Source organism: Colius striatus, chromosome 9 (assembly GCF_028858725.1).
Source record: "Colius striatus isolate bColStr4 chromosome 9, bColStr4.1.hap1, whole genome shotgun sequence".
Taxonomy (NCBI): domain Eukaryota; kingdom Metazoa; phylum Chordata; class Aves; order Coliiformes; family Coliidae; genus Colius; species Colius striatus.
Window position 1 is genome coordinate 34,620,949 of NC_084767.1, and position 288,358 is coordinate 34,909,306.

The 288,358-nt window shown below is 39.8% G+C and overlaps 4 protein-coding genes and 4 non-coding genes across 13 annotated transcripts; 7 read left to right on the forward strand and 1 right to left on the reverse strand.

The window, feature by feature from the left end:
* Positions 1-51,636: 51,636 nt before the first annotated feature.
* On the reverse strand, positions 51,637-63,290 carry SUMO1 (small ubiquitin like modifier 1). Of its 5 annotated transcripts, none has more exons than XM_062002841.1 (6): positions 63,046-63,271; positions 59,095-59,287; positions 58,017-58,091; positions 56,668-56,745; positions 55,079-55,150; positions 51,637-52,167 (listed from the first exon to the last, which is right to left on the reverse strand). In XM_062002841.1, exons 2-6 carry the CDS (start codon positions 59,110-59,112, stop codon positions 52,138-52,140), a joined length of 273 nt encoding a protein of 90 aa, XP_061858825.1. In that variant the 5' UTR covers positions 59,113-59,287; positions 63,046-63,271; the 3' UTR covers positions 51,637-52,137. The 5 variants fall into 5 exon arrangements, with proteins under 5 accessions (XP_061858825.1, XP_061858823.1, XP_061858824.1 ...); XM_062002839.1 differs by having other exon boundaries at positions 51,637-52,517; positions 63,046-63,267; XM_062002837.1 differs by lacking the exon at positions 51,637-52,167 and adding an exon at positions 52,527-54,159 and having other exon boundaries at positions 63,046-63,290.
* Positions 63,291-67,029: 3,739 nt separating this feature from the next.
* On the forward strand, positions 67,030-91,110 carry NOP58 (NOP58 ribonucleoprotein). Its single transcript, XM_062002274.1, has 15 exons — positions 67,030-67,473; positions 71,001-71,077; positions 72,792-72,844; positions 74,607-74,731; positions 75,755-75,891; positions 77,072-77,136; positions 78,384-78,518; positions 79,394-79,539; positions 80,459-80,585; positions 81,245-81,408; positions 82,152-82,286; positions 83,488-83,549; positions 86,067-86,200; positions 89,927-90,045; positions 90,770-91,110. The coding sequence occupies exons 1-15, from the start codon at positions 67,315-67,317 to the stop codon at positions 90,824-90,826; spliced, it is 1,695 nt and encodes a 564-aa protein (XP_061858258.1). The 5' UTR covers positions 67,030-67,314; the 3' UTR covers positions 90,827-91,110.
* LOC133626153 (small nucleolar RNA SNORD70) lies at positions 73,115-73,203 on the forward strand. The gene has a single exon (XR_009819327.1). It is a non-coding gene; the product is annotated as a small nucleolar RNA SNORD70 (small nucleolar RNA).
* LOC133626154 (small nucleolar RNA SNORD70) lies at positions 77,707-77,794 on the forward strand. Its single transcript, XR_009819328.1, has one exon. It is a non-coding gene; the product is annotated as a small nucleolar RNA SNORD70 (small nucleolar RNA).
* LOC133626151 (small nucleolar RNA SNORD11B) lies at positions 79,641-79,723 on the forward strand. Its single transcript, XR_009819325.1, has one exon. It is a non-coding gene; the product is annotated as a small nucleolar RNA SNORD11B (small nucleolar RNA).
* LOC133626155 (small nucleolar RNA SNORD11) lies at positions 80,758-80,843 on the forward strand. Its single transcript, XR_009819329.1, has one exon. It is a non-coding gene; the product is annotated as a small nucleolar RNA SNORD11 (small nucleolar RNA).
* Positions 91,111-117,922: 26,812 nt separating the features above from the next.
* On the forward strand, positions 117,923-233,615 carry BMPR2 (bone morphogenetic protein receptor type 2). 2 transcript variants are annotated; one of them, XM_062002152.1, is made up of 13 exons: positions 117,923-119,121; positions 175,147-175,320; positions 176,160-176,339; positions 204,913-205,023; positions 205,526-205,617; positions 208,563-208,793; positions 212,654-212,768; positions 214,463-214,623; positions 217,271-217,418; positions 218,354-218,490; positions 221,985-222,157; positions 223,247-224,526; positions 226,241-233,615. In XM_062002152.1, the coding sequence occupies exons 1-13, from the start codon at positions 119,049-119,051 to the stop codon at positions 226,489-226,491; spliced, it is 3,126 nt and encodes a 1,041-aa protein (XP_061858136.1). In that variant the 5' UTR covers positions 117,923-119,048; the 3' UTR covers positions 226,492-233,615. The 2 variants fall into 2 exon arrangements, with proteins under 2 accessions (XP_061858136.1, XP_061858137.1); XM_062002153.1 differs by lacking the exon at positions 204,913-205,023.
* An 8,460-nt stretch (positions 233,616-242,075) lies between these two features.
* FAM117B (family with sequence similarity 117 member B) lies at positions 242,076-271,318 on the forward strand. The gene is made up of 8 exons (XM_062002691.1): positions 242,076-242,843; positions 250,035-250,186; positions 255,894-255,986; positions 256,384-256,497; positions 262,923-263,066; positions 264,121-264,346; positions 265,167-265,287; positions 267,486-271,318. The coding sequence occupies exons 1-8, from the start codon at positions 242,258-242,260 to the stop codon at positions 267,802-267,804; spliced, it is 1,755 nt and encodes a 584-aa protein (XP_061858675.1). The 5' UTR covers positions 242,076-242,257; the 3' UTR covers positions 267,805-271,318.
* Positions 271,319-288,358: the final 17,040 nt, after the last annotated feature.

The following is a 288,358-nucleotide window of genomic DNA, read 5'->3' on the forward strand; positions in this document are numbered from 1 at the left end:
TTTTCAACCCATACACATTCATGTAATTTCAACTGCAATGACACAGCCCAGTATGAACAACTCTGCAACAGATATTCACATTTTTGCTGTTACTGGGAGTAGTTTAACAGTGTTTTGAATGAAAACTAATAAATTAAAGAAAAAGATATATTAAGCATTGTCAATTTTTCCAATAGTTTAGCAAAAATCTGGTTTTCACTCCAATTGGATTCTTTTGCTTTTTCTCTCTTCATATTTATAACATCAAAATAAAAAAAGCAGAAGTGGGAGGGATTATAGTTTATTCCTTTTCAATTTGTGAGGGACTGGAATGGATTGAACTCTTCAGTGTTCCATTAGTCCCCCAACAATCTGTAAACACACACATTTATTTATTTTTATATTAACAACTTGTTTCCTTTTTCATACTATCATTCCTCAATTACTGCCAACATGATTAATATTTTCTGGACTCATACTTTAAACCAGATATCTCTCTACTTGCAATCTATCCATTCCAGAGTGTAATGAGGAATCCACTACTACTACTACAAGAATATTCCAGAATTTATGGGAAGACAGTATAGGACTTGTCTGCTGTCTCTGAAAAATACCACTTTCTGCTTGTACCACCATCTTTCTGCAATGAACTAAGCCAACAAACCCATTTATGTATTCCTCAAAAATTTTTAAACAGAAATCGTAATCTAAGTCTATATAATCATGAAGAGCATGGAAAAAAGGAGTAGGCAGTTTATTTGCTGTTTCTCTAATGTTGGGGGACATTGTAAATTACCAGCAGGCAAATGGGAGAGGGGATTTTTTTCACACTGTGCAGGGTACCTGTGGAAGTCATTGCCACACCATATGGATCTTTGAAATGCACAATTGAAAAAAAAAAAAAAAGACAAATCTGTGGAAGAAAAAACCCAATTAATCAGTGACTATTAAACCTACAGACCTGCTCAGTTGCTCCTTGACAAAAACTGGGAGAATATAGTAGTAAGGTAGTTAATGTTTTTCTCCCATTCTCTTATTTCCTCCTAAGCATCCATTACTTACCACAGAGAAGCAAAATGTTGGGCTGAAAGGACCTCTGGCCTTCCCCAAGCAAGGCCATTCACGTATAAGCAGATGCCCCAATCCTAGCTGTGGCTAGGTTTAGTTTCTCTTTAATAGGGAAGCCAGCCACAGAAATAATACAAAATTACTGAAATTCAGAGACTGTGTTCCAAGCCAAAAATTTCTTATATGCTGCTGCTGAAGTAATGGAAAGGCCATATAAGCTAGAGAGTGCAAGGAATATTCCTAGTACAATGTGCCTCTCCCTACATCTGCCTCAGGCTTTTAAAACTCATTTCCATAGTAATTTCCTTTTCAACTTGACTTTACTTTGCTCCTAGTTCAATGAATACCTCCCCTGTTTGGTGAAATTCCTGCTAGGATACAGGATGTGAGTGCTTAGTACAGTTTGCATTCAAATTACTTTTCTATGCCTTCTTCAGGATACATGGTTTTAAATTCCAAAATACTGGTCAACACCTTAAAGAAAAACAAAATTGCTGAAGCAAAATGTCATTTCCCAGAATACAGCCTGAATTCTCAATTAGAGTACAACTTAACCTGCGCCTATACACATTAAGAAAGTAAGCAAGGATCCACAAGAGCCAAATTCCAATTGCTGTCCTTGAGCATAGACTGCCCAAGCTCAGCCATATCAACTTCATGAATTCATAAACCAGCATCATTCAGTTGTCACTGGATGCAGCAGGATGGATAAAGATTCTTGCAGCCAAGCCAAACCCACAGCATACTATCTTACAAGGCAGCACAGCTCTCAGTGTTGGACAGGGATGTAAACTCACATTTAAGCCTAAAAAAAATAAGCTTGATCTCCCATAGATGCTGCATTTCTACTTTGGACCTCATGAACTTTATTTTTTTTTATAGGACGGAGTTATTTGTTTCTCAAGGAGCCTGAGAACAGAGAAGAGCTTTCAGAAATCTATCAGAGACAAGAAACATGCGGCAGGAGGACAGCCCAAGTACCTGTTTGGGCATGAGCAGAAGAATGGAAACCAAGGACTGCAAAGGACATTATATGAAGGACCTACCTGAAGCAAAACTGCCTCCTGTTCAAGAGTCCCACAGCACAAACCAGTACAAACCAGTCACATTGCTCAGCATATACTAGAAGATGTTTGGAGACTAGAAATACACAAAATCTTAAAAGATAATAAAATGCTTGGAGCTATCTGACTGGTGGGAAGATGCAGTGAAGTTTATGATGCACTTAAATTGTGTTTCTCAAAACTGTAGGATCATTTTGCTAAGGAGTGTAGTGATTCTTGGACTTGAATAATACATCTACTTAGGAATAATACACTGAAAACACTTCTAGAGACTTCATAGAAGCAAAATATCTTGCATCATTGTACCCATTGAAGTGTCACCTTTTAGGAGATCTAAATCTCTTACACTGAAGTCAGTGAAAGTGCCGTTGAGCCCTTCTTCAGACCAAGCACAATTCCTTGACTAAATAGCATATAAAGTGTGAAGAAAAAGTAAAAAAAGTTATCTATATAAGTACTCTAACTGGAAACAAAGAACAGAAAAACTTAAAACGTATTCCCTCTCTTTCCTGCTCCAGTCATACAGTCTCACTCTCTTCATGTCTGCTGTGTTATTCATTCAGTTCCTGGAAGAGCTGATTCAGCTCACTAAACCAGTAAAAAAACATCCCAGCCTAGAAACAAACATGTGAACAGAACTTAGACTCAAAAGAAAAAGAAAAAAACAAACAAACAAAAACCTCAGACCTTCTAGAAAATATCATTTTGATTGGAAACTGGGTTTTAGACTAAGTACAACTTCTTGAGAGTGGCTGCTTTCTGCAGAATATTTCAGGTTTGTAAAAAATGAAGATTGTCTTCAAGTCGAACAAAAGAAATTCAAAGAAAATATGAAAATCAGGTCCAGAAAGAATGTAACAGCCTACTGTTTTGATCAGTGCTTCTGTGAAAGTTTTCCTTCTCTTGTCTCCTAGAGTATTCCTCTGAAACGTGTCTGGGTCATAAAGGCTGCTATGGCAGAGTTCTGGCACAGGAACGAGCAGAACTATATAAAAAAATCATATATATATATATATATATATATATATATATGAAACTCCAATCAAATCCACAGAGGGCTTTATTAGGAACATCACTATTAATCTCTCTCACCGTCTGAATGAGAAATCTCATTCTACTTCCTATGGAAGTTATTTCTCTGAAAGAAAGAAGCTCTGCAATGATAAGAAATGTGTATTAATCCATGCCACATAGCAGGCATATTTGTCCTGAACTTGATAGATTCCTCAAGAATGACAAGGCTTATAAACATGTAGCGTACAAGGAAGCATCGATTGGATAGCCACTGCTGTCATTGTTCACTGTAACTAAGGGGCACAGGGAGCCTCTGAAGTATACATGACCTAATGGTTATGGCTGTGTGTGGCAAAGCTCTGCAGAAAGGAAGCACTGTTGCAATGCAACACATTTTAAAGGGTTAGGAGGAAACATTCCTCCTCCACAGGGTCATCTGTGGAGGGAAGGAACAATCCCATGCACCAGTACAGGCTAGAGGTCGAACTGCTGAAGAGCAGCTCTGCAGAGAGAGACCTGGGAGTCCTGACTGATAATAAACTAAACGTGAGCCAGCAATGTGCCCTCATGGCCAAGAAGACCAATGGCATTCTGGGATGCATAAAGAAGAGTGTGGCCAGCAGGTCAAGGGAGGTTCTGCTCCCCCTGTCCTTTGCCCTGGGAGGCTTCATCTGGAGTCCTGTGTCAAGTTCTGGGCTCCTCAGTTCAAGAGGGACAGAGAACTTCTGGAGAGAGTCTAGCACAGGGCCACCAAGATGATCAGAGGACTGGAGCATCTTTCATATGAGGAAAGGCTGGGGGAACTGGGGCTGTTTAGTCTGGAGAAGAGGAGGTGGAAGAGAGATCTTATTAACATTTATAAATATCTAAAGGGTGGGTGTCAGGAGGTTGGGACATCCCTTTTTTTCTGTAGTAGCTATCAACAGGACAAAGGGTAATGGGATGAAGCTGGAACATAAAAAGTTCCACTTAAATATAAGAAAAAACTATTTTACAGTTCAGGTGATGGAGCAGTGGCACAGGCTGCCCAGAGGGGTTGTGGAGTCTCCTTCCTTGGAGGTCTTCAAGACCCGCTCAGACATGTTCTTATGCGACCTGATCTAGGTGAACCTGCTTCTGCAGGGGGGTTGGACTAGATGATCTCTAAAGGTCCCTTCCAACCCCTACCATTCTATGATTCCATGATCTGGAGTGTAGTGCTTTTTTTCCATAATAGATTCAGTGGCAGGTTAAGTCTCCCAGTTGGAGGCACTGATTGTTTTTATCTGCCATTCTTCTTTATGCCATCTCCAATTCTTTGATAGCAAAACAAGGATATGTGAAGAGTCAGGATTTTAAAGCAAAAGAACTTAATTAAACCAGCTTTTTTAACTTCCTATCCTGTTTGCCATATGCTCAAAACAAGATGCAGTAATGAAGGAACATAGAAAGATCAGGTTTGGGGATTTCATTTGTCCTTGAGGGGTTTTTTTCGTTTTTTCAATGCTTCAGTAATTGGAATAGTTTATAAAATGGTCTCAGGGGTCGTAACTTATGCATGACACAAAATATATGGAACTAACATGAACTGGTCATTCATGTGGCCCAGGATCCTGTCTCTTGACAGTGGATAGTATTGGATACTGCCTGTCCTTAAGGAAAAAGTCTTGAAACAGATTGGCATCTAAGATCTCAATGTCCCAGAATTAAAATATATAAAAATTAAGTATATGCACTATTTTTAAATAAAGTTTGTAACTCAGCAAGTACTTATAGTTTTGACAATAAGGAGAAACTTTAAAAAGTGCATACTACTACTCCTTTAGACCTGCAGACAGCAGAAAAATGCTGGAAGGGCCGTGTAGAGGTACTTTTAAGTTCATCCCTGTCACTGATCTAGGCACCTGGGATAATAACATTTGAAATGCAACAATAGTAAGTGGTGTGACTAGAAATACAGCAAGGAAAAGCACTTAAAGCCCCACCCAGTGCTAGGAAGACAAGCAGGGTTGTTACATGACATGGTTACAACTCTGTAACTGAGCTATATGTCTAAAGTTATATTCTTGTTAGAACATGATCAAGGTCCCAGCCATACTGCATATTTTAATCATGCTGTAATTTCACCAGGGGACAACAGTAGGATAACCAGGTCCTAAGATGCGGATATATTTGAGGCAGAGTCAGAGAGAGCAAGAAAATATCCAGGAGTAGAAATGCCAGCACAGCCAAAGTGCCTTAGGGAAAAAAACTCATGACTGCCAGAAAGTCAGTATGAGATGAGTCTTGGATAGAAATCCCATGATAGAATTGTCAGTGATAGGTTTACTTGCTGATATAAATTCACTAAAACTTGTTCTTGTTAAAAAAAAAAAATCAACCAAAGAATAACTTGCAATGGAAGCAAAAGAAGTATATGCCCTCTAATAAGAACAGAAGACTGATGAGATTTCTCAACGTCTGTATCAGAAACTTTTTGACTGACTTTACTACAGCATTCCTTTGGAGAAACTCTCATTTCAATAGGTAGCTATTCCCTTAAAAGCACTAGATCAACCTTTTTATCCTGCCTTTACCCAAGAGGCTGTTCCTAGTATACCATGGTGCCAATCCTCTCCATGAAGCTGTTTCTACAGAAAGCAGTGCTGCAAAAGAGAGTAAAATCAAATATCACAGTTGTGCTTAAAAAAGGGAAACAGGGGAAAAAAAAAAAAAGACTACAGAGATTCAAATTCATATTATGCAGGCTAACAAGGCACCCCTTTGGAATCGGTAGAAATTCTTCAGACGTTAGATCAGGCCAAATGTGCTCCCTTTTATGGTGCCGCGGGTTTGACAGGTATCTTTATTCACTGTCATCTCTGTTGACCAGGTACTTACTCATTAATCGCTCTATTTATATATTTATCCCCAGTCTAATAGCCAAAGGTTCCATTATTTATCAGATTGAGATAAAAGCCAAATCTCAGGGTTCAATGAGAATTATAAATAGGGCTAATACATGACCAATCTGCAGCCTTGAGAATTATCTCCAAGTTTCAAAATATAGAAAACATCAAGCAAGAAGGGATAACAGCATCTGATTTGCCATCATGCAGCTTTTAATGTAGTACTCATACTATACAGCTACGGCAAGAAACAAATCCAAGTAGTAATGCTATTTTTTAATGTCAAATATACAAAAGTGTACACATGGGATGCAGGGTGACAGAGAATACATTGTCAGGAAATGAAGTGTAACCATGATCTAGCAGCAACTGCTAACTTAGGAAGCCCAAGCTCCTAAGACAGGAGAGCACTCTAATGTGAAGCTCTTTCTCACATATAATGTCATTTCTTCCCTTTGCCTACAAGTCCATTATTGACCATAGACTTAGGTTGAATACTGGGCCAAATGGTCCTCTTGGGCAACCTGATACAGTCATTCTTGTGGTGGTAAATTATATTTATCAGAATTTTAAAAGAAAATGAAAAAGAGCTCTTTGCTCTACTGAACTTTCTTTGAACAAGACTACAAAGCAAGGAATAGAGCTGAGAGCTAATTCTGTCATAACTGACAACTTGGGTAGCTATTTTACAACAGATATCAGAATTCTCAGAAATGTAACAATCTCAGAAGAGTCATGCAGGGTTTACACACTCCCTAGGAAACATTTGAAATGAAGTTGAACCTCAAAGGAACCCCTGGTCATGCCTTCACTTATTCAGATGCAGAACCAGCTCAAGAACAGGACTCACATCTTGAACTGTATCCAAGCAGAGTCAGCTTTTGCACTCTTAATCTGAAAGCATTTAAGAGCAAGTGTCTGAAATTGTTTGTGTCCAAAGGTGTGTCAGAGCTCCTTCCTCTGCCATCCATGTCAAAGTAGGGTAAAGTCTCTCCCCATATTGGACAAACTTTAAAAAAATCATATCAGATAAACAACCACAGATTTCAGATTGCTTAGCAAAGCTTGTCTGAATGAGCTAGGTCTCTTTGGCAAGTAAAAACTGGGCTAGATGTCTTGCAACAACATCCTTTCTTGAAGCAAACAGACCCTTCCAAATCTTTTGCCCATTCCTGCATAGCATTTGAGGGCCGCCATCTTAGAGGAGGTAAAATTAACATTTGGGAGAACCCAGAAACCGTAAGTGGAGTTCTTCATAACCATGAGCTATCATGCTGTATACCAGATCCCATTGTAATAATGGATGGGAAATAAAAAGACAATTCCTTAAACTGAGAGGCAGATAAAAAGGAAAAAAAAACGCAGCCCGTGGCCAGAGCTGCACCTACTTTGCATTGGTTGCAGCAGTTTGCAGCCACCTTTTTCTTGAATGCCAAGGTGTGGCTCATGTAGCTAGCATGCCCTAACATGCAATGCACATCTATATTTGATCGTGTTCTTATCAGATAAAAATGGAGCACTGCTTGCTGGAACCTGTAGTCTGAGGGCCAAAAAAAGACAGAGGGCCACAGGGCACATCGCAGAATTCTGCAGATCGCATGTGGCCCTCCCACGCTTAGTTTGCAACATCACACACTGCCAGGAGAAAGATCAGATTTGGAATCTGGGCTACCAAGGAAATGAAGACTGAATACTTTATGAAGACAGATTTCTCAAGCTTAGGCAATGCAAAGAAAGAAAACACCTGAGATAAGCAGGTCCTCTAGCAGGTACACTTGTCTTTTTTTGCCCCCTACATACCAGCAAAGCAATAGCCATGTCCTTTCATTGCAATCAGCATCCACACAGTAACACACACCCCCCCAAAAAAAAAGGTGAGGAAATACCTTTGTTCCCTCAAAAACCAAACTGAGTTTAATATCAACAGTCCAGAACACTGGAGATCTGTGTTTGCCAGTCCTCTGGGTCATATTTGCATATCTATTTCTGCTTCTCCAAGGAAACAGGCCCAGCAATTCACCTCAACAACTGGCAGTATTTTTTTTGTTGGTTATTTGATTTTTGGTTTAGCTGTTTAGCTTTTTTTAAACAAACCTTTTAAGAGTTAAACTGCATTTTACATGATAGCATGACAGCTTTTGAGATACATTACTTGAGATGGCAATGCACATTTTACTTGTATTGTGAATAACAAATACCTAGGGAAAAGCTTGGTTTAAAACTGTTCCTCAGCAATCATTGTTTAATACTTGAATGCTTTTCCCCTTTAAATGCAAAATTTGGAAACTATTCCTCTTGTCACTTACTTGATAAGGCAATGACATTCCTCAGTATATTTGGCATTAATATGACTCTCAAACCACAGCCATTACACAAAAATACAAGAATCGTGATTTTTTTCAAACTGAAAACAGAGTAAGAGAGCTTTTTCAGTATATACTACAGTCTTACTTTTCCCTTTAGTTCATCTCCCGGCCCCCTGAGATTCCTCATCACTCCTGCCTGTGCTTTCACAGAATTTTAGAAGTAGGACTATAGAGCCAGTTGGTTTGCAGGCATTTGTAACCTAAACCACAGTATTTTATTCTTCACTTGTGCTTTTCCTTCTCTATACTGTGACTGACACTCTCATTTGCCTATCTATTGAGAGGAATAATTATTCCTAGGATGAACAATTTTCATTTGCTTAGTGACATCCACTCCCAGAAAAAGTGAACCTGATTATTAAAAAAACACCCCAAACATATTCACAACTGGTTTCTTAAATACTTTGACATACTAGAAGAAAAGTAAATTCCAGAAAACATGATAAAAATATTGTAATATAACATAGGTTGTCACAATCGTCAGCATAGTCAATGAATTTTAATGCTACTAAAGAATTCCAGCAGAAAACTTCATTGAATATATGTTTATAACCCCACAATATGTGCAACAGTTTCAGTTATTCATCTAGGAACCAAAAATTAGAGGTTCTAGCCTTATTATTTTAGGAATGGATTTCACATACATGGAATTCCTGATCAACTTTATAGGAGCTGCATATATTTATCAGGATGAAAGAAACTTCACTTCAATTAAAACACATCTCTGATTTGAGTAAAATATCTATTACTACTTAATAATAAAAGAAAAACTTGTGTGAAGTGCAGATGCAATCAAATAGGAATAGTAACATCTGTCACATATGCAACATGCGCAATTTTCCACTCAATTTCAAAGATTAAAAATGCTAAAACAAACACTCCAGCACAGTAGGCTATCCTAATCAGCAGCTTCCAGTTCAGCATTGACGAGGGTAAAGAATTAAGTTGTATTTGTGAAGTTCCTGATATCAACAAAAATATAAAGATGCCACTCAGAGCTATAGTGCATTCTGACTTTGCCAAGTCTAGTCTCCTCAAAAAAATACAAAAGAATAACAGGAACATAGCTATTCAGAAACTAATTTTTCCCAGAAACAAGTTAAGAGAATGAGTCACAAAAACACTACTATCTCCATTTCATTTACCTCACTTAATTCAAGGGCTCTTTGCTATACATCCAAGCCAGAGACCAGTGGCCATGACAACTCATTGCCTTTTTCCCTGGATGACCTCATTCCTGGGCCAGAAGGTACAGCTAAGCAGCACCAGATGGTGCACACATAGAGCATGGTAACTTCACCCAATTCTCAACAGGAAAGTAAGAGTTTGTTTTGGAGGAGGGGAAAGCTGAAGCAAGAAGGATGAACACTAGCAGGAAGGGCCACTATAAGAAAAGCCAGTCAGCCTATATCAAATAAGACTGCCTAATTTAATTTCTAACTTAATCTAATTTGTAAAACTAACAAGTACCTAACTACTCACCACTAGATCTCATCCCTCAGTATATCATCCCTCAGCAAAAGGCATCTGATTGCAAGCACATCAAATAGTAAAAAATAACTTCCAATTGAAATGTAACTGAATTGTGCTCTGCATCCACATTCACGTGACAACAAGGTTTGACTATACGAACACTTTGGAAGACCTAAGACACTATACATTTTTTTTTTTAAATAACATTTTATGTATCATAGAATCATAGAATGGTAGGGGTTGGCAGGAACCTTTAGAGATCATCTAGTCCAAATCCCCTGCAGAAGCAGGTTCACCTAGATCAGGCTGCAAAGGAACACATCCAGGTGGGTCTTAAAAACCTCGAGAGAAGGAGACTCCATACCCCCTCTGGGCAGCCTGTGCCAGGGCTCCCTCACCTGAACAGTCAAATAGTTTTTTCTCATGTTTAAATGGAACTTTTTGTGCTCCAGTTTCATCCCATTACACCTTGTCCTGTTGCTAGATACCATCAAAAAAAGAGATTTCCCAACCTCCTGACATTCACCATTTAGATATTTATAAATATTAATGAGATCCCTCCTCAGTCTCCTCTTCTCTAGACCAAACAGCTCCAGTTCCTGCAACCTTTCCTCATAAGGAACATGCTCGAGTCCCCTGATCATCTTGGTGGCCCTGCTCTAGACTCTCTTCAGCAGTTCTCTGTCCCTCTTGAGCTGAGGAGCCCAGAATTGGACACAGGACTCCAGATGAGGCCTCACCAGGGCAGAGTAGAGGGGGAGCAGAACCTCCCTGGACCTGCTGGCCAAACTCTTCTTGATGCATCCCAGGGTGCCATTGGCCTTCTTGGCCACAAGAGCACATTGCTGGTTCACTGTCAAGCAGAACTCCTAAGTCACTCCGCAGAGCTGCTCTCCAGCAGGTCAGTCCCCAGCTTGTATTGGTGCATGGGTTTGTTCCTTCCCAGACATATATGCGGTTGTTCGTTTCCAGATATATTTATATGGATATATATATATATATAATGCTCTCAAGTCTTTGCTAAACTGTGGCCATCCTTGATGAGATATAGATGACATTGCTGCACTGTACCAGAAACTTCAGGGGAAGGTTCAGTAGAGAGAATGTGCAAACAGACCAGGAATTCAGCCAGAAGTGCAAGCTCTCATTCCTAGGACTCCGTATACACCTTATTGATTGGCACAGCATCTCTCAGCATTAGTTACACACAGTTCAAAGCTTTTAGGAAAGATAAATTAGAAGCTAAACTATTTACAGCATTCAAGTTAATTCATTTAAAGGTATCTCAAGTGTCTGTGCTGCTAGGCTGCTAATTATGTGACTGAAATGCACACAAATTTTCTTAAAAAAGCTTCAAATTAATGGAAGAAGCCTATTAAGAATACTTCTTAATTAAAACTTTTTATGTCACAAATAAATTGTTTCTGGAAATAAAACCCTGATACAGAATATCCATATAAGAATAAAAAGTGTAGCTGCACACTTAATACTTTACAAATATTAAGGCTAGTAAGGCAAAAATTGTTTTTTATAAGCAATTAAGAGCAAAAGAAAAGCATGGTGTCTATTATCATTTCTCAAAAGGATACTATAAAAATGCCTTTCTATATGCCCCTATAAATGCAACAGCAGATCCATTATTTAATTTTGTAGCAAAATCCCATGTTCCATACTTCTGTTTAGCTACACTGATTGCATTTCCTTAAAGTTTCTAGAATTCCTCATCTTTTCCGATTGATAAGTGTAAAAAAAAAACCAAAAAACAAACCATAATTAGATGGCTATTGATAAAGATTACCAGTGGAAATCTCAAGTTACCTTACATATTTCTTAATTTCTAAATTCTTTCTTTGGATTATTGGGTTTTGGTTTTGCTGTTTAGAAACGTACTTATTTTATGCATCATTTTGTTATTTTCTGTGCCACGTCTTTTCTGCTGCAGAGGATGAGATATGTACTCAAAACAACACCCCAACATTAGGTCTCCTGATACCTCTATTTGTAAGGAAAGACTGGGCATGCTAGTGGAGTAGGATCAGTGCTGAAGCCCACAACAGCAGTGATGTCCTTCCAGACAGCACTTCCAAGGCTATCCCTGTAGGGAATGCACATGGGCGCCCTCCTGGAAGAGTGAAAAAGTCACCACTGTATGTTTGTTCTGTGAAAGAAAACTATAATTACTGCTTTTGTTTGAGCCATTGAATGTGTTATTTTTAGCAGGAATACTGCAAATTTTAGAAACTGTTTTTATTTAGCTTGTATGCAGAGAGGTGTGAGGATTCATTCCTGTAAGTTCACATGTACCAGAAATTATTGAAAAAGCAGGAAAATCAAGAGGATTTGAAGTGCTTTATATACCCTACACTTCTTCATGTATTCCAATATTCCATAAGCAGAGAAATAAAACTCCACCTGGAAAGCTGTGTATAGCTCTGGAGTCCTCAGCACAGGAAAGATACGGACTTATTGGAGCAGGTCCAGAGGAGGGCCACAGAAATGATCAGAGGGATGGGACACTTCTCCCATGAGGAAAGGCTGAGAGACTTGAGGTTGTTTAGATTGGAGAAGAGAAGGCTCCTGGTAGACCTTGTTGCTGCCTTTCAACAGTTAAAGGGGGCCTATAAGAAAGATGAAGGCAGACTTTTTAGCAGGGCCTGTTGTGATAGGAAAAGGGGTAATGGCTTTAAACTGAAAGAAGGTACATTCAGACTAGATATAAGGAAGACATTTTTTACAATGCGGGTAGTGAAACACTGGAACAGGTTGCCCAGAGAGGTTGTAGATGGCTTATCCCTGGAAACATTCCAGGTCAGGTTGGATGGACTCTGAGCAGCCTGCTCAAGTTGAAGATGTCCTTGCTCATTCATAGAATCATTATAGTTGGTGGTTGGACTAGACGAGCTTTAAAGGTCCCTTCTAATCCAAACCATTCTATGATTCTATGAAGTAGTAGCACAGTCCAGTCATGGGTTTGGTTTTTTCCCTCTTTTCAGTGCACAAGGCAATGGTATCTCAGCTCAGGTCTTGGCTCAGTGCTGGACCCCATTCCAGGCAGAACCTGAGTGTAACAGACCTGCCTGGACAACAGATCACACTTCATCTTGTTACACAGTCAGTCCACAAACGGGCCCATTGCTAGAGGCCATCACTTGCCAGGTAAAATACCTGGCAATTCTGCTGTGGAGGTAAGAGTATTACATGAGAAGCAGGAAGCCTGGAAGTCATCAGGGCTTTTAGCCACATAAAGGGTGAAAGCAGGGCTGATAAAAGCTGCTACATTCCCTGCAAACCATGTAAAACTCTGGCACAGGAGTTGATTGCACATATAATACTCCATGTGCAGAGCTTGGCAAATCTTAGCAAGAAAGTTAATAACTCACTGAGGAAAAAAAAACAAGAAAAAAAGCCACTACATTCAGTGCAGCAGGCAGGTGTTTTGTTACATGCCTGTAAAATACATGTTCATGTCATTTGGCAGCTTTGGATTCCAGGTCAGGCTCACCCCCAAAAGCAAAGATCAGTTAATATCCATTCCAGGTGCCACTCATATACCAGAAAGACAAGACAGTAAAGAAATATACCTCCAATCAGGAAGCTTAGAGAAGCAGCAGAAGGGCATGGAAAATTCAAATAAAAGATTCAGGTTTGTGGACCACTTTTCATTTACATATATATTCAGGAGTGGCACTGCTGTGCACCATGGATGACTATATCCTGTACATGAGGTTTTGATCTGACTACCCAAATTGTGATACATTTGGTAGTCTTTTCTAGAAAAAAAACAAAATTTAATGCTAAAGGGAAACAATCATTACATTTGGAAAGATCTAACTTTTGTTACTTTTGTACTACAGATAACCCTATCCCATTTTCAATCTCATAATTTTCTGAATTACTAAATAACAAAATAAACAATTATTTTAAGTGCCTCTAAGAATCATAGAATCATACAATGGTAGACGTTGGAAGGAATCTCTAAAGATCATCTAGTCCAAACACCCTGCAGAAGCAGGTTCACCTAGATCAGGTTGCACAGGAATATATCTTGATGACTTTTGAAAATCTCCAGAGGAGACTCTACACCCTCCCTGGGCAGCCTGTGCCAGGGCTCCCTCATCTGAACAATACAACAGTTTTTTCTCATGTTTAAATGGAACTTTCTGTGTTCCAGCTTCATCCCATTACCCCTTGTCCTGTTGCTAAATACAACAGAAAAAAGGGATGCCCCAACCTCCTGACACCCATCATTTAGATATTTGTAAATGTTAATGAGATCCCTGCTCAGTTTTCTCTAGACTAAACAGCCCCAGTTCCCGCACTCTTTCCTCCTAAGGAAGATGTTCCAGTCCCCTGATTATTTTGGTGTCATCAGCAAACTTGCTGAGGATACACTCTGTCTATCATGATAATCCTCTCTAACAAATGTTTCTATTTTGATGATAGAGATTGCTTACACTGCTCATTTTAATGTTTTTAAGAATATCATAACAGCACTTCACTAGGCAGCCTCACCACAGCTCTTGACAACGAATTAGTTTGTCCATCATTACAGGAGTCTGTCCATAATTCAGATAGTCTTGTTGTGTTCAGCTTCACAGAATCAGAATCACAGAATCTCAAGGGCTGGGAGGGACCTCAAAAGATCATCTAGTCCAACTCCCCTGCCAGAGCAGGACCACCTAGAGTAGGTCACACAGGAACTCATCCAGGTGGGTTTTGAGTGTCCCCTGAGAAGGAGACCCCACAACCCACCTGGGCAGCCTGTTCTAGTGCTCTGTCACCCTCACAGTGAATAAATTCTTCCTTGTATTTCTTTGGAACCTCTTATGTTCTAGTTTATACCTATTGCCCATTGTCCTATCATTGGACATCACTGAGAACAGTCTGGTTCCATCCTCCTGACAGCTGCCGTTTATGTATTGATAAACGTTATTGAGATCACCCCTCAGCCTCCTCTTCTCCAAGCTGAAGAGCCCCAGTTCCCTCAGCCTTTCATGATAAGGGAGATGCTCCACTCCCTTAACCATCTTTGTGGCCCTGCACTGAACTCTCTCCAGCAGCTCCCTGTCATTCTTGAACTGAGGGGCCCAAAACTGGACACAATATTCCAGATGCAGTCTCACAAGGGCAGAGGAGAAGGATTGTCTTCAATATCCAGATGATGGTAAACTCCAACAATTCAAAGATTTCTTATTACATAGGTACCTCTCAAATTTCAGACAGTCTTGAAATACTGAACAGAACCTAGTCAACATTTTTCTCACATAGACAGAATCCCTTCTACCCATTCAGACACTTCCACTAACATCTGGACAGCAAGCTCATGTGTCCTGAACAAGAGGAAAGATCACATCACAGCTATGGAACTGTTGGGGATATTGTATGCTAAGGAGTGTCAAAGCTGCCTTGGAACTTACCAGCTGTAAAACATGTGTTCCTTTCCTTTGCATATTCTCACAAAAGGAAGAGGCAGCTAGTTTGCAATCTGCTCAGGTATTTCTGTTACGTGCCTCAGCTAGCTGGTGCAAATAATTTTCTGATAGAAAAGTTACACAATCTCCAAAACACTAACTTGCAGGCTAGTTTATGGAAAAGAAGTAGGTTTTGTTTCTGGAAAGGGCCATCACATACACAAAACAACATCCAAGAGTGATAAACACAAGCAACAACAACAAATAATAGAACTTGTGTTTCTGAAAACTTTTTTACTCTTAGGAATAAGTGGAAGCATGCTAGGATTCAATGACACGCAGCACAGCTAGTGATTACTGGTGCAATAACACCAGTAACAAACGCGGTTGGTTTGGGGATTCTTTGAGAGGAAGATTACTGTAGAAGTGTGCAGTTGCATCATTTAGACATGTAGGCCAGACCACTTTTGGCTGTGACAGCCATGTAAACTGCTGCCCAGCCTGCACTGACCTGTGAGCATTCGGGACCCTCCCTAGGACACAGAGATGGCACAAGCCAGAAAATCCCCAGCCCTTTAATTCCTTCCCAGTATCTTAATGCCTTTTGCAAAAGCCAAGGCATGTTCAAACTGCTGCTGCACTACAGCCCTACCCTCAGAAGCTGCAGGAAAACAGGCAGAGGTGAGGTAGCCCTGACCTACAGGGTATCAATCAACTCCTAGTCATCTATAAAACAATAGGAAAAAAAGAAGTTAAACAATATTTTCCTCACTTCTTTCCCGATATTTTGCACATTCTTTGTACTGCTGCTTATTGGTAACAGAGCTTGCTCTGCATTTTAACTCTCCAAGCCAGGGCAGGTCATAGTAAAGCCAACTGCCAACAAACTATATGCATTCTCTAATGTGTATTTTTCAAACTTGGTATTGTACTTGATCTAGTATCTAAACATCAACTGTGATGTTTATTCTTCTTGTATCACTTGCAGTAGCAAAGGTCTCAAAGATTAAATAATGCCTCTACTTACAGACACACAGCTCCACAGAGTTCATATCCTGTTCCACCCCCCCTGCCCCCCCGCCAATAATACAGGGGAAAACTCAGTGGGAGTAGGGGAAATGGCATACTGTAACAAGCTGCTCCTTGTTGCTTTCTTGGGCAATGTGCAAAGCTGGCAGTTAGAAAGCCTGTTTTAACTAAGTTCTTTACAAGACCATTAACTGATTTTGCTATGACTCAAAATTCTACAGTCAGTGACAGTCAACATTTCTACAACCAGCACATGACTTTTCTACGTTCTTCTGTGTTCCATGGGTATAGATGTTGTGAAGGCTCAGTTTTGCTTAGCTTTTCTTACTCCATACAGAAGGGAAACAATTCTGCCCCTGCAACACCAAATTGTACTTTCTGCCTCTCTCAGTCTCACCCTAGAGGCCTAACTCCATGTACAGGGAAAAAGTTGAAGTGAATGAATATTGCCTTTCTTTGAGTCTGAAGACAACCTAACCTTCTTCAAACAAGGACATCATGACAAAGAATTACTGTTCTAGAGCCTCTTCCAGTGGGTTTTAGAAGCAAAGAGCAACTGTGTATCTCCAGTATTTGATATGAGGGCCTTTTATTAGCTAAAAAAACAGCTAAACCTACTGGCAACACTCTTCTTGATGCCTAAATTTTCTAGAAAGCAATTAATCACAGGGTGTATTTATGGATAAAATAAGGTGTCCTTTAAAGCCTTTAAATTCCTTTAAAGTAATTCAGAGTAAAATCAGAGATGTCCTTCTCATCCTAAACATGAGAAAGCACCTCAACTCATTTCTGTTGAATAAATGAAGTCAAGCACATGACTAGGAAACACAATGGTAGCCTTGCACAAACCTTTTAGCATGCAATCAGCCTTCCTCTCAGCTGCACGAGATGAAAACACACATTGTATTTTTATTTAGGGGAAAGAACTCTAGTTCAGATCAAAATACATTTTGTTGTGAAATGTTACGTTCCATGTTAAAATTATATTACAAAAAAGATCAAGTTTTTATTATATGGCAGCAGTATTTATTTACTAGAACACATCAGAAAAACATTTATTTTAGGAAAGGACTATGCAAGGTTTTTGACAATTCTTGTAAGAGAACAAGGAAAACAATTCTGGCATAGTGTTAAAGGTGTCTCTCTTGGTAAGAAATGTCACATGCATGACTTCAGACTGCAATAGCTAATTTAAAAAAAAAAAAAAAAGTTTCAGGAATAGTTATTTCATACAATCATAGGATGTTAGGGTTGGAAGGGACCTTTAGAGATCATCTAGTCCAAATCCCCTGCAGAAGCAGGTTCACCTAGATCAGGTTGCATAGGAACATGTCCAGGTGGGTCTTGAAGATCTCCAGAGAAGGAGACTCCACAATCCCCCTTGGGCAGCCTGTGCCAGGGCTCCCTCACCCTCACAGTACTATAGTTTTTTCTCATGTTTAAATGGAATCTTCTGTGTTCCAGCTTCATCCCGTTACCCCTTGTCCTGACCCTAGATACAACAGAAAAACGAGATGTCACAGCTACCTGATATCCACCATTTAGATATTTATAAATATTAATATGATCCACCCTCAGTCTCCTCTTTCTAGACTAAACAGCCCCAGTTCCCACAGCCTTTCCTCACAACAAAGATGCTGCAGTCCCCTGATCAGCTTGGTTGCCCTGCACTAGACTAGCCCAGAACTGGACACAGAACTCCAAATGAGGCCTCAACAGGGCAGAGTAAATGGGGAAGATAACTTCCCTTGACCTACTGGCAACACTCTTCTTGATGCCTAAATTTTCTAGAAAGCAGCCTTTGTTCTTTGTTCTCTGGAGAGAAATTTCAAGGTGACTAGAAAAGTCCCTTATATGGATAAAACTATGCTTATAATTAGAACAGACTTCTTATATGATCATTTTACATTTCTTATTGATGTTAGCAGATTGCAGGAAAAGGTATAGGCACTTGAAAAGATACAAAACTAAAACTGAGTTATTTTAATTCTGTATTATAAAAAAACACAACCTACATCATCCCGTTTAGAACAGAACTACAAAGCTATGTGGCTGCTTTCTTGAAAGTCTGAGCAGCTATGGCAAGCTATTCATTAGTAAATAAGTAAAAGGACACACAAAGTTCACAAATTATTCCTGAGTTTCACAGCAGCACTTGAAGATTATCACACAAGGTGCAGCAAATGAAGTCATGCAAGAATTTGAGAGGTGAGGAGGTCACAAATGGAAGAGGTAAAGGCAAGCGCTGGCCTGTGGACTGTTACATTAAAACTGGCCATCTAGAGTTTTAAATCACTTCTACAAGACTTTCTGACCGTGACCCTGCTCTTGGTACAGCCAGTATTTTAATTATGGAGTCTACCTAAGTACACTTAGGCAGCCATTAAAAGGAGTTAGCTGGAGACAACTGCTTTACCTCATTTGGTATCTCCCAGTTCAGCCTCCCCAAATAGAAACACAGAAGATCCACCCTACTATCTGCATTACCTGCACACACAGGGAAAAGGTATGCCAGAGAGCTCCAATATATGAGTTTTGTTTCACCAATGTGAAGTAGGCTGGAGCTTGGCCAGTCTCATCCTGGAGGCTGCCACCACACAACTGCCCTTGCCACTGCTTTCTGAAAGCAGTCCATGATCTAACTGCACTCTATCCTGTCTTTGTGTATTTTTTGCACATTAGAAGGCTTATATACTTGGTAACCAGCGTTGCTCATGCTGTCCCCTTTCTAGAAGAGAGAAAACAGATGAATTTTGGTTTCTGGGGCTGTCATTCTAGCTTAATTGCTTGTTCACTTTGTGGTTTCACATTGGGTTTTTTGTTGGGTTTTTCTTTTTGTTTGTTTGAAGCCAAAATGCTGTTAAAACTTACTCTGTAAGCAAAGACATAAGAAAAAACTATACAGACCCCAATCAAGATGCTCTCAATTTCATTGCAGGAGACTCTGAATTACCTTTTGAAGCTGGAGTCAGTCTTCACAGATATTCACAGACATAAGTAATAAGATACAAACCATCTCTTCTTATAAAATTCAGTATGGGAGAACATAAACATGTACTGTATTAAGAGGGTAAGTAGTTCGCAGACCTGGAGAAGTACTTTAAAAAGGCACAAAACCTTATTTATTCTCTTTCTTCCCAGTTATGTCAGTGAGTCTAATAAAAGAAATTGCTTCTCACTACAAATTTTCTCTTGCACAAAATTGAACCTATTGTTTTCTAAGAATGCTCTGGTCATTCCTCTTCAAGTGTATGTAAATATACTTCTTTGTGGTTTGTACAAATTCCAGATTAAGTTCTATTCTGTCACATTCAGAAGAAAATTAATTTTTCAATGAACCTACAACAACAGGTCATCCTAAAGACAGGGGATGCAAGGATCACTGAGTCCCATCAGAGGAAGGAAGTTTTGCTAACAAAATTTGTGGATCGGCATCTAGACAGATTAAACAGAGGGAGAAATGAAGGACAGCAGACGGGAAAAAAGAAGTTAAGGTAGTGTCTGAAACATGAATGCTTAGATTGGAAGGTGTGCATGATGTTACAAAAGGTTAGAAGATCGAAACTAGTCTAATTCACTGTGGGGGTCTCACTTGGTCTCTCGATTTACTAAATTAAAGGCTATTTAGTAATAGTGGAAAGATTATTCCTGTCAGTCACTCTTCAGTCTAGGTTCTCAATAACCTGAGAGCACAAACTGGGATATTGCGGTTCTGTTGTCTCAATGCATCTTGTATAAAGAGATGCAAACAAGAAAGCCTCATATCTGAGTTGCCAATAAATCAAACTTGGGAGCGATGCTTGAAAAATAATAATTAAAAAAGATAAGTATGTCATAAAAGTAGTAATTTCTCTCCCCACACACTTCCACCCACTTCAATCATTATTACTCTGAACTGTAGAACTTTCTAACAAAGCAAATCATTGAGTGATAGCAGAAGGGCATGACTTCTTTATTTATGCATTTATTTTTTATTACAGGAAGCTCCTGGAATGCAGACCAGACAGTCATTTCAATCTACCAAAAAAATGGTGAGCAAATAGCTACCTGAAGACTTTTCAGAATTTATGAAAGTAATTGTTCTCTAGAAGAGTTAGATTACAAGGAAAATGAGACCATCTCCAATGCAGCAGATGGAAAATGTGACTGGGGTCACTGTCACCCCAGCCTGATGTATAAATCTGTCACTTTATGATCAAAAATCAATGCCTGCAGTCATAACCACTGTCCTGGACCTGCACATTGCACAAAATTGTCCATGAAATTACTCATGTGCATAAGTAATCCCACATGGTTCAGTGGGTCTCATTATGTAAGTGTTAGCAGGGGTCTTAGGTCAGGATGCTGCATTCCTTAAACCAGACAGAGTCCCATTGAAGTGATTAGGAACACTCCATTTGCCAAATAGAAAGAATTCACGGGTATTTGTTTGAAGTGTGATACAAATTTATTTTGACCATATTTCCACCTTTCTTCAATGTTTGCAAGAAAAAGCTCAGTGCCTGAGCATTACTGAGCAAAGCAAATTTCAGACTATATTCGCAGGTATTTGCACCAGAAATTTCTGTACACAGCTGCTATCACATGCATTACTTATCCGACCAAATTATAATAAAAGAGCAACACAAATTTTTCTCTCTTTCACACACATTTACTGATTTCCAAGAGCATGTGAGATTTTTGATAATTTTTATACATATCAAGAAATTGTTGCCCTTTTGCAACTCAAAAGTTGGCTACATTCAGTACCAGGTGAATAATTTGGACTGAGTATTGAGCAAGAACTGCAACGGTGAAACAGTAAATTAAGCAGACATCTTACTAAATCAACAACATTGGATTGAACCTGTAGTGCTATTTGCTACAAATGGACCTATTGGATTATGGGTCATTAGTTCAAACACTTTTAACCAGTACAACCAAATAGGAATGTTATTAAACTTTTACCTTCAGGGGCAGATTTACTGGAGAAGATGAGATTGTAGAGACTCTTCTTTAGCTCTGCCTATTTCACCATGCATTCCTGTCATATGCACCTTTCCTTCAGAAAAATATTCCAGGAACCCAAAGCATATGTCTGCCTTTCTATGCTGGTGCCCACCCTGGCACCCTCCAGACGATGACTGGTTATTTCCAATACACATTATTTGATAACCTCTTGTTGCTTTCCTATCCCTTGCTGTCAAGATAAAAGGAGCAAGCTTTTTTGGAAGAAATACAACCCAAAAGCTGAATTTCCCAATATTCACTAAGGACACTGAGACACCAAGCTTGCTCCTAACAGTAGGCCACTCTGCATTTTTTGAAAATCAGAACAACAATTTAAAAATATAACTTCTCTTAAGGGTTTACTTAGCTCTACCCTGAGCCTCCACGTCTGATCCTTGCCTCCTTCCCATTGACCCTTTCACTAGTTAGAACAGGAAGGCAACATGGCAAAGTACAGAGCCTGTCAGAGGGCTCAGGGATGACTTAGAAAATAACTAGACAAAGAAATTCTCCTGGATCTTTTGCAGGTCTTAATGGCAGGTGTTAAACAGACACCCCCAGCCAATCTGTAACACAATGGCACCAACAAAATTGGCAGAAAAAGGTATCCCTTAACAAGAATGGTTTGTCAGAGCAAGGACAGAGAAGGAACATTAGAAGAGAAACAAGAACAATTTATCACAGGGGCTGTAGAGGGCAATGGACCTTACTAACCACAGCTGAAATCAGCACTGACTTACTAAGAAAGAGGGTAATTGGACACACAAAGGCAGTCTCCTTTTTCTCTAAGGTCAGTCTGGATTTTGTACCTTGGCCCATGTGCCATACAAAAGTAAGGAATTAAGCAGGAAGAGAGTGCAGTTTTCAGTATTCTGGTCTATATTTCAGACTCTGCAGTTGATAATATTTCTCACTGCTACAGTTTACGCTCCTCCATATTTGCAGTTTGCCCACAAGAAATCAAAACTATTTAAATTTTTCATTTACAGGTCAAATTCCAGAAGAAAATAATCACACAAGGTTTGGGTTGGGAGGCTTTTTCTTGCCGGTTCAAAGCAAGGAGGTTGCAGCCAAAGGCAGGGTGTAGTTAGCATATTCTAATAGTTTTCTCATTGTCTTGAAAGGAGATTTTATCCTCATTTTAAAAGTTATATTAGTCCTTCTAGGCTTGAAGCTATGAAAGAAGGAAGAAATTTTCTATAATATCTCAAATTCTTTGTGTTATTGATAGACAAGAACTCAAAAGGAATTAGGCCTCTTTTAGTTAAGGTTAAACCAAAAAAAAAAAATCTCATTCCACTATATCTTATACATTAATTACAACATCAGTAATTACTTTTGTTACAAAACAGTTGTGACAACCAGGTCAAACTAAGCACCCGTGACTATGCACCTAGTCTCTAGAGAGGCAAATCTGGTCCAAATTTTTTTTAAGACAGAAACAAGAACTTTAAGAAGCCTTGTCTTCCAAGAGTGAGTCTTAGGCCTTTCATATCCCTTTAAATGAGTCAAGACTCAAACAAACTAGATTGTTACTCCATTCCAAAAGTCTCAGAAGTTACTTTAAAATAGTTGCAGAAATACATAAACTACACTCTAGCCAGCTTTGTGATATGATAGCTAGCTGAGAAAGAGAACTAACCAAAGCAAAACTCGATGTCCCAGAATCAACTCTTGAAATTCCCAAAAAGGCAGAATATTTCAACGATTAAAAGTACATTTTTATAGAAGAGTGTTGGCTCTGTTATCAACTGCCATGCCCTTACTAGCTCTTAAAAGCAGAACAAATATTAGGAAGGGTTTTATGAGTGGATGGGGAAAAGCAGGAGATAGACTATTGAAAAAGGTATGGGAAGGAGTTAGCACAGAGCCAAAACTACCTTGCAGCTGCATTACATTATCCCAGTGGGAAGTTGCCACTGCTGGCAGGAAAGCTAAGCTCTCTCCTCATGAAAGTGATGCACCGATACCGCCAGCTACAACTCTTTGGAGGCAGCTGCCCAGAAGAAAGGAGAGCCTCAGAACTTTAGAAATACAAAGATGTTACATTTGCTTTTTGCCTGTACCATTTATGAGAGTGTGTTGTCTGGTATTTCTCATTTACCTTTATGACAAGCTTAACTCAAGAAAAGAGAAGCTTTCTGTTGTAAAATCCAAAACAGCAAAATGAACACATACACACATCACAGAGGACTGAGTTGTTTAGTAACTAGTGGGCTGGATAACACATTTCCAAACAGCAGGGCAACTAGCAGAAACAGCTCTTGTAACATGCGATAAGTAAGAAACTGGGCAAACTTTCTGTTCACTGCCCATGTCCTGACCAGACAGGAGTGTTTGCAGTCACGCAGAAATCAGTTTCTTCTCAGACAGCACTTCTTTAGCAGCTTTATCTGAATGCCCAGATAAATACATAGCATAATGACAATCAAGCAAATTGTAAGTGGTTATACTCTAGTACTTTATTTCCAAATTAATTTTTTGCTAGCTTGAGGCACATTATAAAGGCTAGATTACACTTTACCTTTTCTTTGTTTATTGTCAACAGTCTACCCTATGCTGAGAGAAAAATAACTAAAGACCTTATGCAAGGGATTTTATAGTCTAAGGACACAGCAAAACTTCCATAAACCAAAGTCTACTCTCATAGATCTTATTGCAGAAGCAGTGTCTGAAATGACAGTCAGAAATCTTAAAAGACATAGTTTGCTATAAATTTAGAGGAATGGGAAAGAAGACTAATTCATCTTCTTGCACCATGCATCCTTCCACAATCACATAACACTATCTTGCAGCTGCAAATTTGCATCTGCCACCAGAACAATACTAAGCATTTTGAGAATGCAAAGAGCAATACAAAACACAGTTTAGGTCATCTAAACACATGATTAATATTCCCATAGGGAAACCTTCTAAAATCTAAATAAATATATATTCTAAATTCATTGACTCACAGGCCCCAGTTGAGTGCTACTCTTGATATATTTGATCTCCGAACTGTCTAGTAAATAGGCTAGAGTTAACATGTCAGTGTTGGTGAGTTTATCAGTTTTTTTGTTATAGTTCCACAGTCTCCAAATTCAAGTAGGCATTGCATCACACTGGCTTACATTAAACGTTTTGGGGTTTTTTTTCACAATTATTTAAAGTATAAAACCAGGGCTTTGTTTTGATTAGATTACTCCAGACCAGAATTCCATGAGAATTGGATCAATTTTGTAAATATAGAAGACATGGAGTCCCATATACCTCGCTGTATTTTTTTATAATATGTTGAATTGACCACCTTTTAGAAGGCAAATGTAAATACATTTCTTTATTACTTACTATGATACTCTGGATTACACCTTCCTGACTTGATCAGTTATGGCTCCATCCTCTTTTATGGATTACACTAGAAAATACCCACAGAGATTCAGAATTACATAGGCAAATTATTTAAGAATGTTCTTAAGAACCACTAGGGAACATTTATTTGCTTACAAAGAAGGTTCACAGTTGTTTCACTTAAATCTTCATCAATCCTTGAACAACTTAAGCATTTGCAGTAGACACTAGTCTCTTTTCTTTTTCTAGTTTTCAGATAGATGCACAGATTCCTTCTCAAAAGTATCCAACCACAATGTAGTAGAGGTGGGGGAGATTTTTTTTAAAAAATGCCATCTGTATTTGCAGAGCTCTATAAATGAAGATATCACCAATGTGATACTGTAGGTCATCTTTCTTTCTTTAGTGTTCACTTTTCAGCAACTGGAATCACAAGGCATGAAGTCAATAGAAATTTAAGCTATTTAAATAGCACTGAGGATAAAGGTCATGCTTCTGATGTGATTTATCTTCACAGGAACCCATCCAAATCTTGGAAACCTCTGCCTTGGAGATAGGAGATTCTGGGGGTTGTATAGATAAGAGGGTGGGATATTCAAACTAGAGATAGCTTTTTCCAGAGTGTATTTAAATAGCTTAGAGCAAGGCCTTAGGTTTAACAAACAAACAAAAAAGCAAATTAAAAAAAACCCACCCAAACCACAGAAAAAGCCCCAAACAACCAAAAACTGTACCATCCAAAAAAAAAACCAACCAAAAAAACCCCACCAACCAAAAAAAAAACCACCGCCAACCAAAAAAAAAACCAAACCACCAACCACAAAAAAAAACCCAAAAGAAATAAACAAACAAAAAAAGGGAACTGGGATGATATACTCAGGAACGTGCCTATGAAGTTGTGGACAGTTGTTCCATCTTACATGGGCCAAGAGGCTGATTTTTTACCACAATACAGGAAACCAGCAGTCAAGTCTTCTAGGCAATACTGCCTCATGGCCCAGCACTGTTTTCAGTCATGCTCCTTGCTTTACTTCTAAGGTAAAAATAATCCATCTGTGCCCTAGTAGTTTATCTCTAACCTAAAAGGAAGTAAACAGTTTACCTCTTTGCAAACCTCAAGTACAGTTCAGCAAGCCAGGCCAAACAGCTAACCAACACATATCTTCACTAAACACTGCCATCTTTCCCCAGCCACATATTCCCATATCTCCCTTATGCCAGAAGTGGCATTTGCCCAACTTCATGAGTCCATCAGCTTGCTCATCTAGCTGCAAATTAGCCCAACAAAAAAACCCAACCAAACAAGCCACCACAATTAAAAAAAAAAAAATCTGACAAAGTAGCAAACTGGATCACTTAAAGGTCAGTTTAACATGAAAACTGACACCACTGAGAGAAGAAAGAAGGGAAGGCCTGTGGCTGCCCTGAATGCCTTAGGAGAACAGTTCCTAAAGAGGCAGCAGAAACTGGTGACTCCAGCATTACCACTGCACATCGGCCACATGCAAATATGTCAGTAAATAAATTGGTAAGTAATAAAGGAGTGACATCAGACAGAGGATAAGCAGTCTGATAAGCCTTCTGATTTTCTGTTCACATTACTGCACGTGTGAAAAACAGTTGTTCGCATGACTTCAAAAAACTTTTGACCAATCCTGTGAATTCTGCTGCAAAAAAGTCTCATTTTTGTCTCAGATTTACTGTATGAAACAGAACTCTAGCTTGTGTAACAGATGGCAATAGCACAATTAAAAAATTCCACCTGAGGCCAGCTCTGTTCAGAACAAGGAGAGGAAGAGAGCTAACTAAAACCAGACCACATACAATACAGTATCTGTCACAGCCGACTGACCTCAAAACAGAGGAAGGAGCTAGTGAGGCAAATGTAGCTACAACAAAACACAATCTGAAGGAAGAAGTGATTCAAGAGCTACTAAAATCACTGGTATTTTTGCTTGGGTGAAAAAAAACAGTAGATGTAGAGCTAAAGTAGATACTAAGGGCACATTCATGCAATCCTGGCACAGATAAAGCTGATGATATAACTGGGACTTTTGCCTGTTTTCTTTGAGATTAGTCTGTCAGGAATTTTTAAAGTTCTCTGAACCAGTCAGTCCAGATAGGAAGGATTTCAGATTAATCAACTACAGGCTTAAACCCGCATAGGGGCATTTTGCATCTCAGAGACCACCTCACACCTTGCAGGAGGGAGCTGGAAGTATCTTTTAAGAGAGAACATGGAGACCATTACTGTTCAATTCTGAAGTTTTCCCTGCATTGATCTCTGTAGACTCAAGTAACTATCACTTTTGCTTCTACAGCAGTCAGAAAGCTCTTGAATCATTAACATGGGAATATCAGCATTGCTATTACTCCCAGGCATTTCTTTCTTCACTTTCCTATGTTTTCCCTGTACCATGTCATTACCTTGTTTTCTCATTTTCCATTAAAGATTATTATTCAAGGGAGGAAATGTAGCACAGTCTGAGAATTCATTCAGCATGGAGACAGACATATGGTCTAGTGACTTAAGCAGAGGATCAGGATTCAGGTTGCTTGTAAGATCTAGCCTGACAGTCTCCGTTTTGGTCTTTGTGCAAGTCATTTAAGGTCAAACACTTTTCCCTTCCCACAGCCATTTCTGATCTCTGATTCTGATTCTCTTTTTTTTTTTTTTCTGATCTGCTCTAGCTACAAACTTGCATATTTGCAAATATCACACAAAACAGTCCCCAGCAATAACTAGTGCTGACTGGTTCAATAGTCACCCATGAAGACAATTCCCTGTAGTATCCAATCACCTTTCATCTCCTTTGGTCTCATGGCACTGGGATTAAGGAGGAATTCCCACAGAATGAGGCTCTGCAATGGAGAGTGTGTGGACTTTAGTTGCAGTCCCCCAGGAGCATCCCAGTCTTTCCATAAAGTTGCTAAATCTTCTCTGCACACACACATATGTCAGAGCAGCAATGCTTTCTTCAGTCTGCTTTCATTCTCCAACTGGACAGAAAAATTCTTGCAAGCTTGTATATTTTCAGAGAAAAACAGAGTGAAGGAATTTTCTTAGTAGGGTGAATAGACCAAGTATAGATTAAAGTGAATTAGCAGGATTTTTGTTCCCTGTTCCTTTTTGTCCGCCTAGACAGATATTGAGAGTCATTGCTGCACTTTTATCTCCAGGCTAAGAGAAAAAATAAACAGCAATCCATCTTTCAAACTGTTCCCAGCAGTCGGGGTTTTGTTCAAATTTTCATGACAAGAATTCTGAGCAAACTGATAGTTGTCCAGGCACCTTACACCTTCAGTTTCATAACATGGCAAACTTCACCACTGCCACAAAGAAAAAAAAGGGGGGAGAAAGAAAACTGCAGAGCAATACCTACATGCCCACCCTCCCTTATTCTTCCTACATGTTCTCACTCTGATGTTACATTGCCTTTTCCATATATGCCAGCAAAAACATTTTTATGAATGAATTTGAGCTTGAAACTAACCAAGTTTAAAAGGGAAATATTAGTAAACCTCAATATAATGCACTAAAAAGCCATCCAAACTCTTTGGCCAGGCTCAAGTACATAGTGTTTTAGTGCCAGCTGTAAAACAGTAATGAAATAACTCAAAGCAGAGTTGTACTGAAACTCCTTGATCTAAACCCCTTCATAACTGAAAGTCGCATTGAGAACTGAAATGCACAGACTTTTGAAAACACGCTATTTTCCTCTTTTCTTAAAATGTAAGCAAAATCATACTTATCTTCATGGAAAAGGCAGAATCCTACAAAACATCCCTCTTAGCACTAGCTGAGAGGAACAAGTCCAGGTACAAGTTTAGAGGCATTGTCTATTTAGCACTCACTAACCACACAAGCATTAGGAAGAATGTGATTTACTTCCAGAGCTGAATGAACTGCTACAGAGAAAGGCACCATTACTGTGTGCTAAAAATATCCAGACACAGGGGGAGCACAGAGGTGTTGGTGCATTGTAAATTCATATTCCAAGATACTGCACACTAACTTTCCTGTACAGACAAGCTCTTAGACTAATAGGCACCTGGGAGTCTTCAACTCTGAGTGCTCAATAAATAAAAAGGCTAATTTTTTTAATATATATATTTAGGTGCTCTGGAACCAAGCTCTGATGTCCCTCCTCAGACAATGCTTCCATTGATATTGATTCTTGGGTCTATTATTAAATGTCATTTCTTTTACAGCTGGCAAACTTTCCAGGTTAGAGGATAGGGATTTCAAATCAAGCCAAATCACTAATCTCAGACCAAAGGGGATTGTGTAGGCACTTATTTTAATTCTATATAGGTACCTAGATACTGCTTGATTCAGTACACTTTCACTGATGCCTAATGAAGTAACTCCTCTCATGTCTAACAATTCTCAATGCCGTTAAAAACAAATAATAATGAAAATTCAAATTTAATCTCATTTTAAAACCTGTTTCAGGTTCATATTTGTTTGAGACAAAGTTAAGCAATACTAAGTTTGAAAATCATGAAAACAGCTTTCAGTTCTAGTGTCTCAAATTTTACAAGCATAACGGACCCTCAGAGCAGAAAATGTGTATGTTTGAAGGCTATAATGCACTGGGCTCATATAGCTTTGATCCTCAAGTTATTTTGAGCTGCTCCCACCACAGCATTCTCCCATACCGGCAGATGAGATTTGAGTGGAATCCACTGAAGTCAGTGAAATACCAGTAGAGATGAAGCTAACTCACTATCATGAGTCCACATCTCACTTCCTCAATCACAGTGAACAGCCCTGTTTCAGGTAATTAAGCTGCTTATAGCCAGGCACTCCTAGGAATTAATTGCAATTCTGCAGAGCTGCAAGGAAGTGACTGAAAAGGTGAGCCCTAGCCTAACAAAGCACACCTGGCCAGCATTTGCTTGTTAGCTATCTGCAAGAAGTTGCTCAGATTCTGACACAAGAACCCATTTACCTCCTTGAGGTACTCAGCCTCCATATGAAAAAAACAATCACTTAAATTCATTCTATTTTAGTTTCCTTCCTGCTACACTTTCTGCCTTTTTAGAATGATGGGTCAATGACAAACATTTTCCCTTGAGGCACTTCACTCACTTATGGTGGTGTTCATGGGAAGTTTGACAGCTTTATCTTCTTTTTCAGCTACTTACAGCTGTGACTCCATTACTTTGAAGTCACCTTGGATTTGGTTAGAATGAAGTGCAGACATCAGTGATTGCAGCTTAGTGTGTCACCTGCATTTGTTATCTTGCAATAGACAATTTAATCAATTATACTTTTTTGTCTAGGCACAAGAACAAGACAAAAATGCTGATCAGCATTTCACAGGGTTGTTTCTTCACTGCTAGCAGGCCATTTAACATCTGATAGACCTATAAGGTCTTCCCAGAGGCTTAGAGTGTTTGGGTTGTTCTTTTTATAGTGCAGAAGTTCATTAATGAGCAAGTGAAAGCTGCATGGAAATAGCTAGACAAGTGTTGTTGAGTTAATAAGAAACTGTCATTCTGCTTCAGTACTTTCTCATTAAGACTAGCAATGTTCATGTCTAAGGAGACTAATGGTACAAATCTGTTTTAATGCTCAATTTAGATCCCCAACCCTCAAAACAGACCAAGTTTACAGCTCTGGGTTTTTTTTTTTTCCCCCATGTCTTTTTCAGTTGGGTACTTTGAGGAAAAACACTAGGGGTTTTGTTTGGGTTTTTTTTTAAAGATGCACATCAAAAGCTGATTTTTTTTTTTTAATAGTTGGATGCACCTTGCCTTTCCTCAACAGATCAGTCACCCCAGATTGGATTTTGTCCTCCTACTCTTATGAAAAAAGTCTAAAAAGCTAGTCACCATATTATTATACTCTGTGTTTTCTCCTGGACTACAGGTCCTAGAACAGCTTTGTTGCTGGGTTAGATATCACAGAAATTAATTCCCCATTGCTTAAATAGGAGCAAGGCACAGACAATACCTTTAATTGAGTTTTAAGAATAAAAAGTCTGTCGCAAAACTTTAAAGAATGCAGAAAGTCACTACTTGCTAAGAACTACATTACAAGGAAAGCTTTAACACTTTAGCTATGCTCCTACATCCCACTTAATTTTCATGCTTCTGACTAAAATTTTAACTAAGTTCTCTTAGTTCTTGCCAGCTATCCTTCTGCATAGGATGAGCTACTTGATTTTCAGAGCTGCTATTGCCAGATCCAAGTACCTTCTCTTAAGAAGGTGTTACTGCTGTGCTTACTGTTCCAAGCAACTGACTTAGTAGAATAGAATCATTATGGTTGGAAAAGACTTTTAATATCATCGAGTCCAACCAGTTACCTCACACTGCCAAGCCCATCACTAAACTAAAGCATATCCCTCAGCACCTCATCTATGCATCTTTTAAACTTCTCTGGGGATGGTGACTCCATCACCTCCCTGGGCAGCCTGTTCCAATACTTAACTATTGTTGGTAAAAAAGTTCTTCCTAATGTCCAATCTAAATCTCCCCTAGTGCAACTTGAACCCATTTCCTTGTGTCCTATCGTTCATTGCTGAAGAGAAGAGATCAATCCCCACCTCACTACAACTCTCCTTCAGGTAGGTAGTTGAAGAGAGTGATCACATCTCCTCTCACCCTCCTCCTCTCCAGGCTAAACATCCTCAGCTCCCTAAGCTGCTCCTCATAAGGCTTGTTCTCCAGACCCTTCACCACCTTTGTTGCACATTTCTAGACATGCTGTAGCTTCAAAAGGTCCTTCTCGTAATGAGGGGCCCAGAACTGGACACGGTATTCAAGGTGTGGCCTCATCAGCATCGAGTACAGGGGGACAATCACCTCCTTGGTCCTGCTGGTCACACTATTTTTGATACAAGCCAGGATGCCATTGGCCTTCTTGGCCACCTGGGCACACTGCTGGGTCACAGAATCTCAGCACCACATGGGTCATAAGGAAATGCAGCTCAGATGCTTAAACTTATGCAACCGTGACCTGCATGTCACACTGAGGTTTCCATCAGCCTTGTGGCACAAGCCATTTAATTGAAGATATGGAGTAAAACAACATCCTTGATGGCCAGTTGCTGAAGCTCAGTTGCTGCAGGGTCAGTCTCCCTGTGCCATCACCCCAGATTACACACAGAAAACCCCACTGGCACTGCTGCAGCATTTGGTAATTTAGGCATATGGAAGTCCAACAGAAGAAAGAAAGAACAGATTAGAGTGACGTTCAACAAAGGAAACTGATGGAAGAGAGCTACATGTTCCCTTTTGTACTTTATGTGTACAAAACCTTCATGAGTGAATCAGGCCAGAGCTGCTAACACTGAGCAATACCAGTTCTCTCCTGCTGTTTTTAACACTAAAGAAAACAGTGCAGTGTATTAGTGAGGGAGTTTCATGCTCTTATCTGTTATTCTCCAGCATTTGTTAGCTAAACCTCTTAATTCTCCCAGCTACCCATTGCTCACACCAGGGAAGTTCCTAAAGCACACCTTTTCACACAGCATGGGTTTCATCTCATAGTTGATTTCTTTTCTGAACTCCACACATATGGAATTTCTTGTTAGTAAGCCTGTAAGGACTGTACATCCCATCTCTGAAAACTCCCTCATTTTTATGTTAGTTTCTTTTCCTTTTGTAAAGAGAATAACAACCTTCCAAAAAGTCTCTAGATCTTTCAAGGCAAAGTACTACTTCCTGCAGCGCAGATACTGTGGTAAGGAGCTGAAGCTGCTGTTTGAAATCTCAAATCATTAGGGTCATACAAAGGTGAAAAGCATTTAAAAGACTGAAAAAGAGGTGAGAAAGATAAGATGCATCTCAATATACCAAAAAATTTGCAAGATCCCTGTAATGTAAATAAACAGTTTTCATTATAGGCTATACTGTTTTTGTGGGATGTTTTAGAAACCCACTGATCTGAGATAACTTGAGAGAAGTCTCCCAATTATTGTAATTCCATGAGTACTTCCCATTAACATTCACTGTTGCAGAAGCAGTGTAAGACAATTGCAGTATTTTTCACTCTCAACTATGCCTTTGCCAGGTGAGCACTGGTAGCTTTCTTAGTACTAGGACTCTTGACACTAATACAGCTGCCAAGGAGAAGAAAAGGGAAGACTTTCATTATATCTATAGTGTATACTCCCCATTACCTTAAAGAAAATTTAGGGCTGGTGTTGGACTCATACCCAGCATCACCACAATTTACTCTGCAACATGTGAAGACACAGTGGATGATAACGTGACATCACAGAAGCAGCAGCATTGGGCTAGTGTAACTGACAGTACAGACCACTGAGTGATTGCTTTATGGTTAAAAAAAAGAGACTTTTTAAAACTAGATTTTTCTTGTGAGAGAGAAGGAGACAGCAAGGCAGCAAACATAAGAAAGCAACTAAGACCAGTAAGAGCTAAACATCCAGAGTAGCAAGGATGCATGCTTTATTATTTCTAATTCTTTCCACAGCTCATCAGTTCTGTGACAAAGTCATTTACACATACTACAATAGGAAATAATAAGAAATAAGTCTGCAAAAATAGTGAGGATTCATGCAAGACTTAAGAGCTTCTGAATGATCAAATAGAAATGCAAAAAAAAAATCAGACTCAGGAAGTTTACTTTTTTGTGTTGTGGTTGTCATTGTTAAAAAAACAATTGTACTTAAAGATTTATTTTCAGTTTGATATTTTTATTACACAGCCTGCATGGTACAGGTTTGGCTTTTCTTAGCATATGCTGCTGATTCTTGATACCTGAAGTATCTCCTGGTATCTCCTATATAAAGAAGGAACTCCTTGCTCTTCAATCTGCACTTGAATTTTCAGTGAAAACTGCAAGATAGGTCAGCAAAACTATTTTTCATTTTGCCGTCACTGCTTACTTCTTGCAGTTTCATCGGGGCTGGCATTAGGTTGTACAGGGCTCTACATGCCACTATCACATAGGAGCTGTTATCTGACTCTTCCTCAATTATGATTAAGTCAATATAATCAACTAGCATGGGGTAACTATGCAGGCGTTGCCTCCTTTCTACAGACAGAAAGATACAGGAGTTTTTCTCCCTCAGGCAAGAAATGAGAAGGGCAAGATGTGATTTGTGATGAAATTTAGAATCACGCAAAACTTGTCTGGTTTCAGATTTCATTACCCCCACACTAGAAAGGTTTGGCAAGGTAAGAGATTCTCCGCCAATTAAGGGCATATAAGATCAGGAATTCTGGAAGTTTCCAGCACACAGCAAAGTGAGAAGTTGCAGCTTCAGCTCAGATTTGTTCAAGCTCTGAAGTCCTAGAGGGTTTTGCTCATGGACCAAGAAGCTGTAAAACAACTACACATGTCCCAACAGAAGTAAATAGGCCAATTTCAGCTTTGCATATGGTCATGTGTAACGGAACAGTTGGGAATGCTGTATTCCATCTTGGGCTTGCAATATAAGTCTTACAGTCAAAGTAAGACTGGTGCACACTCTTAGAATGAAGCTCAGAAGAGGATAACACTCCCACAGTATGGAGGCACCATTTTCAACAGTGCTCAATAGGAACTGGTGACTTCAGGAAGAATGGTTCATGCCTGTTACATTGAATTTGATCCCCACTATATTTGACACAGGTTCCAAGACTCATAACTACATATTTAATTGCAACTCACATATCCTTCAGTCCTTTCCTGACAAACAGCCCAGGGCACGTAATATAGTCTGCGCTCTATGAGCACCTTTGAAACAAGCTCTGTACATATCCTAGTTAAGTCATAACGGACTATACATTGCAAGAAGCATTAAAAAGCAGATTTAAGCCTTTAACTATGATCCTTGTGCATCTTTGTCCAGATATTTGGGCAGCAGGGGGCTTTAGGAAGAGAATTCTCTACAATATTTTTTTTTAACCTGCTTAAAAATGCATGTGAACTTTTACAGTGACACACTTGAGCATTGTGCCCTGGCAGTAAATTGTACCACCTATGTGGCTTTTCACACATCCTTGAAGCAACGGCTCTCTCTACCGGTGCCTGAACATCCTATCCATACATATCACAGGCCAACTCTGCAGAGAAAAGCACAGAATACCCGCAGCAAAATGGCTTACTTTTCATTTCCCCCCCAGGGAAAATCCTATTTTTTCCTCTTTGGGCGTCAAGTTCATTCTTTTAGTAAGTGTTTCCTAAGTACTGCTCTCAAGTGTACACTGGAAAGACAATCTTCTACTGTTAAAGAATTGCGAACTCATACAGTTTAATCTTTTCCATTTTCATCTGATGCTATTGTGAAAACTGTCTCCTGGGGCTTTGTAAAGAAGAGAGAAAGACCACTGTTTATAGATCTCTTAGCCTTTTTTTAACTTAACTTACCCAATAGTTGAGGTCTGATAACTGAGAACACCAGTGTTGACTCAGCAGCTTCAATCTGTCTCAAACCTGCAAACTTGTATTTTCATTCAAAACCAATCTCTTTACTACTGTTGCCTGATCCAAGGTTTCAGAATACCTTTTACCTATCTTATTTGAAGACTCAATACTGGTTCAAAGATTTAGAAGCATATCTGAACCTCAAGCCTTCTATTCTAAAATAAATTCTAAAAGCACCGAAAAAAGGAGGAAATCCAGCCCCTCAGCCCCGTTTTTGTCACTTTTCCCTCTAGAAAATCTTTAACCTTAAACCTAAGTTTGGAGAGTTCTTTCTTTTTTTTTTTTTTTTGCATTACCCCTAAATTTCCTACTAATTTGAGTATGTAAATACTAGTTCTTATTTAATTATTAAGAAATATGAAATAATACTTTTTACCATGCTATACATTGAGAAATAATACATTTCATAGGATTATAAGAAATCTGCAACTCAAGCCAGAGGAGAGTGCAACATCAAGTTCCAAATTTCTGTTGGGGTGAGAGAGTTAAACATAATCAAGATATTTTTTTTCCAATGTCAAATTTAGCACTAAAGCTATTCTCTCATTATAGGGTTTGGCTGCTTATTTACTGAGACAAATAGCATTGAACCACAGCTGCAGCACAGATGTTAAGCAAGCATTACTATATTGCACAAATCTGAGCCCAGCCTAACCTGGCCAAGAGTTGATCTCCACTTTTATAGATCCAGGCAAGAAAATGGATAGAAAACCTGAATGCAGTATTACACAAATGAAAACCTCCTTTGACCATATAACATACTCCACTAGAAAAATATACATTTACACAGAAAGAGTAGGTTTTTTAAATTTTAACTTTCATTTCAGCAAATAAGAGTCAGGATATATTTCTACTTCCTTTGTAACTATTTTAGTCAAGCATCTTAACTCCATTATTGTCTATCACTTGTCACATTCTCTAACACAGTGAAGCATCTTAGTGGAATTTCTCAGCAATTGTACCCCAATGTCTCTAAGGTCTATATTTCTAGTAAGAAAGGACAGTCACTGCCTCCCATTTATACGGAGACAGATTCCCCTGTCAGAGTCCCCCTGTCAGAGTCCTCCGATTATAATCGTTTGACTGCTACAGTATCTAAGCACTTATAAGGCACTATGATAAGCCTTCTTAAAACTAGGACAGAGGAAAAAGTAAAGGCTACATGAAGTTTACTGCTCAGGTGCAAATCAATTCATTCAAGTTAAACACATAACCATATACTCCAGTATAGAAAGAATCTAGAGAAAAACTAGTAAGTTATATAAAAAATGTATACCAGAAACAGAGTGCATGGTGACACTGCAGAAAACTTACTCAGACAGTTCAGTTCCCCAGGCTTTAGGCCACTTCAACCATACAAGACAACTATAGTCTGTTTTAAACAATCAGTTCTGCCTAATCTAGGGTGCATCTTTGTGATGCCAAGTAGCAGGGACTCCTGAAACACAGGGAGAAGACACGTCTTTTCTCTACAACTCTCTCTATAGGCCTGGAAAAGTCTCAGCATTTATTTATAGTAGGTGCCCAATGAGAAATTCAGTGAAATTCATACCAAATGACTCCAAGTAGTTTCAGTTTTTAAACCAAAATTACTGTGGCGATACACCATTCATACCAAAATGTCAAAAGAATAAGCAGAAACCTAGGTAGGATAAATGGGAAGTAGAGTCAAGAGACCATGATGAGCTGCCTGCATCTGCAAAACTGTGAAGAAATGACGGAAAGGGTAATTCTGGTAGGGTGAAATCACAACCACAGACACCACCAAAGACCCTCATAGAGCATTTATAGTACACATTTGGAACGACACAGTAATAATTGTATGCAAATTACTAACCAATCATTATAAATGGAAGTGTATAACCTTGTAACTTCTGTGTATAAAATACAGAATAGAAACACATGCTGAGGGTATTTGATTTGTGAAATTGTCGCCAAGCACCCGGAACTGCACAAACCTAAACTAAATAATCAATGTCTCTCCTGAGTTTGTGATTATTGGCGACTTGCACACTAGGTAATGAGTCTGCTTTTCAGACAACACTATGATAATGGTAACTCTTTTAAACAAAACTTTTACATTCAAGACACACCTCTCAATCTTTTGATCTGTTGTAAATTGATCTGTTCTAGATCAATTTGGCCTAAGACAAGAAGCAAAATAAAGCCTCTCATTTTTCTTTTAATTATGCTATTGAGTAATGAATGCACTTCTTAGAGCCATATTCAGGAAACACATTCTAAATAGGTCTTCACAGTACATTCATACCGAACTAATTAGAATGTTTCTATGAAAATGTGAAATGTCATGATTTGTATCTTGATCTTCAGAGAAACTGAGCAATGGCTGCTGCTAAAGTCACTGGGTGCTATAGATTAACATCACTTCTAAAATAAAAATTAGACTATGAGTTTCTAAAATATTTCAAGATCTTTGAAGGCTAAGTGTTACAGAAGCAAAAATGTAATTATTAAAATATGCACCATTATTATCTATGAAGCAATCTGCAAAACAGTCTTTATATCTTCATTGCAGCATATGAAAATGGCACTTGCTTTCCTCAGAAATGAGGAGACAAGTGATCTTCAAGGAGTGTAGCAGCTACTTACTAGGGCCCTTACAATTACATGAGTTGTACGTTATATAGTATTCACAAATTATTCTGCAGTTTCAGGGCTTATAGGTGTGCAAAACATGGTGAGAGAGATTAGGGCAGGAGTGAAACCAAACCTCAAGATTTTTGTACACCTTCCCAAGCATTTTTATATTTTTTAAAATTGGAATGAAACCTGAATTTTCATGATGAATTTTATTGTTGGTCTCTCCCATCTCCCAATTTTTTAAAGACAGGATATGGGTCATGAATCTGGATCAAGACTTTTGAGATCTTCCAGTCATCAAGAAGCGTGCAAGGAGACATCTGGAGTAAAACCAAGTAATTCTGAAAAGCAGTATACAAGAGAAGAGGAGACTTCACAACAAAGAGAAAGCAGGAGAAAAAGAAAAAACAACAACAAACAGTGGCTTTGATTTTCTACGTCCTACGGCAGCAAAACTTCCTGCCCCTTTTCCTGAAATGTCTTTGATTGTATATTTATGCTAGAGACCAGTTTCAGTCATGTTTCAGACACTGAATGCAGCACAGTAAGCGCTGTCTGGCTTGCAGTACATATTCCATCTGCTTCATACCACCAGGAAAAAGTTAAGGTGGCAAAACAATCACTAATTTTCAAATGAAATTGTATATATAGCCATGTACATATATGTACATGTAAGCAGACACTACTGATAAATAGTAGAACACCATTCTTCCTTATAACCCCTCCATAGGGCTAGCAGCACTGAAAAAATACAGCTGGAGTAGCAGAGGACAAGTTCTGGCTCAACGTATGTTCTAAGTTCCCATCTATTTTCCCCTATAGGGAAATACAATGGACAAAACTAGAGCCCAAGAACTCACATAAAGCAAACAGCAACTATTTACACATTTAATATACATTGATTTGGCTTTTAGCATGAATCCTAAACTGGAATTTATACAGAAAGAGCACCAGACAGTCAAAAAAGTTTGATCCAGCATCCAAAATACAGAAGGAAACACAGTAATAAAGACTCATAAACATCATGAGGCAGAAATTGTTACAGATAAGGTTAACGAGCAAAAAGCAGACCTCTTAGCATCTTGCTGAATGTTGTTATATGCACCTTTCTAGTCATTTCAGTGGGATACGGCATGGGTATTAGCATCTTATAATCATTTTTTTCAAAATAGAGTGAAAGAGCCCAGTCATTTTTATTCTTGTGCTTTTGTTTGGTAGCTGCTTGCAAGAACAAAGACCATGGAAAATTCTTGTATTTAGGGATTATTTTGTAGTATTTGTAAGTGATAACACTCAACTGTTATTAAAACTAAATTCATTCTTTTTAAGCCTCAAACAAGATATATATCAAGCATCACTGACAAATATTTTAACTCCACTCAGAGTAAATGCGGGTGTAAGGAGTTCTTTTTCCTTTATTTTACATCAAAAGTCAAGGATTAGAAATCATATTAATAAGCAGACATAGTAACTAGATTTTTACCTCTCTAGATCTAGCCTGTAACGCAGAAAATCCCCAAATATATGTACTAGAGCATGCACTTAAAATAAATAGAGTCTGGGGTTATTTAGGTGGGCCTGTTTGCATTTGAGTGGTACTTCGAAACAAAGTTGTATTTCATTGGGCCTTAGACTTCACGTAACAGACATTCAGAGACAGAGAAGACTTGCACAACGTTAATCAGCAAGCCAGAGGCAGTATGAAGCTCACAACTCACTTATCTCTTATTGCATCTTCCCACTGCTGGCTGCCTACCATTTGTCCACTAAAAAAACTAAGTTAAGCATTAAATCCAAGACAGATGAGAGTCTCAACCTTTAGGAGAGCAGTAGCACTATTGATTAGGACAAGATAATTTGTTATAGGTTAATAGTTGTCCTCAAAGTATTCACATTTTCACTTAATCTTTCTGTCTGAAGAGACAGGCTGGTGCATGCACAAGAAGCTGAGAGAGAGAATGACCAGGACAGCTTACCTGCACTAGTCAAAGGGCTATTCCATACTATAGGATGTCATGCAGAGTATCCAAACTGGGGGAGTTGGCTGGGAAGTGGCAGATCGATGCTTGGGCATTGGTCAGTGGGTGATGACCAAATGCACTGTATATCACTTGTCTTTTTCTTGGGTTTTGTTTCTCTTAATTACTTTTATTCTTCTTACCGTTATACATTTTATTTTAATTTAGTTATTATACTTATCTTAATCCACGAAGCTTTATTTTCTTTTCTGATTCCCCTCCTCATTCTATGGAAGGTGTGGGGAAAGAGTGAATGGTTGCCATGGGGGTTTATTGCTGGCTTGGCTTCAACCCCGACAATTCAAAATAAGATTCTTGGTGTATTTGATTAATTCAGGTGGAGCAGGAAACAGAATAGAGGCAGAAACACCAAGAATAAAAGTTTCCATTTTAAGACTCAGTAAGTTATATCACAGAGAAAATTCTCATACCTAAAATAAGATTTATACGAAAACACACCACTTTCATCGTATTTGTGATTTGTTCTAATACTTTCCCCTACCACAAAAACATTACATAAATCCAAAGGTAAAGATATTAACAGAAAGAACAGATTTACCTCCAGATTGAAATGTTTGTACTCCAAATGTGCAACCATCACAGTATCCACAGCATCCAAAAGCACATCACCCAGATCAACAACATATTATGACAGTGATGTGGCTATATTAGGTTTGACAAGCTTTCTGTTTTTCAAGAAAAACCAAGAGAGAAGAGAACCACAGGGAAGAAAAAGACTGCTGCAGAGAAGGCACAAGGCAGAGCAAGACAATCAGAGGCCAATAGGGACAGGGCAGCTGGCAAGGCAGGTGGCAATGGCTAGCCCATCTGCTTTCAGGAAGAATAAAGCCCTTCCTTACAACCAGACCCACAAAGGCACCTGTGGTCTTCCCCCTGGCTCAGACCACTTGCCTCCAACAGTCAACCCAGACAACAGCACTCACACAGTAGCAGGTGGGAGCAATGGGGCTGTAGATGTCAGATATGGTGCTTGTGCATGTGGGCAGGGACATGCACCAAAACAACTCCCATGCAATTGGGATACAAAGCCAAGCACAAAGGTTCACCTAGCATGTCCTTACCTGCTACTGCAAAGATCTGCTGCAAGCCTCCAACACCATAAGATGACTGTCTCCTCAGAGTACTGGTGCTCCAGCACAAAGGGAGAGGCAGGCACCCTCTCCTCAGAAGCCTTTTCCGAGCCCCACAACCCCCTCAGCATACTGTCACCACTCTGGCAAGAGGCTTACCTCAGAGGGTCAGAGCACAGGGAGGCTCCTATCCCAGGCTCTCACTCTACTCCTCCCTCAGCCTCACAAGGCAGCACCTCTCCACACAAGACCTGGCCCCTCAGGCTGCCCTGTGCCAGACAGAGCTCCCCAGCAGCCCTAGCTCATTTTTCACCTCAAGCACAGGCGCAGCCACATTCAGATCACCCATGCATATTTATCCTCATTAGCAACAGATTTGATTTTATTTGCCCGAGCATCCACACAGGCAGGTATGGGATGAAGCCATCACTTGGGGGTTTTCTAGCAGATTAACTTAACGAGAAAGGAAAGGAGTAACTCTTACCTGCCATGTCACAGCAGGCCACAGCAGCAAGTAACCCATGACAGTCTGAGGGTGACAGGAGTAGCAGGTGAGCCCATACCAGCTTTCACTCCAACACATGACCAGCCCATTACCCTGCATTATTCCCAAGGGTGGATAAGACATGCTGCTTCCTCACCTAACCCAGCAGATCTCCTCCTCTGTCCAGGCAGGCAGAAAGCTGTCCTTCCTACCATTAACTAGAGCTTACTCTCAGGAAGCCTTACCAGACATGGAGCCCCTTGCCCAGGCAAGCTCCTGTCTACACTTTCTCTAAATTGCCCTTTGTGGTCCGTCTCTAAGGAGGCCTTAGCTCACATAGCATATATCTGCAAGGTCCATCTGCCTCTGCACCCCTGCAACTAGAAGAGGCAGCAGCGGTCAGGAAATGAGGCACTGAAGGAAGGCAGCATGCACCGCCTCCCAGCTGCAGCAATGGAGAGGGCACAGCCCCAGCAAAAGCTGGGACCTTGGCTCTCTTAGGACCAATCTCGAATAAAATCTGGAGCACAGAAGTGCTACCTGATACCTTGTTTTAAAGGGATAGGACAAACCAAGGCTGGTTCAGAATGCTCCAGAGCTGCCATCTTAAATCACCACAGCTCTTGAGAAAGTTTTCCCAGTTATACTGAGAGACAAAGTTTGTCACCTTTGCATTTCACTATAGTGATAGTGATGCTCTAGCTGACTGATCAGCTACCAGGCTTTCAGGCTTTTTGAGACTTTATCTTTTTCCTCAAAGTGCCTTCTTTTCAGGGACTAGATGAAACCCCTACGCCTCATCCTTCATGTATTACAGCTTCAAAACATTTGGAAAAAAATACAAGGGAAAATACAAGGTTGGCATAGATGCAGAGAATATAGCTTAAGTATCAAAGTACTGGGACACTAAATACTAGGAAATTCACATAAGAATCATCAGATACCACAAAGGCAAGTACCTGCTGGAAGAAAAAAAGCAGTAAAGCATTTACCATATAGAGAAAACAGGCACTGTTGGCCACAGTGACAGGAAAACTGCCACTTAAGTAAAATCTACTTTAATAAGCACATAAAGAATATGTCTTTCAAGAATTTAAAAATCTCAACAGGTCGGTCATCATTTACAGAACATCAAATTTAAGTGCATTGTTACTTACATTCTCATTATTTCTCCTGGAAAATGGTAACAGAAATCTGCACTAGAAAAAGTGCAAAAAAAGCTGAAAGGTGATGGCTACAAGTGAAGGAGGAAGGAACAAGAACAAAAAAGAACAGCAGGAAGAAATGAAAAAGTGAAGTCAGTTCTGGAAAAAGGAACACCAGAGTATAGAGGAGATGCAGTTAGTGGGGTGCTGGGGCCTGGGCTATAATGAATGTTATGGAGTCAGTCAGAAATGGAGAAAGTCAGCAGTTTGTCTTTAAACTGCCTTCTACAGCAAAAAAGGACAGAAAGGAATGCCTATGTGGTAGGAAGCTTGAGCAAGGGGAAAACCAAAACTGCAGATTGCAACAGAAACAAGGTCAAAGCAAGAAGATAGGACAGGACATTAAACTAAGCACTGTTAGAAGACTGAATAGAGCATTCAATTTAGCATTGTATGATTGACTGTACTTGACTAATAAATTGTAACATATGTAACTAACAATAGTATAAAGTTAACTAAATGTAAGGTAAGCATAATCATAGCGTGAGAGAACTAACTGAAGGCCAAACAGATGGGGTGATATTTTAAGCACAATAAGGCTGATGTTTTAAGCACAATAAGGACGATGTTTTTACACAATGAGGTTGGTGTTTAAGTTGTTACAAAAATGAAACTTTGAGGCCTTATGCATAGCGCATAATGCTAAGTATTAACTTCTTGCCATGAATTGTAGCATGTACACAGCATTTGGAAAAGGTATATAAGTGATGATTGTGTGACAATAAATTGGAGCTGATGCACATCATATTGGTGTCTGGTCACTCCCATTTCAGGCAACAAAGAAGAAGAAGAACCCCTGCACAAAGAAAAAGGAACCCTGCATCGGGGATAATGTTGTCATTTGAGAAGGGAGCATTTTAATGGAATCATGACACAGAAGTACTGTAGTCTTTGCTTTTTGTCAGCCTGGCATATGCATCCAAGCCCATCAATGTTCCAGCATGAAGAAACATACAAAACAAAGCATTTTCGAATACAACAGAAAACTAATTTAACACTTAAAAGTGTGAAGAAGTCAGCAAACTAATCCAGTAACCCCAGGCAAATTCCAAACTAAAGGATAACATCACAGACCTTTTTATCTGAAACATGTGCATACATTTTAGCAGCATATTAGATTTTTCATAAATTTAGTATTCTGTATGTCTACTAATTTAACTTCATTTTTAAAATACTTTTGCCCATTTATCATTACTCTCAATTCAGTCTGTCCTAAAAATCCCTATTTTCCAAGTCATTAATGTAAAATCAGTATCAACAGTGAATTGAAATCATCAAACAATTACGTTTTTCAGCCAATTGTACCTAGCTTACAGTGAAGATAGGTTCCATACATCACTAAAAAACACTGACCAAATTTCTCTGCCAAAAACCTTAGCACAGCTAAAACTACATGGTTATAAATACATCTGATAGCAATGTAGGCTATTCTTAAATGAATCCCTCACAAAAAAAGAAAAGAAGAAAAGACAGTAAGAACATTTGCTCTTTACCTCTGCTGACATAGCTTGGGAGGGGGGGGAGAACCTTTCACCTTTTGAAATGTTCTGCCTAAACAAAACTCATTCTGACACCATCATTGCTTTGTTATACTTTTTCATCAAGAATAGTATTTGTATTTACTGAGGAAAATAGCGACCTCCTTGGGTGATAATGAAGAGCTGCAGCCTACTTCAAAATGTCCCCGAGTCACGGGAATCTGTTAAATCAAATGGTTGAAAAGAAAGGACAAATATGACTTATAAATTATTTTTTCGAGACTAGTGCCATGCGCTGCTTAACTTCAGGAAAAGCAAGTAGACATTCAAGTCAAACTCCTGGACTGAGAACCCCAAATTGGGAAATTATCTTAAACAGCACCCGGTCAAGCAGAAGACCTTTAGGTTGATTGTCTTCAGCTTCCTACTCTCAAATAAGAATATTCCTTTGCTCCAGTTTGCTTCATTTTCATTCATACCCTCAGTGTGAATCTTATTTTGAGCACCATTCTATTTACATGTAAATCTCAGACAACACTTTCCAATGTCTCTGTGCTTGTTGCATATCCCAGGTTTGTATTCTTGTTCCACAAAAATATATTCCATTTTTTTTTTCCAGCTCTTGTTCTCTGAACTTTCCTAACAATCCCTGTGCTCTCCTCCATTCCTTTCTATCTGCATCTTTGTTTCATCTACATCATGTACCTGTATCCCATAGTTCTCATATCCTTCACAAAAGCACACATGTAAAAACTATAATGCAGGTTTTTGCTCTTACAGACACCATGGAGACAAGTAAAACAGTTTGGGGTCTTTTTAATCACAGAATGTCAGGAGTTGGAAGGGACCTCTAAAAATCATCTAGCCCAACACCCCCTGCTACAGTAGGTTCACCTAGATCAGGTCACTCAATGTATCGAGCCAGGTTTTTAAAATCTCCAGATAAGGAGACTCCACAAACTTCCTGGGCAGCCTGTGCCAGGGCTTCCTCATCCTCACAGTAAAACATTTTTCCTTATGTTTTAGCAGAACCTTGTGTTCCAGCTTTTGTTCATTAACCCTTGTCCTATTACTAGACACTACAGAAAAAGCGTTGTCCCATCCTCTTGATATGCACCTTCCAAATACTTGTATTAATGAGGTCTCCTCTCAGTCTCCTCCAGGCTGAACAGCCCCAGATACCACAGCCTTTCCTCACAAGAAAAATGCTCCAGTCCCCCCATCATCTTGATGGCCTTGCTCTGGACTCTCCTTAGAAGTTCCCTGTCCGTCTTGAGCTGGGGAGCCCAGGACTGGACACAGGACTCCAGATGAGGCCTCACCAGGGCAGAGCAGAGGGGGAGCAGAACCTCTCTCAACCTGCTGGTCACACTCCTCTTGATGCATCCCAGGATGTCATTGGCCTTAGTGGCCATAAGGGCACGTTGCTGGCTCATGTTCAGTTTATTATCAACCAGGGCTCCCAGGTCTCTCTCTGCAGAGCTGCTCTCCAGCAGGTCAATCCCCAGCCTGTCGTGGTGCATGAGGTTGTTCCTTCTCAGATGCAGGACTCTGCACTTGTCCTTGTTGAACCTCGTGAGGTTCCTCTCTGCCTAAATCTCAAGTCGGTTGAGATTCCGCTGAATGGCAGCACAGCCTCTGGTTAATCAGCCAGTCCTCCCAGTATGGTGTCATCAGGGAACTTGCTGAGAGTATGCTCTGTTCTCTTATCCAGGTTGTTGATGAAGATATTGAATAAGATTGGCCCCAGAACCGATCCCTGTGGAACCCCACTGGCCACAGACCTCCAACTTGACTCGGCTCCATTGATCACCATCCTCTGGGCTCTGTCATTCAGCCAGTTCTCAATCCACCTCACCCTCTACTCATCCAAGCCACGCTGCCTCAGCTTTCTGATGAGATGTTACAGGAGACAGCATCACAAACCTTGCTGAAGTCAAGGTAGATGACATCTGCTGCTCTCCCCTCATCTAGCCAGCCGGTTATACTCTCATAGAAGGCTATCAGGTTGGTCAAACAGGATTTCCCCTTGGTGAATCCATGTTGACTTCTCCTGATAACCAGCTTTTTTTTCTTCTATTTGGAGATGACATCCAGGATGAGCTGTTCCATCATCTCTCCAGTGATGGAGGTGAGGCTGACTTGCCTAGAGTTCCCTGGGTCCACCTTTTTGCCCTTTTTGGAGACTGGAGTGACATTGGTCTTTCTACAGCCCTCAGGCACCTCATTTGTTCTCCACAGTCATTCAAAAACGATGGAGGGTGGCTTGGCAAGAACATCAGCCAGCTCCCTCAGCACTCCTGGGTGCACCCTATCACATCCCATAGATTTATGGGTGTCCAGCTTGCCCAACAGGTCTACCAAGGGAAAGTCTGCTGTTCACCAGACTATCCAGGGACTAGGCTTCCTGAGGACTGGCCCTGGTTGTAAAGACTGAGGAGAAGAGGCATTCACCTTCTCCACACCCTCTGTCACCAAGGCATCCTTCTTGTTCACCAGCAGGTTCACATTGTCCCTAATCATCCTTTCGCTGCTGACGTATTTGAAGAAGCCCTTCTTGTTTTCCATTACTTCCTTAGCCAAGTTTAGTTCCAAAAGGGCTTTGGCCTTCCTCATTTTGTCCCTAATTACCCTGGCAATGTTCCTATACTCTTCCCAAGCAACTAGGCCCTTTTTCCACCTTCCAGAGATGTCTTTCCTCTCCTTGAGTAGTTCCAGTAGTTGTTTTTTCATCCATTTAGGCCTCTTGCCTCTTTTTGCTGATTTTCTACTCATGAGGACACATTGATCTTGGGCTTGGATTCAGTGGTGTTTGAAGACTGACCAGCTTTCTTGGGCACCCCTACCATCTAAAATTCTATACAATGAGATTCTTCCAAGCAGGTCTTTGAAGAGGCCCAAGTTAGCTCATCTGAATTAATACTAATTTGCAGAACCAGCCAGACATATGCTATGTATCACTCATTCTTTCTTTTATTTCTCTCCACTTCACTTTGGCAATTTGCTTAGCTCTTCGGGCTAGAATCTGCTCTTCTGGCAAGAACATTCAGGAAACCTAAGGTTGCTATAGCAATTAATAATCATTTATGTTTTAGTTTATAAAAGGAGAAACTAGGAGAGTGAAGGTGTCAGGAGGAAGAAGCAGCAAAGAACTCAAAATTAGAGAAAGCAGCACAAGAATGTATTTGGTGGCAGCAGGAGGATTACTGCAGAAAGCTGCAGTTCCAGAAGTCAGCTAGAGGAACAAGAAAGAGCAGATTGTCTACAGAAAGGTTAATGCTTATTTACCTGAAGATAATTCATCTGAATGGATATTTCTGTAAAAACATAAGTTTAGCATGTCTGTGTCTGTGAATTCCTGTGACCCTAAGTCCCAAACTTGTGGTACCTCAGTTGCTCCTCCTCTACTAAACAGATACAGTAACAATAGTCCCTTATTCCATAGTCCCTGCAGCCTCACAAAGAGAAATTCCACAGCTGTGATGCAACTATGCAAGATGCTATCAGTCTTGAAGTTTTCATTATATCTTCTCTGAAAACCTGAGTCCCAGTAGCTACACAGTTGGAAAAAAGGACATTCAATTTCTAATAGTTGCAGAGGAAGGCTTGAATACCTAAATATCAAGCAGACTTTTTTTAAAAAATATCATTTAAGACAAATTCATGTGTTTGAAAATATTAAAATACTTAAAATAGCTCTAGAAGAAGTCAAAACACAAGTACAGTTTTTAATCAGGTATGTAGGTATTAATCAAAGAGGTGGTGTTTTTTCCTCAGTAATAATAATACATCCTTACACCTAGTGCCAGTCTACACAAAAAGACTTCTGTGGTCAGGAGTCCTATCAGTGTAGCTGACCATCAAAGCACAGCATTGGTATCTCAGGAGTTAGGCTCCCTTCAGTTCACACTCCAAGACACAATACAGCTCTTTTGCTATTTAACCAATTTTCCAATGTTTTCCCAAATTCCGTCAGTAATTCACATACATCTTATCTGTATTCATATAACTATTTTTGAGTTTGTAGCATACATTTACACTACAGAAAGAAGCCCAACTAGGTTTCTCTGTGTATCTGAAACTATGATTACCTTTACACAATCCATCAGAGGATACTCCATCATAGCATGTTTTCACAACTTGTTTGTGTGAGCACCTCAGAACACAGGGATTCTGCATACCACACACTAAGACACTGTATATAGCTTAACAGGCTTTCTTAAGGGGAAGCCTAGATCAATATGAGAGCCACAAAGTACTACCAGGGATAAGAGGATACACATAGTACTTAGCACTGCTCTGCTGTAGTTATCTCCTGCTTGCTTTACTTATACTGTTGTGACAGAACATGCTAGCCCACAAGACGGTATTAGCGTAAGAAAACATTTTCTTCCCCAGCTCATTCCAAACCTTGCTCAAACCCAACTCCTGGGGAAGTCCATTCTCCTATCCTGGCTCAGTGTCACTGAAAGTACTGTACAAACTGTAGCAAAGTCAAAGAAATTGCCAGCGAACCAGCAACCAGTTCAATAAGCTTGTAGGTTTCAAGTCAAAGCAGCTTTCTAACCCAAGGAGGCACTCTGTCCTGTGTCTGCAATCCACTTCATTAACACTGTTTGCAGGCAAATAGCAGATCTGGAACAACACCATAGCTACACTATAAAATGGTACAAGAGTAAATGAATGCTTGGTGCCAGGAATGGGTATTGCAGTGAGTTCTTTCAGTTGCAGTCTAGTTCAAGGTTCCAACCCAATTCAAAAGAGTAATAACATTCCTTCTCAGGATTGGTGCTACCCTCATTCACAAATGTATTTTTCCAGAGTGCAACAGTAGTCTGTATATATGTCCTATTGACAGAAAGTAAAAGCATTCATCTTTTGTCAGACAGTACAAAATAATTCATTAATTACTGAGGTGTGAGAATACAGATTATTTCATCCTTTTTGTGTTGAGAGAGAAAATAATGGAAATATCAGTTTACAAAAAATATGAAGACCTCAACTGACAAGTTTTTGAGAAACCCTCCAAACCAATAAATTGAAATAAACATGCTACTGTTTAAAAAAAGGCTAGATTTCAGATTCAGCAGTAAAACAACTGAGAAACTATAGAAAGGTGGGAACTTTTCTTCCTTGTAAATCAGGTTTACCTTATTTTCTGCTTTTCTAACATTATCTTAAATAAGAAAGAGTAACATTTGTACACTCAATTCATATTGCAGCTCCCACAGATAAGAATAATCCATTTTTGCAGTCCCAATGTGATGAAATTCAGCTTCAGTTTAAAGTATGCATTAAGTACTGGTTCTAAAAGCAAACCAAAACTAGTTCACACAATTTCTAACTTGCACAATTCTTACAGTTCTCTGTATGGTACCCCAGAAGTTGTTCTCTCATTTAAGGCCTGCTCAGCAAGAATTCAGAACTGCATACAGAAAACTGTACTCTTAAAATAATTTCAATTTAAAGTAGAAAAAACCAAAACAGTAACGCTTCTAAAACAATACATGGTTAGTTAAAATGTGTCAGATTCCAAGTTTTAGCATTATCTGACATCCTAACTGAAGCCAAAATCCTGCCAACATTTACATTTAACTTCTAAAAAACACATTTTACCACTGATGATCACACAGAGATGATCAAGAGAACACATAAATCCTTTAAATGTACCAGCTTTAAGAAAATCTGTTGAGACTAATAGTTTTGTAAAGCACTCATCAATACAGCTTTTATACTCCACCACATTAAACATATTAATTTCACAATTAGAAACAGAGCAAGTATTAGCAAGTATTAGCTTGCACCTTTTGCAGCATATCTGAATCAGTGAAGAGTTTTTTTCTCCCACCACCACTCTTTCTTTTTTAACCACTTTACAAATCTAGTCATCAACAGCTGCACTCAATTCTTCTAATACACAGATAAGTATGTAAACAAAGACAAAGAAAAAAATGCAGGACAAAAAGAAAAGATTATTTTCACTGTTTTTCTTCAACATATGGCCAACCTGACTTCCAGTCATGGACCTCAAAGCTACGTATGAGCAGTTCAGAAATTCCATTTCAGACCATCTTTTCAGAAATAAATTATTTGAAAAGTATTACTTGTTCCAGAGAAACTAAGAAGATTCAAGTCTGTCTACTCCTTGACTTCAAAGTTTAAGTTTTACTTCAAGTTACAGCTTCCAAGAATGAACTTCCTTAAAAGGGGTACTAGTGTATCTGCATAGCACACGTATCTCCATTTCACGTGAAGCTCTCTCATCTTTGAGGCTGAATACTGTTTTCCCGTTACTACTGTTCCATCAGTGCAGGCATTGCTTTAGACTAGTAGCTTTGAGGCTTCACGAGAAGTCTGAGCAAGAGGTCAAATCAGTTTGTTGCTGTATCCACTCTATAGAAATGTATATTAAGACAAGGTTACACAATAGAAAGCACTATTAGGCTTCAGCTTCATCCTACTGAAGCCACATTCTGCAGGAAACCCTCCTCCAGTGTCAAATAGTACTAACTGAAGTGCTTAAACTAGAAAGCTAATATAAATAAGTATATAAAAAACAGATTCAGAAGAGGAAATTGAACAGTAGGAAGCAAAGCAAGCTGGTGCAGCAACCAGAGTACTAGTATGAAACCCAAGGGTACCTGGATTCAGTTCTCAGCTCCCCTCCTTTCAGGTTCCAGAGTGACCAGAGCAAACTACTGTTCCCTGTGCCTCAGTTCCTAATTTGCAGACAAAAGATGATGGGAATTTGTCTACTAACAAGAGCATTGCACAAATGTAAGTTAGAAGACCTGATAATAATCACAGGGCTGTGTTATTTCTCGTATTCTGAAGCAGAAGTATTTAGTATTCTAAAATAGCAACTGGAGCAAAGAAGCTATGTTGTTCTACGTCACAGTAGCAGTCCCTCTCCCCCCTAAGAATTGAATTGCATAAAATACTTAAGGAAAATCTCATATTCTGACATCTTTGAACAAAAATTTTAATCTTTAAAAATTGCTTAGTGCAACTATGTGTACAAAAGCATCACTAAATCAGAAACAAGACACAAACCACAAAGCATGAAAGAAAATGCATTTTTACCTTTACAGCGAGTGCCATTAAAAAAAGTGATCATTCAAAAAATGCAATTTCTTCTACAACACTAAAACATATATTTCAATGAAGCTGGTATTCCTAGTGAACTTGATCCAAACCAAATCATAATCAAGTCCTAGGTACCTATAGAAAAGCTGAAGCAGGGACCACACAGAAAGCTTCTCTTCACACTGCTCTGCCCACAACTTCCCATCTCAGCTTTTATATCCAATAATGTGTACTCAAGCTGACCATTTAGAACCTACAACTATCTAGAACATGTACTGGACCCTCCTAATGAGACCTGATGAACTATGATGACACCTCCATGTCATCCATCATAGAGCAATTATTTACTGGTACCATGATCATATGAAATGTAGACATTAAAACTAATCTTATTTCCTTCCAAGTTGCATTTTTAGTTTAACTGTTGTGCATGAAGTAAAGATGTATCTAACTACGTGAATATTCTCTAACAAGAAAAGAAACTAGCTAGCAATCTTAAACAGTCACCCGCAAACCAAGCAGATCAAGTATTTCACTAGGGCAAGGAGAAGAATGCAAATTCTTTTTTTAAAAAAATGAGGTATATTTCCAGAGCACTTTTTTTTCTGGCTTCAACACATAGTTACTGGAAAAGTATGCCCTAATTATAAATTTTTACAGCTTTTGCCCATTTCCAAATATTTGAAAAGAAAATGCAAGTTGTTTATAAAATTGGTTTTCTTGTTTATTTTAAATGAAGCTGGTACAGACAATGTCCATTCAAAACCCACGTCCCAGGCCAAAAGGTACAAACAAGAGCGTCAAAGTAACACCAATTGTCTGCTGTGAACATTCTTGCATGAATACCTGCATGTACTAATTCCTATTTGAAGTTAAAATGCTTCTGGGCTCTTCTGGAAAGATTTAAGAATCATCAGGGTTTTCAATTTTATGTCTTCAGCAAAGCCATCTCTGGAGCATGGTACAGACGACAACAGTTCTAGCCTTTCCATTTCCAACTTGGTAATCTTCTTTGCTGGGCCATCAGCACAATTTAAGCAAAATTGCTCAGAGTTATGGATACACAATTTCTCCATAGTTTAGTTCTCTGAAAAACTTCATCTCGCACTGAAAGTTATAGTCCAGGAGTGAAACAGTCACACATCAAAACTTCAGGGCAGATATGGAAGTCATTAAGAACACTCCCCCACCTGGCAGATCTTACAGCCTTCGTGCCTGAAATGCACAAACCTAGTGAACATACAAATGCATGTGTGTACGTGTATATCTAAAGGGGAAGGCAGAAGGGAAGAGGGGAGCAGGGCTGTAGCAGCTGGATCACAAAAGTTCAGCACAATGAAAACAGAAACAATAGTGTATAATGAGCACGAGAATTCAAAATACCAGACGCTTGAAATTAAACTCCCAGAGATGGGGTGCCAGTTTCAATTCAGTGTTGAACACCACATTACAAAAGAACTATTATTTAAAAATAAAAAAGGATAAAGGGGGAAGAAAACAAACAGAAGGATCTAAACTGTTGAGTGACCCCCCGTCTGTTCCTGATAAACTTCAATCACATCTTCCTCCTCCATCCCCAGCTGTGAGAACAGAGAAAAATAGCATATAAAGGTTATAAATCGCATGTACTGAATTCAGAGCAGATCCTAGACAAGTTATACAGTGGTTTGTTCCTCTGCCACATCATAATTCATCAAAGGGGTGAAAAAAAAGTTTCAGTCACTAGCTCACTAACCAACATTCATAATTTTTAGTCCGTTTCCTTCAGTCTCCTATACCTCAACACATCCCAGCCAAAGAAAAGTCTTATAAGTCTCAATTTGCTTGAACCAGTACATGTCAGCCTGGAAGCTGCTAGCTTTATCTCTCTCTATGTACATTCCTGGGTAACAGATGAGCAGGATATAACCAACCACATAGTGAAATGAACCAGCTGTACAGCCACATGAATTACATATGGCACACTACTAGCTCACAATATAGCAGAGACTTACAGCTTGCAACTCAAAGCCTGTTTACAACTGTTCTCTTGAAGAGGACAGCTGGCTCAAATTCACAGTAGATAACTTTTTCTCACTTATCAGGTCTTTTAATAACAGCATTTCCCCCTGCTTAGATGTAACAATTTGAGGAAATCACTGGACAGCAGAAGTAACTTAAAATCACAGAAAGGTAGGAGTTGGAAGGGACCTTTAGAGATCATCTAGTCCAATCCCCCTGCTACAGTAGGTTCACCTAGATCAGGTCACACAGGAACACATCCAGAAGGCTCTTCAAAATCTCCAGAGAGAAACTCCACAAACTTCCTGGGCAGCCTGTGCCAGGGCTTCCTCATCCTCACAGTAAAACATTTTTCCTTATGTTTTAGCAGAACTTTGTTCCAGCTTTTATTTATTAAGCCTTGTCCTAACACTGGACACTACAGAAAAAGTGTTGCCCCATCCTCTTGACATTGCACCTTCCAAATACTTGTAAGTATTAATGAGGTCTCCTCTCAGTCTCCTCCAGGCTGAACAGCCCCAGATACCACAGCCTTTCCTCACAAGAAAAATGCTCCAGTCCCCCCACCACCTTGATGGCCTTGCTCTGGACTCTCCTTAGAAGTTCCCTGTCCGTCTTGAGCTGGGGAGCCCAGGACTGGACACAGGACTCCAGATGAGGCCTCACCAGGGCAGAGCAGAGGGGGAGCAGAACCTCTCTCGACCTGCTGGTCACACTCCTCTTGATGCATCCCAGGATGTCATTGGCCTTAGTGGCCATAAGGGCACATTGCTGGCTCAGGTCTCTCTCTGCAGAGCTGCTCTTCAGTAGATCAATCTCCAACCTGTCCTGGTGCATAGGGTTGTTCCTCCCCAGAGGCAGGACTCTGCACTTGTCCTTGTTGAACCTCATGAGGTTCCTCTCTGCCCAAATCTCAAGTCAGTTGAGATCCCGCTAAATGGCAGCACAGCCTTCTGGGGAATCAGCCAGTCCTCCCAGTTTGGTGCCATCAGGGAACTTGCTGAGGGTACACCCTGTACCTCCATCAAGGTCATTGATGAAGATGTTGAACAAGACTGGCCCCAGAACTGATCCCTGTGGAACCCCACTGGCCACAGGCATCCAACTCCATTCTGTGCCATTGATCACCATCCTCTGGGCTCTGTGAATCAGACAGTTCTTGATCCACCTCACTGTCCACTCATCCAAGCCACACTGTCTGAGCTTTCTGATAAGGATGTTCTAGAAGAGTGTCAAAAGTCTTAAAATCATACAATGGTAAGGGTTGGAAGGAACCTCTAAAGATCACCTAGTCCAACCCCCCTGCTCAAGCAAGTCTGTCTAGATCAGGTCACTCAGGAATATATCCAGGCAAGTTTCAAAACTTCCAGAGAAAACCTCTATACTTGCTAAAGTCAAAGTAGATGACATTCACTGCTCTCCCCTCATCTAGCCAGCCAGTTATACTCTCATACAGAAGGCTACCAGGTAGGTCAAGCAGGTTTCCCCTTAGTGAGTCCTTCAAATGACATTGGCCTTTCTCCAGTCCTCAGGCACCGCATCTGTGCTCCACAATTATTTAACAATGGCAAGTGGCTTAGCAATAATATCAGCCAGCTCCCTCAGCACTCGTGGGTACACCCCATCAGGACTCATGGATCTATAGGTGTCCAGCTTGCCTAACAGGTCTCTAACCCCACCCTCATCCATCAAAGGAAGGTCTTGTATTCTCCAGACTATCCCACTATGGTCCAGGTACTGGGCTTCCTGATGGCCAGCATTGGCTTGTGTTATGTTTATTTACACTTTCATCTAACAAATGTGAACTATAGACATATTTATTCCAAAGTTACACTGAAATTCTAGCTCATCAGCTGGAAAGCTGCCTCAGCTTTTTCGGCCCGGTAAGCGGTGACTACATCCTTCTGAGACAATATTACACATGAAGGGCCAATCAGTCTCTCTCTGAACTGCATATTGACCTTATTAAAGATTCTAGCTGGATAATTATAGTCAGATTCTTTGACTAAATATAGACAAGTTAGCTGCACTTCGAGAAACAATTTCAATCTGGTTAACAGTGGGGAAATAGAACAGAAATTAGGCAACTCAGTATTTAGTTTCTCCAGTGAACTACATAACTTTCTAGAAAGACACTTACCTCCTTGGGGGTATGATTATCAGTAATTCTCTGACCCTCGAAGAGGAACCTGAGTGAATTCATTGGAACACCCTAAAAAAAAGAACAACTTACTGAAGCTTGTACAGATTCACAACAAAAACATTTTTAATAAAAGCAATACCTGTGGAAAGTAAAAAAGAAAGTGTTAGTTCCTGTTACACAGGAGTGCAGCTATTCTCTTGCAACCATGTAGACTGCAAAGTGACTCACTGAGCATAACAGTGATGAAACATATGTTTATTCCAGTCTCACGGAAGCTCTAGCTCAAAAACTTGGAAGCTTCCTTAGCTTTCTTCCTCCTTGCCTTTTTTTACTTACAAATAAAATAGTAGTACTTACTACTGCTCTCCCTCCCAAGACAACATTACATATCAAGGTCCTATATTTTTATGACCTGTGTATCAGTCTTATTAAGAATCTAAAACAACAGGAGGAACATGATGTCTACTTTGTGAACTCCTACCCTTGCTTTCCCCATCTTGTATCAGCATAGGAAGGACATAACATTTACCATTACTGGTTCTGCAAAAGCTCTACACTAATGATGAGAAAGAGCTAAGGAACATCATTCAAACAAGGAGAAAGGAGTATCCCAATGGTAAATAAAGGAGCATCCCAGTGGCAAAAAAAGTAAATAAAGCATCCCAAGGGTAAACATCTCATCTTTTTCTTTCAAGTTACAAGCAAAACTCACACAAGTGAAATATAACCTGCTTTTTTTCTTTTTTTTTTAAGTTTCAAGTTTTTTCCAAATGAAACACAATTTAATTATTTGGATTTGTCTATAAACTTATCTGGTGTTTGACCTTTCCTGTCCTCCTACTCCAGAATGACAGGAAAAAAATCCACATTCTACAGCAGAACACTTGAATTGACAAGTTCAACTTGTCTCAAGGTATTCAGAAAAAAACTCGAAGTATTGTATCTTGTGTCTTCTGAAGTGAACTCCAAGAGTTACTCAGTAAAAAGCCCCACAAGGCATCTGTCTCCAAAGCTGAGCATAAACTAGACCAAGGCTTCTGGAAATAGTGGCAGCAAATCTACAGTATCTGCCAAAAAATTTCAAAGTGAAGATATATTTGTTGTTTTGTAGCAGTAGTTACTATCTACCTACATTCACAATTAACATTGCAGATTTCTTTAGCTTGGGGAATAGTAGCTAGTGTTAATCCATTACCATAATGATGGCTGTAACAATGCCTAAGGCTGCTTAAAACTGCAGTTTTAAAGGAATTTCACTTGGAAACTGAAGATTTTACAGGAACTATAAACACACATCTGGGCATTTTAAAATGTAACTTCTATGTCTTCTGAGAAGCCACTATATATTTTCAAACAGTATTTTTAGCTTACTACAAAATTCACAACTGTCTTAAATAGAAATACCTTTATTTGTCAAACAAAATGAGGAGATCCTTTATATTTGTACTGTCAGATACTCGTCTTGCTCATAACTAGACAGAAGCTTGACTGTTCCAAAACATTATTTGAAAGAACAGTGAGAAATGTAAAGCTAAAATACTTGGCTTTTTTTCTTTTTAAAGAGAGATTGATACTGTTACACAAACCTGTCTTTGACAGTATGATTCCTTGAGTTTCTTGAGGTGTGTTGTCATTTTCACCTTGAAGTGAATTTCACTGCTGTCCTAAGAACAGAGAAGAAAAAAGTTACTCTCTTTGTAGCAACTCCTTACTTTATCTATGCTTATTTTAAGACTCTCATTAAGAAAAAAGTTATGTAAAATTAACATGGAATGCAGTTTTACTATCACTGTGCATACCTTGATGCATTAAAACATAAACCTCCAGGATGATTTATCAGTCACTAAATTCATCATGCACTTCCAGTGGAAGCTCTATTTTAAAACAGATGGCATAGTATAGCATTCAGCTCACTATGGAAGTTTTGGACTTAAAAGTACTACAACCCATACATGGTTCAGTCTGTGATTCTGTCTTTACACCCAGATATACTTGTGAAATACAAACACACATATGCAGGGGACTTCTGCTCCAAGATTCCAAAAGTGGCAAGTTAAACCTTGTACTTCAAAATATATACGAAGTTCTATTCAGTTAGAATAATTAGAAGTTTGGATACAGACAGACTTGTCAACACAACACTAACCCAAGAAGACATCTTACATCTCATGAATCTATAGTCCTTCCTATGAGCCCTAAGTTACAAGTAACTACAACTCTCAAAATACCTACAGATAAAACAGACTGCAAGAGATCCCATGCAAAGAGCACACAGGTCACATTTAGCTTTTGAATGTGTTCCCATCATTGCCAATTAAACCAGCAAGAGGTGAGCTAGTTTGTGTTAGTCTGACTTTACGTTGTCGGTCTCCAGTCAACAGCACAGCTCCAACAAACAACAGCAAGTTAAATCATAGGAGCCTGGGGCTCTTGTACAGAAAGTCTTCTGTTCAAGAAGATCGCACATTCACATTCCAACACAACTTGAATTCAGAATTATAATCTGTCATTCACATCTACCAACATGCCAGCCAACAGAACCCTTTTCCTACCCCTGTCCAAGAAAGTAGACCTCATGTTTAGTGTACTACAGGAACTCTGAAGACCCAAGTTTATCAATTTTGTCACGTATTTCATTCATATCCTTGTATAAATTAATTCCTCAATGCATCAGGTCCCCTAGTGTTAAGATAGAGACCACACTATCTAAATCCTGAGTCATAAGAATAAATTAAACTTTTCAGAAAAACAAAACAAACCACATACAAACACACCAGAGTATACTGACACAAATTACTGGCAATTGGTAAGTGGTTTCTGGCAGGGGAGGATCCATACCGAAGAACTAAAGATATCAACTTTCAGTTGTTCATTTCTACAATACAGAAACTCACATCCTCACCAAATGTCAACAAGTAATTATGTAAAGACTCACCTGCCCAATGACTTTGAGTTTAATATATTCTCCTTCTTTCTTATCTCCCAAGTCCTCAGCTGAAGGTTTTGCTTCCTGTAAGAAAAAATGTTAGAACATGATCCGATCAGTTCAACATTACCTTATTTTCACTGGGCAGAATGACAACTGCTATCCTTAACACATGGAATCAGACTATGCAAACCACTTTATTTCTTCCTGTGTGTGAAAATAATTGAAATTCGTATCATGAAAGCCTGTCTATCTGTGAACAGTTAAAGAACCTAAGAGATCCCTAACTCCTAGTCACAAGGAGACTGCAAAAAAGAAATACAGGAACTGTACTAGGAGGTTCAGATATTTAACAGAAAAAAAGAACATTGTGAGGAGAGTAAACAGAAAGCATTTGTAACACCCTATTAGTGTAAAGAGTGAACCATTCCAGTATTTTTCAGTATATAAACAATAGTTGCTATTTTCAAAAGGATGATTAGTCACCTTCTTTTCTAGAACAACAAAACAACACCAAGTATCAGCTTCCTTCTAGCATGTTTAAGACTGCAATTCTTAGTAGCTGCAGTCCTAAGAACTAGTTTTTTGCTGTCTTTCCAGGATAAAAATTAATTTTAACAGTTAAGTTTAATTCAACAACTTGAGCACTAAAGCTCATGAAAAATGTTTAGGTCTACAAGACATGAATTAAGGACACCAAAGTTTCCATATTAGCTGCTGACAGATAAGACAAGTGACAGATCAAGTACTATTAACCCTTGCCTGTCACTTCATATTCTGGATCAGACCTTTAGTTACACTCTAGAGCAGCACAAAGGAATTTTAGATGGACACTGTCTCAGGTCCAGATGGTGCTTGATGAAGAAATTTCCCAAGTAGTCAGAAACAGGGATACCCTGCTACTCATGTTTCAAATCTTTTTACTTTTCATTGCTTAACACAGTAGTAAAATTAAACAAAACATATACAAGTGCCTACCACACACCTTTTCCCAGACCTTAATGGACATTTTTGCTGAGTATACACAAATACCCTTTGTATTTTTGGACTTAAATTTTAGGATCAAGCACTAAAACCACATACTAACCTTCCGCATTAAGTCCATCCAGATCAGTCTCTATCTCCAGATTAAAATGGTGGATAAGCCTTTTCAAGTTTTTTTGTTTTGGTTTGGTTTTTTTACTTAAAGAGGTTAAACATGTACAACTTCTTTGAATGTTAGCAGTTCAGGGAAGGGGGAAAAGTCTGCAAACACCTTCCCTATCTGTACCAGTGTCAGTCTAGAGGGAAAAAAAAAAAAAAGAGGAAGTGCTCTTTATATCAGTTTGACTCACTGCCTCAAGCCAGAATCTGTTTCTGTTTGAATACTACTTTTTTTTTTTTTTTAAATACCAACCTGTGCACAATCTGGACTGCTAGGACTGATTCATCACCCTTCGAGCTCAAAACCAAAAACTGTCCCCAAGCTTTCAGGAAACTAGACACTTACCCTCAAGTCTCCAAGCAAGTCACTTCTGAAGTGTAAAAGTGGTCATCGCTGGTAACAGCGATCACAGCAACTGCACTCCCCAATGAAGTTTTCCCTTTCTAACACATCCAAACTCTAATCTCATGGCACTATTTGCACTATTTGTTGTGGTATCCACTCCCAACTAAAAAGAAAAGAAAATATATAAACTGCAACTTGTCCTGATAACTTGCATACACCACATTTTTATTGCCTGCATGCAGGATTACTAACCTCTTGGAATCAGAAAGAGATTCAGATCTCTATAGATCTGGAGCCTATAACTTCAAAACTACCTCCTTTTTGCTGTCGCTGAAAGAATTTGTAAGAACATCCTGTTCCTAGGTCAGTCACTGTCTCAATTTACTTTGGGTAACAACTCAATTGCATAGCAGTATATTATTCCAGCAGCAGATGCATTTGCAGTAGTTTGTACAGTTCTGTGCATTGTAACAAATCTACCTACTTAACTTAGGAAACAAGCATCCTGTACAAGGTATGACAACTCATCCTCAACAGTGCCTCTGGCCAATGCAAGTGGAAAGCAATGATTCAGAAGATGCTCAATTCCTACCCTCGGGGAAAGAGGGCTTTAGTACTAAAAACAAATAGGGGAAGCAGCAAACAGTAAAAAAGGCAGAGGGAATGAGAGTCTTGAAACATCATACCATAAAGACGCTCATTTAAAGCCCCAACCTCTCATGTACAAAATAAGAGTAAACAGAGATGTAACTTCAAGAAAAGAGACGATAAGAGATCTACATCGACATCAATAATTGAAGCTTAAAAATAGAGCAAAGTATTTGAAATCAGAACACAAGGCCCGGAAAGTCTGAAACAACCTCCTACGTTTCGTCAGTGAAATACACCATCATGCAATGCCAAATGGTAAGCCAACACAGAAACTCTTTAGAGAAAAAAGAAAGGAGATTGCAAAGTTACTAAACTACAAGTATTCACAAGCAAAACGTTGGATCAGCAGTCTGCAAGTAAGCCTCCAGACTTTTACTTGCACTGTGAAAAGAACTAGTGTTTAGGATATCTCATGAAACAATACATAAAAAAACCCATAAGACTACCACACAAACAGAACAGAAACACCACAACACTCCAAGTTCTAACTTCATGACATGACCGAAGTTTTACTGACTTCATGCCACAGTTTTCCCAGTTAGCACAAAATGAGGCTTCTAGTACTCTCACATTTATACATCAACACTAACTTCATCGTTGTAAAAACCACCCAAAGTTTCTCAGATGAAACTCACTGGTATTGCTATTGAATTAATGAAAACACAAACTCAAAGGTTTTGAGGCAGCACATTGCAAATTTCCACCTCCATTTTTCTGAAGTGCTCAAATTTCAACATCCAAGCCTAAAAAACCCCTAGACTCAGCACACTTCCAATAATCATTAAAAAACAAAACAAAATTACTAGAGGAACAGGACTCCAACACACATCTTAACAGCAAATGAACTGCTACATGTCTTATAGAAGTGTAAAATACACAATAACTATTGCATTTTCTTTATTAGTAGTATACAAGCAGACAAAAATGCCAGCACCCAGATTCAATTAAAGCAAAAATAGCTTGACATCCTTGAAGGGAGGGGAAAAATGTGGTGGGTTTTTTTTTTTTCCTTTCTGCTTAGATTCCACCAAGCAGCCGTGTGTATTTTGAAATCTGCCCTTCTTATATATATTTTTACTTCTAACTAAATGAAGTGTATGTTTCTTGACTTTTTAGCAGTAGACAAGCAAAAATTATAATAACTGGTGACAAATTAGGTCCTTCCTAACTTAACTCCAGGGCTGAAGCAATCCCAATCCACAACTTCAAGTAACCCAATTATTCCTCTAGGACTGATAACTGAGAAGATTTAGTGCTGCATTACTGTACATTATATTGTTATTTCAGCATCTCCTTAGCTCTTGTTGCATAGTCCCCCCAGAAGTGGCCCAACAATGCTTTGCTTCTCTATTAAAAAAAATAAACAAACCTAGGTCCTTATTCAGAGACCTTTAAGATATGCATCCAAAAAAGGCTATCACATACAATGAGTTTTACTTACTTCAAGCAGTCCCAAAGAACCAACATGTATATTTTAGCAGAACTTGCCTGGAAATGGAATTACCTAATGAAAGCTGTGATGTGTTAAAACATGCCTTAGCTCACAAACACAGAGGAGATCACGTGAAGATCAATCTACAAAATCTAGTTCAGAATTTACTTTTTTTTTTTTTTTAAGCAACCATTTTCATGTATATTACTATACTGGAAACATGTCCAAATGGGTGTCAGCAATAGCTGTGTTCCCAGCTGCACTCTCACAGGCAGAGAGGGGCAGCAGCCCCATTCTCACCAGGAGAATGCACTTTCAAGTGCACTGCACTTGAAAGACAGGGGTGAGGAGGAAAACCACAGCAATGGTTTCAGTTTACAGGTCATAATGTATCAAGTTCCTTCCTATATTCCATAGCAGTATATACCAAGATTAGCCTTCTCTCTGGATACTTTTCATTTCCTCTCTAGCACTTGACTTCACAGCAGTGCAAGAAACATTTGTAGATACTGACATCGATTCTTCCAAAGCCAAGTTGTCACTACAACTTGGAAATGCTGTCATAGGAAGGTAATATAAAAAAAAAAAATAAAGCACTGCAGAACACAAATTAAACTAGGAATGCCGTTTTAACTTTCCACCAGCAGGTCATGTAGCCTAAAGAAATAGCTGTAAGGAAAGGATTGTAATCATACCACATCGAGCAATCCAGGGACTTGCAGTACGAGCAACTTAAGAACCCAGTTGAGAAGTCAGAATTAGCAGGAACATAAAAATGTACAAGTAGTGAAGACAGGATAGAGACTCGGTGAAGGTCGGGTGTTTAACACAGACAAACAACACTCAGCTAAGAAAGTCTGGGGTTTTTCCTCCTTTTGGGTTCCTAGGGCAAATAAACGACCTGGCAGGTCTAGCCTAACCAACACAAATCCTGCTGCAGGGGAAGAGCATCCTACCACACACCTGGAAACGGAAAATCAAAGGAAACAACTGTTGTGCAACACGGCTCACCCCTCGGTGCACTCCTGGGTTTCCAGGGCCGGGGTTGCCCCGGCGGCGATCCTGGCCCGGGGTGCCGCGGAGTCGCCCCCGCTCCCGCCGGCCCTGACCGCCCGAGCATCTCCTTGCGAAATATCCTCAGCTAAGGGGAAAGTGGAATACAAAGGAAGGGAGGCAGAGTTTGGCCGAGATCGGAAACAGGCACCCCAGCAAAGAGTCCCTGAGGGGCACATCCACTCCTAGGCAGCCACGGTTCCGCTTGCCCCAGGCCGCCCCTGACGGAGAGCAGGGCCGGGCCTGCTCCACAGCAAGTGGGGGGGGGGGGGGGGGGGGGGAAGGCGGCAGCACAGGCAGCTCCTCCCGCGCCCCGGGGCAGTGGGGCCTGCCGCCGCCGCCGCCGCCCTGTCCCCCCGCCTCCAGCAGCAGCTTCCCCCAGGGTGGGTGAGCGGGGCTGGCGGCGCCCGTACCTGGTCAGACATGGCTCAGCCCCGTAGCGTGCGGCAGGCTCGGCTGGGCCGCTGCAGGCGCTCCGATCCTTTCTCTGCCCAGCGCAAACACAGGCCTCGGCGCTGGCGGGATTTCCTGTGCGCCTGATCTCACTTCCCGCCCGGCGCGGCCCGCCGGCTCCTCCCAGCCAGTCCCGGAAGCCCGCGGGAGGCACCGCCTCCGGCGCCCGGCGCTACCCGCCGTCAGTTCGAAACTGCTGTTGCCCTGGGCTTACCCGTTCCGACTCGTCCCCGCGCAGAGGCGGAGCTAGGCAGCCAAGCCGCGGCAGGGTCTGGCCCAGAGGCCAGGCCTGGCGGCTGCGAGCGCAAGCAGCCTCCAAAGACGCAGCTGCAGAAAGGTACCTAATAGTGTCCCCTCGAGAGAAAAAAATAGCGGCTTTCATAAACTCTGCTAGTTGTAGGCAGTCTAACGACTGAAAGGATGGGTCTACATGGCTGTCTTGTTCAGCCTTAGAGGAGCTGGGCCAGGTCACATCACCGTTCCAACAAATGCAGATTTTAAAGCAAATCTCACTCATTGGGCCTACCTGTAAAGACTTGCTACGGTTTTTACTTAAATGTCTATATGTTTAGCAGCAAAACTCACTTTTCTGTTTATGCACAGTTTACTTTTTTTATCATTGCAGCCATGCAATAGATTGAGCAAATGGATTAAGCAATGGAGTAAGCAAATTTGCACCAAAACAGCTGCATTTACACAGATGCTGGTGACACTGCATTCATTCTGATGTTTTACATCTGCACAACACAGCTATTTTGAGGTTTACACAAGAAGCAACACCAACACCTTACAAGACTCAATTTGGACTGCAAACTGCAGCATGTAGTACTAACTTCGCTCTACAAGGCAACTCCTTGAATGGCATCACTGCTGGAGTAAACTCTAAATCACAGAATGGTAGGGGTTGGAAGGGACCTCTAAAGATCATCTAATCCAACCCCCCTGCCAAAGCAGGTCCACCTAGATCAGGTCACACAGGAACACATCCAGGCAGTTTTTCAAAACCTCCAGAGAAGGAGACTCCACAATCTCCTTGGGCAGCCTGTGCCAGGGCTCCCTCACCTCCACTGTAAAGAAGGTTTTCTTATATTTAAGTGAACTTCCTGTGTTCCTGCATTTGTCCATTACCCCTAGTCCTATCACTGGGTACTACAGAAAAAAAGTGTCACCAATCCTCTTCATAGAATCATAGAATGGTGGGGACTGGAAGGGACTTTCAGAGATACCTAGTCCAACCCCCCTGCAAATGGCCAGTAAAATTGTGAGAAGCATAAAATAACATTATTGTAAAACAAACAGATCAACATACCCAGGAAACTGATCAGCATGCTACTAAATAGGTTTTTAACTTTTACCAGTCGGGGGAACATAAGAAATCTCTCTGGGCAAAGCCCATCCATCAACATAGTCTGTAATGCTCTGACTGCCACATTCCTTCATAATAACACCAAAGACCAAAGCAGCTTCACTCTCTGCTTGTACTACTGCACTTCACTAGCAAATACAGCTACACCCAGGGATGCACTTTCACTAGCCAGTGAAACTATACAGTATCTAGATTAATGGAAATTAGCTTTAATCATAACTGTTAAAGTTATTCAGAATTAACAAGGGAGAAGAAAAATGAAGAGAAAGAAAACAGATGCTATACTGAGCTACAGAATTAAGATGATCTTTCTTAGGCAAGGCCTAGTAAGCAGGAAAGCCAAATATGCTCATACTATGCCAAGCTCACAGTAAGAGCTCATTATGAGCTTAATAACACTACACAAAGCACCTAAATAAGCTAATCAGGGCTTCACATCAACACATGATGCTAACAGAACAGAAAATGATGAATACTCTGTCCTAAAACTGCAGGGATGTTTAAGAGCAGAAAGAGTAGCCTTATTGCTATAAGGCTCAAGTCTCAGATACTGGCACAAAATCTGAGCTCAATTCTTCATTTTGCCAATTTTTCTATGTGATCTTGTAATAAAAGCTAATATTCACATGAAACAGAATGCAGTTACCTGTCCCTATACATAGCAATAAAGGCATAATAAGGAAATGTGCTTTGCTGCACACACACATTGAAAATAACATAATCTCTCTTTACTCTCAAAATGATTGTGGAAGCTTTAGCTCTTCAAGATACCACCTACATTTGTACAGCTTCCAGAAACCTAGTCTCTGTCCAGCCCACGAGAACTACAGAGGTACATCAGCAAAATCCCTGCTTTTCTTCTTTGACAGTCTAAACACAACACAGAGCATATTTAAAATTAAAACATAACAAAAGTAATACTGTTTTTAAAAGGCTAAACATACCACCCCAGCTTCTTCCCACAAAACCCAAAGTCACCCTTACTGCTGTAAACACCACCAAAGTTCCTTACCCCAACTTCACTTCATTCTCAGGTGTTTTATAACTTCTCAAATTTCCCCCCATCTGCAACTATCTCAACCATCTGAAGTCCAGAAGGTTCGTCTTTGTTCCTTCAAATTGCAGCTACCTTCCCCAAAGCTGCATGTGGTTTAGGGGACAAGAGTTGTTAGTGGTTTTCTGAAAACTATTGGTCCACGTAGTCTGTGTGAAGCCTCTTCATAGAATGGTAGGGGTAGGAAGGGACCTTTAGAGACCATCTAGTCCAACCCCTCTGCAGAAGCAGGTTCACCTAGATCAGGATCTCATTAATATTTACAAATATCTAAATACTGGATGTCGGGAGGTTGGGACATCCCTTTTTTCTGTTGGAACTAGCAACAGGACAAGGGGTAATGGGACAAAACTGGAACACAAAAAGTTCCATTTAAACATAAGAAAAAACTATTTCACTGTTCAGGTGAGGGAGCCCTGGCACAGGCTGTCCAGGGAGGGTGTGGAGCCTCCTTCCTTGGGGGTCTTCAAGATCTACCTGTACACGTTCCTCTTCATTCTATCAAAACCAAATTTCCTACAAAAACAGACTGTAAGCTAAGAACAATCTGTAATCTCCTCACACCATTGTATTTGCTTGCAAGTGGTTATTACTGGCAAACAGGGTGAATACAGTGTTGTAGTTAGACAACTAAGTAACGTTTCCTCTTACATTTGCTCTTCACAATGGCAATAATCCCTCTGAGCCAGCAGCACCAGAATCAGTACTTTAAAACCAGGGAGAACATGGAAATTCTACTTAAAAATACTTATTTGCAATATAACCAGTTGAGTGACTTTAAAAAAAAAGGTTAAATTATCTAAATCACAAAGTATTTAACAACAACAACAACAAAAAAGAATGACAGATTTCTTCATCTATTGGCTTTCTAGGGTACTCCTTACAGGAGAAGCAAGCATGCTGACTCATACAGATGGTTGCATTAAAACACAGTAATGAATGTCTGATATTGTTCAAGCCCAAGTGCTGCTTGGAGCCTCCCATCCTTTGGGCCAGAAGAACTCTGCCAGAAGAAAAAGGCCTGTGGCCTCTGCCTTCCCCCAGTGATGCCTGTACCCTGGGGACACTGCAGCAGAACAGGAAAACATTTGTTTTAAATTGTAACATTTGTTTTAAATGCACTTAGTCTGACACTTCTCTATCAGAGCAGCAAGCCTTTTTAATGCACACAACTGCATCTGGTCACAACAAATCCTTTTCAAACAAGAGTTGTATCTGGATGAAGATAGACAGACAAGGTTTTGGAAACAAGTCCAAGGAGGGAGAGCGAAAATAGAAAACAGGGATCTACTCCAGTGTGTGGAGAAGACTGGGAGCACCAGCAGAACCCCAGCACTGCAGGTGGGCCACCCACAGCACCACAGTGCTGCCTGGGGCCACTAGCCAAATTATCTCCAGGACCCACTTGGGAAACAAAACCTGCTAATATGTACACTTGAGTGCTCAAACACAGACCCGTTTCTAGTCACAATGGCTGCCCACACCACCATCTGCGTCCCAAGAGGTGCTCGGCAGGGCCTGCTGCTCCCGAGTAAGCACTAATCGTCAAGGGCTGTGGCAGGCGCCTGCCCTAGCAGCCAGGCTGGCACTGACACGAGCGGGCTCCCACGCTGAGGGCAGCGTCTGAACGCTTACACACAGGTTCAAGGGTTTTTACATCAAGAAGCTCGGAAGCTACTCAACAGGACACGGTGGGGCGCTGTCGCTCGCCCGCCCGCCCGCAGCACCTCCAACACCGCGCACGGGCACTGCCGCCGCCACCCTGGCCCGCCACGTGGCTCTTGAGAGCGCGCGAGGAAGGTCCTTCCAATGCTTGCTCTTCCGGCGTCGCCACTTCCTCTTCCGGTGCCCGCGTGCTTGTCCGGGGTCGGGGAGATCCCGTCCGTTGGCGCACGTGTCTTCGGCTCTGCCGCCGCCACCGACATGTTGGTGTTGTTCGAGACGGCGGCCGGTTACGCCATCTTCAAGGTGCGATGGGGAGGGGAGGGAAGGTGGAGTGCGGTGTCTCTAGCTCGGCCGCGGCCCGGGGAGGCCTCAGCACGGACGCCCCCCGGCTGCTGTCCTGTGGTCAGGTACAAGTGAGGGGCGGAGAGAAGCGCTCCGGCTTTGCGGGGACGAACGCGGACGAGGAACGTGTTGTTCCGCACCGGACGGCTCATCGGGAGGTTCTCTGAGCGGCGCCTCTGGCCCGCGGGAGCAGAGAGGTCGTGTCGTGAGGGAGGTCTCGGGCTGGAGGCCCGGGGAAGCAACTGTAGCTGAAGTCTGAAAGCGCCGGGAGAGACGTAGGCAAGCTTCCTTGGTGACCCTACCATGCCTGTAGCCACGACCATTTTTGATCTCTGATGGCACACGGGTTTGGGCATGTTGACCACTTTTCCTTCCGAGGTACATCCTCGTGGCTTATGTTTTAGCAAAATCTTTTGGATGCAGGAAAAGGCACATGGGAGACAGGCAGCCGCGTTCCCAAATGGACGTGCAAGGTGCCTTGACCTGAGTGTGTTTCCAGAAGTGGGGCTCATAGGTAGGTTGAGCAGATTGGCAGGGTGATCATGCCTCTGTATTCGATGTGTGGCCTGACTTCCTTTGCTCAGCTGAGAAGGTAAGCTGGGAAGAACAGACTGCTTTCCAGGGCTCTGCCAGCCTCTTAATGAGGTGGCTCAAAGGCTGCAGTTTCATAGTGATTTGAACAAATCTAAACTAGAGCTGCTGCAGTGCCATGCTTGCTTCTGGCCTGTTCTCTTGTTCCAATGTTTTTGCCTATACAGTTCTACCAGCTTGTTCATAGTGTATAATCGTAACACTGGTATTTTTGCTCCTAGCTTAGTCTTTCTTTTCTGAGTTTAGCTTGTGTGAACACAAGTGCAGGTGTAGAGAGAGTATGGTGGTGGTTTCTTTTGCCCTAACCTGCTGAAGGACTACACCTTTGGTTCTCTACAGAACGCTCTGTTTATTTCATCTGCCCTGAAACTTTTCCTCTTCATTGGAGTACAGTTGTGCAATTCAGGCAAGGGGGATTTCAAGACTTAAGCCTCAGGGAGAAGGCAGAAGTATTTCTAAAAGCGGATAGCTTCACACTTCCATACACACATCCAGCCCCTAGAACTTGTACTCGGGGAATTAACACCTAGAGCAATCTACCCACAGGTTTTGCTCACTAGATGTTCATCCTGGCTAGTATCTTGCACCTTCCAAGTTGCTAAAGAAACCCAAAGTTACCCCATGAGTAGACTCAAACCTCTTGTGCAGTGAGATAAGGTATTCTACCCTTTCATAGGAGCTGGGAGGTGCTGAAAATAACTCATATTTTAATTTCTAAAAGCAGGGTAGATATAAACCAAAGTAGGAGAAGAGGCTAAGATGAGAAATGAAGAAGCTCTGCAGAAGTGCTGCAGCAGTGCTGTGGGTGTCACCAGCCGAGGCGTGGGGTCTGGCTGTGATGTGTGTGGAGCAGCTAGAGGGCACCAGGTTCCCCGGGAGCAGTGTTCTGAGGTACACTGCTGGACACCTACTCTGGATTTCAAATGGTGGCTGGCCTGGGTAGAAGCTGTTTGCTGGAACTGATCAGAGATAGTATTTTAATAAAATATGTTTTGAGACAAGCTTTGATTTTTCCATGCTGATTCTATTTGCATCTGCCAAGACCAGATATGTTGAGCCCCTGCCACAGTGCACATTTGCAGGGCAAGGCAGTCAATGGCATAGCTTTCCTTTCCTAGACATGGTAGCTGTTCAGCAGCATGCTTGTGTTATTGTTGCACTTGTATGTCCATTCTTTATCAAAACATTCTCTGCAGAGTTGTGGTTTTGTTTTGTTTGGTTTTTTTTTCTTTTTAAAGCAATCACTAAAGATTGTGCCTGATGTGGTTTGTTTTGGGGTAGGGAGGATTTAGGGAATATTTGAGTTATTTGTTTGGGGTTTTTTGAGGTTTTTTTAGTTAATTGAGGGTTGGATGGAATTTGTGCTTCTGAATTTTAGGAGAAAGTCATGGTCACCTACTCCCCTTTTCAACAGTACCTACAGATGTCATAGAATCATAGAATGGTTTGGGTTGGAAGAGATCTTAAAGGATGATCTGAGTCCACCCTCCCTTCCATAGGCAGGGACATCTTCCACTGGACCAGGCTGCCAGCAGAACTGTGCTCTGCTTTTATGCCTTGGTGATCAATAGCTGTTGTCCTTTGCAAGTTGTGTCATTCTCAGGTATTCCCTTGTAGGTGCTACTCCTGTCAGAAGAGCAAATAAACTAAATAGTAAGGCCAAGTGGGTTCACAGCCATGTTCTAGACCTTGGAAAGCTTTTTTCCAATGACTCTTACTATCTGGTAGGACACAAAATAGGCATGTAATTTCTAGATGCTGACCACCTTGATTTAGCACTTTCCATGTCTTTATTTTTCTCTATTCACCCATGTCTATATTTAGAGTGAGAAAATTCTTTAAACTCAGGTAGGAAAGATGAATTGGAGAAATGAGTCATCAAGCCCAGGAAAGAAAGAGTTGCTCAAAGGTTTTTTTGTGCCTCAGAGTCCTGTGGGAAATTAGTTACTATGTTTATTTGCTCAGCTGCTGATTGAGTTTAAAAAAGACTTACATTCTTCGACTAAGATTTAAAAATCTGCAAGGGAGCAAAATCTCATATTCCCAAGAATGATTTCCACCCTGCACCAAGTGAAGCTGCAGTTGTGTTGTATCTGCATTGTGGGAACAAACCCACAAGATTTTTGAGTGAAGTAAGGAACACAGTGTTGCAAAGATCTTAACCAAACTGCTCCCCTGAGCACTTTTTTAGGAATTGGTAGTACACTGAGTTTTGTGAAATGCAGGTAGGGTGTAATTGTTGGTCTTGTGCTGTTTAAAAACCGAGGGGAATCCCTTTTGTACAGCAATGGGATTTTAAGATGTTGCTGCCCCTGAAGTAATTATTGGTTCAGTCGATTACCAAGCTGTGATGAAAAATCTTCTTTATAGCAATGTTCTCTTCTTTCCTTGGGATACCTTAGGTGAATGAAACTAACTTTGTGGGATCACTATTTCCTGTTAGGTGTCCCAGACATGTTTGTATTTTCCAAAGGTAGTGGCAGGTCTGGTTTTGGGTCACTGATACTGTGAGTGAGTCCTGTAGAGGAGACAGACCAAGCTCAGTTTTGATAAATAAGGAGATGGTTTTGCTTTTAATGTGCAGGTTCTGAAGGTCCTGATCAATATTGAACTGCTTCTGTAATTCAGTTGAAAGTAAAAACACTGTCATATTTTAAGTATATGAAGATAAAGCTCCTGAGAGAATGATGAAAATGAACTAAAGAAACTGAATGAAACAGAAAGACCAAAATTGAAAGAAAAGAAGACCAGAATTGAGTTTACTTGATCAGTGTTGCTTGCCAGTGGCTGCATACACTGTAAATCTGCTTCAGGCCTTCTCTGCTGAATGCAGGATTGAGAGTTTTTCAAAAGTACTTTAAATATGGTGGTTTTTTGGTTGTTTTTTTCTTCTACAGGTTCTGAATGAGAAAAAGCTCCAAGAAGTTGACAGCTTATGGAAAGAATTTGAAACTCCTGAAAAAGCAAACAAAATGTAAGCAGCTTTATGTGAGGATAGCAGCTTGGCTTTTGGGAGGACATGAGGCCTGTAGTTATGTACATCTGAGATTCAGAAAGAAGTATTGATTTTTATTTTTCAGTATTGTAAAACCTAAAAGCTGTGAACGGTAATAGCGTGAAGTTTGATACTCAGAGAAACTTAAAATGGAATATCCCCCATGAAAGAAATAACTTGGTTTTGTTTGCAGTGTAATTAAGCTGCAGAAGTCATTACTGTATGTCATCGAAGCAAAACATTGAGAAGTGTTTTAAGGAGATCTGGGTGCTTTGACAAGAACATCCAAGCTTGTAATGCTGGAACTGGCTGAAGTGACAGGTTTTTGTGCTCCCAGGAAATTCTAACAAAAAATTAGTTTATTCACCGTGAATTGAGAGTTAATGTTGTTGCTCACAGCATCACTGAGTGTTAGCACCACTGCATAGCTGAACAGGGATTGTAGTGTCCACAAGCCAAGCTGTCCTTTCTAGTAATTTGCCCTAAAGCAGGGGACAATGGTGGATTCTTTCCAAGTCTAAGGTATTTTTATTGGGTGATTTCTGACCAGTTTTGGTTATAATGTATACCTCTGAACAAACTATGCCATGTGATCTGGATTGATCTTGCTCTAACAGTATGTAGAGGAGAGGCCAGAGTATCTCGCATTGGCCTGTTTGTGGTGTTGTTTGTCTTGTCTTGGAAACATGATCTTGGCCACTTGCTAGACAGGATGTGACTCTCAATGGATCTCTACTCTGACCAAATCAATTTCTCTCTCCCCTGCCTTTCTGAAAAGGCATCACTATAAGCCTGGAGCTTCTGTGGGGCTCTATGAGTGCTTAACTCAAGTGTTCAGTTTTATCTTTGTCCTTGCTTCCTTTGCAGATACTTGACTCTCAAAGAGCAGTATTTAATCAGAACTGGATTAGTCAAATGCCTGTCCCTGACAAGGAATTTACTGGATTGAGATAGCTTCTTCACTGTAACTCTAGATATCAACACCACATGCTGTGTGAGGGGGAGAGGGTAGCTGGGCCTAAGGATCTGACACAGCATGGTTACAGCATGGTTGGTGTATTTGGCTCTGGTCAGCAGTTAGGGCATAGAGGAATTTTCTGTTGTTTGTTTTAAACTCAGTTCGGAACTTGTATTCTAATACCTAATTAGAAGGGAGGACTTGAGAATTCACAGGCAATGGATCAGTTCATTTTTGAAGCCTTTGAAGAGGCATTTGGTTGAAAAGCATGTTAAATCTGAACTGTGTAGGCTATGCTTTCCACAGAGGCTGAAGGTTCCCTTTTGGAGATGAGTGGGAAGATGCTATCATCAGTCAGCAGTGACACTTAGTGAATTGGGGTACAGTGTTGAAATTTAGGTGGATAATTTCTGTATTTGAATATGAACTAGAAAACAAAAAGTGGGCTTAGGTTTTCTGTTTTTGTGGGTCCTAGAAATACTGAAGCAAAATTCCTTCTCTTTGTTTTAAATAAAGTTCATGGGACTTGGCTGAAAAGTTACATCAGGCTCAAACTTAATCAGGAAGTTTAGTGCTTTTCCTCCTTTTCGAGGATTTGGGTATTGATCTCTACCCTTTTGCAGTCTTAGAAAGAATAGGGAACTATAATAGCAGATGCAGGGGGAAAAAACGTTAAATGACTCTAGCATCTGGTTTATGTACATTTGTTTACACAGTTGCATTTTTCTTCCATAGAGTAAAGCTGAAACACTTCGAAAAATTTCAGGACACAACAGAAGCCCTGGCTGGTAAGTGGGTTCACATTAATTCTTATTGGAAAAAAGTAAATTTTTGCCATGCAGTAGCTCACATGTTACTGACATCTGTCTCTGCTCTGCTGCTTCACCTAGTTTTTAAGTTAGAATTTTTTCTAAATCATCTGTTTTTGTTGTTTTTGAGGTCATCCATCTAACCTCTAGTTCAGCAGAGATCTAAAGAAGTCTAGTTTTTTTCTATCATGCTATTTCCCAAGCAACTCACTGATGAGCACAGTCTTGAAAGGTTTTAACTGATATGTGTAGCCTGTTGTCAATGATGGATTCTTGTTGAAGCTGAATATAAGTGATTTGAGTGAACATTTCGTCACTACCACTGAGACAACAGGTATTAGAATATATGTTTTATTACAACTGTCCTTCTTTTATGGGTGCATGTTATGCCTGTGTTTTTAAGCCTAAAAACATGTCTGTATTCCCCTTAAATTAAATTCAGGAGTTTAAACAAAATGGAAACCCTTATATTCAATAACTTTTACCAATTCAACAGTTAAAATGCTTGATCCTGTGGAGTAGTTTGAACAGAAATTATAAAAGTTCTAGCTAATCATTCAGAAATGGTGTGACTTACTGCTGAATGTGCCGCATGGCATTGGTAAGTGCATGTTACAGATCACATTTATGACTAAAGAATGGGTCTTCATATTCTGATGAAGGGTTAGCTTATAAAGCAGGCCAAGGAGATAAAGGGAGACACTACCATCATACATGGGGGTTGAACTACTGAAGAGCAGCTTTGCAGAGAGAGACCTGGGAGTCCTTATTGATAATAAACTAAATGTGAGCCAGCAATGTGCTCTCGTGGCCAGGGCCAATGGCATCCTGGGATGTATCAAGAAGAATGTGGCCAGCAGGTCAAGAGAGATTCTTCTCCCCCTCTACTCTCCCCTAGTGAGGCCTCATCTGGAGTATTGTGTCCAGTTCTGGGCTCCTCAGCTCAAGAGGGTCAGAGAACTTCTGGAGAGGAAGTTCAGCGCAGGACTTAGATTTTTACCCTTATTATTAAGGTTCTGTAAATAAAAAATGACTAGCTTCTACTCTGCTGTGATGAAGTTGCTGCATCAGTCACAGAAGTTTAGTGGAGCGCAGAGCTGACCCACAAAGAGAGTTGTTCTAAGTACCTACTTAAAATATGTTGTGTGGGACTGTAAAGCTTTTACAGATCTATTAATACTTGAGAATGAAGGATGTCCTTTTAAGGTTCTTCAGTCTATGCGTTATATTAAAAGAGTTCATGTCTGACTACCCAATCAGTGTGTTTGGCATCGTTCTTTGTTGGGCTTTAAGTAGTACATTGTCATTATCAGAGAATGCAAATAAGCCATTACTGAGTTCGGGGTATCATGATTGCTGACTAAGGGACCTGGAAAATGGTTGGTTAATTAAATGATAGACAAAATATTCCCATATAACCTTGCCTTTTGAAATGTTAGTTGTATATATAAAGCATGTGACATACTGTTTGTAGAGATCCTTAAAGAAAATTGACAGAAATAGAACTGAAACCACGTGGAGAAAGGAGAGGCAATTGGGAAAAGAGTTTTTGATTTAGACCTCCAGTGCATCAAGTATATAATTTCCTTCAGTTTTGTTTTGAGCCACTGCATAGGGAAGTTGTATTGCAGCTCAGACTAGAACTACTGTGGGCAGTTAAAAATACCAAGTTAGGAGTACTATTTTTACAGGTTTTAGGAGGGTAAAGAAACTGTATCTTTGGTCTTTTCATTTTACACAGCATCCACAGCTCTTGTAGAAGGCAAGCTCAGCAAGAATCTGAAGAAAATTCTCAAGAAGATAGTGGCAAAAGATGCCCATGAACAGTTGGCTGTAGCAGATGCCAAACTTGGAGGTGTCATAAAGGTGACAACTGATTTTGCCATTCTTCCTTTTACGTTGTTGAACTGCTGAGAGTCAGTTTCTAGAGATTTTGCAGTTATTAGCAATGGATTGTACTGCCAATACTGTGTTTGCAGTGTGGAAGATACCTGTGTACTGCATGTATACTGGGGAGATGTCTTGCATACAGAAGTGAATAATGCAGTAAAAGTGCACTGAAATGTTCAGATTTGCTTTATTTAGCTCTTAAATATTTATTAGAAGTCCAACAGATTAAAAAAAAATTTCCTAATGATCCCATGAAGAAAAAGGGAAGGGTTATATGTGTGGGACACCTAAATAAAAAAACAGCCAGGCAGACACACTTACACCTCACTAACAGATGCAACAATAGTGGGGTCATGACTTACTGTCTTATTGGGAGTGTGCATTGTTCTGCCTTCCTCAGTCTACAAGTAGTTGGTTCAGTCCTTGCCTACCAAAGGAAGGAAGGAATATGGTAGAGGTGAACTGCTTTCTCCAGTGCCTCCTAGGTGTCAAATACCATGTTCTTGTTCATATGCTGTGTCTGATTGCTCCCTGTTTGAGAGATTTTTTTTTCTGACTGCTTCCTCATGCAGTCATAGGAGACTGATGTAGGCTGCAAAATTAGGAGTATTAAGTGTTCGAATGAAAAATACCAAGGACTATGAACTAATTATTTAGTTTTATTCTCTGAAAAAGACCCGAAGCCCCCAACCCTCTACCTCTAAATTTTCTCTCTCTCTGGACAAACTATTTCTAGTAAACAGCAAAGTCATGAATCTTCAGTTCCAGAGAAACTATATAGCAGAGCATTAATTATAAATCTCCTATTCAAACTGGCATTGTTACTGTGTGGGGAGCTGGATGTGTCACTACCATGAACAAGGAAGATGACAAACTGTTATGTGATCACAAGAATACAATGGGAAAACCAGGTGTAATGAGATAAAGCTACTGGAAGAAGGGCTTTAGAGGAATGTCATTTTCATGCTTGGTTTTGAACCACTGATTTCCATCTTGTAGGACAAACTGAATTTGAGTTGTATACACAGCCCAATGGTTACAGAGCTGATGAGAGGGATTCGCTCACAGATTGAAGGGCTTATTACAGGCCTCCCTTCTCGAGAGATGGCAGCCATGTGTTTGGGTCTGGCACACAGGTGAGTTCCTACAACTACTCTATTTCATCCCGTGTCTGCCTCACTCCTGTGTCCTTAGCTATGCTTTGTTACTTGTAGTTTCTCTGAGTATGTGACATGGTCTTATACTCTGTAAGTCAAGACAAATTTGTATCTGGAATCTTGATCTGCAAAAGAAGGGCTTTACAGTTTGCAGAGGCCTTTTAGGTAAAGGCTTCATCTTACGAAGTTGAAGTTTGTTGATTTTTCTTTGCATGTTATGTACTTTAGAATTTGGTTTGAAATGTCCCTAGCAGTCAAATGGGTCATTTAAAACTCCACACCACTGAGACACAAGGTGAAGACCATGATTTTCTGACTTATGCAAGAATAAATGCTTCTGCAAGTAATATGTAATGTAAATGTTAAAAACAGAGTTGTCTTCCCACCTTGCTATCACCTCCTTTTAGGTTTACTGGAGCAGTAGTTTTAATGCAAAGTTGCTGGACCAGCATGGAATCAAGCAGTCATTCCTAAGTAACTTTTAATCCATATTCTGACATATACTTGTCTTATCTGTCAGCCATTGGCAAGTTTGACAACTGCTTTACTCTAGCTAATTCCTTGAAAATAGATGTACATTTGCCTAGAAAATGGGCATTAATGTTGAAGAAGGACTTTGAAGATACAAGTCCTCATTGATATAAAATACCTTTTACTGTAGCATACTGAGAAATTTAAAATATACATTAAAGCCAGATGGTAGTGGGCTTTCTCAGACAGTGAGAATCTATTCCAGGAAGTTTCTTCTGTTGCTTCACATTAGTATTGCTGATACTTGCTGCTGAGTAGGCATAGTTCTCCAGCTACTGAAGAACTGGAAGTGCTGTTGACAAATACTTTTTGTGGGGAGCCATGCAAAAAAAAACTAAAAGCCAATTTCCTGCTACAGCACTTGTTCAGTCTTCTGCACGTGATACAGATAGCCTTAACTTTCCCTTTTACTGTGGTCACAGGGTTTGTGCATGTACACGTCTCGGAGCTGTTGTGAAATTTCTGTCAGAGTGTCTTCTGGCCACAACTGAGCACAGCCAATGTCATAAAACTGAGTTGATCTGAACGAATGTATGGACAGCTGTATTCATGTGTAAAACAGGAGCAGGTGGGACATACTTTGTAGCAGAGTATCAGGACACTGATGAAACTGTTTCTGTCTCTTCAGCCTATCCCGATACAAGCTGAAATTCAGCCCAGACAAAGTAGATACCATGATTATCCAGGCAATTTGTAAGTATATTTGGAAATAAAATTATTAACGAACTTTATTTAGGATAGCTTACTTCTTTACATTGGTTACAGAAAAGTATTGCTGTAAAATTCCTCTTGGCATGTTTCAATAAATTGGGCATTGGTGTTGGTTGTCAGGCATAAAATGTGTTTTCTTAATAGATTTTCTTTTTTATGATGTTAAACTGGTGTCCACTTGCCCTTAGCATATAGTTCTACTGAAATACAGACAGAGTTAGCTCAGCCTTCTGAGGATTTCACTTCCCAACGTGCCTCTCTTCTGGTAGTGTTGGGAGACTGTGCCAAATAGGAAAGGATTTTCTGACCCTTCATTTTGGTGTTGTTTTGCATAGAGGGCAATGTAGAAATAGTCTTGTGTTAGGCTGGTAAAACCCACTGCAGTGTATAATGCTATGTTTTATCTTCTTGCTTTCTTAATGGAAAACAGGCTGAAACTATAAATGTAGCTAGGAACATCCATTTTGCATTTTTCCTTGAAGACATCCACATCATAATTGTCATGCTTACTGTGAAGCAGTGGTGAGGAATCCTGTTTAGGGTATCACTTCCCAGACTGTTGTCAATGATGAAACATAGTTAAGATGAAATTAGTGATTTAATTCAGTTCCTTCGTCACTACCACTGAGACAACAGATGGGAATGTTGGTATTGTGTTGCAGGAAATATTTCAGCCCCAGGGCTGTGTAGCAATATATGCTGTGGATGTTATTGGCCATATCTGGAAATGCTGAGCCTGTTGGATTTGTGTTGAGTATACTTATAAAGGAAACTGAAGGGCTTAATACAGTCTTTGAAGTTAAGTAATTGAATACCAGATCTGTTTCTCATCATTAAAACATTTTTCCTTAAAGTCTATTACATGGATAAATTTCACATCAGTCTTATGTGTAGCACTTTGGCTGAGAGGAAGAGTTACTGCTGCTTCTCTTCCAGGGGAATGTACTTTGCAACTGTTAAGAGAATCTGTCCAAGACAGTCCAAGTGATAAAAGTTTTAGGCCATGCTCATGGGAATTGTAATATTTGTATAATATTGTGCCTGGGAATATGCAATTCTCTGAAAAGTAAACACTTGTAGTGTACTGCAGCTTACATTTCATTCCAGTCTTTGTGGGATAGGAATACTCCTTTTACGATTTATCTTCCTTCACACTATTTAAATTTGTTGATTTGAGAGTTTTCCACATTTAGATTACTGTTTTTAGAGTCCATTCTTCTTTATCTTAGCACTTCTTGATGACTTGGACAAAGAACTGAATAACTACATCATGCGCTGTAGGGAATGGTATGGTTGGCACTTTCCAGAACTGGGCAAAATCATCACAGATAACCTGGCGTACTGTAAATGTGTGCAGAAAGTTGGTGAGTAATGTGGAGGTGTGAGCTTGGAGAACAGTGCATGTTAGTGTGCAATTCATTAATGGCACTGATTTGGAGACCAGCAACTCTCTCATCTGGCTAGTCATGACCCCATATACAATCCTGCATTCGCAGCAGGGCCAGCAGAATAAATAGTAATGTATGCTTGCATATGTTTTTTGATGCAATTTATCATTTTGAAGTTTAAGAGAAAGCTAATACCTCATCACCAGTCAGTTCCTCATGGACCACCAGAATTTCTCCTTAGAATTACAATTAGTTAGCAGACCAGTTTGGAAATTAGCTGCCAAAAACTGTTGGTGTGAAGAGAATTGCTGCATTTTTGCGAGTGTTCTTGGAAACAACTGCTACAGTTATTCATAAAAGCAGAAAGAATGGCTCCTATAATATGTTGGACACTTGCCTCACCTCTTAGGCATGTGTTTTTGTATTGGTTATTTATTTTTTTATTATTGATCAGTCTATGAAGGGACTTGTGATTTTAAGGGAGCTTTTTTTCCCCAATTGTGGGAAGAATTGCAGAGGTTTGGTTAGTGGTAAATGACTACTTGCTTTCTGGAATTCATCCTTTGTAATATTATGACTGAAAACTTTGCAGCAAGCAGCTACTGAAAAGGTGAAGTACGCAGTGTTACACAATAAGGGCTTTTTTCCTGGTTTCAAATGTAATATTTCCAACCATTCTCAGCTAGTGTAATTAAAGTCAGGACATGGACATGTATTTTGGAAGTTTGGAATAGGATGATGACAGACTTCACTTGTTGTTATTTTGGCCTTTTATCTTCATCTGTTTCTGTGCCTGTTTTACTAGTCCATCTCGGCGCCACCACAAACATGCTTTCATCTGTCCCCCACAGGAGATAGAAGCAATTTTGCCTCCTCTGATATTTCTGACATCCTACCAGAGGAGATTGAAGAGGATGTGAAGGCTGCTGCTGAGATTTCCATGGGGACAGAAGTATCAGAAGAAGATATAAACAACATCATCCATCTCTGTGATCAGGTATGTACATATGGATGAAAAGTAACAGGCTCTCTACTTGAGCTGTATCAGAGCCTCTTCTGCCAAGGAGAGGTTTTCCTAAGGCATTGCTAATAGAGTTGTGATGGCAGTGATGATTCCTATATTGTTGCATTTCTGATGTCAGACATGAGGGTGCACAGTCACTACCTCATCTGAGCCATCTCAGACTGATGTCTGTACAAAGTCTTGTGAAAGTGTCAGTCTTGCTTTTGGGGAGAATTTTGGCATCATTGTGCTTTTAAGTCTTTGAGATAGTGATACAGTATAGCCTCTTCTTAATTTGTCACTTTTGAAGCCAGATGATAAACTCTGTATTAAAAGTGGAGCACTGAGCTCTCAAAAGAATTAGAAGCCCTGTCCTGCTTTTATCTGGATTTTTTGTGAGCTTCTTCTGAATTAATTGGTGCCAGCTGGATCCCTTTGTGACTTTACCAGGGAGTGGCAGGGTTAGGAGTTCCTGTTCTTGGTCTAGACTGGGCTGCTTTTTTATGTCTGTTCTAATTGTGTGTATTTGTATGGAACAAGAGCATTTATCTCATTTCAAGAGAATAGTGGCAAAGATTTATATGAAAACTGAATGTTCCACGGTTTTGTCCTAAAGAAAATGACTGTGCTAAGTATTTTTGTTCTGCTTCGCTGTCTTTGGCATACTGTCAGCTGCTTTATCAGGAGCTTTGCTGAGGTAAGTTCCATAAGGGAATAAGCAATACAGGTCTCATGGATGGATCTCTGTTCTGGGAATATGCCCTCTGTAAAGCTTTCTAGAACTCTGTCTGTCTGCATTTTGTTAGTCTACCTCATTGGAATTCTTGGCACTTCCTCATTTCAATATATTTAGCTCTTAGTATTTGTCAGTTGGATAATACTGACTCTTATAACCAGGCTCTGTCTGTGCCAGGTGATTGAAATCTCGGAGTATCGGACACAGCTGTACGACTACCTGAAGAACAGAATGATGGCCATTGCTCCTAATCTTACCGTCATGGTGGGTGAACTGGTTGGAGCAAGGCTTATTGCTCATGCAGGTGAGTTACACTGATGAGCATAAACAAAGTTTGGATGACCTCGTCAGAGGTTTTCTCTGAGGAGCTGGTCAGTGAAGAATGTTATGCAAGGCCCTGATATAAACATCTTGTGGTAAAGCACAGGGGGCAGATAGCTCTTGAGGAATGTGAGAATACCAGCAGGAGTTTGGTAGTAGTCTGTGATGATGAAGTTCTCAATTGGCCCGAGTTCTTTTTGGAATATGAGGGCAACTTAAGTCACTACCTCTTCTGAGACACTGAGCCTCCTGCTGATAGACCAGTCACTTCTGGGGTAAAATGCTGACAAACTAGCATTAGGGTTTTATAGTCACGACTGCTACCTGGAGCCAGTCTATTTCAATTATCTGTTCAGCAGTTCTTTGACATGTACTTGTTGACAGATTTTGTCAGGAGTAGGCATTACTCCAGTGGAATATGTTTCATCAAGCTAGCCTTCTTTCCAGGTGCCGAAATCAAACCAAGACAGTTAATTGGAGCATGAAAGACTGAAATCACTTACTTTAGGAAGTGAATGTGAAGCAGCTGTCATAAATAAATGGTCTCTGAGCTTTCTCCTTTTGAATAGTGTGGGAATCTAGCCTCCTGCTTTTCCAGCTGCTCTTATGACAAATTATTGTTGATGTGTCACCTCTTTCTAGGTTCCCTCTTGAATCTGGCAAAACATCCTGCTTCAACAGTTCAGTTACTGGGTGCTGAGAAGGCACTTTTCAGAGCACTGAAGACCAAACGAGACACACCTAAATTTGGCCTTATCTATCATGCTTCCTTAGTAGGACAAACCAATACCAAAAATAAAGGAAAGGTGAGTGCAAAATTGTTTACCAGCTTGGCTTTTTCCAGATTGTGAATATCTGTTGATGAGATGGCATGAGTGTCCCAATGAAGCTCTTTCCATGGCTTGCTTTACTGTATTGCTTCATGTGGAACATGCCACTGTTCCCTAATCCCACATCCCACAGGATATCATTCTTTCCTGTTGAAAGAAGTGAGTGGGATTGTCCATTCAATACATCTGAGTAATAACAGATGCATTTCTGCTGAGTAAGGATGTAACATTGGCATTCTCAAGGGGTGTGTTACTACTTTTTTCTACATGATAGTAAACTATCCTGTAGTGTTACGGACTTTAGTCTTGCTTGAAAGTCAGACTCTTGTTCTTATGCTAAATCTAGTAACTTATGTGGCTTACTTTTGAAGAGCTTAGTCTATTATAGTGCAGGTGGATGAATATGTGTTTGAGTTGTGGAGAAAGCTATCCAGTCAGCAATTGCACCTCAAACTAACCTGATCTGAAGGTTGAGGTAGAGAGGGAAATGTCTAACTAACTTGCTGTCTCAAATGTTTCCCTATATTTATCAAGAAAAAAAGATGTTACGTTAACAATATTTCAATGTTGAAAGAATCATGTGCTAATTGTTTTTTGGACTACACACTGCTAGTAAATGGTTACTTTGTTCTTTTGTTTGGGGGTATGATTTCCAGATCAGAGTGAATCATTGCCTTGTGTTAAGTCTTAGCATTTAATATTCTTTTTGGCTTTTCCAGATTTCCCGAATGCTGGCAGCCAAGACTGCCTTGACTATTCGTTATGATGCCCTTGGAGAGAATACCAGTGCCGAAATGGGAGCTGAGAACAGACTAAAAGTAGAGACGAGAATGAGGCTTTTGGAAGAGAGAGGAGTAAGTCTAGCAGAAGGCTGCATGAAGCTGGCATTCCTGCTTATGCTGTGATCTTCTGATGCACTGCTTTCTGAATCTTTTCACTTCACACAATTGTGTGATGTGGTATCCCTCTTGTTATGTAGTTTCTCCCAGCCTTGTCTGGAACAGGAGAGTTTGTAAGCTGGCTGCACCCATTTGTTTGTATGTCAGGCAAGATCATACCTTTACATTCTAGTACAGCTCTATTAATTGCAATGATGTACTTAATATTTCATAGCTTCCATCTCTTCATCTTAAGAGAAAGTGCATTGGGTTTGGTCCTTCCCTCACATTTTCCATCATGATTATGCAAAATCTGAGTGCTGGTGATGCTTAATCTTAAGGAACTTTCTCTGTAGCTAAAGCAAGATGTTATTCTGCAAATTGCTGCATTGCCCTCCCATCACCTAATGCATATCCTGCCTCTCTATATGTGCTGTTCCATCTGTTGGTATCTGCACAGGATGCTGGGAGAACATAGGGTGCACTTTCCGTTTTTAGATGACAAGCCTGCTGCATGTGATCTTGTAAGTGATGATTAGTTTCAGCCTTCCAAGTGTGAAGATCTGTTACTAATTCTGTAGTACTGACATCAGTGGAACAAAGAAGAAAAATCCAGAAAAGCCTGCCTGCTTCTCCTTGAGCATTTCATGAGAGGTGATACCTGTCATTCAAACAAAGGCAAGGAGACATTCTAATACCAAAACACAGACTAATCATCTGACAAGTACAAATTTAAATAAAATACAGTTTGGGGCCTGTATTGTGACTTTAAGATTGCCTGGCATAAAGCCATAGGGTGATACATGCCTTCACATGCAGTTATCCTTGCAAAAGAAGAAAGTGCACAAATTTGAACTAGTCTTAGGAATTTAAAGGTGTGATGTGATGACCTATGTCATGTGACTGTGGTACATTTGATCCAGTACTAGATGCCTTTTAATTGAATTGAGCTTTTGAAGAGCAGTATTACAAAGGCATATGCCTTTCCCACCTCACTATTACCTCCTTGTCACTGTTCTTCTCCCAGGTGTAAGACTTAATACAGCTACATAAGAGCATGATCGGTAATATGTCTATCTTGCCATATGTTTTTTTCCTTTCAGGAGCTGTAGAACTGGTGTTGTGAATTGTTTTCATTATGAGTAATTTGTTTTTCACTTGTAAATTTCTCTTGTAGTTAAGAAGAATAAGTGGCACTGGAAAAGCATTGGCCAGGACAGACAAGTATCAACACAAGAGGTGAATAGTTTTTCCTTTCAGCTTGGCTGAATAGAAATAACTCTCCCATGTTTTTATTTCTGAGAAGTCTTTTGGTTATGGGCTGAATTGACTTAAGAGCTAGAAAACATTTTCAGTGCTTTTAAACACTGATGACAAGTCCCATTGCTAGTGGGAATTTCCATTTTCCCACATTTTACAGTTGTGGTAAAGCCGTTGAACTGGAGAAGCAGTCCGGTCCTGATGTTCTAATAGTAAATTACTGACATGGTCAGATAACAAGTGTATTTAGATGCTATCAGCAGCCACCCAAAAAGCCAAATAGTTTGGGAGGTTAATGTGTAGCAGCTCTATTTAATGTGAGTCTGAATAAATTAATTCTGAGAAAATCAGAGTTTGAATGAATCTCTTTGACGTGGAAGCTGTCCAAGAGACCTACTGAGTCGTCTCACTCTTAGAAAATTAAAAGCTCCAACATTTGATTTGAGCAAAGCTTCATCTCCTTGTCTAGGTCTGCTATGTAATAACTAATAGATATCTTAAACCATGGATAAAGTCTGTACTCTGGACACTGTTAGAGCAGTTTCTGGTGCCTGAAGTGATGATGTAAATTGCAACTGGGACAGCTGAATGTTTAAGGATTTGAGCAGGTTATTATTAGTCTGAGCTGTGACATCTGGGGTTTCTGCTTAATTTGGTTGCAGGCTTATTGCTTGCTTGACCTGCTTATTTTGCTGAAGCTTTGGTGTAGAGAGGGCAAGTGGTCTGCAAAAACAGGGCTGGATGCAGGTTCAGTGAGGTAAAAAATAGCACTGCTGCATCCATCTGCAGTCCTCAAACATCTTTTCTCAAGCCTACCTGTTTCCATATGCCAGGCATTTCACAGCGTAGCGATGGCTGTGATTTCTGGAGCAACTTTTGCAAAGACTGTGTCAGTAAATGAATCATCAGGGCGTGTAAGGAGGCAGTAGCTTAGGGAGGAGGGCGTTGAGGAGACAACATATAGTGGTTTTTGAGCTCCTGAAATGAGTTGTCATGAATTCTTGCCAGGACATGTTTCTACTGTTAGACATGCTTTGCAAGCGTGTCTAGGCTTGGGGGAGAGACTGAAGATGGTTCCTGTCTGCTTCGCTTAGTCTGGCTGCTTAAAAGGGAAGCTAACTCTGTGTCTGTCAGATTGTCCCTGTAGTACAAAAATGGCAGTATTGCTGCATAAAGGATTGTTTAAAGGGCTAAGCTAGTGTTTCAAGGAGATTGTGAAGAATCTGAATCTGTTTGAGTTAGCTCAATTCACATAATTTTTCTGAAGTTGATTGCAAGGTACTTTTTTTGAGATGAGATTCAAGTGAAGCATTTCAGGATGCTTTCCAAAAAAAGATGTGAGAGTGTGTTACCTACCTTTAGCATATTTATTTGCCTATTTATTTATTATTGGCAGGAGTATTTTCACAATGGCAAGGAAGCCAGTAAGCTCTTGCCTGGGGTTAACTGAAGCAGAGTCCACTATTTGAAAAAGACTCTGCACAATCAATTTCTGTGAAGCAATATGCAGTGTTAATACCCATAAGAGTAACTGCTGATGCTTAGAAGATGAGTTGATGATACTGTCTGCTAGCATTACTCCATACTTCCTAGCTTAGTCAGTAGCCTCAGTTGTTTTTTAACCCGTGCAAGGTACCTACTTCAGATTGGTACTTGAAGGAAGTTTGGATGCTCAGTATGTGGCTGAAGTAGAATAGTTTAGGCTTATTGTTTTAAAAATCCTTTCTCCTTTAGTAGGAATTCTGTTCTGAATGAATAAGAAAAAAGTTGCTTCAGTGCTATTAGGTGGCTGAATTACCACTGAAAAACACCAGCTAAAGAGCACTGGGTTTCTGAGTGGTTCTGTGCAGCCTGTTGAGGAGTTTGAAACAGAACAAAAGAGCACGCAGTATTTCAGAGGAGTCAGTTTTCAGGCACAGATTAGGAATTTTAATGCCATGTCGAGTCACTGATAAGAGTGATAAGGAGATGAGCTATAGCATTACCCTGCCTTGTGAATTGTGCCCTGTGAATGTAATGGTGGAGAGGTAGTGCAGAAAAAACAGAAGTAAAACTACTCTTAATCCTGTGTGTATACATGACCCTTAGGATGTGCTTATGTAGACTTATAAATTGTGGGGGGCTGTGTGGTTGTGACCATCCAGCCATGCTGGAAAGACTTTTAGCAGCAGAGAGGTCAATGTAAGGGGTAAAATAAGTGCTCCATAGAGCCTTGAACAGATACAAACCATAACCAAACTCTTACTTAAGTGGTAATCTTCTGTTCAGGTCAGACAGTTGTGTATTGTAAACTAACTTCTGGAGCCATGGTTATTGATGAACCACCCATATATTGGATAAAGGATCTCCCTACCCTTAGATGCTTTGTTAGTTGAGCAAGATGGATTTGTGAATATTCTTGGCAGGATATGTTGGAAAGTTTCTGTTCAACTGCAGATCTCACCTGGAGGCTAGCTTTTCTTTTTGTAACTTAAACTGACTTTTCTTCATTAACAGCGAAGTAAAAATATTTGACCCATCTGGTGACTCTACGCTTCCTACTGTTTCAAAGAAACGTAAAATTCAGGAAGTGGAAGAACAAAACACAGAGGTTGCTGTGAAAGCCAAGAAGTTCAAAGCAGAGATGAAAGGTTAGTTGCTGCATCTGTGTTGCTGGCATGTCACTGTGTGCATCATGCAGTGATGCTTAACATTCACAATACCCGGATATTCTCCTTGGTCATGGCAATGTATTTAAAAGACAGTAATAATCCTCTATGGGCTGATACCAGACTGGAGTCAGTTTACTTTAAATGTCTGCTTTTAAACAGTTCTAAACGTATCAGAACATTTTTAAAAACCTACTTATGTTCTTATTGTAGAATTTCTTGCTTAGCAGGTTTGTATTTAGTGGGCCTCAGTATCTTGAAGACAAAAAAACCACTTCTCTGGGAAACCAGGACTTGCCCAATTTGCTTTAAAGAATACTGGTTTATTCTGAATAGAATTGTTTTCTGGCATGTTTCAACATACAGACATTGAATGTCAGAATTTGAAGTGACTGAATTTACATAACACGTGAACAACTGCTATTCTCTTGAAAGCTAAAACTGATTTATGGCCACAGTTGTTCTTTCCTTCTCTGATAATTTACCATGTGAAGGGTTTTGGACTAAAACTTTGAGGTAATCTGATTTTCCATTATGGGTCACTTTATAGAGACGAGAGAACGTTTTCTAATGTGCACTTCAGCACCTCTAATGCTTGCTATAATAGTGGAGTACCCAGTGGGTAACTTAGCAGGCGAAAAAAAGGAAAATTACTTTTAAGTCACTTCTGTGAGACCCCAAGTCAGATCTGGGCATCAACTACTCCCAGTTCTTGTCAAGTACCCTTGCTTACAGGAGGTGAGGCCTGTCACTGTTTTTATTCTACCCTTCTCAGTACTGCAGAACTCTAGCGTATCAGAGCGTAGTTGTGATGGTTCTCTACCTCTTCATGCTCAGCTGATGTTGAGATGTGATCTTTCCAGGTGCCTGTTGGTTCATTGTGTCTATGTACATGGATGGAGCAACTTGTAGGAGTCTGAACTTAGCTGAACATTGAAGTTACACTTAATCCTTTGTGCTGTAAAGCTGAGATCTGTGCTACAGCTTGTTCTCTTGTACTTACAGTGAGACAAGGACACAGGAATACTTTGGAAGCTTGAACTTGGCCTGTTTGCATTTTAGAGAATGTGGGTGTTCTTACAGCTTCTGATACTCTTTTTAACTATCTTCCCTTACTATAGTCTCAGAATTGTTCCCTTGGGCTTCCCTTGCATTATGAAAGCAAGTGTTGAACATCTCACATGTATGAGCTCCTCACAGGTGAATTATTGCATTCATTTCCAGCCTGGTCTCTTACAGCATGAGGAGGATATTTCTGTTCATAGATACCTTATTCAGCAAGTTCACACTTTTATTCACAAACTCGCTTGTGTTTGCTTCACTTGTTTTACTGAGCATTGATACCTCCTGGTTTTGGGACTGAGTGGAGCTTAGCAGGTATCCTTGAGCTACCAAGAATTATTTGAGCAGTAGACAGTATTCAGAATACTTGTGGACTGCTGAAATCTGTGCTACTTGCTTGTTTTTTGAACTTCCCAAAACCTGAAGGACAGGATTCAAATGTGTTGCTTTTCTCTTTGAAAAGATAAAGCATCCTTTAAATGTGTGGTTCATGGCTCCTACTTTTTCCCAGATTCTTCATATCAACTTCAGCATTTTATTTTGATACTTGGGCATTAGAATTAACTGTGGTAGGGCCCCCAGTGAAGTACTCAGCTTGCATTTAAGTATCAAAATAGTAGCAGCTAGTCACTTGGAAAGATCTCTCTTGAAAAATATCTTCAGTTAATGGAGTGAACCCTGCAAGACACACAGCCTTAAATGACAGCAACGTCAAGACATTGCATCTTTATTGATAGGCAGTGTGAGGATTCTATATATGCAGAGCATTGTGTGGAAGAAGGAGGGTGCACCAGGCTGGTGTGTAAAAGGTTAGAAAAAACTGATGGAAAATGGGTGAGTGGAAGTACTAGTGGCAGTGTAAAGATCCATCAATCAAACTGCTCTTCCAGGTGCTGTTATGCAAGAGCTGTTGGCTTTATTGTCAGCTGCTGTATATCACAAAGAAACCTCACTGGGCTTGAATGACTTTATTGCACCCAGAGGGAAAAGACCAGCACCCCTGAGCCTTTATCCTCATTCTGCCTAGGTTAGGTACAAATATGTGAGGTTTTGTGATGAGTTTTGCTAGAAAGCAGTGACTGACATCTTCAGGAAGACATCTGCTGCCAGCTGTGAGAAGTGACAGTGCCTGGGAGTGCACAGTGCATCATCTGCAGCTGTCAATTGCAGTGACAGGTTCCACTGCCTATTGTGTCAGACTTGATGACATGTAGGGTAGTAACAAGAAGTTATTTTTTCTAAGGTAACCACCCAACATTATGCTTGAAAATGCACAGTGTAGCAATTCAGATGAGTGAAAATGTGTGGTGGAGCAAAATATGATGCATGTGCTCCTGTTGTACTGTATGGGTTTAATATAGTCTGTGCCTATTTTTCAGCTACTTGTTTATTTCCCCTTGTCATACATAGTGAAGTGAGGGTACTTATTTTTACACATGTTCTGAAAGCCTTATGCTTGCACACTGTTCACTGAGAATGATATATATAGCAGAATTATGTTTACTAGTTTCTTTATCTGGAATCCTTTACTGTTTTGCTTCTGGCATTTTTTAATATCAGAAAACTGCATGTGTTAGCTGGCTATATTTTCTTATAGACATGTCTAGGAATTTTTTACTCTGAAGCCAATTTTTTTGTCCGAAGTTTATGTTAGAGGCAAAGATTGAAGTGTGTTTTTTTGACTCATGTAATCCTGCTGCCTTGAAGAACTAAAGTTGTGACAGTACAATCAAAATGTTAGGAGATTGTGTGTTTGGGGTCGTTTTATCATTGCGTTGGTTCTGTTTCGGTTCTTTTTGTGAGTGCTTCAGAATGAAATGGATTTTTTGGGGGGAGAGAAAATTAAGAAAATTTTATTTCTTGAGTTACACCTGCAGTAACAACTGTACAAACCACAAACAGCACCAATTTCAGCATCCCAGTCTTGTAGCTACTGAAGGACACTGGTGGCTATATTATGAACTTACTCATGACTACTATCTACCGAGAACCTTGGTATCCAGCACTGACTTAGTTGTGCAAATAAATTTAACTTGGGTACATTCCAGTAGCAGACTGGCTACTGGATAGGCTGTCAGCTTGGTAATGATTTCTGCTTGGTTTCTTTAGTTAGAGATTCCTAAACCTGTGATGTGTATTCTAGAAAATGAGTGGTAAATTATGCTGTGACTAGATAGGACAGGTGTTGATGAATGGTTCTGAAAAAGAAATATAAGAAGACACTAATGAATCTTTCCTGGGGTTAACATTTCTCCCAGTTTTGTATAAACAATTCAGTTCCTATTGTCCAGGACAGGAAAGTTTCTGGTTTTGCATTAAATGTTTTTATGCTAGCTCAGCATAAAGAGGTCTTTGTGTTTGTCAGTCTAAATGGTAAAGAAAACCAGCCTGCTGGTTAGGAAACTTTGAATGTCAAGATATTATTTGCAAACAAAAAGCTACTGCTGACTGAACTCATTTCTCATCTGGGTTTGAGTTCTTCCACTGCTCCTGTGAAAATATTCACTGCTGGTGAAAATATTTGCCAAACGTTCTTACTATCATCATTTCATCCTCCCACATCTCACAGAAAGCTTTTCCTTTTGCCTTTTACACCCTTAACTGACAATTTGTCTTATCCTTTTTTTTCCTTCTATGATACTGAAGACATAACTGTGAAAGACGGTGAACCTGTCAAAAAGAAGAAAAAGAAAAAGGATAAGGAAAAAGAAGCTGAAGAAGAGGTGGTACTGAGTGAGGAGCTCCCCACCAGCCCCACAGTTGAGGTGCGGCAGAACTGCACAGATATTGATCCTTTATGGATTAGGTCCAAAACATATTGGGGGAGGGGAATATTCTTATCTGTAAAACCCATGGTATACAGTTTTACTCTAGTAACTTTATATCATTTATATCATCCCTGTAATGTCAAAAAACACTTGTATTACCAAGTAAGGTCTGGGAAATTTGTGAGTGTAATGCCTCCGTGTACCAGGAGTGTTTTTTATCCCCTTTTCCTCTGCTTGCTCCCTGCTTCCGTCGTCTCTCTTTCTGCATGTTTTCTGGTGGGCAGTATCCCTTGGTACGAATCCACAGGCCATCTGTCTAGTGTTTAGGACTTCCAGGGAGGTGGAACTGTGCATGCTGAAATAATGAAGTGTCATTTGATGACTTCTGGCAACACCAAAGTCAGATCAGATCAGACTATTTGTGCAGTTTTGAAGCCCTGCTCTTAACATGAGGTTTTATTTTCTCCCCTTGATTGGGCTCACTGCAGTGCTGAGCTGCCAGCAGCATGGCAGATGGCACAGCTTCCCTTGCCCACTGGCCCAACCGTGCTGTAAATATTCAGTGCATTTATCAATAGAGGAAGGGAATGTCTTTTGGATTGTGTTTTGCTGGGTATGGCAACTGCTGCACTGCTTTGAGTGTGAGCTCTGTTGCCTAGCTACATGTGTTGCTTTGCTTCTCCATTCTGCTTTATTCATAGCAACATTTGTTTGTTTGCAGAATACAGAAAAAAAGAAGAAGAAAAAGAAGAAAATGAAAGATGAGGATGAAGACTGATGAGAGGCAGGAGAGAACATTGGTCCTTGGACATCTGCTTCAAAGTAGCATTTCTTGACATATTTTCTTTAGCCTCTTGATGAAAACTTTAACTTCTCTGTATTGCAGTAGGGCAAGGAGATGGATTTGATAGCTGTCTTCTGCCCTGAAACAGGATAACTCAGTGTCTCTATTACTTAGGAGGATTGCTGTTTTTTTGGAGTTTCTTTTGTTGGAAAGCTCACAATAAATCCTCTTTTCAAATGCAGTCTCCACTGAGAAGGAATAAAACATTTTTATGGAGATTTTATGCCTCTGTCTCAACTTATTGGCTAGTTTTCTAACCATAACCAGGACTATTTCAAAGGCTTATTGCTTTAAATGAATTAGAAAAAAAAACCTGAATGTGTAAATGTTCTATCACAGCTTATTCTCTGAAGAATTTTGAGTTTGTAATATTCTTATGTTTTCCATAAAGCTCATACAAACAGATCTGCAAAAATCAAAGCGGAGTTGAACAGCTCAGATGCTTTATTGAGTCTGTGCTGTAACTCTCCTGAGAGCGCCTTTTTTTAAAGATCATCTTTCAAATATTTTGGTTTTTCTGCACTGGCTGACAAGATTCAGACTTATGTTTTGAACTAAATTGAGTGAGCTTCCAAATTGCTTCTATGGTGATTGTGCCAATGTCACTTACTTTTAAAAAAAGGGCAACAAAAAGCCACCAAACCCAACAAAACCTGGAAACCCAGGGCGAAAATACTTCTTAAGCTATCTGATAATGAAGAGACAAGTGGTTTTAATTAGTAGCAGAAGTCAGCCATTTGACAATTTTGCCATTCTCTGTAGGGGATACAGATGCACTGAAGTAACATCATCCAATCAAGACACTAAAGCTCTTGAAGCTTTATAGCGGACTTTTATTTGGCTGATCTTATCACTTGGTTTATTAATTAATATGGAAAAGTACCTTTTTTTTTCATAGATGTAGTGGTAGACTGTTACCTAAACAAAATAGCAGTGTCTTTAGCTGTATAACATTGGATAATTCTGCAGCCACTGTAGCTGGTGCTTTTCTCTGGAACACAGATTATGAGCTAACTCTCAGTATGTAACCAGACAAACGGGTATCCTGAAACAGCGTTTTGGGACTGTGCTATGGTATTGCAACCCTTTCTTGTCCTAGGTGTTGCGTATGAATCCTTCTGTTGCACAGTCTGCTGTCACTGATGTTTTACTGTGCAGAGCTCTGGATTGCCTGGGAATATGCAGGCTTTCCCAGTACATTTGCCTTTTTTTTTCTAGACAAGATGAATTTAAGCTGAAATGTTTGAGTGGGCAGCCAAGTTATTAAAAATCATTCATAATGAGACAGAAGACTTGCTTATTGGTGCCTTTTAGGTTTTTTTATTAAAAACGCATTTTCAAACAGAAATCCTTAAGAGATTTGGGAGTTCGGTTTCCTCTGAACTTACATTTAAGGAAGCGACTACATTAGTATCAGATAAATTATGTATGTGCTGCTGAGAAACTCTCCTATGTAATTTACCCTAATCAGGAAATTTGTATGAACTTCTGTTGCTTAGTAAGTCCAGCGGGATTCAAATGGAAAGGAGTTACTTTTGCATCACTACTTTTTACTTCCTTTTCGCTTATTCCTTTGATAAGGGAATCGGATTCAACTCTTTTCTTATATAGCGCATTTTAGTGGTTTATGATTGCAAGCCAGTGTCCAGTGCAGAACAGCTTCTGTCTCACAAGGCAGCCTGTTGGAGCTTAGTCATGAAGCAGTGTGTCTTTGCCTCTGTTCCTCCTCTGATGTTGAGAGCATTGATTTCAATATCAAATGAACTACAGATTCTACTTCATTCTCTTTCAAAATTTATAAAATGTTGCAGGCTTTTTGGTTTTGGTGAATTAAACTCCTTTTAAGAAAAAAAAGCACTGAGAGCTTAATGTGTGTGACCCAGAAATACTGGGTGGAGAAAAGGAAGTGAGTTTTAAGCTCTTCAGTCTGCATAGACCATACACTTACTTGCCATCACCTCTTTTAAGCAGGTAAACAAATATATACCCTGGATTGTGGTTGTAACAGTGAAACTCCTCATCTTCTAAACAATAAACTGTGTGTTCCAAAGGGCTGCTGCTACAACGTAAGAGTGAATATACTGAACATAAGTGTGTTCAATTTGAGTGTCAGCCAGGATCACTGGATTTTGAGTTGCTTATCAGTTCAAGCTGGTAACAGTGGTTCGCTCACGCGTGGTTTTCCACAAACAAAGGTCTGGGCATTTGTGTGAAGTCTTAAAAAATCTACAGCTATAGTTGGGAAATACGGTAAGTTCTTTACAAAGAGAGGTGATTCTTATCCAAGAAGTAGGACAGGCTTTTAATGGGGACTTTGGCCTTTTGAACTTTTTACAATAGAAGTTTAAATCCTGAGGTTTGTACAGCCTCTTGTAAGAAAGAATTGTGTGACAGGGCATTTATGTGGAGCCTGTACGATCAGTCACTACTCTTTGAGGAAGCTAATCCATCCAAAAATGGATCTTTTGTCTATTGATTAAGCAAAACCAAACAACCTCACCCAAACTAATGTGAGATTAAGGATAGCTGCTTTGAGGTGATTGACTGCAGAAAGAACAGCTAGCTAGACTGACAATGGCTCTTTCAAGTGAAATAGTGAGATTTATGGAGCAGAGGAAGGTAAAATGTTCTAGTGTGGTCATGAGAGCATTTTATCAATGTGAGTTGCTCTAAAAAAAAAGCCAACAGTGGAAAAAGTGGCTGATGAACTGGGGCTAAGCCTAGAACAAAGTGAATAAGTGTTTTACAGGTGTGGTTGATAGGTGGAAATAATCTCCCGTGGGTCCGTTTGGTGCTTAAGCCCTCTGTTCCCAAGTCCTGCCATCCTGGGATGTGATGTGGAGGGGGCTGTGCCCAGTCTAGTGTTGATTAAGAGCTGAAGGGACAGCCTTGCTTTGCAGCCCAAGTTAGTTCTTCATTAACTCTGGCCAACAGGTTCCTTGACTATGCAGTTTACTAGATGAAGGCAGTCCCTCCTGGGGAAGGGATTATACTTGCTTTCATGCTGCAGGGGACACAACCACCAGTCCAGCTTTCTGGGAGCTGGCCGGGTGTTCATCTAGTGCCTTCTAGCTCTTCTGCCTGGGCTGGTAATAGTTCTGTGGGCCTTGACTGTCTTCTCAGCTGAAGTCTTGAGGGGTCTCCTTCCTGCCTCCCCATGTTTCCTGCTGACCCCAAAGGAAAGCTGTGCTAGATTTGGGCTTTCAGCTGCAGAATCCAAGTAGCAGAGTGCCTGGCAAGGTTAAAGGGATTTAGTTTGGGCTTTTTCTTGTTTGGGGGGTGGTGGGGAGCTGGGATATTTTCTGATGTATTTTGCTCTGCTTTTTTTGGAGGTTTCTGCTATTTTTTTTCCCCCTCCACTTTTGAACTGCGGAGCTGTGCACCTTACCCCTTTCTCTGCTCTGCTGGGAGGGTGCCAGCAAGCAGCAGAGCTGCTTGCCATCTGCTTCTGCTGGGACATCTCACCAGAGAGACATCATCTGACCTGTCCAGTAGCTACTTTGCACTGTGAAAGCTGTCAGGAAAATGAGAATTTTCTCCAGGCCAAGAATATAGTCTTCTGGGAAACGGATGTTTGGGGTTTGTTTTATTTTGCTACTTGGGACTTTGCCCAGTAGTGTTCCCTGTGCATCAGGATTTGTTTGCATGGGCCTGCTGGGGGCACATGGCCACAGCCCAGCCCTGCAGCGTTCCCTTGCCCCAGTGACTGCTGGCCATGGATGGGCGCTCCCTTCCAGGCCTCTGCTGCCCGCAGGCATCCTGCTTACTCGAGCCACACCAAACGTGTTCCTCCCACAGACACACACCCTGTTCACGTCTTCCTCGTGTCAATGCCTATGTGCAGTAGTTCTTGTTGAGCATCAGAAACCAAGTGGAGGGATCCTGTTTTTTCCCCAGACGAGGAACTGGAGTGGGCAGGCACCTTGCACTACTCCAGGCACTGGCTGTTCACAGAGATGAGGAGCTCCCCTGAGCCATCTGGGATTTTGAACTCTCCTGTAATAAGGGGTCCGTGCAGCGATTGAGGTTAAAGGCACCGGAGGGAAGTGCTCGAGGGCTGGAAAGCCTGCCTGCAGAGGGGGACACAGTCCCCGCTGTTCTTCAGCTACAACCTCTAGCTGGCCCATCCCCCTCAAGTTGTTTCTGCGCAACTGGCTTCCTGCTGTCTGTGCCGAATCCTGGTTGCCCATGTGCCCCTGCAGCAAGGCCTCATTCCCTCAGGAAAAAATAATAATTTTATTATAAATGATAGACAGCTCAGCAGCAGCTTCCTGTCTTCCCCAGGGAGAAGCACTGCTGCATCTTGTCTTCTGGAGTGGCTTAAAATTTGTAATGGAAATCTTGCTTTTTTTAATCACCAGGCTTGGTCCTTCTGTCTCTCCAGCCTCAGGGTGAGATGTGCAGTCCTTTGCTTCAATCAGCTTTGCCCCCTGCCCAGAGCTGGTGATGCCCTGAGCTGGAGGCTGCTCCCTCCAGCTAGCATGGAGTACTGCCAAGTGTTCCATCCATGTTTACACTCACACTTAATTAGGCTCTGTTAGAAGTCCAGAGGCTTCTGCACAAGTGCCTGTCCTCAGAGGGTGAGCCCTAGCTCTGACCTTTCACTTTCTTTTCACATCCTTTACACTCTGCCTTATTTCTTAAGCAAACTGTTATTCCTCTGATAGCAGTGAGCATCACTATGACTTGGTGTTTTCAGTAGTATTAATCTATGATGGAAAGATTTTTCTGATGTTTGGTTTCTCATCTCAGTTACTGGCTAATGGAAACAACAGTTTTGTCTCTGGAGACCTCAACTGATGGTGATGCCTTGGTGTAAAATTTGTAAGCTACCCTGGAGATAAAGGACAGGGTAGGACTGAAGTGCTGGGATGGAGAAGTGGGAGAGCTGGGCTGGCAGCAGGGAAGCCAAAAGGGCTCCAGATCTAAAGGAAATGAGGTAGAAAAACTCTTATTATTTGGATCACAGCCTGTTGGCTTTGCTACCTTAAATTTCTGATCTTAATATTCCATCTCTTAAAAACTGAGATAGTGCCTTCCAAATCCCTGAAGTGTACAGGGCTGTCGTTATCACATTATTTATGAAGCACTGTAAGAGCTCTTAATAGGATATGATGTAGAAGTGTTGTGAAGAAGAGGAAGGAAACTTTTTTGACAGTACAATGGCTGCAAGCAAGGTTGGCTAAATCCACGATGAAATCTCTCTTGATAAAGCTGCAGCCAGTCTTGGGTCTTCTTTCTTGCTGAAGAAGGAATTAAAACCAAGTGTGCCAAAACACAAAACACTTCCTTTTGCTGGTGGCAAAAAAAAAAGAGGACTGCTTCTGTAGTGGTGTAGAAGCACATTTAAAGGTGATCTTTTTAAAACTGGTGGGGCACTGGACGGGGGGGTGGGGCTGGGGCAATGCCAAAACCTGAGCTCAAGGCTTTATTGCTGCTGTCTGCTACAGAATCAGCAAGGCCATGCAAAATGGAAGCTACCATAGATGGGAGATGGTCTGTTACTTATACAGCTGTGGATGTAACACCCATAACGCTGGAGATACAGATAAATGCAACATAATATCCAGTTACTCAGGCGTATTGTGACATGCTGAAGTAATAATGGACAGTGCTGTGGTGCGGGTTTGTGCTTCCTCCCCACAGCCAGCCTGCCCCTACCTGCCTGGGAACAGCAGGACAAGGTAAAAACCCTACTTGCCCTTTAGTAATGCACCCCATATTTTTGCTCAGTTGACAGCAGGCAGGCCTGGGAAAGGAGGTGCCAAGCAAGGTGAGGAACACCAACAGATCTCCTGTGTTTCTTTACCTGGACCCAGCCATGCCACATGCAGCACAAGGGGGCTGCTTTGGAGCTTTGCACTAGTGTGTCAAGCACTTTGTTGGGCGACCCCATGCAGGATCACCTTGAGCTCAAATTCAACAGAGATTTCTGAAGCAGGACTGACACGAGGGCTAAATCACATATGGTCTCCCTAGGAGGCAGTTTCAGCTGCAGGGGACCAGTGCAGCTCACTCTTTTCCTGTTGCTGCATGCCAGTAGATCCATTCAAATACTGATATCCATTCATTTGAACCCTAATGGGTATAGTACCTCTAGGCTATGGTAGTTAAATAAAATAACCAAATACATGTCAAACATTTGAGCATGTCTTAGACATGTGAAGCTGTCACAGGTAGAGAAAGAGGGTAAAAATAGAAATCCAAGTTCCAGGATCTGTTGTACAGGATCTTGTAAAAATATCATCAACAACAATTAAAAAAAAAAAAAAGAAGCCTTTGTCTAGACACTTGTTTCCTAATGCTGAACACCAGGAGTTATTGCTCTTTTACCTTTCTGGAGACTTTCTGGCTGGGGAATGTTCTCTTTCCAGAGGAAATCCTTTCAACTTTCAGCAGTTCAAGACTCTAATTGGGTGAAATAATAGCTTGGCACTCCCCCAAGCAATATGATTTTTTTCTTTTTTGTTGTCTGCAAAAGTCTGGCTTATTCCAGTCCTATGAGTCACAGAGAGAACATGGATGTCGGACTTCCCTCATATCCAGAGATGGGCTTCTGGTGAAATGGGCATGGGGTCCTCGCTCGGAGGTGACCATGGGGCTCTGAGACATCCTCTACGGAGCTGTAGTATTGCTGCTCCTCTTCACCCACCCTCACCAGGGACAGTGTTGTCTTGTCACTGATGTGTGTGTTTCTAGGCATTTTCGTTCTCATGGAGTTATTTAAAGGGATATTTTTTTTGTTGGCTACTGCTCTGGTTTCTCCAGATGACTCATCTTACAATAATTACGGATTCGTGTTTTGTCTTCACCAAACTCTTAACTATTCATTAGTTTCAACCTGCATGTTTTGATGTTTAGCAGAAAGTATTTAGCAAAGTATTTAGCACAAGTCTTTTTTCTTTGTCCTGGAAAAAGAGACCTCAAGCTTCAGGGCATGAAGTAGCAGCACAGCCTTTGCTGTAAGCACTTTGCTTTCCTTGTGTCCCTGGGGCTGTGCAGAAGGGAGGAGCCTCTGGCCAGGCCCTGCTGCTGCCTTGGTGCATGCCAGGGAGTACAGCTCACCCATCTGAGGATGAGCTGCTCGTTTGACTTCTGAGATGCATCAAGCAAACAAAGTGCAACAGGAAGCTGTGTGGATGATCTTGTCTCAGGTCCTGTCTGGCTCATTTGAGTTTATCACCAGCCAGTTGAATACAAAGACAACTGTGCCAGTGCCAAGCCCACCCTGCTCTCTCAGAAAGGCTTCTGTGGGGCTGCTACTGCAGGTTTTAGCCTCTAAATCACAGAGAACCAGAATGACACAGCATCTGTTGCTGTTACCCACCTCCACATACAAAATCCAGGTGGCCCCTGGGCACCTCACCTCCAACCTTTCTCACTGTCCGACTGGGGACTCTTATCTTCCCTTTGGGGTGGCTTGGGGCAATGGGGCAAGGACCAGAAGTGGGTGGAGATATGTAACCAGGACAGGGAGGATTTGCAAGGCCAAGCTGCGCAGGACTAGCTTAAGCTCAAATGAGACTAGGATTTCCCCTTGAATCCTTACCTTGTTTGAAGCAAGGTGTCCAAGCAGCAGAGCCTCTGTCAAGACAGAAGCAGCAGGCCTACGTGAGTCCTCCATGAAGGTCCTTATTCTCTTTATATCTGTGGGACAGATGCAATGAGAGGCTAAATCTGGACAACTAACCAAGCCAATAAGCCAGGCTTATGAGACATGAGTGTGGACACGTCTGTATTGCTGCTCACAAACTGCGTGCAGGGCCAGTGTGTTTGCTGGACTGGTCATGCCATCCTTCACCTGCTGCCTCTCTTGCAGAACCAGACTTTAATGGTCCTCTTCCAAACTGTGCCACCAGATGCTTTTCCTCCTGCTGCCACTGTGAAACATCCACCTGATCGGCAGCACACACCTGCCTGGGAAGCACCAGCCCCACAATTTGTTTCCTAGGTAGGTTTTACTCCCATGAGCAAAGCAGCCCCTGGTGCAAGGGCTGTGGTGGACAGTGTCACTGCTGCTTGCTCAGGATGGTTTGCAGGCGAGGTTTGCAGGGCTATCCCACCTTCCGACAAGGTTCCTGGTGCCCAGTCCCAGCACTGGCTGCCCCAGCATATGCAGAATGGCACAAGTGTGCAGAGTGAGGGGGCATCTAAAGGCAAGACATAATGCTGTTTGACTTGTGCTGTTCACATTTGTCTCTGTTTCTGTTTTACCGTGCCCTTTGCTGAGGAGCTCTTGGTCTCCTGTGCCAGCACTGCTTCCCTTGGGGCATTTTTTCCCTTCTCCTTTTACCATCTTTACAGCTTGTTTTCCTTCCAGCATCTGCAAGGCTGCAAAGCACTGGCAGACAATCTTATCTTAAAGCACAACCAGTCCTGCTCCTTTCACTGTGCTGTCTCTTCTGCTCAAGCTGGCGGGAGCAAGGCCTACTAGAGAGCATGGCCAGCAAGCGCACTGAGGCCAAGAACTTTGCCCTCTGGCAGGGGCAGGGGCATGGGCACCGGCACAGGGTGAGCTGCATCCCAGCAGGGATAGCAGGAGAGGGGCAACTGCAGGACCTCAGCTGTAAAAAGGTCTTTGGAGAAGTTAATGCTGTGCTTGTCTTTTCTGGAGAGGAATGCTATTAATTTAATGGGTAGGAGAGATGATTGAGTCTATTTCTTCTCCCTCCCTCCCATTGGCTTATTCACTTGATTTGAAACACTTTTTATATATCTTTTTTGTTGTTTTTTTTTCCCCCTAAGTTTGTGGTTTTAGTATTTTGGCAATCAAAATACATCTCCTGAGCATTTGTGGGAAAGAGCCTCACACCTATTTCAGGAGAAGAGATTTTAAAACCCCACAGAAGGAGAACTTTCATCACTTACGCCTTGAATCAGATATTCCTGATAACTAATGCACCTGAAACTATTAAAGAAAGCGCAGATACAAGTGGCACCAAAATTAATTAAAGAAAATTAACCATTTCTTTTGGCTGACCATACCCTGCGAACTAGGAACTGTTTAATCTTATGCAAAAAATGGAGAGTGATGTACTGTCCTGACCGGGACAGCCTGGAAGTCTCACAATATTTGGGGTTTTTTATGTTGCTGGGGCAGGATGGTGAGTTTAGTGGAGATGCAAGTGAAAGACTTCATTCTCCATTGGCTCATAAAAGCTTTGTGCCTCTTGAAAAGTCTGTGGGAAATTGTTACTGGGTGCAGCATTTCAGATGGATCCAACTCCCTTTACCCTCAGGGGTGACCTTTTGTTTACTCATAAACAGTCTCACTGAGGCTGTGTTGACAGGCAAATGCTCAACATGACTTGTTTTGTAGTGAGGGTTAGAGCCTTGTTCAATAACCAGCAATCTATTTTATCAGCTGGTTTACCTTTTGTTTCTGGAGTCCAGCTGAGGTGGGCCATTTTACCAATAAAAAGGGCTGGGAAGACCTTTTTTGTCAAACACTGTGCCTAAAACACAGCATATATGGAGCAGGACCATAAGTACTCTTTTATACTAAATATCTTCTGATGCACTAAGTTTGGATTGATTTTTTACTTTATTTCTGCCTCTGGCCCTTTCTAACTGGTGTTTCCTGGAGCTTCCTGCTAGTTTTCAACCCCAGGCAGCAAGAGCAGGAGCATGTCCTGCCAACCTGCAGCCTTCTCCGGCAAGGCCTGTGCACAAGGTTTCACTGGATGCCAGTGCGTCCTCCATGTCCTCCAGCACCTTGTGGTGTTGCAGTGAGTCACAAGCCCATGGGCAATGAAGCCTGTGACCATATATCAGCGCAGTCCAAACCTACCTGTGCTATCTGAAAGTACCATCTAGGGTACAATCTAAAAGTAACTTCAGGCATTAAGGAAGAAAAATGAGAGTGTTATGTCCTACACCACATGATCAACTGAAAAAAAGACAGTGGTTTTACGGGTAGCGGCTTCTGAGGTTTGGCTGGCTCCTGGTATGCACTTTTCTAGGTTTATTTTATTTTAAAATAAAGCTCAGAAAATTATGCTGATAAAAGCTGAAATGGTGGTTTAATCATGTGAGTCTTTGGACTGTCAGAATGTCAGCTATCATGAAGTTTGCAATAAATCATTGGAGCTTGCAACTCTGATACTGACACTTCAACAGCTACCATTTGCTGAGGTCAAAACTACGAAAAAGAGCTGTGAGTGCATGTTTAACATGGAAAAAAATCTGAATGTAAAGTAACAGTATCTGTGCCTGTTACGTTTCTCTGATTTCTCAATCAAATTTGCTCAATATGCAACTTAAACATCTGCGTTTCCTTTGGCTGTCAGCTGCTGATTGCCATCCCCTCACGAAACCCTGACCTTTAGAAATTGCTGCAATGGGCTGTTTTGTCTACCCATAGTTGTGTGTCATGCCTGTAAAAGATGTGAGTCTTGCTTCTCTTTGTTTGTTTGCTGGATGGAGGTCTCTCATTTCTGGTCTTCATGCTGTTAGCTCAGTGGCACAGAGCATAGGAAACACTGCCCTGCTGGGGCAAGTCCCTCAAAAAATCAGCTTGTCACCACCACTTTCCCCTAAATTAATGAAGTCAGGTGAGGAGCGGTGCCCCTGCTTCTGTAAAGAGGGTAGATGAGATCCTGACAGTCTGCTTTTAAATGCAGAGCACTCTGAGCCACCAAACCCCACTCATTCCCCACTGAGAATGGCATTTAAGGCTGGGGCCTTAGCATGTTGAAAGGGATGGCTTGAGAGAATGGGGAGGAAAAGAAGGGAGCAAGCAGGGACCTATGCATGTCTTTTCCCCTCTCCAGCCACCTACCAGCAGTACTGGGGGGGTTCTGCAGCTGCAGAGCAGGTGAGGGCCCCCACTGACCCCTGTGAGAGCCCACATCAGCCATCTGTGCTCCAAGCTGTGGAATGGTTTGGGCCAACATATATTTTTGGCCAGGCTGGATCTGCAAAGCAAAAATGAGCATTCTTACTCTGAAAACTAGTTACTCGGCTGTCAGATTTGATACAACTCTCTTGTTGAATGATACAGACACATTTTAGAAATGCCCTTCAGCTGAGCTGTGTGAATCACGGGAGGATGATGCCCACAGGAAAGAGAAGCGCACTCAGTGATGTCTCTGCAGACAACTACTTCTCTCAGAAGGACAAAGAAGTCCGGGTGATCTCTAAGGTATTTTTGGCTGCATGGTTTACTTAGACAAGACAGTTTTGCTTGTCTTTTAAAAAACACAGGTAAAAAGTGATATTATGCCTTATGCAAAAAAAGATTTTTCCCATGAGCCTGCTTATGAAAGCAAGTAAAGAAAGAATCTACAATTCCCCCTGGGAGTAACTACCTTCCTGTAAGCTACACTGCTCTGACCTGAGAGGAAGACCACCATGAGCTGAGCTGTGGTGTGCCCGCATGGTCCTTTGTGCTCCTATCCCTACAAAGACACCCAAGGAGGAGTGTGCCAGAGACCCTTTGCCCATCCCAGGCCATCCCTGTGAGGAGGGGATGTGTTTCCCATGCATCCGTGGGCTGGAGAAGACTGTCTGGCTCTGCATCTGCCCACCACACAGACTGAACATCTTAGCCTTTCCCATTTACGTGTAGATTAGTCACATCAGGGCTTGGATGTTGCAACTTTGATGGTGTAATCCTACCCTGTCTTTGGTAACTCAGAATCTTCCCAGACAAGATGGGAAAGAGTTTAATGTCTGATGTGAAAAGCAGAAGCCTCTATAAAGGTGATCCATGAATTCATAAATAAATGAGAGTAGAAATAGTGCAGAGGTGCTTTTCAATTATAATCTGTTATTACAGACCACTTTCAACTGTGAATTTCTTGATAAGTGTTTAGTATTCATTATGCAATTCCATTTTGACATGAAATCTACAGGGACACATAGTCCTAATACAGCAAAAAAACCCCACATTTCTAAAAGAAAGTTAAACTACTCCTGGTCCCGTTTAGTGTACTTATTTTAATCTTTCCAAATTTCCGTAATCTCTTTGCACCAATTGAGATGCTGCAGAGACCCTGGGTTTGTTTTGGCTGGTGATCCAGCAGAGCCAGGGTGTGCTGACAGTGACTCCTTGAAGTCTCAGGAGAGGAGCTGCCAGAGGGAGCCTGTGGGGACTGTAGTCCTTGTGATTCATAACAAACATCACCTGAAATGAGCTGCTAGCACTGGAGACATCCCAACCCCCCACCGTATATATCTTATATGAAAAGTAAGCAAGTGCTGAGGAGTGGATGTCTGGCTGTAAGCAAACTGCAAGGGTTCACACAAACCCTTGGGGTTCAGACCCATCCCCATCAGTCAAGGCAAAATCCATCCCCATCAGTCAAGGCAAAATCCTTGTTCAGAGGAGGCTTAATTTGGCCTCTTTTGATTCAAGCACCAAAATCACAGCTGAAACAAAACATCACCTTTCTCATGCTATGCAGGCTACCAAAAATACAGCGTGCTTACCCTGGTTTGTTTTGTTTTTTCACATCCTACTTTAAGTAAGTTTCTGTTAAAGTATATCAAACATGGTTTGGGGGCAATTTCCCTTCAGCCTTCACAGCATCCTTCTTTTCTCACTGTCTGCAGACACCTGCTGCTTTTGCACTGGGGTGGGGGGAAGTATTTTGCCTAAATATTTGTGAAACTCCTTGTGCTATAAGCTCCTTTCTTCAGCTTTGACAGAGGCTGAACTGAGTGTGGGGGAAAAACCTGAGGATCAAAGGTCTGTGTGAGGGCTGAGTGAGCCCAAGGACCGCTGAAGGTGCTGCTGGGCAGAAGGAGAGGAGAATGAGATTTCTGCCAGGCTAAGGGATGCTTTTGAACACTGCAGTTTCATCTGATATAATTTCATAAAGCTAACATTTAAGGGTCAGATGATGCGATAAGCTGCCTTCAGACATTGCATATACAAGCCCAGCCCACTGTTGAGACAAAAGTGGCTTTAAACCCTGTCTATCCATCTATCTGATCCATCTGTTTGCCTTTTGCCAGCTGGCATGAAAGGTTGTTTTATCTGAAACTATTTCCAACTATTTCTCCTTTCAGAAACTCAGAAGTGTTTGCATGACTTGAAAAAGCTATTTCCAGCATTTTTGGCTGGGCAGCATTCTACAGGTATTCAACAAGTATTTAAGCATGTTCACTTGCTTTTGGAAGGGCTATTATAGCCGATAAACTTTCTTATGAAAGGTATGTCTCCTGCTCAAAGTGTTCACCATTTTCTTGTGTTATTTTTGATACCTCATACCTCTGTAGAAATTGCAGGTTGGTAGTGAATTACTTGTAGCAAGACAAGTCCAAAGCAGGAGCAGGGAAGGTCATGTGAGTGATAGGTCTCAAACTGGAATGGGATGAGGGGATGGGAAGTGAGTGGCATCCAGTGACAGGACAAGGGGTAATGGAAAGAAGCTGGAACACAGAAAGTTCCATTTGAAATTAAGAAAAACTGGTTTACTGTGAGGATGAAGGAGCCCTGGCACAGGCTGCCCAGGGAGGATGTGGAGTGGATGTGGAAAACCTTTGGAGGTTTTCAAAACCCACCTGGGCACGTTCCTGTGTGACCTGATCTAGGTGCACCTGCTTTTGCGGGTCCCTTCCAACACCTACCATTCTGTGATTCTGTGTTCCCACTTCCCTGAATAGTAGCCATATAAGGGAGCAAATCCTGAAAGCTGTCCTGTGCCTTATGGTTACACTGTGTGGATGGGCAGTGGCCTAAAGCAGAGAACTTCGGCTACCTGCCAGAGATGTTTGATGCAAAGTTAAGGCAGTTGCCTGCTGTGTATTGCCAGCTAGCTTAGAATGAAAAGCTTTTTTTTTGTTGTTGGAGTTTTTTTCTTCTCTTTTTTTTAAAAGATGTAGCAATTTGTGGCAAATCACAGGGACTCAAGGGAGCATTCTGGTTGAAAAAGTGACTTCAGAATTTGGCCTACATAACTTCAAGATAAAAGCCTTTATGTAATCACTAATTCACAATTGCAGTTGTTTTGGCTTCTCTCATTATCATTCTTATTTTTTTCGTGCTGAGAGTTGGATTTTTCTGGCACTGCATCTGTTTTCAGCAATGTATACACCACAACTGCTGACAACTAGGAGTCAAATCCCATGTTCCTTGACCCTGGCTGTAGCTTGTTTTTTCTGGCAACACTTTAAAGTCTCCCATCTGCACTTGTCTCCTGATGACCAGCACCAGTCCTTCAGCTGTGTGAGAAATGCCTGATGTTACCCTGTTGTTCTTGCACTCCCCCAGACCCTTTTCTCGGGCCTGGCTGTGCTTGCGGCCCTGCGCTGACTGTGTGGCCCTCGCCTGCTCCTAGATAAAGCCTTATCGGTGCAGGCTGTGGCAGCACTCCCATCCCCACCAGCCGTCTCCCATGGTGACTGAAGGAAGGCCTGCTAGCTTTGTGCATTTTACCATGGCAGGAATGGTGCTCTGCTGCTTCTCTTTTTGTTTCAGTCCTCTTTGCTTTTCCACAAACCCCTTCCCTCTGGCCCTGCCCCCTGCTCCAGTAAGCATCTGTGGCAGATCACTCCTGCACCTTTCAGCTGCTGAGAGACAGTGGGGGAGCTCTGTGTCCGTTTCTACTGGGCTGATTGTTTCCAAGCCTAGTGTTGCTTGCCCCATACCCAGCTTACTCACAAGAGCCTGCTGTTCCTCTTAGCAGTATTTGGTATGAGTACAGCTGGTTTACGCTCAGATTCCTCCTGACTTGGCTTACCAAGAGTGTGGCTTTTTAAGGGATGTGTGCTGTTGGGTAACAAGCAGGTGTCGCTCAGCTGGGAGGCTGAACACTTCTCCAAACTTTATAGATTAATGTGTGCATGGTGTACTTGACAGATTAACAATATGTTCATTCCTCTCCCACCACTTTTCTAGGCTTGTTTATTTTTATTACTCCTATTATATTCAGTTCCATTTGGGGTTTGGGGGTTTGTTTGTGGGTTTTTTTCTAAGCCTCATTCCTTTCCTTACTTTTCTACAGCTTAAAGGGATCTCTTTTTTTGAGCTTTCTTGATATTGGGGGTAGGGGGAAAAACTACTATTCCTGTTGCATGTTTCATGCCTCTATTGTGCTGTGGCAGACAGGGCATGCAGGAGTCTGCATGTGCACGTTCCTTCCCTGTCCTCATTCAGGTTTCAAGTTACTTTCATCTTCCTACACCTCCCAGCACGTGTTGAAGCTTTACCTGGCAGTTAGGGTTTCCATTGCCCTTGTACCACAGCTGATGATGTAGCAGTCTTCAGCCATCACACTTTTTGCTGTCACCAGGAAAGCAATATTACCCCAGGTTGGCAAATTACTCAGAATTACTCCCTCATGGAGCCCTGCTCTCCCTAACAGCAGCACTGATAGCTCAGCATGTAGTCCTCCCACAGTCAGGAGGGCAACAGTGTCCCAGCCTGGCTATGTTTCATGGAAAGCAATATTCAGCCAATCTCCTTTCCTGCTTGCCAGTGCCCTACTGGTTTCCATGGTATTCGTTATTGTGTAGGGGTGGCAAATTTCAACATCCTGGCAGCCTTCCAGGCTGCCTCTCCATAAAACCCTGTACTATTTCAAATGTATATATTTTTTTCTTATTTTTCCTTCATCCCACAGAGGTCCTGTGTGCTTTTAAGCAGTTAATGCATTCCATCTTTCACTTATCTCACACAGGCACAGTGTGAGGTTATGCCTGTTCTTGCTGGCAAGTTGCTTTGAGACCCTCTGATGAAAGGTTTGCTGTAAAGGCAAAGAATGATCATAGCTATGCAATCATTTTGATTTCCAGGGGATGGTACAGAGCATCCTACTGAAACAATAATGCAAAGTCCTAACACCAACAAGCTGAAACTTGGAGCTGAACTTACATGGAATGGCATGCCCATTCACTTCCATCCTATTGTATAAGTCCTCCTTCCATCTTTTCATCCATCTTCTGAGGGCTTTTATGCCCTAGCAGGAGGTTGGCAGTGACTGCAACAGTGTCCGTGCCCAACTACACATCTGTAGTGGCAGTACAGAAGAACATCAGAAAACCTTTTTTACTATTGATGAGCCCTAATTCTTGTCAATCCTCAGTTTTGTTTTCTTTAGGGGAAAACAAAACAAAACAAAACAGGGCATTGCTCTAAGCAACAGTTGGAGTGAGCTGAGCACATATCTGGTCTCAGTTTCATACAGGCTTTCATAATAGTTTCTAGCCCCAATAGTTTCATTTTTTGGAAGCGGGTCATTGCTGCTCTTCGGGTTGAATGAACTCTGATCAGGCTTGGACCTCTACACGTCAGGGTGAAAAAACATCTCATGTCTGAGCTGTGGGAGGCCAGAGGAGCTGGAGGGAGGGAGTGCTATGTTTGGATATGCACAGAGCAGCCTCTGTTCCATTTAATTTGGGAAGAGTGATTAAATGGTGACCTTCTTAGCTAAAGATGGCAGGTCTGTGATCTGTGGCTTTGGCTGTTTTGGGCTCCATTTCATCCATGGGTAAGATACATTTGGCAACACAGGCTAATACCAGATTGAAGGCTCCTGTTGTTGAGATGGGTTTAATGGCCCCAAGTTAAAGGCAGATGCACCTTGGTGCACTAAAGGGAAAAGAGCTGCAAACTGCAACACTTACTAACTATTTCTATCTGTAGAAACCACAGGAGGAGATAATGCAGTAGTAACAGCTGCCCCTAGAATTATTTGTGCGCATGTTTGGCTCCAAAGCTTTCTGCCCAGCTGGCTGGAGGTCACAGTAAGTGTTGATAAGTATTTGCCAAACGCCAAGAAGACAGGACAAGGTCAGAAGCTTTTCTGGTAGCAAGGCAGAGCATGTTTAGCAAACAAAGCTATCTCGCAAATTGGGGTGAGAGATTTCATCAACAAAACATGCAGGCAAGGTCCAAATACTAGTGGAGGGCAAGAAGAATCTGATTTATAGCTTTTGGCTAAACTGAAACACAGGACTTGCTGTTTCCTTCTGATCTAAGGATTATCTGTCTCCTTCTCCAGGGACCTGCTTCCATGGACAGGCACTGAGAAACTTTTGAGCCTTTTCCAGTTGTATCTGAGTGCAGCAATGGCCAGCATGGCCAGCCACGGGAGGCTTCTGTCCCCTACAAAATGTGGCTGCCACCTCCCTAGACCATCACTGTGTCTGTATCTGTTGGGGCTGGTGGGATACAATGGAGAGGTGAAGCCCAGCTCTGGCTCACCAACAGTTGCAGGTACCTGCACTTGGTCATCTGAATTTGGGGACATTTGAAGCAAGGCTTCATGACTGACAGCCTTTTTACAGCCTTCGACAGCCTTTTGTGATTGATAGCTCAGCTTTGCCCCTGTTTTCTCAGGGAGGCAGGGAGTTTTGGCCTAGTGTAGTGCTCTTTAGGGGTATGACCAAATGGCTGGGAGGGCTTGCAGGTGTTTATGTCTTCTGCATGCTGGGGTGGCCAAAGGGAGTGAGTGCCCTGTGAGCCCACGCCTCGCCCAAGCACCACACACGTGGATGCAACCTTGAGTGGGAAGCTGAGGGAGAGCTGAGGGCCAGTCACTCTCAGTTCAAGCATCAGCCCAGGCTGCCTCCCCGACGGGTGGAGGTGGGCCTAAAACAATGGCAAGGGAGCTGTGCAAGTGCCTGGGGAGGGTGAAAGCTGTGAAGGAGGGCAGGCTGGGGTGAGAGGAAGAAGATTGGGTCTGCCTCGAGGAAGAAGCTGAGCACAGGAGCGAGGGATTGCTCCTATGGCCAGAGGGAGCTGGGGGGGATGACTGATGGGGCTGCCAGCAGTTCATGTCTGCATGCTCACCTCTGGAGGGATTTGCTTCTTTCTGCATCCTACACCCTGTTGCATGGGCAGATCTTCAGCCCTCCACGCAGATGGCTGCAGTGAGGGTCTCATATCCCAGGAAGTCTTGAAAGATCAAGGTGTTCACCTTCGCTACTCTGACTTAACAGGTTTCCCTTCACAGGTACAGGTGGGAGATCCCCCTGAGGGAGGTCTCCTGGGCAGACAGACCAGCACACCATCACCTTGTTAAGGCAAAACTGTGGGGTTTCTCCTATTGCTCTACTCCTATTTACTTATAACTCTGGTGGGGATAGTGTCACACATCAACTCTATTACCGTACAAATAGCTACCTCCCAGTAAAATGATAACCCACAGGGAGGTTTTGTCACAGCTATTAGAGGACTGAGTTTAGCACCCTGTTAAATCAGTAAATGTAAATTCCAAGTTGCTTAACCCTCCCCTGTGACTTTTTCTGTCTTTTTTTCCCCTGCTCAGCTCCTCTCTCTCCCGCACACAACTTTCCTCCTCTTTGTTTAACATTTAGTTCAGGGTCTGCATTTCTCCCTCCCCTCACTTCACACTCCTTCCATCCTTCTACCACTGCTGGGGATGTGAGAGCTTCAGCAAAGTTACAGAACCAGAGACATAGGGCAGGTGGCTTTTCCTTTTACTAAATGCAACCTCTAAAGTTCGGAAGATGGTTACAAGTGAATCAATACAAAAGGAAACTGAAAAAAAAAAAAAGCTAGAGAGGGGAAACTCTGCTCAGACAGTGATTTTAGGGAACTCAATGTGAGGCAGGCAGGAAGGAGGGGAAAAGCAATCTACAAAACATCACAACTATTTTGTGGCAGTTGTGGGGAGAAAAAAAAAGAAGGAAAAAGTCTTTTAAGCTTATGAAATGTCAAGCACCTCCAGTGGCTTTTTTTTTTCTCTGTGAGATTGTCCTTTCTGCTTTTGATGAGCTTTCATCTGTAGAAAAATTACAGACTCTTTGCTATGGAAATAAAAAGCAGTTTTTCCTTTAGAAGTCTCTATACATTTGTCCCTCCATCCTCATTTATGTCTGTGCCTTTTAATCTAAAATTGCAAGCAGAGGTAGAGGTTTCACAGAGTCCAGGGGCTGTCTGTCTGTGCCCCCTCAGCCGCATACGCAAGGCTTGCCCAGTCCATGTTGAGCTCTGGAAATGGCCTCTGTAGGCCTGGTTCTCATTTGTGAATCAAAGCATTCTAGGCCTCTGCAATTTCAAGTGACCATAGATAGCATGGGATGAAGGGAGCAAACATGTCCTCAATACTTACTGCGTGCCCAAGCAACTCAGGACTGGTATTGGTGGCTGGATTTGTCAGTCTGGCCTGTGTTGCTTCAACAAGAGGGCTCCTGATGGATTTTTTGGGTAAGCAGTTAGTTGAGTTCATGTTTCCAAATCTGTGAGAGTCAAACGGGCCGTATGGAGACAATGACTCACTTCTTGATCTGAAGGAACCTTCTTCACAGAAAAAAATAAGTTTCAAAATTGTCAAGTGACAGATGTCACGTTACAGGCAGAAGCATAAGAGATAGAGATCTCCTGTTTGGTGTAGTAAAAGGTAATATTTTTACTTTTATCTTTCTCTAGGTGATGCTCCTGGGGCTGGCTGCATGCAGGAGAGGAATGTTGAGCAGGCACACTCAGAGCAGCACCTTCCTCTGGAAGCGATGGCTGGCAGAGAGGTCAGCCCTCTGTCATCATGCTTTCAGCCCCAAATTAAAAGGTGCTTGAGGTCTAACTCTGTTTCAACTGATTTTTGCCTTTGGAAGAGAAGACAAAACCTGAAGAAGCTCTGCTGTTGGGTTCATATTTGATGCACCCTTTCTTATTGCAAAGGGGATTTAAGAAGCCTGAGCACAATCTTCCCTCGACACTGCTGCTGAGTCCTTGGGAAAGAAATGAGGAGAGACCAAGGAGGCAGGTAACGGCAAAGGCTGAAGGCTGCACTGCAGCTGCTGAGAGGCATGGAAAGAAGAGGATGTGTGCCCTGTTATGCCAAATGACTGCGTAAAACAGCAGCCTCAGAGGAGAACCACAGCTGCAAAGAAGCTGTCAAAGAAAGGATGAGAAAAGGTAGGAGACAAATGCAACCATGACTGTGTCCTCATCCCCACCAGTCATCCAGGTTCAGCAGGCAGCAAGCAATATGTCAAAGCCATTGAAGGGGTATGGTGTGTCCTTCTGGGAGTGGAATAGCACTGAGGCATCACACCTCCAAGGCCTGCTGGCACCCAGCAGCAAATGGTGTCATGGCTGCCCACCACTCCAGACGTTTGGGGAGTGGTTACATGCATGGCTGCCTTGCCATTAAAATTTGTCAGTTAAAATAAGAACTAGCAACTGCATTTTGTAGGTACTGCTTCTCTCCTTTAGATGAACATCTGACACTTGTCAAGCTGGCGTGTAGTTCAATGATGATGAGCAATGAGCACACATTGGCTACATCCTCCAGACCTCCACCATGGCAAGTTTGCATGTCCACCAAGGCTTTATCAGAGGCTTTCATTTTGTTCTCAAAGGGCTTTTTTATTAGCTTTTTGCTAGAAGTATTGAGCTGACTGGAGAAATATTTTTAGGTCTAATCATCAGTGAGAAATTAGAGAACAAAAAGGAAAAGGTAGCTTTTGAAAACCAACCTGCTTATGTAGTGAGTGATTAAAAAAATCCAAAAAACCAGCAGCAAAAAAAAAACCTCACCCCAAAAACAGAAGGAAAAAGGAAGGGAAGAGTATGAGGAGTGTGTTGGAGGTTCCATGGAGGTTCCCAGCTGCCTGTTGTGAGTGTGAGAAGGCTCAGGTAGCTCTCAGGAATGAAACCCTACGGGTCTGTGGTGATGACATACCCCTCCGCTGCCAAGCAGAAGATGATTCTGACACAGCTCATTACATTTCTATTTCTGACCAAGTCCATTGTTGGATTTAATGAACAAGTGATGTTTTGAACTGATAAACACCCTGCAGCAAATTTCCCATTTTATGTTGTGATGAACAAGCCAAGAGATTGAGGCAAGCTGTAAAGGGCCTTTCAAATACAATTTCGGACTTAATTCAAAGTGGGAGGCACTTCTTGGAGATAGCTTCAAAGCTTCTCTCACCTCCACTCTCAAAATGAAGATAAGGTTTCCACAGACAAAGCATCATTATCTCTAAAACAAGACAGTGACTGCTATGAACATTGTTAGTAGTTCGTTATCACTGGGAAATATGGTATATTATGAAACGTAAAAATGTCTATTAACTATTTTACTGCTTACCCTTTAAACTACAAAATATTCCCTTTGTGCGTTTATCCCAGAATGTGCCCCTTCCTCCACCTTGTCTCTGAAGAGTACTGAAAGCTTATCTGTCCCACGCCTACCTGCTTACGTTCCCAGGCCTGACCCTTGCATCTTTCATCATGCAATTATGGGCTCCCCATAGGAAACCACTCGCTGCACCAAAACTAGTGAACATGAGAACAGCATAGAAGCAGTTTAATATCAAATCATTCCAGGGACTGCCACAAAAGTAGTGCAATTAATTTTTGCATTAAATTAATTACAAGTCTTCTGTCAAAAGGTAAACAAAGCTGTCACAAAACTTCTCTTCTGCTATAGGATGATGATGTCAAAGTGATATTGCGACTTCACTGCAGAGTATGGCTCTCCTTGCAGTAGCTTACACAGCAATGCGGTAGCATTAGAAAACCCCAGATCTGAAAACACTTGCTAGTTCATACTTGCAAAAGTTTTTTTCAAAGGCTTGACAGTTGGTGCTCTCTTCTATGCTTCAGAGACAAAGAAAAATAGAGTCATAACAGCCTTCGGATAGACTTTTATGAGTCTAAAGGCCAAAAGTAATGTCTGGCATAGATTATTTAACTGGACTAAAGGGGAAACCAATTCCCCCTGAGGCAGGGAATTCTATTTACTGATTCCTTAAGGCTGTTGGTAGAATTCTGAGTGTGAGAGCCTGCTCTGGTATGTGGTGCCACAGGAGGTTTTGCCAGTCTTGCATCTTGGAAAGGCAGGCTGACTGTCATATACAGTACTTTTCCTGCCTGTCAGAAAGAACAGAAAGTAAATGATTTTCCCCTATAAAGGACTTTTCCAAGGTTTCAGTCACAGCTTGATGTCTCTCTGTCCCTCTTTTGTGGAGTCTGTTTTCCTAAGATGAAGCCAAGCCCTGGAAAAGGAGCAGAAACCAACAATAATTCAGACAAGGTGAAAGTGATTCTAGTAGGTTGCAGTGTGGGTCAGGATGGGGTGCCTTTCCCTATTCCCAAGGAAATATCCATGCTGAAGAAAGGTATTTCTGAGTCAAGGATGCTTCTAAAATTCCCAGGGGATCCACCATTTTTCTTTCCCCATATCATGTGTCCACTTCCCTGTAACTATGGTCTTACTACAGCCACCCTTGCTGTCCTAGCCTCTAACTCCAAAGGGACTTATGGGGGTATGTTAATGCCTCTGGGCAACACTCTGGGATGGATACCAGTGTGAAAATCTGTATGAAATAAGTAACTGAATACTTCCAAGGGTAATGACGTCTGCATGTGATTACTTGTTTGGCTGCACTGGCTGAAGCTTTAGCTGCTAACTCAGCAGACTGTATGTAGACAGTATTGTCTTTTCAGTTCTTCTGGCTGCAATTCAGGATGTTAATAATAATCTTGAGAGCGATATAAGGCTTGGACCCTGGCTATCAGAAACCACCTCTCTCTCCACATACTGTTACAGGAGGTGAGATCTGGGAGGTGATCTTGCTGACATCTTCCTAATTTATCAATGAGTGGTAGGCTTTTGCAGGGGACACCTGTACCAAAGCTATTCCTTATGAAGCCATGGTGTATTTATTTGTAGGAAAATCGTGAGCAACTTGATTGCTGTTCTGACATATGTTTATGCATTAGAGTTGACACTGTGGGGAAGCTTTGGTTTTAAATTAGGAACAAAATATCCCCTAAAAGATAAACATTGAGCCATGATCTTAAGCTCTTTCCCCAACACTTACAACAGCACTGAGAGGACACCCTGGCCAAGCTGACAGGCAGCCAAATACAATTTATAACTTGCTTTAAACTGATTTGTTGACTTCATGAAAGGCTCTGTCAGAAAGAACAATCCCCCAAGCCCTAACAATGATAACAGTTATTTTGCGTCAGTGCTGAAAAACTCTTGGATAAGAGTGAACCTACCCTGAGAAATCCTTTTACTGTGCAAGAACATAACATTTTCAAAAAATAAACAGGGCTGAAGCTATTGTTTGGTAGTTTGTTTTGGTTTTCTTCATCCTTTGTTCATTTTATTTTCCACCTCTTGGAATCCTGTCTTGGAAGTATGAAAATAGTTTTCCATGTTCCAGATAATTAAAGGTAAAGATGTGTATTGTTAAAGGAGACACTGCATTTAATACAGACAGGTTTAATGTTACTTACGTACAATGTTGAATTTGCAAGCAATACAAACACATTTACATCTACATCAGTGTGAGGGCAGTGAGAAACATGTGAGGTGCCTATCAGCCCTATTTCTCATTTTCCAATGTTTCACTTGGGCAGAGCAGCAGCCCCAGTGTGCTGCATGTCGCTATGTGGTTCAAAGCTCTACAGCTCAAGGGTGAGATGGGTGCCCTCTGCCCCATGACCGCTCACCCTTGCCTGGCTGCAAGAACTGCGAACACACTTGCAAAGGAGCATCTAGTTTGTAAGGTCTTTTCTCCTCATTCTATTTTTTAACAGTCTTATCTCTGTTAAGTTCAATATTGTTTCACAGGGGGAAGACTGGCTGATTCTCCAGAAGGCCGTGCTGCCATTCAGCAAGGTCTCAAGTGTATCCAGAAGGTCAAGGGAGGTTCTGCTCCCCATTCACTCTGCCCTAGTGAGGCCTTATCTGGAGGACTGTGTCTAGTTCCGGTCTCCCCAGCTCAAGAGGGACAAGGAACTTCTAGGGAGAGTCCAGAACAGGGTTACCAAGATGATGAGGAGACTGGAACATCTTTCTTATGAGGAAAGTCTGTGGGACCTGGGGCTGTTCAGCCTGGAGGAGACTGAGGGGAACCTCACTAATACTTACAAGTATTTGAAAGATGTGTGTCAAGAGGACGGGGCAACACTTTTTTCTATAGTGCCAGAGGCAGGACTAGGAGTAATGGACAAAAGCTGGAACACACAAAGATCCACTTAAACTGAAGCAAAAACCACCGTCCTGTGAGGGCGAGGGAGCCCTGGCACAGGCTGCCTAGGGAGGGTGTGGAGTCTCCTTCTGTAGAGGTTTTCAGAACCCACCTGGACATGTGACCTGATCTAGGTGGACCTGCTTTAGCAGAGAGGTTGGACTAGATGATCTCTAAATGTCCCTTCGAACTCCTAACATTCTTTGATTCTGTGAAGTTCTTCCTGGTGGAAATACAGTGCTTCAGTCAGAACATTTTCTTTTAAACCTCGTTTTACAGATTTTCTCATCTGCCCCCTACCCTTACCCGAACCCACACCACAGATTGACTGTGCTACAGCTCTGCAAGTTTTCATTGTCCTGAGTATTTTTCTGGGGGTTTTACTTGATGTTGCAGAATATTAGGCTAGTGAAATTCTGGGTTACAGATAAAACAGTATCATAGAAAGAAGTATTCTTTTCCAAGAAAGAAGTATTCTTTTCCAAGAAAGAAGTGTTCTTGTCCAAGCACATAACAATGAGTGCTAGTGATAGTTTAAATCTCTGGTTTCCTCCCACCATCGTGAGAAAAGGAAGCTGCCTCTGTGCTTAGACAGCAGTGATTACTTCCTACATCCATGTGATGAAGCTGTGGTTAGCCCCTCCTTGGCCTTGCCAATTCCAGAGAGACAGGGGTGCAGCAGCTCCGGCTCTGCAGCCTGGCATCGCTGCATGCTCAGAGCCCTTCACTGCCTTTGCAGTCACATCAGGCCGGAAGGGATCTAGCCCTTGAGAAGAAGGTCTTTTGCAGCATTCAAAATAGGTTAGGGAAGGAGAAAAAAGTCTTGCAAACTGCTGGGATTGTAAATCTGGGAGATTAATCCAAGGACCTGATATAAGATCAGGTGAAGCAGATCCACACCCCTGGAGCCTTGACAAGGGTGTTTTCTTGATCAGAGTCTGGGTTTTTGTGAAACTGAGAAGAAATAATTGTATTAAAAATGGCATGTCTTGTTCCCTCCTTCTAGGAAAACACAGAATAAAAATCCAATCCATTTTGTGGAGAGAAAAGAAAGGTAAGTACTTTAAGGGTGAAGACCCATTTTGTAAATTTTTTTATGGAGAAGAACATTCAGTAATTATTAATGAGCCAAAATACAAACCATTAAAACAAGTGAGACTTCAGTCATTTACTTCAGGCTGAGCAGGTTTTGATACACATCATGAACAATTACAGCAATTTTCTTTTTTACAATCTAAACAGTGAAAGTGCTGTGCAACCCACATAGGTTCTCTTTTTCTGCGGACAATGTACATCTCACTTCTTTTATTGGTAGGTAAAGCTGTGCAGAAGATATATGTTGCATATGTCTTTGCTGAACCAGAAAAAAAACACTGGATTTTGGGCCCATAAAAATATTCAGTGTTGGCTTGTTTTGTTTTTTGTTTTCCTCTCCTGAAGGTAAAACTATTCCATTTGTATTGGTTGGAGGGGGTTTTTTTGGTTGAGTTTTTATTTCATTTTGTTTTGCTTCTAAAGGTTATTTCTTGGCAGTTCACATTCCACAAATAACAGGAAGAATACAGTGGTTAACATGTGGTTGCAGTTCTGGAAAGTGGCAATACAAATTACAATCTATGATTCTATATTTTATTGTCTTTCACCAATATCCACGTTAGATCTGCACAGATTGGAAGTGAAGATAGTTATAAAAATGCTTCAAGAGTTTGTTACAATATCAGCCACATAAACTCAGTTTGACCCTAGAAATGTCAAACTATGTCTCTGTCCAAAGCATCAGACCAATAAAAATCCTATTACAATTTATTTAGTAATTCTCTTGATGAGGCAAGAATCTGATTACATCTATTTCACCTGTTACAGCTTGTGAAGAGGAACAGAATTATTCAGAAGCTTTTTACTGCCATTAAAATCATAATTCTGATTTGCAACTATGTGTATTTCTGTAATAGCATTTAACATTTTGAGGTGTGGAATGGGATTTTTCAATTTATAATCCTTGTATCCCATTCTTGAAACTGGCGCAGAAATTCAGACACAGGGAAGTATTTCCCATTTTGAACCCTTTGGAGAAACCCAGAAATGAAGGTGCCTTCCGTGTGCAGGATGTCTTTAAAAACTCTTTCCTATGCTACACGCAGTAAAACTTGTTTAAAAGAGCCTTGCTAGGCCAGAACGTCAGACTGTTCCCGTCACAGTTCTCCCATGAGGCTGTAGCCTCAATTCCCTCTTTGGATCTGTGAAATTCAGCAAAAGCATAGAGACATCTCAGCAGATTGACTTTATCGTTGTTTTGAAATCATTAAAATGCCTCGAAGATAGGGGTGATGCTTTTGTTTGGGAGAGTCAGATGGCTGAAGCTCTATGGCCTTGGTTCACGGCGAGAGAGAGGAGGGAGCACGGCCAGAGTAGAGTTTGTACGTGGTTCTGAAGGAGACAGGATTAGATAGCACTGCCAGCACTTGTAGTGGAGCTCAACAGGGGCCGTAACAACAGGGCCCTCCAGTACGAGACAAGGCAGATGCATCGGTTTCTGCAGGGAAGGCCACGGAGGTCACTGCTACTACCATCTCAGCACCTGCAAAAATTATTAGCTTTTTTTCGCCCTAAGGTGTTTGTGTGATTTCTGAGCTTCCCTCTCCCCGCTGACGGGCTCCGGGGTGTTTTTCCCTCCCGCTGCCCGGCGGGTGGCCGCTCGCCGGCCGTGGCCTTGCCGGGAGGGTCTGTCGGAGCCTTCAGCCGTGAAAAGCGAAGCGAGCCCCGAGCCTATCTCCCAAAGCCAGCCCCTGCCCCCAACTCTGCCGCTTCTGACGATGCCCGTGTCCTTACCGCTGGTCGCAGAGCTGGTGGCAGAGTGGGCCGCCACCGCCCCCCTCCCCCCCCAACATGGCGGGCCGCCCTTGTGCCTCTGCCGGCACAGCCACGCCTGTAGCTCGCGCAGGCCCTTCTCTACCTGCCAGCAGCCCAGTCTCTATAGCGAGGGGCGCGGCAGGCGGAACGGCGTCCAGCCCCACCGCCGACAGGGGCGCGGCCCAGCGGGCGGGGGCGTGGCATGCCGGGAGGGCCCTTCGCCCAGACCGGCAGTTGGAACGACTCCCCTTTGTGTCTGGTGCCGTTGGGGCGGGCGGGCAGGAGGGGGCGCGAGCCGCGGCCGGTGGCGGCAGCGGACCTCGGGCCCTCAGCGCCCGCCTGAAGCCGGCGGCGGGCACGGGAAGGAGGCGGAGCGGCGCGGAGCTGCCCCTTGCCGGCGAGCCCGGCGCGGGGGGAGGTGTGTGGTGGAGGAAGGCGCTGGCAGCACGAAGGGGCCGAGCTGCTCCACTCCGGCGACGAGTGGAGACCTGAGGAAAGGAGGCCGGGCTGGGCCGGGAGCTGCCTGGCGCGGTGGAAGCTCGGGAAGGGAGGCGGAGGAGGGAGAGCACCTTTCCCCGGCTCGGAGAAGGGCCTCCGCATCGGTCTCGCCCGTGGAGGAGAGCCAGGTATCGTCGCAGCTGGAACCATCGAAGAGGGGCCTCACCTTTGTCGAGGTGGCTGGGGGTAGCGTCACTTTTGTGGTGGGGGGCCGAGGGTGCGCGGTAGAACCCCCCCGGCGGGGCAGACAGAGGGGCTAAGATGCAGCCGCAGCCCTCGTCCTGAGCAGAGCGGGTCGCGCCTCCCCGCGGAGGGACTGAGGGGATCGTCGCCGCATTCCCAGGAGCGTGAGGCAGCAAGCAGAGGCGGCGAGAGGACAGAAACCTTTAAAGGGATGGGTCGCGGCTCAGCCGTGAGACCGTAGAGCTCATTATCCGTACCTCGCTTAGCTCACGGGGGCTGCTCTGACTGACATTGCTGTAGACGCAGGCTTGCGTCTGGATATGTTTCCGTCTCAACCGGGCTGTTTCTTCGATATCGTAAAGCTGCGTGGGAAATAAGCTTGGCTCCCGGCTGGCTCGGAGCGTGCCGCCGTCCCTCGGCGCGGGGAGATGCCTCGGGGCTGGGAGACAGGAGCAGGCGCTTCCCCAGTGTCCGCGGAGCGGTGCCGGCTCCCGAGACATGAAGGCTGGCGGCTGTAATGGAGTAAGAGCGAAGACGGCTCCTCTCATCTGCCATTTGCCCTTCCAGACGGGATTGTAAACGGAGAGAGTCTGGAAAGCTCTGCGAAAGAAGGAAGAAATTCCTCTCGTCGGGGGATTTTTTTTTTCTTCCCGCCGCCCCCCCCCCCCTTTTTTTTTTTTTTTCTCTCGTTCTGCCTTGCTCCCTGGCTTCCCCAGGTATGACTGCCTCACTGCAGCACCTTGTGCTGGTGCTCTCGCTCTTCAGTGCCACCCTGCTCAGCACTGCGGCTGGTAAGTAAAGAACTAGCCATTTTGACAGAGGGAAGGGGGGTGGGGTCCACCGCTATTTGGGCATATCTGTTTCTACTTAAAAAGTGGTGTGCATCTTATTTCGGCGACGAAGCCTGATAAAGTTTTGAAATCCAGATACGTTATGTGTCTCTACTTTGTTGTGTAAATGAACTCGACCTGCATTCAAGACGTATGCTTTGCCTAGATCTGCATCTCTTGTCTAATAACTTCTTTTAAGTTTTGGAAAAATATATAATCAGTTTGTTTTGCATACCTCGCCCTTTGTAAAGCAATGCAGGAATTTTTAATATATATTTTAATCGTCAGCAGAGCTGTGCCTGTTTTGCTGTGGGATCTTTGGGCACAGCCATTTTTAATTTTATCAGCATTGGTGCTTTTAGGGGCCTTAAACATGTGTTGCAGTTTTACGAGAGACTTCATGTATGTGTATTTTTTTTCTTTGAGGAGAGAAGCAAAAATTTAGATGTTTCAATTGTTGCTCGTGATGTAGAACCATAACACAAAACATTGTTGAGGAACGCTGAAAGATCTTGAAGAGTACTTTTTTTTTTTTTTTTAGCAAGAGGTCAGAAGCATTATTTTGGGGTACTTAAACCTGTTTTTAATTTTGCTTGGAAGCTCAGTGTTGGATATATAGGATGTTTGGCCATAATATTAGGAAAGAGATATGTATTGGTCTGGCATTCTTTGGTTCTCTGTCATGGTGACAGATTAGCATGTTGGAGCCTTCTGAGCGTTATCCAGCTTTGTTAGGCACTAATATAAATTCTTGCTGTATGCACTTTCCATCAATTTTGGAATACTCCTAGGACTTTACAGATTGTATTCTGATAAGTAAGAAGACAGCAATACTTGCTTTTTTAGTGTTATTTTGTAATCTGATGTATAGAATTCATAAATGAATCCTTGTAATAAAATTGCTGTATCTTGTTAACATGACTCAATAAGCTGAAACATGGGTTTCCATGTTATATTTCAATAAGGTTTTCCAGTTCAGTTATTTGTCAAAGTTGATGATCCTTGGTGTCATTATTAAGAAAACCGTGTAAAATTACACATGTTTAGGCAGTCTCTTGGTCACTCCTGACTGCATAGTCTCTGATTTTCTTGCTTCTGGTTTTTAAGAGATCTCTTTTGAGAAGATAGTTAAAGTATTGATGTCCCCAATATCATGCCAACCTTTGTCTGCTGTTATTTTAGATTGATGTCTGCAGCATCACTCTGGTAGTTTCTGAGTAGGGGTTTTGGTAGTTTGTGGGTTTTTTGTGTTTTTGGGGTTTTTTTTTGTTGTTGTTTTTTCCTGGGAGAAGGGACTTCTGAAGGTCAAAAGTCTTGATATTCAAGCACATATGAAGCAAAAGTGCCCACATCTCAACTTTTTCTTCAAATGCAATTAAAAAAAAGTAGGCTTTTTTATTTTCTGCTTTGTGAAAACTTCACTGAGTTGATAATTTCTTTGCCCTGATGACAGAAATAAAAGGATTACTGAGGGAGCAGGTATGGGTTTGAACCAGGCCAAGGGCTGAGCAGGTGTGGTACAAGCCCATTTGTGTGGTTTTGCTAATTCACTTCAATCCTGACCTGGCAACAGCACTCTCAGTATTTCAGTTCTGGTTTTGCTTTGTTTAAAGGGTATTAATGATACTAGCTTGTTTTGTTGTTTTGTGAATAGAAACCTATTTTCCCACTGTGATTTTTATTTCTTGTGAAATTTTAATAGTCCACATTTTTAAAAACCTCATAATTGTCTATAAAAGTAATTGCATGGATTATTTGAGCTTTATTTTAAGTAACTAAGGGTTGATTTTAAGTTTATACTGCATTTTATAAAAATGTCTATACATGGGGAAGCTACACTAATGTGTAATTCTGCCCTTTTATGTTCATGAAAAAGCCAACACTCTTTCTTCTCTTCCCCTCCCCCAAAGTATGAATGGTACACTCCTATCACAGTGAAAATGCTGCCTTTGTAGCTTTGAAACCCTCTATTAATTTTTACAATATCCATTCACAAATCAGAAGTATCTCCACAGTGTATAGAAGTGAGTATTTATGAGTGCAAAATCATGATGTCAGAGAGAAAATATTTTCAAAACAAATTTCTGTCTGGAGGGGAATATCTGGACTTCCTTAGAGAGAGCTCCACAAAGGCCTGGGCTCAGTGAAGGCAGGAAAGATGCATAAAGAAGACGACAAAAAAAAAAAAATCTTACAATGGGACTGTAGGTGACAGTTTTGCTCCTAATCTGGAATATGAATGGAGAAAGAAGGTAGTCCTTGCTTCACCTTTGTAATTGAAACTGTAATATACAAGTACCTTTAGATTCAGGATTATTTGCTGATTATTAGGGGGAAAATATTACTGGCTTTCTCCAAAAAATCCAGATCTTAACAAGTGTCTGAAAGCTCTGCATTTAAATGATGTATTGGTCCCTGTAAAGAGAAATACTACAGTGAGGAAATTTTACCAATACAAATAGGTTAAAGTTTGAGGGGTTAAAAAAGTTATATTAGAAAACAATGGTTTGTGCCACTTTATTCTTTATTTCTCAAATGACTTGAAATACTTCTTTTTAAATCTCTTGTTTCAAAGAATGAGATATGTTTATATGCCCTTATATTTTAGAGGATTTGGATGTGTCAGTTGTGAGGGTTTTGCCTGAAGAGGTAGTTGGTGAACATTTGAGCGGTTCCCCAGTATTGCTAAAGAATTTTTATGGATGTGATATTAAACATACAATCTTTCCTCACTTCACTTGTTTGCCTTCTTCATACATACCCAGAGTAGACTGCATTCTGTTGTATACAGTGCAAATTATTTGCAGAAAGTATGAAGTGAAAATTAAAGCAGAATAAAACAGAATATCTTTTATCTTAGGAAATCTTTCCGTATGTCTGTATCTATGTGGTTCAAAGGGGCAATGAAATTTTTAGTATGACTGAAATTGGATAGAGATTGAAGTATTTGTTTTTAATGATAATTTAAATTATTAATTAAAATGAGTGAACTGCAGCATCTTTATCAAATTCTGTCTTGCCAGTTAAAGTTACTTTAGTATCTCAACATAATTTGTTTGAAATATGACTTGTGTGACAAAGGGAAAAGCCTTCTTTGGCTAGTCATCTCAATTTTTCTAATTTAGTGTTCTGAATTAGTAACTGACTATATATCTTGCACATGAAAAAATCTTTTAAAAACCTATCCACACCCCAATTTCCACTTCTCTATTTGAGGTATATCCATTATTTATGGTTCATTCAGATGTAATCTAAAGATTAAACTTATTTTTCTATTTTACTTGGGAGCTATCTCAGAAGTATTAGCCTAACAGATGGAAACAGACTGTTTGCTTGAGGGGCACAACTGGTATGCTTGATGGATAATCACATGTACAAGTGCAGCTTGTATGCCAGACTAGGGCCTCATTAGCTGTCTGGTTGTGTAGAGAAATAGTGTAGCTGTGAAAGGACAGGATTCTGCATAGAGCCATTCACCCTGCTGAGAACTGTCTTTTTTTCCATTAGATAGATCAGCATGTATAAACCTTTGCGATGTTTCAGATGAGCTGCTTCTAGTTTCCAAACAAACTCTAGTACTTCAGTACTGCACTGTGTGATGTAGGTATAGCCTGTGAGGAGATGAAAGCTACACTCATCTGGTGGCCGATGAGCCCAAATTGAGACATTAAACAGATACCTCACTTCACTATGAATGGTTTTACTCTCCAAGGAACCATGTGCAAAGAGTTGGCTAAATTGTCTGCCTATCCTTCTCCACTGAAGGAAGGCAAACCTCATTTCACCCTGGACAATGAGGGAAGTGTAACTGTATTTCTTGTAATTATTCTTAGAATGAATTTTGAATAAAGTGATGGTTTTGATGACACCTCTCTAGAACAAGCTTCTCTACAAAAATAATTTGTGGAGTTTTGTATCTTTGTCCCTGCTACTTCTTTATGTTCCAGTATTTCTCAGTAGTCTGTGTTGTCAGTGATGTTGTTTCCTTGGCAGATACCATCTTTCTCTGCCTTTCTCACCAGAGGGACGAGAAAGTTGATGTGTTAGGTTCTTCAGAAATGTTTTATTCCTGACAAGAGAATGCATGGTTTACTGTCACTGGAACTCTATTGTGAGTGGACTCTGGCTGTGCCATGAACATGTGTCGTCATTTTCTGAGCAGAATTTAACTTTCCCTGCAAGGGCTGTGTGTAAGCTGTGTCTAGAGTTTCATTTGGAAAAAAAATATTTATGCCCTGGATAAAACAGGGTAAAGCTACAGGAATCTGTGTGTAGCTTACAGGCAATTTTAAGTATTAAATTTATTAAGCTTGTAGACTTAGTGGAACAGCTCACTGCTTCAATTTGAATTTAAAAATAAGTGAAATAAAAGAACTGTTCTCCAGAAGACCGTTTCCATACTCAAACTGATTTTCTGTGGATTTGGGTGTTTTGGGTTTTTTTGGGGGGGGGTTTGTGTTAGTTTTTGGTGTTGTTTTTGGGTTTTTTTGGTTTTTTTTTTTTTTTTTGTGCTTTTGTCTTGTTTTTTGTTTTTTTTGGGGGATTTGTGTTAGTTTTTGGTGTGGTTTTGATTTTTTGGTTTTTTTTGTGTGTGCTTTTGTTTTGTCTTGTTTTTTGGGTTTTTCAGGTTTTCTTTTTTTTTGAGAAAAGAGGGAGAAAAAACCCAACAAGTTTACAGAAGTTTAAGACTGGAAGTGATTTCTGTTTCCTCCATGGACTGGTTGCATGAACACAGATGACAATGTTAGACAAATATCTCTCAAATCTCCTGTGTTGAGGGATTTCACAGCCTGTCTAGGTAGTCAGTCCTGTTACAGTGCTTAATTGTAATGTTTTTCATAATGCAACAGTAGTAATTTTTTCCCTCTTCTATTCTAATGCAAGATTAAGATGTGTCTCAATGTCCATCAATCCATTTGAACATACAGTGTATAGTATGCACATACAATTCCCAGGGAGTGTCGGTCTTGGTAAGTTCACATGTTGAAGCCTAGTGTCTCTAACTTGGCTGCAGAAATTTGTGATGGGAAGCTTGAGTTGATTGTCAGTGTTTAAAACTAAATGTTTGCAGTTAAAAAAAAATGGTTTTGAAAGCTTATGCCCTTTCTGAGATTTTGATTCCTGATGATGCTTTCCTGATTCAAGAGGGTCTACTAATTGCAGAGGTGGGCTGGGCAGCAGGAGTGGAATCTGATAGGAGAGATGAACAAGAGGAAGAAAGGACAGATTTGAAAGGTTGAAGGATTCAATCTGATTTGCAGTGGGGTAAGAAGCAAGCTGTATTAGCCAGAAAGAAATGGTGTCTTACATTTGTCAGGCTTGTTTGGAGAATGAGTGCCTGCAGTTGCCTGGTGGAATGAAGTTTTTGTGCTATGGGAAAGAAAGAAATCATAGTTTTAGGGAGCAGTTTTGAAGATTTCTGTTCTCTCTTGTGAGAAAGAATGAGAGACGTAGTAACTTAGGTAATGCCTTTACTCTCCTTTCTTTCCCTCAGTCTCATAAGTTTGGAATCCACAAGAGTTTTGGGTGGTGATGGCATTTTATTGCAAGTTATTGGGGTGTGTCAGTTTTGTCAATTACCTCTTGGGTTTTGTCTTGAGCTCTTGCATCTCTGTGTGTTGTATTTTCTCTTTTGATTCTTATTTCTGTGAGAGAGGGAAGGGAAAAAATAGGCTTTAAGGACCTGGAAGACTATTGTTGCCATCTGTAAACCCTTTCATCTCTTCCATTAACTTGTTGAGTCTGCTGGCCAGTTTCTGCCATATGTGAAAGATGCAGAAAGTCTCAAGAGATTAATTTGCCATGGTTTTAATGGAAATTAGGAACTGAATAAAGGAGACAATTCCAAGGTAGAGGTTTCTCAAAGGGAAAATAGAACAGAATTCAGCTTAGGTAATTATCTTTGCTTAAAACTGGCTGCCCAATTAGTACAGGGATGCCTGCAAGTGTGTTGGTGTCTTCACTCAATTAGTTTGCTGTTTGTGGAGCAACTTTTGTTTCTGAGACAATGTAGTAGGCAGGTTTTTTTTAACTGTACTTCCAAAACAATGCCCAGATTGCTTTACTGAGTGTCTATCATCCATTTATGACTTCATAGTATATATGAGTAACTTGCAGTTTGTAGCATGCATTGTTTTTCACACTTTGAAAGCTGGATTTTATTGTCTGTCCTCTCTACTATGCTTAGCTTTAGCTCAGATATTCCACACACTAAACTTATGATCCTTTTAAAACATGGTGCTGTAACGTAAGCTTTTCCTGTGGTCTCTTTGAATATTCTTGTTACGTATTATACTTGCTTGAGCCTGTGAAGTGCATGAAAAATAGTGCTATTACTTGGTTAAGCAGGAGTAATGGAAAGGCATATACTGTCACCTTCTGGGTTAGAGTAAACAACAGTGACACAGTCAGTGGTGTAGTGAACCTCCAAACTGCTGCACTGACTGTTATAGGCAGGTGGGCTAGGTAATACAGTGGTGCACAGCAGTGCTTGCTATTAAGTTCAGCCAAAAGCTGATACTACACTTAATGCTCTTTGTTCTTCTATATATGCTTTTTCTATTTTGATTTGTAAGCAGGATGTGTGTAATAAAATATGGGTAAGAGGTGCTATTTTTTGGAGGATGGGGGAAGGAGATGACTTGAAAGTAGGTCATATATGTTAATTGGGCTTCTTAATTTACACATTAGAGAATGTAGCACTTTATCAAAGTATTGGGTGTTGCCAGTGTCATTTCATGCTCATCACTCTTGGCATAAGGTATGTTTCCCTCTGCATAAGTCACAAAGGTCAGGTTCATTTGGTGTGAGAAGCTTTAATGTAGTTCAGTGAGAGAATGCCTGACTAAACATGCTTTACTGCTCTTGTTTTTGCCTTATTGGACTCACTCAGTTTGTTTTCTATTTAAAATAAAATGTTTTCTTTCGGCAACCAAAACAATATGGGTACAGATAATCGGAATGAAACTTTTAGATCAATCATATTAGAGAACTTCAGTTATTTTTTCCAAGAATTTAAGCTAATCAACAATCCTTTGCTGTTCTGAATTTCATCAGACTTGCCAAACATTTATCGGGAAAAATAATGTGTCTTGTTCAAGCCATTTTCTATAGTGATGATTGTATTAAACAATCTTATGGGCTATGTTTAGCTGTCCACTGCTAACAAATGTTTGCTGAACCTGTCTGAAAAGTAATCCTGTCCATAGAGAAGTCAGTAAAGCTGATTATATATTATACTAAGTTGCAAAAATGTTTGTGTGAGCATACTGTACACTGTAGATATGTGCTATAATGCTGTCAACTTTGCCAGACCTTTGATTTGCTTAAAACCTAAACACATTTTTTTTTCTATATTTATGTGCAGCCAAAGACTCTCTTAGCTGAAGATTAGACTTTTATATTGATGATTATTTTTAAAATATGTGGTCATTATATTTAGCTTTCTGAAATATGAACATGTAGACAATATAGTAAACTGAAGAAAACTAAGTTTGTAGTAGGAAAATTGTAGCACCTGCCTTTTTTCAGTTAGACTGTGGCATCACCATATAGACATGCAAACTAGACACTCAGCCCAAGAACAGTCTTTCTGTATTAAAATCATTTCAGTTTTAAGCAGAGAAAGATAAAAGGAGCCCTATAATGAAGTTTGTCTGGATGCCACCATGGTGTCAGTTTCTTCTGTTTGCATGTTTCAGGTTCTTTTCCTTTATTTCTAGCTGTAATGGCCCAGGCCAGGGAGCTGCTGCTGGAGCAGCTGCCATGATTTAAATAGTCACCCAGGCCTGGGCTCTGCCAGTGGAAACAGGAGACAAGCACTGGGTCAGGGCTCCCACTTCCATTTGCAGGGCTTGCTGCTGGGATTTGAGTAGGACTCGACTGAGGAGTGGAAGAACTTGTTACAGTGTTCTGTGCTATTCTTACTCTGCTGGAGTGAAAGACTTCTTGAATCTAAATGAGTGAAAAAAAGATGTGGTAAATCATTTTTCATGCCCACTGCAGCAGTATTTGGATCTCTTTATAAAGTTTTTTTTCTATATAAAACATAAGCAAATCCCTGATTCTAGTGTGTATTGTATAGAAATAGTGAATATGACTTGATACATATATATGTGTGTGTCTGTATATCCTTAGATACTCAGTATATTTCTAACATTCGAGTGTACCAATCTGCTCCCCTGCTAAAACCTAACATTTTACTGCTAGCAAATAAGCTGTTTGCTTAGTGTTCTTAATTTCTAAAAACTCCTTATAAACATCTTTTTTTGCATGATTGATAAACTTTACACTTATTAATTACATCCAGATTCTACCAGGACCTGTTAAATAAATAATTTATTTTAGTTATACTAAGAAGAATCTGGCCTAATTAAATTTTAGGTAAATTTAGTCTGTAGTGGTTAATGCTGTTGCACAGAGCATAATTATTTGGCCACAGTTGTTTAGCAGTGTTTTAGCTAAGAATTTAAAATCTAGTAAATATTTCTTTCCCTATTTTTTTCGGTACAAACATAGAGATATCTTAAATGGCAAATAGAGAGACCTTTTTTGCTTTTATTGTTTCCTGTCAGAGAAGTAATACCATTAATGAAACTGTCAGCAACTTTAGCTTCCCTTATTTTAAGAAGTAGTGGAGTCAAATGATTGTGTGCAAAACAAATAAACCCCTTATTTTTATTACACTAATCTTTATGCAGACTATGCAACACTACTTTGAATTGAAGATGTGGCCCTTGGGCACAGGAATGTGCAGTTCAAATAAGGTACTATGAAGTAAATGTATTTTAAAAATGGGGAGAAAGTGTGTAAAATACCTCTACACCAATGCACACAGCCTGGGGAATAAGCAGGAGGAACTGGAGATTTGGGTGCCGATGCGGGACTACAACCTCATTGCGGTCACAGAGACGTGGTGGGACAGCTGCCGTGACTGGAGCACAGCCATGGAGGGTTATGTATTGTTCAGGAAAGACAGACTGACAAGGTGTGGAGATGGAGTTGCTCTCTATGTGAGGGAGCAATTAATGTGTACTGAACTGTGCCTGGGTGGGGATGAGGTGAGAGTGCTTATGGGTAAAAATTAATGGCCAGGGCAAGGCAGGTGATATTGTTGTAGGAGTCCACTACAGGCCACCTGATCAGGAGGAGGATGTGGATGAGGCCTTCTACAAACAGCTGAGAGCTGCCTCACGATCACAGTCCCTGGTCCTCATGGGGGACTTCAGCCACCCTGATATTTGCTGGGATAGCCACACAACCAAGCACATGCAGTCCAGGAGGTTCCTACAGATGGTCGACAACAACTTCCTGTTGCAGATGATCGAGGAACCAACAAGGAGGGGTGCACCGCTGGACCTGGTACTGACGAATAGAGAGGGCCTGGTTGGGGATGTGAAGGTTGGAGGCAACCTCGGCTGCAGTGACCATGAGATGGTAGAGTTCAAGATCCTGTGTGGAAGGGGCAGAACACAAAGCAGGACTGTGACCCTGGATTTCAGGTGAGCTGACTTTGGCCTCTTCAAAGATCTACTTGGACGGATCTCATGGGATATGATTCTAGATGGTAGAAGTGCCAATGAGAGCTGGTCAGTCTTCAAGCACCACTTCCTCCAAACCCAGTATCAGTGTGTCCCAATGCGCAAGAAAGGAGGAAAAGGAGGTAGGAGGCCTCCATGGATGAGCAAGGATCTGCTGGGACAACTCGGGCAGAAAGCAGCCATCTATGAGAGGTGGAAACAAGGGCTGGCTTCTTGGGAAGAGTATAGGAACATTGCCAGGGCATGCAGGGGTGCAACTAGGAAGGCTAGAGCCCTTCTAGAATTAAATTTATCCAGGGATATTAAGGATAGCAATAAGGCATTTTTCAAGTACATCAGCAGCAGAAGGATGGTGAGGGGTAATGTGGGCCTGCTGTTAAATGCTGAGAGTGTCCTGGTGTCTGAGGATGCAGAGAAGGCCGAAGTACTGAATGCCTTCTTTGCTTCTGTCTGCACGGCCAAGGCTGACCCTCGGGAAGCCCAGTCTGGCAAGGATAACAGGATGGCCAGGACAGCAGAGGACTTGCCCTGGGTGGAAGAGGAAGAGGTTAAAGACTTGTTGGCCAAGCTTAAGGCTCATAAGTCAATGGGTCCTGATGGGATGCATCCTAGAGTGCTGAGAGAGCTGGCTGATGTGATTGCTAAGCCTCTCTCTATCATTTTTTAACAATCATGGAGGACAGGTGAGGTGCCTGAGAACTGGAGAAAGGCCAATGTCACGCCAGTCTTCAAAAAGGGCAGGAAGGACGACCCAGGAAACTACAGGCCGGTCAGTCTCGCCTCCATCCCCAGAAAAGTGATGGAACAACTCATCCTGAATGTTATCGCTGAACATATGAAGGATAAGATGGTTATCAGGGAGAGTCAACTAAGGCTTCACCAAGGGAAAATCCTGTTTGACTAACCTGATATCCTTCTGTGAGTGCATAACTGGCTGGCTAGATGAGGAGAGAGCAGCGGATGTCATCTACCTTGACTTCAGCAAGGCTTTTGACACTGTCTTCCACAACATCCTCATCAGAAAGCTCAGACAGTGTGGCTTGGATGAGTGGACAGTGAGGTGGATCGAGAGCTGGCTGAATGACAGAGCCTAGAGGATGGTGATCAATGGCACAGAATCGAGTTGAAGGCCTGTGGCCAGTGGAGTTCCACAGGGATCAGTTCTGGGGCCAGTCTTGTTCAACATCTTCATCAACGACCTGGATGAGGGGACAGAGTGTACCCTCAGCAAGTCACCTGATGACACCAAACTGCGAGGACTGGCTGATTCCCCAGAAGACTGTGCTGCCATTCAGCGGCACTTGACCGAGTTGGGCACAGAGGAACCTTATGAGATTCAACAAGGACAAGTGCAGAGTCCTGCATCTGGGAAGGAACAACCCCCTGCACCAGTACAGGCTGGGGGTCGAACTGCTCTGCAGAGAGAGACCTGGGAGTCCTGGTTGATAATAAACTAAACGTGAGCCAGCAATGTGCCCTCGTGGGCAAGAAGACCAATGTCATCCTGGAAGAGTGTGGCCAGCAGGTCGAGGGAGATTCTTCTCCCCCTCTGCTCTGCCCTGGTGAGGCCTCATCTGGAGTTCTGTGTCCAGTTCTGGGCTCCTCAGCTCAAGAGGGACAGGGAAGTGCTGGAGAGAGTCCAGCGCAGGGCCACCAAGATGATCAACAGTATAGAACATCTTTCATACGAGGAAAGACTGCGTGAACTGGGGCTGTTTACTCTGGAGAAGAGGAGATTGAGGGGTGATCTTACTAACATTTATAAATATGTAAAGGGTGAGTGTCAGGAGGTTGGGACATCCCTCTTTTCTATAGTAGATATATTAACAGGACAAGGGGTAATGGGATGAAGCTGGAACACAAAAAGTTCCAGTTAAACATAAGAAAAAACTATTTCACCGTGAGAGTGACAGAGCAGTGGCACAGGCTGTCCAGGGGGGTTGTGGAGTCTCCTTCCTTGGAGGTCTTCAAGACCCACCTGGGCATGTTCCTATGCGACCTGATCTAGGTGAACCTGCTTCTGCAGGGGATGTGGACTAGATGATCTCCAAAGGTCCCTTCCAACCCCTACCATTCTATGATTCTATGATAAGAAAGACTAGTGATATGAAAATGATATACCTCAAACATTTCGTAATTTCACTTTGAGAAGGCAAGAATATTTTCATTTCCCTTTGTAATGTGCAAGGGGGAAAAGAATACAAAAAGCAGTGAGGTCTTAAGACACTTGAATAATGATTAGTTCCATCATACATGAGACTGGCAAGGATATTCTGAGCAGAAGTCATTTCACTGAGGAAATCTAGAGGCGTTTAAGAGGGAATGTGGTAAAAGGGATGTTGAATTGGATCCTGCTGATAAATGGAAGAGTTAACTGTGAAAGCAACTATTCAGATGCCATGTACTTTGAAGCAGTTACTTAAAAGAAGTCCTTCATCTTGAAGAAAGTGAAAGTTTGCAAAAGGAAGCAGATATTGTTGAAGCTGATGATCCACTAAAGTGAGAGGAAGATAGGCAGAAATGTCAAAAAGCTCCACAGTTAATTAAGATTCTCATTAAAAATTGGGAGGTCAATTAGGTAGAATGGTGAATTGTGTGTAGCACAAAGGGTAACACGTATGACATGCTTACTCCTTTTGTATGTCTTGTTACAGAAAGAAGCTTGCACTATGTGAGAGAGAAAGCATCTGGAATTGCCAGTAAATTCAGAATATGCCCCCCAGAATTGTGTCTGAAGTGCACTGGGCTTAGCTAGTACCCATCAAAGCAGTAGCAACAGGTTTTTGTTTTAAGTGTTGTGAGTATAAAGAAACAGTTGAAAACTAAAAAATTAACTTTAAAGAACCCCATTTTTATGTAGTAAATAATGTAAAACTTTACTGAGCATGCTTTTATATGAATAACCTGAATAATCCAGAGTTGTAGTGATTGAAATAAAAATTTGCTTGGAGTCTCAATCTTTTTTATTACTTTCCCTCCTTGTACTTATTTAGGGTTAAATTTCCATAAAATTGATGCTTTTGTTGTTAAATATTTGTGCAAATCAGTGCACTGTCTTGGGTAATGCTGAATTTAAGTAACTGAATGGCTATGGAGTTTTCCAAATAGTACCTATGTTTTAATGATGCTTTACTACTACTAATAAGAACTACAGCTCTGACAGTTTTCATGTATTTGTCATGCATATGGTATCTTTTCTGCTGACTTCAAATCTTAAAATGCAATTAAATCCATAGTTTTCAGACACTAGGATTCAGTGCATAATTAACCATGGTAAAAAAGCTATATTCTGTACTTAAATTCAAATATATCACTTTTCCCTTTCTGTGCTGAAGTGATGTCAGTTATCAGCCTCTCGGTGTTGCTTTTTTCCCCCATATTTTTGTGTTTGTGCTATAAGCTTAAAACCAGAATCACTCTGGGACAATGAAGTTCAGTACAGTTATGTTTTATTTTCAAGTGCTTATTATACAAGATGCTGGTGTAATCCCACCAGCATTTTTGGCATTCCAGTATTCTGAATACTTTAATCATTTAATCAAATTTGTAGTTAGTTCTTTTAAGTTAACACAGATTTTGGAGATCAGGCATTTTAGTGAGACTATGAGGAAACCCCGAGGAGTAAGTTATTGCTTCTTCAGATAAAACTAGACATCCTGGCTGGATGTTTACCAATGTTATTACAGGACAAGGTATTTTTGGTTTTATTTCTTTTTTCTTTTTTTTTTCTTAGCTTTGCCCACCTTCTCTACCCCTGGTTTTATTTTTCTTTTTAGGATGGTTACAGAAAGCACTTGCCTTTATGTTACTGACATGTACTTTCAACATGTAATTACAACTAAATAGTTTGTAATAGTCTTGGAATGCCACATGCAAACACTTATTACTTTTAGTTGAAATATATAGTAACAAGTGAGGATGACGTATGCACCGGAATCTGATAGTAAATTCCTTTGTGGCAACTACATAAAGCAGTTAGTTTCAGAGCTTAATTGATAATACCGGGGCTTGCTTCACTTCTGTGAGGTGTGGGAATACAAGATGCAAAGGTAACAGCATTCCATCAGGTTTCAGTCTAGACAGGCATGAGAGCATCATTCCTCTGGTACCAAACAAGGAAGGCTAATCACTTTCTTAGAAGTGACCTTGCAGCTAAAGAATGTGCTATGATGGGCACAGAAAGGCAAGTCAAGAGCTCAGTGTGACTGCTAGCAGTACTCTTCCTAGAATTTAAGAGTCTTGACTTTAAAGGATGTTATCTGGATTGCAGAATGTTGATTTCTAGTCATTTCATAGGGCTGGTAGTTTTTGAAAGAAATGGTTTATTCAAATGCTGTACAGTTAATGATGTCTGATTGAAATAAAAACTTGTTATCTAGTTGAGGTAGGAGGAAGTTTGAAGTATACTTTTGTAGCAAAAAGTATTAGGGATCCCTATTAGAGATTTATCTCCCTCCTTCAATTGTTGGGTAGTAGAGGGAGCTTTGACTTTTTCAAATAAGGTTTCCAAGAAAAGGACATGCTTTTATATATATATATTTTATATTGGTATGCACTTCTAAGGCATATCAAAATACAGAAGTGTCATGTAGCACAAGCTGTGCCCAGCTTAATTAGTTCTGATGGATTTGTTGGCTTAATTTCTATGTAGACACAACTAGAATTAGTATGGGAGGACTGCCGAGGGGAAAAATGGTGGAGCTATTGAGGAAAGTGTGGAAAGATATTTTCAAGTTTTCTTGATGGTGTGAGGAAAAACAGTAAATAGCAGATGCCCCTGATAGAATAGGAGGCACAAGGTGGACCTTGACATCTTGAGGATGAATGTTAAGAACTCAAAAGCAAAGATGTGTAAAGGAACAGGATCAGTTCAGATGGAAACTAAATAGTTTGCCAGGTGCTTTGCTTTGATCGTGTACACACTCCTAACCTGCAATAAGTGTAAGATGGCTCTGGAAAGAAGTTGTCGCTGTGTATATGCAAAGTTACTGCAGGAGAAATAAAGTAAATTCTTACAGTAACTTCATAATTTATTTCTCTACCTTTGTGAACATCATTCCTTCTCCCTATCGGTGTTCTGCTTGAGCAGGAGATGATAAACCTTCTGCAGTTAAGATGGAAGTGGAGCACTTGAAGGGGGGGAAGCTTCAAATGTTTTCAGCAGAGGATGATCATAAGTCTCTAGTTTTGTTTTTATTAGCAAAATAAAAATTCCCTAAAAGCAGAGCATGAAAGATAAACATCAAATCAGTCATGTAAAACCAAAAAATATCGTTACTATAACTATGTGTCTGACCTTCATTCAGCTGCTGTGTGCATTATTGTGACAGCTTTTGTATTTTTCTCTGCAGGATGTCTGCCCACTTGGTAGAAAAAGGGGTAATATCAAGTTCTTGCAGAGAGTAGACTTTCGCATTTGCAGACGTTCCTGCTTCTCTCTTGCCCTTGGATGCTGTATCTCTCAATTTGGAGGAGACTCTTCTTGTGTGTTTCTTTCTTGATAGTCTCTCTTCTTTGTTTTCATTTATTACTCTTATTTAATATAAAAATATGTTTAAATAAAAACTTGAACATTGCTGTTTTCTGCATTTCTTTGTGTTAATGAAATGGAGCAAGTTGCATCATGTTACTAAAAAGAGATATTTGATAAGTGCTCAGATCAGCTGGTATGCATAAAGGAAGTCCTTCTGTAAAGGAATGCTTACCTTCCCTGACTCTTCTGTTATGCTTTTTCAAAGTTGGGCTCATTTATTTTTCTGATTTTGTTGTCTTGCAGAATCTTGATTGACAGAGGATAGATCCTCCATGAATGTATCATTTGTTCTGGGAGAAATGCAGCGAGGTGAAATTAGAGGCAGTATAGGACAGTCATTGCCTCAGTAAACGGCTCAGTATATAGCCCATGAGAGGTGGCCCATCTACTAAACTTCTTTTAAATATGCATGAGCTTGTATGAGTCGTTAAGGAAGCTATTTCAGATATATATTTAAATAATGCTTTCAGAACAATTGTATGAAACTTTGGTTAGGACTTGAGAAGGAGGGACAGTTAGACTAAAATTGTTTAAGGGCTGTTAAAGTTCCTTCAGGAATATACAGGTTTCGACTTCCAAACTATTTCTCTCATAGTGTATTGTATTACAGGGGCCCAGGACTTTTGAGAGACAAGCTGGTAATACATTTTTTCACTATGTGTAGAAGAAAACCAAAATTATTCTCAGTGGTGTCAACTACTGTGGGGAGGGTGTAACAATTCAAAAAGAAAATCTTCATGCTTTCTTGGAGTTCTATATCTAGCCATTAGTGTAATGGCAGATACATTGCCTTGTAGTTCTAGAATTATTTTTAATTCTCGTCTTTGTGTTTTTGAGTTTATTGTGCAAGACAGATGAGATCAGGCTTTGGAAGTTAGCTTAAAACTACTGCAGCCTTTGCTTGCTCTGCCCTTCCTATCCTTCCGGTTTTTATTCACCAAATGTATACAAATGTGAATAGAAAGACTGCCCTCATCTCAAATGTCTCCATTTGAGGAAAAAAGGGTTTCTCTACTGTCCCATACTTGCCATATAGTAGCGTTTTCCCAGTTCTGTTAAGCAGTGCAGAAGACTTGTTTTAGCATATGCTAATAAGCCTCTCATAGCTTTAAAATAAACAGAATTAAACTAGAGTCAGAGTTCACTTCATCTTTAGCAATGATAATTCTAGAGAGAAGGTCTTAAATTCCTCTTCAGTGATCCACCAAATATTTGCTTTTGGTCATCAGGAGCTGACAAGTCTCACAGTGCTGTCTGTCTCTACAGATTCCTGTGCTTGAGTTAAATGTCTCAAATGTAAAGGATCGCATCAAGTGGCAGTGCTTAAGAAGCACTGTCAAAATATATTTGTGAGAGCTGCATCCCTTTTGCACTTAGTACTGGGAGCACTAGCAGCATTTAACACCAACAGCTTAAATCTGGATCCTCGGCTGGCCTGCTGGTTTGTGTTCAGGGCCTTTCCTAATTCAGGCTTGCTATTTCTATGTGGAACAGAAATAGATGCATTCAAAGGTAATGTCACCTGCTGCACTTCAAGGCAGAAGTTGGTTTGGAAGCAGTATTTGGGTTTTGCTTTGAACTTGTGAGGGTATTGAAGGTGATGTGTTGTTGCAAGCTGCAAACCCAGGTATTTTGTAAAAGCTGTTGAGGGAAAAAGGAAATAGTTACTGCTGCTACATAGATGAAGAAAGGAAATGGGAGTCTCCCTCGAGTGTAGCCGCTAAGCAACCTAGTTAAAAATAGCTTCTTTTCCCCTCTAAGCAATTGTCTTAGTTGACATAATTGTTGTTATTTCTTGGGAGTTGGAGACAAGTCCCATTCTCTGGATTTTCTGTTTTGAGATACCAGTTGTGTTTTGAGAACTTGTTCTGGGCACACCACTGATCATTGCAGTACAGATATTTCAATGGGAAAAAAAAAAAGCATTGAGGCCTCTATTTGTAGGGAGGAAAAGCATCAAAGTACTTAAAAACTATATAGACAACAGATGGAAGGAGAACAATAATGAAATGAAGTATCTTGCTGTTACTTAGCATGCCATCAGAGAAGAACAGATCTCTTTTGCTGGCTCTCAGCCTGTTCTCAACTCCTTCATCATTTTGGATTTCTTTCATTATGATCCCAAACTGATGTTCATTTGAGACTCATGATTCATTTCATAATTGAAAGCCAGTTGTGAAAGCATTGTGCTTACTAAATAAACTTATTCAGACAGATTGTGAAAAGGGGTGATTTTATTGCAAAACATACAACAACTAGAGATACCATTTTAAAATTAAATTTTGTTTTCAGAAGGTTTAGAAATGCATTTATTAATTTCTTACCACCGTTAACTGCTCTGTTTCAATTCTATACATATATCCTATAAATATAGTTCAAAAGTAAAAGCATTTTCATTTGAAATGTTTTGTTTTGTGTTTTACCTTACTGCTGTTTGAATTCTGATTGGTTGAACTGCATTTTTTTTACAGTCATTCCTGAATTCTCAATTTCTTAGACTTGCTACCCAAAGCAGACCAGATTCCAAATATAAGTTGTTTTGCGTCATCCACTCATCCTTCTTGTCTATTTGAGCTGCTCCTGTGAAGTTTATTAAACAGCTATGACAGCTGAACAAATAACTAAATAGCTTTTTTTGGTAGTGTATACAGTTGCCCAACTATGAATATATTTTAATGATTCAGCAAAAATGTGGTGCTTATTTGGTAGGCACATGGTGGCTGTTCCTTATTTTAGATGAAAGTGAATTTCTAATCTTAAGCTGTATCTATATTCAACTTAGCAAACCCAGCTCTGACATGCTTTCATTGAATTTCTTAGAAGCAGCAGTGTGATCTTTTTTCCTTCTTTGCTTTGAATGATGAGTATCCTTTCTTTTATTCCAATAGAAAACAAAATATACAGACATAAGCACATTGATGAAAGTTTATTACTCTCATTTCCTTTTTTCATTTTTGTGTATTTACTTTCTGGGTTTTTTCCACTTCCCCTCCCTCCCTTCTGTCAAATGTTCAAGTGCCTGTACTGCCTGTGTAGGAGAGAAGGAGGTAATTTGAGCTTTAGCATTATCCAATTATGTTGCTGAAATGCCTTAATTTTTCACATCTCAAGCAGTGATTTTAATTTGAGGGAATCCAGTGGGCTACTATCTGAGAATCAATAAAATGAGGTTATATGGATTTACTCAAGTGCAGTGACAAAACTTTAAGGTAGTTGTGGCTATTTTTTTCCTTGTAATCAATTGATTCTAATCTCCTTCCTATTTGTAAGCCATTATTGTGGCTAATAGTGAACTTGTAAGTTTTCTTCAGATTCATGGTGTATGTGAGAGAGAGCAGGATGATTATGGTGTTGAAATTAGTGACTTTGGAATTAGGAAACATTTTAAGTGATCTTTGGGCAGCTAGAACTTTTAACATCCAAATTCCAAAAAGGAGGATGTAGTGTTACTAAATTCCTGAATTAAAATACACTAGTTGCCAATGCTTACACTAATGCCATATTAAAGCCATTATGAATGGACCATGGATACTGAACTATGGTTTCTTCAGTGTGAGAGGAATGTACTAATTAGGTGCAGATTTCAAACTGTCATTAATGATGTAGTACAGTTGGATTAAAAGAATAAAAATCTGTTGTGGCATACAGATAAATAGTGGATGAAAAGAGAAGAATGTATGCTATAGTACTGGTTTGTAGATGGAAAGATGAGAGATCTGCAATAGAAAAGGCAATTTCAATAATTTACTGCTTGGAAGCATAAGACATGTTAGTGAGATGCAATAATGCTGATAATATAATTGTAGATAAACTTTTTTCCTTCCTGATTTTCCTCTACGTTTGAATGGCTGAATCTCTAGACCCTAGGCCAATGTGAAGAACAAATCCTTTTTGCAAGAGCTATGGAATAAAGACCTCTTTAAGCTTATGGAAAAAAAATTGAATTTGAGTTAGTTGCTGCAAGAGGTTGGATAGGGAGGAATTGTTTTCTGTTTTAAAGTCTATGTAGATTTCTTAGTAAATGTAAGTAGTTGATTTTTTGAAGTTAGCTATGTGCATGCACACAGTGTACCTAATTACCTCTTTGCCAGAATATAAATGCATTTCTTCTCTCAGCTATGTTTGTCTTGTATGTAGTTTTGTTTGATACTGAACCCAGAAGAGTTTGCAGAGAAACAATTAATTAAAATTAAAAAGTAAACAACAAAAAACAACCCCAAAACTTTATATATTGAAAACAAGATGTCATTAAAAAAAAAATCTCTTGCTGTATGCTTTGAACTTTGCAGTTTATTTCCTACTGTTTCCTACTACAATATTTTTTTTTTTTTCTGAAGCACAAGGGTGTGATCAGAATCATAGGATAAATGCCAAGTACCTAGAAGGTGAGCAAAAATAATCGTAAGAGAGGAGGGCAGCTGCATCTACAAGGCAGAGTTGCTCTTTATTGGAGACTAGAAGCATTTCCAGTCTCTCTTTTATGTTTCAGTTGCATCATCTCCCTGGCTTGTGGTCTTTTAATTTGGTTTTGACCTCCTTTGCTTTTGTGTGCTTCTCGGAGCAGTGGCACCACTGCTGCTTCTCCAGTGACCTGTCTTCTCTCTGCTTTTCACATGTTAGCATTCTTAGTATTTTGGTTTCTTTGTATTTTATTTACTTCCCTGGCAAAGGCAAGCTGCTTAGGAGAGAGTCATGCTTGTACCTCCAGTTTTACCAGATGCTTGGCTGCTGGAAGAGAAACTGAAAGAAAGTTCACCTCTGCTTGTTCGTAAAGCAGCTGAGCCCATTTTTACCTACCTGTAGAAGCAGCATGTGCAACAATCCAGTGTTATAGAGACTGTAGAGCATGTCCAGTGCTGCTGGTCTGTGAAAAATTGAGTTTCCAAACTAACAACAACTTTTGAAGTTTTTCAGAGGCCTATAATTTTGGTACTTTGTCAAGAAAATGAGCAGTCTTCGCTCTATTCCCCTTCCACTTCCCTAAAAGAAAAAAAGAGCCAGCTGCAAACCAACCAAAAGCCACACCCTTGGCAGGAGGCAGCTTGTCTGCCACATCTTAAATTCGGCTGCTTCTAGTTTTAGAATTTGTCAACAGAATACTTTCAAAGAGTATTTTAATATGGACTTGAGAAGCAATTTTGTCTAGTCTTACTTTAAGGCATGACAGCATAATTTTAACAAAATCTGTTTTTCACTTCTAAGTAAAAAAGTCCAAAAACACTTACTGTATGAAATCTGTGACCACACCGATAGGTTGCCAGATGTCTTAAGCAATTCAAAATAGAGTTGGTCTAAGATTTATCAGATCCTTAATTACAGGCAGAGTTCCAGGCTTATTTATAATAAATATAATATTCCCTCCCCTCCATATTTAAATTAAAAGTAAGTAAATATAAATAGTGTCAACCCAACTGTCCCTCAATGCTGTCTTTAATTGACTAACACTGAAAGAAGGTTAAAAATGCAATTAGTTTAGAAGAGGTCCTAAAACTTGAATTTCAGGTTATGTATATGAACATACTGAGCTGAAATAATGTCAAAACAAACTAGAACAGGAATACCTGTGATGGCAGTCAGTTTAATAAAACCAAATTGTGATAAAAAGCCCATGACAAGTCAGACATAGTGCATTAATACAAATATTTATAACCTATTAGACCTGAATTACAATCATGCTTTCCACTGTTTTGCAGTTTTGATAAAAGCTTTCCATTCTGCTTGATTTTTTTGGGAGGGAGGGAGTTTGGGGTTTTTTTAGCATTCATTTTTTATTTAAAGAAAATACTTTGTAAAATAATTCCATGGAGTTTGCAGGGAGAAATCTGTAACTCCTAGCAAAAATATTTTGAAGAAGATAGGCAAGCACTCCATTATCTAATGATGGAGAATTCACATTCCTGATGTTCTGTAACTTGTCACCACTCCTGATGCTTCTCAAAGAAGATGCTCTTTGTGGAGAACAACCTTATGAGTGACTGCCCTGTCTTGTTTTCTGCCATGTAAGCAGAAGGACTTGTATTCAGATGAATGTTTTTAATGGATTCTTTCACAAGTTACACCTCATCATGCACAGCATCAACTTCTTCAGAGCTGCACCTGCTAAGTTTTATGGCCATGCTTTCAAATAACAAAACCTTGCACCGTGTGGAGAGAGGTTTTTACTTTCTCTCTCTGGGACTGCCCCAGTGACACAAACTTTGTGTCTGACAACTAGTTTTGCATATGAAAGATTGTTCTAAAGGCCTTCTTAGGAGGAGTAAAAGCTTCTCATCAGTCCTCTTGTGAAGACAATGGTAACGATGGTGAAGTGGTGCAGCTGGCTGGTATGGATAAGGTACTTCCTTGTCTGTCTGACCCCTCCCCCCATATTTTTAAAAGCCTGCATGAGGCAGTTTTGTTTTCCAGCATAAGGTTTAACGTTTCTTAATTGAATTCAGACTGTTTTTTCTGGGCATGAGACATGATTAATCTTTAAAGGAATATGAGAGACTAGCTTAAACACACAGGAAGGGAATCGGTGTAGTGTGCCCCATCCCTTTGCTTTACTTTGTGTACTCCATTCAAAGCTTACAGTGTCAGTGTTGAAGTAGTTACCCTTCTTGGATATGTGTTTGATTCCCATCTTGATGAAGTATATTTGGTAGTTCCCACAGAGACAAGCTCCAGGTCTGCCAGACACTGCTTAAGGGCCACTGATAGGGCTCTCTGTGTTGGGGGAGATTCTGGTAAGCAGACTTTTTGATACTTATGTTTTAAATTCCCCAATGCTGCAGTTCCAGTTGCTGCTTATGGTGAAATCTTGTAACCAGTAAATTATTTACAGAAGCAGGGCTAGATTGGCAGAGGTGCTCTCGTTGTGAAGTGAAAGCTCCCTAAAGCAATGAAACAATAGAGAGTAGAATAGGAGCAGAATTTAAATTAAGTAAAGATTTTTGTGGCAGCCAGCCAGAACGCCAGATCCGGTTTTCCAAAGTACTGACTGCATTTGTCTTCATAATCTGATACTGCAGCCCTGGAAGCTTTGTGAAGCTTTCTGTTCTTGTCTATAAGGTGACTAAAATGTGTGACTGTCATAGCGTCTTGTTCTAATAATAATTGCTACTATGATTTTCCTTCTCAAGAACTTGGAGGAGATTCACAGATCCTCTTCTAAAGTATTACTAGCAAGGCTGGGGAGGCAAGGTCACTTCAGTTCAAGTCAAACTTGTTTAGAAACTGAGTATGCTGACCACTTTTAGTATGTCTGAAATACTATTTTTAAAACTAGAACAGCAACAAAACTCAAGTTCTCCCTCTCCACCTCCAGACATACTCCAAACTTCCACACCCTGAGCAAAAACCCGACTGACAACCGACTTGTTAGCAAATCAAAAAGTTACATTGAGACTCTTGCGCATGGTTCACATAGGCCTCCCAGGTCCTTGTTCAGTCTACAGCCTCATCTGAACTGAACACAAGGCAGAGGGAGCTACCTGTCTAGGATGAGTATAAGGGAGAAACCCAGCAGACAGAAACAACTATATGTTAAGGGATCCTACAAATTTCAATTTATTATCTAGTATTATCCTCACTGGCTTTATCTTACATTAGTACATCTTTAAAAACAGCCTGTGGAAGTTTTTAAGTGTGAAATTAAACTTAACTTCAAGAAGCAATACATAAGAATATTTATTATTATAACTCAGAGTGTGATGCATTTCCAAAAGTTTTGTGAAGCTGAGAGTTTTGAAAGTAGCTTTTTTTTTCTTCCTCCCTAAAGTAACTGCTGAAGCACACAGACAAACTCTCCTGGACCTCTCTAAATGTTCTTCGTAAACTCTTGCCTTGTTCTTCTAATCCTTAACTATTTACTGTGATTTATGATTTAACGAAAAGCAAGCCATTATTCCATTCTGTTTAACTTACCCTTTCTTGAATTAATTACTTATCTTTGTCATTCTTAATAGCTACAACTGAGCAGTGTTCACTTAATGTACACAAGAGTAGTGCATCACAGCTAGGAAATACTTTAAATCCTTTCAGCCACAGATAGTCATCTGGTCAGACAGAATCTCTGCATTTCAGTGGTTGAGAAATGTAATCTCTATTTCTAATGCTCTTGTAGTAGGCAGGGAAAAGTGAAAACATCAGGACTGGTATGTAAGCTAACTGAAAGCAAAGGTTGATTTTTCACTTGTCATTAATTTGATGCGGAATGGTGCTTGTCAAGATCAGCGCTAGCATCATGGTTTGCAAATACTGTTGCACTCACTATTCATACCATTTTTGGTTTTGTGAGCAGCTTGTGTTGGTAGAACAGGTGCATTGTTGCCTTGAGAGTCAAGTAGCCCATGAGATAGTCTGTTAGTCTATTAGAAAACGTTTAATATACAATTCTAGCAGGACTTCTCTTAGGTAGATAAGTTTAATCTAGAAATACAGTTCTGTTTCTCCTCTATCTTCTACCACTCTGCATCCACTGCACCCCCACCTTTTTTTTTTTTTTTCAGGGCAAATAGAAGTAATTTCTCTATGGAGATAATATTTAATGTGGTTTTAAAGATGACATATACATACTTTATCATGAATACAGACTTTGTTTTTTGCACAGAGGTGGTTTTAAGGAAATGTTTGCAATTAATGATAGCTGAGGTTTGGGCCCTTTGAGGTACAGGGAGGCAGAAAAGTACTTACAGTTCTTTCCTTACTTGTCTCTGGTCATTTGTCGCATTCTGGCAAGGGTCTTCAGGAACCAGGTTGGAGACTGCAGTTCCTGGAGCTGATGATTTAGTCATCTTTCTACAGCAGTAATCTATTAGGAAATCTGTCTTTTACAGCTTCTGTCTTCCTCCTGGCTATGTATTTTTTTTCTTCTCCCTTGTACTCATTTGGGACCCATCATTAAACAGCTTTAAGCCATTAACCTGGCAGAAAGTAGTGTGTGGGGCTACTGACCTAGTTTTCTGCCAGACTGGTGAGTTACAGCAGCTCATGGGGGCTCCTGCTGTGTGGGCCTGTTCCAACACTTTTTAAATAGTAGGAGTGTGCATCTCTTCTACAGTGCCTTGAAATTTTCAGTGTTACTGGCAGTTCTTAGAAGGAAATTTAGCTCTGCCTGCTCACTATATTTACTCAGGAACTTGAGGACTGTTAGATGTTGAAACAATATCTGTGTATGTACTTAGATTTTGTGAGTGACTAAGTTCCTCAATAAGACACATCTAAATCCTATTTTAAATTTAAAGAGCCTGTGACACTTCCCACTGCTGCAGGATGGGCCATATTCTTTCAAGTTCTTGGACCAAAGTTTCATAGCTGGCTATCTCATCTCAAGCCTTAAAACATACATTAGGATGGACATGATTTATGTCTGTAAAGCATGGTTCTTCTGCGTATGAGATGAGTGATTGTAACAACCTAGAATAGTACAATGGTACAACTAAGCACTTCAAATTTGAAATTTACTGTAGAAATGGCTTGCAAGGTGTAAGCAGATAGAAAAAATGCTTAGTAATGCAAGATCTGGGTGATTAATTAAGTTCATAAGATACAAATTTCAGTCACCGAGAAAGAAGTGCATTGGTTGCTGTGTATTTTTCCTGTAACAGCTAATCTTCAAATCTGTATTTTATTGATCTGCCTTCTGAGTCCAAATATTTGCCTTATTTTTTTCATATTTCACTAACTGTTTAAGTAGATTGAAAAGATGTTCTGAGTTATCAAATACCTTTTTATCTTTCATTATTGTCAAAGTTCACTCTCATAAAACTAATTTAAGATCATTTTGTGATATGGTGCAATTGTCTTCCTTCGTAATCTGTCTTTGTGTATCAGCTTTGTTTGAAACTCCCACTTCACTGTGCCTTTACCTTATCCAAGAGGAAGACCTGAGGTGTTTGCATTGGACTACAGCACAAGTAGTCATGAATTTCATGAATGCTTGTGTCTAAGGAAAGGCAGGTCTGATTATTAGCAACTCTCAAAATTCCAGAGTCCCCTGGTATTAGTCCAGGTAATTACGAGTGAAGTTACTTGAGGTCAGCAGAAAGGGGGAAGTAACAGATTTACTGCTAAGAAATGGCTCAGAAATGTCTGCTAAGTAATTATATGTAGGAAGCTCTATAGGAATAGGAAGTCCAAAAAAGGCTGAAACTGGTGAGTTGCAAGATTTGGGGAGAATCTAGGTACCTGTGACCAGGAGGCTAATCACTGATTTTTCTCTTCAACTTAAGTGATGGTTGCCTAGCAACCCAGATCTGATTTGGAGTATTTTGGTGTGGATTTGTTAGTAAACGCATGATTACAGTAAATTTTGGTGGTACTTTTGTTTGGTTTCTAGAGGCTTGCCAGTGATGAGTGTAAAAGGGTTTTCAGAAAGGAAACCACATTGCTAGTAAATAATCCAGTTAAATTTTAATGCAGAGAGTGTGTGAGTGTCTAATTTCTCTGGGACAGCTTCTATCACTCATAGTTAGTGAAATAAAAAATGTTTTCTCTATAGTTTATTTAAAGGGATCTTCAGAGAACTTCTTTGTGTGTATTCTATCAAAATATGTGCAAATTGGCTACTCACAAGTTAATTCACTGAGCTATCAAAAATGTATTCTAGGACTTAAAAATAATTGAGCCAAGTGAAGATTTTGTGTCCTGAAATGATATTGGTAACATAGCAGATTTTTCCCATATCCCAATCCTATATTTCAAATCTGAAATTTGAATTTTCTTTATCTATTGGTAGATGTACATGGTGATAGGATGCTGTGAAATAGGCAGTATTGCCTTTCAGTAAAGCAGAGGTTGAAGAATGATGTGCTGTGGGATTTACTCTGCAAAGGTTTAGTAGTTTACTCTTCTTTGTACAGTTCTATATGGTAACTACTCAATACAGGGCAAAGTTACAGATTAAACTTCTGTAAAATCCCCATAAACCCACTGTGACAGTCAGGTCAATGATTTTAAGAATAATTTCTTCATGAGGAAGTTCTTGGTTTTAATTCTTGGAAGTGTGGATGATATGACACTGTGAGATAACTGAAACTATCACCTGACAATGATGATTCACTCTAACACTCTTACAGTGAGCTTTTGGTGAGCACGAATTTCTGTTCTGGTGATCTGACCATTGACTCCAAATAATTGATTTCTTTGCATTTGTAGAGTTGTTGTATGTTCGGTTTTGAAGGGAAGCGGTGGAGCCTTGGGTGCAGTTCTGTGGCAATTGAAGTTGACCTAAGCCTTGAGCTGCCAGAGACCACCTTTCTCAACTTCTGCCTATGTTCCATGTGTCCTGCTAGCCAGTTGGCCTTGCTTTCTCTCACCTGTCCGCAACCTGTGCTTCAGTAGGCAGTGAGACCTTTCGGAGAGCTGACTTCTTAAACTCACCTGTCCTTGCTCCCTTTGTTTTTTCCCCAAATGGTCTCTCTGAATTGGTTCGCTGTGCAGTTTCATGAGTGTTAGCTCTGGTGCAAGAGAAACAGCACTAAGTAGGAGAGAAGGCAAAATTATGCTAATCCTACTTTAATTTGGTTTAAGAGGCAGTGTAATGGCCCTGGGAGAGAAAGAGAGAATTATTCCTGGATTACTGAATAACAAGAGATGTCTAGAGTTATTGAGCTGCTGATTAGAAAAAAGTCTTTGTCTGACCACAAGTGGTTCATGGAGCATGAGAGAGTCAGTAGTTCACAACTGATGGGTCAAAACCGTATTAAACAATTAAAAACTGCATTGCCTCAATTAAAAGCCTGGCTTAAGGGTTGATGTTTTGGGAACTTCTTGTATAAAGAGAGAGAAATTTCCTTTTTTCATCTTCTATTCCCATTAGTAGTTTCTTTGATTTATAGGAGGAGACTCATTTAAGGCTTGACTACTTTGTGATTTATAGTGAGCTTTGGGGCAGAGCTTTTCTGCAAGGAAAAGGGAACTGAATAGGTTTGAGCTGGTTGTGTGTGATACACTGACTTTCTTTACCATCTTTTCAATTTCTGCAGTGATTTTTTTTTTTTTTTAACTCTGTTTCTGTCACTGACTAAATAGCAAGTGGTATGAATGCTTTAAGTGTTGGTTTTCTAATTTTGTTTTATTTTGTTTTGTTTTAAAGGACACATTTCTACTTGTGAAGCATTGCTTTGTGATGCTTCCCAGCCCTTCTCTTTTGTTTCTTGTGGGCCTCCCTTGAATGTTTAAATATGCTAATCCCTGGCAGCAGGAGGGTAAAGGCTTTTAAAACTTTTTGATTTTGTGAGCCTTTGGTTACTTATTATAATAAGAAAATGTAAATAATAAAGATATGTAAATTATGTGCATAATTATTTGATAAGAAGTACACTGCAGACATGAATTGCTTTTGAAAGACTTATAGAATAAAGTGTGAGAGCTAGGAAGAGATAGTATGAGACATTTAAAGAGTAGACTTGCAGAGCCCTGACAAACTTTCTAGCAGTACTACTGAATCGTGTTTGATGTCTTCTAAAGCAATAGGTAATGAAAAAAGCAAATATTGTAGCTGTTCTAGGAAACTACCTGTTAAAATCAAACATCAATGCATTTTTATACAAGCTTATATTTAACCTATTTATAAAGATTCTCTACTGTAAAGTTGCTTGTGACTACTTTTCCTTTTTTTCCTCCCATTTAATCTGTTGCTCTTTTTTTGATTATTTGGTTAAGTGATAGCTGCCTTATTGACACAAGGTGTTACTCTGTGGCTTTGCATCATGTTTGGATAAGCTGTAATCATTACACACAGAAGAGTGTGCAAGTAATATCTTAAAACTTGAGATTTTAAGAAAGTCATTTGCATTTATGAAGAAGACAAGAGGCTAATCCAAACTTATTTGATCCTAGACAGCTTTGATTTTTAGAGATATCGATGTGAGACAGAAAATGTGACAGAAATAAAGACTATTGACATTAAAGTAAATACAGCGTTAAACTTGCTAAGTATCAGATTCAAAATAATAATTCCTTAGGACACATATAATGGAAAATTATCGAGTCTGTAATGTTAAGCACAAAGTTAAGATATGCTTATGTTCTGCTGAATACTAGTCTTGAATGTTAAGCCAATCCAAGACATAAGTCATGTTCATAATAAATGGCCTGGATTTGTATGAAGTCAGATTTTGCTCGACACTTAATTACTTTTGTATAAAGCAGTGCATTATAATGGACTTTCATACAGTAGATAATCCTTTTTTATTATGTGACCTGGTAAACAAATGTTTTTGTTAGTGCATTATGGACATTTTAAACAGGACTTTACATGTACTAAGACTGTAATTGTCTATTCTAACCCTAGAGGAAGATGTCAATCTTTTCGAGATTGAAGGAGACAAAATGTGGTGGTGGTGGTGGTGATGTTCTTTTTAATGCAACCCATTTTGTTTCATTACTTTCCTGAAAAGAATATTGATTAATGACATCAAAGGATATGGAATTACTTTTAAAATTTCAAATTGCTTGACATCTATATTTGCATTTTAGTTGACTAAAGCCCATTGTTGCTTTTCTATGAAATCTGTGATTTTGTAGATTTGATAAATTTGATTTCTTTTTAAAGATGATTGATCCACATGTGCAGGATAGAATAGGATGGTTTTGAAAAGGAGAAATACTCAATATATAGTTGTGGAAGAAAAATTTCTAGATTTTTTTTTTTTTACATTAACTGCTACAATCTCTAATTTGGAAAATCCTAAAGCCTTCTGATGCTTAGAAGCCATAAAATTGTACAGAAAATATGTGCATGTGTCTAACTTCTGAAACTGATCAATATGAGAAATCAGCCAGAAAACATATGTAGTTGAAGTGCAGGATTTCAGAAATACTCTGACACCAAGTGAATGGATGGAGAGAAACAGTCTGAAAAGCTTTTCATGCCCTGAGCAGTCAGCTAGCTGAAATACCTTTTAACCAGTGGGATAATCCTTGTAAATAATGTTTGTTGGGTCATTGGGAAAAGCCTCTTTTCTCATACTGAAAATAAAGGTCTTCTGATCATTTTGCACATATATTTAAATGAATGCCAGGAGGTCAGTGTTGTGCATTTTCCCTGTCTGCTTTGTGTTAAACATTATACAACTGGTTTGAGCTGCAAGTAAGTGGTGGTACAAATAAGTAAGTGCAATTTTCAGAAGTACATAGTTGCCTCATGAAGGAGATGTGGAAGGTGGATGGCTTTAACCTGAAGCCTCATATGTGTTGTCACATAGGCACTGGATGCCATTCTGCTTGCAGTGGGGGAGGTCCAGTTTCTGTGCACCTCCTTAGTTCTGCTGCTGCTGATCCTGCTGCTTTTCTGCTTCATTACTCTGACATGGGCATTGTTGATGCCTTTTCACTCTCAGTTGCAGAGTCTGATTCAAAGGCTACTTTAGTGTATCTAAAGGGAAAGATCTTTCACCTCCTTCTCTCTCAAAATATAGCCAGCAAAGCAAATATTTGCTGGTGTGATTATGCAACTGTGTTCATCTGCACCGTTACAAAAGCAGATTTAAATGAAACGCAGAGGAAAATTTTAGTCCAGTATGGTGAGATAATGGAGTAACAGTTTTTTCATGATGCCAGTTTGCTAAATTACAGGTTACTGGATATTGTTAAGAAGAGCAAACATTTCCGTCTCCTCCATGTTGTTAATTATGCAGAATCAGCGTCTCTTCTCAAATAGAAATCCTTATTTTTTTGTGTTTCACAGGTGTTAATTTGTGTATATTCCACAATACTTTTCTTCGGTACCATATAGTGGGTTGATACAATTGAAAAGTAGTGATATCCAATACACAAAATCATCATTTAGTTATAAATGTGGTTATACATTTCAGCTGATAGCAGTGTTATGCACAAATCGAAATATAATTTGTGATCAATGTGGGAATGGATTGTGACAGCAATAGTAACATAGAGCATTGTGCTTTACCAGTTTTGGGCGGGTGAACTTCTTACCTTCTGCCTTGTGGTGTATTTTCTCTTGAACTTTTTGCCCTCCACCCTCCATTCTTGTACTCTTGTCCACACTCTTCGCTGTTCATGGTTTGCACACCTTGTTTGTGCTGCTACTACCGTCTTAAATTAAATGTGCAAAATTATCAAAATGCAGTGCTTCATCAAAAAACATGCTATGAAATGCTTTTGACAGGACACAAAATCTTGCTGAGTGTGAGCTCGGGAGATCTGCATACCCCTTCCATCTCTCCTAGCAGGGGGAATATGTTAGGTGTTATCTACAGCATTTATTATGACTCCACTTTGTTCTTGTTAAAGCTCATCCACATCTTTTATTATGTACAATCTCTAGGGGCATTTATGTAAAAACTCTGTGAAACAGGTTTCCCTGTCCAGTCATACATGATTGAGCAGTAACCTTCTCCATCTCTGGAGAGGTTCAAAACCCACCTGGACCAGTTCCTGTGGGACCTACTCTAGGTGGTCCTGCTCTGTCAGGGGATTGGACTAGGTGATCTTTCGAGGTCTTTTCCAGCCCTTGAGATTCTGTGACTCAGTGATTCATTTACCTTTGGGAAAAGCTTCCTGTATTTTGACAAGGCCTGCCTGGATGGAGAGAGCAAGCACCAGTCCTAACCTAGGATTTACTTAGTATGTTCATTAGATATTACAAATATTACAAACAGAATGTCTTTTCATGTAAGCTTTGAGGAGTGCTTTTGTTAAATATTGAATATTTTGTATATATAACTTATGTGTGTAGAACAAAAGACTTGGGCTGAGAGTTGTTTTCCGCATGAGATGATAAAGGGAACTATCAGTGGTAAACATGTTAGTTTTGAGCTTGGATAGTGCTGGCATTGAGCCAAAGGAGATGAGATTCTTCCCTGAATTGATGATGACTTACTTTTCTGATGGAACGTAGCTGCCAGTAAATGTATGGTTTCATGTGTACGAGTGATCTTTTTCTGAAAATAAATGTTTTGGGCCTTGTTAGCAAGGATTTGTGTTATACTCTGTAATATGATACTAGGTCAAACTCAATTATAATTTAATAGAGTTTGCAAGTTATTGTAGAGAAAAGTGATATTTCTTTCCAAATAAATAAGGTCTTAACCCAAACAGTAAAATTCCACTCCATAGCTAGATAAAACACTTTCTGTGCATAATTAATTATATTCTGATGAATTTTTTTTTTACTTGAAACTATATGTAGAGCAGTTTGGAAGCAGAGTAACTACTGTCTATTATATAGTTAGCTTATACATTTATTTATTTTTGTTTATACAACAAGCTTTTCAGGAGAGGAAAGATATGAACATGCAGCATGAAAATTACTGTGATTTAAAAAGCATGGAAGTATAAGTGGTCACATTCTCAAGCAAATTAGATTGAGTAGTGTCACTAATGTGTTACTGTGGTGTTTGTTTAGTTGAGAACTTCAATGCTTGGTGAAAGGAATAATCTCCTTCTGTCTTGTAGAAGTTGGTTCTTTCTGTAGTGGTTTGCCCTATCAGTAATCCTTATACAAGAAATCAGAATTTGACTACTGATTTCAACCCACTCCACCCTCCCCCAATCAGATAGGTAGCTGAATTTCTAGCAATTTAAATTAGAAGGGTTAAGGCTTTATTTTGTATTGAACGTTAGCTGTCTTGAAGAGCAGCACTATATGTAAACTTTAATTGTTGTATTAGCCTGGTTTTTCTTGGAGCAGAGCTGAAGTAACAGTGGATTAGCTCAGATAAAGTCTGGGCTATACGATATTCTAGAATGTCTGTTTGTCTCTTTATTTTGGAAGAAAAAGCCCTGCTGTCAGGAGCAGCTTTGCCCGTGGTTCTTTTCTGTTTGATGAAGGCTGTTTGTGGTGCTGGAAAGGCGTCTGCAGTGCCGGGGGGCTGCCAGGGCCTCATTAAGTGCAGCTTGGCCCAGAGCCAGGCATTCAGGGCAGGGGAGCCTCACATTTTCTCTCCCAGCATAGAGGTGCAGTTCAAAAATGGAGGGGAAGAAAGAAAGGACTGCTTCACCCATCAACTGCTGTGTTTTATTGTGCTATAGGGGTTAGCTCAGTTCTTGGAAATAAACTCGGGTCTGAACTTTTGCTAGCTGTTCTAAAAGTTGAATGTGTTCCCTCATGTCCCTCACCTTTTTCCCTTGCAATACTGAGACACTATAACTGCAACAGGACATTCAAAGATCTTCCTGTACTCTTAGTATAAAAGTTGACTTTTTTTGTGCTATAGTCTAAATGAAATGAGAAACAGCATGTTAAAGGTGTAAACATTGCTACCATAGAAATACATGATTTAGTTTTCACATTTCCCATTCTTAGGAAACTGTGAATTATTTCCTAAAAGTAAATGTTACAATCCATTTTTTATTAAACCATAACTTACTGAAATAATTTATATAACTCAAAGCTATTTATTTTCTAATATCAAAAGTATATTCTCTATCAGTTATAGTGAACTTTATGTAATTTGTAACTTTTGTGAGATACTCAATAACTGAGGCAACTATATTTTAAGAAAATAAAAAAAAAGAACGCTTTCTGAAATGAAATTCTGCGAGACTAACGGATATTCAACTCTGGTGCCATTTTTTTCCTTCTGTTTTTAACCTATGATTTAGATCTAGACAAGATTTAAGGCCTAAAAAACACAGTAGCACCAAGATAAAAAGCTTTTAAGTGCTATCCTGCTGAGTGTTTTGATTAACTAAGATGCAAAACTCTGCCCTGAGGTATTCCTGCAAAGACAACCCAGAACAATTCAGTGTAGCTGGGGCATTGTAATGTCAATTGTTTTTAGCAATAGTGTGGATGAGTGTGTTACTTGAATGTGTGTGGATCTGTCTCTTCTGTCTTTCTTTTGGAGTTTTACCTCCAAGTGCCAAAAAAGATTGCAAGGGGGCAGGGGGAAGCTGCTGTCAGCCAGGCTATCAGCTTTGAGAAGTTACTCTCCGCTCATGTTAGCGGATTGGTTTTGCAAATTTGCAAAACCAACTATTTTACATACTTTTTTTTTTTTTTAAATAAATTACAGTCTTCTCATCAGTTTAATTGATGGCATCATTTTGATGGCATTAGCACAGCTGGGGAAACCTCTTCTACCTCAAGAAATAAATGGTGTATTTTGTTGATGGCTGTGCCAGGAAAAACTTATACAATGCTGTTTTTTATTTTAAAAACAGAATCTGACAATGAGTCAGAATATTCATAAAACTAACACATGGCCCCTCAGACTCCCTGAGATTTGTGATTTCAGCAAAACCCCTTTGTGAAGATGTGGTAGACAGACTGTTTTGCAGTTTACCATTTAAGAACTATAGTTATCTTTTTGTGTAGCGGCGAGTATATCTTGAATGTATTTCTTACTGTTTCCCAGATGCTAGGCTTATTGAGGCTCATGGAAGTGCTATTGAATGAGATAAATTGTAGTGAAGGACACTGTTTGGTGGTGAAACACTGCTGTTTCTACAGCTGCACATCAGCTAATATAGACAGACATGAAGAAGCAAGCCAGAATGGGGATCTGAATAGTCCTATATTATCTGAAAACTGTACACATCCTTAGTTAGCTGGGTTCACTATGAGGGAGGAAAGCAGCCTGCCCCACACTGTCGTTAATCATTTTCGGGGAGTGAGACAATGCAAGACAGTACTGCTGGGTGGTTACAGTTAGCTTTTAAAACAACACTTATTGTTGCAGATAAATTGTCTCTGTTGTCTGAAAGAAAATGTGCTTCTCTTTGCTTTTTTTTTGAAGGGCCTTAGAATTACTGGAAGGATTACACTGACCGATGTTGAGTCAATGCTGCAATAGAGTTACCTTTTGCTAGTAAATCTTACAAATATGGAGGGAAAGGAGAGTAGAGAGGGATGAACACCGTGTAGTATATACGTAATAGTTGAGCTAGAGGGAGTTCATTACAATTTCTTGTACAACATCAGTTTAATTTTTAGGGGCTACTACCGTCAAAGAAGAGAGCACATACTGATGGCTATTACTCTTGTAGATTTCTTCGCCAAAAAAGATAGTTTTGCCGATACTGAAAACAACATAGTCAAAAGCTAAAATTTTGAAATATTGCTGACTAAGCTGAAAACCTCAGATTTTTTTTTTTTTCCTCCAATCTGAAAAGGTAAATTGCTTTGAGTATTGAGTATGTTAATTAAACAGATATTCAACAGTGACTGGTAATAGTATGTAGGAAAAGTATCGCTGACCACAGCAGCTGTTTAGTAATGCTGGAATGGGTGAGGTATAAGATAGAATTAAAAATCATCATGGAAACTTTCATTGCTGACTTTTTTCACCCTAAGCTTGAAAACTACATACATCTTTTACATTTATCTCGAAAGATCTCTTTGATAGTTTGGAAGGCTGTAGCTTTCCTTGACACAATCTAAGTCATGCTGCAGGTCCTTAGAGACCTTTTTTGTGACCTGGAAACTCAACAGCCATAAGCCCTGCAATGCCATCTTTATACCTAGAAGTACCTAAGATGGTTAGAAGGCTGCAATTTCATTAAAGCTTGCATTTTTCACAAAATATCTACAAATGAAAGGGATTTCCTTGAACTTGTTTAAATCAGACACACAAAGTTTTCAAGATTTGAACAATTATGAGCTGGATCATCTCTAGTTAAAGTTTGGCAGACAAGTAATGTGACATTTTTCTGTGTCTTGATGTCATGTCTGAAATATGTAATCAAATTTATATGTGTGGATTTTCATTTAGTAACTCAAACTCCATGTTTTACACAATGTATGTTTTACACAGAATCTCAAGCTTTGGAAGGGACTTCAAAAGATTGTGTAGTCCAACCCCTCTGCCAGAATAGGGCCTCTTAGAGTAGGTCATACAGGAACTGGTCCAGGTCATCTTTGAATGTCTCCAGAGAAGGAAACTCCACAGCCCATCTGAGCAGCCCATTCCAGTGCTCTGTCACCCTCACAGTGAAGAACTTTGTGGTAGAACTGAATGGTGAGAAACAGAAAAATCATTGTATACTTTCAAAAAAAGATACTGAAAGATTGACATGAGCTTACGTGACTATGATATGAGACTGATAAGAAGGTACATAGGAACTCATCCACTGCTCTCCCCCTCATCGAGTCAGCCAGTTATAGAAGGCTCTTAGGTTGCTTAAGCAGGATTTCGCCTTGGTGAATCCATGTTGACGACTCCTGAGAACTGTATTTTCCTTCCTTTCGTGTTTTGTAATGACATCCAGGATGAATTGTTCCATCACTTCTCCAGGGATGGAGGTGAGGCTGACTGGCCTGGAGCTTCCTAGGTCCTCTGTGCCTTTTTTGAAGGCTGGAGTTACCTTGGTCTTTCTCCAGTCCTCAGGCACATTGCCAGTCCTCCATGATTGTTCAAAACTGATGGAGAGTGGCTTAGCAATAACAACAGCCAGCTCGTTCAGCACTTGTGGGTGCGTCCCATCAGGTCCAGTAGGTTTATGTTGAGCTTGCCCAACAGGTCTCTAACCTTGTTCTCATCCACCAAGGGAAAGTCTTCTGTTTTCCAGACTATCCTACTATCCTCCAGGGACTGGGCTTCCCAAGATCCAGCCTTGGCAGTAAAGACTGAGGCAAAGAAGGCATTCAGTAGATCAGCCTTCCCTGTATTCTCTGTCACCAGGACACCCTCCTTGTTCATCAATGGATTCACATTCTCCCTAATCTTCCTTTCTGCTACCAATGTATTTGAAGAAGCCTTTCTTGTTTTCTTCCTTTGCCAGATTTAATTCCAAAAGGACTTTGGCCTTCACCATTTTGTCCCTGCATGCCCTGGCAATGTTCCTATAATCTTCCCAAGCAACCAGGCCCTTTTTCAACCTTCCAGAGATGTCTGTCTTCTCCTTGAGTAATTCCAGTAGTTGTTTTTTCATCCATGTAGGCCTCTTGCCTCCTTTTTGTGATTTTTCTCCTTGTGGAGACATACCAATCTTGGGCTTGGATGCAGTGGTGCTTGAAGATTAACCAGTTTTCTTGGGCGCCACTACCATTGAGAATCCTTTCCCATGAGATTGTCCCAAGCAGGTCTTTGAAGAGGCCAAAGTCAGCTTGCCTGAAGTCCAGGGTCACAACCTGGCTTGATGTCCTGCTTTTTCCACATAAGATCTTGATCTGTCTTATGGTCAATGCAGCTAAGGCTGCCTCCAGCCTTCACATCTGCAACCAGACCTTCTTTATTTGTCAGCACAAGGTCCAGGAGCACACCTCTTCTTGTTGGCTCCTCAACCATTTGTGACAGGAAGTTGGCATCAACATTCTCTACGAACCTCTTTGATTTTTGGGTAGTTGGCTGAGTGGCTTTGCCAGCAAATATCAAGGTGGTTGAAGTTCTCAATTAGGACCAGGGATTGTGATTGTGAAACAGCTCTCTGTTGTTTGTAGAAGGCCTCATCCACTTCCTGATCAGGTGGCTGTCATGGTTTTGCCCAGCCAGCAATGAAGCACCACAATAGTCTCTTGCTCACTGCCCCACATCAACTCCTACCCTCCTTAGTATGGCAGAGGCCCCAGCAAAATGGAAAAAAAAGATAACCAAGGATATTGTGGATTGAGACAAAGGCAGAGAGGGCTCACTGCCAGTTACGGTTCAAGGCAAAACAGACTCCACTACTCGATTTAGAGAGAAAAGTTTATTCTTCTACCTACAAGAAACAGAACAGAACAAAAAGCAGAAACTAGGATGATGAGAAAATTACAGCTGGCACTTTAAGATCTCCCTCCCCCATCCCTCCTTTCTTCCTGGGCCCAGCTCACTGCTCCTGATATCTATACCTCCTCCCTGCTCAACGGGGCGGGGTGGGGGGGGGTAGGGAATGGGGGATGTGGTCAGTCTCTCACAGATGATCTCTGCTGCTTCTCTCTCCTCAGGTGAGGATGACTCCTTGCATTCTTCCTCTGCTCTGATATGGGGTCCCTCCCACGGGACACAGTCCTTAACTAACTTCTCTGGTGTGAGTTCTTCCCAGCAGCTACAGCTTCCTCAGATACAGTGTCCCTCCCTCGGGACACAGCCTGTTCTGGTCTTAGTTTTAATCATCTTCTTTGATGTGGGTTCTTCCTCACAGTTATAACTTCTGTGAATATGAGGTCCCTCACATGGGATGTGGCCTCCTCCAGCCATAGTCACTGGCCCTGATGTGGGGTCTTTAACAAACAATTCTCTGCTTCACCACTCCTCTCCACAGGATGTAAGGGAGTCTATGCTCCAGCATACCTCCTCCTCTCTTCCCTCACTGGCCTTGAGGTCCACATGGTTGCTTCTCTCTCTCTTCCCACTCCTTGCACCACCACCTACTGGAAAAGAAGGAAGGGACAGAAGAAAGAAAAAAGAGGAAGAAGCCTCCTCTTGCAACTTCTTCTTAAAAAGTGATTGTAGAGGCATCTAATTGGCTGAGCCTCAGAAGTGGGTCTGGCTCAGAGCTGGGGAGATTTTTGAGCAACTTCAGTTGCCCATAAGCATTCAATGCACCCTTCATCCCCACCCAGGCAGAGCTCAATGCACTCTAATTGTTCTCTCACATAGAGAGCAACTCCATCCCCTTGCCTCATTTTTTCTGTCTTTCCTAAATAGCCTATACGCATTCATACCTATGCTCCAGCCATGCGAGCTGTCCCACCATGTCTCTGTAATTGCAATGAGATCAGGGCCCTGCATCCTTACCCACATCTCCATTTCCTTCTGCTTATTTCCCAGACTACTTTTGTTGGTGTACAGGCAACACAGGGGCTTACTTGAGCAGACAGGTTTCCCTGGACGGGTGCAAGAGGATCCTCCCTCATTTGGCACTCCCTCAGGGCAGTTAGCCTTCTGCTTCTCATCTTGATGCGGGGCTGAGGAGCACTCATTTCCTGCCCTGACCCATTTCCCTGTTGGATGGGATGGCACATACTTAGTCTGTGGGACCTGAAACGACCTTTGGTTGCTCTTGCTTCCATAATGCCGAACTTCATGCAGAACTTTGGAACCAATGAACAAAATTCCCAGTCATCTGTCATTCATCTCTGGATGACTGTATAAAAAATACAAGCTAGTGATGCCTTTACTCCAGTCTTCTGTCTTTTCTGAGAGGTAAAACAGCCCTATGTTAGTTTACAATCTCCTTAGGATTTCAAAAAAATATTGTTACTATTATAGTTTTCCTAAGATTTTGATTCAAGGGTTCACAGCCATTCACACAAATTGCATCCAGGGAGTTAGGAAGAATTGATAGGCAGGTATAATGAAACATTACAGGATAGTCTGGATGCAGCGTAGTGAGTTAAAATTGCGGGACTACCAGAGAAATCTCCTGCGAAGGGTGGAATTTTGGCTCTGCTGAAATATGTGGCAAAACTGCCACTGACTTTAATGAGGTCAACCCTTGAGTTGTAAACAGACTTGAATAAATATCTTGTGTAATTTTCTTCTTGCTCTAGAGACATTTAGCATAGGCATCTGGGTGCAGATGTCATGATATTGTTTTGTTTTCAGAACTGTGAAAATAGGTCAATTTATCCTCTGTGTGGTCTTTGCAAGAGCAAATTCTGAAGCAGATGTTCCTGCTAGTCTTTGAAGGCTTTGTAGGAGAGAGAGAGCGCCACCTTATAAAAAGCAAGATAGACATAGCATTTTGTTCCATCTGGAATCGGAGTGTGTTGCATCAAGGAAGCGTCAAGAGCTGCAGTTGCTATAGTGATGTTTTTCTGTACTTATTTTGTTTGAACACATATGCAGAGTAAAGCTTAAGAAAATACAAATTGTCAGCCTCAAACTCATTTAGCTTTAAATGGTGGCTTATGCGGAATCTTTTAAATAAATTTATGCATATCAGGAAAACTGTGTCAAATTAAAACAATGTCTGTTTTGTTCATCCTACTGCCAGGAGAAAGTTTTGTTTTTTAATAGAAATAATTCTTGATTCTTTTAAGATGCTTCTTGTGCCAATGTAGGATTAGTGTCATTGTGTGCTCCAGCAGAAGGTGATGGGGGCGGGGGGGATGTGTGTATAGATCCCACAAGATTGAATTGTTTGTAGTGCTTTATAAACAGACACTGCTGTGAGGAGCTTATGTCTGGTTTTAGATTAAAACACAGCAAGACATTGTATGTTACACCTCTTCAGTTTCCTCTCCTGTTCCATTGCAGCTAGTCATGTTTGGTAAGCCAGTCAGCTGTGCTGAAGAGGAACACAGAGACCTCTGCAGTGTTTCTCAGCTTCTGCCCTGACATCATCTCTGACTTTAACACTACTATTTGGATCTTGAGTGGAATTTAACAACTTTAGTACCATTTAAGTGAAGTGTAAATGGTTACATATGTATACTAAAAAATGTGCATTATATCTGGTGGTGGGACAAGCTGTGGCAGAATTGGGACCATTGTGCTTGCCAGAGGTCCTCTGAGAGCTACTGTGCTGATATTAAGTAGGAGGCACTTATAAGTAATTTTGCTTTCAGCTGTAAAATCTCTCATGTCTAATAAACACTTTTTCTTTCCATTGGAGCAGTTCTGATGTCTCTTCCCTCTACCTAGCATGCTTGCATCGAGCTCTTAAATTAGTATCCATGAGGTGTTTACTTCAGTGTCAAATTTGGTTGAAAATGGCAAGTAGGTGGTGGGCAGAAGAGGAGGACGGAGCCTGAAAAATGAACTGTTGCTCTCATCATCTGGTGTCTGAGGGTTATAGAGCAGACCTGGTTAAGGAGGAGACTGCCAAATACATGTACAGGAGAAATCTCCACTGCTGTCATTCTTACTGCAGTGTTGTGCCCATCCATTGGTGAATGCATATAAGGCCTGAGCTCTTACCATTCTGTGGGTTTTGCTAGCAGGGTCATCATCAGAGTCTTCCACAGTGGATGCTTGTGCCAGTTGTGTTACTGTAGCCTCTAGAGTGTCCTCACCTTCCTTCCCCCTAATTCTGGCATTAAACAAGTGTTACCTAATGAAATGAGGGTATGAGTTACTTCCTGTGAGAAGAGACTTTAAGTGCTTTATTGTGAGAGAGTATTGGACTGCAGGCAGCTTTAACCTTGAGACACAGCTCTTCCCTTGAAGCACACAGGTAAACAGCTCTGACCAGGATGTGATCATATCAAAGAAGCATCAAGAGTGGTGTGTGAACAATATAGAGTGACCAATCGTTATGTTAGCATAGGCATGTGTTTTGAGACTGTTACCCAATTAACATAGAATAAACTGTGCTTGATCAGGGGATAAGGGTATATTAGGGGGAAGCTTTGGCAATGAAGTGTCTGCTGCACCATGAACTGAACTTTTCTCTACTAGTGATTCTTGGCTGCTACGACACTTTATAGCAATAGGCAACATGACAGAGACTAGGACAGTTTTGATCTTTCTTATTTTAGTATTTTTGATTCATACTTGGATGAGAGCATGAATTGAATAGTTAGAATAGTTAGAATATAGCCACAGTTAGAATAAAGCCACAGTGTAATGACTAAGGGAAAACAAAAGCCAACGTATGGAGGTCAGTTCACAGGCTGAATTGGTATAATGTCTTAGTGTGGGGGTTTTGTTGATACTTTTTTGATTGTTAAAAAAAAGGGAGCTCATTTCTTCATGGTAGAAATTAATTTCAACACAAGCTTGGATAATAAATGAGTGGCTTCGTGACTGGGCAGCTGGCCATAGGAACCATGCTATAAATACAGAGAGTGACCTAGAAAATGTATATTGGCCCTTATAGGGGAAACTGGTGTCTGCTGTTAAATGTTATGAGGGAAGCAGGCAAGAAAGTGATAAGCAGGTTGGAAAAAAAAAAAAACAAAAAAACAACAAAACAATGAGGGGCTGAATACTGTAGGACTTTGAAGGGTAGGATGGGAATTACAATGAAGTGAATATTAAGGAGAGAAATAGCAAGACATAGTGAACCTTACTGCTGGAGGAGTGTGAAAGGGATGTTGGAGGGAGCATAATAATGATCTCTGCACTGGGGAAAACCTGCCTAGGACTTTAAATGTTGTGGGACAGATTCTGCACTCAGTTTCAGTAGGTTTTAAAATCTAATACTACTATTATACTGGTGGTATTTTATGAGTAAGCTCTACTCAATGTGTTCAGAGATTGCTGAATTTAATCATACTTAGGTTGTCTATATTTTTCACTTAAAAGTTAGTAATTTTACAAAGCTTATAAGCTCTCATGCCTTGTTAATGTTCTTTTATGATGTTGAAAATACCTTTAAACTGGATTTCCCTATAGAAAACCCAAATCTTTTTGGTTTGGACTTTATTTACATTTTTCTTTTGCTTCCTTATATGGATTTATGTTGAATTGAAAGAGCTTCAGCTGATGGATTTCAACTGAGATACTTCTTTAATTTATGTATTTAATTTATTTCATTCATTGGATAGAGAAAGTTTAGTCATGACCAAATTAAATTCCTCTGTTTTCATCCATGAAATGCTCCTTTCCCTCCCTGTCTGTCACTGGCTTGCTGTTACTGATGGAAGAGTTGCATATTTCCTCTGTTGGACTTCTTTCATTTTCCTTTGCTATTACTTTACAAAGATAATCTGGCCTGGATTTTTGTTTTCTTGTTTAATGTTCTCTTCTCCTCTTGACAGAGAGCAAACTTATGTATCTGCTGATATGTTCATTATTTTACTTCAAATTTTGCATTGATACCCATATCATACAACCTTATGGTCCAATTTCTCAAAGAGCATTTACATCATACTAGTTAGAGCAGGGGGAGAGAGGGAAAGGATTAATGAAGCTGAGCATGAGCTGCTTTTTTTTCTCTGTGAAATCACAACTGGTTCTCTTGTTGAGAGATTCTTCACTTAAATTTCTGTTAGTGTTTTCTGGTCTCCAAATAATACAGTCACTAGGGGTAACGTTAAAACCCGCATCAATCAGAATATTTCCTGTTTTCTGGTCCTTCTTGTCTGTGGTGACATGCATCTATGATTTAGAAAGAAACAAGATGTAATAGAAAATAGAGCTCTTAAAAATAAACAAACCAAAGACAGTGTGGTTGAGCTTTTATGTAGACACTGCAATTTTTACTTGGGTAGATGAATAGGGAGGAGGATTTCAAGAGCTTTTATATAAGGGTGAAAAAAATTGCAAAACAGAGAGGTTTACCATTCAGTATTATGGGATAGAGACAGCAAGCAAGATTTGGCAAGTAACCACATTGTAAACAAAGAAGCTGAGGATAAACTGTGGTAAGCTTCTTTGCTTGAACTACTCCGTTCAGACAGGGCATTTAAAAACTGTGAATGTCTGTTGTTTCATCTACGGAGGATGTTCAAAGATCTTTAAATCCACAGAAGGTGAGGGAAAGACTGCAAATTAGAGTAGTAGTAAGTAGGGGAGGAAGAATTTATCTAATCTTAAAAGCCTTCTGGTAAGACATGCTTTGAGTAACTGGTGCATATTTATACTTCTGTAGTTTACCCCTAGGCAGTTGATCCTCTTGTGACTGGCTGTGAAATTCTGACTTTGTCTTCCTCTTCTGAGATAGAGGTCATATCAATAACTAGAAACTGATAAAGGTGACCCTGTTTTTCTCCCTAGACAGGAGCCTAGGATTCAGTATGTAATTCCAGATGATGTAAAGCAAGCCAGTGTCCGTCAAAAAAAACCATATGCAGCAAAAAATGCCATGTCTATACTTCTAATGACAAGACACAACTCTGTCAGCTAAAATGACTTCTTTTGCCATCTAGCAGAGGGATGAACTCAGTTGGTTGCTAGTCTTCGTTTGCTTCAGTGTCATCTGAAAGGAGTGGTTTTACCAGATGAATGAATCACTACTATAATTTCCTTCCACATCTGAATATTCTTTATGGTTAATAAATATTGAATTTTATCAAATTGGAGTGATACAAACATTCTCCTGTTACTAGTTCATGCAACTCAATGATATTGAAAGCATGTGATACTGAAGTATTAGTAAGATGTTAGTAGAAAACTAAGGATTTTTCCGGGTTTTTGGTAAGCAATGATGTAAACACTTCAGTATCTTGTTAAATGCGGGGTTCTACTGCTTTCCTGTTTGGTAGTAGCTCAGTCCCCAGTCAGAACAATAGTTCTTTCTCATAGATTGAAGGAAGACAGTGTTTGGTCATAATGAACAGTTTGAATGCTCTTCAATAAAAAGACACTTCTTTTATGGAGGACTGTTATAAGTTTATATTTTTCACATTTTTCTACAAGTGAACTGAAAAGCTATTTGAAAAAGTTTTGAAGATAAGCCTGTAACTTCCAAATTGTTCAGTTTTTCTCTTTCCTAGACTCAATCCTAGCATCTGAAAATACATGAATTTTGGCATCCCTTCAGCTTTTAGCAAGATTTAAATAGAAGATTGAAAAGTCTAACATTTACTGCACAGTGTCCTTAGCTCTGTAACCCTTTTCACTTCTTTGCTTTGTCAGATTTTGAACCACATGCAATTCATATTCTGTAAGTTCATTTTTAAGGAACAATAAATAAAATAATGAGTTAATATCACATTATCTTAGTATACCCTGGTATACCTCTGGCAACAATAGGGTATTCCTGAAAGCACTTTCCAAGTAAGCTAGCTGTCTACAGTCTATGATAATCAGCTCTAAGCACACAGGCAGCTGGTTTGCTAATCCTTTGATTGCAGTATTAGTTTGTCTCAGAGATTCTGAAAACCTGTTTGATCCTGTCAATGTGTTTAGTGAATATTGTAGAATAAATTATCTGTTACCTTAACACTCTAAAACACATACTCGGGATAAGAGTTTTGTATTTTCACTCTACTTCTGGGTTTTTTCCTTTTTTGATAGTTGTGTTTGTTAAAAGGGGAAAAAAAAAAAGACATCTGTTCTACAACTTTAGCAAAAAAATCACACTTAAATTCACTTAACATTGGAATGACTTGTATTTTAATCACCAGAAATTGTTATTATCTGGCTTATCGCCATGTCAAGTAATTCAGACTTGGATCAGGATCTCTTATTTAGAGAGATTGCAAGAAAGAAGCCCCTGTGCAGTTTGGCTCTGGGCTTACCCGAAGAACGGCTGGTTGGTGGGCTAAGCTCATTAAGTGACCTGAAGAACTTGGTATTTTCTACTCACATTACCTGTTGTGTCTTGTGAGATGTTTTAACCTCTGCTACCTGGAGCATCTGTGAGTGTGTTTATTCATACATACACACATATATGTGTGTGTGTGTGTATTTGTATAGGGTGATTAAGATATCAAGATATCAAGCATAATCCTCAGGTATGTAATGCAAAATGTTAAGAAATTTGATTACAGTCTTTGAGTATCTGTGTTTTGGGAGTGCCCTTTTCGTTTTTTCCTGTCATTAACATCAACAAAGATTATTGAAAACAGTCTTAAATTGTTTAAAAGTTTTTGTTTGTTTGTTTCCTTGTCCCCAGAAGCTTTTGTGTGCTTGTACTGTATGTACTTCAGTATATAACAGCCAGTCCTTGAAACAAAAATGTGTTTAGGAATCAGTTTGTCTGCATGTACCAACCATACCCTTTTTCACTGCCTAAGTTTAGAAACCAAAAATTAATGAAGAGCTTTTCTTGACTAGACAGTGATTTTTCTGATTATACAGTGTTTGCAAAAGTTAGCTTATGTCACCTTATTAGCTGATGAAGTTGTTATTAGTACAACAAAGATTTAAATGGGAAAGAATAAATTCATAAAGAAAATGTATTAATAGATTTTAAATAGTCCACTGCTGTGCCAATAAATGTCTAACAATTGAACCACTGTAACACCAAGAAATATATGAACCTGTTTAATGGACTGAAGTGTAGCAGAAAGAAAAGTCAATATTTTCTGGTTTTGCCTAGTTCAACAGACACCATAAATACCTTTAGCTCACAATTCTTTCCATATCTTCTCTCAGTTAAGGAACACAAGAGCAGGAGTGTTTGAAGTAGATCCCAAGTTCTTGCAGCAGCCCTCTTGTCGTTGATAATACTCTGTCATCTACCTGAATTTGCTTTCACCTTGCATTGGCTAAATTAAGGAACATAGGGTGCTCTTAAGGTATATTGATGGTGCTCTTGCCTCAAGATGATGATGGTTTGTGGGCTATTCTGTGGCATGCCATTAAATGCCTTCAAGATAAAAATTTGAAATGTTTTTGAACTTATATTATTTGAGGAATTCTGTGAAGGTAAGAGACTTGATAGACCTCATAAAGCATATCAGGGTGGAAACTAGTTTCTGCTTTTTACTCCTCCTGTCTTTTTTGGTATTTTTCAGAGTTTAAGATTTCAGAGCCAAATAGATAGTGCTTCTGTAGTCAGTCAATTGCTAATGTACATTATTGAGGGGAAAAATATTATTATGATTTTGGAACCTAATTTCCATGTAGCTTCAGATCACAGGACGTTTGCCAGTTTTCAAACATTTCAGTGTATTACTGGTAGTGTAAACTTCCTAAAAATGTTTATAGGAAAGATTTTTGTAATATACCATAATAGGCTTTAATGGGTACTATCTTTCTCCAAACTTAAGCTACTGAAAAGTTTTCAAGAAAATGTTTTTCAATATATGCAATAGAAATGACATCTCTCCTTGCTAGCAAAAAAGAGTATTTTACATGTGTTAGGGGAATATCTCTTAAATATACTGAATATCCAGTAACAGACTTTTTTTGAAGGGAATTTAAAGTAGGCTCTGAAATAATTGATCTTGCTCTGGGAAGTTTGTTACATATGAGTTTAGGGGAGAAATAAATACTACATTGTAAGTTTGCTTTACTGTTGTGTTTGCTGCAGAGCTTCCTGTGTTATTCCATGCAGATGCTTCACTTTTACAGCCCAGATAAACAGAAGCCAGACCCTCATACCTGGAAAAAATCCATGAACTCCAATCTATGGCAAAGATTAAGAATTCAGGCTTTTTCGGTTCTGTGAATAGACACTGACCAGTGGAAAAGATAGTGTGACTAAGGCTCTGATGGTTTCTGTCCTATTCTGACATAATTGCTAAGCAGTCATATGAATTTACTTAGTTTTCTCTGAATGGAAACAGTTATTTAGGAAGTGACTAATATTTTGAAAAATAATTGGAAAAATGCTAGGTTTGTTTAACTCCTGTAATATATACATTCATGCTCTCAAAAGATTAAATATAGCCTGAGATTTTTTCCAGGAGACCTGGAGAAGTCAGTGGAAGCCAGCTACTTCCTTCCCTATGTTTTTCCAGACTAGGATTAAATGACCTTTAACTTAAATTGGAGTAATATGTAAATAAAGTGGAAGGTACACATTAAAGCTGGCTTACAAAATATGTTTTGTAGAAAATGTGTCACTTTATTTTGCCCAACATCATGAGTCTGTATGTAAATTCTTTCTGAGCTGATTCAACTATATATAGAGACTGGAATTCCTGTTTGCTCAGGAGGTAAAATAAGCAATAGTTTCATTTTGAGATGGGAAGACTGCAAACTGGACAGTGCGATTTGAAGCCACAGAGATACTTTCTGCTGTGTGAACCCTCACAGAAAATCATCTTCTTCAATTTTATTAAAGTATTGGAAGCTCTAAGATTATTGCAGCAGACAAACATTTGGAGTCGAGATGAAATGTTTTTACGCTTTGCGTTCGACTCATGTCTTGAGATTAGAGTCTCCCTTAAGTGAGCATTAAACATACTCCATGATTTGACACTTCTACACTATTTAATGGTTTAATAGTATAAAATTTATGCTAGTTTACTTCTGCTTTCCAGTATGTGAGCTTGACAGCTTTTTCAGAAGGCTTTTTGAATAAGCTTGGACCCTTGCATTACCATATAGGATACACTGACTGGATTTTGCTTTAACATGGAATGTGAAGTTTTTTGGAATGTGCTGTTAGCTGTCTGTAAGTTGAAGTCTGATGACAAAGATGAGTATTTTGAAACTAACAAAGTTATTGATAAAAGGTGGTGACATTTTACTATTTTTACAACATTAAAAACCCTCAAACCTGCTGTAACCATTTACTGCAAAACTTTTTAACATTTTCATAAATGAAAAGTGATGTGATAATATCTCATCTGTCCTGCATAGTCATTGAACTAAAATAATGTTATTGTTTTTTACCATACCAGAGTGGGTTTTTCACTGCTAGCAGATGATATATTTAGAAATTTCATATTGGACAGATTAGTAATCTTCCTTCACTACCTGTTCATTACATACATTTTGTTTTAAGTCTGTCATATTGAAAATCAATGGTAATTTAGCATAGAGGAAAAAAAAATAAAGGAAGAGACCTGCTGAACTAGACAGACATAAAAATGAATGTCCTAACTGAGTACCAGCTGAACACAGCTATAAAACAATGTTAAACAAAATGTTGAATCATTGAGGGAGGTAGATGCTTTTTCTGATTTAGATGTGTATATTCTGGAGGAAGCTTTGTAAGGTGGGGGAGGTTCCAATAAGTGGCCAAAGTAGAGGTGTAATTAAAGATTAACTTGTTAGGGCTCTAGCTAAGACTTTGGGACACTTGATTTTGATTCTGTAGTTTGTCCTTCTCTGACCCTGGTTGAGTCAAGAAGATATCATCATTACAGATTCAGCATGAATCTTTTTCTTTATTAGCCGAAAAAATGCCTCAGCCTCTTGATGTAAACCATGAACCAGTATTAACTCTGTTGGTTCAAATTTACTTGAATTTCTTGTCCCTGGAGATTTTATGCCAGAACACAAGTGCTGCTAGCTTTCTTGCTACTATATCTTGTGCGCTTACTAGATGGATAAAATTTTGATTGTATGGTAATGCCTGCTTCAGGTGAGGTTTGCACAGTGAGATGATCTGGCTCTCCCCAGAAATATTTAGAAGGTTGTGGACATTGACACAGTTTATGGGCGGTAACATCAGATATTTTTGCATAAAACCTGTCAGCATTTGGGAACTATATAATTTGTCAGCTACTAGCAATAAATCTCTGCCATCCTGTTGCTCTCTTGCATGGCTCCCTTGCATGGTCTCTTGCATGGCTCTCTTGTTTAAGCTGGGTTCTTTTATGATAACACTTTCTTTGAGAGTAAATTTGGCAGAAAGAGGAAAAAGGCCCACACTAAAGAGTTCAAGCTGACTGTTTACTTTTTGGCCACTCTGTACGTCACTGGTACAGAGAATGTATCTGAGCAGAGAAATATAACACTATCAGGCTGCAAAGAGGTCATGTGGTGGTGGCCTTAGGGCAGTGAGGCTCTGGTAAGAGGATGAGCACATCCCACATGGGACTGAAAGGAGGCTGTGGACTGTGTACTACAGTGGTGCAAGACAGCAGTGCCTGGGTGGGAAGTTCTGAACTTCATGCACAATATGTGAGATACACTACATGAATAAAACAGACTGCGTGGCAGCTGTGTTGTAACAGACCACTGGTACTTCAGAAATAAACTGAAACACCAACATGCTCAAGTACTGTTGAGGAATACACAACACAAAAAGGTTGGCATCTCTGTTACTGCTGACAACACCGTGTTAGAAAGGGAGTAAGGAGAGAAAAGAGATTTCAAAATTATTTGCTTGCTGAAAAGTTAGATTGAGAAGGAAAGACAGAACAAGTACAGAAAAGAAAACACTTGACTTTGCTAGTGTCATACTATTTTGATGGAGAATGGTCTTGTAATGAACAAAAATGACTTAATCGTCTATAGGTACAGTCACTTAATCACTGAAATGAATATGAGAACTAGCAATCATTTTAGTTTTAGCACTAGTTCTCAATCCAATCAAAACATGAATCTACAGTTTTCAAACTGCAGTGTTAAGTAGCAAAAGCAGACAAAAGCAAGATAATTTTAATCAATGAAGGCTAAGGACATGGATTTTCACATTGAGTATAGACTATAAGGTGTTTATTGGCAAAATATATTTTGCAATATACTTTGAGGTATGTGATATGCCCTATGAAATATGGGAGGAGCTTTAATGATTGTGATGCTTATTTCCTCTTTTTGTTAGAAGGAAAGTTTATGATCACAGACATCAATTTCTGAAACTTTTTTTTTTTACTTTACTGCCTCTCTCCCAGAACTTCCTACTGTAGTCTCTTGTGCAAATTTCTGTTCTTTCTCATTCACATCTTTAAAATACTAATCTAGTGGTTGCAGTTGTGGAGCCTACATGGAGGACTTCTAGCATATAAATTTGCTGTAAAGCTATGCTGCCTGCCCAGCCAAGTGTTTCCTGGCTACATGTTGCGCTATGCTGCAAACAATCCCTAGCCGTTTTTAGTTGGCGTAGTCCCTCATGCTCAGTTCTGAAGCAGACAATTCATTTTTCTTCCTGACTAGTCACTGTGGATCTTTGCTCTGCAATTGGTCAAACAGGCTACAAAGCAGAGTACTGGAAATGTAAATACATGCAAGATTACCAGCAGTTTAATTTTTTTCTTCCCACTCTAAGTTAGTATTAAGAATGGTCTGTCTGTAGAATGGCTTCTTTCAAAAGATATCTGCTTATGATATATTTTTATGTAAGTGTATACACATTTAGAAATATTTGTAGTTGAAACTTCTGAGAGGAAAAAGATGAAAAAAGTTGCAGTAGAGTGCTTACTGAGTGGTGATTTAAGGTTCTGTTTTGTTTTACATCATACCAGAATTCAACTGTCAGTAGTTGAAAGGATATGCTGAAAAGAGCCTCCTGATGTACATTATTACTTTAATCACTGTCCTTTTAATAGTTTGCATTACAAAGACACGTGCCATCTCACAGCCCTGCTTCAAGGGCAATGATGTTTCCCCGTATTGTGTATATAAAAGAGAGCTGTCAGGGCCAAAAGAAAACAGGTTTCATGTTTATGGATATTCTGATGAAAATCTAACTAATTCAAGGGACAAGTTACAGAAAAAAACCCACAGTCTTTAAAAAAAAAATCTTGCAGCCTAATGAGATTCTCAGTTAAGTGTATGGTGGCCTGTATTTAAAGAAATCCTATTACAGATAAATAAATACTCAGAAGTCTTTTTCATTTTTTCATCATTTTTCAAGTCTTTACTGATGTGTCCATGAAGGCACTTGAACATAATTACTGACTTGGTTCCAGTATATGTGGTCTGTGATGCTAGCAAGTCTGTTCTTGTAGGTTATGTGTAAGTTTGTCTTTTGACTGTTATCTCAGATTGTTTTATTCGTGACTGTTGCATCACAAAATGTATTACCTGGCATTAATCATGAAATGGAAAAAGTTTATTTCTTTATTTTTAATCCCAACAATTAGAACATCAAGTAGAGTAATTCTTTGTAAGACTTAAATAACATCGGTATCCTTTTTCCTTACTTTCCCTCTCCCTTTGCACTTGATGCAAATTCTGTGTACTGCATTGAAAAGATGTAGGGTCGGGAAGCATCGATTAAGTACTAGTGGAACTGACTTCCTACGCTATTAGTGAAAACATGACTCATGTTCTAAGGGTTTGAAGTCAAATTCCTGTAACTTTTGGTACTTTTGTTGTAATTGTTTTCAGGAATTATGATTTCCTAGAATGATTGCAAAATAATTAGTATATTAAAAGCAATAATAATGTATTCATTTATTTAAACTCATCCTAGTGTGGATGAATTATGTATTCCTAGCACATAAGATTTCTGACACAGGCAGTAGCTGCACTTGTAACCTCCTTTCCATTGTTGCTGTCCAGAAATATTTTTAGTGAGGAATGAAGGCAAATATTCAAGCAGTAAACGTATCTCAAGGTGTTTTGTAGCAACCCACTACGAATATCCATAATTCCTTTATCTGTGTGAAGCACTTTTCCTGAGCAATTGGAAATAGCAGCACAATTACAGGGAGAAAATACTGAAAACTTCAGTATAGTATTCTTTCCTATAATAATTTGTTCTTTCAGCTTTTTTGTTGTTGTTGTTGGCAGTAAAACTGATAAATGCTAAGATTTTAAGTATATCAAAACCTGAGCCATAACCCAACAGGAAATTTCTGAAGCCCTGGTGTTTTTTCTTGAGGCTTTGTAGTGTGGCATGAGGATGAGCTCCATCATGCCCCCCAGAGCACTGCTGTAGTAAGAGTGAGCCACAGGACTTGGGAAACTATGGGCAATTCCCAGTTCCTTTTTTGATTTCAGGAAAGTATTTTATTGTAGTTCATTTCCTCGTTCTCCTTTTGGAATTTAACAAAGTTTCAGAGTTTACTTCAAGTTAAGTCTGTGCATGTGGTGATGAGATGCACCAGTAATGGCAGCCAAGCAGGAAAGCTGAGGACATTTAATGTTTCTTAGTTCGGGTATCTCAAGTTGTAATGCTGCCCATGTTTTAAGCATAGTTTTGAAAGTGGAAGTATATTTTTTTTAAATATATAGGTGTAAAATGGGCTGGAGAGCAACAAAACTCATTTGGGGTTTTTTTTCCAGTTTATGATAAGGAAGTGAAGAACTTAGCCTGCTCTCACTGGTTTTTGCCTTGGTAAAACTTCTGGGAATAATTCTTGTATTTATTGGAAATAATCTGCTGGGTGACAGAACAGAAATTTGAGTTAATGTCACTATGTTTTTTTGAACTATTTTGACATATTTCGTGTGGTACACAAGTCCAAGAGGAATGGAAACTAGTCATTTTGTTATATGTCCTTGGCGATCTATTTTTCAGGCTTTACTTTTTGTCCTTTTCAATGTCAGTCTACCTGTTGCAACTACAAATGTCTAGTAGCAAATTTTTCAGAGGTGTGTGACTTGTAAACATTCAGTTGCTATTTGTTTGTTTCGATATCTCAAAGTCTTTCATTAAAGGTTAATTAAAGAAGACCTTAATGTATAAGGAGTTCTATGTGATGAACAAATATAGTTTACTATGAAATTTACTTGATAAAGGTAGTGAAAATGCTGAAAGTGCTTCTCTTTTATATATTCCAAAATAAATAATGTTTTCCAGTTTTGGAGGTAGCCTTTAATGTGACTTTCTCCTTTTTGTAGTAGTGATTTCCATATTCCTAAAATGACACTTTTGTCACCTACTGATTTAATCAGATAATTGCATTTAAATACAATGAACTCTACAGAGCTGTCCATCTCCACCCTCTCCCACCACCCTACCAAAAAAAACTTGTTGCTCATTTGATTGAGTAGATTTATAGAAAATCTTTGGAGGAATACATGCATCTTTGACAGCTTTTTATGTTGATGTTGTTTCAGACCTAATGATGAAAGAGCTGTTACAGACTTATATATTTATAGAGAAACCACAACCCAAACTAATTTTAATTATTTTACTGCAGTTACTTCCATGATGCAGAACTTGTGCAGGAGTAATGAGATGGATAGCTTGAAAGAGCCTGTAAAAGATTTGAAACAACATAATTTCTTTTAATAAGAGCAGGACTCTGAAAGGCAACTTCAGCCATACAGCTGATGTCCTGTGAAACCTGTGCTCCCATTTACTTTGGTGCTAGGTCATGCTGTTGTTTGTATATTGGGACATTTCATGTCTGGACAAATAAAGGGTATAGCTTGATCTGTAAATGGCTTCTTTGTTTTGCCAATTTGAGGATAGGCTAATTCTTGTGGGACACATCTCAAGGTACTCACTGTGCAGCAACTAGACAGAAAAGTTACATTCTTCGTCTGAACTGCCTACTAGATTTTGTTTCCAAGGACAGCAAAATGGTAGGGTAGAATCATAGACGTGAACTACTCTATTCTCTTGTTCAGTTCAGTTCCAATACTAAAAGTTCTTAGAGATTATTAGTTTCCACTTCCTGGAAGAATGAAACCTTTACTGCCAAATTCCCAGAGCCAGGAGTGTGCTAAAATGGTGCAAAGAAATGGAAGTAGCTCATCTATTCTGTTGTTGTTTAAGAGGTTCTGGACATCTGAATGCCCTACCCAATTTTCTTCGGCATTAGACCTTCAACAATGAAGCTACAGAGGCCCTAGAGAAAAATAAAGTAGCTTTTGTTATGTGTCCCCTGTTCTCCAGATGTTCCATGCCATCAGGGAAGGGGCAGGAGTCAGCAGAGTATTGCAGTGGGTACTGCTCCCATAGGAGTTGTACTACTGTTAAAATCGAAGCAGGAATTTGCAGTGATCAGCATGAAAACTCTAGTTGTTGGGTGAGTAACCTTTATTTTTTGTTGGAAAGGTTTCCCACTGAGATCATTTGACATGTAATTATGGCTAGTTCACTTGCATTTTTATTAGTTTGCTAGTAAACAAACACACACAGTTTGCTGGCAGTGGGTGTTGCACTTTCTCATACTCGCCCCTTCTTCCCCTCTGCAGATATTGTCATAGGGCAATACATTTTTTTAAGTCAAAAAAGCCTTTTGCAGCAACTGTAATTTTCTATAATGTGTGGTTAGGCAGCATCTAGCACGACTGTTAACTTTTTTTCAAGTATCTTCTACGAGTTCTTGCCTCTCAATCCTAAGAGATTTACAGAAAGGTGAAGAGACCAGAAAAGTAGGCAGTTAAACCTGTCTGTGTCTTTGGTGCACAGATGTGATATATGTAACTGTATTTCAGTAGAATGCAAACCTAAAAGATTTTTTTTTAAATTCTACCTTGTATTTTAATTTTAAGAGATTTAATTTTTTTTTACCCTATGAAAGCATTAGTTTTTGTTTTTATCTCACAGTTTTCTGATAAGGAAATCAAATCTGTGTGCATTTCATGAATCTGTTCTTCTAATTTATTTTTCACAATGAGGACAAATTATGAAAGGGCTTATCTTGCACCAACTGGAGTGTTCTGTAAACAACCAAAATCTCAGATGACCTTAGTCTCACTCAGCTATCATACGCAACTGATTTTAAAGCCTTCGTAGTGATCCTGGGAGCAGATACATTATATTTCACAAGACTGTATCATCTATCCTGTTCTCTCTTGAAAATTTTTGTTCTGTGATAATTTTTTTTCCTTTCAATTTTCAAAAAGTTAGTCAGTTCCATGAAGTTCCATGAAGGCAGTGGGATACTGTCCTTTCATACATTGTTTCTTGGCCAGTTCTGTGTCATGGAGAAGAGAATGCAGGACAGATGCTTCACGCCTGGCATACTCAGCTGTTCCTGAAAATAGAACTACTATGTGCATTGGGCAAGTAAGGCTTGAGGCAGCATATGCTAGCTGTTAATGTATGACCTTTTTGCCCTCAATAACTCTACTAACTTTACTCACTTAGAAAGGAAAAAAAAAAAAGTAGAATTTAGGGAACTTAGTTTCTGAATATCGAGCCACTTCTTTTATAGTCACTTCAGAACTCTGGTTCCAGATGTCAAATGTTAATTGTACACTGAGCAGTGTACAGAGAGTGGGTGAGTAATATGGACTGTTGGCCAGATTATTGGAACATGTGAAGCTGCAAGTGATTGAATTACAGTGGCTTAAGAAGTTCCTGTCTCCTCAGCTGGGACTTTTACTGCCACTGAACTGAAATACAGCTCAACTGATTGTACGCACCCTGTTAGACCACTAAATGTTAAGCTTAGTTGTGCTATTTTAATTACTGCTGCTACAGAGTAAGCTGGGAGTCACTGACACTCTGACATTGAGAGTGACAGACTGCTTTTCTGGGTGCTGTGGCTATTTGTGTTTGTCTTGGCATAAGAAAATTATGAATTTTGACTTTTTAATGGATAGAGATGACCTTAGAAGTGAGACGTGTCTCTTGAGTCTGTTGGTTTTTCTCTCTATTACACGGTCATCTACACTGGTAACAGAATGAAACAACATTTTTGCAGTAAATATTCCTTGCTGAAACATGTCTTCTTTATGATGGGTGCTGTGTAATAATCACATAAATAAGTCCTCAGTGAGGAGGTATTCTATATGCAATACTTCTAATAATTTACAGCTGTGTATGCTGTAATTTTATCTTTAAGTTTTCCCAAAATACCAATCTACTCCACCTTGCACCTTTTCACTACCAGTGCTTTCCTGGGAGTTCAAGAACTGAATGAAATCTAGTTAATATGTAGTACAAATTCTTACTGTAATTGGATGTTTGCTGAGCTGTACTACTGAATCTACTGTTAAGACCCTTGTAATTACACACCTTTAAAATATTGCATTCAGTACAAATGTAGGATTTGTTTATCTTGGACTTGATACCTTTCTGAAGAGTTTATTGTTTGAATGTGTTTTCTCTTCCTAAAGAAAAGATGACAGGCATTATCGGCATGGTTGAGTTCTTCCATTGCAATCATATAAACAAAAAGACAGCTGTCATATGGGTGAAACATATGAGTCCATCAGACATTAAGCTTGTTGATTAAATATTGTGGCAAAAATCACTATGCTTTTGTGGGTGGTTTTGTTTTAATAAAAAGCCCCTAAGCTTTTTCAGGTGATCATGGTTATTTATTGTTGCACTGTCTTTGTATGTTTCATAATGCTCCTACTGACATTTCACAGGGAAACTTCATATGCAGTGTTGCTCCTGTTTACAGTGTTTCCCAGAACTGTCGGTCAACTGTGTGGGTGTTACCCTGCCGTTATTATTTCTGTTGGTGCTCTCTCATGTTGGGAGAGCCCAAACTGATAGGTTGGTGAGCAAAATGAAGTAAATATCAGTGCAATGGCTGGATGACATGTAGAAAAAAGAGATAGGTCAATGGAAAGAGGAAAAATCCTTCTGAATTAGAGAAGTGCAGAGTTGGATTGCAGTCTGAAAAAGATCGTCTTGGTTTAGGATCTGGAAACAATGAGATAGTGTACATGGTTGCTTGAGAAACCACCTAACAGTTGTGTAAGTTCTGCTTGAGGACAAATGATGCAGATGATGCAGACTATGTAATGAAATTTTTATTCTGTACCTGTGAACTTCAAATGTTTGCACATTCATTTTGAAACATCTGCAGGGGCTTTTGGATAAGTAACTTTGAGTTAGACCTCATTTTTATTTCTGACTGTTGGAGTACAGTTTAAAGAATCGATATGTATAATTCAGGATGGTTTAGAATGTAGGGTGCCAGAAAACCTTGATCAGCTTTTATCAAACTGAATATTTTATGGATAAAATTGCTGAAAAAAATAATTTTCCTTTCTTTGTCTAAAGCTGCCCAGAGTGAGGAGCGTCTGTGTGCATTTAAGGACCCATATCAACAGGACCATGGAATCAGTGAGAGCCGAATCTCCCAGGAGAATGGTACGATTTTGTGCATGAAAGGTAGTACCTGCTATGGACTTTGGGAAAAAACACGAGAAGGGGACATCCATCTTGTAAAACAAGGTATGTAACTTTTCCAGTGTAAGTGCAGTAGTTTTGTTATTCATTACTTTTTTTTTTTTGGTGATCTAGCCAGACAATATGAAGCTGCACAGCTGTGAAGCTAAACAATTTGTTTGTGTGTTGTACAAATGCATGATTTTTAACTTCCCATTTTACAATTTTAAGTATGAACAGACACTTTTTTAAAATAAATTACTTCTAAAAAAGACCGAAAAGATCAATGCACAGTTGATTGAAAAACCTGCTCAAATTGTTCCTTACTCAGAACGTCCAGAGGAGGTTGACCTTCTTGAATATATATCAGTATGTAAGCCAGATTGGATGGGATTTTGAGCAGTCTGGTATAGTGGAAGGTGTCCCTGCCCATGGCAGTGGAGTTGGAACTAGATGATCTTATGGTCCCTTCCAACCCAATCTATTCTATGATTCTATATGTATTGATGTAGTCATATATTTTAAATAAGCGTCTCATTAAGTAAAAATGTTCATATTGATTGGATGTTTGTTTACAAAGGAAATTACAGCTATAGCACAAAACTGTCCCATAACTATTAATTTGCTGCTATTCTGCAGGGAGAGTGATAGTAGGGAGGAGTAGGGGAAGCTCTTGTAGTTGCTGGAGGTGTGTTTTGATCACCATTCTCAGGGACTCCACTCTTGGTGACTTGGATACAAGTTAATGTAGTGTGAGGCTGAATCAAAACTGCTATTTACAAACATCCTGTGCAGCTCTACTCAAAGTTGTTTGATGTTTGATCAGGTAATCTGCTAAGGAAGCAGTCTGACTGGATTTTTATACCTCCTTTAAAAATAGTTATTTAATTCGTCTATTTTTACAGGTTGCTGGTCTCATATAGGAGACCCACAGGAGTGTCACTTTGAGGAGTGTATAGTTACAACCACCCCTTCCTTGATTCAGAATGGAACATATCGCTTCTGCTGCTGTAGTACAGACTTGTGTAATGTCAACTTCACAGAAAATTTTCCACCTCCTGACCCTACTGATACAACACCTTACAGTAAGTCAGACGTTTCTGTTTCTGTCGTTTAATGGTTTAAATAATTTAGAGAAAGATCCTTCTTTTGTGGTGCTACGAAATGCAAAATCTTTGACCTTTCTATTTGTATGCAACAGAAATGGCAGATGGAACAGAGCTTTTCAATATGGGTTTTATCACATTTGTATATTCCACAGTGCTCTGCAAAGAACAAGTTAAATGCTTACAAGAGTATTGTTTTGTAGGCAACTACTGAGTGCAGATTACATTTTCTGAACTGGTCTCTTATCTTGGGTGCTTTGGTATTCAAATGCCAAACTTCAGAAGCCTGTGGATATATTCAGAAGGATTCAGACATCTGTTAAAAAACAGGCCAGTAAGTTCATTAACATTATGGTACCTTTGAAAAGTCTGGCCTGTCTATTCGGTCATGGTTGACAGATGACTTTGAGCGGTAGAACTGGTCTTTCATCAGGCTGTTGAGAATTCTCTTCAACAGTTTTACAGTCCTTTGAAATCTGATTTCTTTCTTTTGCATATCTCTGATAGAGGTTAAATGTTTGAAGAATACTGGTTTGAGCAATGTAGTTTTCTTTACAGATTAGATTACCTGTTATTTATCATAAAATCAACATCGCATGTGGATCCAGATCAAGGGATCAGACCCCTTAACCTCTTATTACAGCAGCAGCATCATGTATAGCAAGCACACTGTTATCTTGTGTTCGAGGAATTAAGTATCTGTAAAGAAACTGAGTTAGTGGCCTGATCTAAACATTTGGATAACCTTTTCTAAATTAAGACTTGTGAAAGAGAAATTGAATAGAGACAGATATGTAAATAGAGTTACAAAACTGTTTCTGAATGTTGAGAGTTCTTTATCAATGAAAAGTGGTTTGTGAAATGAAGATGTCGTTAATTGAGTAGTATTTACAGCTATTGAATGCAAAAAGAATAATTTATGTTTAGGAATTATATTTGCATTAAACTCTAAGAGAGTGGAGATAGTTATGCTTTCAAAAGTAATTGTAGGATGGAGTCTTTGTAAGCAATTTTGCTCAAAACGAGGGCTTGGAATGCTAAGAAAAAGCACAGTCTTTTACTGCAAAGGGTATATAGTATAAATGTGTAGAGATTTGATAAGACATGGTGTCTCTTGACTGCTAATACTATTTGTAGAACGAGTGAAGTATCACCATTTTTGTAATCAATGTCTGAGCTCAACACTGTGCAATGCAGAACACACTCTATTAGACTCTGGTAATAGTCATTGGTTTAGTTCCTCTGATGTGACTGGAGTTAGTGCTGTGCAGGGGATTCAGACAGGAGAAAAAAGTATTAAAATAATTCCTTGTCCCATTTTGTTTCTCCAAAACAGGAAAATAACTTATGCTCAGGCTTCTCCAAGGGTAGAAATTACAAGCAGATATAATTCAGTTATTCGGTGATAAGATCTTCAAATAATTTTCAAGTGGAATTTTTAATACTGAAAGATCTAGCTTGACTTGCAGAGTGGGGTGGAGAAGGGAATTTATAACATAGCCCTTAATTCACCCAACTGTAATTGAATTGTGCAGCGTATATTTCTGCTGACTCAGAAACTGTTTTGTGTTACTGTGTCACGTTCCATTTTCATATACAAGTTTGGCTCTAGGCATAAGCAAAGTAGATTGCTGCCTAGCACAGTTGTCTGTCAGCTTTGAGTAGGTTAGGAGATGAAGATTGGCCATTCCAGCAGTGAGAAAGGCTTCATTTGCCACTCTGGTGCTTTGTAAAACTCTTACTGCTGCATCTGACAGAGCTAGGGATGGTCCTGGCAGTGTACACCCAAAGCACTGTAGATGTTCTAGGAAGCTAAAAGGGTGAAAAAAAAGTGGGAATCTGTGGCACACAGACCTCTGCAATATTGCTGACTCTGGTTCCAGGCATTGGAGTCTAGACCCATGGTCACTTTCCCAGCCCTCTTGGCTCCTTCCAGAACCCATTTGAGGACAGAATCTTGCTTTGGCAAAATTAAATATTTATGAAATTGTTGGGAAACTTTGAATTACCTGCTGGATGCCTTGAGCACTCTTTGAGCCTCTCTGTTGAAGCTGTCAGAATACTTTAAGGATGTTTACGGAGCTTAGCTACACAAGCTCTGGCAATCTATGTTACTATACCTTTTGTGTGTGATCTGTGAACATATAATAATCATATGGGAGATCTTCTGCAGAAGATTTTTTCAGTATAGCCCGTGACCTATAAGAGCACTATTTCATATGTATTTTTAATAAGGCATTAAAATTTTTTTACAGTGATTAGTTCTTGTATGACAGAAAGCAATGCTTTATGAACCTGTAAATTTCAAAGCAGATGTGACTAACATATGGTTAATTGTGAAGCCTGATGAATTCAGCCAACAGTCAACAAAGTATTTGTAAATGTTTATATGCTGATTTCCAGTAAAATCACTCAGAATATAAAGTTCATGGAATAACAAGTAGAAATTCAGCTATAGTTTAAAAACTAACAGAACCTGAAAATGCTACTAATCAATCTAATCAATTAAAAACTTGATTAGGAAGGAAATGGAGGTTTTCTTGTAAAAATATTTGCCTGCAGCTATATGAAGGAAAGCACAGAATACTGTTACACTCTTGAGCTGGAAAGAAATCCAGAAAAATAATGCAGGAATAAAAAAATTGTGCTTTTTGCATTTTTTTCTAGAATGATTAAGAATGGTATATTGAAAGATGTAGATAGACTGTAAATCATTCAAGAAGACTAAAAGTAAGTTAATTATATCTTAACGCATTAGAAATAACAAATTGTTGTCCTGAAATGTAGCAATTCTCTTAATTATTACATTATTATTATTTTTATATCATTGTTGTCTTTTAAGGATGTCAAAACAAGTTTATCTTGCAACTACATCTGTGCAGAATGGCTTACCTGTTTTTAAAGTTCGTATTTGGTGTGGGCATATATGTAAGTCCATTCTATCTTGTAACAAAGGTTTAATTAAAATGAAAACTAAGATAAAGACAAAGAGGTTCTTGAAGATTAAGTTTAATCTTCACTGCTTCTAAATGTGAAGCTGGTATTTAAAACAACCATACATCTGAGTAATCATAACATTCTTTTCTTCTATCTTGAAGATAATCCAGGCAGATTGGAGTTGTTGCTTGCTAGTCCCTTTAACTAGAGTTGTGCTGATGCTGTAGGGTGGTGTGCAGTCTAGAGCCCACAGTCTGGAGATATTAAAAATACAAAGATTCAGATAGCTATTTCCTGATGCCAGGAGAAACAGAGGTTGGAGAATATTGTTTATTTCAGATCTGAAGATTTGCCTGTGGAGTTTGCAACTACTGAAGTACAGTTCAAAAAAAAGCTCTCAATCTCAACCTAGGCTTTCACTTTTGGGAAAAAAATATACTTTCTTATACTTTGCTAAATCATTCATGGGTAGGTTGACTAATTATTCCATCTTCTATTTAAAGAAAAAAAAAAGGACAAAATAAAAGTAAATCCATCAACTTCAGCCAAGGTGCGTATGTATCTTTTAATCTGACCTAAAAAAGGCCAATTAAGGCTTCCAGGGTAAATGCTTTGAGATGTGTGTTTACTCTATTGTTGTGGTCAAATATTTATTTTGAATCTTTTAAAATATCTGCTTCTCGTGTCTACAAAATGCTTCCTAAATTCTGAGACTGTTTTGAAGACAACTTTATTAGTTCTGCAGTCATTCATAATGGCCATTTACATAGCTAAAGAGGCAGATGATCTCCCTTATTGGTCATAAATAGACTACTGTAATGAAACGTTCACGTTAAAATAACATCACGATTAAAGCAACAAAGCTGTTGTGTTTTTTTTTCCTCAAGGCTTCGTTCCTGGCACTGCAAAAAATAAATTTTAGAGCTACTGAGTATTAAGAATATGGTTTTGCATGATAGGTGATGTATTTGCATGATATATGGAAAAAATTCCTGGCAGCAACAGTTGAGCATTACTGGTACATATTATTGTTGAAATGATGGAGGGTTTTCTCCTCACAGCAACAACTGATGGCTGCAATTTTTAAAGCATTTAGGAAATGTGTTAAACACTGAGCACTGAGATTTGGATATAAAGACATTGCCCCACAGAGTTAAGGAAGTTGGTATTGCTTTATTTTGAAACACTGACAGATGGGATTTTTTTTCAGTGTATCATCCTGGCCTTTCTTTGACAGCTTTATTGCTATGTGTAGAAAATATGTATATAAATATTTGGTTTTTAAGTGCTCACAGTATTCTGTGGAAACTTTCAGGAAACCTACCGTTAAAAAAAAATCTTTAAAGCATGTGACTGGATTAGGTTAATTGAGGCAGTAATAGACAGTTTTCATCCAACTATTGCTTTTGAGAGGATATTAACATCTATAAATAAGCATTTTCCCTTACTTGCAGTATATTTGGTTTTCAGGTGATTTGGATGTGTAGCAAAGGGGAAATTACAAGCATTTGTGAGGTGGTAGATCTTCTGTCTTGAAAGATGGAGGCAGGACTGATCCACACAAAGATTAAACTTTGGACCCTTTAATGAAAAAGGAGTCAGTCGGATCATCTTCAATGAAGAGATAAGGCATTGTATGTCGTTAGCTTTTGTACATTATCTTATAAGATAGGGAAGGAAACATTAAGACAGTAACTAAGGGCCTTAACATCTCAGAAAAAAAGCCCAAAATGAAACAGATTTGCTTTGAGACAGAGAAGTATTTGGTGCAAGAGTCTGATACTGTGCCTCCTAGGAAGTTATTTTAGGGTGCTGTAGAAAATGAACTGCAGAAGGAGCTGCACATGAATGTGCATGGAGATTTCTAAAGGTGTGTCACTGTTAAATGAGGCTACATGTGGAGCAGCTAATAGAGGGGGAAAAATTCTTTAAGATACTGACAATAATGAGGAAATATTTTGGATTTTTGGCCAGCTGTTGATAAATGTGTGTTTTCTTGAACCTTCAGTTGCCCGTCTGAAATTTAATGCATACTTAAAATAAATTGTAAAATAAAATAAATAAAATAAATTTATTTTTCTCCTGTTCATTTGATTACAGGAAGTTAATGGTGAAGGAGATTGTGACACTGGATAGATATTGCTACAAATAGTACAAATAATATTTTGGAAATGTGCGCTAATTAAAGCGGTTTCTTGTGTTGTTGCAACTGAGGGAAAGATGATAGTATTGTGGATGAATGTTGGAGAGAAAAAGTAGAAGTGAAAGTTGTGAAAGTGAAAGAGCAAACAATATTAAAGCAATTAGTATAGGATGTTATATAGAAATTAAAGTGAAAGCCTTTGTTTCTCTACAATTGGTGGAAGATTTTGCAAATCCAAGATAATGGTAAAGCTTGTTGAGTAACTTCAGTGATCCTCATTAGAAATGGATCTATCAAAAACAGAATCTCTCAAAGATTGTTGGTAGCAGTGCTTAATGTTTTAACTTCTAAGACATTGTAGTCTCCTAAAATTGCATCTTTACTGAATTTAAAAGTAAAGCTTTGATGCGCAGTTGGATTCTGAATATGAAATTTTAGTTGTGAAGGCAAAGCCTACTTAGACAGGAAAGTATACATGTAAATTTTTTCTCTTACAGAGATGTTTCATCAGGAAGATGAAATCAGAGTGTTTTATTTGCATTGAGATTAAAATGTTACAGAAAAATTTAGAAATGTTTTAATATTTCTGTTATGCACCAAAAGCATAAAATGCTAAACATTGTGTTGACATAAGAACAAAAATGTTTATTTGAAAAAGAAGAAACATTTAAAATAGTTTTTAAAGAAAAAACTCATGTATTTTTGAGTACATTCCCTATTGCTTTGTCATACCACTGTTTGGAGCACAGTTAAGAGGAGAACTATACAGGGTAACTGCAGAGTAGTGCCAGCAGGAATTAGTACTGTCTTATTACTTGGAGGTCCAAGAACAAAAACCTTTGCAAAGTTCTTTAAAAAAATCTGTTGGAATCTCAAAAAAAAGATTTCTGGATTTAAGGACAGATTTTGTCTTTACCTTGACACTGCAATAGTGTGTTTGTGAAGTGCTGTAGCTGCTGTTTGTTTCAGAGGGCTAAAAATAATTTAATCTTAGAGTCCTTGAAGATCTTAATTCTTAAAATGAACATAACTTTTAGCTTTTTCATTTAATATAATTGTCTGATCTGCATCTTTGTCATCTTTCAAGTGTCCTGCATATTTCTCATACTCTACAGGAAATATTTTATGTGAGTTTAAGGTCTAGAATAAAACATCAGTTTTCTGAAATATCAGTAATTTTTGCTGCCTTTAATAATAGTGAAAACATACGTTTTAAGCCAACTAGTGTCTATGAATAGGTAATTCACAGTTCTTACATCATGTGCAGTTCTTGAGGCACTAATTTCCATCTCTGCTGGAAATTAGTTGCTTATAGTTAGTGTGTTTTATGCACTTACAAGCATTTAAAGATCTGCAAATATCTTTGGGTAATACAAACATAGTGAAGACATTTTTTACCATTTACTGAGAATGCTGAGTATCGTCTGACTTGCATATTGTTGTATAATAAATTTAATGTCATAATTAGCAGATATCTGTTGTGACTGCACATTGGGGCTTTATTGTGAATGCCTTATAGACACAAGGCAATAGTAGATAAGGCTCATAAGAATGGAGTCTTTCAGAATGCACGAGTGGAAAACTGGACTGTAAATAAAAAGGGTAGTAGATAAGGAATTGTTTTTCCTTATCTCTAGGCAAAATGGACAGCAGACAAGGATGCCAAATTTTGTATGTCTTTATTTAGATGCTGCAATATACAATGTAGTACATGTATACAATATCAGCATTATTCCAAACAAATCCTACACTGCAATTTAACAACCAGGTAATTTTAGAAATAGGAGCTTTCTGGAAGGCAGATAGATATATCAGGACACTTTATTGACACATTCTAGACTGATAGACTTTCTTTCTGATGTAGTAGTAGTAATAGGCTTCTATTAACTGTTTGACCTACCCCAAAAATTTTAAGACTAGATACTATAAATCTTAACAGTTCAGAGTGAGTTAAGACTACACCACCATGGAAGTGTGTCCCCTTTGAAGACTTGCAAATGTGGTTAAGTAACACCCCTCATTGAAGTATACTGAGTTAGCCAAGATACTAGCTGTACGTTGTGATCATTACCAAGTAAAATTAAAACACTTCTTATATTTTGTGAATATTCTACTTGTCTATGTCCCTGTGCTTTTTCAAACAACATTTATTTTCACATTGGCTTAGATAATATCGTCCTCTCCTTGTCTTGCCTTGCTAAATGCATCTTGCAGTGAGCAAGAGTGGCAGGAATGGCTGTGCACAGACTTCACTGCTACAACTCATGACAGAGGGCATTAGCTTCAAAATGCCACAGCTATATCTCCTTGGGCAGGCTGGAGCTGCTAGACTCTATGAGAATACTGCTACTCATAATCCCCTTTTCCTGTGAAGTTATTCTAGTAGTGTTCCTCATCTTTGATTTGCAGTATGGCTCTGTCTTATTTTATGTTGAAATGCATGCAGTTAGGATTAAAAAGAAAATGAACTCTGCAAAGTTCAGTTACAAAGCACTGCTGCCAAGTGCTACTAATAAATACCTTGTCATACGTTTTGGCTGTCCCAGATACAGTAGTGATGAGAAGGGTCTTTGTCTGTAGACTACTGACATAGTAAGAGGTAGGCTTGGGACTGGAACTGTTAAGCACAAAACAGAAGAGGCCTTATAAATATTTAGTCTGTTATTGACTGTTCAGTACTGTTAAGATCATCTCTTCAGAATAGTATTTCCATCATGGAAAACCTTTCCTGTTTTTCTCTTGCTCCTTAATTAGGCATCTTCAATAAGTCTCACTTGTTTCTGTCCATTATGCTACACTTGCTGACAAAAACGTGATCCAGTACTATGGTTTTGTCCCATACATATTACCCCCTTGATTTTGGAACTGGTACAATTTAGAAAGAAAACTTTAGATTCTTGGCATTTGCCATACACTTAGAACAGCACCCTGTTAGACCAGCTACTTTGCAGACTTACTTGAGCTGCATACATAGGTCAGTACAATGGAAGTCAGCCACCACAAGGAGATTGGAAGTCCAGACAAATGACCAAAAGATGTTGGCTCTTCAGAGCTGGTCAGTAATTGCTATTCTCTTTTGACCCTTTGTCATTAATGTTTTTTCTGCATCTGAAAAATACTGTGATCCTGAAAATCCAGTAGATTACTTAACATTGATTTCTGAGTCCTTTCTTTATGATATAGCATACAGTGCAGTCTTCAGAAAGGACACTGGAGTTAAAACACTAGTGGTCTTTCAATCTGGCACAATCTTACTTGTGGGTAGAAAAAGTGTTTTGTTTTTAACAAAGGGATAAGTTATTTCTAAGCACACTTGAATTACTTTTAGACAAAGCCTTTAAAACAGTTGGAATTCTGTCAGGTGTCAGGCGGCTCCTGCAGAGGCTGGTGTAGAGCAGGCAGTGGGCAGGCATAGCTGCAGTCCCTGCAAGACAGGGAGCAGGAGCTGTGCGGCAGCATCATGCAGGCCTAGCTACTGGGTCGGGTCTGGCTTGCAGATGCTGCAGTCAAAGACTGAACTCAGGGCTGTCTATACTTATCTTTATATATATGCATTAAATGATTTTTCTTCATGGGATTTAACTTCCTTTTATTGCTTTCGCAACTGTGCTGTTGGAGCATCTTTCAATGGGAGTATAAAAAGGTTGGGAGCTGTACTTGACATAAGCTACAGTTTATCTCTTTCCCTCTGCTGTATCAGACAAGAATCTCTGCATGTGAATCAATCCTGAAGATCGGGGTTTTAAACTTTTTTTCTTAAAAAGAAAGAGTCCTGTCCTTTTTATTAATAAAGCGAATTGCAAATTCAGGTAAGTGCCTCAGGTGTTTAATTGTGAACCTGTGACTAGCTCTGCAATTCCAAATGTGAAGTTTCGTAACTCGGCATCTAGCTCCTCACATGTGTCATCTTGGCTATAGGTGTTTCTTATTTCTGGAGAACTAAGCTGTTGTGGCTGTTTTTAGGTCACAGAGATCTGAGATGATATTTTGACTTTCTGGCTAACAAACTATGTGCTTGAAAAACAAACAGTTTATAGAACATGCAGGGGAACCTATGCAGACAGGAGAGCATTGCATTGGTGTGCTCATGATTATGTTACTCCAGATTATACGCCAATTGCATGTTTTTTCAGAACTGACACTTTCAAGACCAAATAATTCCTATTGTTGCAGTCTGAATAGGAGATGGTGACAATATATTCACTAAAATCTTGCAGAAGATTTCCATTAACATAATTGTATTATTGAAAATCCTTCAGGCAAACAGAAATTGAAGCTGATAAAAGACTGTATTTATGTTGACTATATAATTGTCATGGTTTGACGTGTGACAGCCTTTTCTGGTAAGGGGGTGTAAAGATGGCTCCTGTAAGAAGTTGCTTGAAACTCTCTCCATCTCTGAGCCAGACCCACTTCTGGTGCTGAGCCAATTAGATGCCTTCATGATCACTTTTTAAGAAGAAGCTGGAAGAGGAGACTTTTTCCTGTTTCTTCTTTCTACTGTCCCTTCTTCTTCTCTGACTGGTGGTGGCGAAAGGAGTGGGAAGAGTGAGAGAAACAACCATACAGTCTCCAAGGTCAGTGATGAAAGAGAGGAGGAGGTGTGCTGGTGCAGAGACTCCCCTGCATTCTACAGAGAGGACTGGTGAAGCTGAGATTTGTTTGCATTTCATTAAAGATGTCACATCAAGGACAAAGACTCATTTTGATAAAGACCCCGTATTGGAGCAAAGACTCATTTTGATAAAGAAGACACTGTGCCAGGGGCAGTGACTATGGTCAGAGGAGGCTGTGTCCTGTGGAAGGGGCCCAATATTCACAGAAGCTGTAACTGTGGGGAGGAACCCACGACAAAGAAGCTCATTAAAATTATGCCCAGAAGAGGCTATGTCCTGAGGGAGGGACCCTGTATCTGCAGAAGCTACAACTGTGAGGAAGAATCCATACCAGAGATATTCACTAAGGACTTGTTCTGGTTTAGCAAGGAGCAGCTTTTGGCTTAGTAACAGGGGGAGTGGGTTGCAGTGAAGACCCTCCGCCGGCTCCTAGGTTCAGACCCACCTCCGGCCCGGCTGGGCAAATCTGGCGCCTCTGCAATCACTATTTAGGGGACGGGAATTTGAAATGCGAGTGGGGAGAGGTGAGAGTGATACAAGATGGAGGCGACCACGCGGACCCTTCAGCCAGAGAAGGAGGAAGGAACGAGAAGCAGTAGACCGGAGACCCTTCTGCAAGCCGTGGCGAGAATACAAGCTGTGCCCCTGAAACCTATGGAGATCCGTGGCAAGACTGAGAGCCACCAGCAGCTCCGTGTGAGTGAGCCCTGACGGGCGAGGGACTGTGTGGGGAGACGGCCATGGCCCAGGCCGTGCTGGAGAGCCTGCGCGCCGCAGAGCAGCCCCACACGAGAGGCAGAGACGAGCTGCAGCCTTTGGAATAAGTGCGCATCGGAGCAGCCCGTGCAGGTCTGCCATGCTTGTGAGTTACCCCACGGACTTGCAGGGAGGACTGGTGTGGAGTTCACCCGTCCTGAGGAGGGACAGATGCCAGAAGCTCTCGGAAACCGACTAACTGAAACCCCCACTGCCTGCCCCCCCGAACCGTTCGGGGGGGGCAAGGTAAAAACCCCGGGATCAGGGCTCTGAACCCGGGAAGAGGGGAGGTGTGGCAAGAGGGTGTTCTTAAAAAGGCTGGTTGGACTCTTCGTTGATGTATTACTCTGGGTTGTTTCATTTTGGTTATGTTTTGGGTTTTTGGGGTTATGTTTTAGTTGATTTTGCATTAAATTATTTTCTGTTTTCTTCCCCAAACTGAGTAGCCTGGTCTGTTTTGTCCTGAACCTTAAGCAGCAATTAAGCCCTCCCTGCCCTCGAGCAATCCTCAGCCTCTTCGGTACTCGAGGCTAATCGTGGCCTTTGTTCCCTGATGGGCCTAAACCATGACAGGACTGCATCCCATGCGAGGGACCCTGTATCGGCAGAAGCCGTAGCTGTCAGGAACAACCCACATGAGAGAAGTTTGTTGAGAACTGTGTCCTGGGGCAGGAACCCCGTGTTGGAGCAGGGGAAGAATGCCAGGAGTCATCCTCATCTGAGAAGAGAGAAGTGGCAGAGCCCATCTGTGAGAGACTGACCACATCCCTCATTCCCTACTCCCTGAGCTGTTGAGGGAGGAGGAGTTAGAGATATCAGGAGAAGTGAGCTGGGCCCAGGAAGAAAGGAGGGATGAAGGAGGGAGGTCTTAAGGGTACTGGTTGTAATTTTCTCATCATCCTACTCCCTTTTTGCTTTTATTCCTTTCTGTTTCTTGTAGAATAAACTTTCTTACTTTCCTCTTTAAGTCGAGGACTGGAGTCTGTTTTGCCCAGGACCAAAATCGGCAGCGAGCCCTCCCTGCCCTTGTCTTAATCCACACCAACCTTGCTTATCTTTTTACTGCCGTTTTGCTGGGGCCTCTGCCATCCTAACGAGGGTGAGGGGAATGGGGGACACTGAGTGAGGGACTGTTGTGGTGCTGCTGTGCTAGCTGGGCCATACCACGATAATAACCGAGAAAGCTTACTGTTGTTAATAGAGTAAATTAGGATGAGGAGAATTCCTGAAAATGTTATAAGGACATATATAAAAAATGTAATGAGTAGAGTTCATCAATCCATAAATACTTCTGTATACCCATATGGAGTTTTTATGTCTTTTAGTTTTATCTTGAGAATTCTGTGGTATTACTCTTCCCAGACACATTGCAGTTTTGTTCTTTCCATTACAGGTTTTATGATGTTCATTCCTTATGTGTTGATGTATGCCATTTATTATTATTTTCGCTGTTTCATATTTAATACATAAAATGAACAATGCAGTGTTGCTATGTACACTAATGCCTAAGTATTAGAATAATGAGATGGTAGTGTGTCTATTTTTGTGTGTGACAGACTTTCCCTTGTTGCAGTTCTCATTAGGACTGAATTTGTGGTAGGAAATTTGACTTTTAATGCCAGCAGAAATCTGCAGTGTGTGTGTGTGTGTATATATATGTATATATTTTAACTTCCATGTTTTCAATATCAGAGTGATGTATGGATCTTTCTAAATACTGAATGTCATCAGTTTTAAGTGGACAGTCCATAAATTTCTTTCTCAGAAGTCTGTTTTGATTACCAGTGTTTTATTTTGAGATACCAAGGTATTTAATCTGTAAAACATTTAATAATTTGAAAGAAATCAATATATTCATTAGTCTTAAAAATCTAACTTACACAAGTTTTACCTTTTTACACTTAACTTGTATATTGTACTTCCATAAAAAATTGATTACTGGAAGAAATTTTCTGTACAGATATGCCTAAAAGGGGAGAAGTTAGAAAATCAGTCTCAATGGGCAAGGAAAGATATTGAAAGAGAGAAATGTGAGGACTTTCTCTTGCCTTAACATTTTTCTTGTGCCTTAGGGTTTTTTTCTGGTTTTAGAGTAGAAAGAGAGATTGGACATTTTCTGAGAGGTCTGAGGAAGGACTGCTTTTTCTAAGTCATCCAATACGAAGTTGCATTGAGACTGAATAGGAGTTTGTGATGCAGTTCTTTTAAATTCTTTTGGAAGTTCTGGTGAGTTGGATTCGGTGTTTCAGCAGTACAATTTTATACATTCAGTCTACAAATTACTGCTTTTATGTTTCTTGGCCTTAGGCCAATTATTTCCTTAAAGTTTCCGAAATATCTGTGGATAACATTAGACAACTTTCAACTCTGGTCTGGATATTGGCCTTCTTGACTGTCAGCAAGAGGATCATTTAGTTACTGCTTGGAGGCTTTTAAGTATTTTCATTCACTAACAAAAAATTCCTTGTTTCAGATATTCACATTGACTTTGAAACTGTACGTACTTTGAGCAAGGGTAAGATATCCTTGCATCCTGTTAAAAGCACTTCTTACTTTTGTAACACTTGGGCAGGAAATACAAGTGTTGGAGCTGTAGCAGTGGAAGTTACATGTTTTCCTATGCTAAATGAAAATATTTCCACTTATTCGGGAGTGATGATTCAGAGCCCTGTCTATCTTTCACAAACTCTGTATGTGTATTTAAAGGATTACATGGCTGATATGTGCTCTAGACAGCTGGACCATCTATGTGGGACCACTAAGATCATTGTTGCTTGGTTGTAGCTCTGTTTTTCCCACTAATGCGTAACTCACTGTAAAAGTAGTGATGTGTGACAGAGAAATAGAATGTTAAACATCAATAAATTAGTGCAAATATTATAAAATACAAGTAGGGGCTTTATATCTTATGTCCCTTTCAAGTGGGAGGTTCTACTGTTTAAAAGAAAACCCAAACCAAACCAACATGCACACAGAAGAGCCCCTCAAAGAAATGAACCCCCAAACACCCCCCTAACAAAAAAAACCCCACAACAGATAAAACAACCCCCAAGAATGGAGAAAACACCCACATTCCCACTGACATGAACTCTTGAAAGAAAGGTAGACATCTAAACTACAGCAAATTCCAGTTCATTATATTCTAACTGCTGTTCTCTTTTCCTCCATTTCTGTTCTCTGATGATATAATTGCAGTGAGTAAGGCAAAATGGATGGTGCGAACTCAACCACAGTGAATTACACTTAGCAATGTTCTTCCTTTGAATGCAGGCCCAGACACTGCTGTTCCGCAATGCTATGGGAAAGCAGAGAAAACTTGGTGAAAACATTGCCAAATAAAGCAGAGAAAGCCTTCAGAAGTCAGTGACAGAAGAACATACAGAAAATATTTAAACAGGTCTTTGAAAAAGTTTCTAATTGCTCTGAAGACTGATTTGGGATTCTCTGCCTTCACCAGCACTGTCAGCAGATTAGTCATGCACTTGATAGCTGTGGAGATGAAGCTGGGAAGTGTCTGCCACCACATGTAGGTTTGAGTGAGCAGAGCACTTCACACACCTACGTTAGACACTCCCAGCTGTGGAACCATTCATAGCATCTTTGGAGCAAACTAAAAATGTGTGTGGGTGAAATAAATACAGACTGTAAACCAAAAGCGTTACACATCTCCTGAGCACTGTGCCAGGCCTCTGGGAGGGATGCTCTCCACAGGCCTCACAGCTCTTGCAAACAGTGCTTATACAGGCGCACTCACAATGAGAGAGAGACGAGGAAGATACGAGCTACCCCTGCTCAGCTCTGGAGGGTTAAATAGGAGACTGCTTCTTGTCCAGTGCCAAGAGAACAGTTAGTGTGTAATAGCAGTGGGAGAGAGTGCAGCAAGGGACAGGCTTTAAAGTAATTTGAGATTTCAGCTGGAAAGCTCAGGTGTACTAACATTTTTTTCTTGTTTTTACACAGATCAGTTAAATTGGATATATTTTTAAAAATTCTTATTGTTTTAATTAAAACAGAAAACAATAAAGCTATATTGTGGGGAGAAAGTTTTCAAGTCTTGAGGTGTTAGATATGTGTTATGAAAACACATAATAATAATAATTAAATTCTGCCAATAGGGAAACCTTATAAATTGTGAATTATAAATTTAACTGAATATTCCAGAAAAGACCAAGTAAAATAAGGTACCAAAGACAACAGTCTGAATAGCTACTTGCAGCTCTGATGAACTTGATCCTACACTGGGCTACTGTGTAGCAGTATAATCCATAGTAGACTACACAGAGCAGGGAGTGCAGGTGAGCAGTCTTGAATTTATTAAGAGTCTGTCTGTGTAGTCACCATGTTATGTTCGCTGTGGAACAGAAGTTTCCTACAGAGAGAGGGAGTGCAGTGCTAAATACTTAATTGTCTGAGATCATATGTCATCAAAATGTTCATCAAAGGCTTGTTCACTTTATGCCTGCACGCTTAGGAGTTGGTAGGAAAGCATAAACTGGTAAATTGGGAGATTTTTCTTGTAGCCTGTATAAGAGTTGAAGTGATCACTTTTAGTCAACTATAGTTGCCACTTAAGCAGAACCTGGCAAATGTTCTAGCATGTTCTGTGCTGCAGTGATGCCAGAAGCATGTCATGACTCTGATCTTAAAGGTCTTTTTCCAACCATAATGATTCTGTGAATTTCTTCACTGCGTTAATGTATTTGTAATCATCGTAATGGGTTATGTCAGTGGCAGTGACTTATTCCCAAAAATGCTCTTGGCATGGTGCTGGCCTGTGCGATGGTGGAGCTCTTGAAATGAGGTTGGAAGGTGAGCATTTCCGTTTATTCTATATTATCACAAAACAAAATAGTTACCAGATAGGTGCTGTTAGCTGCATTTTTTTTTTCTACTGGAGAAGCAAGTATGTGCTTGCAAATGCCTTTTGAAGTCTGAATATCAGCTTACAGCTGTCACATAGCTATATTATAATTATTTGACAAAAATGTGCTCAAGAACTTGACAACTTGCTGTGTTATTGCAGTGAACTGGGCTCCTAACAGACTTTTCCTCGGTTTCAAATCTTACAGCAAAGGGAAGTTTAGGAAGAAAAACAGATAGTGTATTTTGTAAGCATCAAAGAAATCATAGAATGTTTGCATTTCCTTTTTGAAAGGATAGGTTGGGAAACAGAACTCTTGTCTAAAACAATACTAGGATGATGGGTACTCAGAGGCATAACTGATATGATTAACTGCAAATTATTAGAGACAATAAGAAAGGAAAACAAACAGAAAAACCCAATAACCCGACCATAGTGCAGGCTCAAAGTGTAAAGCTGATTTGAAGTCTCTGCTTTCCATTGGCAATTGTAAATCTTCATTTTTGTACTGGTTATGCATTTTCACTTTAACAGAACTTAAAGAATTGCATATTCCTAAATCTGATGAACCAAAAATTTCAGAAGACTAGTGATTGGAGATGTCTTAAATTTTGGGTGACCAAACAACTATGTATTAAAAGCATGCAATTTTCACAGTGTCCACTGTAATCTAGAAATGCTTCGATGGTGTCCAGTTGATAACCAGAAGAGCCATCTGAAAACCTTGGCTATGGCTGTTTGTGGTTTGTCATATGTTAAAACAGGAGCACCTGTCAGGAAGAAATCAGTCTGGAGTTCAGTTTTGTTTTGTTGTCTCACAAAAAAAAAAAGATTTCTATGTGTTTAATGGGCCTTGAGGTTTCGCTGTTCACTTAACAGGATTTCATGGTACACTCAGGACTTGAGCAAATCAGATTGATAGAAGCCTTCTTTGCATTCATTTTTTTTTAAAAGGCTGCTTTTCCCATTCCAATTTCTACATTGTTTCTCTAAATATCTTGTGAAGATATCAGTCTGTCTTATAGTTTAATTTTGCAATGTCCTTAAAACAGCAGAAACTGAGGGCAGGGACTGATTTAAGAACGTTTTAAATTATATCTAAAATATGTTTAGAGTAGAACAGCTACAGAACCTGTATCATTCAATGTGTAAAATTTTTATGCAATCTGTAACATGAATCTAGGAATCATGTAGATTCCAACATCGTTAGCAAATCAGTTCCATAGGATTGTGAAATATCTCCTGGTGACCTTATTCAGATGTGTTGAAATGTTTATTCCTCGTTTGAAATAGATTTGTTACTGTAAGGCAGTCAGAACGTGATATACAAGTGAAGTTAGCTGTATTTCTCATGTACCCACAAGCGTAACAGAAATTGATAGCTTTTATACCAGCCTTTGTACTTTATTGATGGGTATTTGTATTGGCAGGGGTGTTGGCTTAGGTATTGTCCTTCCTCCCCTCCCATGATCTCCCCTGCTGGCTCTCTTACCTAATTCCCTGCTCTGTGTACCCGCAGCAGTACAGCACGGTAGTCAGGGCGATGCTGGGCTGGAACAGGCACCTGGGAGTAGGAGGCAAGGGATTGCTTGAGCTGGTACTTGTGCTGCAAGAAACGAACATCAAACAATATCTGCATTTCATCTGAAATCAAGTACTTAGATCTGTAGAAGGATTTTGCATAAGTGCAAACTAAGGATTACTATTTATCATTAATGCTTTTTTAATCTTTGTGTTATTTTAAAATAATCAGAATAACCTTTGAGGTTAGGGAAGGTACTGTTTTTTCCCATTATATAACCGATTAAGGTAAAGCACAAAGAAACAAAATAACCTACTTAAGATCAGGCTATTCTGTATCAGAGCCAGAAACAATACCAGTTTCTTTCTGCTTTATATTTTGAATTCTGGAAGTTTTCTCTTTAGGGGAAAAAATGCTTATCTGACATACATACTTGTGTGCCCTCATACATGATGCAATTACCTGTTTGGAGAAAGTTACTCCAACTGATGCCTTGGAAACAGAAGCTACATGTCAGTGGAGACTGTTGATGTTGCTGGGATGCTCCTGGGGTTAAAGCCTTTCTCCTCACCTAGCCTTCATCACTGTTTCAGCTTCTGCCCTGCTGAATACTGCCTGTGCCTCTCACTTCCTGACTGCTATGTTGGGCTTGTCAGGTTTCTACAGCCTTTTTTGCCCTTCTGCTTAAGTATGTTCCCAAATAGCTGCATCTCCTGTCTGTGAAGTATCTTTGAAAAGGAGGTTCTTCCTGACCAAAAACCAGAAGAATCTCTATTTAAGTAAAGATAGAGGTAGGGGAAAATAGGCCTTGCTGAGGCCTCTCTGATGAGGAGGATGAGAGGCTTTCTGCCGGAAGCAGGAGTGGTTCAGCCACTGCTCTGGTCTGCTCGCACTCTCTGGCACGGACACCAGCAACTGCAGCTGAGGGAGAGCAATGTCTTCAGTGTGCTGGATGGGAGCTGAACCAAAAAGGGGGGAGATTGAGAGACCCTGTTGCTGACTGAATGAGAGTGACTAAGGTCTTGAGGAAAAGAAAGGAAGATACTGTTGACTGTGTTCCTTGGGGACTCTGGAGTGAGATGGAAGGGGGATTTTTGGCAGCCCCCAATTTCCCACATTCTGCTTCATCATCAGTTCCTCCTAACAATAACACCAACCAGTATGATGTTAGAGGGTGGAGAAATGTAATGATTACTGTTATCTTAAAGTAAAAAAAAAACTTGTAAAATATTTTTACAGTCCTGAAAAAAGAATCTGGTAAAAGTTAGAAATTATATGGCATGTGGAGAAAATAACTGGGAAAACAGGAGAGTATGACAGAGGATTAGTGAGAAAATCGGACAAGTACTTTCATGTTAGACTTTGTCCTTCTAAACCATGATAGGAAGAGCTGGAACAAATGCATACTTTTTTGAATACCATGAGTGTTATTTCAATTGGCATTAGCCAGACAAATACAATCTTTAGTAACTCTGTTTCTAAAATACCAGAGAGGTTTAACTCACGGATCTGTAGTGCATGCCTTCAAGTTTAAAATTACAAAACCTTTGACATATAAGAATGTGTGCTATACTGTGTTTTACTGAAAGTATTAGAAAAATGTTCTTGAATTAAAGAAGGTAGGAAGAGCTGAGTTTTAGTACTAGAATATTTGCTACATTTGAGCATTGTAGTTGAGGATTACAGTATTAAGCTGATTTAGGACATTAGGCCTGAAGTACTAGGACGTAAGCCAGAAATGTAATGAAAGGTTTTGTCAGAACTTATTTTCATCTTTACTGTATTGATATTGACTTTTTAGTTGAATAGGTTGGTTGCCTAAAATTAAGATTCTTGTTACATGTTTATTATTACAAAATTATTTTGTAATAAACACCCCATACAATCATGTCCATTAAATAATTTCATTTTTCATTGCCTATGCTAAAGCTGACAGGTCAAAAAGTATTCCTGAGCCTTAGTGAGAGATACGCAGCTTTACTGACAGGACAGTAGTACTGCATGTCCCTGCGGTGCAGGAGCAGACAGAGCGGCACCGCCAGCCCCAAACAGGCACCAACCCGAGCTGGGCAGGCACCTGCTGAAACATACCCAGCCACCCAACACTGCTGGGGCCTGGACTCAGCCCTCCCATTCTGGAAACTGCTGGTGAGAGGGGAATGTGGGTTTGTAGGAACAACGGGAGCACGACCGACTGATGAACAACGTTCCTAGGTTTTGGAGCTCTCAAAGACATGAAAAACGTAGTCACACGGGATCAGAGCTGCCTTTTCTAAAAGATTTGAGATGCTGGGGTTAAATAGGCATTTTAGTGTTCCTGTGTCATTTTTTTGGGCTCTATTCTTAGCATCTGGGAAAGTCACAAACATAAAATATTTAGCTATTGAGCCTGTTGGATTTAAAATAACTTAAAATAATTTTGAAGAGGCTTTCTGAAGTACTCATATTTTTCCTTTGCAGCTCATGCATTTTTTGATCCAGTGTTTTTTACAGAGGCTGGAAGAGTGCCATTGTGTTAAAGCTGCTGTTACCATTTTGTTTGATAAGAACCAGTCTCTTTGGTCCAAGATCAATATAAATGGATAATATAAATGTCTTTTCAACTTTTTTATTTAAAAATAATTTTTAAAATCAATATAAAAAATGTCACCAGTATGTGGTTAAATGCCTAAATTAGCTTTCTGTTAAGCTTGAAGGCAAGGTTGAGGTGTACTCAACTGCAATTTGCCTATAGAAGTAAGGTATTTCTTTTATCTCTGTAGTAACCAAGTATCTATTAGTATACAAGGAACTTCAGACAGATAATCTGAGTTTGTTTTTTAATTGCTATTCATTTTACATAGATCATGATTATAGGGGTTTATTCAGTACTGTTATACTGAAGATACCTGAACTCACACAAGAAAAGGCAGACAGAGAAGCTGTGTTTACATTAGCTCAGGAATTACTTCTGTATAAACGTGACAAGCTGCTAATTTACCTCTCTGTATCTAATCATCAAAGAGCAAGCCATTAGGGATTGTATAACTCACTTCTCTTCCAAATAAATGCTTTATTTTAAAATTTGTTGTATCAGTGCAACCTTCACTTTTCAAAACAAACAAGAAAGGTGAATAAAGCCCACAGTCTAGCCCAGTGCTTGGTGGCAGCTAGTACCTCAGAGGAAGATGAAGGTGCTAGAAGGGTTACACCCTTTAGACTGCCTGGCCATGGAGACAGCAAAGGAGTGCTCCTCTTCAAGACCAAGCCCAGAAAGCACAAGGCCGAGCTGTACTTTTTGACAGCAGATTTTTAAGGAGAGATCTGCCCACTGAAACTGCCATCATGAGTTACTGAATCCTAGATGTAGGAGGATTCCTCTGGAGCATGTTAAGGAATTTAATTTTACAGCCCAAGCTGTACAATGTTTTGAGGTGTTCTCTGAGGAGACAGATGGGATCTGTGATGCATTGTTGCCAGGTTGTGACATTACTGCAAGTCTCATAGAGTCTGGTGCTTTCCTACAGCCCAGGTTCCGCACAGCAAAGCCATATGTAAAAAAATAGTTCAAATTTTGGCTCCCCTGATGTGGAAGAAAAACATGAAAAGATAACATAAAGGACACTTTGTAAAAAGAAGTATATAGTATCTTATATAAACAGTTAAAATTAGTCAAATATGATGATCCTAAGTGCAAAGTGGATACATATTGGTGTTTAAATCTTTTTTTCAAACAATTGAATCATAGAATGGTAGGGGTTGGAAGGGACCTTTAGAGATCATCTAGTCCAACCCCCCTGCAGAAGCAGGTTCACCTAGATCAGGTCGCATAGGAACATGTCCAGGTGGGTCTTGAAGACCACCAAGGAAGGAGCCTCCACATCCTCCCTGGGCAGCCTATGCCAGGGCTCCCTCACCTGAACAGTAAAATATTTTTTTCTTATGTTTAAGTGGAACTTTTTGTGTTCCAGCTTCATCTCGTTACCCCTTGTCTTGTTGCTAGCTACTATAGAAAAAAGGGATGTCCCAGCATCCTGACACCCACCCTTTAGATATTTCTAAATGTTAGTAAGGAAGATGTTCAGTCCCCTGGTAATCTTGGAGGCCCTGCACTGGACTCTCTCCAGAAGTTCCCTGTCCCTCTTGAGCTGGGGAGCCCAGAACTGGACACAGTACTCCAGATGAGACCTCACCAGGCCAGAGTAGAGGGGGAGAAGAACCTCTCTTGACCTGCTGGCTGCACTCTTCTTGATCACAGGATGCCCTTGGCCACAAGGGCACACTGCTGGCTCATGTTTAGTTTACTATCAGGACTCCCAGCTCTCCAGCAGATCAACCCCCAGCCTGTATTAGTGCAGGGGGGAGAATAATTGGTCCCAAGTGCTGCTTCATTTAAGCCAATAGACTAGAAATCAGAGAATTGCTCTTAAGTCCAGAGAAAACATCCATTTTTAGTTACCAAAAAAAAAAAAAAGCTGTAGGATTACTAGTTGCAGGATTATTTTGCTGAAAAATGTTGCACCATCTCTCACAAAAAATACATTTCCCATTGTGCTTTTCATCTGCCTGAGCACCAAGTGTTCGTCCTCTTCCATAGAAGTTTTCTTGGCAACTTCATTGTGTATACAGGTGCCTCCAAAAATTCTATGTGAAATAGCACTCCTCACCTTAACTTTGGCTTATATATTGAAGATGGTCATGTTGATAGGTGTCAGATATTTACATTTTAGACTAATTACAAAATTTAGACATGGGTTTTAATTTTATTAATAATTTGTCAAATGCTTACAGAAGGATGCAGCCTCACTTTAAATGTATGGGCACATAAATCAGATTTGGGATAATAATTGTTTTAAAACATGAATCTCTAAAAACTTACATGGACAGCTATTTAGGACATACTGGGGTGTTTTTTTTCCTTATTTTCAGCTATGCATAAGTTTAACAGAAAACTGGCAACAGCTCGTGATGGAGTTCATTGTAAAGGTCTGTACAATATAGCTTGAAAGGTATTCTGACCTTGTAGTTCCAGCTTAACTAAAAATGTAAGTTTAAATGCTTTTGGTATAGAAGGCTGTGGGATTGGGATTCTTCTTTCCATCTATGAAAATCTGATCTATGTCCAGAATGTCTAAAAGACTAATAACAATTGTTTATTACAAGTTCTCTGCTTATTTTTTTTTATTTTCATGTTTCATTCCCTGCACTGAATGAATTTAAGATTTACTTAAAATAGTCTGAGTCATTTTGGTATATTGTAGATTTTCTTGTCATTTGCTCTGGCCTGATGAAGACTGGACTCTCTTGCTGTGGGACAATGGATCAGGAATAAAGTAGTGGTCAGTTCATTGGGAAAAAAGTCTTGATTACTGTCAAGAAAAGAGGAGAAAGTCCTTATGAGTTTTTTTCATTGGAATGCACTACTAGAGTAAGGAATGAAGGTTTATTTCATACTTTGTGGAAGATTCCTAGGACATGTTTGATATAAGCTATATGTAGACTGAACAGATAAACAGATTGTGTTTGAGATCTGTTGGTCCTTGGAAAAGATTGCTAATTGCATATTTTTCCGAAGGACAAAGATTACTGTTGTGCAAGAAATGTGACTTTAAGAGCAAGTAGAATTAATTATACTTGAAAAGTCTCTTTTCCAATCTGCAGACCATATTTGCAGCTCAAGGCCGTATTGCCCCCACTCTTCAGCCTTCCATTTTTCACCGTGTTGTTAACTGAACTGTAAGGTTTCCCTCATGCTTCTGGTCTCATCCTCAGTATTGTTAAGATTTCTTCATGGAAAAGCAACTTCTGCAACAGATTGCCAATGAACATATTGAATCTGTCACGTCACATAAATAGTTGTAGGACAGTGTGAAGTCTCTGCTTCTTTTTAAAGCTATTACATATGGGCAGATCTTTGAGTTCATGTGTAATTTTACTGACTTTGATCAGAGTCCATACAGCTGTAGTTTGTTTTGAAGAATCAGATGGTAATGTTGTGCTGTGAAGGTTAAAGGATGATGTTTTTCTTATTTGTTGGAAACATTGCTACTTCCTTGTTGATGTGACAATTTAAATAAATATTAGTATTTTGGTACCTATCAGCTGTAAGACCACTTGCCTTCAGGTTTATTGATACCACAAATTGTGTGAGAACATAAATAATTACTTTAAAAACTGATTCTCATTATATAGAGTAATGGCATGTTTGTGTAAAATGTTGTATGTAATGTTTATCTAAACTTAAATAAACGTATTTTCTAGAATTATTTACTACTGTGTAATGATACACATCTATGAGTCATTTACATGAAGAGTAGGCACATTTCTAAAAACAGAATGAAAAGCTTTAATAGTAATATAGCGATGTGATGGAAATTTATATGCAAGTGTTGTATATTGTATCACCATATAAATATATAGCATTGAAACAACATTTCAAAGCCTAAGGTATCATATTAAAACGTTTAAAGATTAGAAGGAAATAGTGTCATTTCTTCCACAGTTTTAAGGCTACGTCCTTGCATGTGTTTGTGTTATGATACAGCCTTTAATTATACAATCATTTTTTTCCCAATGTGATTCTTAGTTTTTCAACATGGCTAACACTCACTGCTTTTTCTCATGTCTGTTCTAAGGTGTCACATCATAACAGTGATCTCTACACTGTCCCAGGGAGCTCTTTAGCCATCACAGTGTAGCACCTTTGGTGTAGTAGTAGAAAGAATTTTTCAGGACAAGCTTTCAGCTAATATAAGGAAGAGACAATTCTTCCTTCTCCTTGTTTCCCATTCCATTCACTTCATACAGAAAAGGTGGAAACTCTGCATAGGTTCCTCACTCTTAGCCTGGCTGTGGAATATGTTACCTTCTCAGCACAGAACTGGTGTAGTAAAGTTGTTAGCGGTGGATTAGTTGGTGCTTTATCTGGAGTGGCCACAGAGGGAACGTAAATTGGAGTGGGGGAAACTAAGGGGATAGCTAGCTTCACAGTATTTGCTGATGGGAAAGGAAGACAGAGGAATCACACATGCTCTTTCTGCCTCTAAAGGAAGATTTCTGTGTGTTTACAGACTCTTCTTCCATTGGCTGTTACCTGGTTTTGTCTCATTTTTCTTTGATTTCTCAGAATGTTCTTTGATTATAGGATAAATGCTATTTTTAAAGTATGGAAACAGGAAGCATACAAGAGAGGCTGTAATATTTGAAATATAAATTTCAGAGAAATAAACGCAGAAGCATTTTCAAGCATAGGCATAGGTTGGAATACTTTTGTCTTAATATTAAAAGCATATGTTTATAGTGGAAAAGTTAATTTGAAGGAAAAATATTATTCCTCCTGATGGCCTTAGCACTGATTGTGTTCTTCATTCTGTGTCATTGCTGAGGAAGACAGCAGTAGACAACCTACATGTGTGGCAGTATGGAAGCTTAATTTAAAAAAAAAATAGCTTACCAGAGATATTGTATATGTGTTTGGAAACTCTTACGGCAGCAACGCCTGAGAGAAGACAGAGACATCCTTAATGTGGTAGAAGTGCCTGCAGGGAGTACCTCAAGTACTGGGCTGAGTTCAGCCGTATGACTCATGTCTAACTAGAAGCATTACCCTTCACAGTTTGCTCTGAACTATATTCTCAATTATTTGTGTGTACCTTTGACAAAATCCTCTCTGTATACAGGAGCTGTTGTACTTGGGTTTTTTGGAACCTAAAAACAAGCTCTTTATTGATGGTGAGGTCAGGATGCTTCTGGGAACAGTGGCTTGTTGGTTACCAGCTGTTCCCCAGCCAGAAGGAGGTCGTCTTTGTTTTAATGAGTCATGCTTTGTTTCTCTTTCTTATTAAAACAAAAACCCCTAGCCAACTGTTATACTATTTGCTGTTATACTATTTCTTTGTGATGGGGTTGATGAACTTCAGGAAAATGCTGCCCAGTGTCAGAATTAGTCAGAAACGTTTCAAGATGGAAGAGTGTATATACTGGGTGCCTGTTAGCTGGCATCCCCACACTGCTGCTTGAAGAGTCAGTAGCCCTGTGAGCGCTGCTCTCCTTTTCCCATTCAAGTGGGTTAAGAAGTTGGCTCTTAAGCTGTTTTGAGCCTTAGAACAGTTTTGAGCCTTAGAACAGTTTTGAGCCTTAGAACAGTTTTGAGCCTTAGAACAGTTTTGTGCCTTAGAACAGTTTTGTCGGTTTTATTATTTTTTGTTTTGGCAGAGGTTTTTTTTTTCTTAGATCGGAGAGCCTAAGTGAAAGTTGGAAATAAAAACCTCACATATACAAATAACAGTGAAACAAACAACTGTACTAACCTCTGCTTTCAGTTATGGAAACGTGGGAAGGCTTTGCCAATTAGCTCCTGCATACAAGTGTAGGCAGAATTTGGCTTAACAATCAACTCCTTAATCATTAGATTTGCTAGTCTGCAGTTAATTCAACTCAGCATATGCTCTTCCTTTTTTATACTATAAATTGGTTTGGGAATAATATCCCCAGTCTGAAATTCAAAGACAGTGGTGGATAGTTTGGTTTTAGTTCAGCTTATATTTGTTACTAAAGAAAAAACCAAAATATTGGTAATTGATCCCAAAACCTCAAATCGGATTGTTGAATTGCTGTTATGCGTGTTTAAAGTCAGTATGTACATGCTGAAAAAATACTGAAGCCATAGGACAGATGTCTCATCATTTTAAATAATCTTTAAAAGCAAAGTCCACTGATTTGAAGATAGAATTGTTAACAGTTTCACACCAACCAAGTCTTACTTCAGAAAATATTGTTTGTGCTCTGTGAAGCAACTGGAGCTACTGGTAGTATCATAGCAGATAATCATGCATATTAAATTTCCTACTCTTAAGGAGCTGAGGTTGTTTCAGAAGGAATATAAGTTCATTGAAGAAAATCTTAAAAGAAATTTGTAAGCATGTGTGTTTTACATTATTATTTTTAAAGTGCCTTGCTTAAAGGTCAGTAATTACTTCTATTGACCCACTCTGGTGTGCTTTTTGTTGAGTTCTTGAAAATGCATCTCCAAGGAATACCAAGGCAAATATGACTTGGGTGCATATGTGTATATGAAATGTGTAGTATTTTACTTTAAAACATATAAAACAGGAAATATGAACCTCTGCAAATGCCTTGAGAGGTCCTATCTGGTTTTGACCTTACTAGTATCTCTCATCTAGGCATTTAAAGGCAATGGATCAGATGGTGTAATAGGCTAAAGATGAAATATATCCAAAGAAAGAGATGGATTGAAAAAAAAAAAATTCGTTAATAAGGGTCTTGTTGAGCTTTGGAAGGTTTTTAAAACTGGGTTGATAAGTGACACACCCTTTTTATTCTGTTTAGGAAAGATTGATTATCTGACGACATCAAAAGTTATTAGTCATATAAAGCAGATAGTGGGCAGATAGAAATAAAAGGTTTTGTGGGATTTTGGGGCTATCTGGGCTTTTTGTCATTGTGTTTGTTTTGTGTGGTTTATGTAGATTCACAAGTAGATTCCTTCTGGGAAATGACTAGCCAATACATGGCAGAATTTTACCAGTTCTTATTGTTTTGAGTTGCATGTTACCGCTCCACTGAGATATTAGTTTACCAGTATTAAACAATTTGTATTTATCTTTGAACAACTTGACAGCAGTAACTCACAGTGTAGGATTGACTTGCCTGTTGTAATGTTGACATCATTATTTTAAAATGTTTATAAGAGTTGAAAATTAATTCAAGACAAACCAATCTAAGATCTTTTAAGAAACAACTCGTCTTAGGAAAAAAATAAAACAGTCCTGTTGGAGGCCAGGGAAGTTCTTTGAGAGGTTACGTGGAGGCTGCACAACTACCTAAAAAAGAGAAAGAGCCCCCAGATTGTTCATCAAGGAAGGAGAAAGCAAAGGATCCTTTTTCTCTGCATGTTTTTCTACTGTTTATGGTACAAAATGTTGTTATTTGGAGATTTTCTAGTAGCTCTCCAGCCTGCATAATACCACCATTCACGAGCTTTTAATGGGAGAAAGAGCAAGTGTGCCAGTGTAGCCAGAGGAGCCACTGAACAACCCTGTTGCTCAGGGTGGCCATGCTGGGAGTGGAGGAACAGCAAAATCCTGTTCCAGAGTAGAGAGGGGCTTTCATGATGGAGGCATGTTGTCAACCCTTTAATTGTAAGAAGAATCAAAGTTGAGCAGTCAACCATTGGCATTAGCAGTGATGGAAAATGGTTGCTGTATATTTAGCAGTGTGAATATTGTAAATGGCTGCACCCTAGTTGTGTGATCAGATAGAGAATAAAGTGTGATGGTATTGTGATTATCACAAGCTCCCTCTTATTCAAAAGATTTCTCAGATAGGAGCTGCGTGTTAGTTTTGGTGGGTGATTTTTCACATACTTCTATCTCAGCTGAAACACTCTCTAGTATTTTGTTTCACCAACTTTTTATTATTTCCTTTTACCATTTTGGTTATGTAAAACTGGAAGCTGTTGTCTTTTGAATTTGCTTTCTCTTGTCTGTTTCTCTTGTGTCTGTCCACACAGGGAATTGGAATGAGTGAGTCACCTTTAATTTCTTTCAAATACAGTTCAAGCAAAGTGAAATTTGTTAATTTATTTAGCTAGTATAGACTGGGATAAATTGCATTTCAGTCTCACCTAAAAATTTACCCAATTTTTAAGCCTGGTGTGCATTTTATGTTTTGTGGTTTTAGCATAGTTAGGTCTCATTAGTCTTTTAAAGAGTGCTTTTAGCAATCTATAAGACAAGTTTGAACATAGTTCTCAAACTTGGTTTTGAGGCCAAAGTAAAGGAGGTCTTGTACTGCTGCATTCCAGCAATTCTGACATCAGAGAAATATTTGCGGTTACACATTTTTATGTTAAAATGGCTGAATTTTTATCTAAGCAAGAAGCAAGACTGGGGTCTGACATGGAAAAGCATTAAACTAAGCATTCAAGAAACTGAACAGATTTTTTTTCATGAAAACTGTTTCCCCTGCTGGAAGAAAGAAAAAGCAAGATACTTATATTTTGGCAAATAACAAATTATATTTTAAAAAGGCCCGGTAAAACTAGTTATTTAGTTATGTTTAGTATTTTATTGTTGTTTCAGATTTCCCGATACTTGACTGCAGTCTGTGAAGATATCTCTGTCTTTTTGTGAATTAAGGAGTGAAAATAATGCTGCAAAAATATCTGACACAAAGCAAATCAAAACTGCCAAGTATTTTGAAATATTTACACAAATAGGCTTGTATGTAATGCATGTTGTAGATACTTGAGTACAAGACAGTATTCTTCCAATTTACAGCATTATTAACAAACTTTTTTGAGATTTTCATTCTGCAAAAAATAATTTAAAAAAAAGTCTGGTAAAGGTTACAAACCAGATTAATACCAGGAAACTGGATGAAGGCACAGTTAACAGTGCAGGACTGCATCAGCTTGGCCTTATATGGCCAGGCTGAATTTTGCCAGCTCAGAAGATTCACTTTCTGTCATTGGTGCCTCTCTCTACAGGAGCAAGGGAAGACTGTGAAAAGCTGCTGCTGAACGTGCACTCGGCTGTGTTTGAGCTGATCAGCTCTTTGCTGTCCCTAGATTTTAAGAGGAAAAAAAGTGTAGTGCAGTGTCTTACAATCCAGAATATGCTTTTTTTTCCCTTTCATTGTTGTAATAACAAGTAGAATTTTATAGTGCCAGTTCTTTCAAATTTACAATTGAGAGCCTACATCTTGTTTTCTTTCAGATTCTTCTCATTCTTTCCATCGAGATGAGACTATAGTTATTGCCCTTGCATCTGTGTCTGTACTGGCTGTCCTGATTGCTGCTCTGTTCTTTGGATACAGAATGCTTGCAGGTAGGGTTTGATAATCCTTTTTTTTCTTTTTTTCTTTTTACCGTGTCTCAAAGTTATACTTAATGTTTTCCAGTCCCTATTAAATGTTTGTACATAATGTTCCCTTTTCTCCACTTGAACACTTTGTAGCAATAGGCCTTTTATAACAGTCCAGAGAGACTGATGGTTTCTCAAAGGTGGCAGTTTGAGACCAAATTTTCTTCAATAAATTATCTGCTCAACACAGCTTAAGTGAGGTTGTGAATGTGCTTTATGGTTATTACCAGTGACATTCAATTATCGAAATAGTTGTGCAGCAGGTAGCCTTAAGGTTATAGATATCAGCACCTCCCTTCACTGCTGATATTACTGACTCGGAGAAGATTTTACAGGATTCCTTTTTACTAGTTATATGCCTGCCTACAATATGTATTTCTGTTAAGTACTAGATAAGTTGCATTGTTTTCATGTTTGTAGCATGACTAAAAAAGAGAACTGATTCCTTTCCCACTCCCTTCCACAGGAGACCGTAAACAAGGTTTGCACAGTATGAACATGATGGAGGCAGCAGCATCAGAGCCCTCATTGGATCTGGATAATCTAAAGTTGTTGGAGGTAAATGTTCAACTCAGTTTCTTAATCTTCATCTTTATTCAACGTAACACTTGTCGTATCACCTCCTAGGTATAGTTACAGAAATTTATTGGTGCTTGTATAATATTTTCTTCTAAATCACAGTTTAAAGAAGAAGATAAAAAAAGACAAGAGAAAGGTTACTGCAGTTATCTTTTCCTTGATATTTTAATAATATTGTTGATATTAGCTTGAACATGTTCTACCTTGAGAAAGATTACTGAACATTGAGAGGTAACAGAGAAATTGGGAATGTGCGGTATTTCAGCATTGCATCAAGAGATACATCTTTTTGCATGACACTGATCAGTTTACAGTATGTGGTATCATACTGTAATAATTTGAAACACTTTATTAACACCATTGGAATATACAATGTCCTGCAGGTAGGGCAGTATATTTCAGTATTGATGCATTTATGTATAGTCATTCTTCACAGTGGGATACTCTATGTCTCCATGGCAACTAGAGGCCAACCAGGACTTTCTGCTCAGCTTGTTATTAGATATATCATCATCAAATAGCAAAATGTTATGCTTTCAGTTGTTGTGCTTAATAGAACTTAAGGAAAACTTTTCACAGAATCACAGTATTGAAGGTCCCTTGGAAGGGACCTCAAAAGATCACTTAGAGCAATACCCCTGCTAGAGCAGAACCACCTAGAGTAGCCAGAAATAAATCAGTAGAATGACTGAAATAGATTCAGAGTGTGGTACTTTGCATTTCTAGGTGTGATTTCCGGTGGGTAAAAAAGAAGAAAACTGCAGTGTGGTCTGGGCTATGGTGACAACAGAGTAATTGGCAAAGAAGCTTGTGATAGAATCATAGAATGGTAGGGTTGGAAGGGACCTCTAAAGATACCTAGTCCAACTCCCCTGCAGAAGCAGGTCCACCTAGATCAGGTCGCATAGGAACATGTCCAGGCAGGTCTTGAAGACCTCCAAGGAAGGACACTCCAAACCCTACCACCCAGGGCAGCCTGTGCCAGGGCTCCCTCACCTGAACAGTGAAATAGTTTTTTCTTATGTTTAAGTGGAACTTTTTGTGTCCAGCTTCATCTCATTACCCCTTGTCTTGTTGCTAGATACCATCGGGGAAAAAAAGGATGTCCCAACCTCCTGACACCCACCATTTATATACTTATAAATATTAATGAGATTCCCCCTCAGTCTCCTCTTCTCTAGACTAAACATCCCCAGTTCTTGCAGTCTTTCCTCATAAGGAAGATGTTCAGTCCCCTGGTAATCTTGGAGGCCCTGTGCTGGACTCTCTCCAGAAGTTCCCTGTCCCTCTTTAGCTGGGGAGCCCAGAACTGGACACAGGGTTCCAGATGAGGCCTCACCAGGGCAGAGTAGAGTGGGAGGAGAATCTCCCTCTGCTGCCCTGCTGGCCACACTCTTCTTGATGCATTGCAGGATGCTCTTGGCCTTCTTGGCCACGAGGGCACATTGCTGGCTCATGTTTAGTTTATCAACCAGGATTCTCAGGTCTCTCTATCCAGAGCTGCTCTCTAGCAGGTCAGTCCCCAACCTGTACTGGTGCATGAGGTTGTTCCTTCCCAGAAACAGGACTTTGCACTTGTCATTGAGCTTGGGTACCTTCTGCCAACTAAAGGGCCAAAAAAGTACTTGAGGCAAAGGTCGCAATAATATTAGCATGTGTGTTGTAAAAGGCTGCAAAGCTCCAGATGAAGTTACTCACTGATACGCAGTCTTGGAAAAATCAGTGATTTTCTTAGTGGAGAGATTTGCTATAGAGTCTTCTGTCCCCTTTCTTAAATCCTAAGGAGCTAACTCCTTACCCCCAGTCATAGGGTGGTGTCAAACAAGCTATCTTAACCTGTGCCTGCCTTGTGGTGTATATGTGGGTAGAACACATTCCAGGTTAGTACCCTGAAGTGATTTGCTGCTGCTTTGCCATCCACTGATGTGGAAGGACTGAGAAACTGAAAGTCTGTTTCAAAAGCTTCACTTTTTGTAATCCCTACTGCTTTCCGTTCTTGCACCATTTAAAAAATCATGATACTGGTCCAGGAAATCCTTGGTTTCATGCTTTGGTCTTCTTGCAAATTATTTGCATTAAATAATGTTTGACTTCTTACATAGTTAAAATTTCTTGAGCTTTAGAAACTAGGACTCTTTGTGAGGTGGTCCTACATTTTGGTTTAGAGCAGAGATTGCATCTTTTCGCAGAGATGGCAAAGGCTATTGACTGTCTAACATAGTTGGGACTAGAATAAATATTCACAGGTAGTAGGGAATTCATTGTTCCTTTCTGTTAAAATCTCTTCACTTCTCTTGGAATCTACTGTGCACTACAAATGCATATATTGTTACTACTAACCTAACAGGTACAGCTTAGAAAGCTATCTTAAACCTAAAATGTTTAGATTAATGTCTGTGATCTCTGGAGTTAATTAAAATTGATCACATTTAAGCTATAAGTGTTCATTAGGTTAAAATTTAATAAGAGAGTTAGCAGCACAAAACATATGGATTTTATTGATTGTTTTAAAATATATTTATTAAAAGTATTTATAATACTTTTAATAAAAAAGTATTTTAATTAAAGTATTTGTAATACTTTTAATAATATTTATATTTCTACTGTATATTATATAATATTATTATATTACATATATTTATATTTATAATATTTTATAATTAAAAGTATTTATTATTTATTTACTGGATATTCAGACCACAGGTCAATTCAGTAAGATCTAAGTGGGCCTATGCTGAGATTTCCAGCTGCAAAATAACTTTTATGATGGCATTCTCATTCTAACTTTCAATATAAAAGATTCACTGTATTCATTACTTACTAGCGTAAGTTTGTATAAAAGTTTGTGTACAGTCTTTGTATAGCTTGGATTTTGTCTTCATCTATTATTTAGTGAACTAATTATTTACTTTTTTTTTCCCCAGTTGATTGGCCGGGGACGCTATGGAGCAGTGTATAAAGGTTCCCTAGATGAACGTCCAGTTGCTGTGAAAGTGTTTTCTTTTGCTAATCGTCAGAACTTTGTCAATGAGAGGAACATTTACAGGATTCCACTAATGGAACATGACAACATTGCCCATTTCATTGTGGGGGATGAGAGGTTCACTGCAGATGGCCGTATGGAATATTTACTGGTGATGGAATATTACCCCAATGTAAGTGCTTCAAAGAAATCAATTAGTTTGGTTTAGATTCCTAGGAATAGCCACATAAAAAGGATGTGCTTTAGTTTTTGCCAGTGTCTTTCATTGCTACTTCTTGCACAGTAATGTAAAAGAAATCCCTAGAAATTAAAATGTTAATGACTCATTTTAATGAGCCTGGTTTACTGTAGTATCCTTTAAGATTTCCCCATCTGTGCTACCAAATGTAGCCTTACAAATTCTTAGCTATAGTATTTGCTCTTGGTTATGGTGCAGGTGTTTTTGGTCAGTTGTGCAATATTCAAGGATGGAATTTGAAGAGCTGTTTTTACTTCTAAATAATTTTTGTTTCTTTAAAATAATACATTTTAAACTTCTTGGTATTAAGACAGTATATCTCAGTAATGGTAGTTGTGAGCTGACTCAGTAGCTGTAAATAGTGGAATTTTTTATAATGAAACATAATAGATTCAATATTATTTTCAACATAGTTTATGGTAGTATAAATCATGTCAGCTTTTTATCCTGCCACCTTTTTTAAAGCTTTCTGTGGCTTTAAAAAGTCACATCTTTTTACCATCTTTATTTTGCTGTGCCAGATATTGATTATTTAGGACAAATTTTAAGACGACAGCCTTTCTTTCCAGAAGGCTGTTTTCAGATCTCCTTAGCTAACTATTGTTACAAGTTCATTCGATTTCCTAACCCTGTATGTCTGTGTGTACACACGCATAGAAACAAAAATGTTTTTAAAATACACAGCATACATGTGAATTGTTTTAATGAAAAATCATAATGGAGTTTTGATATATGAAAATGCAGGGGAAAAAAATGTTTCACAGTATATCTTGGAGGGGTTTTTGCTTATGTATGGGAATGAAATGAGCTTTTTGGTCTCAAATAAGTGAATTCATGTTGCATTTCCTCCAGTGTGTAAAGGTGATGTCTGAAGCCTAATTTGTTATAGAGACAGTAGGACAAAAGGTGCTTATTCAAGTAGCAAAAAGAAACAGAACAGTAATGAAAAGCAGTAATGATGGCCTTTCTTAGGGTGGTTTAGGCTCGATGTATATGGTTCCATTGAAATCTAAATGCACAAGTGTATCTAAATAGATATGCAAATTAAGGCAAAATAGCACTTCACAAATATATAGAGAACCCTAACTGAAAATTTTAAGCGAGAACACACTTGACCATGCCAGCCTATATCAGCATCTAAGAAGACATTGTCAAGACTAGAAATGACCACAGAAAAAGCTTGGTCATTTCTGTACCATATGGACAGTGGCAAAGCATGTCAGCTCTGGCCTGCTTTAGCAGAGCAGGTGTATTTTCAGCTAATTGAGTTAGGTGACATCAAGTGGGTATTCTGCACCTGGGCATAGCACAACTGTCTTAACAGGTGATCAGTTTTATCTGTTTTCTTGAATGAAAGGTTTTCCACCTCAAATGTAATGTGATTGAAAATGATATCTTCTTGCATGACATCATATTATGAGAATCTTTGTTGACACGGTATTAAGAGCAGCAAGATTAGTCTAAAATCAGTCCAGTAGTGGTTTGGAAGTGGTTGAAAAAAGTGCACAGCAGGTGTAATTAATTCACAGTGTGATACTTAATTCAGTCAGCAGATGTTCTGCTGCGTGTGGAGCTAAGAGCAGAGAAGGAGGCCTGCTGTGGCAGCCTTACTAAGAGGGTATTGCATTGTTCAGACTTAAGTCATAAATCTTACTTCAATAGCGAGTACAAGATGTGCAGGTGAAATACTCCTCATCCAAAACATCATTCTCCCTTGAAATACTCTCCTTCTTGGAAATCAGAACACACAAACCAGAACATTTTCACACAGAAAATTTTTCTTGATGTTATCTCAGTGAAAGCAAGACAGATGGGTTTGACCTGAACTGTGTTATTTCCCAAATATATCTTCAGACCAAAGAAAGTAAGTGAGCAAGTAATAAAAGGAAAGATGTGTGTGCATGCTATTCTGATGGTACGCTGAGGTGTGGCAGCCAAAGAAGCAGTAAGTTGCAAGGGATGATGTAATAGAAAATACATAATAGCCACTGAATTGTCTTCCCAGTTGTCAGACATTTATGTCTTTTTTTACAGCAATAGAAAAATTGTTGTAAGCCACACATTGTGAGTGTTAAAGCAAAACCATCAATTTTAGTAAAAGTTATTATCAGAAAAAATGACCCCAATTTAACATGTAACTCATGACTTTGAACAGAATAATCTTAATTACAAATATATATCACTCTTAAGTTTTCCTGGTTGTCATCTATATTTAACTTCACTAAAAGCATAAGATCACAGCCCTCAGCTAGTTTAAAAAATACCTGGTAGCTTGCAAGCTCTGTAGCAGAAAGATCTTGAAGTTGGTTAGAGATGTTTATACAGTCACACTGTGACAACAGCCCTGTGGCCTCTGTTAGAACGGGCTGGAATCATAACCCACTAAGCCCAGAAAATCCATTCATTCACTCAGATTACTGGCAGTTGGAGGCTAATACACGTGTGTGTATTTCTTTAAAAGCTTTAAACAATAAGAAAAAAAAGTGAAATTCTTTCACTCATTTCTAGGTGGATTCTCTTTTTTTGATTACCAAAATCTATTTGAAGGTCATCTTGTTAGATGCATTTTAAGCAATGGATAAGAAAAAGATGCTTGTGTAAATCTGTATGAGTAACATTTGGCCTGTATTTTCACTGAGGAGGTTATCTGTTTATGGATTCCTTGTTCTGCACAGGCTAAGTGTGAAAAGCTGTAAGACTTTTCCAATTCTATTAAGGATTATCAATAACTTGGTTTTAGTTTTAGCATCAGATTTTAAAAAGTCTAATGTTTTGCTCACTTTGAATGCTGGTATTTGTGAGTCTCCATCTGAACTGTGCATACGTTCCATAGCTGAATGTTGACTGAAAATGCACTCATATGACGTACCTTTTTTTTTTTTTAATCCAGTGTTACGTAACTAATTTTGCAATAAAGTGATTTTAGTTGCAGCTATGAGAAGATGTTACACATTGGTGCATCTTTAAGATAACAGATTTAAATAGGCAAAACCTGAGTAGTTTGTAGTCTGAAATTGTAATATGTATGCAGAAACAACTGGAAGACTTGTTCTTTATGCATGGAGTTTTAGTTTGTTTTTAAAGTGAGTATATTGTCATTGGGGACTATATGCATAAAAGCCGCTCAAAGGTGCCAGGGTCTAGCTCCCATCTCACGCAGCAGTCTCGGTTGCTAGAACATCTCAGTATAATAATTGACAACCTTCTGGTTTTCTTGGAGATTCTGCACAAATTACTAAAAAAATCTCTATTTTTCACATTTAAGAAACATGACATTCTTCTTTGCCGTTTCTTCAATGCATGTGGACTCACTCCTATTCTGAATTGCTCTTTATGTTTTGATACAAAACTAGATTAAATCATGGGAGATGCCAGTGAAAGATGTTGAGGAGTATTCTGTGTAAGTGCTGATGGCTTAAAGACCACTACTTAGTAACCCTGTTATGTCTGCAGTTTCCTTTCTTCTGTTGTTTAATAAGACTTTTTCAGAATAAAAAAAAAAAATCAAGAGCATGCTTTGCTCTTGTTTTATAATTAATATCATTATTCCTAAAGGCAATCCCTATTATTTTGTGAAAAAAATTCTGTTCCACTTCTTTAGGTAAGTCAAATGAAAGCACTAGAAATTAATGAAACTTTGGTCCAATCTTGTGTTTTGGACCATCTGGGCAAACACCGAAGCAGTTGCAGAATTCCACCTTTCGGGAGCAATGAATAGAACTGACTCTCCTTAATACCTTGAGTTACTCAACTGGACAATGAGTTTAATCCAGATTTTTTGTTTGTTTGTTTAGGGTTCTTTGTGCAAATATTTGAGTCTCCACACAAGTGACTGGGTGAGCTCTTGTCGTTTGGCTCACTCCATAACTAGGGGCTTGGCATATCTGCACACGGAGCTACCTCGAGGAGGTAAGGCCAGGAAGGGCTGCTAAGATGTTCAAGATATACTTTTTTCTGTCTGGTAGTAGCTTCCTGCCTTTCTTTTTTTCTATATGACAGTACGGTGAGTAGGAAATGATGAATGCAAATAGAGATGAATCAGAACTTCTGTTATGCTCTTTCCTTCTGAACAATCCTGTGTTGTGGGCTGCGTCTGTGACGCTTGTATGAAAACATGGAGTAAGACCCAGCAGAGCCCTAGAGAAAGGCGAGAGGAAGAGGCAGTTGTGCAGTGCTACTGTATCATGGCAACAGATTACTGAAGACGTGAAACATTGGATGTCTGTCTAGTAGAGAGCAAACAGATGGGGTGTTCTGTTTGTTTTTGCAGTTCAAACACAAATCATCAAAGTAACTTTTAGTTTGTGTGAGAACTGTATACACAAAGGAAATAATTGAGTCTTGTAAGTCCACTGTAGTTTTATTTATCATTTATCATATCCCTTGATTTTTGTCTAAGGATGTGGGCCTAGTCTTTGTTGTGTGTAAATGATACTACTGGACTCTTAAGTGTTTTAGATTATGTGGATGTCACTGGATGTGGCAACATATTGGTTTATATCTTTACATCTCTGCTTACATGCTTTAGCCAGCATTTCAGCAGCTGAAGTATCATGATTATACAGCAGATATTCTGAGATCTGTGTTGTATCAAGCTGCAGAATATGGCCTGGCATGGAAGCAGTAGCTTTTTGTCAGTAAACACAAGTATGGTATAATTAGTTCTGCCATATTCATCACCTAATTAAGGTACTAATGTTTGGATTAAAATTCCAAACTATACATCTCAAATGTTAAGCATCAACTCCAGCAAAGAAGGATAACTGAAGATGCTGTTAAAACTGCAAGGCTGAAAATAGCTAAATCAGTATTCCTATGTGCCATTGAAATTGCAGCTATCGTTATAATTTCATAATTCCCAAATATGTAGACAGGTGTGTCCATTAGCAGCCAGAAAATATGCAAACCATAGGAGACAACCATAGGCTAGTCTATGAATGTTAGGAAGGAACTCCTGGAGTAGAATAAATTCCACAGTAAAACTGTTTCCACAGTGCTGGCTGCTTTACTAACAAAATAAATTGCATATAAACTAAGAACAACCGAGATTGTTATTATTATTCATTAGAAAAGATCAGATCCTTTCCAGGATAAGCATATTCAGACTCTCTGGAATAATATTGTCTACATATTTTCTGAATAGGTGCCAATTCCAATCAGAATCATAGAATCATAGAACGATTCTTGTCCAACAAAATCCAGTCATGCAAATAGTTGGTGCTGTATTTGATATACACATTTAGAATGGCTGTCAGGGCTGTGGCAGCAGGTCTGTGCTCAAGTACACGATGTCTCTTCTGTCAAAATCATACTGAAATATGCCTTGGAAAGATGCTTATTGGCAAACAGTAAACCCTATATAGCAATAGCCTAATATATTGTATAAATAAAGTGGAACTCTGAATGCCTGTCAGTTTTCTATAGATAACATACTGTGGAGCTCCTTATAAAGAAGTAAAAATGATAGCATTCTAAAATGTAAGTTGATGTTCTGTTTATAATAACTGAGCAGACATAATGGGGTTCTCTCACTTCTTTTACGCTCTCAAACAGTAACAAATAGTTACTCAAATAGTAACAAGCACTTCCATATGTCCAAATAGACCATTACAAACCTGCAATATCCCATCGTGACTTGAACAGCCGCAATGTACTGGTAAAGAATGATGGAACATGTGTAATTAGTGATTTTGGACTCTCCATGAAGTTAACTGGAAACAGACTGGTACGCCCAGGTGAGGAAGATAATGCAGCCATTAGTGAGGTAAGTACAAATTAATACAAACCAGTGTATGAAGGAAGACAAATTAGTATGGAAGTAACAGAGAAATACTTGTTTCTGTTGTTACAAGGTGAATGTTAAGGTTGTGCAGTAAGGGAGTGTCATGGTTTAGGCCCATCAGGGGACAGAAGACCATGATTAGCCTCAAGTACTGAGACTTGAGAAAGTACAAAGACCTGAGACTGGCCAAAGGGCAGGGAGGGCTTAATTGCCACTTATGGTCCCAGACAAAACAGACCAGGCTATTCCCCTTGGGGAAGAAACCAGAAAATAATTTAATCCAACACCAACTAAAACATAACCATAAAACCCCAAAACACAACCAACACAAAACAGCACAAAGGGGTACAATGATGAAGAGCACAACCAGCTCTTTAAGACCATCTTCTCCCCACCCCTCCCCTCTTCCCAGGCTCAGAGCCCTGATCCCAGTGTCTTTACCTCCTCCCCCACTGAACGGCTCAGGGGGACAGGGAATGGGGTTTTCAGTCAGTCTTGATGGTTTCTGCCATTTGTCTCTCCTCAGGGCAGGTGGGCTCAGCATCAGTCCTCTCTGCACCTGCATGGTGCACACACAGAGCAGGCCTGCACGAGCTGCTTCGACGTTCATTCATCCCAAAGGCTGCAGCTCCTCTCTGCCTCTCGTGTGGGTCTGCTCTGCAGCACACAGGCTCTCCAGCACAGCCTGCACCATGGCCACCTCCTCACACATTCTCTCACCCATCCGGGTGCACTCACATGGAGCTGCTGGTGGCTCTCAGTCCTGCCATGGCCCTCCATGGTTGCAGGGTTACAGCCTGCACTCTCACCACGGGTTGCAGAGGGGTCTCTGGTCTGGTGCTCCTCCTTCTCTGACTGTGGAGTCCCCATGGTCACCTCTATCTTGCACCACTCTTACACCTCCTCCCAAACACTTCAAATTCCCGTCCCTAGTGATCGCAGAGGCGCCATATTGGCCCAGCTGGGCCAGAGGTGGGTGTGAACCCAAGAGCCAGGGGAAAGTCCAAGAACTTCTTACCTGGTCTCCACTGCAACCTCCTCCACCTATTACTTAGCAAAAGCTGCTCCTTGCTAAACCATGATAGGGGAAAGTACTGCAATATGGGTGACAAGTGTCTGAAACCTTGTTAGGGAGAAGCTGATTTTATTCTCAAAACACTCAAAAACAAGCCTAGCATTTTCTGTGTGAGATTTGAGAAGATGCAAGGTAAGTTTGGTTGCCATGTTGTTTGTGATGATGTGGTACAGGTCCTTTCAGTCTTATACTGTAAGTATTACCTGAAGACCGAACACTCTTTTGGTATTTTTGGTGTTAATGGTGTTAATTTTTCTACATTCTACATCCTCCAACTATTTCTGTGTGTTATCTGCAATTTTCTGTACTTCAGATGGGTATATCTGTGAGAGTAAGTGCACATAGAAACACATGGATTAACTGAGAAAGTTGGACAAGATAACGGGGGATGCGTGAAGGAGTGCCTTGTGGAAAAAGATGAAGGGATGATGGTTATTTAGGGAAGTAAAGACAAAGACAGATTTTCAAATATGTAAACACCTGCTACAAAGAGAAAGGAATAGGTTCTTTGCATTCAATGTGTATAGGATAAGAGGTAACGGGGTTATGTTGTAGGAAGGAAAATTAAGGAAAGTTATGAAGAAACCTTTCTAATCTGTAGAGCCAAGGTCTGGAATAGACTGCCGAGTAAGGCTCCATAGAATTTGCATCATTTTATGAATTTAAGGAACAAATTGGGAAAACATCTACTAGAAGTGGGTTAGAACAGATCCTGGACACGAAGAAGAAACTGATTTCTTAAGCTTTCTTTTTTGTGATGCTATGATTCAGACAGTGGGTTTTGTTGTTGTTGTTTTCTTCTTGTAAAAGCATAAATACACTTGACACTTGAACATAGGCTACTGAAATACAGTGAGACTATTTTAAATAAAGGAATGGAAGTCCCCAATGGTTTGGTATATTTGTCTTTGTGCTTTTACAGAAAACCTTTACAATACATTCAAAGTATGTGTTTTGCAGTGCTACTCACCCTTAGAAAGCAGGTGCTACATTAACCATACCTAGTGCACAGGTTCTTGTGAATTAGGGAAACCACTGAAGTGCTGGAATATGGAACACTGTCCTACAAGTGCTGATGAGTGATTACTCTAATCTAACATGTGTCCTAGTGAAAACAAACAGATGTCTTCCAAAGCTGTTAATAACCTTTGACCATGGAAGATGTAGCAGAGCACTACATTACCTTGATAATCCAGGAATAAAGAAAAACAGGTTCCTTGTTCAGCAGCATCCTCTTTTGTTATGATGGATACCTAGCTTGGTGTATAACAGAGTAATTTCAGGAAAAATAAACATTTCTGTGGTATTTTATTGCACATGAGAACATTGAGTAAGGGACAAAATTTATTTTGTTTTGATACATACAAAACCTGACAGAGTAGGTGAAATGGTTTTGTTATGACTAGGCTCCTGGTAAGAGTCTAGAAGCTGAAGACATTGATTAGAAGAGATTTGCATTTTCCATAAGTGTGGAAAATGTCAAACCAAGTAGGATGTTTAAAAAAAATTCTATCTCCATAATAAACTGAATTTGGAAAATTTGTGTTTTTCCAGGTTGGTACAATTCGCTATATGGCCCCAGAAGTGCTTGAAGGAGCAGTGAACTTGAGGGACTGTGAATCTGCTTTGAAACAAGTAGATATGTATGCGCTAGGCCTTATCTACTGGGAGATATTTATGAGATGTACAGACCTCTTCCCAGGTAACCAAAAGAACTGGAAAAAAACACAAGGGTAGAAGGTGGTACCAACAACCAAAACTGCTCTCTAGCCGTAGGTTTTTAAAGTGAGGAAGGGAAACAATTATCTCAATTGTTTTTGCCGTTGAGTCGATGCCATCTAGTGTTCAAGATGATTGTTGTCAATATAATGTATTTGAGCGAAGGGCATAGTTCATGCTGAAAGACATTACCTGTTTAAGCAGTTTGCAGGCCTCATGGTAAATGCAATTTGAGCACTATTATTATGTCAAGAGTTTACAAACACTGAGTTGAGATGAGGGCAAAGACATTACTTTCAGTTCCTAGAACTGATAGAAGTGCCTGAAGTGTCTTTCAGACTTTCCTTATGAAAGAGTGGATGGGAAAGTGCTGTGAGTTAATGTGGCCTTTAGTCATCTGTACTTTTATTTATACTAATAACATTAAAAATTCAGGGAAATCCTCCATATCTGTAACACAAACCAGGAGGAAGTAGAGTTTTAAAATTAAACACATGGTATTGTATAACAACCACCACTTTCTTCCCAAGATAGAGCAGATAGAGTTAATTGACCTGCAGCATTCTCTGTGTTAAACAGCTGTACTTTATGTGCAGAGGCATGTAATCTCACTGGGCTTCCTCCCAATTGACATACATGTATATATTCAGTCACTAACATTTCACAGAAATTAGGTGTCATCCTCAGTCTCTAAGACATTCTGAATGTGCCACTCAACCAGGAAAGTATGAGAGGCTGCTGAGCAATACTTTATTCATTGCAGTTAATTCAGCTTTTTTTGTGAAGTTAAACTTTGGAAGAAAGTGGAGATCTCAATAGACAGCAGCTTTGATACTACCTGTAATCACCTGAAAGCCCTTGCTCAGCTTTTTAATCTGTGATTATTATTTTTTTTTTCTTTCTTTCTTTCGCTAACAGGGGAATCTGTGCCAGAGTACCAGATGGCTTTCCAGACGGAAGTTGGAAACCATCCCACTTTTGAAGATATGCAAGTCTTGGTGTCTAGAGAAAAGCAGAGACCAAAATTCCCAGAAGCATGGAAGGAGAACAGCCTGGTGAGATTGTTGGTTTTTTTTAAATATTCTGGCATTTACCAGCCATAGGGTATAGTCACTTCTTAAAAGCAATTTTTAAAATAAATTGGAGGGGGACGGCTGTTTGGTTTTTTGTTGTTCATTAGTATTTGAAGATTGGGAGCTGCTTGTGTCCAGATTTCTTAAATACTGAATTCAGTTTTTAAAAAAAAAAATTGACATGGAAGCTAGATTTCTTTTCAGAAAAAGTACTGTGATTATTATCAGATGCTGCAGCATGATACATGGAAGATAACTTGTTATAGTAATTGTTAGACAGTATCTGTAGTATTATGCATGAAGTGCTCATATGATCTCTGTATGCTGGATCAGAAATGTAAAGGCATTTTATGCCTTTTGACATCTTATAAAATAATAACACTCTAAATAGTTGGCAAAAATGTAGATATATTCTTCCAAAAGTAAAAGTCTGTGGAATAATTTTTTTTTGAAGTTGTGTAGTCCTCAGAATTCACACGGACTACAGATTCTAGCAATCATTTCATTATAACTACATTATAGATTTTATATAGCTGAATTTGATCTGCAATTTTTATTTTCAAGACTATAAACCCAGTAATGATGTTCTGAAATAGCATAGCTTGGCTTAGAGCTTTGCTTCCTACTGCAGGCCAACAAGTTAGGGGAAGACAGCTGAACTCTGGTAAGAGCCTGTGTGCTTGCTTTCATTTGCAGCAAAGGTGAGGTAATGCAAATCCCCTTTGCTTAATGGGGTGCTTGTCTTTTATTCCAACAGTTACTGGGACCCACCAGGTAGATGGTAACTTGTTGAAGTTAAATAGCTTGATGGCAAGTATGAAAATGACATGTGTGACTCGTACTTTAAAAGATATTTCTAGTTATTCCCTTACTGAAACTAGGCTATTCAATCTATAGAGACTTTACTAGTTGATAAGTATACAGCTACTGTGCAGATAATGGGGAGCCGAAGGCCTCATTTGTGCTGATACTTGTAAATATGTATGAAACTGATTTCAGGGAGGAGCATAGCCTCCAGTATTAACAATCCTGTAAAACATGTTATAATTCAGCTAAGAGCTTCATCGAGAGGTTCTCTTATTTTGGCCATCCAGTCTTGGGGAAGTGGAATGATGGGGAAAAAAAAAATCCATGACCAAACTATATAGGAAATCAAGTAGCCAACTGTTTTTACTGTATAGCCATGTTGGCAAATGTGCTGGAAGAACCAAGCCTGACAGCTGTTTTTGAAGAGAGTTATAACTAAAAAAGTTCAAGAAAGTTTGTTTTGTTTTGCAGGCTACCATTTTAAACTTTATGTTCTAACAAACTGATAGACCCCAGCATTATTAGACACTGAGCTAGTAATCATCCCCATATTTAAACTAACACATTCTTTGTGTGGTCACTTTTTTTTTATGGCAAAAATTCAGAATAATAAAAATTATAAGTTCAGCTCTAAGGATGGATTGTAACCTCCTGTCCCTCTTGGGATAAAAGTCTTTTGTTATGTAAAGCTCTGTGGACATGGTGCGTTGTAACACTTTAATACAAATTCACCTATTAGAGAAATGTACTTACTCTCTTCATTTGAGAAATGCAAAAAAAAAGCAATGGATTTTTTTTTTTGGTCACATAATTAAGTCACTCAAAAGATGTGGAAACCTAAATTTGTTACCTATGCAGTCTGAGTCTGTTTCTTCAACATTAACGATCCAGATGTTGATTAGCACAATGTTTTTTCACAGAGGAAATCAATAATCTGAGCAGATGACATGCGTAAAATAATTAAAGGGCTATAGACTGAGTTGGAACAACAATCTTGTCCATTTGCTGAAGCAGGTCCCAAGCCTGACTTCAAAGGTCAGGACTGAAGGATATTAAAAGAATAATGCAGACGTCCTGTTGTTTCTATCCTTTTCATGAATGCTAGAACTTCTAAATAGTGTATTTTAGTATAGATCTCCTTGAACCTGAAAGCAATAGAAAATACATTAGTGTGGTAAATGTGACGCTTTAGAACTTCGATTTTGTCAACAGTCATGACTGTGCTCCTTAATACGTCGAAAGAAAAGAATCTGCTAGAAGAGAGATTATTAATTAAACTCTAGTTAAATTTACTGCTGATGAAACCTGTAGGAGTACAAAGAGGCGAGACAGGAGATGTGAGCCTCCTCTGACTTAGATATGTCTCAGTTTTCACTATATCAAGTCCTAAAAGCTGAATGAAGGCTTTTTATTCTGAGAGAGGAAATGGATCCAGTACACTGTCCTGTTGTCTCTGAAAGTGCTTTTAGACTCACGTCACTCAGCTAAGACGGCTGTAGTTGCTTGGCCCTTGTTTGGTTTTCTGTGGAACGGAGATAAAAAGCTTTGCTTGTGTGGGAGCTCATCCCCACCTGTGCAGCCGAAGCTACATCACTAAACAGCAGGTGACTTGCCAGCTGCAAGTGATGCCAGGAGCACACTCTGTGGGTGATGAGCTCTTGGCTGGCATGCAAAGCTAGTCCTGGCTCTCGCTGCCAGAAGTGAGCAAGGCAGTTCTGGCACAGAGGCAATCATCAGGATCCACTGAATACCTTATTGCTGAGCTGAGATTGTACATAGACATTGGTACTGGAGAGGTTAAAGATAGACTGTAGATGTGAGCTGCTCTGGCAAGCCATATCCTATCCACAGGCCACAGATTGGTAGCCAGGGGCCCATAAATGTCTGCCTGGTTTTTGTACTCAAGATGCAATGGGAGCAGAAGTGCTCATAATTTCAGTTGTCTCCTCTCCAGGTCTCTGGCCATATGGCAGCACATTTTGGAGGTCTTGAGCTCTAATCCTGACTGCACTATTCATCCCCAGTGTGATCCCAGGAAACCGTGTCTGTTTCTTTTTCTCCATCTGTAAAACAAGGACAACAATAATCTGCTCCCACAGTGCAGACAAATTCACTGATATTTATGAGGCGTTTGGTTGTGCACAGTAGTGAAGAGAGGATGAAAATAATGATGAAATGAACAAAGCCATGTCATTTGCATATGGTGCAGGGAAGTAAGGCAAAAACCATTAGCTAAATTATGAGGATAACAATGACACCATTTCCAGTACATCATCAATCCTTACCACACAGCTTTCATAAGGCAGGGAGAGTGAACTGTGCATTTGTACATCAGAGGGCTGGCTGAAGGTTGTGTGGATCTTGTGAATGTAGCTTCTCCAAAGTAATTGTCTCCCCAGTTGGTGTGTGTGTGAGGTATGATATTAGTCCTGCATATACTAAAGTAGCTTCAAAGTTAATTGTGCATCTTCTGTTTCTCACCAGTTCGTGACTCTTTTCATGTATACAGAATGCTGTCATAAACCAGTCAATTTAAATATAAAGGGAATATAATTTTATAAATTATAAGAGGGAAAATAATTTTATTAAAATATTTATTATTATTATATATCATTATTATATTATTATTTATAATTATTTATAAAGGGATTTTGTTTGTCTCTTGGCAGGCTGTGAGGTCACTTAAAGAAACAATTGAAGACTGTTGGGATCAAGATGCTGAAGCTCGACTAACAGCACAGTGTGCTGAGGAGAGGATGGCAGAACTCATGATGATTTGGGAGAGGAATAAATCAGTTAGTCCAACAGTCAACCCTATGTCAACTGCCATGCAAAATGAGCGGTAAGAAGAGAAAACATTTAGTTTTAGTCAGCAGCAAATGGCCAATGCAATGCTCGGCTCACTCCAGGAAGGAAGCTAGAGCATGCTGCCAGCTTGAGTGTTTTGGTACCCAGGAAGTGTGTGTGTTTTGTGAGGTAGACTACATACAGGTGTAGTGTGATACAATCCTGATTGCTTGTGTTCTTAAGATCTCCCGTGTGTCCTCAGAATTCAGGCATGTTTTGTGTAAACAACTGTGCTTCTCATAGAGGGGCCTTTCAAACTGAACTTAGGCAAACTGTCTGAACAGGCTTGCAATGATAGGAAGTGATTGTGGTCTTTAAGGATGTTTGGTAAGTGATGCATAAAACTTCTGTTTAAAGTGTTCTGCTAAAAACTGAATTTGCAGGCAACATGAGATCAGGAAATCACTGAGTCTCAGACCTTTAGCTTTTCAGTTAAAGAACTGCTGGGCCATTGTTTTTAGTCATCATTATTGTGACCCCAGGGAGAGAAGTGCCGTGCATTTGCTGCTTGTATATGATCCAGAGGGAGTGAGAATTTGCAGAACTGACTCTGGTGCTTAGTAGTATACTCTAGAGGTCTGGATTTGAGAGGAGAGTAATTTTGCTGTATATGACAGTCTTTATTGTCATGAAAAAAACCTCCATTCAAGTTGTAGAATACCCAAATTGTGAAAATAATAGATTTTGCATGGTTTAGCACCTTGTGACTTTGTCCCAGTATCACTTTCTTTATCCATCTTGTGTGATGAGTTCTTGAGCCCTTCTTCAGCATCACTTCTCTGCAACTAGAGTAGTACCTTAGCAGTGAACTGGACAAGCAGCATATTGGGCAATTAGAAGAAAATTACTGTTATTGACTGTGTTATATAAATAACATCTTTGACAAAATTGCTGTTCTAGTAAAACCAATTTTCTGCTACCATGGATTTTTCAAGGCAGTTACTGGAAGATCACAGATTGTACTGTGTCTGTCCATAGTTTATGCGTGGAAAGAAACAGAGAGACATTCCCTTCTCTTAAATGAGAGATGTTATGAGGTGATTTTTACATATATGATCTTAATGTCACTTATTTTTTCTTAAAGGAATCTGTCACATCATAGGCGTGTATCAAAGATAAGGCCATATCCAGATTACTCTTCCTCTTCCTACATTGAAGATTCAATCCACCACACTGACAGCATAGTGAAGAACATTTCTTCTGAACATTCAATGTCCACTACACCACTGACTTCAGGGGAAAAGAACAGAAACTCCATTAACTATGAGCGGCAACAGGCACAAGCTCGCATCCCTAGTCCTGAGACAAGTGTCACCAGTTTGTCCACCAATACTACCACTACCAATACAACTGGCCTCACTCCTAGCATTGGCATGACCACCATATCTGAAATGCCTTATTCGGATGAAACAAACTTACATACTACAAATGTCATGCAGCCAGGTGGGCCCACCCCTGTTTGTCTCCAGCTAACAGAGGAGGACTTAGAAACAAATAAATTGGATCCAAAAGAAGTGGATAAGAACCTGAAAGAAAGCTCTGATGAGAATCTGATGGAACATTCACTTAAGCAGTTTAGCGGGCCAGATCCACTCAGCAGCACTAGTTCCAGCTTGCTTTATCCGCTGATAAAACTAGCAGTAGAGGTGACAGGACAACAGGACTTCACACAAGCTGGCAATGGTCAAGCGTGTTTAATTCCAGATGTCCCATCTACTCAGGTGTATCCTCTACCCAAGCAACAGAACCTTCCAAAGAGGCCTACTAGCCTCCTCCTAAACACCAAAAATTCAACAAAGGAGCCACGGTTAAAATTTGGTGGCAAGCACAAATCAAACTTGAAGCAAGTGGAAACAGGTGTTGCCAAGATGAACACTATCAATGCTGCAGAACCTCATGTCGTGACAGTTACTATGAATGGAGTGGCTGGGAGAAGCCACAGCATAAACTCTCATGCTGCCACAACCCAATATGCCAACGGCACGGTGCTGACTGGCCAGACAGCCAGTTCAGTAGCGCAGAGGGCACAGGAAATGCTTCAGAACCAGTTCAGTGGAGAGGATATTCGGCTGAATATTAATTCAAGTCCTGATGAGCATGAACCCTTGTTGAGGCGGGAGCAGCAGGTTGGCCATGATGAAAGTGTACTGGACCGCCTTGTTGACAGGAGAGAGCGACCACAGGATAATGGCCGCACAAACGCCAATAATAACAACAGTAATCCGTGTCCAGTGCAAGACACCACCACAGTCACTATCCAGAACATAGTGAGAAATCCTGGGCAGACCCAGACTAGAAGAGCACAGAGGCCTAATTCGCTGGATCTATCAGCCACAAGTAGTTTGGATAGCAGTAGTATGCAGTGTAAGTGCTTGCAGGACTTGAACAGTTTCCCTGACACCTTCCTACTTTATATATATGTGCCTGAATAGAAAATTCTTTCTCACCTGTCCCTCCTCAAAGGATACTTACTAAATCCCATATAAATTTAATTTCAGTCTTCTGGATTGAAGTCCTGTCTACATCAACTCCAGCACATTAGGTCACTATCTTGCTTCCATATACATTGAACAAATCTATCCCTTTATAACCTGTCTACTCTGACTCTAGGAAGGGAATAATTTCTAACTCATTAATCCTTGCAAGGCACCAACCTTGGCAGGTGTAAAGCATATTGAAGAAGTTTCCTATTTCTTCCTTCAGGGGCACATTATACTTCCTTTTCCTTATTTTTCCATGTTCTCTTAAGAGTGATTGTCTCTAGGATCCCTTGATTTAAGTAATTTATTATAATAAATACTTACATGCTGTGTTACTTTTAAAGCAAGTGATTTTACTGTATTAGCCCAGCCTAGATGGAGGGTCAGGAATTTTCTACTTTACTATCTGAACTTCAACAATTATAGCAACCCTTTGTCAGTTTACCATGTATAAATGTAAAAATTCATCAAAGTGGTTAGAGAATTAATTGATTTAATAGCCTCCTCAGAGTAACAGCATTAAGAGTTTTAGAGCCAAAGATCTAAGTGGTTACAATGGGGCTTTTCTTTTTACAGGAAAAATGTAATCATGTAGTTATTGTTCAATTAGGTACATGCTCTTGAGTTTGACTTTGGGCCTGTTGGGGCTGTTGGTTGCTCCTAGTGTGCATTTTAAAGAGAACATGTTTCCAGAATGCACTGTAGTCTTTGAAAGGTGCTTGCAAACCTCTGACTATGTTTAGACAGAGGCTGACATAGTAGTGAAATGAAAGTAGGTGCCAAGCATCTGTGGAAAGATAAAGTTTAGAAACAAACCAGAAAGGATCTTTCAAGAAAGGTAGTTGAATATTCAATATTGAATGTTTTAAGCCTTCCTTTTAAGTAGGAAACCTTAATTGTTGTCTTAACATGTTGACTTGAGTTGAAATCTTATTGAGGTAAAGAAAAACAGATGAATGCAGTAGCTTTCCTTAATTGATGGTTAAGTAAAGAGTTTGAAGGTTACATAAATGGAAAGTTTTTTAACAATCAGATTACTACCGCTGAAATTGTGCCCTGATTAAAGTTGGTTTTGCCAGTTTTGCAAACCAATATGCCCAATCCCAACTTAAGATCTTAACAAAGAATGGACCATTTCATCTTCAGGTGAAATGCTTTGCCAGGTGAAGGAGACTTATGATTTAATGATGTTATTAGCCTTTGGCATCCTGTAGTAGCGATATGTTTTTGTACCTCCCATTACAGGTAATATAAGATACTATGATTGCAAAGGCCCCTCAAATGTCAAATGCTGATTCTGCTGTTTGATGCCAATGTGCATTCAAGGTAACACAAATTACTTCACTGAAGTAATTTCTGACAGAACAGAATCTGACCTCTTGTTTTAGTGGCAGCTACTATAGTTGATGTGCCTGTCCTGCCTCTGCCACACGGTTGCTGTTGTGTGATAAGATTTTGTTCTTTTGTTCTGTTTTGCATGAGTAACAACCCTGGACTCTGCAGTCTAATCTTACCTTCCTCATAATACTATCTTCTACTCTGTTTTTGGGTTTTGTTTGCATTTTTTTTTGGTTGTGTTTTTTTTTGGTTGTCTTCAGTAGGTGACTCCTCACAGGATGGCAAATCGGGCTCAGGAGAAAAGATCAAGAAACGTGTGAAAACTCCGTACTCGCTGAAGAGGTGGCGTCCTTCAACGTGGGTCATCTCTACGGAGCCGCTGCACTGTGAGGTCAACAACAATGGCAGCGAGCGGGCTGGCCCCTCCAAGTCCAGCACCGCCGTTTACCTTGCAGAAGGAGGCACTGCCACCACCATGGTATCTAAGGACACGGGAGTGAACTGCCTGTGAAATACTTCAGAAGTCAACAAATGACCTTTTTTTGTGTTATTTGAACCAAACATGCAGAAGATATTTTAAAAAAACCTGCTTTCTCCTCCTGTCAGCAACCCCTACCAAGGACTCGCTTTAAATAGATTTCAGCTATGCAGAAAATTTTTAGCTTATGCTTCCATATTTTTTTATTTTGTTTTATTTTTTGAATGGTTTTTGCACTTTTGTTTCATATCGCTAAAGTTAAGTCTGTCTGTTTTGACCACTGAATATATATATGTGTATCGAAAATGTGGTCTCAAAATATTTTTTTAAAAAAAGTAACAAAAAAAAGTATTGCTCATAATCAGTTTGGACCAGTTTCTTAAGGTCACTAAGATCATAAGCAGACTATAAGACAGGTTTGACTGCAGTGGTGACTTGTAACCATAGTTTGATTTCTGTGCACAAGCTAGTCTGTATATTTCTATGTTACAAAGTGTATTCTCTTTTGAACTCCCTATTTTTCTTGTCATGTTGAAATGTGCAATAGTCTATAGTTCACAGTATGCATATTGAAAAGTGTTTCTAAAACTGCCACATGTTCCCCTTTTTGTAATTGTTAATTTTTCCCTGACAGTTGAGCAGCCTTCGCAGACTGTAGCCAGCTTGAAGCAGCTGCCTATATCACATTGTGCTCTGAGGTGACAATGCATGGGTTTTCCCCAACTTGAAAGAGCTTTTGAAAAGGAACACACACAAAAAAATCTGAGCTCAGTACCTTTCCTTTGATCTTTCCAAATCAAAACATGGTTCCTTTACCATTGTAGATGCCAGGGTGTGAAGTTCCTAGCAACAAAATGTTGAACAAATGTAAGGAAACAATGTCAGCCACTTCTTCCATTTTACTTTGTGCGCAGTTTCATCCTCTCTATTTATGTAAAACCTTATTTTGATCGCTAATGGTGTGTACACTGAAAAACACATATGAATAACTACCATATTTAAAAGCTCTAGCGAAGATAAGTTGTGAACTTATTTTGTTTACACAAAGGAAAAATCAGGAGTCTTATTTGGCACAAAACAGTTTTGTGATGAGTCAATCTTTCCTGATTTACCTTCTTACAGGCAGTCTGGGGTAGAATCAGCCTGATTACTTAATCAGTTAGGTGCATCCTAATTGACTGTTGTTGCTGAGTTGAGTTGAAACTTGTCCTCCCCTCAGAGTTTTTAGAGACCCTCATTCATCATGCTAAAATTTATTGCATGCTTTTAAAATCCATGGTTATGAGTTTTTGCAGGGGTGACTGGGGTTTTTCTTCACTCTCTGCTTAGACCCTTCCTTTTTTCAGTTTGCAGCACATTGATTTTAGGTGTCGGTGAACAAGAGTGTAAAGTCTATTGAAGTAAACAGTATTTTCACCATCTCAAGTAAACCTTATCTCTTTTTAGAATTATTGTTTTTACTGTCTACTGAAAGAAAACTAATTTCCCTATTGTTCAGGACCTCCTTCTGCCTAAGAATTATCCTCCATCTGAGAAACACTCTTTCTGATTTAAAACATTTGAGTAAAAACTATTTAGATAAAAAAATTGTCACACACATCAGTCTTTGGTACCCAGTAAAGTTTTATCACTTTATCTGAAAACTGGTGATGTTCAAAGAAAGAAAATCTATTCAGTCCACCTGCCAAACTCCCATGGCAGGATACTGTCAGTAACAATTGCCTCCTCCAGCCCATCTCCTTTCAGCTGGCTGAAATAGATGCTTCAGGCTTTCAAGCTCATTTGTTTCCTTGATGTTATATTATTTTTTTCTCCCTGAGGTAAACTTTGCCAGTCTTCTGTATCTGATGATAAAACTAGAATAATATATGCCTAGCTACGTCTGATTCTTGCCATTTCCCATACTCCTTCATTTATGCTTGATTGCTATGATTTGCTGTTCTATTGCTTCTTAATGTTTCTTAGATTCTTTTAGATATCTCCAAGAGATAACTCTAAATCCACACTTTAATGAAGTGTAGTTGTAGAAATACAAGCCATGAGACATGTTTTGGGCTCCCTATGTTCTTTAAGCACCAGTTCAAGCAGTACCTTTCATCTCTGAGGTGTAATTCTGTTATCTGCCTGTATAAATACTCAATTATATCTCCCCACTTAAAAAATAGAGCCTTTCTCTGGTTTTACTTTTAATCCGCTCTCCGGCTTCTCATCTGCTGCAATCTTATGTCCCTGATGTTGAAAACCTGCCAGTTGCTCAGCTGGATTTCAAGACTTGAATCAGAATTTTTGGCATTCTATTCATCATTTTGGTTGTGATTATCTTCTCTTTTGGCCTCCTTTGAGTCTCCATTTGAAGTACAATATAGTTTTGTGATGGCTGCTGTATCACACATTTTGAAGATGCTTCACTCCTTTCTCAATGACTTTTTGCTTTGCCTTGCATGTATCTTCCTTCAGCATTTCAGAATGTGCTCTGGAAAGCGTATTTAGGACACTCTTATCTAACTTGAAACACTCTGGGGAGAGAACAGTTATTTGCTCTAACTGCTGGTTCTTTCTTCTAAAACAGATTTGCACCAGTCTTCTAGCCTTTCTTTTCAGGCCAGTCCTTTGTAAGAAATCCAACTTTTTTGTGCTCAGTAGAAGATGTTCTTCTGCAGTTTTCCTTAAACATTCTTAAAGTAAACTTAACCATTTCTTTTCCTTCATCTATTTCTGTTGCTTGCTGGAAGGCCTTTGGGATGAATTATAAGTAGTAGAAAGTAGTAGCTTTGCAGTCTACCATGGATAAATATAATTTATAACATGATAGAAATATGTACTTTATCATAAAATACCCTATAGATTAAATAGAGAAAAACTATTTCTTTTTAAATGTCAGTCAAAACAAACTTTGAAGCAGGTACCAAGCTACTGTAATTCTGCACAGCTAGATGAGGTCAGATCAGCAATTTTGTTTTACTGATACATTCAGTAATGTCCTCTTTTTGCTCACAATACATAATCCAACCCCCATAGAATACTTCTCTGGAAGTTAAATGAACTATATCTCATACTATGGGGAACCATCCTTAGCCAAATGAAATACATGTAAGAGAGCGAATTCTACTGATCAGACAAGTGGGTAAATGTACTATAATCGGGGGAGACAAATGTGTTTTATTTCTTTGTGTTTGCTTCTTTTTTAAGAAAAAAGGATAGTGATGAAAGTTGATAATTTTCTATCAATTTCTCATATATCTATCACAGGCAAGATAAATATAGCAAAATGAAAATAGAATGATAGTGTAAATATCTATGAATTGTGCCACTGTCAAATAGGCAACAGTAGAATATTTGCTATGGTAATTTATAATGTGTAATTCAAGTAAAATGTTAGAGCAAACATTTGTGATGTTTGTATATATAAGCCAAAATCCAAAATATTCTTGGTTTTAGGCTAGCAGAAGCCAGAAGAGTTGCTTAGGTTAATTCATTGTCGCTTTTTCCATTTCCTATACTAGAGATACTCACCAACACAAAATGGTTTTTAGAACGTGAATTCTAATCATTGAAACAGACATGCCTCATAGTCAGAATTATTTTCTTCTAAAAATGATATTTACAAGTCAGATTACCTGCAATACTTCTCCTGAATTTGCTTATAATGCTTTATAGTTTCACGTGCTAAACATTTAGTATTAAAAAAGCCTTTCTCAAAACTGCAAGATGCACTTAAATGGCACAGCTGAAGGTAAAGGAATTCCTAATTTAAAAGAAAAGCAATTGATATTGTCATCATTAGAATAGTCTCAGAAACCAGTAACATGTCTGGTTGTGTTTTGCTTTCTAACTACAGTTCATTTTTGTCTGGTTTCCATTTAGAAAATTACCTTGTTTTCAAAGGCAACATAGCTTCTTTTTTTTTTTTTTTTCAGTGCACTGGGGACAAAAAAAACAATGCAAGATGGGTGCTGGCAAGCTTCATGAAACAAACAAAACAAACAAAACAAATCCCACCTTATAAATATGTTTAGAAAGTATGTATCTTCCTACCTGTCAGCTTTCTCTAAAAGCAGTCTTTGATCCTACCTGCCTCAGATAGGAGAACACAGGAGTTCTGTATTTACATGCAAGAGATTATTGGGCCAATTTTAATAATAATTAATTGTTACTTTATATATGTATACATTTTGTATGCCGTAGTTTGTGTTCAGTGCATTTTGCTCTAATGATAGTCTCTTTTTTAAATGTTAACAAAAAAGTCAATTAGAATAACATTACTAAGTATGTTCAGACGATAATTTTCCTTCATGAAGAATATTCAAAACATCACAGCCATTCTGCTTAATGTGTTCTATTATAGAAGTTCCAGCCTAATTAGGGAGAATTGTTAAATTCATATATTTAGTCAGTACAAGAGAAATTAATTATGCTGTATAAAACTGATGGCAGATCCCATTGCTGAAGTAGACTGGTTTGAAGTCAGAAATATAATAACTGCCGAGTGCAGTAGCATATGCACGACTTGATGTGAAACTGGAAAACTTAGAGCAGCTTATCAAAGAGAATTGCAATGAGATTGATTAGTCTATGGAAGCTGGATTATAGACTGGACAACATAGTATTTTCCATAAATTTGGATAATTTTTCTCCCTGATCTTCCACTGTACATTTTAACAGGTAAATGTATTAACCTTTTATTTTACTCCTTTTTGTTCAGCTTTAAGGCTTTTCTCAGTGTTAAAAGCTACATATATTGCAGTGAAGCCAAATATATATACATTTTTATGTAAACTCTGTATTTAGATTAATATGTACGTTGTGCATAAATTCCAGGATTAAATCTCTGAGTTAAAGCATCAGATGGTAGCACTGGTAGCACGTATAATGTTCTTTTTCATATGCCATTTTTAAGTTGTCTTTAGTGCATCACAGTAAAATTGGGATCAGACTGTGACACATAATTCAGTAGCGTTAGATCTCCCATAACAGACTTGTTAGGCAGAATGAATTTATGACACAGAGAGAAAGAGAAAGCTGGGAATGCACACAAGAAACTTTATCTGAAGCTGACTAATTTAAGGTACCTCCTCTAAAGATCAAAAAAATAACTCAAAATACTTAATACATGATAATTTTCACAAAGCTTTTTTATGTAGTAGCTATAGTTATGTGTGTGGTTTAAACATAGTATTTTATAGTCCTTTAAATCAAATAACGTTTTAGGCTTCTATATTGATTCTATGAAATACATCCCTTTTTTGATCCTGCTTACACAGGTTCACACAGTAGGTTCAGTTTTGATGTGAAATAGTAACAAATCAGAAATCCCATTTTGAGGTTTCTCCTTTACAGACTGAAATTGGTGGCAGAACTTACACTTCTGCAGATAACAGGGTTAGGCACTCCTGCAAATCACAGTGGGAGTTCTGCTTGGCACAAGTGTGTCTGAAGAAGTCACCATTTGATCGGCTTGAGCCGAATGCCCTTGACATCAAAGAGGAGTCTGCCGTGGGTTATGAGCAAAGGAGGATTGGGTTCTGCTAGCAGTGGTTTTAAAAACCTTTTAGGAGGATTAGCCCTGGGAAAGCTACAATGGAATGTGGGATGACGTGGGCAAGCACTGGCTACTGAGTCTGGAGGGGTGTTAGCTGGTGCCTCGGGTCAGTACTGGTGCAGCTGTGGTTATTGTCAAGAAGTGTAACTGCACCAGTGGGAGTGGAAGGTTTCAAGATAAATCCTCATTTATACCAAAGCCCTTTTGTGTTGATGTGGGCTTCATGCAGGTCTGAGTTAGTGGCTGCTGTGGTGCATTACTAATATGAATTACTTTTTATGGCCATGTCTATTTATTTCACTGTGGTTTAATATACATATGTGCATAATAAGCAGGAAGTAGTGAGAGTTACGTTAACTTATAATGTAATTGTCAGATATTTTTAAAAGCCTATTGGTTGGCAGGTATGTATATTTGCAAGTCGGTTGGTTAACTTCAATGCATATGTCATGCTGCAACAGATGCAGTAACCGTCACAGTAAGGAGGGATTTCTTCAAATTTCATGCAGGCTTCTGCAGATACATTACAGGAGCACACATGCATATCCGGGTCGTAGCGTCTTGCCTGGTAACTACATTAAAGCAAAGATAATTAGCCTTTATAGCTTCCTAGTTTCAAGGTCTCCTAAAAGTAAATTTTTGTAGCCCGTTACCTTTTTCTTTTTTTAAGAGAGGAAAAATGTGAGTTTTTTCTAGAGCACTTGATTCACTTTTTTTTTTTGTGCTTCAGAACTGTATCATGAAGTATCACACTTCAATCTTGTTTATTCAAAAGGAAATAAAGTAGCTAATGTTTCTTTAGTTTGTAAAAAGTCACAAGAACAAAGAAACAGGCAAGTTCAAGTTCTAGCTGACTTTCATTTGTCACTTTTGAATTTCCTGATTTGTGACTCCTCTCTCACACTGTTGAAATGTATTTAAAAAGGTTTGTATGTAATGTTTCTTGTCTGCTTTTTGTCTCTAAAGTGTGCTCTATTCACATTTATATAAGCTGGAAAACATATTTTACAATCACTGTTGATTATTTCCCCCCCAAATACAGTTCAAGAAGAAAGTGAACATGATAAAGACTGATTTCTAGGATTTGGTCTTTTGTAGAAGCCAAAATGAGTTGTGAAACTGCCATTTTCCTTATGAAAGACTGTAAGAGCATTACTTTCTGAGCGAGCTTTTCTGGGGAAAAGGGGGAGAAACCCTAGAATATGGAGAACCCTTTTGTTAATGGGTGTTTTTGTTTTTTCTCTCGAATGACTGAGGAAATATCATGTATGAATTTATAAATAATTGCTTTCAGTTATTTCTTTTGCATAAGCTTCCCAGTACCCTTGCTATGCTGTATAAGTTGTGTTTCATGGAACAGTGTGAGTATGAAGTAAAAAGCTAATTTTTGGTTTTTAATCATCTGTGGATGCCACTATGAAAGCTGACATTGTTTAAAGCCACTACAGAGTTTTCTATGAATACTTGTAAGAATTGTTTTGTTATATATAAACCTAAATAAAGAGATTGTATTGATACAGAGACATTGGACAAGAACATTTAAAAGGCTATTCTTTAGGTCTAAAAGAAAAAGCTTGCTGTAAAATGGTGCATTATTTCATTTATTAAAGATCATATTAATGACAAAAAGCATGGTCTTTTGTGGCTTTTTCATGGTGTTGTTGGCCCTGAGTAATAAGATATGCTATAAGGAATGAGAGGAAAATCCTTGTTGCAGCTGTGTTTTGTTGGTTGAGGATGAGGAACTACTTCATTAGAGGGCTGAATAAGACTTTCAGACCCTTTAGGGGGATGTGTTAGGTTGCATGCTGCAGTGTTACGTTAAGAAAGAATGTGGAGTAACTAACGTGGTGCCTCTCCTGGCTTTTTTGCCTGTTTTCACCGTTGAGCCAGTTAAGATGCTTGCAATGGCAAGTTTTGTAGGCATTTCAGTTTAACACGCTCTTGTTACACCTTGTCTGTCTGCAGAAAATCAGAAAAAGCAAAAAAGATGAAATAGAAAAAAGGAAATGGGAGAAAGAGGTGTTACTTTCTCCTTCATTATTGGTTGGGCTGCACATGGTTCGAGTGCAGGATTGGTGGCAACCAGGCATGTGGGAGGAACACGGAAAGCAACAACCTTTGCAGGTGGGACAAGAATTAAAATAGCAATGCACTCTTCTTACCACACAAACTATTGCACTCATTCCCCTCCCTATGAGGAGACTCGTCTTGGCATTCTTCCAAGCAGGAGCTTTTCTCAGAGTTGCTGTTCTCTCCAGTGAAACTAGGAGAGATGGATTATATCATTAAAAAGACTGCAGATTTACCCCGCAAGCTGGCCTGACCCAGGACTGTGCCTGCTGTGCCTCCTGCAGGTAAGGTGTTGGTAAGAGACAGCTTTTCTCAACTGTAGTCTCCTTTATTTTGCTCCCTGGTGTTTTTCAACTCCTGATGCAAGACCTTCATTTTGAAGGAGTTGTCTGGGATGTTTTTTACTTTGTAATGAAGACCTCTTCCTCTAGTTTCCCTTTTTCCAGTCATGCTTGTGAGGAGCTTCAAAATGAGCCATTAACACCACCCTACAGATGGTAGATAGATACACTGTACCCATACACAGCTGATGCTGTTCATTTGGTCTCATCTTTCTCACCTTCTGTGTGACCAATAGGTCACCTATTGACAAGGAGAAGGTCCCTTCCTGAAAGACAGCACTGTGTTAATATGCAGCGGCTTGCTATTGGCTGAACAATAAAAGCTCACAGGAAAGAGGCTGGCTAGGCAGGTCTATATGTGGGGCTTTAAGGACAGGCTGACAAAGCTCTCTGAATCCAGAGATGTCAATTACATTGGTGAGAGCCCTTAAGTCCTCCAAGAAACAGCTCCACGAAAGTCATATTTCCTATGAGGCTGGAGCCAGGGAGTCAGTGGGGGCCAGGGCCACCAGGAGTGCTGGGAACCACATGAAACTTGTTTCCCTGAGGCCCTGCCCTGTGCAGCAGCTCTTTCTCCAGAGTAAGAGAGAGAAGGTGGTGGCAATGCTGAAGAAAATCCTCGAGGGATGTTGACATAGTCATCACAGAAATAACAAGAGTTGCTGCATGCCTGTTCTGCCTTCACTAGTGTCCTGGATGGAGGCAGCTGCTGCTGCTAAGGAAGGCTTGGAGTTGGGGGCAGCCATGACAAAAGATCCCCTCCCAGCAATTAGTGTTCCTTGTGGTGCTACAGCATGAGCAGCCAAGTTGTGCCCTACCCCGACAGGTGTGGCTGAGTCTTATCCTCAGGGCATCTGAGAAACCTTGACTCAGCTCTAGGATACCAAAGTGTTACTGGTGAATTTTACTGATACCTTTTTTACTGGCTTGCATGAGCATGCATTTTACTGGCTTAAACAGATTCCTGATCTCCCTGCATAACCTCATATATTCACTTTGTCCAACTCTCTCCTGCAGAAATAACAACTACTTCAATTTGGCTTTTCCTTTGCTAATGGAAAATGAAAGTAAAACAACAATAATTATATTCCACTTTGTTCCAAAGCAGTGATGCAGCTGTAGAAAATACTTTGTGGAACACAACCACATCAGTCTTCCATTTATTTCCATTCAGAGTTTTTTCCCCATTTACTTCTTGCTAATCCTGATGTTGTGGAAATTCTCCATGAGCAGGAGATTATAGACATCTGCTCACTGCCATGACCCAAAGCATGTTCTGTTGGATGAGAAAGTTAATATTCTACACGCAGGAAAACTCAACTACACCAAAATGTTTGTATTTGTAGAAATTCAGCTTTTCATGTTAGCCTGAAAGGTTGTCTTTCTCCATCCAAGAAGGAATTGAAATGTTTCATCTCTTTAGAATTTAAATGGCACACTTGGGTCGTCTGCTTTATGTCAGGGAATCATCTTTCAGCTCTCAGTACCACAGGCAAAGTCTGTGATAAATCCACAAATGATGATCTGAGCTGAAGTCATGTTTTGGGGATCACTCATGCCTCTTTTACACAAAGGCAACGAATAATGCTGCCTGAGGACAGCTGCTCTGTGGAAGATGATTAAGGAAAGCAAGTCTGTCTGTACCACGCAGCATCTGAGTAAACTGCATTTCTAGATGGGGCTTACATGGGCACTGGAAATATAGACAGGCAAGGATGCAAATATTGAGAAAGTCTGGAAACACCTGATTCGTATGTATTTAAGTTCCTGATGGTAAGGACAAGAGCTTCCCGAGACCCTCTATCACATTCCAAGTACCTTTTGAGAAAGAGGACATGTACCCAGGACAGAGCAGCCATGGTTTGGGCAGATGATGGGTAAAACACAGTGGGCAGCATCTCAAGTGCATGAGGTAAAAATGAGGAAGGGGAAAGAGCACGGAGAGAGGGTGTAGGTATTTGTTTCAGTCAGCAGTAACACAGTAGAACTCAGCACTTGTCTTCAGTCCTCTGTTGTTCCTCCATATGCTAGTAGGAAAGGATAGTACAGGCATGGTGACAAAGAAGCTACAGAGGCTGTACAGCTCATCTAAATAGTCACTGCTTGCAATAGGCCTGCAAGCAGCTCCTAGGAATTTTACAGGTTCTTTGCCTTCCTCTATCACTTAGTGTAGCCTTTGTGAGAAGTTCATGCCACAGGCCATCAGATATCCTAATCAGAGTGACCAGAAATACAGTTTTCTTGAGTTTTATGTGCAGGGAACTGTGTGCATAAGAAGTGAGGTTAGTTTGTGCTCTGTTCGTGGTTTTATTACTGGTGGTTAGTCTGTATTTTTTTTGCAGTGATTAGTATTTTATCAGTCTGCCATAACATTGAAATGATACCCGTTTTCTCAATCTCTTTCTCCCTCTTTCCTTTTTCTCTTATTGGAATAAGAGACTAATTGAGCCCTGTAGATATGTTGTAAAGAGTAACTTCTAGCACTTCCAGGTCCCTAGATCAGTCAAAATAATCAGATCTGACACAAATTGTTGTGTCAAGTCGTTGGTCTGACTCCAGCCCATGAGGTAGGTGCTGCTGCTGCACACATCAGTTTTACTGGTGCAGCCAAGGCATGTATATAGGTGGTCAGACAGTCTCCTGCTGGATCTCTAGTGAAGTGGAAAGTATTTATTTGGAACCTGCACTTCTGTTGCCATGCCAATAATTTTCTTGCAGGACCATTAAAATTCTGAATCAGGCCTCAGAAACAGCTGAGGCTGAAATGGCTTAAAATCATTATTAAGCAGTCTATTTACTATTTGCTTGTGAAAAACCAGAATGCAAGTAAATCATGTGTATGAGCTTTATCCTGTGATCATGAGGGATAGAAATACGCATTTAAGGAGTCGGCAAGCAGAAGTTCCCATCTGCTTAAGCCATGAACTGAGACTGCAAGTGAGGTATTTGCAGCCAAATAGAAGCAAGCAGCAGCATCAAAAAGCCTTGATCTGGGCACTGTGTTAACCCTAGCACAGCAACCAACCACAAGAGGTACTCTCAGCTTTTCCTGGTGCAAACCAACAGCGGCAAACAAGCTTCAGGCTCAAGAAGCCTTCTCTTATTCTGGGTTGTAGTGCGGGAGGTAGGCAGAGGAACTGCTGAGGGAGGGAAGCAGGAGGAAGGGCAGTCTGGTTCATGATCTGTCTCTGGTGGGATGCCAGCTGGTAGACCTATGGCTCTGTGCTGGTGTATGGCAGCAAAGCAGAAGCTCTTGCACTTGGAGTTTTCCCTCCTTCCACCATCACTGTACAAACCTGCTGCTTTTGGCAGTTTTTTTTTATTGAGGCATCTTTTGAAAGTCCTAAAGTAGTCTAAAGTAGACGTAGTCCAAGGATTACTGGTCTCTGCTCCAAGGATAAGAGACAACCTGCAGGCTCACCACTGTGAAGCATTACCCATGACAACCGTGACTGATGGAGATGTCTGCATGCTTCTGCTGAGCAGAATGAGCTCAACATCCTGACTGAGCACTGCATGAGGCCTTGGCTGCTAACAGTGGAGCTCTGCGCTTTGCCCAGCTTTGCTTTCTTCACCTTCTCAATGATCACATCTTTTCTCTCAGCAATGACTCCAGCTCTCTTGGAGGCAAAGTCATGCAGAATGCAAGGTGCAGTACACAACGACAAGATAGGACAACGTAGACAAATTGATGTCTGGTTGAGATGTAACTAAACTACTTAAAAGCTTCCCTGCCTCCCATGGCTGAATGCAAGGAAGATCCAGAACACTATTGTTTCTGAGTAGATGTTTTCCCATTTAGAGAATCCCATGTTCCCACTTCATCACACACTCTGATGAATTAGTTTAACTACAGGGATAGTACATATATGTGGAGAGAGAAGTAAAATCATTTTGTCACCACCTCTCAGCACATGAATAAGCCATGCCAGCATGCTTTTCACAATCTCTTTAGCTCTTCTAAATGTTATAAAAACAAGCAGAAACAAAAGAAGATTGTAGGCCTAAGTCAGAAGGAGTAAACTCTCTTATCTGCCCTCTTAAGTGAAGAGTATCTATAGTTATATGCCTATTCATCACGTATACAGGATGTTTGGTATCCTGCAATATGGCCATAAAATTTACATTATTGGAATATTGTAATTTATAAAATTAATTGATGATGTCAGCAACTAAAACATTTCATAGTTTATAGGTCCATTATATTCGCAGTATAGAAATTATGCCAGAAGCAATCAGTGTTTAGTATTTGCAAATCAAGAGTTTCCTTCTGTAGTTCATACACATTCTTCTGCCCTGAGACTAGAAATACAGAAATATATTACATCTCTATACACAACACAAATACAGACATATATTTGCAAGCTCTGTAAATATGTGCTAAAGATACTACATTTTTGGAAGGTATTTTTAAAGAAGAATTACCTGTTTTGTAAATGAAAGTTTTATTGTTGGCAGGAATTATGTGCAAAGTATCATTCAGCATCTTTCTTGCAGGAGAGCTGGGGGAGATTAAACTGTTTGACTTGTTTAAACGAGCTAGGCAATTTCTCTCAATGTTACTGAAACCAAAGATTCAGAAATGTGGTGGACAACATGCCTCTTTATGCTGCTCATTCTCTTCCCTCAATAGAACCCACAAACAGTTGCAGTCACGCTCAGATGGCGAGAGCTCATGCTGGTGAATCAAGTTCGACACCAGGTGCCCCTCTCCTTCAGCCGCTGCACACTCAACACAAAGTCATTGCTTAGTGTTGCTGCTGTCATTTAACATGTGTTCAGAAAATCAATCTGGGTGCATGGAAAAACATGTTGCATGTAGGTGAATTTAGGACCGGCTTCTAGAGAAATTAACCTTGTACTTTTCCCAGGTAATTATGTGTTCTGTGAACATGCAGTGGAAACATCTCTCAAGCCTGCAGTTAAGTGTTGAGTTGAGGAACATTGTTTGCCAAGAATGTGTTAACTTAATGACAGTGAGGCACTGAAGCCTCAGGATTTTATTTAAATGTCAACTTTTCTTAAAGATTGTACTTCAGAAAATGTGGCAGGAGCACATTTTGCTTGAAGTTGTCTTTTGCTTATCGCAAGTAGTTTGATTTATGTCCAAGGTCCCATCTGTTGGTTTTTATTGTTTTAATCTTAATACCTTATTTCAATCTGGTTGCCTCCTCAAATCCTCCCAGATATTCTGCAATATTAAGTAGGATCTTGCAGCTTTTGTGAGAAGCAAAATCTATTGTATTTGTCCTATTTTTTTTTAAGTTTCTTTTTTTTCCTGTTGACATTGAACATCCACATGAACAAGCAAAACAAACTGACTCTGCAGGAGACAGATGAGAAATGCAGTGAAATATCTTGGGGCATAATCTAACGTTTAGATTAGACTCCAAGAATCTTTAGCCTTTCAACCTTCAATATTGCTTGCAATGACTGTATGTAAAAAAGACCCAATTTCAGGCAGTAGGTTGCTCCTTTATGTGTGCTGCTTTGCATTAATTTGATTTTTGGAATAAGAAAAGAACATATTTGAAGCTACTTGGAGCACAGTTGTTTTTCCATAAGTTTTGCTATTACTAATATTTCTTATAGAATCACAGAATGGTAGGGATTGGAAGGGAACTCTAAAAATCATCTAGTCCGACCCCCCTGCTAAAGCAGGTCCACTTAGATCAGGTCACTCAGGAATGTGTCCAGGAAGCTTTTGAAAACCTCCAGAGAAGACTCCCTAGCCTCCCTGGGCAGCCTGTGCCAGGGCTCCCTCACCCTCACAGTTAAGAAGTTTTTGTTTAAGTGGAACTTTTTATGTTCCAGCTTTTGTCCATTGCCTCTAGTCCTATCACTGGACACTACAGAAAAAAAGTGTTACCCCATCCTCTTGGCTAAACCTTTCAAATACTTGTAAGTATTAATGAGGTCTCCCCTCAGTCTCCTCTTCTCCAGGCATATAAAGAAATATAAGTTACACATAAATGCTTTGTTTTATATTCTCATAACTACTGTGTGGAGCAGTGCCATTTTTGCAGTGTGACAATAATGTCGGAAGTACTATAATTGTCACAGATATCTTCTGCATTCAGAGTCGTGACTTGGCTCCATAACATGCATCAAACAAATAAATATGAATTTATAACTTTCCTTTTTTTGCTTCTTCAAAACAGTAACAGGAATTAGAATGTAGTCAGAGTGTCTATGCATTAAAAACATCTTTATGGCACACTGCTTCTGAACAACTCCAATATTTCTGGGAAGGACAAACTGCCCAGGGGATGAAAGCCTGCTGAGCAACTGTACTGGCAGTGGGTGCTGTCACAGCAGGAAGAACTGCAAAGAGAACTGCCTCTTCTGCTCTTGACTGAAAATGGCAGCAAAGAAGTGAAATAAATGCAGCATTGGTTAACCTGCTGTAGGATAACTGTGTGCTGTCCTGGGCTGCCAGCAACACAGCACACAGGCTTCATTCTTTGCTCCAGATGTGCTGGGGTACTGGTTTTCTACCTCCTGGATATTACCTGTGGAACACTGTGAAGCTCTGGTTCTCTTTTTCAATGGAGTTGCTGGGGGAATTATGAGATTCCTTTACCTCCCGTAGCAGCAGTACCCCATACTGTTCTCTGCCTCTCAGTTGTTCAGGGCGAGGAGAGTACTTGGGCATTTCACTAGTTGAGTTATCTCAGATTTTGATGCTTTGCCACATAGTACCAGCAGTGCTGATGAAGCTACAAGAAAAGGACTGGGAAGTAGCCCTATGTGTGTAACTTATAGGGAAATTTATGCAAATTGCTCACCTTAAGAATGGGATACAATAGGACTGATGGTGAAGCAGGCTTCATTCAAAAACAGCAAAGAGAAAGGAGATTAAAAAAAAAACAAGCCCAAGCACAACCCCACTGAAGAAAAGAGAATCGTATGTAACTTGTTGTCACAGTTTCTATCACAGCAATGTTATTCAATTGCAACATGCAAGTTATAGAGCAGTATTGAAAAGTATTTGGCTATGGTTCTAATAGTCCAGGACAGGCATTTGCAAAAAAGAGAGAAATTACTGATTCCTTCGTGCCACAAAGGCGCTAAAGCATGTTTACTTTGCCTTTAACTAATCCAACACACAAGCTAAGGCCTATTTCACACGAGTATTCACTTCTCTGATATACAAATCAGGCTCCGTGGATGCTAGCAGACAAGGATTTTTAGAAGCTTGCAGTGAGGATGCAACTGATCTAATGGAGGAGAGTAAGCACAGCAAATAAGAGAAAAGGGGGCCAAGTCTGCCTGGATATGACCCATGTACGCGGAGCCATCGTAACGCTAAGCTGAGGGCGAAGCGATTGGGTGAACAGAGACTGAGCCCCCGTCCTCCCGTGCAGGGCGTTCGCAGCGCCAGCGACCCCGCAGCCCTGCTTCTGGCCGGCAGCCGCCGCCCTGAACCGAGCCCTCGCTTCCGTGCCGCCGCCGCCCGACCCTCCCGCAGCGCGCTGTCGGCCGCATGTTGCTTTAAGTGCTGCCCCCTCCTCGCCGCCCCGCCCCGCGCCTGGCGCACGCTCGGCCACTCAGGAGCGCGCTCCGCAGCCAATGGGCGCGCCGTAGCTGCGCGAGGAGAGCGGCGGCGCGCCCAATGGGAGGGCGCGGGGGGCGGGGCGGGCAGCCGGGCCACTATTGTTGATGAGGCGCACGGAGGCTGCGGGGGCAGTGAAGGGTTCCATGGTCAGCGGACGGCGCTCAGGGGACAGAGACACGGCCGCCGCTTGAAGCGTTGAGTCCCCGCCGCGAGGACCTGCCCGCGCTTCGTGCTTCTCCTTTCCTTCCCCGCCGCTGACTGTCTGCGAGCCCCGGCTACCGCCGGACAATGTCCCACCAGCGCGTGAGGCGCAACGGCTCCCCGACGCTGGCCACTTCTCTGGGGGGAGGCGGCGTGGCGGCGGCGGGTGGCGGAGCGGGAGCGAGCAGCCGTCTCCAGCCCATGCGGGCCACGGTGCCCTTCCAGCTGAAGCAGCAGCAGCAACATGGCAGCCCCACGAGGAGCGGCGGCGCGAGCGCCCCGGGCGGGGGTCTCCCACGCGCTGCGCCCGCCTCGCGCAGCATCAGCCCTACGCGCGCGGCGCCCGCCGGTAACGGCGGTCGCGGCGGCCCCGCCATGGCCACGCAGACGCCGGGGGGAGGGGGAAGCAGCGCCGCCGCCTCAGCGGCAGCCGCCGCCTCCTCGCGGGGAAGCCCCACGCGTGCCGGCGGGGCGCGGGGGAGTCCACCGCGGCCTCGCCACCTGCCGCCGCCGCCTCCGCCGGGCTGCGGGCTCTCGCCTTGCTCTTCTCCGGTGTCTCCGCTACCGGAGGGCAGCGCTACAGCAGCGGGAAGGGTCCGGCACCGGCGACTCTCACCGGAGCAAGGCAGCAGCTCCCCAGAGAGGAAGAGCCCCAGCTCCCCGGGCTGCAAAGGTGAGCGCTCCCGTCAGCCTGTCCTGCGCGCACCTGCTGCCGCCCGGCGGGAGCCCTGATTGAGGGGAGCGGCGGGGCTCGTGGCCAGACTGCTGCTGGGGAGCCGGGGCCCAGCGGCGAAGGACACTTGGTGAGGCGGCCCGGTAGGGCTGGGTTTCAGCAGCGCTTTGCGGGGTGTGAGGGCTGGGGTCGGCGGTACCCTCTTTGCAGTTGTATGCCGTGCTCCCGGGGGAGAGGCGGGGAGGGACAGGGGCCGTGCCCAGGCTGCTTGCTTCTTTCGAGCCTTCTCCGTATGGCGGCGGCAGCAGTGCGGAGCGTCTGTGTGTTTAAGGGCTTGTTGCTTTTGTTGCTTCCCGGTTTTGAGAAGAGGGACGGAGAAAGCCAAACATGCTATGTGGGGTATTGCAGCCGCTCCTGTAGCACTTCTGCGAGTACTGCCAAAGATTTCCACATGAGTCGGTGATGGAGGAGACATTCTTAAGATACTTCAGTACAAGCTTAAGATGATTTGGTGTTCGAGGGCTATTGTGAAGCCTTCACGTCTTCTTCCCTTTCTGTACATCTCGTGCCAGGTGTTGCATGATTTTGATCCAAGCCGTGTCTGCAAGCCTGCAATGAGAGAAGGAGCTAGCACTGTAGATATTGCACATACATGTAAGAAGTCTTCAGTGTCTCTCATAGTAGTTACTTTTAATGTGAACCTTGTGGAAGGATGTGTGAACTTGAAGAGTGATGACAGGCTTGTGCTACAGCAAAGATAGAAAATAGTGTGGGAATTACATGCATTTTGTAGCAAACTGCTTTTTAAATGTTTTTGAATAATCAAAACATACTGGGAATGCTGAAATTTAAGCAGTATGTCGAATGTTTGAGGATAATAGAGGCTTACATATGTAAGTCCTTTTTGGAATAAAAGTTTTCTTCGAAAAGGATGAGTGAGGCTTTGTGTTCTCAAATCTGGGAAAAAAATCTGCCACTTTTGATACTGAAGCTTTCCAGCTACACTTTTTCATGAATTTACACAATGAAGTTGACTGATATACAGAAGTATATGTGTAGAAATCTAGGACCATCATATTTCCCTTTAACTCTTCTCCAAATGTTGCTTCCGCTTTCTGAAGTAATGATTATGCCCAGAGTACTGTGTTGGGGTTTTTTGTTGGTTTTTTCTTTTTTTTTTTTCATTTAGACATATAACTTGCTTGTCTGTAGAGTAAGAGAACAGTGCCACAGAGGTGTTTAGGTTCTGAATTAGATTTTCTAGTTTCCAGATAAGAGTAATGTGGATTTTTAAAGCTTATATTCTGAGGCTTTGGATTGAGGAATGTATGGATTCTTCATTTGAGATTCGTGCTAATTGGTAATCTGAAAGACTTAATGCACATCACAAAATCCTGTCTTCTTTATGTGAAACTTTTGCCCAAGATGAAATCTCCTGTCCTGGAGAATGAGGAACTTGATATCTAGGTTCAAAAGCTGTTTGTAAAGGCATGTGTCAGATCACTTAGGGTGGAAAGATCACACTGCCTTCAGATCATTGCATAGAAGCCTATTGAAACCATGCTAAGTTCTTTACTGGATCTAATAATTAGCATGTGGAAGGAAACAGTTTATTCACTCTGCTGTGTTAAGATAACTCCACTAGCATTTTACAAGACATGAAAATAGTAGTGTCCATTTAATTTCTTCCATATGTTTAAATTTCTGAACACTTATATTCAGGATTCTTATATTGGCCCCAAATGTAAATTAAACCTGTTTAATACTACTTATCATTTGTGTTGTGTAGTCCAATGCTTGATAGAGACTTAGATAACTTAAGTTTTTTCTTCATCTAGATGAGAAAACTTAGTTGTAGCTGAGAAAATGCAAGTGAAACTTTGTTTTTTGCTTGTGAGACTACAATCATGAAGCCTGGCAGGTCACTTCAGGGTATCAGTCAGAAACCTACTGCAGAATAACTCAGGTTTTCCTGTTTCTTGTTTTCAGTTGATGATGACACTTGTTCATTCCCACAGCTGCAGCCATCATTTTTTAGATTAAAATGAACCTCAAGGTTAGACAAATTATAGCTTCTTCTGAACTTCAGAACTGATTCTGTAAGTTATGTACTTTAGACTTAGCTTCAAGTTTTTCAAGTTTTCTGGGAAGTAGTTAAATAGTTTTGAACGTAGTTTTCATCAATCTGCTTGACACTTGAGAACCCCAACTTATGATTTTACAAATGTGACTTAAAAGCATGTTTTGGATGGTTTTGGTAGTGAATTTTTTTTTTCTTATTTGCTGAACTGAGTTGCAACTAAATACTGCAAATGCTTCACTGAAATTTCTGTTGATGGAATAATTACAAACTGAAGATTCCATGGCACAATTTATAAATTTTTGTGCTTTTCTTGATGCCTTCCTCCTAAATACAACCAAGAACTTGGATCTTCCTACTTCCAAGTTTTCTCCCTGCAGTCTCTGGCACTTATTTCACTAACTTCAGCATCTGCTTGCATGTTAATGTGCTCTGTCCTTCTCATCACTGGTGTGGCCTGTTTTCTACATGGCAAAGTCTGCCTTACAGTCTCATTTTGGTTTGATTTCCACATGTGCATCTTTACCTGGCTGCAAACCAATCTGTCAAGTTGTTTTGACCTACCAGTAGACTGTTGTGAAATGAGGTAGAAAAATGTTTATGCTCTACCTTTGTTGTTATTTTTATCTTGGATTATCTACTGAGTAAAGATGAAATGTGGTCTTGTTACTCATGTTCTTATATAAGACACTTCTCAGAAGAGTTCTGCTGTTCAACTCCAACAATGTTATAATGCACTTAGCAGTGTAAACAAGAAAGTGAAGACCAAAGCAATAGCAGTTGTTTACTGACTTTGTCAGGTGGCTTAAGATTGTGAGAGATTTCTCTACTGGATGCTGAGTTTTCTGATATTGAATGTTTAAACTCACTCGGAAAGTTAAGGAGAAAAATTGGTTAGTTTTGTCTGGAACTAGATTGGCCTTTAATTGTTTAGGATGTGATATGGAAGACTAATACTGAAGTCTACTTGTGTGAAAGGAAATTATGAAAATTGTTATAACAGCATATTAGCCTGAAATTGTTCAGATGTGAACCACTCTTTGGGACAGGGAGAGGGAATGAAACTCCAGCACACTCTTTTAAATTTCACTACAGAATTTATTTTAAGAATTTGGTGAGTGACACAATAGTAGCTGCAGAGCTGTCCACATTACTTGTTAAGGTTTTGCAGTAGTTACAAGTGATACTATTGTAGGATACGAGAGTACAGAAGGCATTGTGTACAGTTATATGCCTGCCTTGCCTAAGTAAGCTGTTTAACAAATAGTAGGTATAAAGAAAGTTAATTCATTTTTGCAGCATCACACGTTAGATTTGGTGTGGCCAACACTTCAAGAGAGTTTATTTGGGTAAAAAATGTTTTAATGCACTGGAGTTAAGGAACTTGAACATCGTGGACTTTCTGTAGTTTGGTTTTGTAAAACAAAATTAATTCAGACATTCTCCTACCAAGAGATCATTTTGAGTTACTGGAAGTAAAAATGGGTGTAGTTCTTTTCTTTTATATGAGGGCAATAGCCAAGATTGTCTTCCAAAGAGAATATACACAGTTGTGCTGTGTGTCTGTTTTGGATACTGTCTGAAGCCTCTGAGATCAATTGTGTTTGTATGAGGTTTGGGGAAAAGACAGCTATGCATGAGAGATACAGTCAGTGTCCTTTCTGAGCAAAAAAAACTGACCAAAATAGAACAAGCTCAGCTAAATATCTAGGTGGCAGAGAAGTTAGTTTGGGTCTTACTCTCGCTTATTTGGATTTCCTACCTGTATAAGAAGCTTCAATTAGAACTCTTTCAGGGAATTTGGTGAGGTTAGTGGTGTCTTTTGCTCTTCCAGGGGCTCCTGCTGCTGCTTGCTACTTTTGTAGTGGGTGAGTTTTTTTGCATTTTTATTTTCCTTTCTCAGCTTGTTTCAAAATACGTAGACAGATATTCATAGGACTGTAAGTTCAGTCTTCCAAGTTACACTTCAGCAGTAATCCTTATTTTGTAGTTCTGACAACAGTTCTGAACTTTTCCTAAAAAAAGATGGATTTTCAATGTGTTTTTTCTCTTATTACTAATGTATGAGACCTTCCCTCCTTTTTTTTTTCCCCTTCTTTTCTATTACAACAATTTTCTCCTGTGAGGTAACTGATTCAAAAAGTGTATGTTCTCACACTGTAATTTCCTTTTTCAGTTGTAATTGTAGTTGAAGGACTTGCATGTTAAGCCCCTCTCTGAGTCAGTGTCCTGTTGCTGAGCTCGTGTTTAGTTGTTGGTAAAGCATCTATATTTTTTCAATGTTTCTCTTCAGTCACATTGTTAGATTGCTGTAGCTTCAGGTGCCTTTGGGGGTGCCTGGCTTCACAGTTGCAATAAATGTGTATGATACTACTGTTTTCCCTGTAGCAGTTTACTGCATTGACTAGTGAAAGATATGTTAACTTGCTTACAATTTTCCTACAATCTGAACTTTATTATTTGTATCATGTATGTTCTGTTTATGTTTTGTTCAACCCTTTTGCTTTGTTTGAAGCCCGATTGCAGAATGACTCTGTTTCTAAATAGATTTAGAGTAGTGCTGATTGGATAGGAGGTCGATATTTATCACAAATATTGGTTTAAAGAGATAATCAGGCCAATTAAAACAGACTTGATATTTAAGGAGCATATATTTGATGAAACAGCTTCATTGTTTTTCATCAGCCACAGCTGTTATAACTGTTATCTCTATAGAGGCAGATCTCGTGTTATGTAGGTCACATAAAGGAAAAATAGCAGCTGAACACTTGCTTCAAGTATTGTGGAGAAAAGTGCAATGAAAACATTGTGTACGTTCGCATTGAAATGTTTTGAAACAGCAAGAGGAATTGTAAGTAGTCTTTGCCAATTTGTATTAAAACGCATATTTGAAGGTGCAAAAGTAAAAACATATCCAAACATCCTTGCCCCATATAAATAACAGTAATTTGGAAACATAATTCCTTGAAGGAATTTTTCATAAAATCAGAGGAAAAGAGTACTTAGAGACTTTGTGCTTGGAAATGAGCAACTTCCCTTGAACTTAAATAGCCAATGGGCTCTTCAGTTTTGATTCTTTCTGTTTGCTCAGTAAAATATTCTTTCCACTTTTTGGGGGGAGGGGAGAGGGTGGTAGGTTGTGCTGCTTCAGTTTTGAAGCTGCCTGTTGCAGTGGCTTCACAGATGATGTGACTGACTAAATACACTTCCTGATTTATAATGCCTTTTTTTTCTTTCCCCCACATCCTTTCTGTTTCTGTTTGGCAACAAGAGAGAAGCTTCTTGAAGAGGAAGAATAATAATTCGGAAGAAAAATAAATAGGAAGTGTGGTAGCTGTTTCTGAGTAACTGACACATTTGACGTAACTTTGGAAACAAGTGTAATTTCTAAGGCATGACACATCGCTATAGCATACCGAATTCTCCCAGAGTACAGACAAAGGAATTGTTTTGAAATCTTCTGATAGAAACAGAACCTTCAGTGTGCTGTAGTGGTAGTAATAGTATTTCTTTGATACAGGGGTCTCAGGGGCATGGTAATTCCAAAACTGAGCTTTACTGCTATTCTGAGAGCTGTGAGTTCAGTAGTAAGGTTTTATCTATGTTGGTACCAGATGAGGTTTCTGGACTGCTTTATAGTGCTAATAATTATTTCCTTATAGTTGAACTGAAATTATTTCCACATTAAAAAGTTGTACTTTTCTAATGCAAAATTTGCATGAGGGTATTTAGTATATAAAGTCACAAGACTGACATTTGAACGACAGATGTTCTATGAATACAAGATGTTGTCCATGCCACTGAAATTCATACCTAACTGGTTTTATTAATATTTGTGTCTTTAGTAGATTGAAATAGCTTAGAAATTGAATTCTGGACTTCTAGTTAGAAAATAATAAAATCTGACATTAGAAGTCAGACCCTAATTAGAGACACCTTTTGCCCATAAGTGAGATTATGTAGAATACTAATTGCTACATTATTTATACTTTTAGTGCAGAATTCATAATACAGCATAGTCAGGAAGGAGCTAATGACTGACTTTTTGCAGTATCCTTCCATCTGACCTCTTTATCTTGCTTGCTGTGTTCTAGCCATTTGTTTTAGGCCTTTGTACCTGTAGGCCTAGGTAAGATTAATACATGATTGTTTCAGGTATGATTCTGTGAGGAGTAGATGAATTGATAGTCAGCTTAGATCATTGTGATCTCTGAATTTGCATTTGACATCTAGAATAGCCAGTAACAAGTAATGTTTGAGCATAAATGTATATCTAAACCCTGTGTCTTCTCTGCTTGTTGGTCTTTTTAATTTAAAAAGCCTCAGTTACTATTTTGAGGAACCTCTCTTCACAACGTTTACACTTACGATCTTGCACTGTAGTCTCTTAGAGCTACTTTTCCTGTCTGTCAGTGTTATCTTAAAGTATAGATGCATTTTTTTAACCATATTCTTCCTTCTCACGTTATTTCCTGTGCTGCTTTTATTTTACCTTTTTCAATAAGGCTTCATGTTGGCATCTAAATTGTTCTGAGAAGTGATATCAATGTAAACACTAAAAATTAGGTGTTGCAGAAGGTGTGGCATCAGACAAATATGAGTGTAGTTACCAAGTAGCAAGTAATGGAGGAAATGTCTCAATTATCTTGTAAAATGTAAGTCATTACCTTACCAAAGTTGACTTCTGCATCAGTTAGACATAGCTCTTTATGGATCTGCCATATATTATATACTGGGTGGTTAGAACATGTTGGTTTATAACATCCCTTGAGTTAAAGTAGGTGAGGGGTAAGGGGTCAGTGGGATGAACTCTAAACTTGGCGTTAAACTGAAAAAGTTCAGCATAGATTTTCTCTACGTATGAGAAGACTTAGATATTTTTATTTCTTTCAGCCTTCAGAATTTAAGAATCCAATGACTATTGTATCTTTGACGGTACAAATGATGGTGTGTGGGTACCAGTGCAACATTTGAGACCTAAGGATGTTTTTAAGGAAACTATTAAAACACAGTTCACTGCTTAGTAAAACTGAATAGAGATTGGAAAAGCAAATTTAATTCCTATATTTGAAGTATCTATCTTTTTTTCTAATGGAGTGTTCTTATTCTAGCTGACAAATCAAGACCACCTTCATCAAGCCCTTCCAGTATTATTCGCCGGACTTCCTCATTGGATACACTTGCTGCTCCATACCTTGCAGGACAGTGGCCTCGCGATAATCACGGACAAGCTGCTCCATGTATGAGAGACAAAGCCACACAGGTAGGACAGATTTTTTTACTCGGAGTATTTCAGTGTTAAGACAGGATTTAAGGGTAAGGAACTTTTTCCTTGAAAACATTCACTGACTTTTTCTTGCTTACAAGTTCCTATTTACTTCCAAATTGCTATTACAGATGTGAATTATTCGTATTCTTCTCTATCAAAAGGTTGTGAACTGTAAGATCTGTTAAGAATTCCACTTTCTTCTTGCCTCAGAAAAACACTAGTGTATTGCACATCTCTTTTCTCATTGTGTTGTCGTTTAGGCCCATCAGAGAACAAAAGACCATGGTTAGCCTCAAGTACGGAAGAGGCTGAGAATTGCTCAAGGGCAGGGAGAGCTTAGTTGCCACTTAAAGTTCAGGACAAAACAGACCAGGCTACTCGGCTTGGGGAAGAAAACAGAAAATAATTTAATGCAACATCAACTAAAACATAACCTTAAAACCCCGAAACATAACCAAAATAAAACACAGAGTAATACAACAATGAAGAGTCCGACTAGCCTTTTTAGGAACACCTTCTTGCCACACCTCCCCTCTTCCGGGGCTCAGAGGCCTGATTCCAGTGTCTTTACCTCCTCCCCGCCGTGAATGGCTGGGGGGGGGGCGGGGGGGGTGCAGGGAGTGGGGACTTCAGTCAGTCTATTCCTTATAGCTTCTGCTGTTTGTCCCTTCTCAGGACAGGTGGGCTCCACACCCGTCCTCCTTGCAAGTCCATGGGATACCTCACACGCATGGCAGCCCTGCACGGGCTGCTCCGACGCGCATTTATTCCAAAGGCTGCAGCTCGTCTCTGCCTCTCGTATGGGGCTACTCTGCGGCGTGCAGGCTCTCCAGCACAGCCTGTGCCATGGCTGCCTCCTCACACAGTCACTCACCCGTCTGGGCTCGCTCACACAGAGCTGCTGGTGGCTCTCAGTCCTGCCATGGCCCTGCATGGGTTGCAGGGGTACAGCCTACATTCTCGCCATGGCTTGCAGAGGGGTCTCTGGTCTATTGCTTCTCCTTCCTTCCTCCTTCTCTGACTGTGGGGTCTGCGTGGTTGCCTCCATGTTGTATCACTCTTACACCTCCTGCCAGCACTTCAAATTCCTGTCCCTAAGTAGTGATCACAGAGACGGCAGATTGGCCCAGCCGGGCCGGAGGTGGGTGAGAACCAAGGAGCCAGGGGAGAGTCCACAAACTCTCTACCAGGTCTTCACTGCAGCCTGCACCCCCCCCCCCTCCACCGTTACCAAGCAAAAGCTGCTAAACCAGGACACATTGTTCTTGCAATGTGCAGTACACTAGATTGCAGATGTGTTAAGTGCTATTTATTTTAAATTTATACAAGAGGACTTTGTGACTCCTAGATGTATGTCTGTCTTAAAACTGAATAACAAATCTTTTGTAGTACCTGTATAAAAGTTGTTGTAGCTTTTTCTGTGATAGACTGTTGATCGTCAGGTTGTAAAAAGCCTTCAATGTTCACCTAGCATCTGTGCACCAGGTATAGGATTATATACATTGAAGAGCTGCCTTATTGAACTGTGAGTGGTGTTCAAATTTACTTCAGGAAGGTATTTAAAAAGTACGTGATTTGCCGATAAACTTCAAAAACTTAAAAGTTTGTAAAATTGTCAATGGTTCAGTACTATGGCAATTGTAAAGACAGACTAACAAACAAATGAACAAGAGAGTTACATGCTTATCTTGACAGTTGTTTTATCATTCCCCTCAAAGGGAGCTGTTGTTACATAGTATCCTACTGTATCCAGCAATAAGTCCAGATAGATTTTTCCATAGAATATCCTAGTGTTTCCTTTCTCCTTCAGTGGATGCGGTCTAGCAGTAGTTTTCTCTAACTTGTAAAGTGAGAGAAGGAGCCAAACATAATGGATTTTAAGTCCCTGTTCCTAGAGCATGGTTTCAACAACAGGTCTCTACCAATTCAAAGAACATAAGCAAAATGCAGTTGGAAGAGAAACTAGCAGCCTGTGGGACATACCCAAATTTGAGCCTGCCTTAGGTTTGGTAGCAATATTGAAAATGTTGCTGTGTAGGTTTCAGTGTGTCGTCTACTCAGATGTGTAACGTTGAGCAGATGGCGTCTGTAGTGTGCAATGTTACTGTATGGCCTCCTCAAGACTCACAACGTTTTGCAGAAAGGACCACAATTCAAATAGTATATCTCCTGTGGGGGAATATGCCCAGGTGGGTAAGGTGGATATAGAAACTTGGGACAAAAGGAGAGCTGAGGAAAAAAATTTCTGTGCAGGAAAATGAATTGGAAAAAGGGTTAAAAGATGGAGTGTAAAAGGTAAGCAAATCATTGGAGGAGGATGAAGGTGGTGTATGATATACCGGGAATTGCTGTTCATGATTATCTATGGAAAAACATCATTAAAGGGAAGACATAAACCAGTGTGAGTGCCTTAGCTATTTATTTTCAGATTTACTACTTTGGATAGTTTTGGGGTCTTTTTTTTCCCCCGAAGCATTTGTCCATGGTATAAAAATAAAATTATTTGCTGTATCCACTTAATCTCTTTCACCTCAGTTGTGGTTTGGTCTGAGTTATGGTTGGGCTTTTATAATATGTGTATTTTCCAGCTAAATTAGATATCATCCTTTTTGGACTACATTTTTATTTTGTCTTTTGTCTTCCAATTCTGACACATCTAGTTGCTATGGTAGTGGGAGTTTAATATATAAGGGGAAACATTTGCAAAGATTAATGAGAAGATTATAAAGGGCATTTTATATTTCTGCAGAATGAGTGTATTTAATGATGATTGATGTCAGTATATTGCTAAGGGAAGTAGAATGATCTGTTTGCACTCCTAATTTAAAATGTATCAAACCAGCAGAAAATTTTGGAATACAGACACATCCATATGTCCAAAGCATGTGTTGATATGACACTGTGGCTTTTAATCTTTCTAGTGTACTTGACAGCAACCATTTGAGCTAAGGACAAGTTTAAAATATGGTTTAGAGTAGTGAGTTTCCCAGGTTAGTATAGGCTCTCCATTTGTATTGCTTAGTGTTTCTGGAGCTGTGGTGTTTGAATGAAGTTTCACTGACAAGATACTCTGGCTCCAGTGTGTAATTTCAGATTTCACAAAGTTGGACCTGAAATGGATCTGTTCAGATTTCAAAAATTTAGGGAACAAGAATTCAATCTATTAAGGTGTAAAAGATTTTCAATTTGAGTACGCAAGGTGTCTTAATTCTGTGGCTTTATGGCACAGAGTAGAGTAGTTCAGGAAGCAGACTGGGAAAAGACGCTGATTAGTGACACTTTGGCTGGCAGGCCTTTAAAGAGGTGCCCATAGGTCATAGCTGAGAGCAGTGTAAGAGATCCCAGGTCACGCAGAGACTTCCTGTGTGTCAGATTCCTGCTTTGACTGCTTGGCTTACCCCCCCCCCCTCCCCGCCCCTCAAAATCTGTGTATAAAACCAGACTGACTTATACTATGTATATGCAGAATGTTTGTTGGACAATGAATAAATGTAAATTGATTGTCCTAGAGTCATACATGCAGATACTGTTTGAAGTGCTGTTAAAATGGGTGTTTGTAATCTTGTGTTGTTTCCACTTTGATTCAAACCTGTTTGTCTTTGCCTGTGGTTGTTTGAATTACCACTATCTCAAATTACAAATTAAAATGGGACAGTTGCTTTGTAATTTTTAATTCTTAAAGAATAATTCCTTTCAACTGTGAACTTTTTTTGCTTCTAAGACTTTTTTTCTTAAGTGTGTAACTGTAATAAATTTAGAGTTAAACTAATTTCTCTTTGTAGTTCTAGAACAGGCAAAGGATGTTGTGAATGGTAACAACTAGTATAATCAAAATGAGGAATACATAGGAGGACAATTGCTAAAGTAGTATTACATTTCTGTTTTGACAAAAAGGTTTCCTATAATTTAATGTATTGTACCTACTCATGCTCTGAAAAGATTTCTAACTGTTTTAAGCATGAGTATCAAAGCAACCTTTAATCCTTTAAAACTGAGTCAGATATTAATTTATGGAGTAAATCTTGGATCTTAAAGTCTTGAATATAAATTAAATGCAAAGACTGATTAGAGCGCTAATTAGATTCCTGTAGGCAAGTGTAATGGTTGTGCTGAGTTGGAAAGTTAGAATTAGTAAAGCTTACTGTTCCTTGAGTTGGAGGATAGGATGAGACTCCAGGTTGACGTTTAGGAACTGACTACACAAAGATTGGTGCTTAGGAATGGGTACTATTAATTACTCTATTTTATGTTAAAGATACATGAGTGCTTTTCTGGAAAAACAGATTCTAATGGACTCTAATTTTCCTATGAAAAAGGAATGTCACCCTACTAACTTTATTATTCAGATTTGTCCCAGTTAGTTTTCTATTTGGAATGATGAAGATTGAAAACTACTGATAGTGGAGGTTTCATTTGTATGAAAATTTCATCTGTAACTGAACCTGATGAGAGTTGCAGCTTGTATGTTCAGAAGTAGACCTCTGTTTTCCCTGCAAAATGGGAATTAATACCACATTGCTGTTCTAAGTATAGCCAGGGTAAGTAAGGTCAGCTTGTGCCTTGTAGGCTTTTAGTCTCAAATGTAAGAACAACTGTTGCACACTGTAGATGTAAAGGTTTTGGGGCAATCAAAGTTTCTGTCTAGGAGAAAGTAGGATATCTCTGATTTGATAAGTTAGCTGGATCACCACTGAATGTTCAGAACTACACTGTGGCAACAGTGGATTTAAAGGAATTTACTGTCTCTTTCAGTGTGTGTAAGCTGCTTCCAGAAATCCTTCCCCCTGCTTAGTTATGTATATTTCCTGTGACTGTGCAGAGATTCCTGCCAGATGTTATCTCTCTTCTTAGAGCCTTTAGAAGTCACTGTTTTTGAAGACCATTCTGGACTTGGTTAGGTGGGAATATAAACTGTCCATAAAGCATGCAATATTATCACAGGTTTGTCTGTGCATTTGACTACCTTATATAAATGCAGTTTGTCTTAATGATATCTTTGAATTTCTCAGAACTTCTTCACTGCAATAATTTTCTTTATTAAATGTTAATGACTTTGCTGATTTAGTGAAACTAGTTTAGTGTTGTGTGATGCTTTCTGCTTGGCCTGAGACAACTGCAAATCTGAAGCCCTTTGAGGCATTGATAAATTTGTTCCATGCTTTTCAGTAGCTTTAGTGTTGCTTATATGTATTGCGTTCCTTTTCTCATTCTTCTGAGCAGGAACATGCTTCCAAAGATGTACAGGTGCAGATTTTCGCGATGTTTATACCAACCTACCCTAGCCAATGTGTCAGAAATAACAAGGTCGGCGTCTGTGCAGGAAATAAAATATAGCACCTCTTTCCAATTCAGCACTGTTGTACTGGTTCTTCAGAGCACTATAGCAGCTTGTGGTACATCTAGCTGTTAATACTGCCTTTTGCTTTATAATTTGGAAGGGAAACGAGCATATCCCTGTGTAAGAGCAGGCCTGAAAGTTGGGGTTTTTGGTAGATTTCTTCTTTTTTTTCTTTACATTGCAGTTTCACACTGCTTTTTCATATTTCCGTTGTCAGAAAGGCCTCTAGTCAGGGACTACTTTTCACTTGCAGTTCTGAATCTGTCAAATCTTAACACTGTTATCTCTTCTAATTTGTCTCAAAATATTCTACTAGAAAGTATGAATTACCTTTTTTTAATTAATCCTGTAATCTTTCTGCAGACAGAAAGTGCCTGGGCTGAAGAATATTTAGAAAAGAAGAGAAGCTCACACAAACGTTCAGCATCATGGGGCAGTAATGATCAACTCAAGGAGGTTAGAAATGATATTATTTGACATAGCTTTGGATTAATTTTTTTGCTGGTATGTGGCATTACTGTGAGTTTTCAGGAAGATGTCAATATTGTAATGTTTTGTTTTATTATAGAGATCATGGTCTTGGTAAAAAGTTTAAAATACCTGGTTATTTGATACTGATTTGATGCAGTATGCTTTATATATTTCAAGTTCTTTCATTAACCTCTAGAGAGATCTTCTAGGCTTTAGCTGAACTGGTAGCTAAGATGTTAGGTTTGCAGAAACTTGAGTCTAATGCTGGCAATAATTATGAACGTTGTGACAGTGAAGAAATTAATGTGAGCGATGGAATAAATTGATGAACCTATGGAATATATCTTGTGAAATCTAAAGTGATTTTTTTTTCCTTTATTAGATTGCAAAATTGCGTCAGCAATTGCAGAGAAGCAAACACAGCAGTAGGCATCACCGTGACAAAGAACGACAGTCTCCATTTCATGGTAACCATGCAGCCATTAACCACAGTCAGGTAAGGCCGACCACTTCTTGAACACACTGGGTAGCTAATACTATTTTTAACTCCTCTCAGGGTTGTGGTTTTCCTTAAAGGCATCTTAGAAATGCCATGTACTGTTAAACATGATGTAGCTATAGGTGAATTCTTTGAAATAGAGTTGTTGGGTTATTTTACTCTCTCGAGTGTATGGAGTCCCAGATCTTGGTATTATTTGGCTGGTTTGGCTTCGAACTTCTGCTTTCAAAGAATTTCAAATAGTTATAACCTTCTTTAAAGCAAGACTCTTAAAGTGCATTCTTCAGACTCTACAAAAGGATGACAGATATGTTTATTTTAAAACCATAGATTACCTTTTTCATTACACCTTACTGTAACAATTATGACTTTGTATGTAAAATATGGCATGGAGCAAACGGGGTAAAATGATGCACTAAATTCAATGGTAGTTTTTACTGATCGTGTTTTGAGTCGCCACAATAAAACTGATCTAATCCTATGATGAATTGGAGAGCTTATCTGACAAAAGGCTATTCAATGAGATATTTATGTACTCTTATAAAGTGTTTATATTCTTGGTGGCCTCATTCAGCATTTGTAAGCTTTTAAATGTTTTTCTTGTCATTTATCATGTCTCGAGACTTTAGGTATTAAGTCCTTCAAAAGCTGTGATGTTTAGGCCATAATGTGTTATCTTTGCAATTTTAATTTTATCTCAAGACTATTAATGAAGTCAGGTTCACAGAGAATTATCTCCGTTGATAGTGAGCTGGAAAAAACTACAGGCTTTTAGACACACAGATCCTTTTTCAAGTCTGTTTTGCTTGAGTAACTTTAAGAAAACTAATAGGAAAGTTTGGTCATTTTTTCAGAGGGAAACTTCTTTTTTCCTTCTACTGATATCTCCTTAATGTATATTTATGATATACACACAATTTTTTTAATAGTTATAAAAAGAACAAATCCTTCACAATTGCCTTGCAAGTCAACGTAGTTGAAACTGACTGTGGAACCGTCAGTGTTGTGAATTGAGACAGTACTTCAGCTGTGAAGCTTCTCTGCAAAGCTAATTATATTCTCAATTACTCCTAAAATGCAGTTAGCATTGTTCTAATAAATACCACACTTTGATACCAGCTAATGAAAACTATTTCCTTTCTGTCATTCCATCCTTCTGGAAATAATTTAGACAGGGAAAGAAGCTGTTTTGACGTCAGCATCTGTCCTTCTGATTAAGGATGAAGTAAAAAATAGAAAGGACAACCATACATACAGTCCTGAGCAGCCAGGTTCTTTTGTATACAGAAGTCAGATGTCTGAGTGAATATGTTACACTTTATTCTGCTTACTTATTTCCATATTTAATGTTTTGAGTTTCTCCTGCATTGTTCTTCAAAACTCCTACTTTATATAAAAATCAGTAGCACATTTCATTTCAGACCCTAACTGTTGTAGTTTGTTTAGCTAGGATTTGTGAATTTTCAGGGCATGAGTGCCCTTTAATTCCTTCTAGTAGGACAGAATTCAAACTAATAAATAAACCAAATTAAAGAATTACATTTTGTGACATAATGGTTCAGAAATTCCTTCTTCAAAGTCTTTAAATCTTGAAACAAAGTTTCCTTCTTTTCTGTTAGTGAAACAACAGCTTGAATTTGAAACAGACTGTTCAGTACAAATTCCTATATTTTGATCTGCTTTAGTTGTGACTGCTGTAACTCAAGTCATAAGTCCAAACTGATGAAAGAATAAATAAATGACAAAATCAATTGCTTGGGGGTTCTGAGAAAGTTTATAAAAACTGGTGAGACATTTAAAAAAAAGAAGACAGGTCAAACTACTTGATGTAGATGTTCTATACAGATTTGTAGAACTTTTGACAGCTTGTACTTGCAGGCAATTGAGGCGGTTCAACAAAAGAAAATTGTACTGAGGAACTTCTGGCATAGGGCCCTTCAGTACACTGGAGAACTAGAGGTTTGGCTTGGTTTTCTTCAAACCTGTAAGTTTCTGACTGCTAAGCTGTTGTCACTTTAACATAGATCATTTCAGTGGTTTTTTAATTTTGAAAATGAGCAGTGATGCTGCTAGCCTGAATATGATAACCCCCCCCCCCCCCCCAAAGTATGTGCATGATATTTTTTGCATCATAATTACTTTATTCATTAAATTTTGTGTCTTGTATAGAGGGAGGTCTTTTTCATTCTTCCAAATTTTAAGTACATATTGCACAACAGATAATTACTTTGGGACTTGTGCAACAGATTATAAAATATAAACTGAGGCATAGCATCTTTTCCAGCATTATGTTACAAACCAAACCCTTGTTTTTCTTGGTAAGTTTTGTACCATCTGTGTTGAGCTAGTTGCGAAGTGGGACAGTTACAGAAGGCTTCTAAAAGAATAAGTGGAGGCTTTAGATTAACAGCATTTAGGAGTGAAAATCTGTAACTGTAGGCATCAAGGGCAAAGTTCCTAGGCTTTCTCATTCCATTCTAGGGAACTGCTAAACTAGAATTTCTGTCAGCAGCTCATTTCCTTCAGGATTTGTGAGAAGAACTGTGGAAACGCTGGTAGTTAGTGGATAGAATATTTAGAAATTGTTTTGCATTCACAACTTGAAGGAAACTTGCAGTTGTTGAATATAGAGGATTGTACAAAGATTTTGGAGCTCAAGGAGTTAGGTTCCTGTCAAGGCTTAGAAAATGTGTTAGGAAATTGCCTTGGCCATTGCTTCTGAGAGAGCAAATACATTCAGTTTAATGTTTTGGAAATCTCACTTTTCTAGTTAAAACTAAAAAGTAATCCCTGTGGATTTATTTCTTCTTTTCCCTAATAAACACTTAAGCTTTGCCACAATTCTTGATTTTTATCAGAACTTTTTCCAGTGGTTCTTACCATCTGCCCTGGTTTTATCTGGGATAGAGTAATTTTTTTTTTTTCCCAGTAGCTGGTACAGTGCTGTGTGTGGACTTAGTGTGAGAATAATGTTGATAACACATTGATATTTTTGTTGTTGCTAATTAGCACTTAACCCTAAGTTAAAGATTTTTCAGTTTCCCATGCCCTGCCAACAAGCAGATGCATAAGAAGCTGGAAGGGAACGTGGCCAGGACAGCTGACCCATACTAGCCAAAGGGACGATACGGCATCATGCCCAGTATAGAAACTGAGGGGAGTTAGTGAGGAAAGGCAGATCCATGTTCAGGGGACAGGGGCGACCCAGTCATTGTCAGTTGTGCAGAGCAATGCATTGTGCATCACTTGGGCATTTTTTTTCCCCTTGAGCTTTGTTTCTCTCTTTAAAAAAATATTCTTTTTCATCACTAGTAATAGTAGTAGTAGTATATATTTTATTATTGTTATTAATAGATTTCATTTCATTTTAGCTGGTAAATTGTTCTTCTCTCCACCCACGAGTTTTACTTTTTTTCTCTAACTCTGCCCCATCTTGCTGGGAGGGGCAGGAGTTGAGTGACCAGTTGCCTGGTGCTTGGCTACTGCCTGGGGTTAAACCACAACACCACCTAAACCTTGACTAGTTGTTTAGTTGTGCTTCTTTCTTACTTTGTTTGAAGAAAGAAATCCATGTAATCTCTATGGAATAAGCCTGTTAGCTATTCCTATTCTTGTCCCTCTACCCAGAATCAGGAAATAGCTGGTGAGGAACTTGATTTTGTGTGATGCCAGAGATGTTTCATTCTGCCTTTCTTCATAGGAAGCATTTACAGAAAGATCATAGCTTCCTCAGGCAGGGCCACAAAGATGATTAAGGGAGCGGAGCATCTCCCTTATGATGAAAGACTGAGGGAGCTGGGGCTCTTCATCTTGGAGGAGACGGAGGGGTGACCTCATTAATGTTTACAAATACATAAAGGGCGGGTGTCAGAAGGATGGAGCCAGACTATTCTCAATGATGCCCGATGACAGGACAAGGGGCAATGGGTACAAGCTGGAACATAAGAGGAAGAATTTCTTCACTGTGAGGGTGACAGAGCACTGGAACAGGCTGCCCAGATGGGTTGTGGAGTCTCCTTCTCTGGGGACATTCAAAACCCACCTGGACGAGTTCCTGTGTGACCTACTCTAGGTGGTCCTGCTCTGGCAGGGGTGTTGGACTAGATGATCTTTCGAGGTCTCTTCCAGCCCTTAAGATTCTGTGAAGATGCTTCAGAGAACATTGGATTTTTAATTAATTGCATGGTATTAAATCTGTAAACAGGAGTTAAACCCAATGGAATGTTCCCTTATTCTCAATGGTCATGTAAGGAAGAAACTAGAATTGACACCAGAGCTAAAGCCAGATGGAAGAATAAATGGACTAGGTCTTTCAAAGTAATCTTTTTATTTTTTTTTCTCAGTGCACTTGACTCATCTTATGCTGCTACTTAACCATATGGACCATCAAGCCCCTTCTTTTTACTTTCCTGGGAAGCATATATCTTTAATGTCTTATCAGTTGATCAACCCTGAGCAACCACTGATACTGAGACCAACTGCATGCAGTTTGCTGTGCTTTGTTTCTCACTATTACCTCCTTACATAGGCAGAACATCCCATTTTAGAGTGGAATTACGCATTCAAGCCTGGGACAGATTGATGTTAATATCTGAACACATCAAAAGACCTTGTTTTCTATTTAAAGATCTGTTACTTCTAGAAAAATTGGAAGAGGTTAGAGCATTTTTCTAAAATGCCCATGAATTATTTAAATTTGTCATCACCTTTATTTTTTATCTTAAGAGTTAATGCCATACCTGTGAGTTTCAGGACTTTTAACTGTCATGCACCAAAGTCCCTGACAGCGTGTTATGTGAGCACTGGAATTATTATCCTGGGTTTGGGACCTTGCTTCATTTTTGTGCATCCAAATATGCAGATGGATAGTTGAAGGTTAGTAGCCTATTTCTGTGTGTCAGAGGCCAGCTCCGTGCAGGCATCTGTGGAGATAGTATTTCTAATACAAAGTTTCTTGTTTTAAGGCTGCTTGGTCCCCACTGTAACTTTGGGTTAACAAGTCATCTTCAATCACATAGAGAATTCTATTTCTCTTGGAAGTGAAACATACTGTACTGAACAATAGTGAAGTCTGTTGGAGCAACTCATGCTTTTCCACTTTGAACTTTAAAAATACTACTATGATTCCAAGGATTTCTGTGGTAGACAATCATATTTAAAAGATGAAGTATTCCCACGTTTTACTAATGGCTACTGAAATCTTAAACAAGCATCCTTGCGTTCTGCAAGTTCAGTTTGTCCTAAGAAGGTGTATATTTAATAGCTGAGTGGATAAACAGTCTTCTAGTGCCTAAACCTGTGCTGATATACCTGTATTATGACTAGATACTGACCTTGATTAGTTTGCAGGATTCTTGATACAAAGTCTTGTTTGGAAGAGAATTCACAGGGTTGCTTTCTCGGATGTTTTGGAACTCTTCTCTAGTGATTTCTGGTTTCTCTCTTTCATCTTCCAGCAAGACTTTTGGATGTCTCTCCAAATTTGGCAATTATGAGAATGTTTAGTTTTTGTTGACATAAAGAGAAGAATTTCCTGAACAGAAGCTTTTAAAGTCCTTGTGCAAGTCTCTGGGGTTTTTTTAGCTATCCTAATGTTTTGGTAAAGCAAAACCAGTATAAGTTTTACTGCCTTAGAGATTAGCAATTGTGAGAATAAGTCTGCATTATGATCTGCACTTAGAATTCAATTGCTTACATTAATTTTTCTTAGGTAATTTTTCTGTCAGACTGATTTTTGCATGGCTTTGGGAAATTCATTTGCATTTTTTTTTTTTAAATTGAAGACCAGGTGAGACTGTGACTGTCCTTCAGTCAGGAGAGGAGATTTCAGTAGAAGAGATATTCTCAATCACAGCACATTAGACTGTAAAAACTAAGAATTTTAGATAGAACTTGTACCGTGACTTGGTGTCATGTTATTCTTTGAGTTGAATTAAATGTTTTCAGGAAGTATTCCATTCTCTGTAGTAGTGCCCTGCATAATCACCAAGAGTCTGGTGTTAAAGTTTAGGGCAGAATCTTCTAATAATGTTCTGGTAACACAGTTTTTAAACAGATAGAGAATGCTAATGGAGAGGATGGGACATGCCAGAAAGTTATGTACCAAAAAAGACATCGGAAGACTTCAGTAATGTGTTTTCTGAGAAAGGAATTTTCATTCGTATTTTGAAACACTGGATTTTAAAAATATTAACCTTCATTCTCAAGCATTCTTGTTGAATAATTTTCCTGCTAAAAAATAAATCTGAAACAAAATTCAGGATGTCTGTGCACCTATTTTTAATACAGTTGCTATAGTTTCATGTAAATCCTTGTATTGAAGTGTAGGTGTGTTATGTTTAAAGGCTCACTTTTGAGTAGAATCAGTAACTGTGTTTTGTAAGTAAATCTGCATTGCTTTGTCAATATCTCTGGTTCTTCAGGCTCCTATCCCAAAGAGTGCTCTTGTTCCTGTGATACCTATTACCAAATCAACAGGATCCCGATTCCGAAACAGTGTGGAAGGACTCAATCAGGAGATTGAGATAATAATTAAGGAGACGGGTGAGAAGGAGGAGCAGCTTGTTGTACGTATCTACCACCATCGTTGCTTTCTATGGTTATTTCTATGGTTTTGCTTTGAGCTTGTTAAGTCATAAGCTTTATTTTGCACTTCTAAAATTAAATTTGTCTGAAGTTAATTTTTCTTTCTTCAATGAAGGTAGTTGAAAAGTCTCTTGGAAAGCAAAAAAAAAGGAAAGAGAGAAAGCTTGAATGATAACCTTTGCCTCAGTGATTACTATGATGTACTTAGTTTTCCAATAAAAGCAAATATATCCATAAAACGGGAAAAGACAAAAGGTCTGTTTAGAGAGGTCATATAGTAACTTTTTCTTTACTTTGCCCATGCTGAGCTATCTCCATCCCAGTTGAAACATAGTTTGCCCATTTTTAAATTAAATTTAATTTTTGGGTGTTTTTACAGATAAATTTAGTAATAATGTATCAGAAATATAGGCCACGAAGATGTTTTAGGGAGTGGAACATCTTTCCTATAGGAAAAGGCTGAGAGCTGGGGTTGCTTAGCCTTGAGATGAGAAAGCTCAGGGAGATCTTATCAATGTGTAAAATATCTGATGTGCAGAAATGAAAGGGCAGGGGGCAGAATCTTCTCAGTAGTGTTCAACGGCAGGGCAACAGGCATAAATTAAAAAATGTTAAATTCAATATGAAGACAAGAAAAAGAGGGGGTTTTTTTTGTTGTTTTTTGGGTTTTTTTAAAATTATGTGTTAAGAGTGCTCAAAACTGGAGCAAGTTGCCCAGAGATGTGGAATCGCTGACTGTGGAGATACTTGGAACTTGCCTGGACATGTTCCTGGAGCTCTAGCTCTTGAGCAGGGGTGTTGGACTGGGTGATCTCAAGAGGTCCCTTCCCAACCTCAGCTGTCCTGTGAAATCTTGACAACTGTTGCCCTTAGTTTCCACATCTGACTTATTTTCATTTTGAGTCTTGTGTAATGAATAAATTTTTTAAATTCAGGCAGTTTTATGAAACCTGAAAAGCCTCTCAGCATTGCTGGATTTAAAGAAATTGCAAACCAGTCAAGAGCAGCCATCCAATGCCTTTTTGTTTTTAACAGCCTCAGGATATTCCAGATGGGCACCGGGCACCACCTCCACTGGTTCAGCGTAGTAGTAGCACTCGCAGCATCGATACCCAAACACCTGGTGGAGCAGACAGGGGTAGTAACAACAGCAGCCGCTCACAGTCAGTGTCTCCAACCTCATTTCTTACCATCTCTAATGAAGGCAGTGAAGAAAGTCCATGTTATACAGATGATCTTCTTGCTGATTCCAGAGACAAAGGTACTGAGTAACTTTAAGTTCAACGGTGCTAAACTTGTTGTAGTGCACATGAACGTGAAAGAGGGGGTATGTTTCCCAAGTCCATGGAGAAATGATAGAATGTGTTTTTCTTTGTGATCTATTTTTAACCAATTACTCGAAGTACTATGTGCACACATATCTAATGCTGTATAATTGAAGCTGGATAGATGTGCCTGAGGAATGTGCTTCTCAAACAGATTTTTGCTTGTCAATAATAGATTCTGCAAGGGCTTTAAGCAAGTTGAAGAAGCAAAAGTGTACGCTGACAGGGAAAACAGCAAAATAGGCTAGTCTTGTTGCTTGTATCAGGTATTTCTTATGATTTTAGACAAAGTGGGAAACCTTTGCAGCACTTCATACCTGCACCTAGAAAACTGTAACTGTGAGGTTTTTAAATTTTTCTTTTTTACCAGAATTTTTCTGAGAGATACTAGGAGAATTCTGTATAATTAACATAAACCTGTTCTGTATTTTAAGAAATATGATTTCTGCCCTTTTGTTTTGACTAGATGGCGATGGCACAGGACCATAGATTCAGGTTTGCAGTTACAAACTGAAAGTGTCTAGGAATGAACAGAAATGGCAGAGGAGTCTGAAAATGATATGAGGAAAGAAATAGAAAGGAGGAAAGGGATTAAGATAAGAAAGTTTGTTTGCAAATGAAGACTTGGAGACGAATGAATATGCTTCCAGATTTTATAACATTTTTAATGAATTGGGTTTTAATTGGGGGACATTTCAGTATATTGTTTTTCTTCAGTGTGACATGTTTAAGCAATAAGATTCTCTGTTCCTGCAGAAAATGGGAATAATTCTCCTTTGCCAAAATATGCTACCTCGCCAAAACCCAACAACAGCTATATGTTCAAGCGTGAACCTCCAGAGGGTTGTGAAAAGGTGAAAGTCTTTGAGGAAAGCTTGTAAGTTGGTCTTTACTATGTAAGAAGTAACACTGAACATTCACAATTATCTATTGGTTTGTTGATTTTTTTTTTTTTTTTTTTTTGTGTCAGATTAAAAATATTAGTTTAGTTGCTAAAAGCCATGCTGAAAGCCTGGTCTCTGTTTTGTGTGACTGTATACTGGTATATATGTCTTTATTTTATTGTTGGAATTTTGTGTTAAAATCCTGAGAGACATTTTTTTAAAACCAGCTTGAGAGGATTGTCTATTACCTGGCAGATAGTGGGGAAGGAATTCAAATAGTCATGCACAGAGAGATGTAGTAAGAAGCTGTAGTACTGGTGCATCAGCTAATATGCCACAACTTGACAGACGTATCAGTCATCTAGACTGAGGACCATATTCTATGTAGTTATGAGACTTTTAATGACACAGAAGTGAATTTGACCCTGATTATCTGATGGTTTGATTATTCTGAAAAAGCCATCTTCTGTCATTGGGACTATTTTGGAGATTTTATGTTTTTTTATTATTTTCAGTAGAGTTTTATACCCTTATGTCGCTTCAATACAAGAATCATAACCTATAGTTAAAAATTAGATTTTTACCGTGCAAGGGATATAATATCATTATAATGCTCTTATACCTTTTTCATTTCAACAATGCAATCTAGTATAAGTAGTAATTACACAATGGCAGCTATATTTTTTTTTTTATTTTCCATCTCTGATCGCTGAGTGGATTTTGAGAGGTCTCTGTGGCCTCTCCATAGCAATGTGGAAAGGATTTCTGCAACTTGTTACCTGTCTGTCTTTTAATGTGTACGCTATGCTGCCAGCAGATAGTCTTCACTTGCTCCAAGAATGTATTTTATTGTGATTTGACTTGCATCTGCTTTTCCTTTCAGATGTCATTGCTTCATAGCTGTAGGACTGTTCTGCTACAGAGCAGAACAGACTTCTACAGAAGAGCTTATCTAGCTATGGCTGTCCATAGACACTGCAGACTCATGCGAAAAATGTTTCTCATATCTGGTACTTGCATTCCACATGTACATGGAGTACCTTAATGTAACTTTTTAAAACTTAACCTTTGTTTAACATTATTTCTATTTCAAGTTTACAGGATTTTAATTTGTGAAAAACAGATTTATAAACAGGAGGGATTTTTCTGGATGCTTAGAGAATTAGCTAACACAGAATCATCCATAAACAATTATTTTTGAGTAGAGCATCTCCTACAAGAGGATACAGAATGACTGGTCTAGTAGAAAGAAGACCGAAGTACATAATGCTCTATTACAAACACGTGGAAGAGATGGCGAGGTTATAGGCTAAAGGACAATGTTGGCAACAAGGGAAAATTAGTATAAATTTCTGATAGTTATTTTCTAGCAGAGAAGGGAAGCTTTGGAACAGATTCCCACTGTTTTATCTAAAGTAGAGTTAGAATAGCTTAGGAAATTTACATTGTGGGGTTAGAAATAGACACAGAAGGCATTCCTGTACTGTCCACAATTTCCCTTCTGGCTCTGGTAAAGCTTGTCTGAGTTGATTGAATTATATGCTGAGATGGCCGAACTGCAAGACAAGATCTAAATGTGTATTCTGTACCTCCTTCCCATGTATAGGTATGTGGTCATGAATGCCACTTTGAGAATATGGCAATTTATTCTCTATATTGAGTTCTAAAGTAAGATGGGCTCATCTTTTACAGTGATTCAGGCCACACTCAGGTGAACATGCAAGGAGGCAAAAGTCTAGAAGAGGCAATCCTCATATGATCATGAACAGCTCTAATATGCACAATATTGGGAACATTGCTAGGCCAGCTTTCTTTCACAATACTTGCTGTGGATAGAGTGTCTGTGTGTGGGGCAGAACTTGTTGCATTGTGAATATTTCTGGAGAACGTGATTGGGAATACTTGCAGGGTTTGTGGTCTGTGGGATGAAGTTAGTGTCTTCCCTGGGTTTGGAGACAGTGTGCCCTAGAACATGCTGTCTATCTCACGGTACATGTAAACAAGCAGTTTAAACCATCCTTCTGCTTGCTGTGTGATATGAGTGACATTAAGGTATTATCGAGTAACTGAAGTACTTCAAGTTTAAACCTCAACTTGTTTCTGGGGATGTGTTCAGCAATTCATACCTGCTGCTGACAGAATTCCACTGTTCCATGTAATTTTAAAATTTCTGTGTGTATTTTATTTCTAGGCCAAAGCCATTGCATGAAATTCCAGTCTTCTACTGCCCTGACAAGAACAAAGTGAATTTCATTCCTAAAAGTGGCTCTGCTTTCTGTCTTGTCAGCATCCTCAAGCCGCTTCTTCCCACACAGGATCTCACACTTAAGGGCACTACACACAGCTTGACTGTCTCCTCTGGCATGACACCAAGTTTGTTACAGCCCATTTCTATGACCTCCTTGTCTACAAACACAGATCAAGACAGAATCTCTCGTGGAACAAGTACAGTAATACCACAGACGTCTCTACTCCAGCAATCGGGATATATTGAGGAAGCTGAAGGATAGATTTAGATTGTCTTGACATTTTTATGGGCAACTACTGGGAAAAAAATGGAATCAGTTGACTGGACCTTTCTGATCATACTATCTGCATTGTTTTAACAATTTATGGCACTGTCATAAATTGAATTGCTTGTACAATTGGCAGTTTGGAAGCACATTGAGACGTTCAGGAGGAAGCAGCAGCTGACTTGAACTTTCTGCATATGAAGACTCCGGTTCTATTTCTCTCCTGCATTTTTAAACACTGAAAACAAAGACTAATCATAATCTTTTGCCATTTAAAGGACCGGTTGTTGTGATGCTGTGTGTCCTTTGACTTTTTTCCCATTAAAACAAAAATTGCAAGACCAACCTGCTGATCCCATTTACCATTGTAATCTGCAAAGGGAGAGGCCATCAGATGGTTTTGCAAGATGTCTTTTGTATGAAAACGTGTATTTTGTAACAGAAGTTTGCCTTTTCTGGTGCATAGCAGATGGTATTTAGGTGACACTTACCTGGCCTCCCCCTCATCCTTTTCATTTTTTGTAGGGAAAGTTCTTTTTTACTAGGACCAAAGGATCGCTGAAGTATTTCAGCAGTCTCAAATTATGTGAAAAGCTGAACAGCTCCAGCCCTAAGGAAAATAAGAAAAGTTAAAAAGCAGTGTTTAGTATATAGCTTTTGGGGTCTCTTTTAGTTGGAAGTTTGTGCTTCAGGTAAGTCACATTCTTAAAACTTCTTTCACAGAATTCCCATCATTGTTGGTTTATTGACTGGAAAATTGCATTTTAAAGCACTTGCCCTATTATTGTTCTATTTGTCCATAGGATATTTGTGCAGAGGTGTTAAAAAAAAACGTTATCCTCTTACTCAGTATTCTTTTTTCCAGAAAATATGCCAGTTGTCTCTTAGAGGCTTGTATGGCTGCCTACAGAGTTAGCCAGCCTGAACTATTAATCACTTGTTGGTGCAAATGTACTCTGACATGACTCATCACTGTAATATAGATCCTGGCCACACAATACTGAAATATCTGTGCATGATTTCCTCCCTTTGTCATAGTGGTATTTTGTGCGTCTGTTGAAGGTTGATGGTTTGTCAGGCATGGTATCTGTTACATAGAAGTTTACAGCAACAGATACATGTTCTCCCTTTTTGCCTAGCAACATGATTTTTTGCTAGCTGGCCATCCTGATATGCAGCAGTTTATGACTCCTTTGAAATGATAATGCAAGATTAAAATGGAGGGGAAAGGCAAAACAGAAACTGTGCAGGAACTTCAGTGAGATTTCTCATGTGTTCCTGGAGTGCATTACTGGGGTTTGAGTAAATGCAATATAGATATGCAAAAAAGCTGCAGTGGCCTGAGTATACCCATGTTGTATCAATTTACAAATCAAGTTGACCTCGTAACTCTTTTACAGAGTTAGATTCAGTAATTTCAAAGTAAGTGTCGTCGTGGACAGTCTCTAGGTCTGAATATTGGTCTGTTACACACAAGCAGTTCTTGCTGGCTTGCATATACATAGCTGACATGAATCAGTTGCATACTCAGGTCCCCTCATAACTGCATCTATTTAAAGATGATACTGCAAATATGTCAGTTTTTGTTCAGTGCTTAATATGCTAAATTAGGTTGCCAACATTTCACATGGGAGAAAAGAAATACCAGCACACGTCTGCAGATAGTCATAGTTCTGATGCATGTTTACTGTTTCTTTAAGTCCTACATAAATAACTGTGATAGTGATGTACTTTATTCAGCAAGTGTAAATCAGACTAACATGCACAAGTCATGTGTCCATAGTGTAATGAACCCCTTTTTTTAAAACATTGTGCAAAAATTCAGCAAATGAAAAAATGAACTAGGAAGTGTTAAAATATTAGACCTGTTAAACTGACAAACAGGAAGAATTTCTTTCCCATCAAAATAGAAAGGACTATGGAGACGGGACTGAAGAACTCTGTTTTGAAGTAGGCTCTGAATTACACTGAAGAAGTTGTTGAGGGACAGAGTATAAAAATAAGCAGCTTTATGTATCAAATTCGTGTCATTTGGACAGTTGATAATTCGGTTTTAGGTTTTGTGGATATTAATTAGTTTCTTCTGAAGCAGCTGTAGTGCAATTTGAAGTCTAAAATGTACTGCTTTAGAATTGTTTAAACCTGATATGACTTAATTTGTGGAAAATCAGATCAGGTGAAGGAAGTGCTTGTAAATCTGTTTTCTCTTTCTGTAACCGTAGCATGTAAAGAGCTTCTCCATCAATGCCAAACTGCCTAGTGCTTTATCAGGAGATCTTAACTGAGTGGTTAAGAACCAAAGGGCTAAATTTAACAGCCTTTATTACAGCCTTGAGACTTAACTGACTTCACCAAAACTGCATTCTGGTGTTTGCTTTCATCACAGAGTGACTCTCCCAAATAGCAGTGGGCTTCCTTATCCCAGAACTTTGTTTTGCACCTGTTGTTGTAGTACTTGAGCCTCTCTTTGGTAGTTTACATTTATGTTGTTGAACAAAGTACTGTACAAATTAGTGAGCTGCTCTGATAAAAACCAAATGTAAATGTGTAAGTTCTTTTACTTTTTATAAAAACCAACTAAATTCAGGACAACATTCAGTCTTTTTTTTTATATGCAGGACAACTCTACTATTGCCATGGCAGCTCTACCTTATGTAATCCATGCTAAAGGCTCAGAAATTGAGGAAATATGACAGCTCTTGTTCCAAGACCAGCTTTTACATTTGTGCATACGAAAATTAGCCTTAAACTTTTTATGTGCTGTCTGATGCAATAGCAAAGCTGTTAGTTTTTAAATCGATAAATAAAATTTATTTCAAAATAGCTTTGAGGGTACACGGAGCTTTTAAAAACTTATGTACAAAGTGGGATATTTGGGGTTTGAGGGGTTTTAAAAGTCAAGCACAGTTTTACTGAAAGAGTTCAGGTTCTTTCGGGGTACTTTAAATCCTAACTATGCATAGACCTAGTCAGTTCCTTGATTGCATACTTTGTAGTGTAAGAAAAATTAAAGATCTGTTTTTATGCACAACTTGACACACTTGATACTCTTGGGGTTTTGGTATTTTACACTTCTAGCCACACATAAAGGCTGGCAGCAGCATTCAGTAAAACTGACAGTTGATTTTGTGATGTACTAAATGGCATACCTCCAGTTGTAAGTTCTACAGTCATAAGGAAGTTGGTCATTTTTGTAATTAAGGTCTGTGGTGGCAGCTATGGCTATTGGAATCCTTCTTTTAAAAACTCAAGGCACAAAGAAAGAGGACTGGCTTCTAAAAGTTTGACCTGCTTCAGCTGTTCTTTCCTTGCTTGGTGCCATAGTCCCGTAGCAACAAAATGAGGTACTTGGAAAAGTAACAGATAATGCTTGAGTACATAAATCTTGGAAACAAATTCTTGTTTGCACATACCTATCCCAAGGAAAGAAAGAAGGGAGTAAAAATTAAATATTGCATATTGTGGAAATAAGTGATTGCTGTGTTTGATTTATGTAAAGCAATAGCAGCTTTTAAAAATGTGTTTAGTCTCAGATATTTTTTTGGTTGGTTCTAAAATACAATTTACTAGAATTCAGAATCTGAGATGGTTGGAAAACACTGAAGCTGAGCCTTCTGGGAAGATAAGTCATATCTGTCAACCTTCCTTCTGCCTCAGGCCTAACTTTTTGTTGCTTATTGAGTTTAATACAGTTCAGTGGTACAGCAATAATTCCTTGATGAAGTATTATCTGTTTTCTCCCTGCCATCTCTGAAATGCAAACTGTTTTCTTCACAATAACTCACTGACAGTGATGGCCGTATTTCCTTGCTAAGAACCTAATAGCTTCTCTGTGAAACTGAAAGGATGAAGGATAATGCATGGAAAGTCACTAGAGACTTGCAGTTAGAGATCAGTGCTGCAGGTTGACTTCGTAGGTATCTTGATTTCCATTTGACTCATTGTGCACACACACACATATGGTTAGCGTAGGTCTAGGTGCTGCTTTTATCTTTATGGTTTGAGGCAGGAATGGTATTTTTTTATGGATAGATTTGGGGGGTTGGACTAGACGATCTGTAAAGGTCCCTTCCAACCCCTACCATTCTGTGATTCTGTGAATTGCAGACCAGTTCTCATCTAGAACTGATGTGCGCTTACACATAATACCCAAAGCTTGTGTGCCGTTCTCCCTTGTTCTCATGAAATTAATATAACCTGCAAAAAAAGCCCCTTGACTTAAAAGCACCCAAAGGCTTGAGAATGTTAGGACTGTATTTCCTCCATATAGTTCCATAGTTTAAGTGTGTGCCCTTCATCAAATGTTGTAGGCTAAAGATGATGTTATGGTTAGACCCAAACCAGGTTAATATGAATTAAAACAAAAATGTTCACTCTTAGTAAAGGTAGTAGAAGGTAGGCCTTTCCTAAACTAGAGAGGTGAAAAGCGCTGTGGAAGAATTGGTTTCATGGTTATCAAAGAGTTCTTATGGAATTGTATTACTAAAGGTGGTTATGCAGGAAAACAAAATGACCCCATCTTTGTAAGATGTACCTGTAAATTTTCTTGGCATGACTTTGAGTGTGCAGCAACTCTGAAAATAGGTTCTGCTCTTGGCACTTTGTTTATACGAAGAATGACCTAGATGCCTCGTTGTGAAACTGGGGCTTTTCAAGTCAAGTAGGAGAGAATGTTAATTACTCACAAGTGTGTGAAATTCCAGTCCTGTACCAAACTGAACTGCAACAGTCTTTCTGAGTGCTCCAAATGTAAATGGTATCCCGTTACTGTTGGCTTGATTTCATTGCATGTCATCAGTAAATAAGGTATGGTCTTTGATTAATGGTTCTTCATTGGCATTTGTATCTGACTACAGAGACTTCTGTTAGTGTGGGCAGATCTAAATTGCAGAAGAACACTTTGCCCGATAGGACTGCAAGTTAACATTTCTTACACTAATTCCTTTACAACCAACTCTCTTTAGAAAGCCTAGTACACTAAAAAGATTGGAAAAACCTTCCTGGACACCTCATTCACCCTAATTGTCAGTGTGCTGATAGTTACAGAAGAATATTGCTTGGTTTTATTCTAAATTATTTCATTTACTTAAACATGTAAAACTGCCGTTAGGTTTGCCTTCATATGAAATCGGCTGGTATGTTTTCCTCTGTTACACTGTGATAACTTGTGGAGGTGTTCTTGCGTATGTTCTACTTGTTGCATGTAAAGCAATTTTTTGTTGTTCTGTTTTAAGCAAGTGGAATTCCAGGGATGTTCTGCAAAAAGGGCCTATTCTGAGGTGATGTACACTGGTGTAAAACTGGAGCAGCTCAACTAATTTCAGTGGAATTCTTGATTTACACTAGTCTTTGCTGTGTATAGTTATGCCAGTACTATTTTGCACAATGTTATTTTTAATCTTGATTTCTGACTGGTGAACTGTTTCTACTGAAAACAGTAAAAATTTTAGAAACTGCAGTAGCAGAATGTTTTTGGGATAATTTTTTTTTTTTGCCTCAAATAAAAAGTCGTCACTTTGAGCTATGGGCTAATCTTGGATTTATTTTAGCAAGGAGCTTCATGTGCTCTGGCAGCCTGAAGATTTGTGTGAGGATAGTAGGCATTTTACTTCAAATAAAATATGCACTTTTAAGCCCTTTAGAGGAAATTCATTGGAGTGAAAATCTCTGATACCCTTATTCCTCCAGTGCTTCCTCAGAATAGTCCTAAGAATCTACCTTTCCCTATTCTCATCTGCAGTAGTTTTTTTTTAGTTCCTGAGCACTTTATGGTTCCACTAGTAGGGAAAGATGCCACAAGTCCTGGATTTTGGGAACAGAGAGTTCAGCATATGTTTTCCTTGGAGTGAAGTCAGGAGAAAAAGAACCTGGATTCTTGCTGGTAGGTTCATAGGGATAGTCAATAAAATGCAACTGACAAAGCCTACCTGAGAAGACATTTTAGCTTTTTTTAAGTAGTCTCATATTCTATGTGTTTCTGTTCACTCAAAACAAGCTTCTTTCTTCATGAGCAGAATTTTGAATGAGAACTCCTTTATATTAGAAATAGTGAGCTAGAGAAATTATTTATTTTGGAGTGTCTTGCTTAATTTTGTATTAAATTGAAGTCTAATTTATCTAAAAGGCATGGAGCAATTCCTTTTCTGGAAAACCATTGTTAGCTGTATTTCATTCCAGGGAGCTAGAGGATTTCCATTGTGTACCTCTCAAAGCAGGGCTGGCTTGTGCTTTTCCATTGGTGGAAAGCACCCTGAGACAGCAAATACATGAGACAGCATTGTCAAGTTGTCATTTCACAGCCGGAGACCATGGGTAAATTTGCCCCTGAGAAACTCTTTAAAATGTAAAAGAGGCATTAACAGTTGTTGAAGACTGGAGCTGAATCCAGGAGTCTCTTCAGTATTTGGTTCTTTCTTACATTTTATTCTTTTTCACTTGCTTAGTTTTCTTCAGATGTCTACGTATCTCCAGGTGAACAAGATCCGATTCTTTTCACAATGGGCTGTGACTGTATTCTCCATTAAACTATTTCTTCACAACTAATTACAAATGTAATAGTTATGGTTTCATGCATGTAAGGATGATTTTATTGTAAATGCATCTGGTATTAAAATTCTTTTCACAGCTCATATTACATGTAGATAAACACATGAAGAAGCCAGTGAAGTTATCCTATGAAGACAAAGAGAACTGAAAGTAACTTTGTGTGGTGAGCAATGACAGTCTTCCAATTCAAGGTTCACTGTTTTCATTGTGACCAGTTATTTTCCTTAGTTAAATATCTACTCATTTCCTTACTTCAGACTGAGAGAGAGAGAACGGGACAGGAGACTAGCTAGGGGAATTTCTCTGGTATCTGTTTTTTCTTAATTAGGTCTGACTGCATAGGAAATTGATACAGAAGTTCTAAGCCGAAGGCTGTATGTGTTTTATCCTATCGCCTTGTCCTCTTGCCTCCTCTTGTCTCTCTCTTTGGTTAAAACAGGACAGAGAAAATAAATCAGGTGAAGTACTTCCACACTTAAAATAGGCTGTGTTCATCACTACTATATGTACCCTTTTTCCTGCCAAACAAGCCTTATTTGCCTGCTCCTGCACTATGTTTACAACACACTGTTTCATACCTGAAGCCCTGTAACTGATTATCCTGTTGATGTAGGAACATGTCTGTAATGAGCAACACTTTCACAATGAGGGACTATTGCTTGTAGGAAAGAAAAAAAACAGTAGTAGATTAAAAACTAATTACTTCAAGCAAAGTAGAACACTGTTAATTCCTGCACTTATGAGCATGGTATGTAACTGCTGTGATTAAGCTGTTAATTAAGAAATTCTTTATTACATGATGAGTTGTGGATGCCTTTTCTAACTATAGATGCATAGCTGACCAGTGTAAACACTGTTTCGCTTCTTTATTTTTCCAGACCTCTTAAGTTAATTGCAACTTATGGCAGAACTTCACCTACAGCCTGTTGTGCTGGACAAATTAACAAGAAGGCCCAAATCTTTTTTGTGACTTTTGCAAATTCAAGATTTTTATTGTCTTCAGAATATTATTCTGTATACAGAATTCATAGAGGCACTTCTCAGCTGCAAGACATATTTAGGTGCTATGTAAGGTAGATGAAGCAGAATTTTTGTGATTTGCAGGTAAAATCACCTGTAATTGCTGCAGTGAATACAGTTAACATCAGCTAGGAAACTACAAACTGGAATGAGCAGTTGGATAATTATGCTTTACTTATCTCTTGAGATGAAGTTTTTATATCCATTTTCTGCTTAAATAGAGCAGTTTGTTTTAAGAAAATAGAAAAAACTAGACCATTCTCAACATTTTGTGATGTGTAGATTTTTAATCCCTTATTAAGAGGTTGCTTAACAGCATGTTCCTGCAGTAGGTATGGAACAATTCCCTTTCCTCACAGAGATAATTATCTTTTCATAATGACTTCTGGTGCAAGTTGTAAGCTATCTTTTCAGTCCATAAAGTTGACCTTCGGGTTTTCGGGAGCTTTTTCCTAAATTTCAACAGATTTCTTTAAATAAAACTGCAAGGGGATGTCCTTTCCTGAAGAGTAGGATGGATGGCAGCATTCTTCAGATGTGTAACAGCTGCCAACCCAAATTATCAATATCCATCCATAATGTAAGCCAGATACATAGAAAGTGGCAGGTCACATAGTTTAGGAGTCCCAATATGGTGTGATTCTAATGGGAAACTGCAACCTCTGGGCAGCATCAAATGCAGCTATTCATAAACCATAGTTACAGAAACATGTCTTTAGTTGCATTGTTTGTTTAAAGTACTATTGACTGACTGTCTACCTATTCTCCACAGCATGTTCAGTTGTGCCATACATCTCTTTAGAGACACATCCTTAATTAAATTAGCCTTTAAAATCCACTGCTGTGCAGTCAGAACTGACAAGGTTTGAAATGCAAGAGCAGCTAAAATCTGCATAAACTAAAAGAAATGTTCAAACTATGGCCTGCAGTGTAATTCTCTGTGGCCTACAGTTTACTGCAACCCACAGAGGATTGATATTTTTTGTGCTGCAGTAAGTTAATTACAAGTTAAGGCAGAGCTTGACCAATATAATTTTGTACTGGGCAAATTCATATCCAGTCTGGATTTTTGTGTGTGTGTGTTTCTTTGGCTATGAAGATTTTAGCCATGAGATTGCCAAGTGCCCTCATTTTTGGCACACTGGATTTATGTTTCCAACTGTGGTTGTTCTGGTTTAGCAAGGAGCAGCTTTTGCTTGGTAACAGGGGCAGCGGGCTGCAGTGAAGACCCGGTAAAGAGTTTGTGGACTTTCCCCCGATTCGTGGGTTCACACCCACCTCCGGCCCGGCTGGGCCAATCTGGCGCCTCTGCCAGCACTATTTAGGGGATGGGAATTTGAAATGCTGGCAGGAGGTGTAAGAGTGACACAAGATGGAGGCGGCCACGCGGACCCTTCAGCCAGAGAAGGAGGAAGGAAGGAGGAGCACTAGACCAGAGACTCCTCTGCAAGCCGTGGCGAGAATGCAGCTGTACCCCTGCAACCCATGCAGGGCCATGGCAGGACTGAGAGCCACCAGCAGCTCCATGTGAGTGAGCCCGGACGGGAGAGGGACTGTGTGGGGAGACGGCCATGGCCCAGGCCGTGTTGGAGAGCCTGCACGCCGCAGAGCAGCCCCACACGAGAGGCAGAGAGGAGCTGCAGCCTTTGGAGTCAGTGCGCGTCGGAGCAGCCCGTGCAGGGCTGCCGTGTGTGTGGCACCCCACGGACTTGCAGGGAGGACTGGTGTGGAGCTGACTTGCGGAAACAGACTCTATAACTCAAAGAGTTATAAAGAAGGTATGTTTATTCGGCGCCGGGCACACGGGGGATCGCTCCACCTCAAACGTGCGCACCCGATTCGGCAACTTGCTTGACTTATATTTGTTACAAAGTTACAAAATCATATGATGACATTATCCGCCTAGACAAAGACACAACCTGTCCCCGGTTTCGCATGTAAATTAGGTCTTTTCTTCCTTTCATTTGCCTGGGGTCTCACGGTGATGGCCGGTGATGGTCTTTGGGGCCTTGGGGGATGAAGGCCGGTAAGTCCTGAGGCTTTCTCACCCCTGATCTTTGCACAACTTTAGATATCACTTGGTCCCTTGCAGAACCGGTTTCTGCCCTCAAGGAAGTTGGAGGACCCCGGAGGTATTGTGTGAGGAGATAAGCGTGACCTTTTACAGCTTGTGCGAATTTTGTCCTGTCTGAAAAGTAAGCTTTACACTATTGTGATAAGTTGGTATAAGGTTTATTAGTACATGTTAGTATAAAGCTCTACATAAGGGCCCACCTGTCCTGAGAAGGGACAAACGGCAGAAGCTATCGGGAATAGACTTACTGAAACCTCCACTCCCTGCCTCCCCGAGCCGGGGTGGGGGGGTGGGGCAAGGTAAAACCACCGGGATCAGGGCTCTGAGCCCGGGAAGAGGGGAGGGGTGGCAAGAAGGTGTTCTTCAAAAGGCTGGTTGGACTCTTCACTGATATATTACTCAGTGTTGTTTTATTTTGGTTATGTTTTGGAGTTTTAAGGTTATGTTTTAGTTGATATTACATTAAATTATTTTCTGTTTTCTTCCCCAAGCCCAGTAGCCTGGTCTGTTTTGTCCTGAACCTTAAGCGGCAATTAAGCTCTCCCTGCCCTTTGGCAATTCTCAGCCTCTTCGGTACTTGAAGCTAATCGTGGTCTTTTGTTCTCTGACGGACCTAAACCACGACACTGGTAGAAACAGTGCTCAGTCTCAGCTTTGTTTCCAAAAAAAGTCCTGTGAAATTACAGATAACTATCAGAAAAATTCTAAAGCTTTCAACGTGCAGTTAAAAATGAAAACTCAGCTTCCTCAGGGTTGGGAAATTATACTATCATCTATCCACTTTGATGTCCCAAATACAGTTTTGCTGTCTCAGAGGTCGAAGTCCAAAGCATGTGATTTCCTTGAAGATAAAACGATTTGAAAGAGTCCATTGTATGCCCGTGAGTTTTTTTCCTGGAACTTGTATTTGCCTGGTAACCTCAGGGATTTTATTTTTAGAAGACCATGGGATAAAAAGTTATTAGCTAAATCTAATCCCCCCGCCCCCCATGATGCATCAGGAAACAAATCTTTCTGCATTGTACCATACCAGCTTAATCAGCTTTTAAACAGCTCCAAAATGTCCCAAAGACAATGTGTTAAGGACTGGATCACTCTTAAAGCTGATAGTAGGATTCTTTAATGCTGTTCTCCTTGCAACTTAAGTGTCCCCCATCATGCTGGCTGATAATATGTTTGGAGTGGGATTTTAAGCTTTTTAACGAAAAAAATCAAATTAGTCTCTTTTGAAGAGCACTGTAACAAAGTAACTGTAAATATTTGTATGTTGGATAAATATTATAAACATTAAGTAGTTCAGCTTCTGAATATCCAGTAGTATCTAGATTTGAAAGGAATTCAGATCTACAAAAAGACTGAACGACGTAGATACAGTTTCAGTCCTAGAATCATAGAATCACAGAATGGTAGGGGTTGGAAATGTGAGAAATATTGATGTTGCTTTTGCAGAATCCGAAAGAAATTAAGACAAGGAATTTTGACGGCTGTCTGCCTCTGTATAATGGAAATCAGTGGTCTAACCATGACTGTTATCTGCCTCTGTGTAGTGTAAATCAGTGGATTAACCATGACTGTTATCTGCCTCTGTGTAGCGTAAATCAGTGGACTAACCATGAGACTGTTATCTGTTTGTTTGTAATTAGAGTTTAAATCTTAGGATTGTGGGGGAATCCACGATAAGATACAAAAACCAGACATCCTCTGAGGAGGATTTTAGGCGCCCCGAGAAGTTGTAAATCTTGGAGTACCTAATCAATGGGGAAACAAGGGAGGGACCTTGCGGCCTGGATAGGGAATAAAAAGCCAAATGTTGTATCCATCGGGTGTGCCTACTAGCTAGGACACCAGCTCTTGCAAGAACGCTTAATAAAAGTGCTTCACTGCAGCGTCTGACCTGAGTCTTTCACGAGAAAACTTGTTTTGTTTCTCACAGTTGGGGGCTCGTCTGGGATATGAAGTCGTCTTCTTGGGGGACCTCTGTCGCTGAAGGACGGGAAGACGCGTCCCGTTGATTTCAACGGTCCCGTGAATCATCAACAGGGGTTCCAGAGGAGACTGACTGGATCCTGAGACCAAGTTTTAAAGGCAGACCCAGTGAACCACAGAGGGGAAGGATAGGAATGGTAGGCACGATCATATCAACCAGGAAACTCTGTGCACAGACCAAGGTAAGAAAAGTGACTATTAAGTATTACTTTGGTGGTCGGGTATCCAGGGTAAGAAAATTGACTATTAAGTATTACCTGGATGGGGCATTCTGAGAGACTTTCTGTGTGCATGTGTGTGCTTGAGACGTACCACAGGTACGAAGTGAGTACGGAGTCTGGATCCACGGTTCTGTTGTTCCACGAGGAAAACAAATGGAGAAGGACGAAGCAAAAGCACAGAGTGACAGTAAAAGTCTTGGGAAGTCAGAATGGGAAATAGAAGTGCCAGGCCTGAGGAAAATAAAAGGGACGAGGAAAAGGGTCCCGGGAACATTCCTCCAGATAGTCCGTTGGGAGGATGTTGAAAGCTGAGAAGACATGTCAGGTACTTGGGATACAGTACTGTTGTTTTATGTGGTCTAAAGAGATAAGGAAACAAGTTTTGGCAGCATGAGTGTTTGTGGACCTTAGATTTTGTTGCCTCCAAGCATCCAATTATTGACATCGAGTGAGCTCACTTGAAAACTTTCATAATATATAAATGATTACGTGTGTTGTTTTGTCATTTTGTTTTGATTTTTTTTGTTGTTGTTGCTCAGAGTGTAGTGGACTTTTTGTGGTGGCTGAATGCATTGTCTTGTTTTCTGTGACATTTTGATGTAGAGAGTAAAGTGGGACTGGTCTTTTTGTTGATGTCTATGTCTTTCTCATTGTCCCTGTCATTTGACAAAATAAATGTAGTGTCACAGAGAGAATTGTTTTATAAACTAAACGCATCAGTTCAACGTAACATTCCTGAATGAGGAAAAAAAAGGAAAAATTAAAATTGTCTATTGAAATAGAAAAGGATCTTGTGGGCTGAGGAAGACAGGAATTGATTTTAACAGCATAGTGAAACCAGCTCCAACAAAAGGAGAAGGTGTTATTAAAACACTCATATAGAACGACAATGACATTTGTAAAGTCAAATTGTAATATCGCAATCTCAAAACAAATTGTTTTCTGGTAAGTTAAACACTTATCAGACTGTAGCCAAAAAAGCTGCAGTTCAGGTTGTATGCTATAAATGTTAGAGGAAAAAGAAAAAAATTAAGCTGCAGCAATTGTGTGTGCTCTTAACCAAAGGGGCCTGGAGAGCTGGTGTCTGCACTGTATGTACGAGGAGTGTGTTTGTGTAAAATGTTTTGCAATCAGTGAGTGAGTTTTTGTGGAAGGTTTTTGACCCCTTGATATACTATGTGTGTGTGAGGAAGTCAGTGTGTGTTATTTTTTTTTTTTTATGTTCAGGGTATAATCTAAAGTTGATGTTAAAATGTATGTGAAACATTTTGTTTGAAGAGAAAGAAAAGATAATTCACAGGAATGTGGGATGAAATTTTAATTTAGCCTCAAAATGACTTTAGGCTGGGATTATGGCAAATGGATAGAGCTTGTCGGATAATGGTTGGAAATTTGATATGTGTGATTGGAATGTGAAGGAAGACGGGAGTGTATTGAATGGAACAAAGAGGCACGAAAGGAGTCAGGGGAAGAAATGTTGGGGGAAGGTAAAGGACAGCTTGGGCAGGCAATGTAGATGTTTCCTCCCCAGCGGGATGTTTTAAGTATGGGGAAGTGGGGCACTTTGAGAGAGAATGCCCCAAGTCGGAAGGAAAAAGAAAAGGTGATGTCATTACTGTGTTTTGAAGATACTGAATGGAGAGGTCTGGGTTTCGTAATTAGAAGTCCCATTGGGAGCCCTTGATAAATCTAAAGGTGGGATCCCAGGAAGAAGAGGTGGTCCTCTTGGTTGGCACGGGAACTGCCAGAATCTCATTAAACTTTATACTCTATGGGGCAAAGTTATCAACAAATAAAACTCTCGGGAATTAAAGGAGAGAGATTTTCTTTCCTTATATTTAAACTGATGTGATTGAGAAAGAATATAAGAACAAATAAATCTGAGAGTCCTTCTTCTGATGTTATTTTACTTCAGTATATTGTTGACTTTTTAATTTTGGGCAAAGAAAACAGTGTGGTAAAAGAAGCCACAGATTTTTTGTTTGTTTGTTTTGTTGATTATTAAACTTTTTAGGAGAGCAAGAAGTATCAAAATCCAAATTGCAATCTGTCAAAAAGGAAGTTAGATATTTTGGACATTTTATTTGTGAAGGGAAACACAGAATGAATCCAGAGAGAATAAAGGGAGTTGTGGAATTGCCCTTCTTGCCAATAAATAAACAAAAAGGAATTAAGAAAATGTTTGTGATTGACTGTGGCCCTCTGTGGGTAAAACTGTTATGCACAGAAAGCAAATGGGTTAGATTCAAAATTGCTAAATGAAGAGACAAATGTTTTAACTTGGACAGAAGGAGAAGAAAAGCCAATCCAGGAATCAAAGTGTAATCACCACTCCTGTGTTAGCACTGTCATCCTTGGGTTAACTGCTTGTTTTGTTTGTCACAGTAGATAAGGGAATGTTAACTCAAGAATGGGGGGGGTGAATGACAACCAATAGAACATATATATCCAAACTTCTGGATCCCATATTGAGGGAATGACCAGAATGTGTACAGGCAAAAGCTGCCACTGCCCTCTTAGTAGAGGAAAGCAGAAAACTAAAGTTTGGCGTGATATTAGTAATAAATACCTCCCAATAAGTGAAAACTCGAAAAGCTGAAAGGTGGCTAACCCATTCTAGAATGCTGTTATAAAAGACAATGTTCTCAACTTTAATCTTGATTACCAGCCCATGCCTTAATCTTCCCTATGGAAGGGAGTCATGACATGTGAAAACTTTGAACACAATTGTTTAAGATATAATAGAGTATCAGTGTGACCTGAATTGAAAGAAATATCTTTACATACAGGCCTTGAGAGTAATACAAGGCAAAAGGCATAATGGCTATGCAATTATTGAAGGAATGAGTCAAGAGCCAAAAGAATCAGGGCGACCACCAAATACCTGGTCAGCCCAGACATGTGAATTATATGCTTTAAACAGAACCTTACAACTGTGAGAAGGAAAAGATGAACATTTTATATTGATTCAAGGTATGCCTCTGAAGTGGTATAAACTTTTGGAAAGGCATGAGAAGAGGATTACTCAATAGCAAGGGAAAAGTATTAGTACATGGAGAAGTAATTAAACAAGTATTAAAGAATTTATCACTTCCAATGAGATTGCTGTGGTCTGTGTGAATGGGCATCAAAAATGGAATTCTTTTAGGGCCAGGGGAAACAGATTTGCCAATGAAGCAGCCAAAGAGGCAACATTAAGCCATGAGATTGTGAGTATGTATAATCTCACCTCCTAGGTACCTGCACCAAAGGCAACTCCTGTGTTCACAGAAAAAGAGATGTTAAATGAACAAGCTATGAGGGAAATAATGGCTATTTTACATCAAGGAAGTCACTGGGGTATGCAAGCAAAGTGTGATTTAGCTTTAAGAAAATATGTATGTGTAGGAATGTACACAGTTGCCAAACAGATTTGTGAATGATGAGAGAACCTGGCCTAAGGCCCTTTAAACCAAAAATATTTATTAAAAGAATTAGATACTGGGGTTTTATTTTGTCTTTCCTCAGGAAAAAAGGCTTTTGGCCCAAACAACACCTCTCGAGTTTGCAGCCCACACCATCCAGCCTGAAGGGCAGATCCTGATCAAGTCCTGAAAAAGAACCAAACTGGAACCCGAATGGCAAGGCCTGTTGCAGGTGTTACTGACCACTGAGACAGCAGTAAGAACGGCTTAAAAAAAAAAAAAAAGACTGGATTTATTACATCAGACTCGGAGGACTAATGGGACTCTCCACTCAAGAATGGACAGTGGCACGTATGTCAGACTACAAACCCCTTGTGTCTTAAACTAAAGAAGCAATAAGAATCCAATGGAAACAAGGACACTCATTAATATTACTAACTGATGAGGTGGTAGTAATAGAAATGTCATTAATTGTTGAAAATGAGGGAGATCATTGTAATTATGGGCTATTGTTTGTTGGAAATCCAGGGGACAGCATCATGGGGACAAACTATGGATAAATTTAACAGGGAGGCTCCACAAACTATACAGTTTAATGCTTGTCAGATAGAACCTATGAACTTGGAGCGGATATAAATGGAAGGGATTCAGGATTGTAGTGTAGAAATCAAAGAGGGAACTGAGCCAAAGGATAGCAACTCCTACTAAATTACCTAAAATAAAACCATGAGACCCACCAAATGACCCAAAGATTGTAACTATAACTGAATAATTTAACGTAAACATTTGAGACTGAAGCAAGATATGGAGATGCAAATGCTTGGATTGAAGGGTTTAAATATACAGTGTAAAGCCTGAATCGTAGTAATTGCTATGCATGTGCCTCAGGAAGACCTACTGCACAAGTGGTTCCCTTTCCTTTAGGATAAAGAACCACAGGGAACGAGATGTATGACTGCCCTATACCAAGAAAAGACTGCATGGGGAAAAGAGAGCTGCGAGTCTCTCTCACTGTTATTCTCTGCTCTGCAGAGCAAAGACATCAAAGTACCTCCTGTTTTCTCTACAGTGGCTGGTAACCACACAGCTTGTCTCTCACAACAGGGTGGAGGGGCTACTGGGTATCTCGGAGACCTGGAAATGTGTACTGAGTCACTGAACGTGACTGAGGATAAAGCAGGAAATTACTCTGGCTGTGAGTATCCCCAGGGCAGATCTATAGTGGTATTGTGGAGGAAAAATCCTGAGGCCTGTGCTCCCTCCAAATTGGAAAGGCACATGTGCCCTTGTTCAATTGGCTATTCCATTTACCCTGGCATTTGAAAAAGAATCATGTATTTTGGGGAAAAGAATGAAAAGAAATCTGGGGGTGTCATTCAATGACAGGATCTATACTGATTCAATTGGACTTCCCAGGGGGGTACCTGATGAACATAAAGCACGAAATCAAGTAGCAGCAGGGTTTGAATCCTCTCTGTTTTGGTGGGTAACAATAAATAAGAATGTGGATTGGATAAACTATATTTATTACAATCAGCAGTGGTTTATAAATTACACCAGAGATGCAATCAGAGGAATCACAGAACAACTAGATGCCACTAGCAGAATGGCATGGGAGAATAGAATAGTTCTAGATATGACATTGGCAGAAAAAGGAGGGGGTCTGTGTAATGTTAGAAGACAAATGTTGCACTTTCATACCAAACAATACAGCACCAGATGGAACCGTAACCAGAGCATTACAGGGACTTACCACACTAGCAGAGGAATTGGCTGAGAATTCAGGGATAGATAACTCTATTACAGGATGCTTGGAATCATGGTTCGGGAAATGGAAAGAAATGGTAATATCTGTGGTTACATCTCTAATAGAAGTTGCAGGGATATTAACGGCAGTTGGATGCTGTATAATCCCATGTGTTAGGGGGCTTGTACAAAGATTAATTGAAACTGCGATATCCAAACAAATGCCCTTAGACCCGCCTCCCTACCATGAGAAAATGTTTCTCCTTAAGGAGCGGGAAGAAGATCAAGAAGAGATAGAATTAAAGAATAACTGTGAAATAATGTTGTCTAACCTAGAAGAGTCATTGCAAAAGGCAACAAATGAATAAAAAAAAAGGGGGAATTTGTGAGAAATATTGATGTTGCTTTTGCAGAATCCGAAAGAAATTAAGACAAGGAATTTTGACGGCTGTCTGCCTCTGTATAATGGAAATCAGTGGATTGACCATGACTGTTATCTGCCTCTGTGTAGCGTAAATCAGTGGACTAACCATGAGACTGTTATCTGTTTGTTTGTAATTAGAGTTTAAATCTTAGGATTGTGGGGGAATCCACGATAAGATACAAAAACCAGACATCCTCTGAGGAGGATTTTAGGCGCCTCGAGAAGTTGTAAATCTTGGAGTACCTAATCAATGGGGAAACAAGGGAGGGACCTTGCGGCCTGGATAGGGAATAAAAAGCCAAATGTTGTATCCATCGGGTGTGCCTACTAGCTAGGACACCAGCTCTTGCAAGAACGCTTAATAAAAGTGCTTCACTGCAGAGTCTGACCTGAGTCTTTCGCGAGAAAGCTTGTTTTGTTTCTCACAGAAAGGACCTTTAGAGATCATCTAGTCCAGCCCCCATGCAGAAGCAGGTCCACCTAGAGCAGGTCAAACAGGAACATATGCAGGCTGGTCTTGTAGATCTTCAAGGAAGGAGACTCCACACCCTCCCTGGGCAACCTGTGCCAGGGCTCCCACACTCTCACAGTAAAATGGTTTTTTCTTATGTTTAACTGGAACTTTTTGTGTTCCAGCTTCATCCTATTACTCCTTTTCCTGTTGCTAGATACCACTGAAAAAGGGGATGCCCCAACCTCCTGACACCCACCATTTAGATACTTGTATATATGAATGTTATCCCCCCTCAGTCTCCTCCAGACTAAACAGCCCCTGTTCCCACAGCCTTTTCTCACAAGAAAGATGCTCCAGTCCCCTGATCATCTTGGTGCCCTGTACTGGACTCTGCAGAAGTTCCCTGTCCCTCTTGAGCTGAGGAGCCCAGAACTGGACACAGGACTCCAGAAGAGGCCTCACCAGGACAGAATAGAGAGGGAGCAGAACCTCCATGGACCTGCTGGCCACACTCTTCTTGATGCATCCCAGGATGCTATTGGCCTTCTTGGCCATGGCTGGCTCGTGTTCAGTTTATTATCAACCAGGGTTCCCAGGTCTCTGTCTGCAGAGCTGCTCTCCAGCAGGTCAATCCCCAGCCTGTCCTGGTGCAGGGGGTTGTTCCTTCTCAGATGCAGGACTTGTTGAACCTCATGAGGTTCCTCTCTGCCCAAACCTCAAGCCAGTCGAGATCCCTCTGAATGGCAGCACAGTGTTCTGGGGAATCAGCCAGTCCTCCCAGTTTGGTGTCATCAGCCAACTTGCTGAGGGTACACTCTGTAATCTCATCCAGGTCGTTGATGAAGATGTTGAGCAAGACTGGCCCCAGAATTGATCCCTGTGGAACGCCACAGGCCTCCAACTCGATTCCGTGCCATCGGTCATCATCCTCTAGACTCTTGTCATTCAGCCAGTTCTTGATCCACCTCACCCTCCGCTCATCCAACCCACACTGCCTGAGCTTTCCAATGAGGATGTTAATGGGAGACAGTGTCAAAAGCCTTGCTGAAGTCAAGGCAGATGACATCTGCTGCTCTCTCCTCATCTAGCCAGCCAGTTATACACTCATACAAGGATATCAGATTGGTCAAACAGGATTTCCCCATAGTGAATATCTAAATGGTAGATGTCAGGAGGTTGAGGCATCCCTTTTTTCTATTGTAGCTAGGAACAGAACAAGGGGTAATGGGATGAAGCTGTAGCACAAAAAGTTCCATTTAAACATAAGAAAAAACTCTTACACTGTGAGGGCTGCCCAGGGAGGGTGTGGAGTCTCCTTCCTTGGAAGTCTTCAAGACCCATCTGGACATGTTCCTCTGCGACCTGATCTAGGTGAACCTGCTTCTGTAGAGGGGTTCGACTAGATGATCTCTAAAGATCCCTTCCAACCCCTACCATTCTATGATTGTACGAATCCATGTTGACTCCCCCTGTTAACCATCTTATCCTTCATATGTTTAATAATTTAGTAATTTCCATTAAGTGTTAATTTAGGTTAGTAATTTTTCTTAACTGTTAATAATGTATCTGTAAAATACTGATTTTTACTATCTAAACTGCTTTGGCAGGGGAGTTGGAGTTAGATGATCTCTAAAGGTCCCTTTCAGCCTTCTATGATTCTATTATTTGGGCTGGTTGGGCTTTTGAAAAGAATCAAGGGGTAAAGGTGCAAGGGAGGGGAAATTATCTTCCATAAACTTTCTACATCACTAGTCCTATCATGCTGCATGGATTATAATGAATTGCACTCTTGCAATTACATACTATTACGGCAGCATTTAATCGGAAATATGCCAGTTGTAAATTGGAAAGACACAAAATCCTTTTTAATCCATAAAGTAATTTCTTTTTTTTTCAATGTAAGGTGCCATTAAAATTTTCAGGGATTAAAAAAAATTCTTTCTTCATTACAATTGTAGCTTCAGTAATAAGCCCTGGAAAGTGCAGTTAGGTTTACAAAGAGCTTTGTTTTCTTCTATTTGTGATAATGCAGCATTAATGTATTTTTTCATGAAATCTGAAACCTAATGTCTCAGTGGTCAATCTGAAGCTGTGATTGCCTCAGGAGACCATAAATGTTTTAGAGTATCTCAATGGTATAAACTATATAAAGATATATATATATATATATATATGTATGTATAATAATAGAGGAAGAGATTGTATATCCCTGATGTTACAGATTCAGAATTTATTTAACTAATAAGAATGGTAAGAAGGATAAAAGGAAGGAGAACCTCAACCTAGAATAAACCTGTCACTGTATATGGTACCCTAAAATCCCTATGAGTTTTTCTCAATATTCCACTACTCAGCAGTAGATATCTGTGCAGGCCCTCCAAATGGAACAAAAACCTCCCTTGAGAAAGAAATGTTTTTTCATTATTTTGTGGACAGAAAAGTTAAACAATAATATTAAATTATATAAGCATATAAATAAACAATATTAATTTAAAATTATAACATATATATATGTAACGACATTATTTTATCTTGAAGCAATCAAGCTTCCATGAGCCAGCAATGTGCCATCATGGCCAAGAAGACCAATGGCATCCTGAGGTGTATTAAAAGGGCTGTGGGCAGTAGGTCAAGAGAGGTTCTCCTCTCCCTCTATTCTGCCCTTATGAGACCACC

What these genes read in the sequence shown, in the direction of transcription:
- SUMO1 (XM_062002837.1), bottom strand. An exon ending in AACTCAAAGTCATTGGGCAG is followed by an intron (nt 56,746 to 58,016) that starts GTGAGTCTTTAC and finishes CTCTGTTCTTAG; the next exon opens with GACAGCAGTGAAATTCACTT. An exon ending in AATCATACTGTCAAAGACAG is followed by an intron (nt 55,151 to 56,667) that starts GTTTGTGTAACA and finishes TCTTTTTTTTAG; the next exon opens with GGTGTTCCAATGAATTCACT.
- NOP58 (XM_062002274.1), top strand. Translation starts at nt 67,315, where the DNA reads ATGCTTGCTCTTCCGGCGTCGCCACTTCCTCTTCCGGTGCCCGCGTGC. An exon ending in CCGGTTACGCCATCTTCAAG is followed by an intron (nt 67,474 to 71,000) that starts GTGCGATGGGGA and finishes TTTCTTCTACAG; the next exon opens with GTTCTGAATGAGAAAAAGCT. An exon ending in ATACCAAAAATAAAGGAAAG is followed by an intron (nt 81,409 to 82,151) that starts GTGAGTGCAAAA and finishes TGGCTTTTCCAG; the next exon opens with ATTTCCCGAATGCTGGCAGC.
- BMPR2 (XM_062002152.1), top strand. Translation starts at nt 119,049, where the DNA reads ATGACTGCCTCACTGCAGCACCTTGTGCTGGTGCTCTCGCTCTTCAGT. An exon ending in CATCCATCTTGTAAAACAAG is followed by an intron (nt 175,321 to 176,159) that starts GTATGTAACTTT and finishes CTATTTTTACAG; the next exon opens with GTTGCTGGTCTCATATAGGA. An exon ending in TACTGATACAACACCTTACA is followed by an intron (nt 176,340 to 204,912) that starts GTAAGTCAGACG and finishes GTTTTCTTTCAG; the next exon opens with ATTCTTCTCATTCTTTCCAT.
- FAM117B (XM_062002691.1), top strand. Translation starts at nt 242,258, where the DNA reads ATGTCCCACCAGCGCGTGAGGCGCAACGGCTCCCCGACGCTGGCCACT. An exon ending in AGAAGGAGGAGCAGCTTGTT is followed by an intron (nt 263,067 to 264,120) that starts GTACGTATCTAC and finishes TGTTTTTAACAG; the next exon opens with CCTCAGGATATTCCAGATGG. An exon ending in AAAGTCTTTGAGGAAAGCTT is followed by an intron (nt 265,288 to 267,485) that starts GTAAGTTGGTCT and finishes TTTTATTTCTAG; the next exon opens with GCCAAAGCCATTGCATGAAA.